Source organism: Anabas testudineus, chromosome 5 (genome assembly GCF_900324465.2).
Source record: "Anabas testudineus chromosome 5, fAnaTes1.2, whole genome shotgun sequence".
Taxonomy (NCBI): Eukaryota; Metazoa; Chordata; class Actinopteri; order Anabantiformes; family Anabantidae; genus Anabas; species Anabas testudineus.
The window spans coordinates 20,812,764-21,101,121 of NC_046614.1; the positions used below are offsets into that span (position 1 = coordinate 20,812,764).

At 40.1% G+C, this 288,358-nt stretch overlaps 18 protein-coding genes across 21 annotated transcripts; 16 read left to right on the plus strand and 2 right to left on the minus strand.

Annotated features, from left to right (window-relative positions):
* The first annotated feature begins 3,308 nt into the window (after nt 1–3,308).
* Nucleotides 3,309–3,997, plus strand: LOC113153219 (transcription factor HES-5-like). Its single transcript, XM_026346740.1, has 2 exons — nt 3,309–3,431; nt 3,545–3,997. The coding sequence occupies exons 1-2, from the start codon at nt 3,309–3,311 to the stop codon at nt 3,965–3,967; spliced, it is 546 nt and encodes a 181-aa protein (XP_026202525.1). The 3' UTR covers nt 3,968–3,997.
* A 3,888-nt stretch (nt 3,998–7,885) lies between these two features.
* LOC113153218 (transcription factor HES-5-like) lies at nt 7,886–8,544 on the plus strand. The gene is made up of 2 exons (XM_026346739.1): nt 7,886–8,008; nt 8,122–8,544. Exons 1-2 carry the CDS (start codon nt 7,886–7,888, stop codon nt 8,542–8,544), a joined length of 546 nt encoding a protein of 181 aa, XP_026202524.1.
* Nucleotides 8,545–13,299: 4,755 nt separating this feature from the next.
* LOC113153223 (transcription factor HES-1-like) lies at nt 13,300–13,868 on the plus strand. The gene is made up of 2 exons (XM_026346744.1): nt 13,300–13,422; nt 13,536–13,868. Exons 1-2 carry the CDS (start codon nt 13,300–13,302, stop codon nt 13,866–13,868), a joined length of 456 nt encoding a protein of 151 aa, XP_026202529.1.
* A 2,175-nt stretch (nt 13,869–16,043) lies between these two features.
* LOC113153221 (transcription factor HES-5-like) lies at nt 16,044–16,601 on the plus strand. Its single transcript, XM_026346742.1, has 2 exons — nt 16,044–16,155; nt 16,269–16,601. Exons 1-2 carry the CDS (start codon nt 16,093–16,095, stop codon nt 16,599–16,601), a joined length of 396 nt encoding a protein of 131 aa, XP_026202527.1. The 5' UTR covers nt 16,044–16,092.
* A 2,204-nt stretch (nt 16,602–18,805) lies between these two features.
* On the plus strand, nt 18,806–19,374 carry LOC113153222 (transcription factor HES-1-like). Its single transcript, XM_026346743.1, has 2 exons — nt 18,806–18,928; nt 19,042–19,374. Exons 1-2 carry the CDS (start codon nt 18,806–18,808, stop codon nt 19,372–19,374), a joined length of 456 nt encoding a protein of 151 aa, XP_026202528.1.
* A 2,884-nt stretch (nt 19,375–22,258) lies between these two features.
* Nucleotides 22,259–22,948, plus strand: LOC113154845 (transcription factor HES-5-like). The gene is made up of 2 exons (XM_026349249.1): nt 22,259–22,381; nt 22,495–22,948. The coding sequence occupies exons 1-2, from the start codon at nt 22,259–22,261 to the stop codon at nt 22,915–22,917; spliced, it is 546 nt and encodes a 181-aa protein (XP_026205034.1). The 3' UTR covers nt 22,918–22,948.
* Nucleotides 22,949–26,107: 3,159 nt separating this feature from the next.
* LOC113154981 (transcription factor HES-5-like) lies at nt 26,108–26,667 on the plus strand. Its single transcript, XM_026349433.1, has 2 exons — nt 26,108–26,219; nt 26,335–26,667. The coding sequence occupies exons 1-2, from the start codon at nt 26,157–26,159 to the stop codon at nt 26,665–26,667; spliced, it is 396 nt and encodes a 131-aa protein (XP_026205218.1). The 5' UTR covers nt 26,108–26,156.
* Nucleotides 26,668–29,601: 2,934 nt separating this feature from the next.
* On the plus strand, nt 29,602–30,170 carry LOC113154966 (transcription factor HES-1-like). The gene is made up of 2 exons (XM_026349414.1): nt 29,602–29,724; nt 29,838–30,170. The coding sequence occupies exons 1-2, from the start codon at nt 29,602–29,604 to the stop codon at nt 30,168–30,170; spliced, it is 456 nt and encodes a 151-aa protein (XP_026205199.1).
* A 5,539-nt stretch (nt 30,171–35,709) lies between these two features.
* LOC113154843 (transcription factor HES-5-like) lies at nt 35,710–36,428 on the minus strand. The gene is made up of 2 exons (XM_026349247.1): nt 36,306–36,428; nt 35,710–36,192 (listed from the first exon to the last, which is right to left on the minus strand). Exons 1-2 carry the CDS (start codon nt 36,426–36,428, stop codon nt 35,770–35,772), a joined length of 546 nt encoding a protein of 181 aa, XP_026205032.1. The 3' UTR covers nt 35,710–35,769.
* Nucleotides 36,429–39,423: 2,995 nt separating this feature from the next.
* On the plus strand, nt 39,424–40,082 carry LOC113154852 (transcription factor HES-5-like). The gene is made up of 2 exons (XM_026349256.1): nt 39,424–39,546; nt 39,660–40,082. Exons 1-2 carry the CDS (start codon nt 39,424–39,426, stop codon nt 40,080–40,082), a joined length of 546 nt encoding a protein of 181 aa, XP_026205041.1.
* A 2,355-nt stretch (nt 40,083–42,437) lies between these two features.
* pank4 (pantothenate kinase 4 (inactive)) lies at nt 42,438–51,999 on the plus strand. 2 transcript variants are annotated; one of them, XM_026348796.1, is made up of 20 exons: nt 42,438–42,563; nt 43,020–43,102; nt 43,320–43,528; nt 44,154–44,337; nt 44,808–44,900; nt 45,012–45,165; nt 46,274–46,455; nt 46,534–46,615; nt 46,815–46,915; nt 47,264–47,269; nt 47,968–48,123; nt 48,546–48,658; nt 49,061–49,148; nt 49,380–49,531; nt 49,796–49,851; nt 50,036–50,085; nt 50,389–50,493; nt 50,574–50,674; nt 50,790–50,858; nt 51,372–51,999. In XM_026348796.1, the coding sequence occupies exons 1-20, from the start codon at nt 42,440–42,442 to the stop codon at nt 51,619–51,621; spliced, it is 2,358 nt and encodes a 785-aa protein (XP_026204581.1). In that variant the 5' UTR covers nt 42,438–42,439; the 3' UTR covers nt 51,622–51,999. The 2 variants fall into 2 exon arrangements, with proteins under 2 accessions (XP_026204581.1, XP_026204582.1); XM_026348797.1 differs by lacking the exon at nt 47,264–47,269.
* A 4,962-nt stretch (nt 52,000–56,961) lies between these two features.
* On the plus strand, nt 56,962–70,011 carry draxin (dorsal inhibitory axon guidance protein). 2 transcript variants are annotated; one of them, XM_026347113.1, is made up of 7 exons: nt 56,962–57,111; nt 64,152–64,678; nt 65,352–65,572; nt 67,818–67,938; nt 68,319–68,411; nt 68,639–68,728; nt 69,012–70,011. In XM_026347113.1, exons 2-7 carry the CDS (start codon nt 64,177–64,179, stop codon nt 69,122–69,124), a joined length of 1,140 nt encoding a protein of 379 aa, XP_026202898.1. In that variant the 5' UTR covers nt 56,962–57,111; nt 64,152–64,176; the 3' UTR covers nt 69,125–70,011. The 2 variants fall into 2 exon arrangements, with proteins under 2 accessions (XP_026202898.1, XP_026202899.1); XM_026347114.1 differs by having other exon boundaries at nt 64,155–64,678.
* A 3,794-nt stretch (nt 70,012–73,805) lies between these two features.
* Nucleotides 73,806–81,268, plus strand: agtrap (angiotensin II receptor-associated protein). The gene is made up of 5 exons (XM_026349308.1): nt 73,806–73,961; nt 74,951–74,985; nt 75,158–75,269; nt 76,627–76,837; nt 80,463–81,268. The coding sequence occupies exons 1-5, from the start codon at nt 73,935–73,937 to the stop codon at nt 80,591–80,593; spliced, it is 516 nt and encodes a 171-aa protein (XP_026205093.1). The 5' UTR covers nt 73,806–73,934; the 3' UTR covers nt 80,594–81,268.
* Nucleotides 81,269–86,573: 5,305 nt separating this feature from the next.
* rnf207a (ring finger protein 207a) lies at nt 86,574–102,892 on the minus strand. The gene is made up of 18 exons (XM_026349452.1): nt 102,712–102,892; nt 102,351–102,541; nt 98,303–98,435; nt 97,742–97,886; nt 97,393–97,474; nt 97,201–97,276; nt 96,652–96,777; nt 95,831–95,877; nt 94,594–94,666; nt 93,358–93,426; nt 92,893–92,961; nt 92,123–92,229; nt 89,601–89,778; nt 88,918–89,103; nt 88,654–88,705; nt 88,456–88,573; nt 87,755–87,847; nt 86,574–87,466 (listed from the first exon to the last, which is right to left on the minus strand). The coding sequence occupies exons 2-18, from the start codon at nt 102,539–102,541 to the stop codon at nt 87,316–87,318; spliced, it is 1,896 nt and encodes a 631-aa protein (XP_026205237.1). The 5' UTR covers nt 102,712–102,892; the 3' UTR covers nt 86,574–87,315.
* zpr1 (ZPR1 zinc finger) lies at nt 99,026–101,141 on the plus strand. Its single transcript, XM_026349448.1, has one exon. The coding sequence runs from the start codon at nt 99,181–99,183 to the stop codon at nt 100,522–100,524; it is 1,344 nt and encodes a 447-aa protein (XP_026205233.1). The 5' UTR covers nt 99,026–99,180; the 3' UTR covers nt 100,525–101,141.
* An 851-nt stretch (nt 102,893–103,743) lies between the features above and the next one.
* On the plus strand, nt 103,744–105,733 carry rpl22 (ribosomal protein L22). The gene is made up of 4 exons (XM_026349449.2): nt 103,744–103,827; nt 104,203–104,313; nt 104,531–104,655; nt 105,544–105,733. Exons 1-4 carry the CDS (start codon nt 103,816–103,818, stop codon nt 105,683–105,685), a joined length of 390 nt encoding a protein of 129 aa, XP_026205234.1. The 5' UTR covers nt 103,744–103,815; the 3' UTR covers nt 105,686–105,733.
* A 1,379-nt stretch (nt 105,734–107,112) lies between these two features.
* On the plus strand, nt 107,113–138,061 carry chd5 (chromodomain helicase DNA binding protein 5). Its single transcript, XM_026349940.1, has 41 exons — nt 107,113–107,158; nt 107,357–107,529; nt 113,137–113,288; nt 117,575–117,793; nt 118,091–118,209; nt 118,770–119,011; nt 119,104–119,216; nt 119,397–119,523; nt 119,852–120,018; nt 120,482–120,700; nt 121,274–121,480; nt 122,038–122,249; nt 122,459–122,590; nt 122,806–122,914; nt 123,119–123,310; nt 123,401–123,601; nt 123,750–123,887; nt 124,032–124,153; nt 124,333–124,506; nt 124,905–125,046; nt 125,256–125,387; nt 125,588–125,705; nt 125,836–125,960; nt 126,106–126,352; nt 126,658–126,830; nt 127,422–127,596; nt 128,774–128,860; nt 128,974–129,062; nt 129,305–129,438; nt 130,045–130,189; nt 130,718–130,877; nt 131,001–131,080; nt 131,281–131,476; nt 131,566–131,655; nt 131,762–131,914; nt 132,245–132,353; nt 132,525–132,657; nt 132,819–133,014; nt 133,900–134,063; nt 134,785–134,911; nt 135,274–138,061. The coding sequence occupies exons 2-41, from the start codon at nt 107,463–107,465 to the stop codon at nt 135,399–135,401; spliced, it is 6,015 nt and encodes a 2,004-aa protein (XP_026205725.1). The 5' UTR covers nt 107,113–107,158; nt 107,357–107,462; the 3' UTR covers nt 135,402–138,061.
* Nucleotides 138,062–139,228: 1,167 nt separating this feature from the next.
* arhgef10la (Rho guanine nucleotide exchange factor (GEF) 10-like a) lies at nt 139,229–235,448 on the plus strand. 2 transcript variants are annotated; one of them, XM_026348866.1, is made up of 27 exons: nt 139,229–139,568; nt 146,824–147,105; nt 149,673–149,700; nt 154,399–154,556; nt 156,524–156,601; nt 156,691–156,818; nt 158,021–158,116; nt 158,845–158,953; nt 160,030–160,130; nt 160,581–160,658; nt 161,886–162,065; nt 163,372–163,488; nt 166,311–166,403; nt 167,235–167,405; nt 169,222–169,367; nt 170,194–170,366; nt 173,282–173,397; nt 174,511–174,638; nt 185,685–185,785; nt 198,468–198,589; nt 212,620–212,706; nt 215,670–215,884; nt 216,773–216,930; nt 218,708–218,850; nt 225,162–225,333; nt 231,202–231,324; nt 231,807–235,448. In XM_026348866.1, the coding sequence occupies exons 2-27, from the start codon at nt 146,829–146,831 to the stop codon at nt 232,352–232,354; spliced, it is 3,846 nt and encodes a 1,281-aa protein (XP_026204651.1). In that variant the 5' UTR covers nt 139,229–139,568; nt 146,824–146,828; the 3' UTR covers nt 232,355–235,448. The 2 variants fall into 2 exon arrangements, with proteins under 2 accessions (XP_026204651.1, XP_026204650.1); XM_026348865.1 differs by lacking the exon at nt 158,021–158,116 and having other exon boundaries at nt 139,232–139,568.
* Nucleotides 235,449–288,358: the final 52,910 nt, after the last annotated feature.

Genomic DNA, 288,358 nt, shown 5'->3' on the forward strand with positions numbered 1-288,358 from the left:
TTATTTAGATCTATGGGTTTTTTTGTTTTTTATCCCTTTTTCTGAAAGGTCGATTAATTAACCTGATACTGTCAAAGACAGGAATGTCAGTGAATGTTCTTATAAAAATGATTTGGCTTTATTGATGAGCCTCGATCACATTGTGATCATGTTAACTTGATCTTATTAAGATATTTTTTGTTTGCCTTTGTTCTAACGGGTAAAAACATTCATTTGAAATAATCAGGTCTTAATTATGTAAGACTGTGTCATCTCGTACTGTTGGTGTCTTTTGTAAAGACGACTGTTCCTCTACTCTGTTTGAGTACACTGTGTCTTGGAGATGTTACCAAGTACTTGTTGTGATGTATCATCACATATATCTGCTTCATGTCAAATATTTTATATTTGATTACTGACTTGTTGAAATAAACAAAAATACAATTTATTCTACTGTATTTTCTGCTCGTTCTTTCTTCAAATGTACAGATACATGAAAGGGATCATTTAAAAAAGATTGTTAGCATCCTGCTTTTAACAAAGTTCTCTTTGTTAAAAGCAGGATGAAGTTGAAATTCGATTCATTAACAATTAGATAAACAGATTTCCATGTGGGTTGATTAACTGAATTGACAGTCATCAAAGCAAGTGCTGACATTATTATGTGATGTCTGCTGTGTCAAAATTTTCGTACAATCGCCAGGTTGATGCATGGATGTGAAAACTTTTAAGTGACATGTTTTCTTCTAGAAAAGTTGTGAAGCAAAAACATGAGAAACAATAAAAAAAAAAAGTTGTATTAATCCCTCAGTAAACGCTGAACAGAGTGTGGAAACCAGGGGAAATAGAGCTCAGAATGAACAATATCAAGATATCTGACACAGACTTAGTGTTAAATACTGTATATACAGCAGATTAAAATTAACAGTAGCATTAATAACGTCTGACTAAAAGTTATGTTGACTGTCCAGAAGAACAGTTAAAGTAAAAATTAAAAATGTTATGTAAAAATCAATGATGTGGTGGCCTTTGTAAGTTCTTATGAGAATCTTCTTCTATCACATCTTGCACCTAACTTTGAATCAGTGGACAAAGTGTGGGAAAGCTTTGAAGGAGAGAGTCACAGTTCAAGTTGATTTGCATCATTAACCACACCAGCAGCCGCCAATTGTCCTGAGGGAGTCGGCACACGTCAGGAAACACCTGCCTCAATCTCCCACCACCATCTAAAGACATCAAATACTGAACGATCTGATAAAAGTGTGTGATTGTTAGTGGATGTTAATATTCTTTAATACTGAAAATTGTAGAAGTAAGTATGCAAGTGATGTATTATTGGTGACACTAGCTGTATTGCTTTATTACATTTAAACTATAGTGTCAACCAATCAGGGTCCTTCCCTCCAGATGGTTGGTGACGTCAGGCTCCGTCTCTGTTACTGCACACGAGCAGCCTCCATCACAAAAGGTCCTTTCAAAGTCCCTTTGTAGTGCACTGACCACACCATTCAAAGACTCCGTGTGGGAAACGGAGAGCAACTTTCTACTCACACCAACCACAGGACAGAGGACACATCTGCCACTTCTGGACAGCAGCAAGACTCTGTGTCAGTTTAAAAATGTACAGAGTCTCCAAAAATGTTTGGAGCAGTGAAAATGTCTGGTTTTATTTTAAATTAAAGTAGAACAACATGCTAAACTGCATACACTACAAACCATGTATAAGAGGCTGTATTTCTCTTAATGCCAATACAGTATTTCAGAAATGGTCAGTTAACAACTTTGTTCTGTCTGCAGCTCAGAAAACCTCTGTTGGAAAGGAAGAAGAGTGTGAATAAACAGCAGCATCATGTCTCTGCTGGGTCCAGAGGTTGTCAAACAGCAGCCAGACTCCAATTAAAAGACCTGCTTTATGAACAGAGTGTGTTTTGCTTTTCCTGTAGATGAGTTTTTAATCGATAACACACCTGCTGAATATAATTTTAAGTTCAGGTTCTGTAACTGTGATTTAACGTAACATTTCCATGTCACTAGTTTGCAGCTTTATTTTGGTGGAACTGGTAGTTTAATGTGGATTTAAATAAATTGCTTCTGCTCAACCACTTTTCCTCTTGAAATCACACATTGTATCCGATGTGATGCATAATAAGACACACTTCTATTGTTCCTGTGGTGAAAGCAGTGAAAGCACAGAGTGTGGGAAACCAGAGGAAACTCACTCACAGAGCCTCGTGGGACAATAGATCAAGACCTTTGACCTGAGGAAAGAGGACGTCAAAGAGAATCTGGCTTTTGAAATGGGAACTTCTTGATCTGCCACCTCTAGTACCATGCCCTAAAGCTGAGAAATGAACACAGGTGTTAAAACCTTTTAGGCGGGAAAATAAAACTAGGTATTCATTTTAAAATTAAAGTCTATAATATGTGAATTGGTAAATTCCCATATTCTTTTGATAATCAGCTATCATTCGCAGGAAAGCGTCCATTTGGACTAAGGCCCATGTTTATACTTCATTTTACAGACAAGAGTGTGAGAAAACTCTGGGTAGAGATTAGTTTCATTACCACCTTCGACCCAGCAGTCAATAATTCTCCAAAGGGATTTGGCACATGTCAGGAAACAGGTGCGTCAACCTCTGACCCTCGTGTACAGAGCTGAAGGGTTGTTGGTCAAAATATGTGATTTCTAATTTGAAATTTTATGAACCATCAGCCAACCAAAATCATCCAAAGGTGTTTTTTACCTGCAGATGGTTGATAAAGTCAGGATCTGATTCTACTACAACACAAGTCCACAAAGTTTTTTGAGGTTCGCTAACCTGAGCATTCAGAGAGTCCGTGAGAGATACTGACAAATACCTTCAACAATCTTCAGCATCACAGTCTGTTTTAATGTCTGAGAGAAAACATCTGAAAAGGATTAAAACTTCACTTTGTAGCTAAATAAAAGTGTAGATGGGAAAACAGCATTTGCAATAATTATGTCATTTATTAAAAATATGTTTTAGAGTTAATAACCTTAAATAAAATCTCTCCTATTCACGTGTGATGGAATGATCGGCGTGTGCTCAGTCAAAGTCATCAGGCAGTAGACCTGTTCTCTCTAGAGGGTCACCATGTTCCCAGATACACACAAAGCTGACAGATTCCCTCAGTTATGTCCCAAATCCACCGATTCCCCTGACATTTATCTATTGTCCCTGAGGAATTCAGCGTGCTGCACCATCCATTGTTTAACTGAGTCCTCTGATTGGTTGAGACTGTGAGAAACTGCAGCCAGACCAGGACCCACACATTGATATGGAGATGTGGGACTATAAATAGGAGGGATGAAGCCAGCAGAGATCACATTCTCTCTACAGAGACCTCTACAGCACACAGATCCAGACATGGCACCTACAATCACTGCAGCAATGACCAGTTCTCAGGAGCATCTGACTCTGACCCACAAGGTAAATTCAACACTCAACAAGACTTGAACGTGGATCATTACAGTTTGTATTTGTTTATACTAATACTATAATCCAGAACTATGTTATTAATGACTTTATTTGTCTTCCTGCAGCTCAGAAAACCTCTGGTGGAGAAGTTGCGCAGAGAGCGAATCAACAGCAGCATTGAGCAGCTCAAGTCTCTCCTGGGTCCAGAGTTCCTCAAACAGCAGCCAGACTCCAAGCTGGAGAAAGCCGACATCCTGGAGATGACGGTTTGCTTCCTGAGACGACTGCAGCAGCAGCATCAAGCTGTGGACTCAGCAGCTGTTGATCAGGGCTACTCCAGGTGTTTCCAGGAGGTGGTGCACTTCCTGTCCAAGGAGGAGGAGAAAACACAGACCCAGAGAAAACTGCTGAACCACTTCAACAACCTGCAGTCGTCCTCTGATAAGATCCTGAAAGAGACTGGCCTCTCTGCTCTGAGCTCCACAGTCCAGACCAACATCACCAAAGAGAAGAGTCCAGTCAACATCGCCCCCTGGAGGCCGTGGTAGACCCCTACTCAGTGGAGTTAGTACCAGACAAACTGAGACGACCATGTTGGTCAAAGATTACTGGAACTGAATTCTATGAAATTTATGAAGTTGCTCATCTGTATGAACAGAAGGATGTTTATGTCAATAATTCCTGTTGGGAAGAAAATAACGTTTCCTATGGAGACAGTGAAACATGTCAACATTATCTTTCATAAGAAAGAACCTTTGTCATTCTTGGTGAATGAATCAAATTATAATAGAAGCAAATGAGCATTTACTTGTAAACTGTGGAAAACTGCTCATTAGTTTGTGCTGAGTCCTGATGAAATGAAGTATATGACTTCTTGTGTGTTAATGATCATTTTGATCAAAACTTAGATTGTCCACTGTGTGGACAGTTTCTCTAAATGTACTTATGGATCATTTATTTAGATCTATGTGTTTTTTAGTTTTTTATCCCTTTTTCTGAAAGGTCGATTAATTAACCTGATACTGTCAAAGACAGGAATGTCAGTGAACGTTCTTATAAAAATTATTTGGCTTTATTGATGAGCCTCGATCACATTGTGATCATGTTAACTTGATCTTATTAAGATATTTTTTGTTTGCCTTTGTTCTAACGGGTAAAAATGTTTAATTTGAAATAATCAGGTCTTAATTATGTAAGACTGTGTCATCTCGTACTGTTGGTGTCTTTTGTAAAGACGACTGTTCCTCTACTCTGTTTGAGTACACTGTGTCTTGGAGATGTTACCAAGTTATTGTTGTGATGTATCATCACATATATCTGCTTCATGTCAAATATTTTATATTTGATTACTGACTTGTTGAAATAAACAAAAATACAATTTATTCTACTGTATTTTGTGCTCTTGATTGTTCTTTAAAGAACACATACAATATACAGCTTTCAAGCCATCAAAGCAAGTGCTGACATTATTATGTGTATTATTCAGCTCTTCAGCTCCTCAACTCAATCATTCAGGTCCACTGCTCTCGGCCAGTGAACGACGTCTGGTGGTACCCGCACCACACAGTCGACACCAAGGAAAACTGTTCAACTCAGTGATCCCACGAGCTGCCAAACTCTGCATGCTCAGCCACCTCACTTTCAATATTTAAAAAACTGCTGAAAACAGAACTCTTCCACATCTTCTTTTGCAAAAAAAATAATACATTTCTGCTCTCTTGTACTTACATTTCATGAAACTTAAACACTTTTTTGATGGCACTTTGCTCTGATGTTTTTGTCCTCGACTTAGATTTTGTTTTTCTTGCCTTGTTCCCCACTTGTAAGTTGCTTTGGATAAAAGCATCTGCCAAATGAGTAAATGTAAATATGTGTCATGTTTGCTGTGTCATTTTGGGTCAGTTGCCTAATTTTGGTGTGTTCACATGTGAAAACATTACAGTGACACATTTTCTCCTAGAAGAGTTGTGAAGCAAATACAGATAATTTGAGATACAATAAAACACAGCTGTACTGATCCTACAGAAAAATCTCAGTGTGGAAACCAGGGGAAAACAGACTCACAGAGCTCAGAATGGACAATAAATCAAGATCTCTGTCACAGATTTAGTGATAAATACAACAAATCACTCTGGTGGCCTGTAATATTTACTGCTTCTGAATTTGCTGTGACTCTCCAAACACAAGCTTGAAAAGTTTGTAACTTATAAAATACAAATTTGCTGTAAAATGAATTCAAGTGATGTCTTTTGTAAGTTCTTAGATTTTTTTGCATAGCATGTGGCTGACTTTGAATCAGTGGACAAAGTGTGGGAAAGCTTTGAAGAAGAGAGTCACAGTTCAAGTTGATTTGCATCATTAACCACACCAGCAGCCGCCAATTGTCCTGAGGGAGTCGGCACACGTCAGGAAACACCTGCCTCAATCTCCCACCACCATCTAAAGACATCAAATACTGAATGATCTGAGAAACGTGTGTGATTGTTAGTGGGTGTTAATATTCTTTAATACTGAAAATTGTAGAAGTAAGTATGCAAGTGATGTATTATTGCTGACAGTAGCTGTATTGCTTTATTACATTTAAACTATAGTATCAACCAATCAGGGTCCTTCCCTCCAGATGGTTGGTGACGTCAGGCTCTTTCTCTGTTACTGCACATGAGCAACCTCCATCACAAAAGGTCCTTTCAAAGTCCCTTTGTAGTGCACTGACCACACCATTCAAAGACTGCGTGTGGGAAACTGAGAGCAACTTTCTACTCACACCAACCACAGGACAGAGGACACATCTGCCACTTCTGGACAGCAGCAAGACTCTGTGTTAGTTTAAAAATGTACAGAAGGACTTCTACTGTGGTTTGAAAGTCTTTGCAGCTCTGAAAATATCTGGTTTGATTTTGAATTAAAGTAGAACAACATGATAAACTGCAAACACTATGACCCCATGTTTAAGTATTATGACATGAGGATGTATTCAGTGGGTGTTTTATTCAGCCATTTAATGTTAAGCAGAATTTCATGACAATACATAAACAGCACATGAACTCAACAGATTTAAAAGTATGTCTGGATGATAAGCGTGGGCTCAGTACGACACTGAACTCAGCATATTATTGGATATAATAATATATTTAGAATTTTACCCCATGTGAGATTCAGCCAGTGATTTTGTTTCCCTCCAAATGTTCGGTGACGCCAGGCTACTTTTCTACTACAACACACGTGCAGGATCAGCTCCATTCAAAGTCCTTTTGTGGTTCACTGACCTCAGCATTCAGGAGGTCAGTGTGAGAAACTGAGAGCAACTTTCTACTCACAAGGCACAATTTAGAACAATGGAGAAAACAAAGATTTCTGTTTCTAAAGACATTTAAATGGGCACCACGGACTGTCTGCAATAACCAGCCGATGTACTCCCAAAACATAAAAATAAGATATTATACCTTAGGAGCAGGAGCAGTTTCTAGGTTTTTCATTTCAGCCCACCTAATATGATAAACTATCAAAATTAGTTTAAAATATAATTTTCCTTTTTTAAAAAAAAAAAAAAAAAAAAAAAAAAACTAAGAAATACAGGGCATGTAGATGAAAAAATGTTTTTTTTTTTTTAAATTCTCTTTTTGTATTGTGCATATTCTGCCCTCTGTCAATGGTGGTGTCCAGTTTAGCAGATAGCTAAACTTTTTCCGAAATGAAGGACTAAAGTTTCTAGTTTATTTACCTCCCAAATGAAAACACTGTAAAACTAAAACATATAAAAGAAAAGATAAATAAATCAACCATATTAAAATTAACGGCACATTTAACAATCTACAAGAGCATGACATGTTTCCCATCCCAGTCAAATGATAATAAGAGTGTGCCATGAGTGCTAAAATCTAGAGTATTAGCCTATTAGCTCAATACTAATACATGATGGAATACTCTATTTACATGCTAACGATGATTAACATCAACAGTAGTGATGTTGTACAGTGAGAGCTAAGCCCCCCCTAAGGATGAAATCCTAGAACGACCCCAAGTCATAACATTTTTTACATTCAAAACTGTGTAAGATTTACACAGTGAAAATCTCAGTTATACTAGAATGAAATTCATGTGCAAGTTTTAAGTTCAAGAGAAAAAAATGCACTAAAAATATATCCAACAATTATACAATTTACTTATGTGAGTTATACACTGATGTTTATCCCACAGCTCTCATTTATGCAAGTCCTTGATCTCAGCATCAGGCATATCTGCTCTATCTACAGGGTCACCTCTTTCCCAGAAACACAAAACTCTGAGTCCCCTCTAATAGCTGCTCCCTTGAGATTTATCTATTGTCCCAGAGGCAATAACAGCATTAAGCGTGCTGCACCATCCATTGTCTAACTGAGTCCTCTGATTGGTTGAGAGTGTGAGAAACTGCAGCCAGACCAAGACCCACACATTGATATGGAGATGTGGGACTATAAATAAGAGGGATGAAGCCAGCAGAGATCACATTCTCTCTACAGAGACCTCTACAGCACACAGATCCAGACATGGCACCTACAATCACTGCAGCAATGACCAGTTCTCAGGAGCATCTGACTCTGACCCACAAGGTAAATTCAACACTCAACAAGACTTGAACGTGGATCATTACAGTTTGTACTTGTTTATACTAATACTATAATCCAGAACTATGTTATTAATGACTTTATTTGTCTTCCTGCAGCTCAGAAAACCTCTGGTGGAGAAGTTGCGCAGAGAGCGAATCAACAGCAGCATTGAGCAGCTCAAGTCTCTCCTGGGTCCAGAGTTCCTCAAACAGCAGCCAGACTCCAAGCTGGAGAAAGCCGACATCCTGGAGATGACGGTTTGCTTCCTGAGACGACTGCAGCAGCAGCATCAAGCTGTGGACTCAGCAGCTGTTGATCAGGGCTACTCCAGGTGTGTCCAGGAGGTGGTGCACTTCCTGTCCAAGGAGGAGGTGAAAACACAGACCCAGAGAAAACTGCTGAACCACTTCAACAACCTGCAGTCGTCCTCTGATAAGATCCTGAAAGAGACTGGCCTCTCTGCTCTGAGCTCCACAGTCCAGACCAACATCACCAAAGAGAAGAGTCCAGTCAACATCGCCCCCTGGAGGCCGTGGTAGACCCCTACTCAGTGGAGTTAGTACCAGACAAACTGAGACGACCATGTTGGTCAAAGATTACTGGAACTGAATTCTATGAAATTTATGAAGTTGTTCATCTGTATGAACAGAAGGATGTTGATGTCAATAATTCCTGTTGGGAAGAAAATAACGTTTCCTATGGAAACAGTGAAACATGTCAACATTATCTTTCATATAAGAAAGAACCTTTGTCATTCTTGGTGAATGAATCAAATTATAATAGAAGCAAATGAGCATTTACTTGTAAACTGTGGGAAACTGCTCATTAGTTTGTGCTGAGTCCTGATGAAATGAAGTATATGACTTCTTGTGTGTTAATGATCATTTTGATCAAAACTTAGATTGTCCACTGTGTGGACAGTTTCTCTAAATGTACTTATGGATCATTTATTTAGATCTATGGGTTTTTTTGTTTTTTATCCCTTTTTCTGAAAGGTCGATTAATTAACCTGATACTGTCAAAGACAGGAATGTCAGTGAATGTTCTTATAAAAATGATTTGGCTTTATTGATGAGCCTCGATCACATTGTGATCATGTTAACTTGATCTTATTAAGATATTTTTTGTTTGCCTTTGTTCTAACGGGTAAAAATGTTTACTTTGAAATAATCAGGTCTTAATTATGTAAGACTGTGTCATCTCGTACTGTTGGTGTCTTTTGTAAAGACGACTGTTCCTCTAATCTGTTTGAGTACACTGTGTCTTGGAGATGTTACCAAGTACTTGTTGTGATGTATCATCACATATATCTGCTTCATGTCAAATATTTTATATTTGATTACTGACTTGTTGAAATAAACAAAAATACAATCTATTCCGTTGCATTTTGTTATTCTTTGGCATTCTGCTGTTGATAAAGTGCTTTATTGTCACTCCATAGCTCAAATCTGGTACATCATTTTTTACACATTTAACCTTGTATTTTAAATTAAAGCCGAGTACATTTTCATGTTGACTGATAAAGACTTGTTGAACTGGAATCACCTTCTTCTTCAAAAAAGAAAAAAATTGCAATTAATCATACCAGGGGTGACTTTACTATGACGAGAACCTGTGAAATTCCAGGTTAATGTCTTGGTATGTGAAAACCTTTGGATGACAGATTTTCTCCTCGAGGAGGCTACACGTTAAGACAGCAATACACAATAAAAACAAATGTCTATTGATTCTTCAGTAAAAGCTGTGAAAGGACAGAGTGCGGGAACCTGGATCTCTAAAAGGACAATAAATGGGAACAGTCGTAGTGGTTGACTGTCTCATAATCTCAAAACCACAATTGAGTTTTCCTAATTCTCAGTCTCACAAAATATAGTTTTTATGCCACTGAGTAGAAAAATATTTGTATTTATTTATTCTATGTATACATACTTTTTTCCTTACAGTGCATGTCTTCATGTTGAAAACTTCCCAAAAATGCAAACGAAGGCTGTTGGTCTGACATACTGTATATACTGTTTCCAAATTTGTTAAAGATTTTCAAAATAAAATCCTAACATAAATATGCTGGAAAATTAAACAATTTGGTGGCTTTTGTAAGTTCTTATGAGAATCATCTTCTGTCACATCTTGCACCTAACTTTGAATGAGTGGACAAAGTGTGGGAAAGCTTTGAGGAGGAGAGTCACAGTTCAAGTTGATTTGCATCATTAACCACACCAGCAGCCGCCTATTGTCCTGAGGGAGTTGGCACACTTCAAAAGACAGCTGCCTCAATCTCCCACCACCATCTAAAGACATTAAATACTGAACAATCTCACAGTAAAAAAAACTTCATATTGACTGGGCTTTTATGTTTTCTACATCTGCAAACTTCACAATTAAATATGCTAATTCAGCATTATTGCCAAAGGTGCATTGCTTTATTACATTTAAACTTCAGCCTCATCCAATCAGGGTCCTTCCCTCCAGATGGTTGGTGACGTCAGGCTCTGTCTCCGTTACTGCACACGAGCAGCCTCCATCACAAAAGGTCCTTTCAAAGTCCCTTTGTAGTGCACTGACCACACCATTCAAAGACTCCGTGTGGGAAACGGAGAGCAACTTTCTACTCACACCAACCACAGGACAGAGGACACATCTGCCACTTCTGCACACCAGGAACAAAACCAGTGTCCTAATGGTATTCAGAGGTGCCTTGCAGTTCTTGTGTTTTGATATTGAAGCTGCCCGTATAATATGTAACTTTAGGGAATGGAGCCAGAAGCAGCATGACACCTGATCCATTCCCTGCTCAGCTTGTCAGGTATTGTTTTTCTGACATCGAACATTTTGGGAAATGCATGTGCGCTGATTAAAGTAAAAGGCTTGATGCCAGCAGAGATTGTTTCTATTTCTAATTAAGAATTGTCTTGTCCCTGTATGTGGAATAAGTCAAATCATTAAACTAAATAAGACAGACAGTCTTGCACCTTTATTTTGGTAAAACTGACAGTTTCTTGTGGTGCAATGGAAGAAGTTTATACTTAATTATTTCCCTCTTTAAAGTGGTCTTGCATTGTAGCTGACATGATGCATTATAAGACACACTTCTATTGTTCCTGCAGTGAAAGGACAGAGTGTGGGAAACCAGGAGACACTCACTCACAGAGCCCCGGGGGACAACAGATCAAGACCTTTGCCCTAACAAAAGAGATTAAAAGGGACTCTGGTTCCTGCAGTGAGAATAATTTCATCCGTTTCCTATGGTAGTATCAATTTTATGAATACTGAAATTACTATTTTCTCACTTACAGATATGCTTAAGCATGAATTGGCAGAGTATAGGGGAAAAAGATGGAGGATAGCACTGAGCATCATTAGCCTTTTTGAACCCTGTCAACAGTCCACCGTTCTCCAAAGGAATTTGGCATCAAGAAAAGCTACCACAACCTCCTGCCTTCATGTATACAGCAGGAATTTTTATGTGATTATTGATTTTTTATAATTTAATGGTCAAAACATTCCTATTTTTGAGTATTATTGAGTCAATAAGTCAATTCAACTCACTATTTTAACCTTACCCAACCTAAACTTCCAGAGTCGTCCAATGGTGTTCATTCCCTCCAGATGGTGAGTGACAATAGGTTCTGTATCTACAACAACATGTGTCCAGGATCAGTTACAAAAGGTCCATTCAAAGTCCTGTTGTGGTCCTGACCTCAGAATCCACAGAGTCAGTCTGAGAGACTAAACCAACTTTCTGTTTAAAGATTTTTATTACATAGAGTTTTTCAGTCTTTTCAATACCAAACATTTCAATTAAATATGTAATCAGGTTATTAACAATAATCGATTCCAGTAATCATATAGTTCAGTCACATGTGAGTTATACCTTTATTAACCTACTGTACCTTAAATCACCTCTCTCTCATACGTTTGAAGGAATTATAATAATAATTCTATACTTCAAATACTTTGTTGATGCCGTTTGTAGTTGAACAGCTGCCACAGGACAGTACATATCAGCACTACTATGGGGTTTTGGTGTCTTGTTCAAGGACACCTCAACAAGTTCCCAGAATCATACAGACCCTCTGTAGATCCTTAGTAAACCTCCGCCCCACCAACACCACCTGTTCCCCTGAGATCTATTGCTCCATAGTCTATAACAGCATTCAGTATTCACACCTGGAGACTGGAGTAACTACCAGGTAAACTGAGATGACCACATTGGTCAGAGATTACTTAAACTAGTATTACCTGGCACATTCAAAACCATTCAAAAAATGTGGAGTCACTTGGAAATTTTCCTGTGTTTTTTATAACAAATTCTCTTTTGGGTTTTCCTCACAGTTGAATTGTGTATGATGGACTAAAGTGTAACCATATTTGTTGTGGAAGAAATAAAATAAAGCAAATTAACATAAAGCAAAGAGTTTTCTCTTTAAAGAGGTGGCACATTGTCTCTATTGTGATGTGTAATGAGACACACTTCTATTGTTCCTACAACAAAAAGACAGGAGTGTGGGAAACCAGAGGAAAGATTCAGATCTTTGACCTGAAAAACCTTAAGTCCATTTATTCTAAATGGACAGAGTAAAGTTTAAAGTTTACCCTCCATGTTGCTGGTATGGTGGTAAGAGTGCACACTGAGAATAAGGAGAACAGAACACACTTCTGCTATGTGTTGGTGAATCTTTAAATTCAGTGGTGCTCTCTCGCTATACCTAATATTTCTCAACCATTCTACTGGTGTAAAGTCACAAGAAACTTTTTTAAAACCAGTTAAATGACAAATGGCTAGTGAAGCCATAATAAAATAAGATTTTAGAACTTAACTTAAAATGTGACATATTGATCAATTATATTTTCTGGTGGCACTGTTTGTGTTGAGACTTTTCATAATTCTATTTGAAGAAGGGCACATGCTTATTTATCTAGTAATGGGTGAAGTTTTGGAAAGCAGAGATTGGTGTGAATGACATCCCCTCCATGAGCAGCCAAAAACCCCCCAGAGGGATTTGGCACGCTTCAGAAAACTTCAACCTACTGATGCCAAGATCATGCAGTAGATCTGCTCTGTACCGGGTCACCACTTTCCCAGACTCACACAGCTTTGAGGGTCTCTCTCCATCACTGCAGCTTTTCCCCTGAGGTCTAACCATTGTCCCCCAGGAAAATGACCCTTCAGCATGTTGCTGCTCCACATGTCTCATTGTCTCATTGAGCTCTCTAATTGGTTGAGACTCTGAGAAACTGCAGCCAGACCAGGACCCACACATTGATATGGAGATGTGGGACTATAAATAGGAGGGATGAAGCCAGGAGAGATCACATTCTCTCTACATAGACCTCTACAGCACACAGATCCAGACATGGCACCTACAATCACTGCAGCAATGACCAGTTCTCAGGAGCATCTGACTCTGACCCACAAGGTAAATTCAACACTCAACAAGACTTGAACGTGAATCATTACAGTTTGTATTTGTTTATACTAATACTATAATCCAGAACAATGTTATTAATGACTTTATTTGTCTTCCTGCAGCTCAGAAAACCTCTGGTGGAGAAGTTGCGCAGAGAGCGAATCAACAGCAGCATTGAACAGCTCAAGTCTCTCCTGGGTCCAGAGTTCCTCAAACAGCAGCCAGACTCCAAGCTGGAGAAAGCCGACATCCTGGAGATGACGGTTTGCTTCCTGAGACGACTGCAGCAGCAGAACCAACAGCAGAAAACACTGATCAACCGCTTCAACAACCTGCAGTCGTCCTCTGATAAGAACCTGACAGAGGAGGACTTCTGTCTTCTGAGCTCCACAGTCATGAGCAGCATCACCAGAGAGCAGAGTCCAGTCAACATCGCCCCCTGGAGGCCGTGGTAGACCCCTACTCAGTGGAGTTAGTACCAGACAAACTGAGACGACCATGTTGGTCAAAGATTACTGGACCTGGTTTCTATGAAAGTCTCTACTAATATGATATTTCCTAAGGAAACAACAGCATCGATATATTTCAAGTTAAGAAAGGAGAACATGTTCTCATGCATGTTGCATGAATGATACACAGTACCTCACCATATTGTGTATTGGTACTGTTCTACTTATTCACTGTGTTGAAATATTTGCCCTTCAATAGACATATTGTCATTATGATGTTGATCTCTATAATTAGTCAGATCTGTTGTAAGATCTAAATGTTTATTCCTTTTTTAAAAGACTTTATCATAGTCACATTATTTCTGTGATACACATCAAGTATTGGTAAAATATGATGTAGTTATTTAATGCAATGTTCATTGGTACCAACCATGATGATCACAAACCTTTATTGTCCTTTATAAGGATACTTAGATGTTCTCATTTTAAGAGTACAGAAAATGTATCTCATTTATGATTAATGCATTTAATTTTCTTGTCCATTTTACTATAAATGGTTTGTTTAATGACAAACTGTCACAGTTTTAAAGTGACAATATAATATCTAGATTTGAAAAATTAGTTCAAGTGTGGTTAAGAATGACATGACCTGTCAGTTTTTATTCTTTAATTCAGTGAACAGTGATACTGTGCCCTTGCATATTGTAAATTGTCTTTTACAAAGACACTTGTTTCTTTACTCTCTTTGAGTAGAGTGTCTTGTAGGAAACTACAAGCTGTATTTTTGATGTATCATCACCTCTTGTTGAAGCTGTCGTTATCATTGTGCCTTGCTGAATAAACAAACAAAAAAATTTCCGTTTTAACATGTATTTTTGTGTCATGGTTATCCTCTTTATATTTTTCTTTATAGTTTACATTTAACTAAAGAAGATCTCTATCACTGTCTGTAGTTTTGATAGAAAACTCAGAAGAAATTTCAGCAAAAACAATGACTGTTAATCCATTAATTACCTGTCACATGACATTTACCAGTGGCTCACATGTGATTTTGGTGCCATTTGGTTTATATGTAGTAAGTCATGATATTAGATAAGATATGATACAAAGACATTTTGCTGCTCTTACTATTATGTTACAACTATCGGTTTTGGTTGTTGTAGTGAAATCCGTACTTAATTTTATTTTTAAAAAGAGGTCAGAGATAAAGTTGAGATGCTGACACATGTGCTGTGTCATTTTTCTGGTGGAATTCAATATGTTGGAATTTAGAAAACTTTTCAAGTGACATCATTTGCAGTAGCAGGGGCCACATGTTAGAGCTAATGTGATGTGTAATGAGACACACTTCTATTGTTCCTGCAGTGAAAGGACAGAGTGTGGGAAACCAGAGGAAACTCACTCACAGAGTCCTGAGGGACAATAGATTCAGACCTTTGCCCTGAAGATACAGAGAATAAAATGATGTCAGAATCTCTTTCTGCTACCACACAAGTCCAGGATCAGTAGTAAAAGCTCCATTCAAAGTACTTTTAGGTTCTGTGACCACATCATTCAGGGAGTGAGTGTGAAAAACTGACTCTACTCACACTGAACGCAGAGAACAAGATGGAAAATGGAAGACATCTACAGTCTACAGCGTCACAACATCTGTCTTAAGAGAAATGTAAATAGATCATGACCATCATAGTCTCATCTAAAAGTACTGTACTATTTAAGGTAAAAAAATTAAAATAAAAAAAAGGAACAACAATGGTTAAAATTAAAACGTAACTGCACACATTATTAAGACAAAATGAAAACTCTGGCTACTTTTGAAACAGCTGCATTTAGACACAAAAATCTAATTCTGATTAGATTTTTAAATTATGTTGTGAGGTCATATAACACATAGTAAATTATTATTTACTGATTATTACTAAATTACTATTACTGATTTCTCTACAGGGTCACCACTTTCCCAGATTCAGACAGAGCGCTCTGAGGGTGTGTCTTCTCTCCAGTCCTCCAGCTGTCTCCCTAAAATCTGACTATTATCCACAGCAATAACAGAAGGCGGCACATGCCTCATTGTCTCATTGAGCTCTCTGATTGGTCGAGACTGTGAGAAACTGCAGCCAGACCAGGACCCACACATTGATATGGAGATGTGGGACTATAAATAGGAGGGATGAAGCCAGCAGAGATCACATTCTCTCTACAGAGACCTCTACAGCACACAGATCCAGACATGGCACCTACAATCACTGCAGCAATGACCAGTTCTCAGGAGCATCTGACTCTGACCCACAAGGTAAATTCAACACTCAACAAGACTTGAACGTGGATCATTACAGTTTGTACATGTTTATACTAATACTATAATCCAGAACAATGTTTTTAATAACTTTATTCCTCTTCCTGCAGCTCAGAAAACCTCTGGTGGAGAAGTTGCGCAGAGAGCGAATCAACAGCAGCATTGAGCAGCTCAAGTCTCTCCTGGGTCCAGAGTTCCTCAAACAGCAGCCAGACTCCAAGCTGGAGAAGGCAGACATCCTGGAGATGACGGTTTGCTTCCTGACACAGCTGCAACAGCAGAACCAACAGCAGAAAACACTGATCAACCACTTCAACAACCTGCAGTCGTCCTCTGATAAGAACCTGACAGAGGACGACTTCTGTCTTCTGAGCTCCACAGTCCAGACCAGCATCACCAAAGAGAAGAGTCCAGTCAACATCGCCCCCTGGAGGCCGTGGTAGACCCCTACTCAGTGGAGTTAGTACCAGACAAACTGAGACGACCATGTTGGTCAAAGATTACTGGACCTGAATTCTATGAAAGTCTCTACTAATATGATATTTCCTAAGGAAACAACAGCATCGATATATTTCAAGTTAAGAAAGGAGAACATGTTCTCATGCATGTTGCATGAATGATACACAGTACCTCACCATATTGTGTATTGGTACTGTTCTACTTTTCACTGTTATTCACTGTGTTGAAATATTTGCCCTTCAATAGACATATTGTCATTATGATGTTGATCTCTATAATTAGTCAGATCTGTTGTAAGATCTAAATGTTTATTCCTTTTTTAAAAGACTTTATCATAGTCACATTATTTCTGTGATACACATCAAGTATTGGTAAAATATGATGTAGTTATTTAATGCAATGTTCATTGGTACCAACCATGATGATCACAAACCTTTATTGTCCTTTATAAGGATACTTAGATGTTCTCATTTTAAGAGTACAGAAAATGTATCTCATTTATGATTAATGCATTTAATTTTCTTGTCCATTTTACTATAAATGGTTTGTTTACTGACAAACTGTCACAGTTTTAAAGTGACAATATAACATCTAGATTTGAAAAATTAGTTCAAGTGTGGTTAAGAATGACATGACCTGTCAGTTTTTATTCTTTAATTCAGTGAACAGTGATACTGTGCCCTTGCATATTGTAAATTGTCTTTTACAAAGACACTTGTTTCTTTACTCTCTTTGAGTAGAGTGTCTTGTAGGAAACTACAAGCTGTATTTTTGATGTATCATCACCTCTTGTTGAAGCTGTCGTTATCATTGTGCCTTGCTGAATAAACAAACAAAAAAATTTTCGTTTTAACATGTATTTTTGTGTCATGGTTATCCTCTTTATATTTTTCTTTATAGTTTACATTTAACTGAAGAAGATCTCTATCACTGTCTGTAGTTTTGATAGAAAACTCAGAAGAAATTTCAGCAAGAACAATGACTGTTAATCCATTAATTACCTGTCACATGACATTTACCAGTGGCTCACATGTGATTTTGGTGCCATTTGGTTTATATGTAGTAAGTCATGATATTAGATAAGATATGATACAAAGACATTTTGCTGCTCTTACTATTATGTTACAACTATCGGTTTTGGTTGTTGTAGTGAAATCCGTACTTAATTTTATTTTTAAAAAGAGGTCAGAGATAAAGTTGAGATGCTGACACATGTGCTGTGTCATTTTTCTGGTGGAATTCAATATGTAGGAATTTAGAAAACTTTTCAAGTGACATCATTTGCAGTAGCAGGGGCCACATGTTAGAGCTAATGTGATGTGTAATGAGACACACTTCTATTGTTCCTGCAGTGAAAGGACAGAGTGTGGGAAACCAGAGGAAACTCACTCACAGAGTCCTGAGGGACAATAGATTCAGACCTTTGCCCTGAAGATACAGAGAATAAAATGATGTCAGAATCTCTTTCTGCTACCACACAAGTCCAGGATCAGTAGTAAAAGCTCCATTCAAAGTACTTTTAGGTTCTGTGACCACATCATTCAGGGAGTGAGTGTGGAAAACTGACTCTACTCACACTGAATGCAGAGAACAAGATGGAAAATGGAAGACATCTACAGTCTACAGCGTCACAACATCTGTCTTAAGAGAAATGTAAATAGATCATGACCATCATAGTCTCATCTAAAAGTACTGTACTATTTAAGGTAAAAAAAATTAAAATAAAAAAAGGAACAACAATGGTTAAAATTAAAACGTAACTGCACACATTATTAAGACAAAATGAAAACTCTGGCTACTTTAGAAACAGCTGCATTTAGACACAAAAATCTAATTCTGATTAGATTTTTAAATTATGTTGTGAGGTCATATAACACATAGTAAATTATTATTTAATTTAACATCATGATCAGCGTGTTCTAATTCAAAGTCATTGAGTTGAGCATCAGGCAGCAGATCTGATTTCTCTACAGGGTCACCACTTTCCCAGATTCAGACAGAGCACTCTGAGGGTGTGTCTTCTCTCCACCTGTCTCCCTAAAATCGGACTATTATCCACAGCAATAACAGAAGGCGACACATGCCTAATTGTCTCATCGAGCTCTCTGATTGGTCGAGACTGTGAGAAACTGCAGCCAGACCAGGACCCACACATTGATATGGAGATGTGGGACTATAAATAGGAGGGATGAAGCCAGCAGAGATCACATTCTCTCTACAGAGACCTCTACAGCACACAGATCCAGACATGGCACCTACAATCACTGCAGCAATGACCAGTTCTCAGGAGCATCTGACTCTGACCCACAAGGTAAATTCAACACTCAACAAGACTTGAACGTGGATCATTACAGTTTATATTTGTTTATACTAATACTATAATCCAGAACTATGTTATTAATGACTTTATTTGTCTTCCTGCAGCTCAGAAAACCTCTGGTGGAGAAGTTGCGCAGAGAGCGAATCAACAGCAGCATTGAGCAGCTCAAGTCTCTCCTGGGTCCAGAGTTCCTCAAACAGCAGCCAGACTCCAAGCTGGAGAAAGCCGACATCCTGGAGATGACGGTTTGCTTCCTGACACAGCTGCAGCAGCAGCACCAACAGCAGAAAACACTGATCAACCACTTCAACAACCTGCAGTCGTCCTCTGATAAGAACCTGACAGAGGACGACTTCTGTCTTCTGAGCTCCACAGTCATGAGCAGCATCACCAAAGAGAACAGTCCAGTCAACATCGCCCCCTGGAGGCCGTGGTAGACCCCTACTCAGTGGAGTTAGTACCAGACAAACTGAGACGACCATGTTGGTCAAAGATTACTGGACCTGGTTTCTATGAAAGTTTCTACTCTTGTTCTTGTGTTTGAACAGGAGCTGTATATTTGAACATTTCTTAAAGAAGTGACAGCATCAACATCTTTCAGGTTAAGAAAGAGAACATCTTCTCATGCATGTTGCATGAATCGAATCTAATTTTAATCTCTGTGATTAGTAAAACTGGATCTGTTGTAAGATCCAGATGTTTAATTGTTTTTTTTTTACCTTTTTATATAAAAGTTTTGCTTTATCACAATTTTCCTGTGATTAGTTTATAATTCACTGCACATAATATGCTTTTGAAATATAATGTAATAGTGATATCTGTTACTTCTTCACTTTTATTGATCACGTTGATCATGAGAATTCATTGAAGTTTGAAAATACTGTGACTGTTTTTGTGGTCAGTATTAATTTGTACTTCGTTCATTAAGTGCAAGATACTAAAGGACAAAGGGTATTGTGTCCATGTGTATTGTTTGTCTTTTATAAAGACACTTCTTCCTTTACTCTCTGTGAGTACAGTGTGTCTTGTAGAAATCTACAAGTTCTTGTTGTGATGTATCATCACTTCTTGTTGAAAGTTTCTTGTTTTCTCTGCATCACTACTAAATAAATAATCACTGCCAGCTGAAAATGTAGTATTCGTACGTCACTGTGAATGTGTCATTACTGGTTTTAAAATGATAAAAGTAGTTTCCTTTAAATGTTTGATATTTTTGCATTGAGGCTTGCACCAGAACTCCTACCTCTGACTGACAAACTGACAACAGATCAAAACAAGTTTCAGTTTCAATTATTAAGAGCAGCAGTGAATGAAGTGATCAATCATTATGACGTCTGTTCCAGTAATATTTAGCAAGGGAACAAACTTCTACATTGCTGCTATAAAAGGTTATACTGAGATGAATGTCCGTCTTGGTAAAAACCTGTCTCGACATTCTATTGACACCCCCTGTCTCTTGGTGTAGGACAAAAGTCTGCTCTTAAAGTTGTATAAATAAGAATAAATACAACTAAGACATATTTCTGCATTAGCCCGAGGATAAGAGGATAGCTGTAGTGCATGAACTTGACTTTGTAGAAAACGTATAATTGAAAATATTAGTTTATATTAAAAAGAAATGTTTATCTTACCTGTGAAAATGTGAAGGTCGAGAACTCCTTTCATCCGTCCAATAGGGGACACTCCACCATCTTGTCTGCAGCCAGCTTCTCCTGTTTGAGGTTCAACCAAATCTGTGTCCTGCCTTTTGTCTAAATGCACATGGGACAGTTTTGAATTACTAACTTAAACGTGTTTTATTTTAAAAGTTAGTCCAAAAACGAACTAAAATTGTGGCAAATGTTTGAATATTTAGCAACAGAAAGAGTGTTCCTGTGATAGTGGAACTGGGCTGACCTCACCTGACCAACATTACCACTATTGTTAGTCGTTAGCCGTTAGTCGTTGAAGTGATGGCTCTGCAGCTGCAGACTTTCTGTTCACCAATTAGTACCTGAATGAACAAAATCACACAATTAGAGGTTCTGCTCTTATGAAGCTTAAATCAACCTGGTACAAAAACACAATCTTTTAGTATGTTATAAAACTAGTAAATTAATTGTGTGTCTAAACTATGAAGAAATTACATTTCATTTTCACATGTTGCTCAAGTACACAATTTTCTATTTAATGGAGTCTCTGTGAGAGCCCCATCATCAAGTGTGTGTTCCCACACACCACTTGTGCGTAAAATATTCAAAGAGTCCATTTGTAGAGAGGCAAATGCCTAAATTATGTTAATAGATGGAGTGTGGGAAAGCTCTGAAGAGCTGGGCTGAGTGTGAATGACATCCACTCCAGCAGCCATGTAATTCTCCAAAGGGATTTGGCACACTTCAGGAAACTGCTGCCCTGCAGGAAAACCCCCAACCTCACGTATAGAGCTGTAATTTCAGTGCAGGTGATGGACAGTAATGAGGCATGCTTATAACAAGTTGTTCAATTTGTATGACAGATTTTCATAAAGTTAAGATGTGATGTAGTGAGTCACCTTGATCATAAGCCTACTTCATGACAGGGTTTTCACCTGAGCCAGCCAATGGGATCCTTTCCCTCCAAATGGATTCTATCACAACAAAAGGCAGCATCTGTCACACAGGGTCCTTTGTGGTTCATTAGTCGCAGTGCATGGAGTCAGGGTGGGAAAGTGGGATCAACTTGTTACTCACACCGGCTACGAGGCACGTGTCAAATGACTGCTGCATCTGGACAGCAGTAGGATAAGTGTGTCATGTTTGTTTTAGATCTCGTGAATGTAGAGCTCACAGTTTATATATCAAACAGTAATGTTTTGCAAAATTTGTTGTGATTGCATTAAAAATCATTTAGATTTCTAAAATAATACTAATAAAAACTATTTATTTTATTTAAAAAAAAACTGGTAAATGTTAGATATCATATTTGAATCAGTACATATGCTAAATTTGTAAATGTGAATGTTACATTACAGCATAAACATTATCCCACGTGTGATGGGATGATCAGCGTGTGCTCATTGATCTGAGAATGAGGCAGTGATCTGATCTCTACAGGGTCACCACTTTCCCAGATTCACCCACAGCTCAATGAGTCTCTCTCCATCACCCAGCAGTCCTCCATCTGTTCCCCTGAGATCTAACTATTATCCCCTGGCAACACAACACCATTAGCTGTGCTGCTGCTCCACATGCCTCATTATCTCATTGTCTCATTGAGCTCTGTGATTGGTTGAGAGTGTGAGAAACTGCAGCCAGACCAGGACCCACACATTGATATGGAGATGTGGGACTATAAATAGGAGGGATGAAGCCAGCAGAGATCACATTCTCTCTACAGACACCTCTACAGCACACAGATCCAGACATGGCACCTACAATCACTGCAGCAATGACCAGTTCTCAGGAGCATCTGACTCTGACCCACAAGGTAAATTCAACACTCAACAAGACTTAAACGTGGATCATTACAGTTTGTATTTGTTTATACTAATACTATAATCCAGAACTATGTTATTAATGACTTTATTTGTCTTCCTGCAGCTCAGAAAACCTCTGGTGGAGAAGTTGCGCAGAGAGCGAATCAACAGCAGCATTGAGCAGCTCAAGTCTCTCCTGGGTCCAGAGTTCCTCAAAAAGCAGCCAGACTCCAAGCTGGAGAAAGCAGACATCCTGGAGATGACGGTTTGCTTCCTGAGACGACTGCAGCAGCAGCATCAAGCTGTGGACTCAGCAGCTGTTGATCAGGGCTACTCCAGGTGTGTCCAGGAGGTGGTGCACTTCCTGTCCAAGGAGGAGGTGAAAACACAGACCCAGAGAAAACTGCTGAACCACTTCAACAACCTGCAGTCTTCCTCTGATAAGATCCTGAAAGAGACTGGCCTCTCTGGCCTGAGCTCCACAGTCCAGACCAGCATCACCAAAGAGAAGCTTCCAGTCAACATCGCCCCCTGGAGGCCGTGGTAGACCCCTACTCAGTGGAGTTAGTACCAGACAAACTGAGACGACCATGTTGGTCAAAGATTACTGGACCTGGTTTCTATGAAAGTTTCTACTCTTGTTCTTGTTTTTGAACAGGAGCTGTATATTTGAACATTTCTTAAAGAAGTGACAGCATCAACATCTTTCAGGTTAAGAAAGAGAACATCTTCTCATGCATGTTGCATGAATCGAATCTAATTTTAATCTCTGTGATTAGTAAAACTGGATCTGTTGTAAGATCCAGATGTTTAACGTTTGCTCAACATCACAATTTGTCCGTGATACTTTTATAAATCACTGTGTATCATGAAATTATAAAACATAATACAACAGTGATATTTGACCTTTTTGCTGCTACTGATCATGTTGATCAAAAATCTTACTTGTTGTTTTTCAAGTTTTATTATTGACCTGGATTCACTTGAATGAAAATCTGTTTTAAGATGAATGTGATTTTTCTCTTTTACAGTAAAAGAGTTGTTTCATGTCACACTGAATGTCTCAGTGTTAAAGTGACAGTAGAACTGTTAGATTTTGAGAATCAACTAAAGTTTGGTTATAATTGATTTATGTAAATCATAAAAATGTCCATGGACAGTGAAGACTGTGTCCTCACATGTTAGAAATCGTTTGTCTTTTACAAAGACACTTGTTCCTTTACTCTCTCTGAGTACAGTGTTTCTTGTAGTAAACTACAAGTTGTAGTTGTGATGTATCATCACCTCTTGTTGATGTTTTTCTGATTTTCTGTGGCTCGTTGTGTCTTGTTGAGTCAATAAACACTCTCAGCTGAACATTTTGTGCTGTGTAATTTCTCTCTACAGTTCGTCTGTAATTGATGATGAACCAGAGTCTTCATATTTGTGTTTTGGTGAAAACCTGTCAATGACAACTAATGTGAATTTAAATGATAAACTTGAAGATTAACTCGATCACATAGACTAATGGTACATGTTTGATCTATTGACATGTGAGCACATTTAAAGCTGACGTAGTTTGATCAACACATTTGAGTTTGGTCACTTTGTTTATCCACAATAAATTAAGTCATTAAATCAATTCATCAAATTTAAATTCCAAAAACAACCAAATGAACAATAAAAATATAATTGTCAGGACTTTTAACCTAAAATATTGTGAGTAAACCATTTTTCTTTAAAGAGGTGACACATTGTCTCTTTTGTGATGTGTAATGAGACACACTTCTATTGTTCCTGCAGTGAAAGGACAGAGTGTGGGAAACCAGAGGAAACTCACTCACAGAGTCCTGAGGGACAAAAGATTCAGACCTTTGTCCTCAGGGAGCAGAGGATCAATGAGACTGTGGCTCTGACACTTGAGTCGTATTTAATTCCACCTGTACTGTAAATGAACAGTGTAAAAATTAAGATGGACTTGGTTTGTTAGTCCAAACCTCAGTGGTTTGGTGGTAGGAGTCCAAACAGAGAACAACAGAACCACACTTTTAGTGACGGAGGAACTGGACTGAAAGTTTACTTTCAATGACCTGTGAACTCAGCTGAATGTCTTCATCTGGTTTACTTTCTTATCTAATATAATCATATCTTCGTACATGCAGCTCTGTCACTGTACTACTGGTGTAAAACTGAAGTTGTGCGTCAGCAGAAGAAGCAGGTTGTTCACTAATCACATAGTCGACAGTTTGATGCTGTTCTGCTCCATATGTTAAAATGTTCTTGGACAAAACACTGAGCATCAAGTTGTTCCTGTTGTGCATGTTCCTAACTTGTAAGATGCTTTGGACCAAAACAAATGACTAAAATTAAATAGCAAAACATTTTAAAAAGCACTTTAATTGTATTTTCATAATGAACTAGTGAAGTCAGTTTTCAACCAGAGGTTGTGTCCAGTATTTAATTACTGTCACAACATAACCAACAGGAGATTTTAATAATAACAACATGACCTAATAATGTATCTGTCTAAGGTGAAAAGATACTAAATCTTAATCTTCACAAATTGCTAATTCCCCAGGTTTTGCTTTAGTGTGTAATATGTATCTGAGGGGTCAACACTGCCCACACACTTCCTGATCAGAGACACTTTAAAAGGTCAATTAGTAGTGGAGCACATGCCTGTTTTGTGCTAATGAATGAAGTAAGTGTGGGAAAACTCTGGAGAGCAGAGCTGATTGACATTCACTCCACCAGCAGCCAAGTCATTCTCCAAAGGGATTTGGCACACTTCAGGAAGCTGCAGACCCCCAGGAAACCTCCCACCCTCCTTTACAGAGCTGCAGTTCCAACCTAACGGACGGTCGGTAATGAGGCACGATTATGATGTTCAACATGTTTGACAATGATCAGAAACTGAAAACAGGAGATAGAGGTTCAGTTTGATGAAAACCTACTTTATGACAGATTTTCCACCTTGATTTCAAATTCTACAAACTGTCTGAAGCAGCCAATGGGAGTCTTTCCCTCCAGATGGTTGGTGATGTCAGACTCAGCAGTCAGCATCTGTCACTGAAGTTCCTTTGTGGTTCATTGTTCACAGCACATGGAGTCAGTGTGGGAAACTGGGATCAGCTTGTTACTCACACCGACTACAAGGCACGTGTCAGACCACTGCTACATCTGGACCCCAGTATGATCGCCGAGTACTTTGTTGATTTGAGATTACATGATCTAGGTATCAGTTTTCTAATTTGATGAAGTATTGATCAGTGACATTATATATTTTTGATCACTTAAAATTTATCCTGTCATCTGAAATAAAACATGACACAAATGTATTGATTATTAATACATTACACCTGCCTATTTTTAGGGATTTCCTTTCTATCAGTGCTACAACGAAGCAACGATAGCTTCCATATTCATACTACATGCAGTTCTCCCATAACAGGATCGATGTTATTCCACACGTCAGTCAAAGTCATTGATCTCAGCATCAGGCAGTAGATCTGATCTCTACAGGGTCACCACTTTCCCAGATTCACCCACAGCTCTATGAGTCTCTCTTCATCACCCAGCAGTCCTCCATCTGTTCCCCTGAGATCTAACTATTGTCCCTTGGGCCATATTTACTCCACATGCCTCATTGTCTCATCGAAGCTCTGTCATTGGTTTAGACTGTGAGAAACTGCAGCCAGACCAGGACCCACACATTGATATGGAGATGTGGGACTATAAATAGGAGGGAGGAAGCCAGCAGAGATCACATTCTCTCTACAGAGACCTCTACAGCACACAGATCCAGACATGGCACCTACAATCACTGCAGCAATGACCAGTTCTCAGGAGCATCTGACTCTGACCCACAAGGTAAATTCAACACTCAACAAGACTTGAACGTGGATCATTACAGTTTGTATTTGTTTATACTAATATACTATAATCCAGAACAATGTTATTAATGACTTTATTTGTCTTCCTGCAGCTCAGAAAACCTCTGGTGGAGAAGTTGCGCAGAGAGCGAATCAACAGCAGCATTGAGCAGCTAAAGTCTCTCCTGGGTCCAGAGTTCCTCAAACAGCAGCCAGACTCCAAGCTGGAGAAAGCCGACATCCTGGAGATGACGGTTTGCTTCCTGACACAGCTGCAGCAGCAGAACCAACAGCAGAAAACACTGATCAACCACTTCAACAACCTGCAGTCGTCCTCTGATAAGAACCTGACAGAGGACGACTTCTGTCTTCTGAGCTCCACAGTCCAGACCAGCATCACCAGAGAGCAGAGTCCAGTCAACATCGCCCCCTGGAGGCCGTGGTAGACCCCTACTCAGTGGAGTTAGTACCAGACAAACTGAGACGACCATGTTGGTCAAAGATTACTGGACCTGGTTTCTATGAAAGTTTCTACTCTTGTTCTTGTGTTTGAACAGCAGCTGTATATTTGAACATTTCTTAAAGAAGTGACAGCATCAACCTCTTTCAGGTTAAGAAAGAGAACATCTTCTCATGCATGTTGCATGAATCGAATCTAATTTTAATCTCTGTGATTAGTAAAACTGGATCTGTTGTAAGATCCAGATGTTTAACGTTTGCTCAACATCACAATTTGTCTGTGATACTTTTATAAATCACTGTGTATCATGAAATTATAAAACATAATACAACAGTGATATTTGACCTTTTTGCTGCTACTGATCATGTTGATCAAAAATCTTACTTGTTGTTTTTCAAGTTTTATTATTGACCTGGATTCACTTGAATGAAAATCTGTTTTAAGATGAATGTGTTTTTTCTCTTTTACAGTAAAAGAGTTGTTTCATGTCACACTGAATGTCTCAGTGTTAAAGTGACAGTAGAACTGTTAGATTTTGAAAATCAACTAAAGTTTGGTTGTAATTGATTTATGTAAATCATAAAAATGTCCATGGACAGTGAAGACTGTGTCCTCACATGTTAGAAATCGTTTGTCTTTTGCAAAGACACTTGTTCCTTTACTCTCTCTGAGTACAGTGTTTCTTGTAGTAAACTACAAGTTGTAGTTGTGATGTATCATCACCTCTTGTTGATGTTTTTATAATTTTTGTATCTTATTGAATAAACTAACAGTGCCAGCTGAATTTTGTGTTATTTCTTATTCTTCTTTCACATTTATTCTTTATATTATGATGAAACAGAGCTTTTCCACTGTTGTTCTAATTAATTCCTTTTTAGCAGCTACAGTGAATTTAATGTATGATGCCAACTAATATTTACCTACTCAACTTTTAAATCTTTTCAGAAGTGATGCTAGGACACTTTGCTTATATTGAGCAACTCCAGTTATAGAACCAAAGCAGAAAATCCTTGTAGGATACCTGTCAGGTGTTTCATGTAAAACACTCACTCACATCAGTTTTCAGGATTACTTTTTTTATGATTTCTTTTATATACTGCACTTTACAGCATGTTGTAATGAATTTAAAGTATGTTTTTTATTAATTTACTTGAATTATTCAAGAAATAAACATAATTATTTCCTATTACAATTAATTAATTAATTCATTATCACTTACAACGTTTTATTATTGTATTTATTTAATGTTCACTTTGTTAACAGTAACTTTAGTTCCCATCTGCCCTCAGCCAGAAGGGGACAGTTTTAAGTGTAACACAGAGAGAGTAACGTGCAACAGTGGAGTAAGAAGACCTTTATTGTGAAGTCTGCGATGTGTAAAGTTGGAATACACCACGTTGCTGTGTTGGGACTGATTTTTAAAAAAAATTATTGCAAGAGAAACTGCAGCCAGCTTAATGTGTCCAGACATAATACTTTAAGAAAACTGTTTTACAAGAGATTTCAGAATTTTAATATTTCAATGACTGTTTATTTGAATAAAATGTAAACTAGAGCATTTTAATCTTCACATATTGCTCTACTGAGCCTCTGCCCACACACAGCTTGTGCAGAAAGTGTTTAAAAAGCCCTTTTGTAGTGGAGCACATGCCTGTTTTGTGCTAATGAAAGAAGTAAGTGTGGGAAAACTCTGGAGAGCAGAGCTGATTGACATTCACTCCACCAGCAGCCAAGTCATTCTCCAAAGGGATTTGGCACACTTCAGGAAGCTGCAGACCCGCAGGAAACCTCCCACCCTCCTTTACAGAGCTGCAGTTCCAACCTAACGGACGGTCGGTAATGAGGCACGATTATGATGTTCAACATGTTTGACAATGATCAGAAACTGAAAACAGGAGATAGAGGTTCAGTTTGATGAAAACCTACTTTATGACAGATTTTCCACCTTGATTTCAAATTCTACAAACTGTCTGAAGCAGCCAATGGGAGTCTTTCCCTCCAGATGGTTGGTGATGTCAGACTCAGCAGTCAGCATCTGTCACCGAAGTTCCTTTGTGGTTCATTGTTCACAGCACATGGAGTCAGTGTGGGAAACTAGGATCAGCTTGTTACTCACACCGACTACAAGGCACGTGTCAGATCACTGCTACATCTGGACCCCAGTATTAGTGTTAGGTTTACTTTGGAGTAGATCATTTGTCTTATAGTACATTATTGAATAAAACTTATTTTGAATTTTTTGAATGAAAATTGTCTACTCAAATAAAATTAAAAACATTTTATAATTATGATTTGTTAAAATACATTACACAAACTAGCTAGTTTTTAATTCATTCTATTATATTACATGCATTATTGCAAAATCATCAAGATATAACTGCACAGAATGCTTAATAGTTGTCTGTTTTGTTCTGTAGATTTAATTGTGCACAACTTAAGGTGTAATTTGTTTTCTGTCTAGTTCTGTCTGATGTGTTTAAACGTTTATTCTTTCCTTCTTGTTATCTTCTGCATGTGTATGTATGTTTCTCTGTGTAATGGCTACTGCAACACCAGAATTTCCCTTCTGTGATTAATAAAGTATCTAATCTAATCTAAACACACCTCATCCATTTATATTATATGTTATTTGTGCATTACAAATTTTTTTTTTTTTACTAAATATGCAAAATAATCGGCTTGTGCTCAGTCTAAGTCATTGATTGCTGACAGATCTGATGGGGTCACCACTTTCCCAGATTCACACAGAGCTTTGTGAGTCTCTGTCTATCATCCCATCAACCCTCCACCGGCTCCAAGAGATCTAATCTACATGTCTCATTGTCTCATTGAGCTCTCTGATTGGTTGAGAGTGTGAGAAACTGCAGCCAGACCAGGACCCACACATTGATATGGAGATGTGGGACTATAAATAGGAGGGATGAAGCCAGCAGAGATCACATTCTCTCTACAGAGACCTCTACAGCACACAGATCCAGACATGGCACCTACAATCACTGCAGCAATGACCAGTTCTCAGGAGCATCTGACTCTGACCCACAAGGTAAATTCAACACTCAACAAGACTTGAACGTGGATCATTACAGTTTGTATTTGTTTATACTAATACTATAATCCAGAACAATGTTATTAATGACTTTATTTGTCTTCCTGCAGCTCAGAAAACCTCTGGTGGAGAAGTTGCGCAGAGAGCGAATCAACAGCAGCATTGAGCAGCTCAAGTCTCTCCTGGGTCCAGAGTTCCTCAAACAGCAGCCAGACTCCAAGCTGGAGAAGGCAGACATCCTGGAGATGACGGTTTGCTTCCTGACACAGCTGCAGCAGCAGAACCAAGAGCAGAAAACACTGATCAACCACTTCAACAACCTGCAGTCGTCCTCTAATAAGAACCTGACAGAGGACGACTTCTGTCTTCTGAGCTCCACAGTCCAGACCAGCATCACCAGAGAGCAGAGTCCAGTCAACATCGCCCCCTGGAGGCCGTGGTAGACCCCTACTCAGTGGAGTTAGTACCAGACAAACTGAGACGACCATGTTGGTCAAAGATTACTGGACCTGGTTTCTATGAAAGTTTCTACTCTTGTTCTTGTGTTTGAACAGGAGCTGTATATTTGAACATTTCTTAAAGAAGTGACAGCATCAACATCTTTCAGGTTAAGAAAGAGAACATCTTCTCATGCATGTTGCATGAATCAAATTTGATTGTGTCAGCAATTATTATTATACCTCACTGTACTTAATGCTTGTGTAGCGTTATAATGATTATTGAGATCAAATATTTAAATGTCATTTTCTATTGACATTTTGTCATAATTGATTTCACCTCATTTTAATCATTGTGATTTACTGATCTGTTTTAAGATCCAAGTTTGTCTTACATCACAGTTTTTGTGGTACCTTTTAAGGTGCATCATGCACTGATATAATATTACACAATAGCAACTATTGTTTGTTACCTATTGATCATTTAGATCAAATATTTAACTTGTTCTATTTAAGAACATTTTGCCATTTCCTTCACTTTATGTGATAAATGAAAAGTGTTTGATGTGACAGTGTCACAATTTTTAAGTTTTTACTGTTTTTTTGTTTTTTGTTAATTGAAGGATGTGGTTATTGAAAACAATGTGATCTTTAGTAAGGTCAGTTTAACTGTAAACCTTTAATCCATTTGTGAATCATTTGTCTTTTACAAAGACAGTTGTTCTTTTACTCTCTCTGAGTACAGTAGGTCTTGTGATGTATCATCACCTTCCATATTTTCTGTGCATCATTGTACCTTGCTGAATAAACAAACAAAGCCACTTGTAAATCTTGTATTCATGTCATACTTTTTTTCTTGTGATGAAGCTATTTATTAAGAAAAGTGACTTTCTAGTTTAGACAGAGGATTCGAGTTAACAGCTCCCTATAAGCTGTTGTACACACTGACAGATGAGAGTCAAACAAACTGAAACAACCATTTTGCTCAAAGATTAATAGTGTGTCAGAAAGTTTGTTTACCTCTGTGTATTTTGAACATTCCTAACTGAGGACTCTTAATAAGGGAAGAAGGGAAATATGGAAACATTATTATTCAAACAAGACTCACACAGATCACCCTCCACTGTCACATTCACATCTGCACAATTTAGAGTCATTAATTAACCTAATTAACCTAGACCTAACTGTACATCTCTGGACTGTGGGAAAAAAACAGACCTCATTCTTTGGACACATAATGTTGTTGAACCTGGACTTGACCAACTGCAGCAGCCCCAGATCATAGCACTGCCCCCACAGGCTTGTACAGTAGACACAAGGCATGATGGGTATACCACTTCACCTGCCTCTCTTCCTACAGGGTAAATCCGGACTTATCAGACCACATGACCTTCTTCCATTGGACAGTTCTTAACCCAGTTTCAATCTCCTTAGATGTTTCTTTGCTTGATTCATGAAAATAATTTGATCCTTCTAAAACAAATTAACATCTTTTCGACGACCATAGGAAGTGTCTTCAGACATAGTTGTTTAAGAAATGAAAAGCTACTCACTGCATCAGTTAGAGTTAAATAACTTGTTGCCAGCTGAAAATAATCATCCATGCAGTAATTATCCAAAGAGATAATTGAGATAATGGATGGGCACTGTATTTTGCAAAATATGTTACTAAACAATTTGCTCCTCAGGTCCCTATAAACAGGAAAACAGGAAACAGAATAATCCCACTTTTCATTATCATTCAGATAACACGTTGAGTGCTTTTCTACATTTACATATTTTCCATATATTTTTTATCGTCATTCTAAATTTATGCATATTGTCATTATACTGCATTTTACTCTAAGCAAAACTCAATCTGTTACTCTTTTTGGGGTTGAGGTTGGTGAAGACGCGTGTTGAGACATGGTGGGGTGTCTGCTTATTTTGAATCTTGAACTTTCTTATATTAAGCAGCTTTCTGAAGCTTTAGGTTTGTTTATCATCAATAAACTCACATCCCTCATTTTTACTTGTAATAACAATTTCTTTCAGAATAAAACACACAAAATACACAACTATGCAATGGCACAGAATGGTAAGGAAGCATATCAAAGTACAGTACTTGAGTAAGCATTAAGTACTTGTTCCGAGCAGAACCATAGTTATCATGTTTACTCCTTTTTACATTTAATCTTATTAAAGTTTTTTTTCTTCTCTGTGATAAATGTCTTGTCTTTTTGGTTCATCAGTCCCTGTGAACTCACCGAGACAACTGGAAACTGACGTGTAACCAGGCCAGGCTCAGGTGGTTTAGACTTTCTGCTTATCTCCTCTCCATCTGTCTGTTGTATGTGGGGGGGAAGTCCCAGTCCCCCCTCCTCGGAGCCCCTGCAGCCTCCCTGCACAAGCCTGAACGTGCCCCGGTCACACGCCCTCCTCTCTAGCTGATGCTGGGAGCCACAGCGACACACGGCTTCCCACACTTCTGTATGCAGCCTGCTCAGCCTCACACACAATAGAAGTGTGTCTGCTCCCACAAAGCCTCAGGACTGTTCTCAGGCCAGGAGAGGACAGAAGGCCACTTCACAGATCCACCATCTGGTTTGGCTCAAACTCACTGTTGAGACACACTGAGAGAAAAAAGCATAACTTTAAAACATGTGGGTATTTTGTGAAGGTTTTCTTTTGTTATTTAACATTTAAGGATTTATTTTTTATTAGAAGATAAAACTGAAAGTTACACATTGAAAGTGAGAGTGGTAATAAAAGACTCTCGAAGCACAGTTCAGGCTGTGAGATCAGTGTTTTAATAGTGTATTTTATAATTCATCATTAGGTTGAATCTTTCCTGATGCAGTTGAGACATCACCACATTTTACTGTTTAATCGTTCATGTATTTTATTCTATTTTAGTTTGTGAATTTGTTTCATTTACATTTGTGTCTATGTCCAGGTCTGAACATCACAGTGGGAAAATCACATTTTCCCGTGTCTTCTTGAGAAGAAACATTTTCCCACTGACCTCAGTGATGTGTGACATTCAGATAAAGCATCCCACCTGTTCTATGTGACAGCCATTTAATTCTGTCTATTGTCCGGGGGTCGGTGGCTTCTGATTGGCTGAACAGCAGAGTGAGTGCTGGATGAGCAGCATAAATGCAGAGCAGAAACGCAGAATTGAACAGAGACATCCTCTGGACCTTTGCAAGCGACGCCTGAACTCACCACCACAAGACACAGACCTTGAAATGGCTCCATACTCAGACCTCGATCTTCAGGACACCATGAAGGAGCAGCTCTTTAGGTAAGCCAAAGCTACAGAACTTCATATGAAAATTTCATTCCTTGTTGTTTTATTTCAATAAAACACTTTTGTCCACTGAATTAGTTCATATGAATAGATGAATGTATCATTAAACATCATGATTTTGTTTCCCTCAGCTGTAAACTCCACACGTTAGAGAGAAAATGCTGCACTGGAGTGGAGAAGCTGAAGGCTCTGATTGAAGAACACCTGCAGAACGGGATCCCTCTTTCAGACATCTTGGAGAAGACAAAGTCCTTCCTCACCTTGAGAAAAGCCCTGCTGTCACACAACGGCTACTCCAAATATTCAAGGGACACTTTACGTCTGTTTCCTGATGCTGAGGATGACCTGGCTCCACTGTGCTGTTAATGAGGACTAGGAATGGACTATTGAAACGTCACTGGATCTGCTTTAAAGCAGTTGCAGGTGCTTGACCTGCAAACTAAGAGCAGATTTTATTGATGCTACTGCATCTCTGTGTGTAGAGAAATGCATTATTTGCATTATGTCAAGAGGATTTAAAAAGACTAATGTGAGTTGTTAGCCTCATTTAGGCAGAAAAAAACGTTTCCACTTCATATAATGTGGAAAAACTGGATTCAAAGTTGAGACTGTTAAAATATGTTGTGCTGCTATTTATGAGATTTATGGTTTCAGTGGTTTTCCACACAGACTGTTACCTATGCAGAAACACTGTTGCTCATGTTTAAATATTTAGGACATAAATGTTTTAATGAATTTTATTCTACCTACAGAATTATTCCTGATTTGAATTTCACATTTTAAGTCAAACGACGTTCATCTCTTCTTCCTGCTGTGAAAAAGCAGCAGCTAACATAGTGTGATCACAGTCTGCCTTCTGCCTTGTTTCAAGGTATAATGTACCATATTGTTAAACAGAAACCTTTCTTCTGAAAAGGGATGTGTTATTGCTTTTTGTATGCCATGTATGCATATTTTGTTTTATTCATCAGTTTTATTTTTATTCATCCAAAGTGGATTTAAATTTGTGTTGATGTTTTTGCAGATTTCAAGAAAATAAAAACATGTAAGATTGAACAATTCTTATCTGACTATTTTAAATCAGGTTTGGGGAATTCAAACGTATCATTTTAGAACAACTACAAAAGACCTGTGAAAATGACCTCGGCCCTTTATCAATTTACCATAGCTTGTTAATTTAGTTATCAGAAGTACAGACTATTGAATGTAGAGAGACATTAATCACAATTGAATTGAAGTGCTTTTAAACATCATGTATTCCCTGCTGTCTGCTCCATGACACACTTCCTGTAACGGCAGATGTGTAAAATCTGAGCAATACTGAATACAGCACAACTGTTTGAGTGAAAACCACAGCGGCTCTGTGAGTGGTTAGTATGCAAAAGATCTGAAAACCTGCAGAGACTACTATCATCTTTAAAGCAGTGTAGATACAGAGCATGATGAAACTGGTCTGGAGGTTCGTGAACATCTTACTGGTATATTTTAAGTTGTTTTTACTTTCATATAACACTACAGTTTGCATGAGGTGTAGATACTAAAGATTCGGCCATTATCTCACAGCTAAAGAGTTGAAACAGCAGCTCTCTGACTGTCTGGTTATTGGTCCTAACACAGCTTTTTTCTGATATCTCTAAAAAAAAAAAAAAACTGCAATAAATGTTTAACAAATCCCAAAACTAAACACTCTATGACCATGGGAGGAGGTGGTGTTCTGTCATCTGTCAGTTACACACACTGTGTCACTTATCCTCTAGTATAAAATAGAAGCGGAACAAGCGGAAAACTGTTTTTTTTTTTTCTGATTGTTTTTATTCGCATCACTTGGCTTGAAGAGATACATTCATTTTCTAAACATGTCCTTCACTGAAGGTATAGGTGCTGTCACTCACAGAGTTATAAAACAGCACATTTGTCTTATACAAACTTCATCTGCTATAAATGCAGACAATTCAATTATTCAATGACCATCACAAAAGATATGTCAATCAATAAAACATGTGAATATCACTTATAAATTTCAAATGTGAATAAATGTTTCTCCTAAAAGGAAAAAAATGTTCATACATCACTGTATAATAATGTAATAATATTTAACTGTAAAATTACACATATATACCACTAGTTGTGAAATACAAATAGTACCCAACTTATTGTCTGCGAATATCACAGGAACCCAGACTCTGGCCTTTACAAAAGGCAGTAAAAAGAACTATTGCATTAACATATGCAATTAGTCCTAAAAACATGACCATCACCCCATATTAGAAAGTTTCACTTCTGAGCTTCATTTTTGTACAAGTCCTTTGGTGTCTACCACGGCCTCCAGAGGACGCTGTTAGCTGGACTCTTCTCTTTGGTGATGCTGGTCTGGACTGTGGAGCTCAGAGATGAGAGGCCAGTCTCTTTCAGGATCTTATCAGAGGACGACTGCAGGTTGTTGAAGTGGTTCAGCAGTTTTCTCTGGTTCTGTGTTTTCACCTCCTCCTTGGACAGGAAGTGCACCACCTCCTGGACACACCTGGAGTAGCCCTGATCAACAGCTGCTGAGTCCACAGCTTGATGCTGCTGCTGCAGTCGTCTCAGGAAGCAAACCGTCATCTCCAGGATGTCTGCTTTCTCCAGCTTGGAGTCTGGCTGCTGTTTGAGGAACTCTGGACCCAGGAGAGACTTGAGCTGCTCAATGCTGTTGTTGATTCGCTCTCTGCGCAACTTCTCCACCAGAGGTTTTCTGAGCTGCAGGAAGACAAATAAAGTCATTAAAAACATTGTTCTGGATTATAGTATTAGTATAAACAAATATAAACTGTAATGATCCACGTTCAAGTCTTGTTGAGTGTTGAATTTACCTTGTGGGTCAGAGTCAGATGCTCCTGAGAACTGGTCATTGCTGCAGTGATTGTAGGTGCCATGTCTGGATCTGTGTGCTGTAGAGGTCTCTGTAGAGAGAATGTGATCTCTGCTGGCTTCATCCCTCCTATTTATAGTCCCACATCTCCATATCAATGTGTGGGTCTTGGTCTGGCTGCAGTTTCTCACAGTCTCAACCAATCACAGAGCCCAGAAAGACAATAAAGGATGGGAGATGCTGAATGCTGTTATTGCCCGAGGGATAATGCTTAGATCTCTGGGGAACAGGTGGAGAATTAGGGGGTAGGGTGGGGGGGTCATAGAGTCATAGAGGCTCTCACAGAGCTCTGCGTGAATCTGGGAAAGTGGTGACCCTGTAGAGAGATCAGATCTGCTGCCTGATGCTGAGATCAATGACTTTGACTGAGCACACGCCGATCATCACATCACACACGTGGGAACATTTATATTACAGGATTTTCTGAAACAGAGCACGTGTACATTTGTTTGATATATTTCAGACTTCAGTCTACCAATATAGCAAAATTGTTTATCTCATTTACTTTTTTTTTTAACTGGATGGTTTTGGTGATGCTGAAATACTGTAGTATTCATTTAAAGAAAGCTGGAGACGGCAGGCTTTCATAGTTTTTTCATGTTTCAATTAAAGTTTAAGAGCAGCTATTAAAAAACAAGCTTGAAGTTTAAATTCACAGTCTTATTGCACTTTAAGCTGCATCTGATCAATTCAGGAATGCACTCCCGTCCCGTCCTACCCGTCAAAATAAACTGCCTGGAATGCACAAGAACAATATGAATCTAAAGCAGGGGGACGAGCTTTTGAGCGCTCATTAATCCTCAGCACGTCTGCATTCCTTATAGACATTTTACAAAAGCCTGGTAATGACGAGTCTTGATGACAGGAATGTCCATTCAGAAGCAGTGAGACCAAACTCGTAAACTGACTCCATAATTAATGTTATGTGCAACCAGACACACTTCTTTTGTTCTTGAAAGCAGTGAATGGACAGAGTGTGGGAAACCAGAGAAATCGCACTCACAGAGCCCCTGTGGGACAATAGAGGCAGAGCAGACAAAGACGTCTGTGAGGGGGGAGGAGGAACCCTTCACTACAGAATTTTAAATGTTTACAATTTTTTACTCACAGCATGCATGTTTAGATCACATAGTTTATTTTTGTACAGTTCAAAATTACACACACAAAAAAAATTAGTGGAGCCATATCTGTCAAACGTTAGTTTAGTTTATAGTAATATAGTATTAAAGTTATTTATAGTTACGATTGTTCTTAAAATTTGAGCCTTGATCTGCTTGAAACTTTACTTTATATGACATCTTTCACATTTATAAGCACCACAAAAATGATTAATAAATAGCAGGTATTTCACTCTGGACACAGAGTGCGTAGATAAACAGATAATAAATGACTATGTAGTAAAACACAGTTAAAATAAATAAAAAATACATCATGTAATGCTGCATCTAATTATAACATTTGCACACAAGTACATTCATTAATTGGTTATTAGTTGTCATTCCCTGCCAAAATATTTGTGTTTATCTCCCCAGTTCTCTTCTCCTAATTGAGGACAGTGTCTAAACACACTTTGCCCTCAGGGGAGAGCCGGGAGCTACTTGTGTGGGGAGGAATTAGCATTTAACAAGGCACATGTCTATTGTTGAGTCGGGGCTCAACAATAGATACGTAGCCTGGGGAGAGCGGGTTGAGTGTGGGAAAGCAGTGAGAGCAGAGTCACAGTTCAGTGTGATTGACGCCCTCCAACGCCACCAGCACCCGACTGCTCTCCAAAGGGAGTTGGCACATTTCAGAGGAAGATTTTCTCCCTCCTTATCCCACATTTCATTCACTTTCACTGTCTGTCTCTCCGCAGAGCCAACCCCAACTTTTGCCAACTTCATTTCCCCTCTGTTTAATTGGTCAGCCTTTCAATCTTTTATTTTTTTCCTTTCATGCATGCCAAACTGTCAAGATAGTGTTTTAACAACAAGGTTAGAAAGACTTGTTCTGACATGCATATAGCAGTAAAATCACCATGTGACTAATGCACAAAGAAATATCTCAACTGAATAGAAACACATGGGACCAACCAGACTGTGCACAGGACAATGTGGAAAGGCTTCCAGGTGTCCAGGTACACCAAACCTTTACTTTGCAGTATCCAATTACACCCTCAAGGCATATACTGTATGAAGAGACCTGAACTCAGCGTTTGTAGCTGAACATTACCAATCTGAATATTAGCAGTGTCTCTAACATGCTGGTGTACAGTGTGAAGACTGGGTGATATTTGGAGTTTTAATAGTATTTAATAGTAGTTATTTGATTCAGCTGAACTGTGAAAGAGCAGAAATAAACTCATGACATTATAATTATCAATGTTGGAAAATGCTGCCTACACTATATACTGTGGTAAAAGTACATCAAAGTTCTCAAAAATAAAAACACAGCTACTGTCCTGCTTTCCCTCCAGATGGTTAGAGCTGTCAGGTTTTGTTCAACAACACAGGACCAATGGTCATCAGTGATGCATTCAAGCACCTATTGTGCCTCATTGATCAGAGATCCCAGGATTCAGTGTGGGAAACTCAGTGAAACAACCTGCTACAAGTTCGAGGGCACATCTGTTTCATCTGGACGTATTTCAGATGAGTGAAATCAACGTTTTATTCAGATAATATCTATATTTTATATTTGTTCGCTTTATCTATAAGGGATTAGGGATGGTTTTAACAGCACACACGCTTTTAGAAATGTTGACGTTTTCCCGTGTGTGATCAGCGTGTGCTGAGTCAAAGTCATTGATCTGCTCTTTCTAAAGGGTCACCACTTTCTCAGATTCACACAGAGCTCTGTGAGCCGCCACCCACCACCCCACTCACCCTCTCTCCAATCCTCCACCTGTTCCCCAGAGATCTAACTATTGTCCCTTGGGCAATATAATACCATTCAGCATGTTGCTTCTCCACATGCCTTATTGTGTTACTGAGCTCTCTGATTGGTTGAGACTGTGAGAAACTGCAGCCAGACCAAGACCCACACATTGATATGGAGATGTGGGACTATAAATAGGAGGGATGAAGCCAGCAGAGATCACATTCTCTCTACAGAGACCTCTACAGCACACAGATCCAGACATGGCACCTACAATCACTGCAGCAATGACCAGTTCTCAGGAGCATCTGACTCTGACCCACAAGGTAAATTCAACACTCAACAAGACTTGAACGTGGATCATTACAGTTTGTACTTGTTTATACTAATACTATAATCCAGAACTATGTTATTAATGACTTTATTTGTCTTCCTGCAGCTCAGAAAACCTCTGGTGGAGAAGTTGCGCAGAGAGCGAATCAACAGCAGCATTGAGCAGCTCAAGTCTCTCCTGGGTCCAGAGTTCCTCAAACAGCAGCCAGACTCCAAGCTGGAGAAAGCAGACATCCTGGAGATGACGGTTTGCTTCCTGAGACGACTGCAGCAGCAGCATCAAGCTGTGGACTCTGCAGCTGTTGATCAGGGCTACTCCAGGTGTGTCCAGGAGGTGGTGCACTTCCTGTCCAAGGAGGAGGTGAAAACACAGACCCAGAGAAAACTGCTGAACCACTTCAACAACCTGCAGTCTTCCTCTGATGAGAACCTGAAAGAGACTGGCCTCTCTGCTCTGAGCTCCACAGTCCAGACCAACATCACCAAAGAGAAGAGTCCAGCTAACAGCGCCCTCTGGAGGCCGTGGTAGACCCCTACTCAGTGGAGTTAGTACCAGACAAATTGAGACGACCATGTTGGTCTCATCTTTTCAGACTTACTATACTGAAAGTTAATAGTAAGAAAGTGTCCTTGCATAGTAGAATATGACAAAGTTCTATTGGAGTGATTTGTTTGTTTTGTTTTGTTTCTTTTGTTTTGCGAAAGCACAATTTCAAAGAAAATCATAATTTCTTTCATTAAGAAGCGCAACATTGCATTCTATGAATGTCATATATTATTATATTTGTTTATGAATATGATATAACCTTTTTGGGTCAGCATTAATATCTGCCTTAAATTCCTGCAGACATTTGTGTTAATTTCTGTCCAGTGACAGGAAGTGGAAAGTTTTAACTACTTTTTGGCGGTGGCTTTCTTTGAGCATCTTTTCGGATGTAGTGTATGTATATTTTACACTGTAAAATGTTTTTGACCCATGTTGGGTTTTTGAGTTATCAAACTGTTTTGCTGTGTCAACAGCATAAATGTGAATCTGAAAGTTTTTTTTTCTCAGTATGAGATAATTTATTCACTTAGTTCATCTTGAACTAAATCATGCTGTCTTTTGTAAAGATGCAAAAGTTGTACATTCTACTCTATTTGAGTACTTTGTCTTGGACTACAAGTTTTATTGTGATGTATCATCACTATTACTAACAATTTATTCGTTTTTGAATAAAAAAAACATCAATTTAATATTAAGCTGTGGCGATTCCTTCTTTACACTACTCTAATCACTGCGTCTCAGACTGTAGTGCACATGAACTATGGCATATTTTCAAGGTAAGACTTTTCTTTCATGGCTGAGCACTACCCTCTAGTGGTTAGTTGGTAAAAAAAACTTGGTTAAACATCTTATTCCACACTGTGTTCCAGTGTCTTATACTCAACTCCCTGTCACTCATTGAAACTACTGGATGAACTATGTTGTAGTCAAACCCAAGGCTTCATGTTTGTAGTACAATACTATCTACTATACTACTATAAAATGCACAGTATGAGTTTGACCTGACCTTGAAATGCAGCTTGTTGGGTATTGAAGTCAAACAAGCATCTTTGAACCATTAAAACTACTCACTTTAACTGCATAAGCTACAATTATATTTTGTATTCATTCTCTGCAGTGGTTGTTTCCCCATATCCAAGTCCTACTACACAAATAACTGACTATGCAAGTGGTTCAGAGAAAATGTAAGGTTTATCCTCTCCTGTGGAAAATCATTATCTGTTGTCATTAATGACTTATAGCTCATCTATAAAACATTAGTCAATGGTATATGAACAATTTATAATTGTTTTAATTTCATCACAAAAGCAGTGACATAGGTAAGAACAATAACAAATGTAAAGCTAAGCTTTTCCATGCAAAAATAGAAAAGCTTAATAAACCAAATCAAGTCCTATATGTTACATAATTATGACAACAGTATAGTAGAATACACCTTACAATGGGGCAACATGGGGATAGACCGAAAATAACAAATAGAACTGAATAAAAAACGACGAAAGAAGTACATACGTTATATGAAAAAGTGTTTTTATAAAAAGTGTTTCAATAAAAAGTATTTTTATAAGTAAGTGTTTTAATAAAAAGTGTTTTTATGAAAAAGTGTTTTTATAAATGAGTGTTTTAATAAAAAGTGTTTTATAAATAAGTGTTTTTATAAAAAGTGTTTTAATAAAAAGTGTTTTTATAAATAAGTGTTTTAATAAAAAGTGTTTTTATAAAAAGTGTTTTAATAAAAAGTGTTTTAATAAAAAGTGTTTTTATAAATAAGTGTTTTAATAAAAAGTGTTTTTATAAATAAGTGTTTTAATAAAAAGTGTTTTTATAAATAAGTGTTTTAATAAAAAGTGTTTTTATAAATAAGTCTTTTAATAAAAAGTGTTTTTATAAAAAGTGTTTTATAAATAAGTCTTTTAATAAAAAGTGTTTTTATAAATAATTGTTTTAATAAAAAGTATTTTAATAAAAAGTGTTTTTATAAATAATTGTTTTAATAAAAAGTATTTTAATAAAAAGTGTTTTTATAAATAAGTCTTTTAATAAATAAGTGTTTTAATAAAAAGTATTTTAATAAAAAGTGTTTTTATAAAAAGTGTTTTTATAAATAAGTGTTTTAATAAAAAGTGTTTTTATAAATAAGTGTTTTTATAAAAAGTCTTTTTATAAATAAGTCTTTTTATAAATAAGTCTTTTTATAAATAAGTGTTTTTGTTTTTATGTTGGTTCTAAAATGTTTAAAAGACGACGCCCACTCCTCTGTGTGTGCGTCGATGCTGATTGGACAGTTGAGGGTACGTACGCACGCACGGCGCTCACGCAGCGTCAAATCATCGCCGACCATGGCGGAATTTAGTCGAGTTGACAGCAGCTCCAGCAGTCATACCATGGATAAAAGCATTACTCTGCCGCCCGACGAAATATTCCGCAATCTGGAAAACGCAAAGCGGTTTGCAATAGACATAGGCACGTGGGAATATACATGTCTTCTTCGTTTGTTCCGCCACTTTTGCTCGGACGTAGCTAATCTCCGTGTTTATGAAGCAGCTCTGCCGCAGCCTGATACTATGACAACGCATGAGTTGAAGAGAAAGTAAAGTCAAAGCTAATGTTAAACGTGTAAATCCGTGTCTGGTTTCAAGTCCCGTCACTGGAAGTCTGTTTACTTCATAGATGGACGTCTGATGAGCTCGCAGGATTGTCTTTAACTAAAGCGGATGTGTGCCAAACAACCCGGCCAACTTTGACAAGTTGACGTTAGTTAGCTGCTAGCTAACGTCTGTGTTTAGGGGTTGTCGTGTCTGTTAAGCTAACGCTACAGCTTTGTAGCCGTCTAAGTCTGGATCTAGAAGTAAATACTGTTACTCACTTGTTTATAGGGTGCTGGCTAACAGATGTTTTATCGCACATTTGCTTTAACAGGTGGATCCCTGACAAAGCTTGCCTACTACTCTACCGTTCAACATAAAGTGGCTAAAGTTCGGTCTTTCGACCACTCTGCAAAGGTAATTATGTTAGTATTGTGGTGTCCGGGTGGAGGCTGGTTTACTGGCTGTGGTAGGGGCTTGTATCCTGCATTTACTGTCAATTTCCAGCCTAAAAGATGAAGTAATATATGCTAAACAGCCATCTTCTGGTTAAGATCCACTTGGCCATGTTCTGCTGGCAAAGACAATGTTAATGCCTGGATATTTTTGACCCTGTGTTTCGGTCTCATCATAGGAAGCTCCCAGTGACAAGCTGTATGAAATATCAGTGCAGGAAGAGGTCACTGCACGCTTACACTTTATCAAGTTTGAAAATGCTTACATTGAAACATGCTTGGACTTTATCAAAGACCATCTGGTCAACACAGAAACCAAAGTTATCAAAGCCACAGGTGGAGGGGCGCACAAGTTCAAGGAACTCATTGAGAGGAAACTGGGACTCAAGTGAGTACAAGAACCAACCAAAAAGTCTTTGTCTATGCTTTGTCTCCGAGTGTTAAATGTAGCTGCTGCATTTAGGAACAAAAACAGTAGGGGAGGCAGATTTCTGGCATATTCTGGGTGAGTAAGTCAGAAAAAACAATGGCCCTCTGCCCTCACTGTTACTGATTCACACACAAAGCAATATCCTGTCTGCCTTCTGTGAAGCGAGTTGAATCAGAGGACCAACTTGATTATTTTGAGGATAGGTCTAGGAGAGCTTATAAAACTAATTCAGTTTGTTTGCTTGACAAATTTTCAAACCAAAAAAAAAAATATTCACACTGTTTGACTTGTTTATATATGGTAGTGACATCAAGCTCCATATGTTTTCCAGTTATTAGTAGTAATTCAACTTGTGTGAAATAAGATGGAGGTATTTGTTTGGTATAAAAATCTGACTCTCAACACAATGATGGACAATGCTGATCTTTCGGTGTAGGCAACATTAAGCCTGTTGTAATATTGTAAAAAGGAAATTGCACATTATAATTAATGGTTTATCAGCCAGTGGGGGAAAAGGCCTTCTCTCTTGTTCTGAAGGAGAATTAAAAATCTAATGAACTCTTTATATGTTGCACTGTGGCAGAGTGGACAAAGAGGACGAGATGACCTGCCTCATCAAGGGCTGTAATTTTGTGCTGAGGAACATTCCCCATGAGGCTTTTGTGTACGCCAAACATGCTGACTCAGAGTTCCGCTTTCAGACAACTCATCCAGACATCTTCCCTTACCTCCTTGTAAATATTGGCTCTGGAGTGTCCATAGTCAAGGTAACAACTGACAAGGTTTAGTCTTTGCTTTATTGAGAGTTTGGTTTCCATGTTAAAGAGTTTAATGGAGACTAATAGAGACTGAGTCAGAGCTTATATATACTTTATCAATAGCTGCACTTTTATAATTGACAGTGAATTCATTTATTATCACACATACAGTATATGCGTGCCAGCATGAAGACTTGCCATTATGGAACATAATATATTGAATGCAGACTCTGAATATAGCATTTAAAACTAACCCAAATAATAAAAGGTGCCATCATAACAAAGTTTGTGCAGCACACTTCTGAGTAAGAACAGAAAACCACATCTCAACATGTTAGGAAAGTGTTAATCATTTGTGGTTATGAGTTTAACTGTTAAGTCACAACTTTCAAGATGACTCACATTTACATAAACCTACTTCTTCCTGTGTCCTACTTTCTGTAATTCACACTTAGGAGTATTCTTTTCCTGTTCAACAGGTTGAATCAGAGGATAAGTTTGAGCGAATAGGAGGAAGCTCAATAGGTGGAGGGACGTTCTGGGGCCTTGGAGCCTTGCTCACCAAAACAAAGGTATCTTAAATAAACTACTCTGTGTCTCTGTCAGTCTGAATAGTTGCTACTTTGGCATCCACTATTAAAGACTGACTTCCTTTCCCTTGAACCTTTGTCCTTTTCTTGTAGAGATTTGATGAGTTACTGCAATTGGCCTCCAAAGGGCAGCACACAAGTGTTGATATGCTTGTCAAAGATATCTATGGAGGATCTTATGGGTCTTTGGGCTTGACTGGAGATCTTATTGCAAGCAGTTTTGGGAAGTCTGCCACTGCTGACAAAGGTAGCGTTTTGTATGTGCTTGTCCAATATAAGGTTGCAGCCGTGCAACTGAAACACCTTCTGAAGCAAAATCTACTTCTCTGCTGTCAACCCATGTCCTCAGAAGATAGCGAAAAGTCATTTGATTAAATTTTATTTATAAAGCGCCAAATCACAACAGAAGTAATCTCAAGGATCTTTACAGTCTTTAAGGTTTAAGACCTTAAAATTTAACTGTACACAGAACAACCCCACTTAAGCAGCAGTAACGGCAGTAGAGAGGAAAAAACTCCCTTTAGAGGAAGAAACCTCCAATTGAACCAGGCTCAGGGTGGGTGGCTGTCTGCTTTGACTGGTTGGGGTGAGTGGAAAGAGAGAAGAGAGAAAAGAACAGCAGACAATAAAAAAAACATCAAGCCATTGGTCAGGTTGGTAGGACGAGTTACTGGACTCTGGAGATATACACCTCCAAGGCGAGGATACCTCCAGAGGAGACTGAGAAGAGGAAGCACAACTACGGGAGAGAGAAAAGACAAAGTTAATGACATTCAATGGTAGCATTTCAATGGATAGAGGAGAGGAGAGGATAGTTTAGTTACTTTGATTTCATTCCTCCAGTAATGGAGCTCATTGTGAATCCAGGCTGCCTCGGCCAGTGCAGGCATAATACTTGGTAAATATAGGAAGGAGTCACTCCGTGTTGGATGCATTTTTCTGTTTTGTGTCTTTGTGGCAAAGCAGATATGATATTTTTCACTTTTAGCTCAAAACCTTTGCAAAAACAGCTGAAATGAGCTGATGACCTTTCACCCAGTTCCTGTGCAGCGTGTGCTGCATTTTCAACTGTCAAGAAGGAAATTCACAGCCTGAAGCCAAGTCTGTTACTGTCCAAGCACTGCTAATACCATTAGTTCTTATTGTTATAATTTGAAAATACACACAAAGACTTTTCATTTTTACCTGTAGACGATGCACACCTGTCCCAGTCCTGTGTTTATACTAGTAAAATTGTACAACTAGTAAAAGTAATACTGAGAAAAGGCTGTCAGACTCCTTATTATACATTGTGAGTCAGTTAACTATTTATTGTGATATTTTTACCGTTGTGTTTATTTAACTCTGAATTGTAGAATTCTCCAAGGAAGACATGGCGAAGAGCTTACTCCATATGATTAGTAACGACATTGGGCAGCTGGCCTGTCTCTATGCCAAACTCCACAACCTTTCCAGGGTGTATTTTGGAGGCTTCTTCATTAGAGGACATCCTGTCACGATGCACACAATCACCTACAGTATCAACTTCTTCACAAAGGCAAGTCCCTTAACTCTAGTACCTTTAACCAGAGTGCAAAATTACACAATGACTGCAATCATCTTGGTGTTGTTGTAGGGTGAAGTTCAGGCCTTGTTCCTGAGACATGAAGGCTATCTCGGCGCCATAGGAGCATTTCTTAAAGGAGCAGAGGAAGACAGTAAGGAAAAACTGCAAATATTCACCTTTTTGTGCACATTGAGCATGATTCTCCTATCAGTCTTTTCTTGACATCAACATATTTAATAAGTGTTGGGGCACAGTATAGAAGACCTGATAGGTAATAGGCTTCAGTAAAAATACCAATAACTAAGTTAAAAATAATATGGTACTGTATATTATAAATGTCGCCCCTCTAGATCCAAACCAGTACAGTTGGGGTGAGAATTATGCTGGAAGCTCCGGCCTGATGAGCGTTTCTCCAGATATGTATCCCATGCAACGTGCTCGTAGTGGAACGGTGAGTCTATAAAGGAAGTGAAGAGTTCTGATCTCAGATCTGAATACCTGACGCCGGGCAGTGTATCACAAGGTGCCACTTCAGATCTCTTGATCTGAAAATAGGTCTCAAGTGTTAATGGTTAACTTTCAATAATCCAAACTTGATAAAACATTTTCATATTTTTGCATTTGAGCCTCATTTCATGTTTATTTGTGACTTCCTCTATGACTATATAATCACCGCTGTCCTCACCAAATCCAAAATCACCAAAGAAAGACATTCACCGCACCGATCTTTGCCATCTGATAATCTTTCTTTTCATTTCCTCTTCACACATTCTTCTGTCTACCTAACCCTCTCCTTCAGTTTTCCGTAAGTACCTCGACCTAATTCACATGTGTGCTCTGCTTTGATGAGACATTTCTCTCTGCTCACGGCGCCTTGCTCTGTAGCTGTAAACACTCGACTGAACTATCTAGTCAAGTTCTTCTCTTGTGCAAAGACAAGTGAGAGCTGAGAACAAGTTTTTAGCTGAGCTTTGAAGATCCTGCTGCTGCTTTGTTAGTTGCTGAATATTTTCTTTGGTTAAATATCTCTGTAAGAATCACCGTCTTGTGTTTTGACGGCTAACAACAATGTGCACTTGGCTTTTTAGTTCCTCAGTGTGACACTTTTAAGCATCAGGAGCTGCTGTCATTAACTGTTGAGTGTCACTTCTGAAGTTTCTGTTTTTCCTCCTGTCTTTCGTGACCTATTTTTAATAACCCAGACTGATTTCAAAAGTTTATCTTTGTTGATTTGCCACTTGAGAAACATTCAACTTGTAATGGACCTTTCATTGTGCCCCTGTTTTATAAATCCTCTGGCTCCCACTGGCTTTTAGCATTAAAACCTGCTGGAACCTTTCCTCATGTTTTTGCCCTTATGCATCTTCTATTTAGCTTCCTTCCAATCGATTAAATAACTACTAACCAGACAGCCATTGTGTTATACCCTGGAAAGACAAAGAGAAGCTGGAAGAGACAAGACAAACAGCACATGTCCACTCTCTGTCTCTTTGTTGTGTCTAGTTTGACATGTTGGAGATGGACCGTCTGGAGAGGCAGCTGGTGAATCTGCCCCTTCTGCAGGACGCCTCCTCTTACATCCCTGACACCGTCGACCTCACGGAGGACGCTCAGGCCCGCGAGTACTGGCTCTACTGTTTCGAAGAGGCCCTAGACGGGGTAGGATGGCAGTTTTTGTTCCAGAATATAAAGGCGTGGTCTGAAATAAAGAGGAGTCATGCAAAAACGTTGCTAGGCTCAATGTTTTAAGGGAATATCTGATGAGTGAATATGGATTTATATTTATGTGTATGTATAATTGTCAAGTACAGTAAAGAGTCTTTGCTATGAATCTAAATTGTGTTTCTGAAAAAAAATGATCAAGGTATAATCTCATGTTGTATAATGTGTGAATCACACAGCAAAACAAAACGAGGCCAGAAATAGATGGTGTTTGGTTTCACAGTCCAGCTTTTTACATGAGAAGAATTGGTTTGATTATGTATTATGTTTTTTTCTTTTTTTTTTTAAACACCACACGTTGCTTGTAGGCTCTGAGGTTGTGAACCACACTTGATTACTGTTCTTGTTTTGCGGAGCAGGTGGTTAAAAGAGCTGTGGCGAGCCAGCCTGACATGCCGGAGGCAGCTGAGCGAGCCGAGAAGTTCCGCCAGAAGTACAGACACAAGCTCCAGACACTCCGCCACCAGCCTTTGTAAGATCTGTCTACACGTCTGCACACAGAGGACTAAAACTTTTCTTCACATCTGCATTAGTGTTATGTTTTTATATCAGCTGTAACTTCCCACATGCTTTATCAGTGAAAAAAGAATGACGTAAATAATGTTTACTTACTACTCAGTTTTTAGGATACTGTAGGTCATATTAATTTTGCTTATGACTTAGCAGAGTAGAGGGTAGTAATAAAATAAAGATTTGGTTAATGTGTAAGTTATTAAAAATGGGAGGTTTTAGTTTTTAAAAGGTCAGTTTGACACGTTTTTATAACACAGTGTTCAAGCCACTACGCTTTACAGTAGCTATATCCTCTGCTCCAGAACTGTTGTGTGTACGTGTTTCTCTCTGGCTCATGTAGAGTGCTTCTCTTCTCACCTAGTGCTTACGGATCTCTCACTGTCAGAAGTCTGTTAGACACCAGGGAACACTGTTTAAACGAGTTCAACTTTCCTGATCCCTACTCTAAGGTCTGAGTAACATCGATCATCCTATTTTGATTTCTTTTTGTGTGCTGGTTTGCTTCTCCACCACACGTGCTTTCATATTCTCACAGTGTTTCCCACCTTTCCAAGTTCAAGCAACAAACAAACACATGTTCTCATGCTGATTTAACATAATAACTTTTCTAAAATATCTGATTGTAACTTGGCACCTTTTTCTTTCCACGTGAGTTTCATGAAATTATTGCTGTGTTGCAGATTAAACAGAGGGAGAATGACATCGCCCTCAAGTATTACCAGAAGGCAGTGAAGTCCATGGAGAAGTTGAGCTGGGAGGAGAGACAGTTTGCTTTGGTCCGGGGCGTCTTGGCTGGTAATGTGTTCGACTGGGGAGCCAAGGCCGTGTCAGAGTAAGTGCAGACCACAGCTTTTTGTTTGTTTTTTCCTGTGAGCAGCCTGGTTGATTGGTTTTCTTCTGGGTGGCTTGGGTCACTATCTGTGTGCACACATGACTAATGATACTTTGATTGCATACAGCACCTCCTCTTATGTTTACAGGCCAGGCTACAGTTGCTAGAACATCGTGAAATGTTAGTCTTGATCTAAACATTTGGAAGACTCAGTATCTTTCTACACTGATCTCACTTTGTATTTTTTGTCTTGATATTATGCAGTGTCCTAGAATCTGATCCTGAGTTTGGGTTCGAGGAGGCTAAACACCAGTTGGAAGGTATTGGAGAACCTCTTTAACACAGCAGACGAACTGTAAGCAGCAGCTTCAGTCTCACATTCAGAGATTAACATACACACACTGCATTTACACATATATTTAGAAGAAAATAGACGTTTGTATCTGCAGAGAAAACTGTAAAATATTTTGGAGCTCAAAATAATTATTGTTTCTTCTCTTGTAGAACGGCCATGGCTTGTTGACTCATACGACCAGTGGCTGGAGAGACTAAAGGTCAGACTCTTTCTGTGTTTTGATTCAAAACAACATTTTGCATTGTAGTGTTATTGGTGGAAGAGGTTTAATCAAAAGCAAGGGAGGTATCATGGGTACACACATGCTGACCTTAGGATAAAACAAACACATAACTCCACCAGGCACAACCATGTTTTAAGTAATCCCAAAGAGGAAACCCAGATATCAGTTTTTTAATACTTATCAGTCATATTTTACATACTTGTGATGGTATTTCTGTGTTGTGTGCTTGATGATTTGTGTTTGAATATTATCCATCCTGTTTTTCTCTTTCTCTTGCAGGGTCCTCCTCATAAGTGTGCCTTGTTTTTCGTAGATAATAGTGGAGTAGACATCATTCTAGGCGTGATGCCTTTTGTCAGAGAGCTTCTCTCTCGAGGGACAGAGGTAAGGAGCCGCAGAAACACAATGGGGAAAAAAAAATTCTGTTTGATAAAATGTTAGCTCTTGTATCCATCTGCATTTAGGTTGTGTTGGCCAGCAACTCTGGTCCAGCTTTGAATGATGTAACAAATGGTGAACTGCAAATATTGACTGAAAGAATTGCTGCTATGGATCCAGTGATTCAGTGAGTATTGATGAAGGTTTTTTTTCTGGGGGAAACTCTGCAGTATTATTTTAGTTTTGTCTCATGAATCATAACTTTAAACATTTGAAACTGTTATCTGTTGTTGTTGCTGCAGGGATGGTCTGAAGGAGGACAGACTGACATTGGTGCAGAGTGGTTCCAGTTCTCCCTGCCTGGATCTGAGGTTGGTTATCTGTTGTTAAATATATGCTGTGGTGTGATGATAAAGTAATCAGGGTTATCCTGTATTACATTTTAATAAACAAAAAAAAGAAAATCTGCAAAATAAACTGGGACATCTGAAATATGTGGGCTTGGTTTGACACAATATGCTGTTGAGTTATGCGAAGAACTGAAAGCTGGTTTATGTCCAGGACTAAATTCCCACCTAGAGCATGGTTGATCTCTTCACTGGTCCAAACATTTTTTTGATGATGACCTGAACTTGTCATAAACATACTTGTCAAAGTCCTCTCAGCTTTTTAGAACTGAAATGGAAATATTTAGTGATGAGTGCTGCTGATTGTAAGTATACAGATCCATATGTAAAAATAACACACCTTTATAATTTGCATTTTCTACATTTGTTCTCCCTCTTTGATAGATGGATATTTTCACTTTTAAAAAACAGTATCTATGCACCTGGTGAAATATTAGATGTTCATACGCCTGACTCTCTGCCTCTGCTCTTCCCCAGCCGTTTGGACAAAGTGCTGGCGATGGTGGTGCGGGAGCGTCAAACTGACCTGGTGATCATCGAGGGAATGGGCCGAGCTATTCACACCAACTACTACGCCATGCTCAGCTGCGAGAGCCTCAAGATGGCCGTCATCAAGAACTCGTGGCTGGCCGACCGTCTAGGAGGGAAGCTGTTTAGTGTGGTTTTCAAGTACGAGGTACCGGCTGATAAAGCTGACGAGGACTCTGCCCTGCTGACGCCCTCATGAATGCGACAGAGCTCACGTTTCAGCAGGACATAACCCTGAAGTCGAGCGACGAGAAGGCATTAGCTGGAGCTCTGAATGTAAGGACAACGATCGTATACTGCCACTGAGTGAACGTGGAATGTAAAGCTGATTGTAAAATTTAAGCAGGTTTTTAAAGGCGATCAGTAACAGTTTTACATTCTCATTTTTGTGCTGGTTTCATAAAGACTCTTACGGTTGCTTTCTTGCAGGTCTCTGTCCAATCTTCTGTACAATCACGTAGTTTACTATCATTACTGCCTAATAATCTCACTTAGTACGTGGAGTATGAAATTAATCACTGGCTCTGTTGAGTAAATGTTCTCAAGGCTGCGGGATCTCCAGCTTTTAGGAAAAAAATAAAAACAACAAAGGTTAATCTTAAAAAAGTGCATCCAATAAAATGCTGCCAACACAGGACGACATGCACCAGTACGGGCAGATGAGATTCTTTCTATGTATATTGCTACTATCATTACTACATGTGTGTTTGTTAGAAAAAGAAAACGCAGCGTGAACACTTTTTACATCCATTGTATCTAATGTGCCTTTAAGCTGATGTGACTAATGCATCTTTCACTCATTTCTTTTAATTCCTGTTAGAAGCTACAATATCACGTGTAGCTTCTGCTTCCCAGCAATCTCACGCCATAGACGACGAAGAATCCATGCCTTCCTGGGTTTTCTCGACTGCCGGTACAAGAAATGAGATTGAGAATAGAGATTGGCATCAGGGAAAATGTTTGCTCAGTGAGAGAAGCAGCACTTTATCAGACGGGTTGAAGAAATGTAGCTGTGATCCTCCACAAGGTGGCAGTATTATACTGTGTTGTTTTGTTTTCTCTTTTTTCTCAACTCTTTCCCAAGGTGCTGGGTGTCAAATTAACACTGCATATTTCAGAATAAATATTCTATCTCCGATTAAAACATCACATCAAACATATTGTCACCGGGCTGCCTTTGCCATCAGTCCATTCTCTGTTATTAACAGGCATGTACACATACACACTCGAATCCATCCCTAAATCACAAATACAGTTGTTTGAAGGGAATAATATTGCAGCACCTAGTTGTGACAAACATCTGTGTTATTGTAAAGCAGGCGACTGTATTGGTGATGTCATCGTATAATATTGGAAATCAAGGCAGGACCAGATTTTAAAAGCCTTTGACTGGGTGTGAAAATGTGTCATCTATCTTACATGCAATATTTTATGTGACATTTGTACATATGTGATGCACAGTGTGTGTGTGTGTGTGTGTGTGTGTGCGTGCGTGCGTGCGTGTGTGTATATATATATATATATATAAAATCAATTTGAATCACTTCATGTAAGTACACCAAGCACAACTTGTGTATCATACTCCTGACAATCAACTTTAATTAAATTGTGATATTCTTTTTACGTGTGAGTGTTCATTTCTCTGTGGATGTGTCAGCTGAGTATAGATATAGGGGGAAGTTCAGAGTTGCCCCATATTTAAAACCGAACCTGCCCCCGGGAGCATAAAAGCTTGACACCCTGCTATGTTGTGGTTGATGCCTGCTGGGGAGCTGCGAGCGGATAATGCATGAGGAAGCCTGGCAGGGGGTCCTCCTGCTTTTCCTCTCGCTCATCACACCGACTGGCAACACACACACACACACACAGTTCAGCATCGTGCCCTTGTGGATTTGGTGACATCTACATGAAAAAGTCTGCTCTGCTGTAAGGTGACTACAAATTTAAGGTTCTATGTTGTTCTTTCCAATGTGAACGGAAGCGTTTCCATCCAGTGAACTCATAATTGACTAGTGATACGGTGACCCAGCACCCTCCAACATACCCAGCAATGAAACGGAACACTTTGCACCTAAATATCGTTATTTGGTTGAGGATGAATGAAATGAGACAATCTAACTCGAGCCCAAAGCTTGTTACTACTGACACTGAACAAAATACTACAGGACAAAATACAAAAAACAAACAAAAATGGAAATATACATTTGTTCTGACATCAGGGATGTTTTACTTCACATTTCTTCAATTCTTTTTTTTGTTTCTGCAGCTGGTGTTAAGTTACAGTAGGTGTATGAGGTGTATGGGTTAAATACTGTATGAACATACAAATAATTAGAGCGTCAGAGAGATCACGAGAGCCGTATGTTGTTTACCCACAAAGTGATGATGAAAATAGCAAATCACAGTATCAGTCAACCATGTTGGTCTAGACCGAATTATCAACTGAGGTTGGACTTGTTGAGCTCCTGAGTATTCCTGATTGAATATTTTAACAATAAACTAATGGAGTGCTATAGCACTTGGTGATTCTTTTTTTTTTTTTTTTTGTTCCGTAATGACCAAATTTCCACACAGCTAACAATATCCCTGTCAACCTCAGACATACTTTGTGTTTCAGCTGCAGCTGATCAATACCAAGCTAAAGTAAACCTTATAGCTGCTGCACTGTCAGCGTTAGGATGTGAGCATTTTGCTCAGATCACTGCCGTGTGATAGTGCAGCCTCACAGAGCTGTTAGCATGGCCACAGACTGTTTGCCGTTACACTGACACTGAAAATCCAAATTCACATATGCATGTAGACACAGTACATTAAAATTAACATTTAACTTCCTGAATCACTTGCTTTATTTCTCCTCAAAGGGCAATTGGATAATTCAAACCACATGCCGCGCTGAGAATTGGACCAGGCTCCAGTAACTGTTTCTGCAGCTGCACTGCGACAGACCACTCATTGCATGCTTTTTCACTGTCTTAACTTTCTAATTATAGGCAGGGCAACACGCTGATTCCAAAGGCTCTGAGAAAACAGTGCAGCATTGACTGTAACTGTCTGCATAACACTAATTACTGTAGTTACAGTAAACAACTATTTCAAAAGACCTTTTTTTTTCTTAGGCTTTGAATTCGACGCATGGAAGCTGAACCTTTTGTGAATTCTGATTAACAATAACATCAATTTGATTGGTCATGTGACCTCAAACATACAATACCATACTTTGTGCATCAACATTTTTTAGATACATGTAAATACAGTCGGTTTGTCTTGTGGATAATTTTTTCCAGTGCTTTGTGTAGTGTGTCTTTGGTCAAATAACGTGCAATTGATTCATGCTGTGGTGTTTGTAGACCACACTCCTCTGGGTCCCACTGTAGTATCAACTGCAGTGGTCACCAGCCTAATATTATTTGACATTAACTTTTAAAAAATGTACTATCACTATGATGCAAGACGCAGTGGAGCCTGTGATTGTTGGTCTCTTTTCATTTTCTAGTAGTTCTCTTTAGGTTTACAGTCATTTGACTTGAATCTGTACATTACATCACGTATCCATTCTGTATTTTAATATATTTGTTTTCTTATAATTTTCTTGGTGTCACGACTCAAACACAGTCACATGGGAAAGTATTCAGACCTCTCCACCTTTTGCACATTTTACTCTGTTGTTGAATTATTTTAAAATGGAAAAATCTTTTTTTTTTGACTGCATTCAATGACCAATAATGAAACAGTAAAACGATTTTTTTAAAATTCATTTTAAATTCATGAAATCTCTCATTCACATGAATATTCAGTCCCTTTGCTTTCACATTGCAAAGTGTGGTCAGGTGCATCCTGTGCTTCTGAGCAGCAGAGGCTGATCAGGACTGATGAATGCAGCTAAATATGCAGAAATCCTCGAAGAAAAGCTTCTCAAGAGTGTTTGCAACCTGAGACACGTCCCATCCAACCTAAGTGAGACTGAGAGGATCAGCCAGGAAGGTCGATTGTAGATTGATTGCATGTAGGTTTTGATAAATAAATCAATCTACAGTGGATTTACTTCACAATACATTTACAACACAGGAAAATGTAGTGAAGAGTTTGTGGGCAGTTCATCAACTAATCTCTCGTATCAAAAGTATCTGCACTTTTTGAGATCCCCTCGATGGCCTCTTTTTTTACTTTTCAGACACACGCTTTAAGCATTAAGCAATATGTGGAAATCCCAACTTGAGAAGGAATAAAAAAAAAGTGTTTTAATTTGTTTTCATTTTGTTTTTCTTACTCAGAGTAAGATCAGCGTACATACCCGCCTCCTTAAACCCAGTAAACAGGAGATAAATACATGGATGAATAAAGAAACATGTTTTTACAAATACACACAAAAAACATACATGAATTCACTAAGAAAGTCAGAACTGCACCCGTCGCACAATACGTTTCAAAGGCATTTTGAGTTTTAATCTGTTATCTTCCTTCAGCAGACTCAGCCCCACTGACTTACAGTCACACTTCAATAAGTGGCTCGTCAGCATTGTTGTATTCAAACCGAATGAATGTAAAGCTTGTTCATGGGTCTCAATAATGCTAACAAGCATTTCTTTTCAGGGAGGAAACAGAAAACAAAATAACAGCCCGAAATTGTAAATGTCAACCAATTCCCTTAAGTGATTTATACACAAACACTCCAAATATACAGCATCACTCAAGTGGCTCGTAGTGATTTAGAAGCAGGAAGAACAGGCTGCGGAAAGGCAGTGACAGGGTTTTACTGCAGAGATGAAGCTACTGCTGAGCACTGCTGAAGGTGTTAGTGCACGTTTCTTGGCTTGTTGTGTTTTTGTGCAGGATGCAGTCTAATTAAAACACATTCTGATTTCTCTTCAGTGAGTTTGAAACTCTAACAGTTGCCTGATCTATTTTGGATTTTTAACCCTTCATAATAACCACAGACAATAATATCTCCTATTAAAAATGACTTTCTACCATATTTTAGAACCAGGCTGCAGAAACAGAAAGTAAAATAGTGAAACTGTGATGTGTGGTGTTTGTCCAAGTCCACAGGAGCCTGTGGTGTTCATTCATTTATTTTGTTTATCAGCAGGTTTTGGCCTCCAAACCCGTGTGGAGAAGGCCTTCACCTTCATATTCTGATGTATGGCTTCTTGTCTACATTTTTAAAGAGCGATGAGAGTGTTATAGGGGGAGGTTTTCTAAAATGCTGACTAAATTGTTGGTTGGGTCTTCACCAACATCATCCTCTGAAAACACACATTAGAGTTTGTAAAGTTTTCCTAGAACCCAAACTCCATGCTGGACCCCTGGTGAATAATCTGTAGTGCTCTCTCCTCTCTCTCCCTCTCCACAAACTTGCCATTAGATGCTGATTTCAGTTCATCAGTACAGCATAAAACTGCTGCAGTACTTCCTCCCTCTCAGTTGCCGGTTTGCGTTGACAAGGTACAACTAGTCCTGCCGCGGACGCGCGCTCAGGGGCGCGCCCCCGCAGCCGGGGACTCTCCTCCTCATAAAAGAGGCTGCAGACGGTCCGGATGCTCGGCAGATCCCGGGGTGCGCGGAGCGCGGACTACAGAGGTGCTGCTGCTGCTGCTGCTGCTGCTGCTGCTGCGCTGTGTTTCGGTTCTGTCAGCCTGCAGCCTTACACACAAACAGAGGAAAACAACTAGAACAAACAAACAAACGTAAGGTAAATAACTATCCCTATGCAGGGAATGTCTTCTAAGTGCCTGTGGCCAGTATCGCTTTGTGGGGTTTAACTGAATTGGGAACCTGAGCCTCCTGGTGTTTGCTGGTGTTGATGCTGGAATTATGTTGTGTTGCTGGTTTATGTTGTTTTACCTCACCTACACAGTAGCTGCTTTAATTCATTATTAATTATGATTTAAGTCATTGATGTGTCCCAGACATTTTATTTATTGTGCGACGACCTGCGCGTAAAACTCATCGATCGCATCTTAATAATGTTAAAAAAGTTCATAACTTAATTCACGCGAATTGTTTTTCACTGGTACAGACGCTGGTGGACTTGTAGAAATGTTTGAATGGTTTGCAAACAGCAAATTCGATTAGATTTGATCGAATAATCAATTTAACTTTTGTGCTTCCTGCTGTCAAGATTGAAAATCAGATCATCGGCACAAAAGGAATCTGTTGGATGAATGGTGAAGAAAATGTGAAATGACTGCGATTATCTTTCCCTGACAGCACATTTTTACTGACTGCCCACCAAACACAGTGTGTGTGTGTGTGTGTGTGTGTGTGTGTGTGAGAGAGAGAGATAGACATAAGGAGGGAGGGGAGAGATTAAAGTTGGAGTGTCAGTGTGACACCATGCAATTAAAAGTGAGACACACTGCAAAGAAGCAGTGTTTGTGGACTCACATTAGGAGTTAATGTTAATTAATAGCAGGTCAATCAGCAGGGAAGCATGAGATCTGAGGAACTGTGGGAGCACCCCACGTTGAGTCGACCTCGGGCCAAAACCAAATGGATTCACTAATAAATGATTTATGTGAAAATGACAAGATAACCGAGCGACACAGCAGCACCGCTTGATGTTGAAGTGGAAATATGTCCTGAAAAAACTGGATCCATTTCCAAATGAAATCATCTGAATCTTTTATCATCCGACTGGGGATCTAATCTAAATGTGTCAAGCTGCAGCTTTCAATCGTCACACAGGCAAATTTAATCATTTCCTTTTTTTTTTAAATTTTGGTTTTCAGCCAATCATTCGTCCCGTCTCCTTCACCGTGGTGTGAAACTTGCCCTGAACGTCAAGCATGGCTGCATCTGACAGTCGGCGCTGCTCGTTTCCACTCAGTCAGGAGCCACAGAAAAACTTTGGGTTCATATGATGCGTTTGATTACTTCACTTGACCGTGTATAAGCAGGAGTAGTGTCCCCTCTTCCCCAGTGACCGGTCACACAGTTCCCATGCTAAATGCCTCCATACAGACCCAGGTGCAGATTTCATGGGTTGGGGAAGAACAAGTTTTGTAGCTGGAGTCAGAAGCCAGAGCTTTGTTGTTATTTGTGTGTCAGCAGGAATTCAGCTGGTGTCTTTATGTGCCATGAAATGAAAGATGCCACCGACACTTTGTTCTAATTAAGACAGGATAAATCCTCCCTCTGTGTTTGTCTCTCTCTCCCGCTTTGATTTCAGTTCCTCTCCTCTCCCTCCTTCGTGCTACATCTCTTTCTCTCCTCTCATTTTCTCCTTTCCTCCCAGTCCCTCCTCCTCCTTTGCTTTTGTCTCTCTCATTCTCTCTCCTCTCTGCGGGACGCCTCTCGCTGCTTCTGGTGCTGCTTGTGTCTCACAGCATTTTTGGAACATGCCTCTGTGTGGGTGTCTGGAGGAGGTTTCCACGCTGTGAGCGTGCATTTGTGTGCATGCACCGATTGTAATGGAGGGAACGTCTCTGCGTGAGTGTGCGGGCGTCAGTGCACTTGTACGGGAGATGTCACAGGATGTCGCTGATGCTGCCGTGCATCAGTGACAATGTTCTGATCTCGCCCCACATCTGTTGTACCTGCGACCAGTTTACCACTCAATCATTTGGTTTCTCTTTGCTCTCCGCTCCGGCTCACTTGCTGACAGATGGACCTTCCTTATGGCTCTTGTTTTTTTATCGCCCTGTGCTGCTTCCAAGGGCCCTCGGCATCCAACACACACCTAAAAGCAGCAGAAAGAACCAATGTGTGAATCCCACTGAAACTGTTTGCTGAAGATTTTGGGAGACAAAGCACTTTTATATTGCTGAAGTCGGTGGTATTGGCCCTTGAGGAAATGAAGTTTTGTGTTGTTAACTGCAGCTTAGGAGAGGTGTTTGTTATGCAGTGGCGTTAACTGAAGCTGTAATCTCGGGGCTAGTTGAGCAGATATTTATGATAATTTAAACTAGACCTATTTCACTAGAAATTAGATATAAAAGTAAGTTCTTGTGCATCTAGTATTCTGCATTGCTACTTTATGACAGGGAGTAGTTTGTTTTTCTGGTGACTGATGTATATTTAATCATATATATTTATTTTTTTATCTTGTTTTCTGTTGTGTGTGTTTATAGCAGATATTTGAGCTGCTGCCGAGTGATTGAGTTTGTTCCCGTGCAGCCACACACTCCCAAAGGGACTTTTGACAGCATGTAATAAATTTGCAAATTTATCATATGCTCAAAAGCCTGATTAATAGGTGCTTGATGACTTTCTGCTCCAGTAGATCTAATCTACTGAGTAGTTCTGACATTAATCGACCGGGGGGTGTCCCTGATTTAAATCTCTCATCTCTGCATGTGGCCCGGAAAAGAAAAGAGTGCTGAAGGTTTCTTCGGGCTGACATGACAGCTCTGCTTCAGCCGCCTGTTTCTGGAGTCTTTGTTTGCTGGATCCTTATGGCCCTGCTGGTTGCTATGAGAGATGAAACAACAGGAGCAGATGGCTCCTGGAGGTTTGGTGTCACAGCAGGTGAAGCTAAAAGATGCACACACACAGCAGTTTAATACCACGGTCACCTCCCGCTCCGCCTCACTGCCTTTCCTGAGGCCACAGATCCGGGTCCACTCTCTGCTAAGTGTGTTTTTATAACGAGCGTGTCACAGAAGTGCCGCCATGCTTAAGGGACAGACCGATTGATCACAGACGGGAGTGAGGTCTCTGATCTCATCAGAGCTTAATCATTCAGCTCTCCTGTTGAGCCCCCTTTGTAATTTCTTGCAGGATCGCCTATCACTTCATACTTATCTCACTCTTCTCTGATGTACGTATGATGGCCCTGCTGGCCATCTGTACATGTGCTTATGAAATGTTTCTGCACATAGGTACAACCTCTACACTCTAATAACATAACTTTAGCTCCTCTGTTCCTACTTTCTAAACATTTGTATGATTTTAAAATGTCATTAATATTTTACATTGCAGCGTACCTTTTTTTTCTGCACACAGTATGTGGCTGAGCTCAGTTAACCATGAGTGAAGATGAGAGCTTCAGGTCGAACTTCCAGGAGTCAAAGTGAGAAATAAAATTGGCCAAGTTGTGTTTCCATTAAAAAAACGAGTAGGCAACTAGTTCTGGGGTGATTTCCAACTGTTTAACTCTCACCTCAAACTAGTTGAACAGTCATTTCTTACAGAGTGCATCACAAAGTGCAGTCATCAGGTCCAACAGTAATAATTCCCTTTCCTATTTTGGATTTTTTTTTTTAAGTTTAATAGGTTCAAATCTTGAGTATTTGTCTGTAACAGTAAATCTTCATGACAAAATCAACAGGAAAAACCATCTTGATGCATCATTTATTTAGACGCTAACACTCTAATGGGCTTCTCCATTACCAGGAGGTTTGACTGATATATGGTAATAACCCTACAGCAGGCTTCAGATGTTTGGTTTGACTAAATTATGATTGAGTGGTGCTCAGTAATATGTGGCATCATCTTTTTTTCTTTAAAGCCCCTTCCTTAACACAACACTAATATGACCACACTTTAAAAACTTTTGCAGGAAATCCATTCATACAGGACTCAGCGGAGAACCAGGCCAACACCGTTAGAGCCTTGAAAACTTAACTCCAAACATAATTAGCTCCAGTTTTCTACTTTGAATTTTTTTCAGTCACTGTTAAAATGTTCAAACGGTGAATTATCTCGTTCGAGGATGAACCGCTTCAGTTGCCTGTTTGGCCTCACATCGCCTCAGTAGCAGATGCTCACCCTGCTGTGCCCTACCTACCACACACGACCATGTGTAATATAGTCCCTGGCAGGAGGTGTAGGGTTGTTCACGGAGGTTGTTTATCACACGCAAGAGACTTGTGCTTACAACCCGGCATGCCACCCATAGTGCTCCATTATCGTCCCCATCCTGTGTCTCCTCAAAGGACCACCTGTTAGCGGCACATGAAAGTCTGAGAGAGGAAAACAGGACACTGCTGCGCTGAGATACTCCACCCCACTCCATCACCGCCTGCGTTCCCTTTCACGTTAAAGGTTTCGTGTGGTTAACATGCGGTGCCTTCTGTTTCTATAGAGGAGTCACCGCTTTTATTTCATGTTGGGAAAATGAACCTGAAGGGTTTTAATGTTGTTGCTGTTGTTAAGTTCCTGCTGTTGGATGGATGGATGTCACTGAAGAAACTGAATCCTGTTCTGTAGGAAAACTTCATAAACAGTCTTTTTAACGTTTATTATTTAGAAGATTTATGCGTATTATTCCTTTAAATCTTGCTGAGATTTATATTCTGTGAAGCTGGAGCTGGTTAGCTTAATTAAATTCTGGAAACAAGATGAAACAGTCCAGTTCTATGATCACATTCGATTTAGCCAAGTGTGAAAATGACACCTTGTGGTTTTATGGGATCATTTCTTGTCTGGATAAAGTTAATGGGTGAGTTACATGAGAAGTAAGCTGGTTACTACAACATGTTGAATGTTGTCAGTGTTGGATATGATCCTAAATCAGTCATATTTTAAAGTCTTGCACAAAAGGGGAACCAAGCACACTGCCTAACTATTCCTTTAATCATCTAGAAGACTCTTAGTTAAGTTTGGATGTCGTCTTTGTTTTTTTTTACTGAATCAGCCTTTTGGTCGCACACAGGCCACTTGACACCTGGAGCAGCTCATGTGTCAAACAGACAAAGCACAATCCTGAAGGTCTCACCTCAGCAGCCAGCCTCACACTCCTGTGTGCAGCACTCCACAGCTGGTCGAACTCCCAGAGTCCATCCAGTGCAGTCTGCCTCTAATTCCCCACGGGGCACTGGCTGCACTCGAACTGCAAATTTCCCCTGACATCAGTAGCATCTTCTCCTCAGAGCCCACACACACACACACACACACATCCTCTGCCCGCCACCTATGTCCTGCTTTCAGTTCCACCTATATTTCACTGTAAACCCAAGAGTGTGTGTCTTCAACTTGTGTGTCAGTGTGATAAAAGAGCAGAAACCTTATCAACCCTCCAACGGCACCTCACCCCCCACCTCACACACACACAACACATGAACACACCATTGCCAGCAGCTCAATACTTCTTGCTCATTGATTTTTTTTGTGTGACCTGTGCTGTCGTTTGTCTTTTAACACAAAGGAGTTGCCGGTCCAGCAACGTAATGATGCTGTGTGTCTGTTAGCGATGGACAAAAAACAAACCATGCGAGATTTCTCCCAACCTGACGTCTCACGATGACCTAACAATGCCCTTAAAACTGGTGTTGCTCCTTGTTTTATGTTGTATTATGATTAAAAATGTCATAATTACAGAACACACACACACACACACACACACACACAGTGTTATTTTGTATAGTAGCCCCCTGCTGAAGTGAATAAATGAAGAATTGTGCATTATATTTTAATTTTGATAACTAAAAGCGATCAAATAGATAGAGATAGATAAATAATAGATAGACAAAGAGTTGAATATAAATGACTTTTAATACAGTATGATTCCCAGCAAATAAAAATTCTGTTTGATGCACATACTGTATTTTTCTTACAGTATATTAAACAGCGACTTGAGGTTTTATATAATGTTGGAGATGTTCTTGAGACAGTGGAAACATCATATTTAAAGTCACACTTTAACTGTTTAACTGTTTGCTCAAATGGGATTGTTGAGTTTTCTATGTAATTTTCTCTACAATTATACTCTGTAAGGTCTTAAACCTTATATTTGACTTCTTTTGTAATTTGGCGCTATACAAATAAAAATAATATGTATGTAAATATAATGTTTAATTTTCTACTCATATAAAATATTTTCTCTCTTTCCTCCTTATGACAAACTACACGCACATGTAAGTGTTGATATGAATGAATAAATTTACTTTTGATGTCATAAAATTCAGTTTCTGCTTGAAAGTCTTGTAGCTTGGTATCTCAAGATGGGTATTAAAAGTTTTATTTACATCTTTCAGACTCAACATTATCATTTTCTTCACATTTGAACACGGTGCTGTGCCGCAGATACACACAACCTCATATTTCAGTTCAGTCACACCTCTCAGACATGTTGACTTTTGTAATGAAAGGGATGGTTGGACGGCCCTGGAGACCACCAAATAGGCAGCGATGAAGGATGTGTGCAGTGTGGCGTCTCATACTGAGTAAGGCATGAAGGTACAGGAATGGAGGCTGGGAAGTCATTTCTAAAAAGAAGCACAAGTGTCTGTCCATCTCTTTTTTGCCTCCTCAAACAAGCCCAGATAAATAGGGCTGCTCAAAAGGCTGGGGGTGTTGTAGGCTGAATTTGGAGGATGGCTGATGGGAAAATTAATGCTGCAGAGTTGACGAAGTGGCTCGGGTTCAAAGCTAGCGGAGGTCTCATTTTGAAGAAGGTTACGCATGACTGGAAGTTTTTCCCGAGCACAGATGTCCTGTAATTTATGTATTTGTTTACACAGGAGAGTGAAAGTTAAGAAAGTTAATTGCTGTTTTAATAGTTTTTAAAATCCTACTGTACATTATTCTTGTCCACCACTATAAATGAAAAAGCACTGTTGTTAAGAAAGGACTTCATGCTTTAAATCTTTAGACTTAAAGGTAAGTAGTAGAGTATATTTTAATGGATTATTTGTCAGACAAAATAGTTTAACTGCAAGTCACTGTTTTCTAAAACCATGGATAATACCCTTCAACCTTTTAACAGAAGGTTCTGCACAAATAGTCACTGCTGCTAAAACTACAAATTAGAAATTGTTCAGAGCTCTGATACATTTCATTTATTTCCAGCAGGTGACATTGTCCTGTACAGACAATGTCTCTCTCCTGGTGTCTGCTCCAGGCGTTCCTGTTTGCCACCCTGGTGCTGGCACACAGCGCTGAGCCCGGAGCGCCTCATGGCAAGAGGAGACAGGCACAGACCTCAGCAGGTGGCAGCAATACCTTACAGTACCCTCTGCAAGGTCTACAGGTCCACAATTATAACAGGGACCGTGGAGGACGCGGGAGCCAGGGGGCCCGTGCTGCCAAGGGTGGAGCTGGGCTGCTCTCCCACAGGTCCCTGCACCCCTTGGCCAGGCCTGAGGATGACGGGACAGGTCTGGAGGGTCTGAGCCCAGTGAGACTGGAGATGGGCCCGGGCCGGGACAGAGACAGAGTTCGAATGAGTATGAAGAGTTCATCCCAGGCCCAGGAAAACCACCTTCTGGGGTCACGCAAGGGACGGGGACATGGACATGGGAATGGGCACGGGCATGGACACCCCCTTGAACACAGGAGACAAGGGAGTCGACGTGACAAGGGCCGACATGGGAAAGGTACAGTGTAAACTTTTTGTTTTTATTGTGAGAGAACAAAATCAACAAAAATCTATTTCAATTAAAGTGTTAGTTAACCTACAAAACACTGACTGTTGATGTCACAGCATTGAATAATTACAGAGAAAAAATACAACTTCAAACTTGAGAGTTTATTTAACTTCAGATAATACACTGTTACTTTTACTTTCAGATATTGAAAAGGACATTACGCTCAGTTTACGTACTAATACTAACATCTACGTTTTTGTGAAGGCTGTGGTGTTTAAATATGCCACATGTGATAAATTTTAAATTCTGGTGGTATAGTAACTTAACTGTATGCCTGAACCCCAAAACAGTGCAAATGAATACATTTTCTGCTGCTCACAGTTTTGCAAAGTCCTGTCTTTTATCTGAACCACGCTCAGTCTAATAGTTCCTGTTCTTAGATGCACAGAAATGCAGAAATTTGAGAGGACCTCACCAAATAAAAACACATCTGATCCATTCACTTCCTTCTTGGACTTGGGTGCAGCAGCTAACAAAACATCACCCCACAAAGTCTGTTCAGCTTTTGGTTGTGTTACACTCCTGTTATTATGAAATGTCCGCATCTTTTTGCTGTATTTTTGTTGGAACGTGGAACTCCTAAATGTGAACATTCACAACTAATTGCTAACATTTTCTCCAGGGTTTCCTGCGGAGCCTGAGCTGAGCTCTGCACTGAAGGACAGAGATGCATTTGAGGATGCTCCCTTCTCCTCCTCTGCAGCCTCCCCCTCGCTCAGCATTACACCGCCCAGTGAACCCACCTCCCCCATCGCTGCTGTGTTTGGCTCTGGCTCCTCCATGGTTACCACGGTGATGAACGAGCATCCCCCAACGCTGCCCCCGGCCTCCACCAAACCCCAGGTAACCCCGGCGAAGCCCATGTGCTTATTAAAGGCTGTGTCTGTTGTGCCTCGGTGTGATTCCAGTGTGCTGGGGAAATAGAGTGAAAATGGGCCCCATTACTGCCATTATGCTGCCTCAACCCTCATAGCTCATCTTAGAAATGACACTCTTTACAGTGTGAACCTGAAAGTGCTGCTGGTGAAAAATATCCTCCAGCAGGCCAAACCCACCTCCTCTCAGTCCAGTGTGTGTGTGATAGATACGACCGTGTTCTCTATAATAAAACTACGCCTCTGGGATCCTAATCACACAGTTCAGAGTCCGGCGGCACATTTTCGGTAGCTACCTTCCTGTTCCTTTATTAGAAACCATGTCAGAACAAAATGTATGTGAGCACAGAGGATTTTTTCATGTGTGTGTGTGACTGTGGGCACATGTAATGACAAATCTGCAGGAGTGTGTGGGGCACCACTCACCACCTGTCACATTCACCCAGCATGAGGCTTTATACACAGTGTGTATAAACAGCATTTATAAAGAGGAGTAAAATCACATATTTCTTTTTGTGCCGCCTTCAGTGTTGTATCCAAATGAGACATTTTAAGGTACGATTGTGCCAACTGTCAATAGATAATGAATCAGCCCACGTCATGAAAGCAAGGCTGTGGGAAAAAAAACAGCTTTTTAGGAACTATTTCAAGTGTACTCGAAGACTAAGGCTGAAATGTTTTATTTATATAATACAGTAATTTAAATGGTTTAATGAAAAAGCTCTATTCAGTGAATGTAATAGTAAAATAATGAAGGTAAAATCTCAGTACACACGCTGTTACTGCAAGAGATGTGGTCAGGAAAATGTAAATGTTAGTCTTTTTAGATGATCAACTAAACAGTGGGTGATGTAACAGACAGGCTCTCTGTTTTTCCAGTCATTAAAAACTAAAATGTACAAGAGTGAAGATCTTCAGCACTACCGGGTGTTAAAATAAGTCTGTAGACTGTTTACCAGGGGACACTGTGTGAGCTGTGAAATATTTCTCAACCATAGGAGTAAAAAAAACACAAGCACGTGGCAAGGCTTCTTAATTAATGTTCGATCCGCTGATGGTTTAATGAGCCGCCGGGCTTATGCAGGTAGCCCTCTGCAATTAATCTAATTGATATTTCCGTACAGGCTTATTTCCTGATGGTGGAAGGAAACAAGTATGGATCTGTTTCCATAAAAAAGCGTGTCTTTTGATAATAGAAGTGTTGCCCAAGAGACGTCTCAAAGTCCTGCTGACTTAATTATACCGTGTGACATTTCTGTTTGGTTTCTTCTGTGAGGAAAATGACAGCGGTAATGTTTTCTGGCTTTATTGCAGTATGTTAGGATGGAGATATTCACGGGGGACTTTCAGTTTGTTGCAGTGTCATCAAGCAATTATTCAAGAAGGGAGCAGAAACTGTTCATTTTTAAAAACAGCATCTTGATAAAAAGAAATCAACGAGATGCTTTTATTCAGTGCATAAAGTCCCACATTAGCAGGAGGACGCAGATGTTTTATATCTGCAGGTTTGTGTACACTACAAACCTTATATGCATCCCTAGTTTTTGTCTTGGGTGAGCAACTGGTCAGTGCACATTAGCGCTGAGTTGCCAGATTGGAGTAAAGGGTTTTCTTGTTTTTATTTGAAAAACAACATCAGGGGAAACATGAAATAGATGAACGCACAAACATTTCAGCTTTGCCTTCCTCAATCTTGATGCTGTCTCCTCCAGTCTGCCTCTCTGAAAATCCCACAAGCCCCCAAAACACAAAACAGCAGAACTAAAACCAAAGGAAAATAACAAAATTACAGATTAGTGCAGATCAAAAATGATCTCTAAATAAATACACAATTAAAATCATCCGTGGCACTTTACAGTGAAGCATCACGTAAACTGTAGCTCAATAGACTGTTAACAGTGTTAAGAAGAGAGTTTTACAGTTTATTACAGGAAAGGAGACAGAACACATTCCTCATAATTCCTTTTGTCATGTGGGAGCACACTTGACAAAACCTTTTATCAAATCATTGCACACTGAGGAATGGTTAACGTCTTCATATTCTGATCGTAAGTGTGCACTGATGTGAAAATAAAGAAGATATTTCAAACATTACTGTGGAGGCACAACTGAGACATCATGCTGATAATAATCGTCCTGTGTGGATTTCTATAACAGATGTGCAAATGCTCCTACTGAAAAACATAAAGTTCAACCTATGTCTTCTTTTCCAGAGGTCTGGCCGTGGAAAAGGTCAAGGAGAGGTGATGCCAACGCTGGACATGACACTCTTTGACTGGACAGACTATGAGGACATGAAGCCTGTGGACACCTGGCCGTCTTCCAGGAAGAAAGGTTTGTTCTTAACTCTTCTTTAATATAATATAGGGACAGTGAGGATATAACAGGGAGGCGCGCGAGATGATGCAAATCTTTTACCACTCTGGCAAAACCTCTGTGGAACACTTGGAGTTATTTGTGGAGAGGAGGACGCAGCACAAACTGCTGACCATCGTGGAAAACAGCTCACACACTCTCTACAAGCAAGCACCTACAGGAACAGTCATGATCCTCTGTGTCCACAGAGAGAGAGAGAGAGAGAGAGAACATCCAAAGAACAATCCTGCACCTCACTGTACTCTATATTTTATAATATACAATGACAACTGTATGACTGAGTGACGACGAGCATTAGGTTGTTGTGTTATTGTGTTTATTACGTTTTCCTGCTGCAGACAAGAGGCGAAGTAAAAACCTCAGCAGTGGAAACGTGACCGTAGACGCTGATGCCATCGAGCCGTGTGACCACCACCTGGACTGTCTCTCAGGTGAGTCTCTTCGCGGGGAAGAGTAAAAGTCTTGTTTTTGTTTTTTGCACAAATGCAAAAACTTGCTTAAACCTAACTGTGTGTTTCTTAGAAACTACTTTACTTTTACTGTAGTTTACTTAAATTCTTTTATATTTTTTTATACTTTCTAGCCTCAGAAATTAGCCAAAGTGTCATGTAAATGATTTCCATGCCAGTGTACAGTATGTGTGTTTGATCTGTTCAAGGTTCTTGTTGTGATCTGAGACTACATGAGTGTAAACCTCACAACCGAGGCCTCAACAACAAATGCTACGATGACTGCATGTGTGAGGAAGGTGAGTGAGAGCAACATAAAACAACTCTTTTAATGTGTAGCTTGTGCATTTGAGTCATTTCCAGGAGTCTCACTGTTTATAATTAAGATTTTAAAGGTCATTTACTAGTGATAGGGTTCCTGCAGTTGGAAGACTGAGAGGCCGACCAACATAGTGGTAATTAGTAAATGTCCCACTGTTATCAAAAGACGCTTTTGTATTAAAATCTATTAGAGTTTAGACATGATGATGTTTCACATAAACCCACATTCACATCTGTCTGATTTTTCTGTGTTTATTCAAGGTTTCCGATGTTATGCTAAGTTCCACCGGAAGCGGCGCGTGACCAGGAGGAGGGGTCGCTGCGTGGTGCCAGAGTCAGTGAGCAGTGACGAAGGCGGCTTTATCACCATCTGAGGATGCGGAGGTGGAGGAAAAGATGGAGGAGTTTAAAGGAGAGAGGAACAGGAAGAATGATCCCATGACCACGCTGACGTAGTAGACGAAACAGCCGAGGCATCACCATCATCACGCAGTGCTCAAAGGCGACAACTCCAAAATGTAAAACACCCAAATTCTGACCTGCCTGTTGAAACACACGCAGATCATTGATGGCGAAGTCCTGTTTGAATGTTGCACTGTGGGGTTTTCTTACACAGCCACCGTCATCTTTAAGCACTGAACTGATTCAGTTAAAATCCATACGTCCGCTTTAGTTTGGGTTTTTTTTCCAGGACCAAATTTAGGAAGATAAAGGATTTGGCTTTAATTGATCTAAAAACATTCACTGGGTTTGGGAAACGTTTGTCAGCCATCATTGTTTTTTTTACCACCTCTCATTCACTTAAGTGTCTCTGTCTTGCTGACTAGAGTCAAACAATGCTTACAAATCATTTTTAGGATCAGGGTAATGTCTTCGGAGCCCCGGGAAGACCTGCACTGCTTCGGGAACATCCAGATCGAGTCGAGGAAGCAGCCACTGTCGTGACAGACATTACAGCGCTCAGTGTCAGTGTCTGCTACGTTTAGCTCGTCTGGTTCTCCAAACAAATCCTAGAAATGATTCGTGAATGCTATTTGAACGTGTCTGCTGCTGTACTGTAAATATGAATGTGTTTGAACAGCTTTTCTTTTTTTAAATTGACACCATCACTCTTCAGATGTACTTAACAGTAGGATGAAAAACGAAGACACTTGCTTGACCTTCCTTTTACATGTCTTAATATGATTTATTTATGCTGTACCTAAGCAGATGTTTATCTATATGTTGTGTTTTTCTGCCTCTTTTGTTTTCATCATTAAACTCGTACTAGGTTAAACATGTTGTGTGGTGCCTATGTAACCCGTGGGTTTTTGCGTTGTGTCGTTGTGAAGGTGATGACGATAGGTTCAGTTTTGGAGTTTACCTCCATTTATTCCTGAAATTCAAAAGTAAAAAAGGAAACACCTCCAGGTAAATCATCCGACTCCTACACAAATGGATATAAACAGAGTTAGTCTGTCTGTTAAGAGCAACGTTACGAGCACTTGTACAACTTAATGATGAGAATAGGGAAATGACACTTGTGAAAGGGGAGAGTCCGTGGACTGACACTGAACCCCAAGGTGCTCCTGGGGGTTTCCATTTTAAATTAAAAAATCCAACAAATTGAATTAAATATTCTGGTATTTGAGGTAATTGTACTTTAAAGCTACAACATGCAGGTTTTTTGGAAGTCAAACTATCAAAGCTGTAGCATGACTCTCAAAATCAGTCCAGCTAAGGCGGCCTCCTCTGACTGGTTCAAAAAGGCCACCTCACTCAAAAACGAAGAAGGTAAATATTCATCAGGTTGTTGTAAAGAGGAAAGTTTGTTTGTTTCTTCGAATAGGTTTTGAGAAACGGGGGGATTTATCTCTGGTAAGCTGTACAAATACAAATACAAATACAAATACAAATACAAATAACAAGACTGGGTTTATATTGTTTACATGACCTTTTCCTGAAAACCTATTTTGTCAGATAAATCTATTCCAAACACATCATCCTTTCTTGGAAATTCTTCGGTCAGTAATAAAGTGCCATCTATCTCCATGTGATAAAATGAACGCCGCAGTCTTCGAAGCTCATTATCTCCTAACCACCCTGAACTGTGTCAGAAGCCGTTAATGGAAAGCTTACGACACATTAGAGCAAGTGCAAGCAATAACATTCAGCGCGTCTCTGATCCGAACACACAAGGCCTCTGAAAATCTATCCCTATTAATATTTGATTAGATGGAGAAAGTAACACTCATTTTTCTTTCCTAACCACCAGCTCAGACGGGCTGTGATTTGGCCAACCTGATTTACAGCCACAGAATAAAAGCAGTAGTGATGTATTTTTAATACTTACCTCTGACAGAGCGCTCCAGTGGAGTGCCCTGTTGAAACCTGGCCAACAGCCAGAGAAGTGATAGATTACACGCAGCCACATCCCGGCAGAGATGCAGCCTCACATCACAAACACCACAAAGGATCCTCCACCCTTCTTAAGGTCTACTTCAAATAATTAATTACCAAGGTTGTGATCTTAGCCCAACTTTTCAAGATCAGGGGCTGTTAAAGAAGAAAACAGGAACAACAGCAGGAATAAATACACAAAGGTGCAGAAATGAAAAAGTCTCTCTGCAGCTTCAGAAGCATTAAAACAGCTCAGGAGTCATTTGATGGGGCGTATTGAAAATAGATAAAATGCATGTAGATGAAATGTGGCGGATGACTGACTAACACAGGCTGCTTAGCGTTACATTTACAGACTCTATCAATCACTTGTCAGATCTGTCTTTTTCTAAAAGGGATAATTTGTTTGCACTCACATTAGTTGCTCCACGAACTGTTTGTCCTCTGATGGTTAAAGTCATTACACTTTAAATTTAATAGCAAATCTGTCCCACTGCAATCTCATTTCAGCGCACATTTACATCTAAACACTTTGAACCTGGCTTTTTATACAGCTGAACTTGTCCCTTAAGTGTCTAAAAGCACACATGCTGCAATAAGGGATAAAAAGTCTTAAGTCACAGGGGTCAGAGGTCAGCAGGAGGTCAAGGTTCACACTGGTAATGGCAAAGCAGGGGCCATCTGCCTTGCTTAAGGCACACAATGGATCATCTCCTTTAAGGAACACGACAGTCAGATGTGTCTCATTACATGGATGAAAACATCTTACATTAGCATTTTAAAGTCGTTGGGGCTCCTCTCGTCCGTTGTGACTTGCCACGAGTTCAAGGGTTAAATGTGCTTAAATCCAGAGTCTGACATCATTTCAGAAAAGTAACAGTAAGGAGACAAATGTCAGTCACTAATATTTTAGGGTGAAGCCGTGAAGATTTTTAATCTATGTTATAAATAAGTCAACCACTGTATGAGCATCTAATGTGATGCATTAGCATTATAAACAGTACTCAAGGTTCAGTGACTCAGCTCCATTGAATCTCAGGGTTTACTCACTGAATAGAGATCAGTTTGTAGGGATGTGACCTAAAGATGGATCTTTAGTCTTACAGCAACAGGTTGGAGTCTAATAAAGAGAAAAGACACAAAATAATTAGCAGAATTGGAGAAGAGTTTCTGAAGGAATATGGGAGATATTGACGTCTGGATGGGGAACAGCAGCAAACTAAAGATCCAATTTCCTCAAACGTCATCACAGCCAGTCCTGAAAATATTATCATCATGGTTTTTAGAATCGTTATTAAGAATGTTATTAGATTGTTGCATGTTCTTACCTGAGTAAAGTGTTATCCTCACCAACATAAAAGGCCTCAGCTATAATTTATGAACTATAATTGGACTAATGATGATTTATTCCTTATCTGAGGAAATCGATACAGCATCTAGAAAAATAACATTTGTTTATTTATGCTGTCGTCAAAATCCATGGACGTCTATATCAGACTTTTCAACTTGTGCCGCCACAAAGTTCACATTTATGTTACTGAGCGAAATGTCTTAACACCTTTTAGATGGACTGATAATTGAGGTTCCAGATACATTACCTGTCCAAACAAAAAGTCACATACTAATAGTTGATTGGACCGTCTTTAGCTTTGATTACAGCACACATTCCCTGTAGCATTGTTTCAATAAACTTCCTTTAATGTCTTTAACATTTATTCTCGTCCAAAGTTGCATTCATTTTTAGGAGACCGCTGCACAAAGTCTTCTCCAGCACATCCCAAAGACTCTCAATGGGGTTCAGGTCCGGACTCTGTGGTGGCCAATCTATGTGTGAAAATGATGTTTCATGCTCCATGAACCACTCTGTCACAATTTGATGAATCCCGACATTCTCATCTTAGAATATGTCTGTGACATCAGAGAAGAAAAAACCCATTGATATAATAACCTGGTCATTCACCATCACTCCGGAACAGGGTAAATCTGGACTCATCAGACCACATGACCTTCTTCCATTGGACAGTTCTTAACCCAGTTTTAGTAGTTTCATCAATCTCCTTAGATGTTTTCTTTGCTTGATGCCAATAATTTGACGCTTCTGAAATATTTGAACATCTGAAAAATTTCACTGAAGGAAATAGGTAATAGGTATGGTATAGGTATATGTTTGGTACATATTGTTGTAGAGATTACTAATTACCTGTCTTGTTTCTGGTGGTTAGTTCTGATGATGCACACAAGTTAGGACCCCTCAACCAGAAACCTCCAGCAGAACTAGGGCAGCCATCTTCCTCGACCGGTTGGGAGGAATGGAGAGAGGAGAGTGAAGAAGAGCAGACAACAAAAAGCATTTTGTTCAGCTGAAGATACAAATCAGCTTTTTCTTTTTGTATAATAACTATAAAATATAAATGGCGTCATCTGTCTCTCAGCACTTGAGGAACTGAGCTGTTTTTTAAACGTTCACAGATCAGTGTCACAGTGTGACGCCGCACTAACTGAACCTGAAAATGACAACATAAAAACTTAATACTCAACATAAAAAAACCTGATACTCATCTGGTTTCCTTTTTTCTGACCACAGGCCAGAGTAGGGGAGGGAGGAGGGAGGACGATCTGAGTCACACGGGAAGCAGTCAGGCTGCTGTCACATGGTTTCTGTTGCACACTGAGCCGAGCAGAGGAGGAGTCTCTGCCAGAAGTTTGTGTAAGAGAAAACCTGCAGTGTTTTTTCATGAAGCCCTTCAACAAGTTGAAACACTGAGTCAGATCAAGGTAGAACTGCTGTGACCAAATCAGCCTGTTATGGAAATCCCTGCCATAAATCTAAAGGTGAGGTGGCTGTTGACTTAATTCCAACCTTGAATGTGTTTACAGTAGCCTGTGTTTGCAAAGCGTTTTACAAAGACTGGTGTTAAATTATATGTTCATGTCAACTTTGTTACTCAATTCTCACTGGTAATTCTCGTGTGTGGCAACTACCTGCTTCTGTTCGACACACACATCACAGTATTTTACTATTGTTGGTGGTTTTACGTTAAGCTGTAGAAGAAAAGTGTAAAGTTTTTTAGAAAACATAGTGTCTAACACAACATGTTAAGTGTAATCTAAGGCCATAAACTTCCCAGAATTGTTTTCAGTAATAAACAACAGGCCTGTTGACACAGTAAATGTCATTATTGGATGTGAGAAATGCAATTGTAGTGATGAATTTGGTTATTGTATCGAGGATATTAACAAGATGCAAGATGTGACACAAAAATCAAACTGCTCACAAGGAGAAATTGTTCCTGTTTGTTTTTCTTCTTTATCACATGAACCAAACATTGTTGTCTGTGTGTGTGTGTGTGTGTGTGTGTGTGTGTGTGTGTACCACTTACGTACAAAATGCTATTAGAGGCAGAGGCAGTGTTTTCCAGCATGTCACAACCTTTAAAAATGAGAACTACTAAATTGAATGATGTCTTTGTTCTAGTTCTAAAGACTGAAATGATTCGAAAGCAAATCAAACGATTCAAAGCTCAGCTCTTCACATGAACACGATGACAGGAGTCACACTTTCAGATTCGTTATTAGGGTTCAAACAATTCAAACCACTGTGAAATCAAGCAACCTGATGCAGCTTGATAACTTATCCTGGTTTCAATCCTCACACTGGAGAAGCAACAACTAGAAAATGTTTGGTATTCATGACTAATCACAGTTTTAGTTTTTGCTGTTTACTTCATTCCAGAATCAGACTGAACTGTACTAAGACGACAGGAGAAGGCTTTCTTAAAAAGTGCCGTTCAGTCCTAAATGTCTTTTGTTTTCCTTCTCAGGCCATAGTACTGGTGCACTGGCTGCTTACAGTATGGTGAGTGTGAGCACAGGTTTTCTTCATAAGCCTGAGGAATTTCTCTCCTCAGTCTCACACACACACACCTAAACACACACACACACACACTTGACTGCCTCGCAATCTTGATACGAGCCTAATCTTGAGCCTCCACCTCTCAAACTTCATAATAATCGTGTCTCTCCTTTAGTGGCCTGTTGTTGCCGTGGCTGCCCACTTCCTACATTTGGGGAAACTTCACTGTTTTAGCAGTTGGGGTCTGGGCCATTGCACAGAGGGACTCGGTCGATGCTGTGCTCATGGTGAGTCTTTACCTCGACTCCTTTGTGCATGTTGTATTGATAGCATCATGTCAAACTTTGGGCTCGTTGCTGCGTTATATGCTAACCTATTTGTGTGCTGTGAATGTAGGACAATGAGCATCCCTCTGAGAAAGACAGCCTTCTCTTAATTCATCATAGAGAACTTTAACTAGAGGTGTCAACATCAGGGTCTGGTTTCACAAAGATGTTTTAGACTCATCTGTAATGTTAGGCCAGTTTTAATTCTGCTTTTAGGTTAGTCTTATGCAAGTTAGACAGTTTCACAACTATTCAAAATGTGATTCTTTTATGCCTGACCCAACTATCACACTAAATCCAAGGTAAGAGCAAATACAATCACTGCAGAAGGAATAATCAGAAGTTTTTCAGAGTGAGTAGTCTGTTGTCTCAAATACCTACGTAGTCCTTTAAAGCTACTGTGTGTAACTAATTGGTTTTAGTACATATATGCTCCCAAACTTATTTTGATGTGGAGAGGTGCTGTTGAAACATCTTGCAGCAGTGCAGATTTCCTTCATGATACAGTTAAAGTTATCTCATGAGACTCACCCTTTTAAATGTTTTGATTGCAGTATTTTTAGTTGTTGTACTTTCATAATGAATTAATACTCTAATAAGTGTGGCAGTGCATGGCAGACAGTCAAAGTGCATTAGTGCATATTGTAGCTCGGCTCTGCTACAGCTCTGTACTGAAATCTTACAGTTAGAAAAAGTTAGTGAGCTGCTGCTGAGTTTTCCCATTAAAAAAGGGAGTTTAGTGGTTGCTTGGTCAGACATTATCTTTAATTAAAAAAAGGTTTTAATGGCATATCATTCATCTAGGATAATCAAGAACTGCACCTTAAGCAGAAGTAGCTGTCCAGTGTCTCTTTTAATGACATGTTTGATGGTGATGGATTGTGACCATCTCTGAACTGAACTGAAAAGTCTTGTCACTGAGACGTAACTACTCTAAATCTTATACGTGTACTTTAAAGTTCAGTGTCACACCCAGACTCTCTCAAGTCTGATTCTCAGTCCCTTGTGGAATGAGTCGATAGAAAGCTTTGAAAATTACTTTTGATCTTTTGTTTGTTTGTTGTTATTTATAATTTAGTGTTTTCTGTTGTTTTCATTTTTGCTGTCCGATTTTCTTTTAGTAAAAATTGCCTACAACTCCTTTTCTAGTGTGAGTGCTGTTAGGTTTTTATCTCATTTACCCTCCAGCATTAGATTAACTTAATTTTCCACACACACAGTTTATTACAGGGAATCTTTCCTTGTAGCATAATTACAGAGATGTGATAAAAGCATGTTCAGTACTGATGTTTACAGTCTCTGTCTCATTTCTCCTTAGTTCCTGATTGGGATGCTCGTGACGATATTGACTGACATCATCGTTCTTGGGATCTATTATCATGCCGGTGAACTACAATATCAGTTGGCTCCGAACCTGTTTCGCTTCAGTGCAGGAATGGTCATCTTCAGCCTGCTGCTCAAACCTGCATCCTGCTTCTTTGTTTACCAGATGTACCGCGAACGTGGAGGAGAATACACCGTCAACTTTGGTAAGAACTGCGAGTTCAATTAAGTAGGATAACTTAAGATGTTTGTGAGCTTTTGACAACTGTTGTCATGTGTCATCGAAGAGGGTTAGGAAGAGCTGGTCAAGTTTTAGTACAGATAAATACTATAAATTAGCCTCCTGCAATAGAACATTATATTTTATAGGTCTGTAGAATTGCTGTAAATAAAGAAGCAGATGACAGCCCTAAACATCCTCAGGCCTGTTTGAGACCAAAGCTGGAGGTACAGGCACTTTGAGATCTTTCCTGTGTTGTTCTATGCTGTTTGTCAGGAAGGAGCTCTGTGCTTAACCACTAGCATATGATTCCTCAGTCAAACTGATTAGTTACAGTCACAAGACCTCATGTATTGAAATATTGGAGCTGCAGTTTGGCACAAATGTTTATTTGTGTCATCCTGGTCACTGATTTATACGACACAGGGGAACATGCAGTCAAGTCTGTCAGTAATTAAATGATTTTTGGCATTTGTCAACGTTGAATTTAAAAATTAAACACTGTGACCAATTCTTACAGCTTTAACTCAAGGGGTCTAACAAAATGTGGCATTAACCATTCGTCATTTTCATACACATAACCCTATGTTCATAAATAATGGAACAAATATCTTACAACCTGTTGCATGGTCAATACCTCAAAAAGACCACAGGAGACAACTAAAGTGAATCACTGCACAACTAAAAAACCTTTCTACAAGAACTTGAGAAGGTGCAGTGGGCCTGTCATTGTCAAAGTTTACAGGCAATAGACAACTCTAAGTGAATAAAGAGGCTTCACAGCAAAGTGGAAAATACTGATAACATTTATCAGACTTTGCCCGCAAGCACATAAAAAGCCTAAAAAACTGTTCTGGAATAAGATTATTTGGACTGATGAAGAAAAACCTGTACCAGAATGATGGTCAGGCATAGAGAGATAAGGATAAGGAGAGAGAAGGAACAGCTCATGATCCACAGCTACCACATCATCTGTCAAACATAGTGGAGGCAGTGTTATGACATGGACACGTATAGCTGCCAAGGGAATCAGGTCACTGGTACTTACTGATGACCTGACTGCTGATAATGGTATCAGGATAAATTCTGGATATATAGGGCTGCACACTCTGCTGAGATTGAGCTGAGGCAAATGCTGTAAAACCGATGCCTTCGCTTCACACTGCAGATGAATAATGACTTTAAACAAGCAGCAAAAACTACCAAAGAGTTTCTCAAGACAAACAAATTGGATATTCAGTGAACCGATCTCTGCCCAGTAGAGCATGATCTTCACCTACTGAGGACAAGACTGAAGAAGGAAAGACCAACAACTAGTCAGCAGCTGGAAGCAGAAATACTACAAATCTAAACAGAAACACACCAATAGAGATTTTCTGATCTTACTGAGTGTGGAGAATACATGTGTACTGCAGATGTCTCGTTGTGGGCAAACAAATGAGTACACTTCTTTGATTGATCAGTCAGGAGATACTCGTGATGTGCTCTTTGATTAACTGTGTGTGGCCATTGATTTGTGGACTTGAACTCAGTCTGCTGAGAGCTTTTCCATCTGAAATCCCACTGAGCTGTGACACCTGCTGGACGTTTAAACTACTGAAAACATTACTTATGCCTTCATCTATATGGATTAACAAAATGTGATGATGGCAGCAGTATTAAAGCAGTACAAATGATCAAAACAACCCAGGACGTGAGGGGATGATGCTGAAAACGATTTATTCATATTGTTGAATGCAATGATCTACAATCGTAATTTATTACTCTCGACACTGACATTGTGACAGTTGTTCTGTTGAGACTGATGAAGTACTTCTGCCAATTTGACTTTTTGGAAGATAATTGAATACTGATGAATCTGTTCTCTCTGCGGTTTTACTTTAACGCCACATACACACAGCAGGTACGTTCATTAGACTGTGATTGGCTGCGGAGTGACTGATGAATGTAGCTAATGTAAGTTTCAGACAATGTCTGTTTTAATTGCTCTCTGATTGCATAGCTGGCATTAACATAGTTCCCCGCTGCACTGAGCACTTTGGGATGCAGGCAATCAGGTGCATGTGAGCGAATTGTTGATTCAGGTTTCCATGGCTCCCCGACTTTTAATTAGTAGCCTTCTCGTTGTGGTTTCTTGTAAAAGTGAAACATATGGTAGTTTGAACATACACACAGTAAAGCGTGAGCCTGTGTGCGACTGTGTGTTGTTGGTATAGAGTATAGTATAGTGTAGTTCTCTGCTGTTGTGTGTGTTTCTCAAATGTACGAATCTCCCTGATCTTTTCCTCATCTTGTAATTTATAACCTCACAGTCTGTTGTTTGTCAAACTGCATCGTGACGATCACTGTCACCCGTGTTAACTCGTTTTTTCACTGTTTTGCTGTAATTTGATCCTCTTCTCTTCTCTTCTCTTCCCTGCTGACCTTTGACCTCTCAGACTTAGAGACCTCTGTGGAAAGTCGGTGCACTACGGATAGTGCTGACAGTGCTTTTATTGGCCGCCGCTATTGATCTCTGGCCTCTTCCTCCTCACCATTTCTCTCCTCCAATCCTCTTCCATCCTCTTCCACACAGGAAGTAAGATTGCAAATCTGGCTGCTGGACGAAAACAGAAACATCTTTTTTAATGTTGACTTTTATGTTGAGTCCATCTTTCTCTTTGTGTTTATGTTCACCTGTCTTTTCACCCTCCTCCAGTCTTCATTACCTGTCGTCATAGCCTATATACAGTAGTTGTTAAGTTTGTATTTACGTCTATTGTATGATGTGTTTATATGTTTGCCTTTGTATTTTGCAGTTTTATTTATGTTTTTCTCTCCGGGTGCCTCATTTGTGATTGTGTATTTTGTTTGCATACATTTGAAACAGAGTTTTAAATAATTAAAGTAAACATCATGTTGGATCATAACAGACAATTGGGGCCAGTTTGCACACACAGACACAGACGATTGAAGGTTTTATGACCAAATTTGTATATTTTTATGCTTTCAAATAAAAAAATCCAATAATAAACAAAGTACATGCAAAATTTTAGTGCAATTTAAATATAGATTTGCCAAATTATCCAAACCGTGTTTAATGGAAGTAAATGAACAGCGGTTTAGTTTATGTTAAGTGTATGTTTTTCTCAGTAATATGACTCTGGGTCGTGGACAAGTGTGGTGTGCAGGTCTTTGAACTTCCACACACACTTAATTGTTATTCTGATAATGTCAGTCTGAACTGTTTTTGTAAAGCACCACAGGGAGTCGTCTAAGATGTACCCAAGGATTTTGGAGTAAAGCTAAGAGAGATTTTTCCCTCTCAGATCATCAGTGGTGACAGAAATGTGTGTCCAAAGTCTTGTCACAATAAAAGTAAACACAGTAAAAGCTAATGAGACTGTAGTAGATGTAAAAATCACAAAGAGATGGTAGACTGTGCAATGATGCTGTGAATAAAGCCTGAAAGAAAACATTAGAAGAAGTCTCAAAGAAGCTTCAGAAGGATCTGTTTTAATATGTACATTAACAATAGACCCCGCTCCAAACAACAGCCTTGATTAGATGTATGAATAATACATTTGCAAGGCAGGGGTTGTATGTTGAAGAGTTTTGGCTTGTCTCTGCAGGTTTCCCCTCTGTATCACGAAACAGAGATTCCTATCAGTCCATTGACCAGCAGAATGAGTCGTCCAACTCAGCGCATCCCTACAACCAGGCTCAGACCCAGGACAGCAAACCAGGAGTCAGCAAATACTGAGAACCTGACTTTTTTCCATAGGTCCCAGGTCTTCTCTGTGTTTTGTACAGTGGGTCTGCTGCAGAGCGCAGCACAGAAGAAGCGGATACGTTTTTTGTGGTTGACTCTGTCTCAGTTTTAAAGCTTTTCTTCGTTAGTTGGCACATCACTACTGAAGTAATGCAGTACCACTCCCATCCTGTCTTTCTGCTGTTACTGCTGTTGTTGTCTACGACCTCTAGAAAAGAGGTGTGTTGAATGGAGCTGTTGTATCTGCTGCAGTTTTGCCAGTGAGTGACTTTTACAAATGTGGCACTTAGACACATTAAGGATCTCGATTGTCTCTTTTTGTGTTACGTTCTCTCTGTATATGAATACGTGACATTATCACTTCCTAATTAGTCTGCGCTGTAAAGCACAGCAATGACTGTTCAATGTCATGCCTTACAAACTGCTGTGTGCCTTTGGACTTTTTAATCTAATAGGAACTGTGAAAATACACAATAACCAAACGTATTAAAGGCCTTTTCTTCTCAGAACAAGAAACAAACAAGCAGACATTCATTTATCTTTGTTGATCTATATTAGGCCCACTGCCGTATGCTGTGAAAGGAGATCAGAAGAAATGAATGTAATGTGTAAAGTAAAGCAAAGTAATGTAATGTGCAGTGGATTAAAGAATTTCATTTTAAAATATTCAAAGTGTGTCATTCTTACAGTTATCGTTGTAAACAGGTAATGAAGGACAGGTCTTTGACCACATAATACGTGTCCTCACACGACTGTGTACTGTTGTGTTCACATTGCTGTTGTTAAGTGAAGAGTTTTCAACCTTGACACGTTCGCACCAGCACACATTCATTAAACATTGAATAAAGTGTAGACTTTCCCTTTTAGTGCAGTTATTAAAGCAGTGATTAGGTAAAGTGGATGCTGCGGCTGCACAATGTTGTTACTCATTGCATCACTTGGATTTTTTTTTTTTACATTGAACTCCCTTTTGAAAGCGTTTGGAGTTCCTGTTTTGAAGACACAATAACGGTACATAACGGAAAAGAAATGTGATAACGATGTACGTTATATTACGGATATGTGAACTGCTCTAGCACCCTGGCTTTTGAGTCATGTGGGTCATTAGATGTCCCTTATTTGCTTACATACCTCATTAATTCAGTTTATGCACTGTGATACACAAGCCTCCACTGTCTTTTGTCATAACTCCGGCTCTTTCCACACCCAGTGAGCCTATAAGAACTCCCTACTAAATCACTTTAATGATATCCACTTTCAGCTCTGCATGTGTCGTTATTTGACAAAACTGCAGCACCAGTGACAGAAGGTCAGAAGTAGTAAACTGCAGTTTGTTGCACTTTTTATGTAGTTGTCTGCTCTGTGTGCTGCTTGCAGACGACCTTCCGTTTGTAATTTCACCTATAATTAAGATTATTTAAAGAACAAATATCAATTTCCAATGCAGTATCATTTGCCTCGAGGATTTTTTTTTTTTAAATGTGGGACTGAACGGTTTTCCTCAGATCACCTATATGAGAGTATTTGCTGTTGTCAGGGAGGCGCTGAAACAGTGCTGCTGTATGTTGTTTCTTAAAAAAATAATGTAGAATATTTGTCACCTAAGATTTATAACACAGGTTTACATGACATTCTCGTCTTTTTGCAGAATAATTCAAAGCTTTTTAAAACTGACAAATCTCTCGTGTCCATGCAGAGTTTCAGATTCTCACTCTCCTCTATCCTCTCAGGTATTTTTTTTTCTCCATCACACACTATTGTTTACTCTCACCCTCTCAAAGATCTCTTCATCACCCTGCTTTTATTTACCCACACAGACAAGACATTTGTCTTCCTGCTTTTTCCTGTACCGTGGCATATTTTGCACCCTACTGTGCATATTCCCAGAGACACAGTCTTAACCCATTTTCAACATGAGACAAAACTTGTAAAACTCCACTCAGGTACTAGATACAGTTCACTGCATAACGTTACTTTTGTAACCGACTTAAAATTGATTAAATAATAATTAAATAAGAATATTTAATGCCTGTAATGTACGTGGATCCACTTGGTTATTATTATATTTCTCATTAAATATAGTGGTGCCGTCTGTTTCTATTAGTAACAACACTGTGACATAATCAAGCACAACAAGGCTGATTGTTCATCACAACCCACATGTATTGTTTTCTTTTAGTTAGTTTACAGTAAGATGGAACAATCCAACATACTGTAAAGAATAAAGTTACCAAAGACGTGTGAACAGCTTTTGTCCTCACATGGTCCCACCCTCAGACCAGCTGGGACAGCGTCTCTTCCTGGGTTCGCTCACCTGTTTGTTTTGCTGCCAGGTTTCTGTCCCGCTGGTTCAACTCCCACAGGTGATCGGCATTAGCTAATCACCTACTCTGTATTTGTGCTCTGTTTGTCTCCTGTTTCTTTGCTGTTGTGTCTTCTCTGTCCGACTCTTTGCCTTTTGTTTGCTTGTACTGTTTCAGAGGTCATTTCGGGTTTCTAGCCTTTTAAAATTCATTTGTTTTTGCTTTTTCAGTGATTTTGTTTTCTCTTTCCTAGTTTACAGCTTATGCTGTTTTGTTTGTTTGTTTGTTTGTTTGTTTGTCTCCTTGTGTTTTCACATTTGAATTCTCCTGTTTGTAAAAACAACAACATGTAACTATCTCATCCATTTTGCATTCTGACTATTGAATATTACTGTAGGTCAGCAGGTAGTTGTCATGTTGAGACCACATGCTGCAAAAACTCCAATGTAAAAGTAGAATCAAGTTGATGTTTTAATAACTTTTCAGTAATTGGAATTAGGATTGTCCTTGTTTGATACTCAGCATTACCTGTCATCATCTTTCCTCACCTTCCTCACTGAATCCTCTGGTGCTGTCTCTCTTTACTCTTGTGGGACTTCCTGGAGGAGCTCTTAATTAATGGGCGACCTGTGTTAATGATTCCTTTGTGCTTACCTCCTGACCAGAATGGGAGTCTGTGGCTGTTTAAAAAAAGGAAAGAGGGCAGCGAGGAGAGATGGGTGGTGGGGGTGAAGGTGGAGAGAAGAAAAAGAAGGTGGTGGAGGAGGGTACAGCCACTAACCCAACAAGCTGTTGATTAATAAGCAGCTGCTGGGCTGCCTCTCCTGAGTCCTGCATGCTTGCGGGTTTGACACATCCTCGGGCTCGCACCTGTGATTCCTCCGAGTCAAGGACATGCTCGCTCGCTGCCTTTGTTGCTCGATGCAATAAAAGGAACTCAATTTGTCAGCTCTGTTATTACATTAGTGCCAATCCCCTGAGATGCTTTGAAGGAACGATTCTGTGGGCTTCAGGACTGTAGACAACACAACACAATAACAAATATTTACATAATTCTGGGGTGACCAATATTTCTGAAATCAAATTGAGTAACTAACAATTTATACTCCTTCATAAATTCACTGTGCATATGACAAGTGACTGATGGATGTAATGATAGTGTTCAACCACTGTATCAAGTCAAATGTTAAATTGATCTGAACCACATTTATTCTTAATTTATTCTTAATATTAATTAAACTCAGTCTATTGTACTCATAGCGAGGGGGTAGTATGTGCACATTTTTCTTTTTAGGCAGAGCTTTCTTATTCCAACTATTCTCTGTTATCTGTTTTGATTTTCAGAAAACAGGAACTCGGTGGTAACTAGCCCAGACTCCCAAAATATCCCTGCATATTTAAATATTTTAAAATAAATAAATACAAAATAAAATGCAAATAGCAGGCTTTCTCCTTGACACACTTCCAGATGTGTGCCGAGAAGGTGAGATAGGAATACAGACATGACCCTGAGAACTGCTGGGGTCAGATGGAAACCCTCAGCTATGAGTCTTGGGTCAATTATACAGTACATTGACATCCTTTGACATGCTTCTGATTGCGTTAACATGCACGGAGGAAGAATTCCCAATCTGTGTGGTAAAATCTTAATAGTAATACGTAAGTCTCACTTTCTATAACTATTACTTAACACCCACCTGCTTCCTGGAGCTGCTCACTGGACAATGGTAAGAAAACAATAAGAAACAGTCATGCTGAAACCCCTAGTTAAATCAGTGTTCACATGTACTATTGATTCAGGAATGACACATTTGTGCCTCCAGCATCTTGAGTCCTCGGGGAGGGCTTTCTCAACCCTTGACCTTTTCACACCGCAGCCTCGTGCAGCTGTCACAAGTGATAACATATAAAAATTGATTCCAATTATCCTCCAGTCCACAGCAGCCAGCAGCGAAGAGGGTCAACAAATCCCTCGCCATTATACAAAGACTCGCTGTGTTGATTGGTTTTATTTGGTGGAAATGAAATGGAAAAGTGTAAAGAAACCCAGCTCGCTCTCCTGAGGGGATTTCTGAACACAGGGTAAGAAAAGCTGGACTTAATTCAACCTTAAAATCCTAATCTATTTGCACAACGTCAGTCTACAGCTGAAACAATCAAAGTATTAGATCTATGCACGGATCATGTCCATGGTTCATGTTTGCATGTTGGTTCTCCTTCCTGTCCCATTTTAAAAATAAAAAATTTAAACGTTATCTATTAAGATCAAGTTAACCTGCCATACATCAGGTATCTGTTGCCATAGTAATAGACTTTCAGTAAAAAAGACTTTTCTGTACTTAAAATGGTTCAGATTTTGGTTCAGCATTCCCAGCTTCTTAATCATTTGTGAAATAACCCAAACACTCTTTCTTTTTTCTTTTTGCACTTTGTGTGCACATATTTATAAAAATATGAGTTCTTACTTCTAAGTGCAATTATGACTGTAGCATAATTAAGACTGTTATCTGTATTTTTATTCGTACACCCATGGGTGTTTTTTATCCTCAATCTGTTCTATTTGCTCTAATTCTATTTTTTTTATGTCATACTCTTTTATTTCTTCAGTGACCCATTTTTTTTCCATCATTAAACTTTCATTTTATCTTATCTTTATCTCTCTGTTGTATCTTTAATGTTGTTTCTCACATGATTATGAAGATTTTTTTTAAGTGAAGCCTCAAAGGCAGCGTTCCTTCTTTAGTATGTGCTGTGTAAGAGACTGTCTGTTAACAGACGTCACCTCCAAATGCAGGAATGCCGCCACCTTATACAGCTTTTTTTTCTTGTTTGTTTGTTTGTTTGTTTCTGGGAGTGAAATAACCTTCGGAGTTTTATTTTCCTCCTCAAGCAAAAGGGAAGGGAGCCCAGCAGAGACTCAGAGAGAGAATAATGAATGGTGAACGTGGACCTGTTAGTTCGATGAGTGTAGATGATGAATGACCATGGGGAGGGAGTACAGGACCAGAGCAGAGGCACAGCCATTTGTTACTCTGCTGTCACAAATGTATTTTTAATGAATCTGCACTTCTGACTTCTCTGCAGAGCAGGATTGTTCCTTAAGGCCAGCATGACCCCAATATTTCCTGCGGAAGCTGTGGCTCTGAACAAACCCACTTTAGCTCCGGCTGCGTAATGTAAATAACCTTCTCCTGCTGTTTGCCAAAGCCATCAGTCTAGCTCCTCATTATTATCCTTACCTGTGCCAAGAATAGGGGCTGTCCCTGTCTCAGCGCTGGTAGCAGGTGGGGAGGTTTCACCTTGAATCGCTCCAGTGTACCAAGCTCAAAGATGTTGTTTTCTTGGCAGAATAAAAAGTCCTTCAGAAAGAACCTTTTTAGGTTATAGTGGAAACACTATCTCCTCCTGAAATGATTTGAAATTCAAATTTAAAATGTTTTTCTGGTGAGATATGAAAGCTCCTCTAGATTACTCTGCCTTTGCAGCAGTAGGGTACACAGCTTTATGTTCCACTGCTTGTCGGTTTTAACATGGGACCTGCTTAAAATACAGACATGATTAATCAAGAACATGTAAGCGGGAGGGTGAAGTAAGGGAGGAGAAACGTCAAGGCAAATCAAGAGCTGTATATTTCCTTTGGCAGCACACGGTGCCTTGACCGGCTGGGATATTGAACATGAGTGTGGAGTCTGACAAACTAGCAGCAGATCGAGGTTAAAGCAAGGCCAGTAATATTCACACACATCTGTAATTTTTGACTTTCAGCATGTATATGTAGAAACTGCAAGGGGAAAAAAACACCTACTGCAGACACCATCCTGGAAAAGACTGACGCATGCAGTGATACACATGACACACATCAACATGTGACCTCCGCTGACACCCAGATTGACACACACATCATTGCATTTGCTGTGCTCCATCTGTGCTGTCACGCTGGTCCAACAGTCTTCAGGGGAATCGGACATGGGCAGTCATCCATCATCAACCTCCAGCCTCCAAAAAAATGTTTTATGCAAACAAAAGATACTGCAAAAACAATTCCACACACAGTAAAAAAAAAAAAGTAGAGATAATTCATGCTTTCAGCACACGTATCATTTTAACAGTCAACGCACAAACAGAGCAACAGAAAGCAAACAAGAGATCAGTCCGTGTTTGTTTTAAATGAAGTGGCTCTCCGTGTGAGGCTGTGACAGCTGTGAGTCTGTAACCTCCACGTACGTACAGTACATCAAGTTAGTGTCTATCCACGACTCATGTGCAGCTGCTGACAACTGCTTGTGGCACAGAAAATGATATGTACAGTATGAGGACAGCTGAAAAAGTCACACTGCCTCTTGGGCTTGTTATTGTCGAATTATGGGACACTGGAGGGAAGAGAGCGACTCAAATCTAATGACATGATGTTTAGGAAGGGATCTCGGTGTGGCTGGACGTCTCTGTGGGGCCCCTCTGCCAGCTTGGACGATTGGTCTTGACAGAGCTGTCCCCCAACTCGAGGATCAGCGGGCGGTTGTTCTTGTCTCTGTCTTGGTCTATGATGCTGGTCTGGTTGTCACTGTCAACAAAAGTGAGTGAGAGCTTCACTCTAAAATCCAACAGCAAGACACGAGGTAATAAATGCAACTAATAATACTATTATTTTAGTTACACACTGTTATTTTAGTTACACACTGTTCCATGTAATATTAATAATTATGAGCATCACAAATACAGATGATTGGTAGTTTGAAACTGGAAACTTCGTCCTTCTTAAACCATTAAGACATTTAGAAGGTAGAGTGAAATGTAAATGTGGAGATAGAAATCTTATTATAAAGTTTTCACACACAGCTCATGTCAATACCTGTCTGGACTCTCTTTTGATATTGTGCTGTCTTCATAGATTTTCAGCATTGTCTCTGTGCGGTCGTCATGATGCTCTTTAGGCTCCTGAAACCTACAAAATATATCTTTAAATATGATGATTTTTTTTAGTAGGCAGTGCAACAATAATTCAATTAGAACAAAAACAGTGTGTCTGTCTACAATCTAGTTTAAATCATAAAAAAACAGGTCATTTATTTTTAAAAAAGGAGTCTGCAACTGGTGCACTGTAGTTTGTAGCAGAACAGTGCATTTATCAAAGAGATTTGTTAGCACACATTTGTACTAGCTGAATTTTTAGGCACTGATTAATAAAAAATGTGTATTAACTACAACAGAACAGTGAATATTGAACTGAACTAAGTCAAACTATCGTGTCAATGTTCATGGTAATGAAGAAGCGTGTCACCAAGTGCAGCCATCGGTCACACTGATTTATGTTTAATCTGTGTTTTAATAGTTTACTGACAGCTATGGAGCTCTGTGGTTAGAATAAATAATTCACAGGATTTTACTTACATATTTATGTCATGTTTGAAAGGAAAATAAGAGATGCTTAAAAATGTGGAAACGCCACATTAACTGATACTTGACATCAAAGCTACATAGGAGGCAAGAAGAGCCTATCAGCATGACAGCAGACAGGCTATGTGCAGAAAATACATCGCCTGAATGCAGCACCTGGGCTCAAGTCTCTCTTTGACTTTGGCGATGGACAGGATGTAGGGGCTGATCTGTCTGGCAATAGTGGTTAGGTAGGAGTTCTCCTGCTTCAGCTGCATCAGATCGTGAAGCTGGGCTAGAAGGAAAATGAGAAACAGATTGGAAATGACTGGCAAACAACCAGTGTCACTTATTTAGATTAATTTGGAGACAAACCTTCATAGATCTCCTGCTCATTAGTGACCCTCTGAAAAGTCTCATCCCAGATCTGTAAAGAAAATGATGTATATCAGCTGATTATAGGAGCAGCAGTCAGTCAACTCAACACCGTCACATTTGCTGTTTTCCTTTCTCCTCTGTTTGCATTCCTAGCAATCTAAAATTACAGAACAAATACAGCATCCTTTTAGTCAGATGTCCTGGTAAAGACAGGTACATACTGGTGTACTGGTCCAATCATCAAGGTACCACCTGACACACCTCTTCAAACATGACTCTCATAGTTTCCACGGTGGAGTACTGGGCAGCTATCTGGCTGTCGATGTGCAGCGATCTGTCCAGGATCTCTCCCATTTTATCTGTATTGATGATGGAGCGGTGCTTGGTCAGATCTCGATGCAGCTCCTGGACCTGGTCCTTCAGATTCTGAATCTCTGTCTGGAGAGTCTATCAACAAATACACATGTACAGTGCGTAGGACATGACACTCCGAAGGGGGTTAAGTGTCTTTAGAACAGCAGCGATTTAACAGATGCCAGAAGCACATGTGAGTGTGAAAGGATTAGTTCCAAGAAGAAATTATGTTGCTGCCTTTTCTAAGAATCAGGGATGGCTCCTTATCTTCTGTTGCGGATGCCAGGATTTGCAGTTGTTGCAGTACCTATAAAGTTTAAAGGCTTTAAAACAACACAAAACCTCCTAAAGGTGCTGTGTGTAACATTTAGTGACATCTAGCAGTAAGGATGCAGATTTCAACTCCTTCCTCTACATCTTACACTCTGCACCTTTAAAGTATACGTTTCCTCTTGATGTTAAGGTCATATAATAACCAGCAGCACCTTTGAATTCCTTGTGAAAGATTTTTTGATTTTTAAATTATCTGAATACAATCACAAGGCAACTACTAGAAATGTAACAGTAAAACTCCTGCACACACTGCTCACCCTGTAGGTGTTCTCATAGTCGCGGCAGTGCTCTGTGAAGGGTGTTTCCCTCCCCTCAGCCAGGAGAACCTTGGTGCAAATGTTGCGGTGAGAAGTTGGCCTTCTCCCCAACAACGAGCCCAGTGGCATCTCACTAAGGGATGGGGAGCGACAGGACATGGAGAGCGGGGACTGCAGCCTGGTGAGGGTGAGGACACAAAACCAAGACGTTACTAATCACTTGCACCGAACGTGTGTCTGTTAAACATTAGCAGGTATGAAGCCTCACAATAAAAAAACAAACCAGATTATTGACTGTGCTGATCGATAAAACTACTGCTGGCATCACTCAGTCTGTATAAATGTTACAAACCTGCTGAACATTTACAGGTTTTCTCTATGCACAATCAAAACACTAAGAACCAAGTACATAATTCACAGACTTCAGGCTCCCTGAACCTTCTATCATCGCTATTAGTAGGCCAAAAAAAACTGATATTTAATTTTTATTATTGAATATCGCTTTCAGCTTTCTACAGAAGATTTGTACTCTTTACGTTGTCTCTATATAAAACCTAAACATATTCTCTGCCACAGTTTTACATAAACTGCACCAACATGCGGGGCATTCTCCGTAACCTTCAATAGCTGCATTACAACACGTTTTCCACCGTGTCGAAGTTATTGGAGTTGAATGAAAAACCATTTCAAATTCTCCAATTTTGTTCCAACACTGTCTGCACAAAACAAACGAAGCCTTCTAGGTAAATAGAGAAGAAAGTGTTCAGTCCTTGAGCCGCAAGTGAATCAACACGTGAGATTAGAGACAGCGCGTGCTGTCAGGCAGAGCACTCACACCTCTTGACCACCACTCCCACCAAGAGTGTGACTGTACCGTCTGCACAGCAAAGTCACCCAGTTAGATAAACATACATTTCTAGAAGAACCACATCCTTGGCCTCATGCCCAACATGCTCTGAAGCCACTGTATAATAGCACAAGTGTGGATGCATCTCCCTCAAGTTGCCATATGAAGGCGTCAATTAAAGAATCGGACAGCATTACAGCAGCAACATTAGCTGCATAAAAAGAAACAAACAAGAAATGATTTCTGTTTGGTTCCAGCTGGCCATCCATCAGTCCTTGCCCTGTTTGCATTCTGCATTAGCAGCTGACAACTTGGAGGAAAAAGCTTTTAGACACAAATTGAGGATGTATCAGACACAACAACACATTCGGTCATGCTGTGTTGCAGACGACACCATGTGGGTGGCGTTCTAAACCACCATTCAGGGAGGAAAGCCCATTTTCTCCCTTCTCTAGAATGAAGTGGACAGAGTCAAACACCCTGTATAACCACTGTCATCTCACAGGATCAAAAGCAACAATAGTAATTCTCCAGAAGGGGGTCTAATCCCACACTGTCAGTTCAATCCGTAAAACAGAGCCACTTGAACCTCCAATACCACACAGTCGCGACCCTGCACTCCACAGAAAAGAGAAAAGCAATAAAATGATAATATCTATATTTACCTGGGATCTGTTAGGCTCTTACCCACGCCTGGTTGTCAAGTGTTGATGCAAAAGAAGACTTGTCTAAAACACTCTGTGAGCCAAACACAAGCCATCCTCTGCACATCCAGCCTCTGTCCTCCCACCAGTGACGCCAATTAAAGACTTTGCCAGCACTAAAGCAGTGACATCAGTGACCTGGAACAAAGCAGCCCGACCGCCCCTGCATGCCAACTTCCAGATGAATCCTGGAGAGTTCTGTGAAATTACGATAAAAATAGTGCCAGCCGGCAAGCCACCAATCCCTGCCCACTTTGCATCTTGCAGTGGCGGGGCGTTAAACAAGTTGGAAAGGAGACTTGTTGGTATGTTGGCATTAGTGTGTGGGCTTAAGGACCTGTGAAAAATTTGGAGACACTAATATTGAAAAAAACTAAGTCAGGGGAGTGTGTATGGGCGAGGGATGTGAGGCACAGAGGCACTTTTAATAAATGTTAAAACACAGGAACAAAAGACTGCACAGCATTGTTAAATTCAATGTTCTGCAAGCAAATTAATATAACATATACAGTAGCTCTGTCGGAGAACTGCGAGCACACTCATCCGACCGCCTCCTGAACGTTATCTGCTGTGTTCCTGTTTAACATGACAGGATCAACTGCCTCCTTCCCAACCCCCCATGCAACAAGGTGACTTACATAAACATATCAGTGCACAGAGCCTGTGGACAGACAGAATAACTGACATAGTGGGACTTCCATGTGGCGCCTCCTTTCCTCTCACTGCAGTCATCGCTGTCAACCATCTGTACGTGCAAACCGTTTGGGGACTTTGAGTTTGGATGCTTCACAAGTGTGAAATTTTCTGCCCAGACTTTTTGGTTTCTTGGAAGAATCCAACAGACGCCATGGTAATAGTCAGGCACCGAAAGCACATTGTAAAACAGAGCCTCAGAGGAAGGGATCATTTAGTCGTTACGTTCAAATGGAATCTGGCAGCAGCTTCGCCCATGATGAGTTAACTGGTCTTACCTTGTTGCAACATTTGTAGATCCAGCGACAGAGAGAGGGCAGCGCAGTCCCAGCAGCAGTAAGGGCTCTAGACATCGGGCGAACTCACTTCTGTAGTCTGTGTTGATCTGATGGAAGATCAGAGATGAAGACATTTAGTCTGATATCCATCCAGAAACTGTTTCTTATTGTTTTTCATCATAAGCTTCGGAGCTTTTCTGTTGACTCACAGAGGTCCGACACCTTCCCGACAGTTTTTGTTGTTTGTTCCTCAGCCATCTGTTTCTTTTTTTTTTTACTGTGAATAACTTATGACATTATAAATATTGATTTATTCTACTTCGTAACTTCTCTGTTCATGAGAGCTATTAAATTTACTAATGTCTCATTTGTGACTTCCAGACTGGACCATTGTAATTCATTATTAATAGTTTGTCCTAATAACTCATTACAAAGCCTCCAGTTAATCCAAAATGCTGCAGCCAGACTTTTGACTGGGATTAGTAAGAGAGATCATATTTCTCCTACGTTAGCTTCTCAACACTGACTCCCTGTAAAATCCAGAATTGAATTTAAAACACTTATAGACACATATAAAGCATTTAATAATCAGGCTCCATCTTATCTTTTTACTTGTTTACTTGTGGTTTCTAGAGTTTCCAGATGTAGAATGGGAGGCAGAGCCTTTTAGCTCTCCTGTGGAACCAGCCCCTTATAATATTTGTTTTGTTTATTTTAATGCACAATGTTAACCTGTCTGGTGGCTTTGCGTGAAGGTAGTCCCCACTCACCTTGCTGCTTTGCACGGGTCTCAGTCGATGAGGGAGCTTTACAATTCTCTTCAGCCTCTCCATGAGTTGCTGTGTAAGCAGGAGCATCGGGGTGTGATTCAGTGACATATTTCACCTCGCTCAGACATGACAGACAGCTTCCATCCAAAGAACAATTCACAGTTAATACTAAAACTTCTCTGTTGCCAAGAAAATGTCCTCAGAGTTCTTGGTAAAACACAGAATTAAACCTAGTGTGATTCATAGTGTATACATCAACACTTTTATCATATTGCTTTATTTTTGATTACAAATTTTACATGTTCAGACTTTTCATTCGTCATTTAACCCCTTTCTTTCCATCTCATTCTTCTTATCTGCATGCGTTGAAATGTTGTTGTAACACCTTAATGACATTTTAAATCATAGTGATGATTAAATAATAATAAACATGTTTTATGGTTATCTCACTGTCGATGTACTCACGTAGCCCATGTCCAAAAACTCAAACTTGTTGGCCGAGCTGAGAAACGCCGAACAGGTGACAAGATGAACCTAAAAACAGCAGAGAATAAAGATTCGATTTTAAACAAGCTGGATGTAATATGAGAAAGTGACTGAACTCATCCCACAACTTCCCCTTCAGTAACTAAATAATAAATATATATAAGTGTGAGCAGATGTGTTTAGTCATTTAAACTTTAAGGTACCTGTGCTTGAGCATCTTCACTCAACAAAGAAAATCTGTTTGTGACCTTTTTAAGTTATGACATGATCTGTTAAGTTAAACCAACACATTACACCGCGTAAGGGGAAAAACCTTTCCACTAGACTTAAATGCATTTTTATTTTCTACATAATTATTAGCAGAATAAACACAGATTTATAAGTTGGCTGCTCATAAATATGAAGTTCCTATAATTATTTTTTTCTGTATTTAGAAGAAACTTTTAAATCACATGTACTTTTACTGCAAATTTGAACATGCTTTCTAAGCTTTTTAACATTTAAATATTAATAGTAATTGATACTTTATTATTCCCCTTAAGGACATTTTTGTGGAGAGGTAGCTGCATTTTAAGGTTCAGGGTTCAGTATATTATCAAGGGACACGTTAGCATGTGAGCAGGATTTGCACAGCAGCTGTGTATTATTGTGTATTGTAATATTTCAAATTAACTGGTAAACATTAGTAATAACATAACATCAAAAGTTCAGGCTTAATGTATTTAAAACCACCGTATCAAATGTGTAACATATACCTTAACATGTGTGCTGCATTCAGCCTCCAGGTCCTCTAAGGCAGTCTCAAGTGTCTGAATTTGTTTCATGTTAATGCATGAGCTGACTTCAAAATCCTGCACTCAGGGTGTAAATATAGATTTTTATCGCGTGAACATGCATTTAGTTAAGTAGTGGTAAAAGCTCACCTGAGTTATGTTTTAACATGTACACCAAGATATTACAGACAAATATTTATCTTTTTGCTCTATTATACTTAATAATTATTAACTACTTTTCATAGTTTAAGTACATTTGCTGAGAATAGCAGGAGTGTTAATGCAAACATTTTTACTTCTTATTAAGCACATATTGTTATATTGTTGAAATGTTACTTCTACTTAAGTTGAATACCTTTTCTACCAAAAATGTCAGTATAGTGTGGTTTTGTTGCTGATTATTGCTATTTATGTGCATCAGGTGATCGTTATTGTACTTTACCTGGAGGGTTGGTAGAAGGGCAGTGAGGTGTGAGAGCTGCTCCTTCAGTGCTTTCTCCTTCTCCTCATGCTGACTGCAAACACACACACACACACACACAGACACACGTAACACTAAACCTTCCCATCCATGCCATTCAATGCTCAGAGGACTCAACTCCTGTGGACCAACCACAAACAACATACTCCATATTTCCAGAAGCTAATCTATCTGTCTTTTCCTGCAACAAATGCACAGGCACAGACACAGAGTCAGACAAAAGAGCCTGACATAAATAGCCTTTAACATCCTTCTGGGAACCCAGCCACTGGACAGCTTCCAGGCAGAGAGAGCGAGAGATGGAGGACACTGGGCACAAAAAATCTCATTAAAGATCCCCACAGAGCGCAACCCGATACACTTGCTCACTCACATGCACAAAATTGTTCTCATTCAATCACGCACACGTACACATGGAGCGCACAGTGAAAAAGGAAAGTGCTCAGAAATGGTTCTTATTAACTTTTGCATCTGAGACTCTTGCTATGTGGAAACAGGCGTTTGCAGATGCACAAAAACGAACGTAAAAACCCAAATCCGACGTCGGATTTGGATGTAGGGCTTTTACAAGAGTCTTAATTATTCTAGTGGCTGGATAGTGGGGGGGTAAAGCTGTTACTGCCCTGTTTTGACAAGGTAATTTCTTATTTTTTGTCACTTCACAGCTATTATGCTATTCTCTGGATAGAACACTACAAGGCCTACACATTGCTCATCTTTCAGCCGGCCCTAAAGTTGGTGTGAAATCTACTACTTTGATGTAAAGCTGGATGAAATCCACAGACTGCATCCAGGCAACAGCAGCTGCTTCTGTTGATTTGAAGGATTTAAGAAAGTCTGTTAATTTACATCCTGTTTAGTTGTGTACCAGTACTCTTCACTTGTCTTCATTTTCAGTGATTGGACCTGGGCACAAGCTGTAATCATTGGCTTGAAAACTGTAATCCTGCTCAAGTGGTTTAATTCTGTGCCATGTTTTGGTGAAAGGAAAATCACCAAAGAAAATGTGTTTGGTGAGAAGAGAGATTATCACACAGCAGACTGGGTGCTGCCAGTCGTCACCCTGAGTACAACGGAAAAACATATCAGGTGACCCAGTGACTGAAGGATAATAATATTCAATTGTAACTCGAAGCTTTGTGACAATAAATTTGCATTTCCATACCAGAACAGTACGTCTTTATACATCTCATTTTACCTCTGAGCGGCTTTCAGGAGGATCTTCTTCCTCTCTGCTAGTTTTTCCTGTCAGAAGAGAACAGAAAAAAAGCAGCTTCTTTTATTCTTAACACCGCTGTGAAAATGGCCTTGAGCTCTCTAAATCGTTTTGTGGGAAGAATTAGATGTAAATTTCACAGCGGGGTGTCTTCTCTCTTGGACTTTGATTGTGCAAAGAAAATAACACTCTTTTCTCACAATTAGGTTAACAGAGACATCAAGTGGCCAAGCAGTGTTAATGGCGTCAGATGGAGCAACTTGCTGCACACATATGACTTTTAAACAGATACAAAGTGTGATCACGCTCGACGTGTTAAAATAAGCACATTTTTTTCTTCCTCAACACATAAGATTCCTGAAGGAGCTACTGACAGATGGAAAAAGACTGTGACCAATGTGACACATGCTGTTTAATTTTCTGTTAGCCTAAAAGCATGTAGTATAGACTTAATGCAACTCTAATCTAAATGAGCAGCAGTCAAAATGTAGGTGGAACTCCTATGTCAGCAGTTGTCTGAAATTGTGAGGTTAATTCTTGTGATGTTAACTGACTCCAAACTGTGAATTTATTTAAATGAAGGCTGTTAAAATAGTGGACGGATGGGTGGATGTTCCAGTCAGATCCTTGTCAAATTCAACTTTAGTGCTTTATGACGTATGTTAGAGGAGACGACATAAATACTCTTACTCTATAAAGGTATTGGTTTAAAAAATACTAAATATGTTGTTTGGAGTCAGTGTGCAGGAGTCACTTAAACAGCATCTGATGCTAAATCTATCACATCAGGATCATTATGTAACCTGTAAACTGTTGAACAGACTGCAGATTGCACTCTCTTCTTCCTCGACGTTCAGACACACTTCTCCAATCATTGCTCTCAGCAGAACAATTGCCTCTCGAGTTGAAGTCTGCAGCTCCTTCACCACCTACAGAGGGAGGCGGAAGCTCTCTGTCAATAAAAAGACACTGTGGGCCACTAAACCGACAGTAAATTGACATTAAAAGCTTTGTCACAGCTCCGTACTCGGAAAAGAGTGAAATATAAGAGCAAAATGACGCTCGTTCAAGTTGAGACCATTGTTTTTTGGGGAAATTCCTCTCTTGCTGAGCTTATTTTTAATTCAGTATTTGGAAATTCAAACTTGCATTCATAGTAAATAAAAGTCATCTTCCACAGGCCCTTTGCAGTAATTCAGCTCAGGATATTGTTAAAGCAAATCAACTAATTTTGAGCATACCTGCATTCCACCGCACAATATTATCACCACTGCAGAATGCTTGAATTATTTATATGGCAATTTTATGTCATGTGTCATGAATATGTAGATTAACAGACAGGAGTCGCTTACCAGCACCGCCTGGTCCAACATCTCACAACCCTGCACATAAGCTGTTTCAATATCAATGCAGTGACTTCGACTCTCCCTGTGGTAATAAACAAACAACATCTAATTTTTAATCTAATTTAATGTGAAGAGAGAGAGAAGAGAAAAGAAGAGAAAAGAAGAGGATAAAGTCTTTTATGCAGTCGATTCACTCACACTTGCATGTCCCTGAAGCACTTGATGCAAAGCATAGACTTATTCTCTGTTGAGAACAGGATGTAGGGCTCCTCGTGGAGAGCTGTGGAGATATAGACGTCTTTTAACTGCAGCACAAAGACGTGCCAGGATTCATCTAAATTTCTGTTTTACCATTCAGCAGCTTTGCGGTAAACAGGCTTCAGAATACAAACACTGGCTGGCAGATATAACTCAGGGACTTCAGCTGCACCAGTCAGATTTAAGAGCTAACACGTCTTGTCGACAACATTCTTCTACACTGGTTTAATAAAAACATCGGCGGCTGTAAGACTTTGGGAGTGAATAGTGAATTACAGGTGGCACTCACAGCACTTTCTGTGTTTGGCTTTGGTGCGTTTTGCCAAGGAAACAATCTCATGGTGGGAAAACATTCTGGCCTTGTGAGTCAGTTCTCTGCAGGCGGCACACAGCGGCTGGTTGCAGGTGTTACAGTAGTACATCATCCCTGTGTCCTGTACCGAAAACAGAATGTGAAATGACATATGATTTAAAAAAGAAAAGAAAAGAAAAAACATCAGAAGATGATGAAAATGAACTTTCTTCATGAACCTTTGGGCCGAGCAAGAGTGAGGATGTTTTCAAAGCCTTCATTTATTTACAGTATCATTTTAATCACATAAAAACATGTGCATAGTGGCTATAATAACAACAGTAAAATAGTGGAATTACAAAGGTGAGTGACTTTTGCTTTCAGCTACATGCACACAAATTACAAAAAATGGAGAGTGAACTGAAAACTGGATTTATCCCTGTGTCATTTTTTTGGTTTCTCTGATAAACGGTATCCTCAGACATAAAGCGGCACAGGACTGATGTGCTCTTGTCTGTCTTTGACAGCTTGTGCACAGAGCAGAGAGTGTTTTAGTACCGTTTTGTTACTTTCCTGGTCACAGTTGGCACATTGAACTATCTCCTCAGAATCTGCATTGTTGTCAACAAGGAACTTCAGCAGACGGTCCTCTGGTGGCAGGGCATTATTCCCTTTTACTATTGATGGATATCTAGAGAAAAGGACACAACATCAGCCACTTTCAGATCATGGCATTTATCATCAAATTAGTAAAACTGGTTTCAACAATAATTAAAATAGTTGGACTGGAAGAAGAAGGAACAACAATGAAGTAATTTTGTTTTACATAGGGGTTTATTTATGGAATGCAAGACAAAACATGCACAGTTAAAACTGAACAGACTACTACAATAACACACTAAACAAACTTTATTTAAATGTATTCCAGTCCATAAGAGCCTCTCAAGTCAAAAAAATACAACAACAAAAGGCATTAGGTGTCATTTTGGGGGCAGTTGTAGCTCAATGAGCTTGGGACCAGAGAAATTGAGCAACTCTGAGGTCATTCCCAAGCAAAGTTTAAGTAAAAAGAAAACAAATTTAAACAAAAATGCAAAAAAACATGTTTACAAATATTTATACTGCATATAATAATTATATAGATTATTACTTTCTAAAATATGTGTAAATAAATGATGTAAATGATGATGCTGAATATGTGTATGTAGTGCTGCGGCAAGCCTGTGGGGGCAGCAACGACGTGCAGGAAACCGACGCCACCGCCGAAGAAGACGACGCGGAAGTGACTGTAAAACACGATGGACTGAAGCGTGTGCGGTGAGAGAAGCCTGACAGTCCGTTTTCTGGAAAGTTCCAGCTAAAGGCAGCACTGGAAGTGGAGCGAGAGCGCATGTAAACAGTTAGTCCACACAGGGGGAACGCATTATAAGTTGAAAATGTCTGTTATTTCCGAGGAAAATGTCCGAGGTGGGAGCGTTTTCAAGGATATCAGTGCCGACGACGAGGACGGGCAGCCCACTGAGATCGAGAGCCTGTGTATGAACTGCTACCAGAACGGTACGACACGTCTGCTTCTCACCAGGATACCTTTCTTCAAAGAAGTCATCGTCAGCTCTTTCAGCTGCGGCATCTGCGGCTGGTCCAACACTGAAATCCAGTCCGCAGGCCGGATTCAGGATCAAGGTGTTTGCTACACACTCAGAGTCAAAACAAAACAGGACTTGAACCGGGAGGTGGTGAAAGCAGACAGTGCGACCACCAGGATCCCTGAGCTGGATTTTGAAATCCCTCCTTTCACCCAGAAAGGCTCACTGTCCACCATAGAGGGTCTTCTAGACCGAGCAGTTGCAGGGTTGGAGCAGGACCAGCCTGTCAGACGAGCAAGTCACCCCGAGGTGGCTGAGCAGATAGATTCCTTCATCCAGAAGCTGAAGAAGTTAAAAGAAGTTGAGGACGAGTTCACGCTGGTGATTGAGGATCCATCGGGGAACAGTTTTGTGGAGAACCCGGTCGCCCCTCAAAGAGATGAGGCGCTCACCGTGTCCCACTTCAAGCGGACGGCTGAGCAGGACAAGCAGCTGGGAATCAGGGCTGACGACGATGATGATGGTGATCTGGATGAGCAGCCAGCTGCCAACGACCTGGACACCATGAGAAATGAGGTTCTGGTCTTCAGCACAAATTGCCCAGAGTGCAACTCTCCAGCCTCGACCAACATGAAGCTCGTCCAGGTCCCTCACTTCAAAGAGGTCATCATCATGGCCACTAACTGCGACAGCTGCGGCCACCGGACCAATGAGGTGAAGTCAGGTGGAGCCACGGAGGAGCTCGGCACCAAGATCACCCTGCACGTCACTGACCCTTCAGATATGACGCGAGACGTGCTGAAGTCGGAGACGTGCTCCGTCATCATCCCAGAGCTGGAGTTTGAGCTGGGTATGGCAGCTCTGGGTGGCAAGTTCACCACTCTGGAGGGGCTGCTGAAAGACATCAAAGACCTGATCGTGTCCAAAAACCCCTTTGTCTGCGGCGACAGCACCACCACAGATCGGTTACAGAAACTGGGCGAGTTTGGAGAGAAGATAGAGAAGATTATCACAGGAGAAATGGATGTCCACGTCATCCTGGACGACCCAGCAGGAAACAGCTACCTGCAGAATGTGTACGCCCCGGACCCAGATCCTGAGATGACTGTGGAGAAGTACACTCGCTCCTTTGAGCAGAATGAGGACCTCGGTCTGAATGACATGAAGACTGAGGGATATCAAGAGGAAAACTGAACGAGCAGCGTCAGCTGAAAGGACTAAACAAGATGCTAATTTACAATGTCATGTCAGTAACCCAGTGTAGTCTTGCCCTATATTTTCAGCAGTTTTCATACATTTTAAGTTTTCATACATTTTTAAGTTATACATTGGGCGCATGGCTGTTTTCATCGGTGTATTGATCAGCGAGAGAGATTCTAAGTTGTTTAAATGTACAGTGAACATAAATTAAACGATATAAGACATAAGTAACTTGATTTGTATGACAAGACAAGATGCTGCTTTTATTTAAGATGGGTCAAGTGTGTTCCTGTGACATCCCAGAAGATGGCGCTCTGTAATCTCTTATTAAAAGGTTGTTTTTCTTTTCCCAAGTGGACCACACACTGTGTGACAAATTAATCTTCTTACACACCTGAAAGCATGACATCATCTGAATAAACTGATGTCTAGTTTAGCTCTGCTCTTTGATTTGGCAGATGTTAAAACACCACAGATAAGGTTGGCTGTTGTATTTTAAATTTAAATACTAATTTCCTGCATTAATCTGGATAATTAGTTTGTGTAACAGCCAGATTTTGTTTTGCTGTTTTTGTGAAAACAGAACAACAAATAAATTCTTCTGAAACAGATGTACGGGATCAACTTGGAATAAGGAAATACTTAATCAGCAACTATTTTCATTTTACTTTATAGTAAAATAATATAATCTAGAAAATGCCCATTAATAATAACACAAACTACTGGATTAATAAAATCATGCACAACTATTTCATCGTTTTAATCTGACTGGTTCAGGCCAGTTAGACCTTAACAGGCTGTTTACTGAGATGATGCAAAATGTTCTTCCTCCTCTCCGGTGTGCATGTTTTATCTAGTTTTCATAGCAACGGGGATCTATTGTGCTCTACTAATAGCAGAGTAGTGAATTCCTAGATTACACAGTTCTTGAGGGAGCAGCTGTTAGCAGGCTGCTGCTGCTGGAAATAGTATCTGCCAGGCTCTGGGTCCCTGTAGCCTGAGCCCAGACAGCAGAGATCACCAGCTCTATGCCCACATAGTTATTTCAATATTAACCCAAGGATTGGGGATTTTGCCTCTCATTTGTCAGTATTTTGTACTATGGTTACTTTTATTTATATTGCTCACTAGCATATATGTGTGTGCTTTGATTGGGGACAGTCAAACTGTGAACCTGAAGTCATTCCTTAATGGGGGATGAAATGGATTGGTATCACCTGACTGCTTTTGATTGTCCTAAGCTGCTGGCACTGGTGCCACATGCCAGTATGCTTTGTTTGCTGTGTGACTGGTCTTAGCGGAACTTGCTGGCCCTGCTCAGCGATGGGGCCACAGGCTAAATTAGAGACTGCGATGACCCAGGATGCAGCTGCTTCGGCCACTCAGTGCTGCCTTACTCACACCAGTGACCTAGTAATGAGTCACTGAAGAGTCCGCTTAAACCAAAACAGAGGGACTTGATGCTCTCTGAAACCAATGTGATTCTCCTCAAATGTCTTTCGTGAACCAAACCAATCTGCTAATCAACTTATGCAGAACAAATCTCTTTGAGCAGCACTGCCCTAAACTGGTACTTGTAGGAAGGATTTTAAATATATTTTACTATGGGAAATTACACAGTTGTGTCGTGTTTTAGGGATTATTTTCCATATTATGACCACAATTAAAAACTTCCAGTGTCAGAATGTGATGTAATCTTAGTGTGGATAAATAGTTGCTCTTTCTTAGGTTGTTTCACATGACCTCCATGTCAAGACTGATGATCTACTTTATGTGTAACATACACTGGTCCTCAGCAGCGTCTCAGTTTTATGTCTTACCCACAGAGGGGGCAGCTGAGACGGCTGTCATTGGTCCGGCCTCGTAGGCAGCGGGCACAGAAGATGTGATAGCAGTCCAACAGACATGGAGACCGGTACTGCTCATGACACAGGTGACACACCAGGGGATGGACGTTTGCACAGTCCACATTACACAGATTATTCACGTTGGTGAAGATTTCACCTGCCATCTGCAAATAGTGTGAGTAAGAAACAGTGAGAGCGCCACTTGACTGACAGTTCCTAAAATGCCACATGATCACAAAAAAAAAGAGTCACAGACCAAATTCAGGCTCAGATAAATGTCAGATGAAAGAATCAGATATTCATTGAAATGAACATGGAGACATTTTTCTCTTACCTTGTCAGATGTGGAATGAGTACCCAGAGATTCAGCACCAACACACACACACTAGCAACGGAGAATACACAGCATCAAAGACATTGTCAACATTACACTGAGCTAACAAAACCTACTGTAAATGCAGTAAGCTAGTCGGCAGAAAGCGCAGAGTGCCACTGTCTTAGCTTTCAGTGGTGCTATCTGCTACCAACAGCCGGAATGACAGCAATGCAGAAACTCTTCAATAGGAGGCCAATGGGGTCCCTCCACAAGGCAGCTGACAGCACGCACCTAATGCCAGCTCCCAAGTGCTGCCAAAGTGCAAAAGGGACATTTAATATTGTTGTCCCATACAGATTAAAAATACATTTGTCCTATTTCTAATGTCATACGATATTAGCTACATCTTAGACACAAAGGCAGGGTGAGTGGAAATTACAGCACTGGAGATCATTCAATCTGCTGCAAAACCTAAAGACGGATACTCTCAATTCATCATATAAAACATAATGAGTGAGCTGGGTATTATAAAAGAGATTCTCTTTGCCAGGAGCAAAACCATTAAGTGTTAAAACTGAATTCAATCAAATAATAGGAAACAAACATTGTTTTTTCAGAATTCTAATAATTTATAACAAACTGTCTTGGACGCTTACTGAAAACACATTTGGTATTAATAATGGGAGAAGTAGGTCTTTGAAAGAACCACTCAGATTAAACATTAAAATATTCTTCTGTAAACCCATTTCACAGCAGGCATTTTGACTGGTTAGAGTAGGAAATGCACACTAACATGAACAAAAGCTCTGCTCCTCCATGTGCCTGAGGAAACAAGTGTGTACAAAAACAAACCCTGGATCACCTTATTAAAGTTTTTATTTATTTTATTATTCTTATAGAGCCAGAGAATAATAAAAGTTGACAGTATTTCTGTATAGTACGTGTTCAGTATGTAAATAGCTGAAAGATATATAGTTATCATATTTACCTCATAACAATTATGAAAAGCACCTTTTGCTTAATCGATTCCAGATTACTCGATGCGGATCCGATCGATTTTTCGCCCGGGTATTAGACTTCCTGCGGAACCTTTCCCCTTCCTTTTTGCTGAATGTGTCAGCCATGGCCCCGATTGTGAGTAGTTAAACGCTCAAATAATATGTATAAACACTCTGTAATTTAGCTTGTCTTTGCCACCCACGCAAGTGTATATTATCTGTGACTGTCTGTAGGTGTTTTGTCGACAGTTTAAACCTTTTATTTTGCTTTGTTTTCTGTGTCGGTGAACACCACGTTGGGCTAACTGTTAGTGCTAACGCTAGCTAGCAGCAGTTAACGTGTAAAGTCTGTAAAGTGTAAATGATACAGCTCCATTTTCATCACACTTGATACTTGACATAACCAACAGAGGATTTAATTTCGTATTGTAGCTGTTGTAACTTTACATATGTCGTGATGAGGGGTTGTGTGATTTCGATTTATGCTAACCTTCTTATTTTTTTGTGTCAGAAGAAGCAGGTGGTCAAGAAGCAGGGAGGGAAGAGGAAGAAGCAGATCCTGAAGTTCACCCTAGACTGCACTCACCCTGTTGAAGATGGCATCATGGATGCTGCCAACTTTGTGAGTTGACCATTTCAGACATGAGTGAATTCAGCTAAATAGTCTGTGTCACACACACAACAGACAGTAAAATGTGATTTTGAATAGAAATAATAGGACGATGTGTCACCTGTCCGTGCTTGGTAGAAACCCCCATCTTGTATATATCCAATCTACATCACCTCATTTGTGATGAATCAGATCTGTGTGTGACCTCTTGTGTGCTTAAAACCTCCAGGAGCAGTTCCTGCAGGAGCGCATCAAGGTGAACGGCAAAGCTGGAAACCTTGGAGGTGGCGTGGTGTCCATTGAGAGGAGCAAGAGTAAAATCGCTGTGAACTCTGAAGTTCCCTTCTCAAAGAGGTACAGAATGTAGTGCACCAAGTCAAGCTTCACCAGTTTGTTTTTGCATATCAGGGTCGTGTGTGCAATGCCACAGATACTCAATAATACAACATTTAAAAAACATATACATATAATAAATAGTCTCTGATTTGGTTCCCAGTTTGATTGTGGTCACAAATTAGTGGAAGTCAAGGGTTTGTGGTTTTCCACTAACTGGAGGAGCTGTGGTGAGATGTTGTCTCAGTCCACCCCTGGAAGACTTGGGGCCAGATGCATAAATGATGTGGACACAGAAACATTAGCCTTTATTTCTCCACACATAAACATTCAGACCACTCATAAAGTTTTCTAGAGGCGGTGTGGATGAAATGATGGTGAGATTTAAAACTTTGCTTTTGGTATTTTGTCAAAACTTTAAAAAGCTGTATTTAAGTGACAGTATTTGTTTTTACTTACAGCCATTTGTTCCCTATCAGTGATTTATTTTTTTCCTAAATTTTAAAGTAACCACTGACAGTTTAATCAAACACTGAGAAATACAAACTTGTGAAAACAGCATTCGTGGCAGAGCGGCTGCATTAGGTTGAACAGTGGGGGTAGACGTTAAAACGTCATTGAGGTCTCAAGCTGTCTGCTTGAGTTAGACAGACCACCACCAGAGGGTGACTTTACCACTTCCATCTTTTTATGGAGCACTTGGTATTACCAGTAGTAGAAATCACTGGGAGATATTAACCTCAGTGTGAGCTATCTCTGGGTTTAACTACACGTCTCATTATTCAAGCACTAAAAGAAACTGTGACGTGCAATTAATGGAAGTGGAAAATTAATTATTTCATTTCATTATTTTGACTTAAATACTCAAAGGTTAATGCTGGTTTCCCCTTTTCCCCTCATCTCTTCCAGATACTTGAAGTATCTTACTAAGAAGTATCTGAAAAAGAACAACCTCAGGGACTGGTTGCGGGTTGTGGCCAACACCAAGGAGAGCTATGAGCTGCGCTACTTCCAGATCAACCAGGACGAGGAAGAGGAGGACGAAGATTAAACCTGACAACACATTTAATAAAAATGTTAAAAGGAGAGAAGAAAGTCAGTCTTGTGGTTTCTTTAAAAAACACAACTGTTTACGCACCCAGCGAACTATGAACATGTACATGTGTCATCTGCATTACTGCATTGCTGCATGTTGGTAGAGCCTCTGCAGCCATGTATTAGGTTCCTTATGAAATCGGTGAGATGTGTAGCTTGAACAACAGTTCATCTACATTTAGATTTAATCTAGCCTTATTATAATCTTTTATATTTTTCACAGTATTATTCTGTGGTATTTTTTGGTTCATTTACTAGAATTGAAGTCGCCTGATGCAGGGGGGTCTGCACTAAATCTGTTACGTACACAAACAGAAAATATAATGGACAAAATGAGGGATAAAAAGATCAATGTGCACTCAGCCTATAGTTTATTAGGTACAAAATGCAGTTAAACAACTCTGCAGTAAACTACAGTTCATTAAGGTGATAATTGTGTTGTTGGAGAGGTGCTTCTTTTGCAAACAGCAGTTTGTGGTGCAGTAGAGCTGAATCTCATTATATACTGACAGGTGTTTCCAGGTGGGACCAGGCTAAATAAGGGAAACACCTCTCCACATAATGCAGTGCAGTCTCCTGCTCATGCTCATACAGTTGAATCAACACGTCGTTAAAGCTGTTTCGACAAAATCGGAACATTAACGCCTTCGTGGAGCAGGAATCACTGCAGGACTTGTGCTTTTGGCTGCATTGGTTTCAGATTAGTAAAACCAATAAACAGCCAAATGAGTGTAATTACAAAATGAGCTGCAAAAAGGTGCAATTTGACAAAAAAAAAAAAAAAACTCCACTGCAGCATGAGCAGTCGGGACACTTCCAGCTCTTGATTTAAGTATTTTGAAACATTAAGTGAAGTTGAAGCTGCTGCTCTCTGTGGGGCATCCTGTGTTACAGCTGTGGTAACCTTGACAACAGTTAGACCACTGGCAGCCAGGACTCCTCTCCCAGCATGCAGTCATCAGGCTGCACTTGTGTGTTTTTGCAGGGAGGAAGTGGAACTTTGCAGAATGAAGGAACAGTCGCTGTTTTGCACCTTTGCTCTTTGGAGCATTCATTAAAAGACAGTAAGGTGTTAATTAGTACACAGCCCCCCCCCTAAATAAATAAATAAATAAATAAATGTGTTTTTATTTTTACCCACACACAGAATTCATATTTAGATTAAATGCAGTAAGTGAACAGTGAAGCAGCTGTGAGAGAAAGCACAAGAAGTTTCTGTCCCAATTCTCCGGACTTCCAAAAGGAGACGGGCAGGCGACAGGAGCGGGACCGGAGCCGCCTGGAAACCGCACATGGTGCCGCCGCTCGGCGCGTTTCTCCCCTCCGCTACTAGTTGAAGTGGTAACTAGGAGAGCATGACTAACTAGTTGTGGGTGAAATTATGGGATGTATCGTCATGGCAACAGACCAGACGTCACAATCTGGGCATGTGTGTTCCATTTTTGTCTTTCTTATTTTTCACACTGGAAGACCTGGATAGAGATCAGTGGAAAAAGTGTTAATGTATTTTTATTATTATTATTATTATTATTACTTTTAACTCCCGGAGAGAAAATACAAGAGCCACTGCAGAAAAATAAATGTTATTTTATTTCATTTCTTTTTTTTTTTTTTTTTTTTTCCACAGAGCGACGTTTCTTTTTGGGTGAAGAAAGAGACTGGGCTGCGGCGCCTGGAGGGTTAACTTTCAGTATTCTCAGTCTAAAAGGGGGTTTGGGGGCTATGAGATAAAGATGCCGGGGTCGCTGAGTAATGAAGACGAGGGACAGGACGACATGGATTTTGAAGACGATATGCCAGGTGAGGGAAAGGGGGGAGGCGGGGTGTCCTTCAAATTATTTTGCGCCGCTACGCCTTGAATGCGGGGAAAAGGGCTTGTCCTGCGTTCCTGAGCCCAGAGAGGAGGAGGGGTGGGGTGCAATAAGCACAGTCATGCTATTTTTTGCTTCTTCTTCTTGCACGACCTAGTGTCTTTAAGGTGGGAACGGGTTTTTTTTATTTGAGGATTTGGCTTCGGCTGTCCTCACATGCAGCTTGATGTTTTTTTGTTTTTTTTTTTTTTTTGGTGGGGGGGGGGGGACGATGATGAAAACCCTGCTTCATGGCTCCTGTGGGCTGGTTTTTCCTGCACGGGCTGCATGCATGTTCGAGTGAATGGCCTTAGTTGAAGTCCAGAAACAATAAGTTTGCCTCGGTGATGTCTCGTTTGCTGCATAGTACGTGTGCTTTTTGTGCCAAAGCCACAACATCCGTGTTCGTCTTGCAGGAGATGCGCCGCTCGCTCGCACTTGAGATCAGGAGGCAGCTCCAACTTTAATTCTTTTTTTTTTTTTTTTCCAGCACTGCATGGTCGCAGAGGTGTGAAAGCCACGTGTAGATGGCTACAGTAAACAGGGCTCGTCCATTGTGGTGCTCGGCACCGTTGATGACCATGATTAGGTCGTTTCTAGCCTGTGCACCAGCTGAAATTACCTGTAACCCACATTTTGTCACGGAGCATGGAGGCTTTCAGCAATCCAAATCAGTTCAGTCCTTCCAGTGGCTGGAAAATGAATCTGTCAACAGCTCTGGCAGTAAATCAGTAATCAGTACGTGCCATATTCTGTCTTCAGTATTGAAGACACATATGATCTTAAGATCCCTTCATTACACAAGAAGCCTCATGCCATCATATTGTTTCTAAGTTTGTCTCTGACAAGTGTTCCTGCACCTATTGATCCTCCTTCCCAAAATTACACAGTCAAACACCTCATGCAGGCAGTTAGTTGGGGAAATCCCGATGACAGTGCCTTAATAGAGTCAAACAAACATTTTCTCAAGTGTTGCATGACGACTTTTGCTCCTCTGGTCGTGAATCAGTGCTGGGACGTGCTTTTCTTTAACTGCCATGCTCATATGATTTGTACTGCGAACTGGGGGGGTGCCTGTCGTGTGTTAGTGACCGAGGTGCCCTACTGTTGCATCCTACTGGGCAGAGAAGGCAGACATCTTTATAACTCTTTTTAGTCCCGCAGCTCGCTCTGAGCATCAGCTGAATTGATGACTTGATGTCAAGGGCGAGACTAAAACGATGCTGCTTTGCCCTCTACTTCCCTTTCACATCACATTGTTTAGAAAAGTTTGTGTAGATGTAGGTCAAATTACATTTTTTCCCTATGAATCTTTGCTCAGTAACAAAGTAGAAACATGTTTTTTGTGAAAATCTGAAAATCAGAAACAGAACTCTCTCACTTACAGAGGTATTCAGTCTCTTAATTCATGACTTTATCGAAGCTCCAGCTGTTATAGCTACGATTCTACTTGGGTACATGCTGCACTTGGGAAGTTTATCCCAATCTTCCTCACACATCCTGTCACGCTCCAGCAGACTGGATGGGAAGCTGCTGTGAACTGCCACCTTCAGGTCTCTCCTGATGTCCTAAGGAGTTTTGAGTCTGAGCTTTGGTCCATCTGCCCTCCTGCTCCTTACATTGCGTTTTTTAATTTAATATAATGACCAGATGGAATAATAGGCTGTAGTGCGACCTTAACTCTATAGCGCTGTCTTGGCTGCATTCTTTGGATCATTGGACCTCATGCGAGAACCACTCGTACGAACAGATTCATCCTGTGTTGCATGTGGAAGCAATTTAAGAAAACGAGTGGCATTCATTCATTTTCTTTAGAATTTTCCTTATGCAAAAACTGGCTCTAAATACATTCGTAAGTCACTTTGTATTTGATTTTTTTAATTGAAGAACAGTGTTAATGTCTGTCACATGTGAGTTAAGCATTGAAAAGTCAGCAGTATTCACGAGGCTGCCCTGCACATAAAACAGATAATTCTTTTTCTATGTATAAACCTGGTTAATATGTGCAAACTACTCTGTGAAGGTGTGCAGCAGAAAGAGAGAGAGCGAAAGAAAAGAGAGGGAGAAACAGAGACGAGTTGAGCAGTTGAGGCATCATGTGACTGCCAGCCATAGCCTGAGGGAGAACACGAGCACTGATGTGTGTCCCCAATAACGCAGTAGTTGGTTAAACATGTTTGAGGAAGGAAAGGTGCAATTGATTATGGCAGATGAGTGAAGATACATGAGTAGTGATCCAGTTTGAAAAATCAAAACCTTTTCACGTGTCATTCCAAACTGCTTTATGGGCGCCTTCATCTAATTTTGTATTTTTGGTGCTGTTTGCTGTCAACATATCAAAGGATTGAATGAACTGAAGTTGTATTAAGCTTTTTGTTGATACATTAATTAACTGATTGTATATTTGTACTAAGCAGAATGCACTGTTATCTTTTCATTAACCATGATACAGTGACGCAAATCCATTGTTATGCTGCTGATACAGGAAGCAGATTTCACACGGTTTGCGACCCCCATCAACAGGCATCAAAGTGACAGACAAGGCCAGGAGTCTGGGTCAGATGTTTCCCAGCATCAAGATGCTTCCATGCAATTAAAACATCCCGTTCTAGTGAGCCTAAACGCTATTCTATCACAGCCTTTATTTGTTGTGGCACATAAAGTGTCCTAATTCCCTTTGTTTCACTCTGGGTGCTTACACTGTCACAGATTGTTCCTTTGTGTTTTCTGTTTTAATTGTTTTGTTCTTCCCTAAAATTGAAAGATTATCATGGGCTTTTGTGTGCCTACAAATGTTATCCCCAGTTGGAAAGGGGTCTATTTTTGGATCCCTCACTGTGGAAGTTGACACCATTTTTTCCTCCTGCGCGTGCACGTAGCCAAACCATGAAAGATGCTTTTTTGAAAATGTGTATGTGCAGATGAGCGCTGCTGCATTCTGCTCTGTTTTTATCTCTGCGTTATGTTGCACACATTATGCTCTTGTGCATACATCATCTATAACAGATATGATTTTAATGATGCTATTTGGGCTTTATCCTTCCATCACTTTGATGAGCACATTTTCTAATAATAGTCCATGGATGTCTTTGTCTAAAGGCGTTTGAGGCCTGAGCTGTAAGCACTCAATCAATGAAGAAAGAAAACTCTTTCTCATTCCTCCTTTGTGGCGAGCAATGCTGGGCAACATTAAGTGGGTATTTCCACACAGGGGCCAACAGAGAAAGGGCTAATGTGCTTTCCAGTAAACTCTGACTTCCTTATTTGGGATTCGCTCATGAATCTCCCTTCTAATGGTTCAGTCTATCGGCCAAGTCCTTACAGGAAGGTCAGAACTGTGTCTGTGCCAACCATCCACCATGCAGAAGTCTTGTATGCCAAGTAGACCTTTGGTCCTCTTTCTAACAGAATCTGGTGCCAGACTTCTCTGTGCCACATGACTGAGTGACCTTCCCCCCCCCCTTCAAACACCTGGCACAGGCTGGTCCACTCACCAAGCAGAAAGATTATTTTTCCCCATATGGCTTCCCCTTCAGGGACGTTATAGGCCATTTACTGTGGACAGGGTGAGGATTATAAGGCAATACAGCTGTTAAACACGGAGGGAAGTAGCTGAAATAGAGTCTTTTACTCATATCTACAAATTCTGCATCAGTCAGACAGTCGGCAGCATCTCCACTGAACTTTCTGCCCATCTACTTGATGTGTGCGGGCATGTTGAGATGTTTCAGTCAGGACCAGCATCGTGATCTCCGCAACCACAAAGCGATTATGGCTAAAAAACAAAAAAACAAAAAGGCTTTTGCTTCATTTCCTCGTGTGCATGTAATTGAACTTTCAAACCCCGCGTCGGTAACATCACATCACATCACCACTGTCAAGTTTGAATGATTTATTGTGCAAGTAGCAGAGCGTGGGAGACACAGTCTGCTATGATTTGGTGGCTCTCATCAGTGATGTGTGGTCAACCCGTCAATCACAGATTCACCACAGAAAGAAAGGGGTAAGAGTGATAGACTGAGCACTTTCTGTAGTCTGGGAGCGTCTCCATGTACATCTGATCCGTGTCGTCATCCGTGTGTCTAATAGAGATGTAAGGCTTGCTGTGCTGCCATCACGGTTTGCCTAGCAGGCTGCTAACATACATTAGAGACATAAAAGAGCTCCCTGTTTGCGATACTGAATACATAAACTCAAGGCTTTTTTTAGAAAGTCGTGAGTCTGTGCTCGAGCTAGAAAGAAGAAAGCAACAAAAGTACCAAACAGGCAGATTAATACTGATGAATGATGTTGTCAGTGAGCAGCTGTACTGTTCACATTTGGCCATGTAAAGCACACGTTAGGACAGAATAACACGTTTAATCTGGTGGTCAGAGGTAAAACAATGAGCCTCTGATTAAAGCTTCGGAGTCACTGATCTGTATATACTGTATTATGTGTGTGTGTGTGTGTGTGTTTGGGGGGGGGGGGTACCTCCTGCTAGCCTCGCTAAATAGAGGATAAGTGGTTGGTGAGGTTTGTGTGTCTACTACACAGGAATCCCTCCTCCCCAATCTCTCACTCCAGCTACCCAGGGGAGTGGTAGACTGCAGGGCGAGTGTCGGCTGATTGACTCTGATACATGTGCTGCATATTTCATGCCCTCCGGTCTGTCTGCGTGAGATGCAGAGAGCGAGGGAGACACGCGGACACATAGACCGAAAGGGACAGAAAGAGCGTCGGAGACCGAGATCACGCCGGCCTCTACAGGGCAGTTGCATCCTGTGTGTGTCCCTGCGCGTGTCTCTTTATAGTGATGTATTGTCTCCATTACTTACTCCTCTGTGACCCACTATGACATCAGTGAAGTCTGCTGCGCTCAGCAGTCAGCATGTTTTTACACAGCAGCTTTGAGACCCTGCAGCTGACAACCAGCAGCAGGTCGCTTTAGTCCCAGCAAGCATTAAAGGCAGGAGATATGCTCAGTATACCTCAGTAGTCCTCCAGGGAGTTCCCATTTAGCGGCAGGGCAGGCGCTCCACCTAGTTGTGCTTTGACAGCTAAAGTTGATCCACACTCAGTGATGTGTGATTATGAGGTTTATTTTGCCAAGTGCTCCTGTTGGTCTGACACCAATTCATCATTTTTATTTTCAAGCTTACGGGATTTTTCATGCGCTGTACTTTCACTGAATGCTAGACCTGCAATTAATGAGTCTTTGGATATTCAGTTCATCTTTTTGATTAATCACTTTGTGTGTTCAGAAAACCGTAACATACTGTAGTCCCAAAGATAGTCAATTTACAAAAGCTTAAAGCTGCAAAAGAACTCCTTCTATTTTACATGCTAGAACCAATTCTTTGTTATTTTAATTTGCTTAACAACTTAAACAAGTTTTCCCTTTAAAAAGAATATTAATTAATAAATTGTTGCTTAATTTATGTCATTTGATGTCAAAACTATTGAAGTCAATTCAGCACCACAGTCAAACTGTACAGGCTCATCATCACTGTATTGGATGGAAACTTTTTAATAAATTTTATCCCCAAGCAGATAATGTTGTTGTGTCTGTGTCCAGATGAGGATGACGAAGGTGAGCGCCACACCGTGCCCCTCACACCCCTCGACAGCTTCTTCTCTGACGACGACTCCCTCAAACAACAGAAGAAGAAGAAGCCCAAAAAGATGAAAGAGGGGAAAATGCCCAAAGTTAAGAAGAGGAAAAAGGAGGTAAGGTGTGATTCTCACTTGAGACCATCTGTCGTGACCTCGGACACAAAAGACTGGCAGGTTTTTTGGCTCAGGCTGTACTCCACGTTCTCTATTTCTCAACCCATTGCTCTTTTGATGTCTCTGCAATTGGATCAAAGGTGTATTTTGGCTGCTGGGCTGCCTCTGTAATCTAAATGAGAGGCAGTGGACTGTCTCAGGCCTAGAGGAGGCTGGCAGCAGCGTCGCTGTCATTGCCAGTGTAAGCTGTGGGCACCAAGTGCCAGTTTAGAGTGTAGATTTGTGCCTGTGGTGCTGGTGCTGATCGCAGGGACTGTAGGTCAGAAGTAGAGCGTTTGTGCCAGCCTAGCCGTGGGTGTCGGATATGTGACGGAGCACAGTCGATGCTAGAGTCTCCGACATTTAGAGAAAAGGCTGCATTAAACGCGCTCAGCATCATCACTAGTGACTCAATCTAACCAGATTTGTTTAATTAGAATCTCTAATTTAATAACTAATCTGTAGAGAACTTAGTTGAACAGCAGCCAATGAGGTGTTGAAGTAATGGTGAGCGCTAAAATGTTATGTACAGTCGCACAGATTTCAGTTGAATGTAAAGTTTGCCCTCTTCAACACTATCTCCTGCCAACTGAGGGAAACATGAGGCGGTTAAATCCTCACCACTTGTTCACTAACAAGTTGCGTCTGTAGGCAGGTGGCATACAGGTACAGCACTGTCTGTTGTTGTTGTTTTTTTTGCAGACAAAGCTTCTGGCTGTGGCACGAAACATGCTGGATCAGAGCAAAGTTTCCATACTGTGTTGAGGACTGTTTCATTTTACCTTTCCCGTACCTGAAGTTAATGTGGTGTAACACTGGAAAAACAAAATGACCTTAAGGGGGTTAAAAGTTCAAACACGCTGCTTATATATAGTACATTATCTGTGGGTGTGAAACTTTGAGGCACATCTTTCATTAATAGATAATATTCATTAGTGCTTTAAAAGGAATCTGATGAAAAACAAAAAGGCCGCCTGTTGTGAAGTCCGCTCTCATGTTGCTAGAAACAAAACCTCATGTGTTTCTGCTTTTTCCTGAAACTTTTGCCAAACCCAGAAGCTATCATCACTTTCTCTCGAGTGATTACAGGAATTCACTGTATTCCCAGTGTGTTTCCCGCCTGTATTGGCGATGGCTTTAACAGTGTCACTGACATAGCCAGGATGTTCCCCTCTGCTGACTGGAGATGCCAGCAGTGCTGTGAGGAGCTTGGCTGGCCAGGCTGCCACCCGGCCCTTTGGCTGCTTGTGGTAAACACAGAGCTCTGGGTCTCGCTGAGCTAATGAGGGGGGGACTCCCTCTAACACTCTCCTCTCTTACACACACAGACTCTGCTCTGTATTCTCCTCTTCCTCCTTCTCCTCTTGTCTCTCACACGTATCACCTCGCTTTGCCCTGTCCATGATGCAACTGCTTTCTTTCTTTCTTTCTTTCTTTCTTTCTTTCTTTCTTTCTTTCTTTCTTTCTTTCTTTCTTTCTTTCTTTTATTGTCTTCCTATTATTTCCCTCCCACTGAGGAGTCATTGCTGCTGTAATTTAGTTCCAATCACTCCCTAAAGGTTGGTGTCAGACAGGGGCCAAATGTCAATTGGGGTCAGACACTGTCAGTGGCACATCCTGTGCTTGGGTCAGAGCTACTGTAGGGAGAAATGGTAGCCAGGGAGACGTGTACTCGCCTTCTTCGTCTCGTCTGCTGTGAAACAAAGGCACCGTATAGACATGAAGGAGTATTCCATCTTCTAGTCTGCGAAATGCATGGAGAGCCGTTCACTTAACTGGGAGAAAAAGAGGCTCGAGTTTGGCCATAATAAAATCTCCAGAAGTGTGCGGGAGCTGCCTGCAGCTTTCGTATTTTGCTCGTTTGAGATGAGTCTCTGTGTTGTCCTTTCGGGGATTGTGAGTCAACATAGAGCTGTTGCTAATTTCTGAAAAAGAGACGAGGTCGTTGTATTGGAGTCTTCTTGAAGCAGTGTTTCGTCTCACAGATTCTGTTGAATATCCACTTCTTTGCTCATTTGATTTTGTGCTGTAGCGTCCTTTGCACTCTCCCTAAGGCAGAGCCATTATGGAGAGACATCTAATTTGATTACGTTATCAGTACTTATCTGATTTGCTTCCCTCTGAAAGTAGAGCCACTCTGACACACTGTTTATTGCTGCCAGTGTCCTGTTTAGACCTCTGATTTGTATATAACATTGAACTGTGGGACATGAGGAGGTTGTTGCTCAGTACTACCTTCTTTTTACAGTTGCTCGCAACAGTGGTTCTGCTTCTTTGCTTTTTCCTCCTCCATCTCCATCTCCACCTCCACTCCCATCCCCCATCCACAATCTTCAATTTACTCTCTCTCTCTCCTTCTTCTTATGCATAAATGAGATTTGTCTAGACTGGTGCTGGAGCACCAGCTCTGCAACCACAGGCCTCTGCATAACAAGCTCGTTATGCAAACGTGTCTGATTGGATGGCGCCGTTCCATTGGCTGCCACTGTGATAGAGTGTGTGTGTGTGTGTGTGTGTGTGTGTGTGTGTGTGTTGGAGTGGGGGGGGGGGGGGGGGGGGGGCAAGGATAGAAAGAAAGAGTGAGAGAGACAGAGAGAGAGAAACAGAAAGGGGGAGCAGTTGAGAGAGAGAGAGAGAGAGTGACAGTGAGAAAATAATGGGGTGGTGGGGGGGCTATTAGATGTGAGGGAGAGAAAGTGAGAGAAAAGGGAGGCGTGCGGGTGTGTGTGTGTGTGTGTGGGGGGGGGGGTGAGCTCTGATAAAGAGAGAGAAAACTAGGAGGAGAGAGACAGAGAAAGAGAGCTAGAGCCAGACAGTGCTCAAATTTGGTCACCATGGCAACACAACCAGGCTGCTAGTAGGGTTGGCGGGCGCTGCGGCAACGTGAGCCTTTCCACTGCGCTACAGAGCAAAACGCCTGCAAGTCTCTCCACGGATCCACACAGGCCTGCTGAGCAACAGGCAGCGAGCAGACCACAAAGCCGCTGTGCACTAATTCACTCCTTAGTGTGTGGACACACGTGTGCGTGCACGGACACATACGTTCTGTACATACACACACACACACACACATCCGAAGGCATACACACCAGCGCACGAGGAAAGAAGCACACACAAAGAGAAGGAGATTAAAAAAATATCACCACACTCACACACACACTCACAAAAATTTGACTTTAGATCAAAGGCAGAGAAAAAAACACACACCCACTCGCAACATATATAGATTCATGCACAAAAAAGATGCACATGCACGCTTGCACATGTACACTAGACACACAATCCATTAAGTGAGGAGTGCATAATGAGCGACTTTGTCCTCTCCCTCTCTCTTACTCACACTATCACGAGCATGCACCACTGAATTTGTTCATATGCAACACTCTTGATCACACAAACAACACCTGTTAACTGTTAAATCCATACAGCCGTCCAGATGTCTCACATTAAACAGGCAGAATGAAGCTCGGGCTACAGATGAGCTCTGCGCTGTGATTGGCTGCACCACCTGAGGCGTTCTGTTTCTTGGTTTAGTCTGTTGTTGAAGCACATGTACAAGGTGAAGGTGCTTCACACGTCTGACCCCTCATCGACTAACTGTTCATATAATTCAATAGTTTATATACTGATAAATACTAATTATAATATTAATGAAGCAGCGACACTTTGGAATGATGTAATTTAATTAATGCAGATGAAATCAAGTCGATGCTTGTATTCAAAGTGCTTTATAGTACACTGACTGCATATGCTGTTAGCGTGGGTGGCCTCTGTGGGAGCTCTAATCCCTAGCGGTGGCAAAATTAATGCCATGCTTGTTTGCCCTGAGTTTCATATTTTAATTAGCCCCGCTTTTTATCACTTGACGTTAAGTCTGGCGCAGACGATAGCTCTTAACTTCTTTTGTCATATCAGTGGTAAAATCCGAACCTAAACTTAGTTGTAACCCAGGAATCTGGCTTTGATGCTCACTTCAGTCATGTCCTGAGCTGAAGTGAGATTCAAAGCTAGATTCTGCTAGTTTACATTTATAAAAATAGATGTTTTGGCAGGAGCAAGTCAAAGATAAACTGCATGGATTTAGTTTTCAGTCAGTAAAAATAGAAATAGATTTAAAAGTATTTCAAATCTGTATCTGTTCCAGTCCGTGAGCATCATGTAGCACGATCCACATGCTCATGTGCTGCTACAGATCAACACATGAACAGTTTACATGATGTTTATGTGTCCTTGTGCAAATGCCTCAGGGAGGAATCCAGGCAAGAGTTGACAGCGACCTGGATGAGACCTCAGAGGTGGAGGAGGAACGGGAGCGTCCAGAAATAGGCTCAGAAAGTGAGAGCAGCATGTACGGCCCCACCAAGAAGAAAAAGAAGAAACCGAAGGAGAAGAAGGAGAAAAAGCCCAGGAAGAAGAAGAGAGACGAAGAAGATGATGATGATGACGACGACGATGGGAACATGAAAGTAGGTCCATGTCCGTGGTGTTGACACAGACCATACCTTCAGGCCCCTAAGGTGTTTATTTCATATACACAACCTAGTGCCATATATATATATATATAAATAAAATGAATGAATTCATTCACGTTACCGTTTACAATCAACTGAAATTTTAGCTCTGTGGAGACTTTTTGCAAATTCCCACTTGAGAGGAGTTTTATAGATAATTTTATAAGTTTTATAGATTTTGTATGTGTATCTCTAAATTTGACTACTTTGGGTTACACATTACATTCATGTTTTATTTACTTAACTCCTCAGGAACCCAAGTCGTCCAGTCAGCTGATGCAGGAGTGGGGTCTTGAGGATGTTCAGTATGGCTTCACTGAGGACGACTATAAGACGATCACCAACTACAAGGCTTTCAGCCAGTTCCTCAGGCAAGCATCTCATTTTGCGTCTGGATAATCTTCCCATGTTAAACTGCTCTGTTCTGTTTCTGTGGATAGTCCCTCACTGAGAGACTTGCAGCAAAATCTCCACAGTGAGTCTAGAGTGTGGTGTGACGAGCAAACACTGCTCTTTTTGTTTGAGCTAGAAAGCTCGGCTGTTGGTATAAAGAGTCTGTCTCACCTGGGGCTGTCTGGCTCGACTAAGCCTCTGCTCCAACAAAGTGGAGCACGAGCTCCTGCAGTGCCCTCTGTGAGTAGTCAGCTGCTTACTGGATGCCTGTGACAGCCAGGAGGCTCTGGGACTCAGTGCTCTGACCCACTATCTTTCATAGGCCAGCGTGCCAAACCTCAAGCTGTTGCCTGACAAATCACAAACATGACATACACACAGCAAAGCTGGGAGAACAAAAATTAAGGGGCAGTGGTTTGTCAGCAAATCAAGACCCAGTTCCCTCCAGTGCTAAGGGAAGCAGGGATTACATCAACAGGAATCAGGGGTGGCATAATAAAGCTGCTGTTGTTGTCTCCTCTCCCCTGGTTTTTCTCAGGCCTCTCATTGCCAAGAAGAACCCGAAGATTCCCATGTCAAAGATGATGACAGTGTTAGGGGCCAAGTGGCGAGAGTTCAGTGCCAACAACCCGTTCAAAGGCGCATCTGCCACTGCTGTGGCCGCTGCTGTGGCTGCCGCTGTGGAAACGGTTACCGTGGCACAGCCAACGTCTGTCAGCAGCAGCCAGCCGAGCTCTCAGTTGGGGCCAGTCAAAAAAGCCAAAACCAAAGAGGGAAAGGGTAAGGCGTATTGAACTGTGACAGAACGCATATTTTTAGAAATAACAGCCGGGACAGCGCTCGGCTAACGCGCCCGCGTCTCTGTGTTGCAGGACCAGGTGTGAGAAAGAGAAACAAGACTGTGAAGGAGGTGAAGAAGAAACCGAAGCCGAAGAAGACTAAATCAAAGTCGGGACAAAGTGGGAAGAAGAAGAAAGCGTCCTCGGTACATTTCGTTTTTCTGCTGCACAGTTTTCTCTCACCTCATTCATCCTCTCAGCCTCTGCGCGAGTGTGTGTTTTCAATGACATCAAAGTGACCAGACTGTTTACCGCACTTACTGTGAAACTTATTTGAATTCTTTGTGTTGCTCGGAGCTCTTTAGTTTGCATGTATGCTTTTCCAGAGTGAGGAGGACTTCCTGGAGGAGTCAGACTTTGATGACATCAGCATCCACAGTGCCTCTGTGCTTTCTGATACCTCAGGGGCCGCCACCAAGAAAAAGGCCCGACGTGGGCGGAAAAAAAGGAAAAGTATGTTTACTGTCTGCACTTGCTGTGCTCTGTGGTGTGTGTTTTCCCTCCAAAATCCCACTGAAATCCCTCAGATCCACACTGTTTGATTATGGGTAATGAGGAAATTAAAACGCGTTTTTTTTTTCTTGCTTTTATTTATTTTGGGAATGTTTTCTAAATGCTGTTCCTCAGCAGTTGTTGCCCTCACCGTCACTGAGAGACTCGTTCCCATTTAGAGGCCGCTCATTATCGCGTGTAAACAGTTTAACTCTTCACACGCTTACTTATTGGGCAGCTGCAGCCTGTCCGTATTTGGGTATTCACCTCTTTATTTTCCCGTCTCCAGAGGAGGATGGTGATGGCTATGAGACAGACCACCAGGACTACTGTGAGGTTTGCCAGCAGGGTGGGGAGATCATCCTGTGTGACACCTGTCCCCGAGCCTACCACCTGGTCTGTCTGGACCCCGAGCTGGAAAAGGCCCCCGAGGGCAAATGGAGCTGTCCACACTGTGTGAGTAGATTAGTTAGATGGTGGAGTCTTTAGATGCACAGCTGCTTTTTAGCCACAGACGCTTGAATCAAGGACTTGACCGTTTATTGTAAACGGTTAAACAGTTGGATTTGGCTCTGTTGTTAGAGGGAGGTCTCAAAGGGTGTATGCAGAACAAGAATCCTGCTAATCCTCCCATTTAAACATGCAGATAATGAACAGAGTCGCAGTCAAGCTGTGTTCACGCTGTACCACTGCATTTCAACGAGACTCAAATGCCCTTTGACCCTTGTGACAGGATATCAAAGTTTTAATGATGTGATTTTCATCATAAAAAGATAAATATCATCTTAATGTAATTAGTTTTGCAATATTTCCTAATTATCCTTAAAGTATTAATGTGACTTGTCTATAATTGACCACAAAAAGGTGCATTAACTTTATGTAGCACTATGTAACCTACCGCGCAAACTGTGGCTCTCAGGAGAAGGAGGGAATCCAGTGGGAGGCCAAAGATGAGGAGGAGGATGAGGAGGAGGCGGCAGGTGAGGAAGAGGATGACCACATGGAGTTTTGTCGAGTGTGCAAAGATGGAGGAGAGCTGCTGTGTTGCGACACCTGCCCATCTTCCTACCACATTCACTGCCTCAACCCGCCTCTGCCCGAGATACCCAACGGAGAGTGGCTGTGTCCTCGCTGCATGGTGAGTCGAGGCTGCATCCAGATGCCAGGCTCAGTTTTCTGAGATGCTCATTGATCTTCTGTACATTTGACAGCATCTGAGCAGGACATTGTATGAAGAGTTCTTCAAAAATGTACGTATCTGTTTAACAAAGACACAGATTTTTTGTTTAACATCATCTTCCGTTACAGTGTTGGATTTCAACAGTGACCTCTGTGGAAACGATGGTGCTGTGGTGTCAGAAGGGAAATCTGCATAGTACACAGTGATTCATAGTAATATAAAGTACATGTGGCAACAGAGGATGGTCGTCATAATATCGGTATGATTATGAGATCATTTGTGATCTGATGAGAGAAACAGCAGTGCTCATTAGGGAGCTTTACTCTGTGTATTAATATGATCTAAAATTACTGATATTATATTGCATTATTTGTTTATGTGAAGGGTATTAGGACTTTCTACATATATCTGCAGCTTTACGTGTGATGAGGGAAGACCAAGGTCCCATTTACCTCCTCTGCCTGCTCTGACTCTTCCCTCATTCCCTCCCATATCCAAACTTATCTCTCTCCATTGTATCTTTTATTTTAGTGCCCTCCACTGAAGGGTAAAGTACAAAAGATTCTGCACTGGACATGGGGGGATCCTCCGTTGCCGGCCGAACTGCCTGCAGGCCCCGATGGCAAGCCTAATGATCCACTGACCAAGCCTCCACTCAAGGGTCACCCTGAGAGGGAGTTCTTCGTGAAGTGGGCTGGCCTTTCGTACTGGCACTGCTCCTGGGTTAGCGAACTGCAGGTGAGGCACCAGAAGTAGGTCCAATCTCAAATTAACACTCCCCTGTCTTTGGCCGCGGGAACTGTGTGTTCTTTTTGCTAAATGTGGGACACGCAGATCAGTTTCTACTCTGGTCCATCTTTTGCAGTTTAATATTAAATGACAATGCATGTTTCTGCAATAATTCAGCTGTCAGTGTTAAAGAAATATACAACCAAGGACACATTGTTTCCCGTGTCAAATCATTCAAAGTACAATTACAATTAGTAAACAATTGAGAGCAGTCAAAGTTAGCTGACATTTAATTTGGTTTTAAAAGAGCAATTGATTGTTTTCAGATTTGGCCGCGGAGAAGGCTCGCCTCCTTTCTTTAGAGACAAGACAGCTTCCTTAATTTATTTTCTAGCTGTCTTCCCGTCATTAAATCCTTTCTGGAACTTTGAGTAGTTAATCAAATTAGTCCCAGTGTCTTCGTGGCTAGATTATACATTGCATTCTTGTACAATTCATCCCCTGCCAGAGGTGGTGCTGAATCAAACGAAGCAGAATTGATTGTTGGGGTTTGTCCGTTTGTGCAGTTGGAGCTGTATCACACGGTCATGTATCGGAATTACCAGCGTAAGAACGACATGGATGAGCCTCCGCCGTATGACTATGGCTCTGGAGAGGAGGAGCTCAACAGCGAGAAGCGGAAGAGCAAAGACCCCCAGTATGCTGTGATGGAGGAGCGCTTCTACCGCTATGGCATTAAACCAGAGTGGATGGTAATCCACCGGATCCTCAACCACAGGTGGCTGCTTACAGTCTTGTGTTCTGTTTCACTTTAAAGAGTTGAAGAACTCGACTCTCAGTTTGATTTGTGCTTTTTCATGCTTTCCTGGACGTTTGTCCTCAGAGGTTACTCATTCCTAACCGGACCATCACAGTTATAAAAGGGGCTTTAACAGTGATTACAACCCTCCTAAACCATGCATCTTGTTGTTTTCTGTGTCCGTTCAGCTTTGATAAGGACGGGGACGTGCATTACCTGATCAAGTGGAGAGACCTGCCTTATGACCAGTGCACATGGGAGGTGGATGATTTTGACATCCCGGAATATGACAGTCATAAAGCTTTTTACTGGGACCACAGGTTGGTTGACAGCAAATACAACTTGTTTGAACTCAGTTTCCTCCCCTAGCATTCCTCCACAGTGTGGAGATGACAGTGATTATGACTGGAGTAAATCCCTGGCACACAAAAATAAACAAAGACATCTGCTGCTGTTTCCCTTCTGCCCTGCTCTCTATCTGTGATGCCCCTCTTTGAGTTGTTTGCTTCATCATGTTTCTACAATTATGTCCCAGGGAGCAAATTCTAGGGGAGGACCAACGCCCCCTGGTGGTGCGGAAAGGAAAGAAACTCAAAGAGGACCATCCAAAGAGGGAGGTCCCTCCTGATGCTCCCATTATTGATGTAAGTTGGGGTTTTTTGATGCAACACAGAGGTGCTGAGTTGCCCTAGTTATCTGTTTCTTTTGGACGACTCCATTGATATCGAATGCTTGTTGCAGTAGCTTTCTCTCACGTGATAAACTTGCACTTAAACTTTAAATAGGATTTTCATTAACTGGGCTTTGTTTGATCTGTGTAAAACACTGCTTTATTCCTATATCTCCAGCCAACCATCAAGTTTGAGCACCAGCCATGGTACATTAATGCCACTGGGGGAACACTGCACCCGTACCAGCTGGAGGGTCTGAATTGGCTGAGGTTCTCCTGGGCTCAGGGAACAGATACCATCCTGGCTGATGAGATGGGTCTCGGAAAGACAGTACAGACAATAGTGTTTCTCTACTCACTGTATAAAGAGGTAAGCGCTGTTATGCTCATAATATAACTCCCATCTTATCAGTGCTGATGTGGGAGTTTCTTAGTTGTGTCTTTCTTCTTCCACCCTCAGGGTCACTCTAAGGGGCCTTTCTTGGTTAGTGCGCCCCTCTCCACTATCATCAACTGGGAAAGGGAATTTGAGATGTGGGCTCCAGATTTCTATGTGGTAACGTACACTGGGGATAAAGACAGCAGGGCCATCATCAGGGAGAACGAGTTCACCTTTGAAGACAGTGCAGTGAAATCAGGGCGCAAGGTGTTTCGCATGAAGGTACGTCGCGCTCGTCCAGGTGTTTTTACTGCTGTTCACGTCGAAATGACTCTGAAATAAGGAAATACCAGTAGTAAACAGTGCAGTAGACAACACTAAATCATCTGCCCTCCATAAATTAGTCAACAACAAACGCTCCCCCCCACAGAAAGACACGCCGATCAAGTTCCACGTGCTGCTGACATCGTACGAGCTGATCACTATAGATCAAGCCATTCTGGGCTCCATCACCTGGGCCTGCCTGGTGGTAGATGAGGCCCACAGACTGAAGAACAACCAGTCAAAGGTAAAACAGCCTCTTATCCACAGATCACCGCAGTAAGAAGACTTTGTTAGAGCTTAAAGGAGTAGTTTGTCTTCCAAGAAATAAAATCTGATCAATAGAACTGATTATAGCATTCCCATATCTTTTACAATGTGTCCTGTCCAGTTTTTCAGAATCCTCAATGGGTATAAAATCTACTATAAGCTGCTGCTGACCGGGACTCCTCTTCAAAACAATCTGGAAGAGTTGTTTCACCTGCTTAACTTCCTCACACCAGATCGCTTTAAGTAAGTCATGCTTGTCTTTGTCCATTTTTCCAGTAGTGCTGAGCCAGGGCTGAGATAGATGGATACTTAGGCAAATAGCACATATATGTGTGTGATAGACAGGAAGAAATGTTCCCTTCTTTGAGCGTAGCTTGATCTCATAATTTAAATCTTCTTTGTGTGACCTGTGACCTGCACAGTAACCTGGAAGGCTTCTTGGAGGAGTTTGCTGATATCTCTAAAGAGGACCAGATCAAGAAGCTACATGACCTGCTCGGCCCTCACATGCTCAGGAGGCTGAAAGCGGACGTCTTCAAGAACATGCCTGCAAAGACGGAACTGATTGTCAGAGTGGAGCTCAGCCCCATGCAGAAGTATGCTCCCAGTAGTTGTTGACGTAGGCATTGGTTATGTGCAGAGCAGTCATGTCACACTTAACACTTAATTTAGACTTTATAAAGGAACTCAAGTGTCAGTGCAAATGAGAACATTGTTGAAAATAAATGCTAAAACGTGCTTTTCACAAGCTCTTAGTATATTTACTATTAATATTTTACAACAACTGCACAGTGTAAAGGATATAAGTCTTTCAACTTAACCATTGTTGTGGTGCATAAGCAATCAAATGTGGTTTATACTTAAATATTCCCAACTCTCCACCATCATGACTTGAAGTTAATTTGCCCGAAGAATAATCTGTTTTTTAAAGGTGGAAGTAAACGAGTGTAACTCACTGCTTCTCTTTTTAACGTCCGACTCCTCTGACCTCTAGGAAATATTACAAGTTTATTTTGACGCGAAACTTTGAGGCTCTGAACTCCAAAGGTGGAGGGAACCAAGTGTCCCTGCTAAACATTATGATGGACCTGAAGAAGTGCTGCAACCATCCCTACCTGTTTCCTGTGGCTGCTGTGGTAAGAGAGCAAATCAGTATGTAGTCGAAAATTATTTTTTACAGCTGAGTACTGAATACGTATAAACAAATGAAATGCTGTTGGCATAGCCGTGTGTTCGCTCCGAGATAAGACTGGTTTACATGTTTCTGTACATGTTGTAACCTATTGATCAGGAGACGTCTTATATTTCTCTAGTTGATGTCTGGAGTTGATTTGTGTCTTGACAGGAAGCTCCTGTATTACCCAACGGTTCTTATGATGGCAACCTACTGGTGAAGTCCTCAGGAAAACTGACTCTGCTTCAGAAAATGCTGAAGAAACTCAAGGATGAGGGCCACAGAGTTCTCATTTTCTCTCAGGTAATAGTTGGACTAATATAGCACCTGCTCTGCAAATTCCAGCTTTTATTGATCAGTGGCCAAGAATCTTTGAGAATCCAGCCAACTATATTTTAGCCTTTTCATTTTGAGAGACGGTGTAGCTATTTCTTAATTTGAAAAGTTTGATTTGTTTGATCCCAGCTGCATAAACCTGTAACACCTGCGTCTTTTTTGTACAGATGACAAAGATGTTGGATCTCCTTGAGGATTTTCTGGAGTTCGAGGGTTATAAATATGAACGCATTGATGGAGGAATTACTGGAGGCCTAAGACAGGAGGCCATCGACCGCTTCAATGGTGACTTTGTCAATTCAGAATCTGTCTGGTTTAGATTGTGTGGATGCACGCTTTCCTCTACTTTGCTTTTGCGCACTCTCACACATTGACACACAACAAAACAGACTCTCTGCTTTGGTTTTTGTCACAGCACCAGGCGCTCAGCAGTTCTGCTTCTTGCTTTCAACGCGAGCTGGAGGGCTTGGCATCAACCTTGCAAGTGCAGACACTGTCATCATCTATGACTCTGACTGGAATCCTCACAATGACATCCAAGTACTGATTTCTCACAGAATATGTGATGGACATGTGCATGCTTTGATTTAACGAGCTCTTAACCACCACAGCTTTAACTATATATTGAATCCTTTAATACAGCTGTTACAGAGTTAACTGTTGCTTTACTTCCATCTTCTCCCAGGCTTTTAGCAGAGCCCACCGCATAGGACAAAACAAGAAGGTGATGATCTATCGCTTTGTGACACGAGGCTCAGTGGAGGAACGAATCACTCAGGTGGCGAAAAGAAAGATGATGCTGACCCACCTGGTGGTGCGGCCTGGCTTGGGATCCAAAACTGGTTCCATGTCCAAACAAGAACTGGACGACATCCTCAAGTTTGGCACCGAAGAGCTTTTCAAAGATGAAATGGAAGCAGCACGGACCATGGGTACGTCCAGATTTCCCTCTAGCTAAGAGGATTCGGCACAGAATGTGGTTTGCTGACACCCCTTGGCATTTTGGGTTTGTTTCATAATTTTACACTCAATTCAAAAAGGCTCCAAGCTGACACTGAACATATCTGAAAAAACTCAAATGCCAGTGAATCTGTATAATTGTGGGCTGTCCAGTCATTCAGTCGTTCATTTTAGCTTTGAATGCCTTTTTTATACGTAGATCATCAAGCTTTAATCATGGGTAAACATACTTTTAATAGCTTCTATTAGTCATTAACTAAGGCTTTCACATCAACAGGCGATAACAAAGACGGTGAGGAGGGCAACGTGATTCACTATGATGACGATGCCATCTCGAAGCTGCTGGACCGCAGCCAGGATGCCACTGAAGACACAGAGATTCAGAACATGAACGAGTACCTGAGCTCCTTCAAGGTGGCTCAGTATGTGGTGAAAGAAGAGGATGGAGAGGTGAGAATGTACCCAGATCCATCAACCTGAGGATGAGGATGGTTGAGTTCACACGGTAGACAACCAACCACCGTTAGTGGGTTGTTACAACTAAGACTTGCAAGGTTTTGATAATTTGGTGAAATGTTTTAGAAGCACATGCATGAGGATGCATATGCACTCGATGAGCAGAGAGGGTGATGCACACTGATGCTGACATCTAGGTTCTGCGTTATTGTAATAGATGACAATGCACCAACAAAAGAACAAACTGTGAGCAGAGGTTTAAACACTTTGCTGAGTGTTTATTGATGTTGGATATACTTTCAGCATGTTAAAGACTTACAGATACACAAATCAAAGGGTACTTTCAATTCATAGCAGGTCCTCCAGGAGCCTGAGCTTTGTTACTTGTCAGCATCAACATAATTATGTCATGAAATATTGACACGTTAGAAGGTGCACCACAATAAAGGAATACAGAGAAAAACAACTAAAATATATTCAAGGCCATGTCTGAATAGATAAAGTCCATAACAGTAACATTTAGTGTATGAGGGGCAACAGCACAGGGGAATCTCTCTCTGTATTAACTTGTGCACTGACGCTCAGGAGGAAGTGGAGCGGGAGATCATCAAGCAGGAGGAGAACGTGGATCCAGACTATTGGGAAAAACTCCTCCGCCATCACTACGAACAGCAGCAGGAGGATTTGGCCCGAAACCTGGGCAAAGGCAAACGCATCCGGAAGCAGGTCAACTACAATGATACAACCCAGGAGGACCAAGGTAGGGCCTGTCGACAGACGCACTGTGGTTGTCTCTCAGGGCTCAGGTGTCTGGTTTGGTTGTTCACCAAGAGGTGTTAATTCTTAAGAGGATCATGCAAAATGATTTGTTGGTAGCATTTGTACTACATGTGGCACCAGAATTCTGCATCTTTGCCCATAAATTGCCCAAACATTTTCTAAATAACTTAGGGACTCCTTCTTGATTCGGTCTCTTGTCTTCTTTAGATGATTTTGCTGCAGTTTAGCAGCTCAAAGGTGTTTTATTGTCTTTTCAAACTGGCAGTGTGGGAGCTGTTGCCCCCAACACTACTATCACACACTAATCAACAGATTTAACTTAAGCTATTTAGGTTGCAAAAGTCTATTTTGAGTACTTTTTCCATGATGTAATTGTGTTCAAGGACTTAAAAGTGAGTCATTAGTAGTGAAGCTTTGAAGATGTCAGTACGATCTGTAGCATCCATCTGGTGCCTTAATGGAAGCACACGTCTCAGTAAAACTATCTAAAATGATTACTAATGGACCACAATGTTGTTCAGTGGTCATCAGAGTGACACTGTGAGAACATACTGACACACTAGATGTTTTTTTATGTATTTGATTATTATAATATTGTACAGGCCAGTGTAACAGGCTCTTTGCTGAATTCAGTGTATGTATAAACATCATTATAGGAGACAATATTACAGAAATCAATAGTCTTATTTAATAAGTTCTGTTTGGCTGTAAGTGTCAGTGACATGAATGACTGTTGGCGTCCATTAAATCTACCAGAGTTTGTTATACTGGCCTAAAACTTGGTTGCGTTTCATGCATTTATAGTCTTCTCAGCTGGTTTTGAAGCACGTCTTGTTAATAGCTCAAGAGCATCTGTGTCTATTGCTATAATACAGTATGAGAGTGGCTTCATGGTCCGGACAGCCACAGCTCCACAGTAGTTGAGTATGAGAGTGTAAAGATTTTAAAGCCCATCACAGCTTGGAGTACACTCTAAGTTTAAAGTGATTGTCTGGCTGAGTATTCAACTCTCACCTCACTTCTGGAGGCCAGAAGTGCTATAGTGTGAACATGCCCAGCTGTAGTGGTCTGTAGTAAGCTGCAGTGCCATGGCGCCCTCAAGTGGCCACCAACAGAAGCGAACGCAATGTACTGTTTCTCTTTGATGTGTGGCTCAGAGTGGCAGGATGATCTTTCAGACAATCAGTCGGAGTACTCTGTGGGGTCGGAGGATGAGGACGAAGATTTCGAGGAGAGACCGGAAGGTAGGCAATGAAAAACCAACAGAAAAAAACTTAACTGATGATAGTTTGGTTTGACAATACAGTTCAACACACTGTGAGGAAAGCGCTCCTAACTGTGGTTTGATGTTTTGTAGGTGGACGCAGACAGTCTCGTCGACAGCTCAAGAGCGAGAAAGACAAACCTCTGCCACCTTTACTGGCACGAGTTGGGGGCAGTATTGAGGTATGAATAAAGGCTTGTAGGTTCTTCATAGGACATCCCTCTGCATCCAAGAATGAAGGTGTACTGCAGCATGTTCTGCAGAAGCTTCGATGAATAGGCTAACATTAGGTGTCATTATAAATGTAGTGAGCCCATCGTGTCATGATCTGCAGTTTCTAAATGATCACATTGTTTTTACAACGTCATACAGACAGAAAGCAGCATAAAATACAGTGTCTGAATCTGTTTCTTCTCATTTAAAGGTTCTGGGTTTCAATGCTCGCCAACGCAAAGCCTTCCTCAACGCTATCATGCGCTGGGGCATGCCTCCTCAGGACGCTTTCAACTCCCATTGGCTGGTTAGAGACTTGAGGGGGAAGAGTGAGCGTGAGTTCAGGTAAAGTTACTTGACTTTGTGAAGACACCGGAGCCGCACTTTACACAAATCCAGTGTGTACATAGGTTTCTAATGCAAAGAGACTGCACTTTATTACTGATTCTACTACAGTACTATCACTGCAGGTACAACAGCTGTGGCTCTGAGGGTCACAGAGTAGTACTTTGAGTGTAGTGCTACTGATACTGAGAGTTGGAGATAGATGCTTACACTCGTCCTACAATGACTACATCATCAGCTGCACATCATTTGTATGTTTTAACTGTGGAATTTGATTCCTCCCACATTCTGCAACCATTTCTTACCATAACCAGTGACTTAAACGATAACCAACAGTGGAGGTGTGGTACATTGTTTTAGCATGCATCATGTTATCATGCCACTACTTCTAGTACTATCATAGCTAGAAACACTATCTGTACAGCCATTACCCTTAGTCCTTAATCCAGTGCTAGTACTCCTGCTACCTGTGCTGCAGCATCTCATACTGCTTCTTCTGTTATCAGTACTTCTGCCTCTCCGATTATTAAGTGCAGTTCAAATATGGTGCTGGAGGAACCTCTCTCGTCGGTGTGTAGCTGTAGTAAAGTGTTTTTTCTTCATCAGAGCCTACGTCTCCCTGTTCATGAGACATCTGTGTGAGCCGGGGGCAGATGGAGCAGAGACCTTTGCTGATGGAGTCCCTCGTGAGGGATTGTCTCGTCAGCATGTTCTCACCAGGATTGGAGTCATGTCCCTTGTCAGGAAAAAGGTACTGGTTATTTAACCAAGGACAGCTTTAACACAGAATACCAAGTCTACTGCTGGAGAGCTGGGAGATTAGAGAAAGTAGGTCAAACTGTTCAGGCAGAGCCAAGAGAAAAGGTGTACTCTTTGGGTACGTTGCTGTTTTAGACTTCATACAAACTACAAATGTAGATGGTTTGTTAGCTTTGTTTCTTATTTATACACCTGGGTAAAGGAAACCATTCAGCTTCTGGACTAGTGGTTTCTGGAGTTCCAGCTCTTGAGCTTTCTACATTTGTATATAAAGTCTTTTCTGAGTTTAGAATGGTTGTTAATGAAGTCAGGATGTACCGATGCAGAATTCAGTATTATCTGAGCGTATTTTGCCAGAAAAATGACAGAAATTAGTAACTGATTGTCGAATTAGTAGCCAGTTATTTGTGATTCAGGTGTATGTGTGCTACTATTTCCTAATCCCTAGTGTTATTAGGTCATCCCCCTGGAAGTGCAGGATTTTCATTTGAATACATTTGAGCCACTCTCTTCATTGTAGGTGCAAGAGTTTGAGCACGTAAACGGCAAGCTGAGTTCTCCAGATCTGATTCCCATCGGGATGGAGCTGAAGAAACTGACTGAGAGTGTATCTTCTGACCCCAACACCCCTGTGCCAGCCAGCCCTGTCACTACGCAGCCCGGCACCCCTGTCCCAGCAGGTCAGAGCCCAGTATCTGCACTGACAATGTTTTATTTCTCTCTCACTGCAAAGCTTTAGTAATGCTTCATTCAAAGTTTGAATGAAGAAAATGTTTGAGCTGTTGTTGTTTTATGGCCTGTAGAGAAAACAGAGTCCTTCTTGGGTACAGCTGAGGACAAGGAAACCACTGAGCAAGAGAGCAAGAAACTGTCAGATCAGGAAGTGAGTCCTATTTTTCTTCCACCGCCCATCACTTTCATTCTGTTCAAGCTTCATTACACTTTAACCATAATCCATCATCTCATCTTAACATCCTCTGAAGACGCTTCTGTCAAACTAAGACACCTCCTAACTTGCGTTTCTGCCCTTTAACAACTTTCCCGGTTCTCCTCCTGTTACCCCGACTGTTTTTCCCCTGGCAGGCTTCCAGCGCAGAACCAGCACCTGCACCAGAAAAGGCAGCTGACAACGAAGAGCGCAAGGCCAGCTCAGAGGAGAGAACAGGAGATGAGAGGGACAGAACCGAGTCGCCCTCCACAAAAACAGAGCCATCTGCCAAGTCAAAAGAGTCCTCTTTGAAACAGACAGAGCTGTCAGGCAGTCAAACATCACCGAAAAGTGAGTGACGCCTGATCCGTGCGCTGCAAACCTTTTCCGCAAGGCTCTATTGTGTTTAATTTAAAATGTTGTGTGAATCCTATTCTCAGTGGAGCCCTGCAAAGACACAGAGAAGTCGTCAGAAAAAGGAGACAGCGACTCTCCACTGACGAAAACTGAAGACAAGGAAAATAAGCCAGGTATACAGGCCATGAATCACTGAATGAAATGAGTAGGAATGGTCCTTTTTCCAGAAGGCATAGTAATCATTAGCTCTTTTAAGGAACCATTGTGTCATTTATATAGCTCTTACAGATGATGTGAAGAGTGAAGATGCATTAGAGGGTCGATTAAATGGAGACAAAGACACTTTGGATGAGATGGATGAGAGCAGGAAGGAGGACAAAAACGGATTCAAAGCCAAGTTCATGTTTAATATCGCTGATGGAGGTTTTACAGGTAAGAATAAATCCACTTTTTTCTTTTTAAATGAACCAGGCACAGAACAAAGACGACCAAACAAGATCCCGTAGAGTTGAAATACGACGACACTGACTCATTTCCATACCGTGTGATATTGTGCAGCTCTGTTTCACTTGGTGAATTTGGCTTTTCTGACTCTCTAATTTCACTGGACAGCGTGCTTAGGAGTTTTCACTTCACAACGTCATACTTACATTTGTGTTAGCTTGTAATTACTTCATAATTAAGTTACTTTGTTCTGTCAATAATCTTGAACGTGACTTTTTTCTTGCTAAAAACGATCTGTCTTCATATCTGTGTCGTCAGAGTTGCACACCCTTTGGCAAACTGAAGAGCGAGCGGCGCTGTCTTCTGGAAAAATGCATGACATTTGGCATCGTCGCCATGACTACTGGCTGCTGGCTGGCATCGTAACGTATCCTTTCCCACGTGTAGGAGAAGAAACTCAGCATCGGACAGAGTAATGGGATTACTACCACTACTGCAGTCGAAGAGCTGAAACAGTATAAAGCTGTCCTGCTGTTCTGAAGTATTATACGAGGTCCTGTGCTCCGATTTGTTTTTCTTGACCAGGAAACAATCTCAGACATGGCTACGCCCGCTGGCAGGACATTCAGAATGACCCACGTTATGCTATTCTGAACGAGCCCTTCAAGACTGAGATGCATAAGGGCAACTACCTAGAGATGAAAAACAAGTTCCTAGCTCGCCGCTTTAAGGCAATCCCGAAGTCTCTACAATTAAAATTAACCACTGAAGGCTGAAATAATTCAAGGATTAAAGGATTTATTATATCTGAATGCAAATTGAAACAAACGTTATCTCTCGTGTCTGTCGTTAACTTGTCTGTCTTCTTATTTCTCTCCCTCTCTCTCTGTAGTTGTTGGAGCAGGCTCTGGTGATTGAGGAGCAGCTGAGGCGGGCAGCTTACCTGAACATGACCCAGGACCCCACTCACCCGGCCATGGCTCTCAACGCTCGTTTTGCTGAGGTGGAATGTCTGGCGGAGTCCCACCAGCACCTGTCCAAAGAGTCTCTGGCTGGGAACAAGCCTGCCAACGCCGTGCTGCACAAAGGTCTGCAGTCCAGTCCTTAAGATAGCAACAGTTAGAATAGTCACCATGTCTGCCTCATCTGACGAAATCTCCGCTCACTGAGACGCTACGGTCTCCATGATTTGACGGTGTGACGTCTAATGTTACGTTGACCTACATGAGTTATCACAACAGACAGTTTAACTGTGACTAGATTATTCATTTACATTTTAGTCCATTCTAGGTGATGCTTCATTCTTTTAATATGCCGCAGATACTCAACAACATCTTTTTGTTAGTGATTTTGTAATTCAGTCGTTAGTGTTGTTTTATTAGAGCGTGTGATAACTTGGCTAATATTTTAATGTTGATTTTGTACCTTACAGACCTCCTTCTTATTTCAGACATTCCTAAAACAGAAGGATTTCAGTAGGGGGCATGTTTATCTGTCCAATCAAACAGTAAACGCTGCACTAAGCGATGTGCATAAAGCTGTTTCCTCACCATTAATAAGAGTGGCGCTTCCAGCAGTGAGCCAGAGCCCAAAGATCCTGTTTGACACACTGATTTCATTTAATGTTCATTTGATTTACTGTCAAAACGTGCTCACACAGAGTGCTAGGATGACAGTTTGGGAAGTGGCCAACACCAACCAACACCTGACTGTATATAAATGAGGTGTGAAAATGTTATCATTTCAAAATGTTGCTGTCTGCCAGTGAAAATGTTTTTACACAGATTATTTCTTGGCAGTTGTTAAGTTCAAGCTGTGGATCCTACAGTTAATTAGCTTTAAAAAAGAATCTAGGTTACTCACACTCATGTTTTAAGTCCTTCTCACTAACTCACACTACATGTGCAGGTACTGAACTGCAGTGTAAAGCACTCTGTGTGTCTTGCTGAGCGTGTGTCCTCGTGCTCTTACAGTGCTGAACCAGCTGGAGGAACTTCTGAGTGACATGAAAGCAGATGTGACACGACTGCCCAACATGTTGTCCAGGATCCCGCCGGTGTCGGCCCGCCTGCAGATGTCTGAGAGGAGCATCCTGAGCCGCCTCACCAGCCGAGGCAGCGAACCCCCACCTCAGCAGGTGAGATAAGGCACAGAGGTCAACAAGGTCAGCTGCATGTAGATAACTGAATAAAAGTAAAGTAACATTTACACCAATCCTCTGTTTGTTTTCCTTAATAATAAGAGTAAAATCATCTGAAATCTGTCTGACTGTGCCGTGGAGGCTGGTGTGTCATAAGGGTGAAGAGACAAAGCTGAGAAAGGCTGTAGCCTACAAACTGGGAGTATTCTGCAGTCACGACTCAGCAACCACATTATTCTTTTATAAACCGGTGGAGACTCACAATCCCCCGTGGAAGACTTTCCCCAGATATAGCGGGAAAAAAAGTTTATTTTCACCACTGAGCTCCACATTTCAATCCCCGAGGATTTAACAAAGTCTGTATTGTCTCATTATTTTTGTTCATCAGAGCCGACTCTGTGTGTGTGTGTGTGTGTGTCTTTTACTCTCTGTTATACAAGCGATCATTTCAGCCCAGCACTGTGATTGCTCATGAGCTCTGACTGTGCTTTTTCGGTTGCTATGCCAACTCTTGTTGTTCTTGTAACTAGGGAAACAGTCGGCAATTCGAGCTGTTGTCTTTTATTTGCTGGTTGTTTGCTTTCCGTCTGTAGGAATAAAATGTCCCTGACTGAGTCCTTCAGAGCTGCAGAACGTGGCACAGGCGCCTACTGCACCACATTATTATCCCGTAAAGGAATCAAGTGAAGTCAACTGATGTGTGTTGTGTGTTCTTCAGCCTTTCAGCCAGGGCGGGTTTGGCTGTTCTCAGATGTACGGCAGCAGCTTTGGTGGGGGATTCAGAGGACCCGGGGGGCAGCCCATGGTCAACTACAGTCAGATGCCTCTGGGACCCTACGTCAGCGGTAAAGATCTGCTGTAATCAATCAGTAGACTGATATGAATCAAAGTTACAAGGAATTAAATGTTTGTTTTTGTTCCTGTCACATTTTTATTTAAAGTACAGGAAAAGTTCCACAATATATTTAATAGATTTGACTTGTTTTAATTTTAACAGTGAAATAATTATTCAAACTGTCCACTGTAGACATCCATCACAGTTTACAACCTGATGCTCTGATTTAGTTTAGTTGCACAAATTTTTATGTGTGTGCACATTTTTGCCTCGGATGATAATCGATGCTGACGTTACTGTGCTAAGTAAAGGTTTCACAGAGACAACTGCACAACACTGCACTGCTAAACATTCACTCTCTGTCCTCTGTAGTGTCTTCTAATGGGCCCCCGCCCCCCACAAGCCATCTGGACAAGAAGTCACTTGACTCCTTGAGAGACGTGGCCACGCCCGACCTCAAGTCCGGCAAACCTACTGATGTCATCTGCATTGAAGACTAGGCCCGCTCTGTAACACTGACCTGCGGTCAGAACTTCCCAGGGATGGAAACTGTATGGATCACAGCAGCCCACCTCCTCCACCACATCCTCCTCTTTCTCCTGCTCCTTCCTGACTCACACTCGAAATCAAGCTCTCTGCTGTCTACAGATAAGGCGATTAAACTTTTTGATTAAGGCAGATATACCTATCGTTACAATTGCACTTTTATCCTTCGATGATCCTGTACAAGTATTTAAGTAGATATTTCATTTTGCTACCCTGTGCCGGAGAGCCGAGGTTTAGGAGGGAAGAAGGAGCAGCGTTTCTGAGAGAGAGGGTGTTTGTTCCAGGCCTGCACTACAAGGCAGAACTCAAGCAAGTTGGCAGTACTGATTGGCACTCATTCGAATCTTGGAACGTGTTTTGTTTGTGCCAACCTCGACTTTTTCATTCCACTTGCGCCCTGTTGCTTTTATCCATCTGCCTACTCACTGTTCACTGTGACTGTGCCCCACTGGAGCTTTTTTTTCCTGTGAAGAGGATCGAATGGAGTCGAGGACGTCTTCAGTCATAGTTTGACTGATTGTTTTTTTTTCTGATGGCTAATATTGTTACTTTAAATGAATATGTCGTTGTCATTTATGTAATAACCAGTTTGAAAGCATCAAAAACTTTTATCATGTATGCAGTACCTGGACAGTCCTTACTGAATCCTCTAAAGACTGCCACCCACTGGTCATGTGGAGAAAGTCATTTCTTCCAAACCTGCAGACACATTTGACTGCAGCACCTGTGGGGGTTGGCCTCTTGTACTGTATATACACAGAGACTGCTGATTATTTTACCTCACATAGGTCTAATCATAGTGAAATATGTATTCATACATGGACGAAATCAGAAGCCATGGCTTGGTATCATATATGAAGATCGGGCAGAGCAGAAGAAAACGTGGAAGAGGCAAAAATGATTTTTAATGCTTTTCAGAGAAGACTGTGTATTTCTGTGTAAGGTACAATATTTGTGATTCTTTCTATATTTGAATGTTAGTAGTGGCTGTAGAGCTTAACCCTGGGGCCACGACCGGTGGGACTGCACTATAAACAGGAACGCATCTGGTCTACATCCACACGCAGGGCTTTAACGTTCAGGCCTGACTGAGAACTGAGTGGAGGGTGGCATTTTGTTCCTTTTACATGCCAGGAACTTCCCCAGTTCCCTTTTCATCGTTAGAACTAAATAAGAACATATGTGCGTATGACACAATGTTACCTTAAGTCTAGCTTTTGTTTTCTGCTCTTTATGTTAAGCTAAAGCGAAACGTACTTGGTCATTTAGTGTCTTTAAAGAAATTCATCCTGCAGGATTTGTTCTGTGATGCAGTGAATTTCCTCCACACAGGTAAAGATTGTAATCGATGATGTCACAGTCTGACGCCACATTTGAAGGAATATTCTCTGTAAATCAGCTTTTAAGGACCGATGTTGCACAACATTACTCTTCAGATAACGTCTTCACCTCCAGCTTCTTCACTTATGAAGGCACGGTAGTGTCAGTCCATTACAGCACATCTACTATAATTATGCGCTAAAGTGGCTGTCCACTAAGTAAAACAATCTTTTATAAACTCAAGCTTATTACATTTCCTTTTCTATGAAGGCATTGCTTGAATGTTTGGACAAATTGTTGTTGTCATAATTGTTTGTTTTTTTTCTTTCTCCAAAGATGAGTGGCATTACCTGTTTGTATTATTATTGCTACTGCAACAGCACTTATTTGACATTGTTGGGATTCTGATTGTAATTGGACTGATATAAATTGAAGAGGTAGTGTTGTACAGAGGTGGTGAGTGGATTTTGTTACTCAATTCTAAATGATTGTCCTGAGGTGCTCTCTCATGACCCCTTTGTCACTGCAAACTCATCGCCCCTCATCTCTCCAAGATGCTTTAACCTAGAATTAAAATTGAGTTACAAAACGTCATCAGACTCATTTTGAAAGCCTTGAAGTGCATCATATCTGTTTTTGTGATATTATTTGTCAGTGTTAATCAGTGCTGTTTCGTTCACGGTGTTCCTGTTTATGCCATCAGTTACTTGACCATGACATGTATTAGGTTGCTTGACAGATAGAACCTCAGAAAAATGTAAATACTTGAAAGATTTTTCAGAGAAAGTCCTTCTCATATAGATTTATGTATCAAACTGAAAAAGATGAATGTCTGCTGGATGGTGTTGCCATTGAACTGCAGTGTGCACCGTATGTGCTCATCAATCAAAATCATGTCTTTTTCCTCTGGAGTGATGATGTTAAACACACAATACTCCAATGAAATGCAATCAAACTGAAGTCGGTATGAATGTAATGTCTGTTAGGAAAAAAAAGGCTTCAGTCTAATATTATAAATATGTTAACAATGTATGTACATGCTTATTAATGTGGCTTCAAAAGCTACCAAAAGACCCTGATTAAAGGCATCATTGTTGCAGTGAATGCACAGCATGTGAAGCGTATGATGTGGCGGTTCACTTTGGGGAGGTGTTCGTGTATCAAGCATTTACAGACAATGAGCTCCAAGCAGTGTTATGGTTCTAATATTTGTGCTGTATAGCAATTGAATGAAAAAGTGAATTGTCATCTTTTTATTTGTATTCTGTGTATTTGTTCAACGTGTTTTAATAAATCTTCTGGACAACTGTAACACTGTGGAATTTATGGAAATGTAAGTACTTCACTATTCATTTCTGTATAATAATTTTAATCTAATTTAATTCATTGTGCAGTCTTGTAGCATGTTAATGAGCCAGTAATCATAAAAAGAATATAACATATGAAAACATATACAGTATAGCACTGACAGAGGTCATTTAGATTTTGGTATTGTAGGCGTATTTTTCTGAATGCATGTGTTGTGCTAGGTAAAAAGGATTTGTTTGCATGTGTTCAAGAATCTGAAACTCACCACACTGACACCCTACAAGATTAGATACATGCTATGAGCCTACTGTACAGGTCACAGGTAGCTGCAGTGTATCCACATACGTCAATGAGTAATGCAGTGTTAGAAATCAAAAGATGAAATAACTAAAGTAGTACTTTGACCAATGTGTAACTCAAAGTAATAAACTGAGCTCACACTGAGAGGATAATTAAATAGACAAACAGATTATGTTCAAACGGCTGCATCTTTTAGAAAGATACACACAACAGCCAGTGTTTATACTCTGATACAAAAACTGAACATACAATGTGACAGACACTGTGTTATTTTGCTGGTGACAATCAGTTCACTTGTATTTCAGGTATTGTTCCAGTTTATATGGCTCCTAACTAAACATGATTAAATGTTGAAGTGGCTGTAGAGCTTAACCCTGAGGGCATGACTGGGTGGGACTGCACTATAAACAGGAACGCATCTGGTCTACATCCACATGCAGGGATTTAATGTTCAGGCTTAACTGAGAACTGAGTGGAGGGTGGCATTTTGTTCCTTTTACATGCCAGGAACTTCCCCAGTTCCCTTTCATATCTAGAACTAAATAAGAACATATTTAGTTTCCCTATCAGCTATTAATGACAAACTCAGTAGTGTGAGGATGCACCTTCAGTGTTAAACGGAAGTGATGTTAGACAGCGTTGTAATTCCTTTTGTCCAGCCCATTTGCTCTGAACGTCTCTCACTATTGGTACAAATGCCGCCCCCTAGGCTTGTTATTGGCTGCATGCTTGACTTTGTCACTCTGCCATTGGCCGGCTGTGGTTAAGAGCCCTCACTCTGCTTTGTGCTGCTGTCTGAGCAGCAGCAGGGGTCTGAGCAGTGGGAGGAGGGAGAGACGCAAAGAAAAGACAGAATGAGGCTGGAGGGGCTGAGTGGGGGGAAAGGACCCATCTAAAAAAGAGAGCCATAGAGAGGGGGGGAGATAGAGGGAGGAACAGAACCACAGAGAGAGGAGGGAGGAGAGAGGGTTACCTCATCTTGAGCTGCTAGTGCACACGGTGCACGGGAGAAGTTGTGGGAAAGTAAACAGCACAGAATTCCAGTCTGTGTTGAGCCACTTGCAGCCCTCGCAGGGGACTAGAGAGATGAGTGGGCTGCACCCAGCAGTGTGGCAAAAACTCACAGTGTAGGGAGGTTACATGGATTGTAGTGCCTGAAGCTTCTCGGAGGACACACTGCTGAGGACAAGGAGGTGAGAGGCGTATCTATTTGTTGTCCTCCAAACACTGTCCCTCTCTCTGTCTCTGCTCTTTCTCTTTCCTCACTCTCAGCTCAGTGGTTAGCATGTGGCAAATACAGCAGCTTTGTCCAAGGGGGCCATTGATGGAGTGGAGTTGGGGGGTGGGTGTGCTCGTTTCGTGCTTCTCTGTCTCTCAGTGTGAAAGCTGTAGGGGCAGCTGAGAGGACAAGGACGGTGCAGGCGCAGGAGAGGAGAGGATGGGAACGGCAGACAAGCGTGTGGCAGAGTGCATACCATCACGGACGATTAAACGTGAGCCTGCTTCACAGAGCCGGTGGGGCTGCAGAGCAAGGCCTTGTTATGATAGCAGCAGTTCCTGAGACAGATACCAGGAAGGATGGGTGAAAGGCCGGCCACTCATCCCACACACACACACCTCTGGCCGGCTGTTTGTCAGCAGCACCGCACAGCTCTCCCACAACCCCGGGCTATAAAAAGAGAATCCCCGGCCCCGGCCTGGCCCTAACGATTTCAGTTTGACGGTTGCTTCTCAGAGTACAATACCCCCTCCCAGGATGGATTTCATGCTGCTTCTATACCCAGCAGAATAGAGGGGGGAGACAGAGGGGTGAGGGGTGAGGGGGTGGCTAGGGGACCTCTGACCAAGTCATTTGCATTTTGAGCTAGGGCTCTGTTTCTGTCTCACTTCTGCCGGATGTCCAAGAGCCTTTTTTTACAGAAACTCCACAGACTCACTGATCAGATTGTTTTCTGTTTAGTCACAGACCGGCACTTTCAACAGACTTTCACAATCCATGCATGCATGGCCTGAAACTACCACAAAGACTACACTATCAATGGGACCCTTCTCCCTTTTGCCACACATTGACCCACAAATACTCATGCAATCATATGTATACATGCAAGGCCTTGGTGTACAATTAGTCATTTGATAGAGGCGACACGCCTGCCAACTGTTTACTAGTGTATGGTATTACACATCCCTGTGGGAATACCAGATAATTAACCAGTGGGAAGAATTCACTGATGTTTGTAAGTTGAAGCTTATCTATGGTATTTGTTGTTTTGCTTGAATCATGTCACCCAAGCACATTTCCTGTAGAGTCCAAGGCCAAAACAAGTCAACCACACCCATCTATGAATGAACTAGTCTCTTCACTCTGAGCTTATGGAGGGAAAGTTTCATTTGGCCAGCATTAAAAGCATTGTATGACACATCCTGGGGAGAAACTTTTATTCAGGACTCTATTTTTATACTGTGGCTTGAAAAAGTATGTGAACCTTTTGGAATTTCGTGGTTTCTGCATTAAAATGTGATATCTGATTTGACTGGCACATCCACCGAGCAGCCCCTGCTGTTTTGCACTGATAGTTGAATCCTCCCTAGCTGAAGCTGCACAATAACTAACATCAGACAAACACAAAGGCAACAAGTGACTGTGGAAATCAAAGACGTGGTCACTGCACCTGCTAGAGATATCTGACATTTTAGATCTCCTGTATGTGTGCAGCTCTTGTAGTTATACTGTTGTCCTACCTAGAGCAAGATCAGGCTGAACAAGGCGGAGATGACTGACATCTAGTGAGCACTCACAGGAAGCTTCATCCTGGAGATTCAACTCAAATCAATGAAATGACAAATCAGTAAAACATCATTAGAGGTGGTAGGTAACTACTCACAACTACTACTTCACTTTAGTACAAGTTTAAGTTCCGTACTTGTACTTTACACGAGTATTTGCTGTTACTTTTACTTCACTTGAAAAGGGAGAAGTTTCAGGTACTTTGAAGTGCAGATACAAAATAAATGGATGTTCTCAGATATAAAGTTTCTGAAGTTGTTCTCTCCTTGAATCTCAACAGAACAGTTTATATTTCTGCAGAAACCTTATTTACAGTATGAACTAGTGCTAGACCTGCACAATGATGTTTAAACTACTTACTTACTACAAAAATTAAACAACCTCTAATCATCATCAAAAACACATTTAGTTAGATTTGAAATGAGGGAACACTGGACTTCTGTGAAAGTGAGACAACATTTCTTAGATTGTGTTTATTTTCTTTATAGTGAACAAATATGAAACTGAGTTAATAAAATGCTGTTAAGTAAAGGAGGAGTCTGCTGATTTTTCACTCACAGATGACGTGATGTTAAAGGGATTACTAAACCTATTACTAAAGTCTGTGGCCCTGTGTCAAGTATAAGGAAACAACCACACCTAACTTGGACTTGGAAGCGGGGCTGTCCCAGACAGGGACAGCCCGTCTCTGTGTTAGCTGCATTAGGGCAGAGGTTTTTAAGTGGGACGCCGTTTGTGATGGGCATTGTGAACGATATCCTGTAGTTTAAGTTTCACAGAGTCTAAAAACATGTGTATCGGCGCTGTGTGTTCAGATTTGACTGACTCATGACACAAAGCTGGGTCAAGATATTTCAGTTCATTGCTGCAATCAAAGGTGTTAAAGAGTTTAAAGTTCCTTAATTGTCTCCACAGGGTGTGTTTCACAGCCACTGCTGCAGTGCTAACTGCTGACAGTGTTAATAAGCAGGTTAAATCAGCAGCCAAAAACACAATAAGCTGGAATAAAGTGCTTGAAATACCATGTGCACAGTATAAAAATGTATAATTAAAATACCTGATAGGGATGAGTTAAGTCAGACATTTGAATAGCAAGGTGACTAAGAACCCCTGCAAATTCCACACAGATCTCAACATGCCATAACTTTAAATAATTTCTAACAACCATCTTCAGTAGCTTTTTGTATAGTGGGGAACTTGCTTGGGATCTTTTTCTGTATAGTGTAGGGACCCCCTGACACGTTTGTTGGCAGAGGAAAGGTGGGTAGGATGGATTGTAGACATGGATGAGGATGTTCAGGTAGGTCCTGTTGAGCTGACCACTCTGTGAGTGTCTGAACTTTGAACCTGATGTAGAAAGTAACTGGAAGGCAGTGCAATGATATAGAAAGTGCTGTGACCTGTGTGCTTTTTTGCTGATCAAGGTTTGAAGGCCATGCTGGTAGTCTTGTTAGTAGGACATTGTAGTAGTTGAGATGCGAGACATGACAAGGAGTAGAATAGCATATTTAGAAAAGTTGGTTTCAGATGTTCAGATACTGTGGAGAATAAATGTGCATAAGGTGGAGATGTGGTCAGTAAACCTATGTTGACTGAAGATTGATCTCTGACCCAAGCAGAGATGTAAGAGAGACAGGAAGAAATGCCACATGATGACACAGTAGAGTCATCTAGTGGATAGGATAGGATCATCATGGTAAAGATGTAGAGTATGAACTTCCCTTAATAAATTGTTAAATACAAGTAAAAATGTTTTGATGATGTAGCTGAAAATACAAGTAGGTGGGAAAAGGGAAGAGTGCAATTCAGAAATACCAACACTAGTGTGCAGTAAGCAACAGTCCTGTCAAGTCTCTGCATAAACAGTACATTACATTTAGGATTTACCATCTGTGGCATGTGATGCACTAACTTCTTATCTGGGCACATATGTATTTTATATCATAGATTTTTAAAGTATTCCTCCTGATAAATAAAAAGCATTGTGTGGCCAACACATTCAGAACATTCCTATCTCTGTTTAATATTTGTACAGCATAGAACACACACACACACACACACACACACACACACACACACACACACACACGAGTCCAGTACACCATGGCGCTGTGTGTACAAATGGCAGATAGGAGGTGGAGGTGACTCCTACTGTGTCCTTGACTAACACGACACCACCAGCACATCACTGCAGTTCAGGAGCAACAGTAGTGGAGCTGCTCTCTACTGCAGAGGGCATGTGAAGGCCAGACTGGCTCCCGAATTAACAATATGTCCCTGAACGTCTTGACAGTGGCAACGTGATGACAAACTGCAAGGAGAGTGCTGGAGGAATAAACTATCTCAAATAAGCGCAGATAACATTCTTATCATGTGGTGTTTGCAGTGTGATATGGTTTTCTCCATGGCCTTTGGCACACAGTGTTCAGAAATTCATTTCACAAGTGAAATTTTAAATATTCATAACATTCAGTATATATAATGCAGTAGGCTTAGCTTCCCCTGTGTTCAGAAATCTTTGGTAGAGTTATGTTTAAGCGAATCCATGAAATCCACAAATGTCTGTGAACAGCCTCCCACTCAGATTGTTATGCCTTTTGACAGCCAAAGAAAGACATATTCCGTCTGTTCTCAAGGAGCTGTTTGTCGTTCCTAAATTGGCAGAGTCTCATTTGTACTGTATCTCTTGATAGGAAGTCCTCTGGGAAGCTGATGAAGGAATGGGTGTGAGAGGCAGATCATCCGTGCCTGGCACTATTTGTTGTTGTCAGGGGTTCGCTGGTCTCTCGTCGCTGTGAGTGTTAGTGTGCCATTTTCCGTTAAGGAAAACCCTAAAGTTGCAGTGCTCTTGGTTACGTTTTGTTAGATTTTCCTAGGCTGTTTATTCAGGCATCAGCGGCGGCTGTGCTCTGCATTCGTCTGTTGATATACCTGATTGGTTTGTCTGCAGCTGGTCAAACATAGCTCTCTGTAAATCAGTGGGAGAAATTAAATATGTATCGTAGCATTTTAGAAATATCCCAACTGAAAGCTTTAATTTGGGTTAAATATTGTTGGAAAAGTCTTTTTTTTATCTTTCTATTTTATTTTTTAAAGCATGTTGCATCTATTTTACTACTTTGTGGAATAAGGGAAAGTAAAATAAGGAGCTGCGGTGGAATGAGCCAACATAAATCTGATGCCAAGTGCCCACAAGATCCAACTCAGTAATCTGGAGATTGTACAAACTAAGTGGAAAGAAAGTGGAGAAAATCCAAATACAAAAAACACAAAAACCTGCGAATCCAAGAAGTGCTACTTATAAAGCAATAACAATATTGCAGCATTTAAAGTTTTCATCTACAAGCTAGACTGCAAATGTGTGACCTAGTGTGCCATAGATCCCATGAAAGTGTACACATACCTCACTTTCCCCTGTATCCCTCCACTCATTACCGCATTTGGTACACAGTGGGAGAGTTTTCAGAGCTCTATGTAGGTCAGGGACAGGGTGTGTAGGAGTTGGTTTCATCTCTATTCTGTGATGTATCTTATTTTCCCCACAAGAATAGCTTTCACACAGCAGCACTCCCGAGGCTCTTTATTTTTCTAAGCTGGAGTCTGTTTGATGGCTTGTCCAAATGCCTTCCCTCAAAGAAATGTGTTCAATACCTGTCATTTTGAGTCTGAGGAGGGGTTTTAAGTAAAAAACAAAACGAAACAAAAAACAAACATTTGGGCTCCGGTTTTGTATTAATAACGTTTAATCAAGACATCAGCTGTCTTGTTTGTTTGTAATTATCCACAAATATGAATTATATCTTCAAACAGGAAGCTGCTTTCTCCTGATAAAATTACCATCTGAACCATACCTTACATTGCACAGCTACAGTATATGGCCCAAATGACCCGTGAGCTAATCAGTGGTGCAGTGATGAATGTAGAAACAATCCTTTCTGAGGCCGAGCAGAAGTTTCCAGTCCACAAAGGAGTCATTGTTGATTTGACCAACAAGTGGGCCGACTGGAGAAACTGTGTTTGTGGTACAGAGGAGGTGACTGGTTCCAAAGGCTGCACTGGTGTACGGTAATGCAAACAGGCCGAGAACTGATTTCTGAAGAAGGCAAAGCTGTTTTTCCTGTGGTTCACTCACCTCACCTCAAAAGAACCCAGGAAAAACGGTTCCGCTCAGTGGTTCCACGATGGTGGAACGACCTATACCCACTTCAGCTGCCTCACTCTCAATTTTCAAAAACTTGCTGAAAACAGAACTCTTTTGAATCGTTATCTGCACTTAAATCAAAAGAGTTTTATTTAAAACAAAACAAGAAAAACTAACAATTAATACCCCATGAAACTGAAAGTTCTTCTTAGAGCACTTTACTTTGAACTTCTTCTACTTGGCTTGGATATTTTGCTCACTTTGTACCTCACTTGTAAGTCGCTTTGGATAAAACCGTCTGTCATAACTAATTGTAAATGTTTTCTCTATAAAACACTGCACTTTCACTATCATTAGACTGCAGGTGGTAGTTCAGGATTCAATTGTGTCGCTGTTACTGAACAACTGTACCTACAAATCAAAATCATGTCCAAACAGAGTTGTCAGCAAGCGGTAGTAAAACATAATGAGAGCCATAACTGACATCATGACAGCAGTTGCATCCAGGTTAAACAAGAAGTGCTGACAATGAGTTTTACAATCCACAGGCAGCATGTTTCAGGGTTTTTCTGTTTTCATGCAAATGGCTTGTGTTCAGCTGCCTCTACTCTACATAGTCATCCTCCCAAAGGGGCCAGACAAACTGCCCTGTGAGGTCCAGCAACGTCGCCACACTGGAAGCTGTTCAGTTTAAAATGCAAAGCAGATGCTAGGTTCAGAATAGGTGGATTAACATGTAGGGAAACAGAACCTGCACGTCATACAAAATCCCCACCTTAAAAAAAAGTATTCAGCAATTTAATACCTTAGGGACATGTGAGTCATAAGGTATTTACATTTTATTTTGAAAATATGCTAACAACAATCTAATTACCATGATTACTGCTGACACTTTACATTCACAGTGATTTGTTGAGGAAGTAACACAAGCCTAAAATCACAGTGAAACACATGTTGGCTGTTAATGTCTGTCTGAACTGTTGCAGCTATTTTTAATATTTCTTCAGAAAACATCTCGGCTGCTCTTATTATTGTTTAAAATGGAAAAAAGGTCACTACAGAAAAGATGCACTGTGTTGCGAATGTATCCTAAAATGAATAATGTTTTTTTCCATCAATCTACACACAATAACTTATAATAACAATGCGAAAACTTTTTAAAATAAATTAATAATAAAACACTTCATCAAAGTTAAAACCAAAGTTTTATATTGTTAATGCTCTGGAAATAGTACAATAGGCTACAAGCAATAACTTAATAAAAAATATTAAGTGCAGTTTATTATCAGATGAATGGAAGAGGAAATAAAGTGGTTTTATCATATTTTTGCTTAAATCCTAGAGGAAAGAAAAACATTATCTTTATTTTATTATTATAGAAGATTAGTTCTATAATTCAAAGCCTAATGTAGCCCTATCTTTTTCAATATTTTCAAATTAAAGTTTAATATAAATCATTTTTTATCAAAGGTGTCGCTTTTAATTCAGTAAGACAATTAAAAATGTTTTTTCTCCTCTTCAGAAATCATGTCTACTGTGACGTCTCAGCCACCACTGAAGGACGAAGAGGAGGATGATGAGGAGCAAGGGGAAGAGTTTGTATTTGAGGACAGTTCAGATGAGGACAAACCTCAGGACGGTGAAGGCAGTGACTCTACCAGATGTGTCCAAGAGTCAAAAAACGTGGACAGTGAGACAACACACAGTGAATCAGTCACAGCTGGAGCACAACTTTTAAAAACTTCACCTCCTGCTGGACAGGATCTTATTCCCACCAAGGATGTAGCTTCAACATCCAAAGCAGGTAACACATCATTTTATAATATTGAAGTTGGGATTTAATTGGCAACCAATTACTGATTAGCCTAAATTAAATTAAAAAGTAATTGCTTGTTTTTATGTGTACCTTGGGGGATGTTTTATGGAGGTTATTTCTCTTTTAGTGGCTACTTGTGGATATTTCTGTTTATTTGTCACAGTTCAAACAAGTATCAATAAAGTTGGATTAAGAAAAAGAATGGGCTCTATTAAAGGTGCTGTACACAGAGAACAAACAGCTGCTGCTAATATCTAATTTAATGAGTATAGAAGGAGAAAACTAGACAATCAATCGCTTAACATCACGGAAAATATGAGAAGTTGAGCTCTTTTAAAACATCAGTGTTAGAACATGTGGCCAGTCTACAGTTTGGAGGTAAGATACTGACAACTGCAATTAGCTAATAGCTTGTAGCTAACGTTAGCTTTGTCCAGGATTTTACTCCACAGCTCCAAAACTGTGTCACACATCAGTTCTGTCTTATTTATTTATTTATTTATATGTACATGAACAGAAAGTGAGACCATTGTGGCTTAACTGGTCACCATGTTTGTAACTTTAAGGTTCTTACAGTTAGCTAACTAAGAGTTAGCTTTAGCTTTAGCTTAGCTTCGGTGACTTCAGCTAACACATTAATGTAGTGAACACATGAATGTAGGCTGTGGGTTTGTAATGGTGGTTTAAAATGTATGCAAAATAAAAATACATACTTACAGTCCTTAAAATACTGGGAAACTTTATATGTAGTCCACATCAGTAGAGTAGTTTAAAGCAAACCATCAGACACATGAAGACATTTAGTCGTGGGGAGCCTTTACACATTTAAACATACATTAGGGTTCTGGCTTCATGATAAACAGGTTTAAATACAACACAGTTCTTTCTATAAGACTCTTTAAAGCATTTTACATGACACCAGGTTCCTCTGGTTCAGATTATTTAGTTAGAATCCTATATGTTACATTATAGACTGCATTGTATTAATATTGGATAAAGACTCATGCATTGACCATAAGGAATATCTCATGTTGTATTTCAACTGAATTACATTCAGCTAATATCGTGATTATATACTACTAATAATAATTACTATACTAAAGTCATTGTACACTATAGTGGCCAAAACAGTGAAGTGAACACAAGTGCCACTGAATTTCAGTGAGATAAAGTATAATCTAGCATTAAATGGAGGTCTAATCAGCACAATAAGTGAAAACACTAATCAAGGTTAGACTGTTAAGAAAAACAAGTAGAGTAAAGAAATACATCTGAAATGTAACGGTGAAGTAGAAGTAAAGAAGCATTAATGGGTACAAATAAATAGAAAGGTACACAAAGGTGGAGATTTTACATTGGCACATTTGACAAATTGGATATGCAGATCAGGGGAATTGAATTAATGTAAATCACTTGTCTACTTGTTTCTATCAAGGCTGGTTTGGAGCTGGTCCCTGATTTAGCTCTTCAGGTTTTGTAGGCTTGCAAAGGCAGAAGTCTCACTCAGCATAGTTTTTGTATTCTCCTTGTTTATGCTGTGCTTGTTGCTAGCATTGCATATAAATCATAAGAATAGATAGATACAGTGATGTAATGATGTGGCTCTATGGTGGTTCTCTAGCCAGTGGAAGAGGATACCGGCACTAACACCAACCCAGACTGTGCAGCTACCTGTAGGTCACACTGTGGGAAAAGGAGTATTTAATAAAATTTAAATTGCTTCTTCTTTAGTTGTTGTAAACCAATCAGTTACTGATAGCTGTGCTTGTGTTAGTATCTTCAGCCAATTGAATGTGGTTTTAATCTCCATTTACCTCTATTAGAGAGCAGAGTTAATTTTCCTCTTAATTGGTTTAAGTTATGTTGATACAAGTGTTACATATTTACCACCTGATGCTTTCAAACAGGCCCTGGTAATTACATGTTAAGATAAAGAGGGAGATGTAGGTCTCGAAGAAGTTCTATTGGGCACGCAGAAGTGATTAGTGCGTAATTCTCTCCATAATTTTTCTAGCTTTTGTAATGTATGTGTGCTAATCCGTGGGCTGTGTGGATTCGTAGGGGAACTGGGCAGAGAGGCTTTGATAATGGTGCATAGTGGAGGTCTGGTATGTAATTGAGGGCTAAGAGCAGCTGAGGTTTGGATTCCTCCCTTACTACATGACACAAGTTTACATAGTAGGATCTAAAGGAAATCCATCATGACATTTGTTTAACAGCACCTTTCTTGTACACAGCTTGGCTTTGAAATACAGCACAACCACGCAAATCAGTTTTCAGTTTTCACTACCTTAATTATCACAGACTGTCAACTGTATCATCTTAACACGGACCTGTTTTGTGAAGGAAAATGTGAATTATGGGTTGATGGTAGCTCTTAAAAGGTTTTACTCTATATGAGAAGTAAGTGAGGAAAAGTAATTACAACACACATCCACACTGTTTCAAACTTTCTTTTTAAAATTGTGATTAAAATTCCATTTGTCATTTTTAAAAAATGTGCTTTCTTAACTTTGGAATAGTTTGTCTCATAGTTGTTTTCTTCATTTTGACAGATGTTCCAGTTAGTGACTCACCCAGCTGGTAAGTTGCCTCAGAATCTTGTCACAATATGGGGAAAATTACTAAAGGGTGGAGGAAGTGAACTCCACAGCACATCACATCAGTGATATGTCATTATGTCAGAGATAATGTCATGCTTACACTCCATCCAAACACGCCACAGTGGATATGAGATACTGTGGAGTTACGCTTGATCTATTTGTACAACATTTAGGTGCCAGATGGTACGTCACACCTACAATGACAAGTGGTAATGTCAAGTGTAACATGATCTTGCTGTAGCAATTCTAGAGGGAGATAGCAGGATTTCCTAATTTATGATGATGCATACAGTATGTTATGGAGGAGCCTTGTGTATACTCCTGTCAGCAGTTGTAAGATGATTTTAATTTGAAAAATTACAAAATATATGTTTTATGTAATCCCATCAGTGCATAGCCATGCAAATACAATTGCTTAAGTTTCTAAAGTGTCAGTCTCTTAGATTTATTCTGGCACCCCAATACTGTGGAAGGAAAATAAATTTCTTAACATGTTTTTCAAGGCATTTCATTGCTGGAAAAAGACAGATGACATTATGTTTTAGACAATAACATTAATTGCTTTGTTCAGTTAATGGGCCCTATAAGCAATTTCAGTGAGCCTGCATTTACCATACAATACCAGGGATTTTGAAGTGGCACAGCTAAATAAAATGCAGTCATAATTAATGTTGTCTTTTAATTACACCTGCACTTGTCCTGCAGCGATATGGGAAAATATTGGCCATGAAAGAATGGCCTTTAGAACTGTTTTCTATAGGCAGAATTGTTCAAATGTAATTAGTTGTTGTAATGAGGTGTGCTTGAATTATCAACTGAGACAATATTTCTGTTTCATTGTCCAAAAACTAAAATTCATTTTTATTGTATTTTGGTTGGGGGCACATATCAAACGCTTTGCATACACATAGAAGACCCTCTTTACTTTGGCAGATTACACCTCTATTCAGGACTGTGTGGGTGTTTATCACAGACAGACTGTCCTGTTTGATTTGGCACACAGGTTAGGGTGGGACAAATTATATATATACAATTACAATTCTTGTCAGCACATGGAGTGGGGTGACCTCACATTATTCCCACCTACCTCTAGTCTGAGCAGAGGCTTAATCAGCTAGAATAACTGAAAACATCAGGTGCAAACCTCAAAAAAAGTGCATATTTTTATACAGGAGGAGCTGACTTAAGTGAACTTTGGTATCAAAATACATTTTTGACAGAAGAGGTGTGTAATGAAATGACTCCATTGTTTCTGATACAGTCAGCATCTTTCACACAATCAAGAGCACAGTTGGATTTAAGGTCTCAGCAAAGCCACTGATAATATATTAAATGATTTATTGATTCCTCTAAGGCAGCTGTTGCCCTCCATAAAAAGGTCAGCGGTCTAGGTCACCTACAGAACTGCAGCCCTGGAGCTGTGGAGTTTTCAACTCTCTTATTTATTGGCTTAAACTGTCAGAACCTCATTACTTAAATTATAAACTACACTGAAATATAGTTTCTAACTGTAAATCTAGCTGTAAATTTTATATTATTTGGAATAGGAGCTGAACATATAATTAGATTTGAACCACCACATAGTGGTAAACAAACTAAACATACAAGAATATAAAACTATCACACATGATTATAACATATGCTGACATACGCTCCATGTGGAGTTGTTGAGATTGCTATGTCATCTGATCTAAAACAGACCAGAAAAAGAAGAGGCCCTGAGTTTAGGGAGGCCCCCCACCTGTGCTTTGTAGGAAGTGTGCTCAGAAACCTCTAGTGATCGTTGACTTCAGGGGTTGGATTCCTGTAGGCTTTCCTGTGCTGAAAAGAGGGGGCCTGTATTTGTACACAGGTGTGAGCGTGTGTGTGCGTTTCTGCTTTGTCCATGGTGTGTTAGTGCGTGCATGTGTGCATGTTTGTGGATGTGCAGTGGAGTCACAATGAGGTCTTGGCAGTTTCTCATGCAGGGATGATTTCTGCTGATGAGGGCACATTTCCACTTTGGTTTAGTCAATAGTCTGCCTTTTAAAGAAGAGCTATCAATAGCACTTTCCACCATCATGGTGTTAGGACTGTCAGCACATCTACCAAATCTGTCAGCAACTTTAGAATAATATTACCAAAATTACTTTGCGCTTGTTATTGCAGAAATATGGGTTTTTCTTAACACTGCAATGACAGCACATCAGCTCGTTGCAGCTATTAGGCTCAAGGCAGCATTTCTCTCCTGTGAGTTTTATGTGTGTTTTAGTGGTTGATGCCAGCATTTACTCTTGACTGTCTCTTGACAGATTTCATTAAACACCCCTGCAATGATAACATTAAAACAAAAGATACCATGACATGGTATTTACCTGGTTTATATACACACTCAGAGCCTTAGAAAGTATAACATAACTTCAAACTACTTTTGTCTGCCTTCATCCTTTTGCCCTTTTGCAGCTTTGCAGAACTTTACACTTTTGCCCTTGTTGTTTATTTTTTCATTTATTAATTTTTTTGAAGACACCTCACCTTGCTTTACTTGTCAGTTGGGTGTGCTGTGAAGGCAAAAAAGAAGGCGACACTGAAATAATATTAAAAACAAACATGTAAATAAAACAAGGAGTTATGCACTACATCCTTTAGTCCTCTCTACTGTTTACATTTAGTCATTCTGCAAAGCAACTTACAAGTGAGATACAAGGTAAAAGGCAAAAGCAGGGTAAGCGTAAGGAGGTCTTGGCTACTGGAGATAGGCAGTGGGCAGTTGTTTACGGAGGAGATTAATGACCTGACGACAAACTGAGCTTCATCTGTATGGTCAGCACAATGCATCATTGTATTTATAAAGAATACCTTTGCCCAGGATAAACTGGGGAAAAACAGGTAGAGCTATATCATTCAGCAGAGCCCTTGCACAGTAGCTAAAAGGAACGGAAACAGAAGGAAGTGTAGGATTTGCATTCAGGCAGCTTATACATTTGGTTGTGTTCTGCCCCAGGCTGTGTCATTTGCATTGAAAAATGATTCCTTCTTCCTCTCCTTGAGCTATATGACTCAAAAGGGTTACAGGCGCAGATAAGTTGTGAAGGGGTATGCAAAGATACGCCAGGATCAATAGCTACACAGCTCAAATCACTCGCACTTGACACGAATGAATGCAGTCAGACAGACGAGCTGTATATTGCTATTGTTCTCACGCCACTCTTTTTTTTTTTTTCATGGAAGCATTTTCAATGACAAGAGATCAGTTTGTCGTGAGACGTGTTGACAAATAGCTCTTTATTTTTTCATGTGGGAGGAGATGATTTTTGTGTTTTAGATTGAGATAAATGATCCAGCACCACAGAGAATGCAGCAGACTAATACTGTGCAGTCTTTTTCAGCTTGACACCACAACAAAAGCAAATGGATGCTATCAGTGGCTCTAATATGACATGTTAGCAATGTTATAGATACTTGTAGATGTGCTGAGCTTTGATAGCACAATGGGGAGAATGACACAAACTATTTTAATATTGCATAATGTTTAGATGGCCATTAAATTGAATGACATTAAATTGTAATGTAACATGTAATTTGTAATTCTTAATTTGGGCCCAGATTGGATTATTTGATTGTTAAGCTTTTCTGGAATAAATTTATCTTAACAACGAAGAAGAAGACAAAGTGAAACCTGCCTATCAGTAATCTGTGTATTAAAACCAATGATACAAACTACCTACTGTTATTTTTTGTATCTATGTCTGCTTCTGGCAAATTATTATTTTTAATAATGTCATAGATGTCTGCAAGTTGCCCATCACTGTGAGTGGCTGCTGCTGCTGCTACTGCTGGCATTGTGAGTGTTGTTGAGGTATTTAGTTGAGGGACAGATTTAATTAGTGTAGAAGAGACTCTCCTACATGCCGGATCCTGTCATATTATCACTCATGTGGGGGAGACCAGTCTCTTACTGGTAACATAAATACAGGCCATGTGATAGCTGTGTCAACAAGATGTTCCCCTGTGATGTCAGATTCTGTTTTAATAGTTGGTTTAGCGCATGTTTTCATTTAAAAAGCCAGCAGTGATTATAGTAAGCCGCAGGCATGACAGATAATGATTTGACAGTGCTCAGGGGCAAGTTATGTAACTCCAGTAACAAGCAGAAGGTGTGTATATTTTTTACAACCTTGCAAAAGTTATTCAGCACAATGTATCCCACACACGGCTGACATTGTCACTATTAACACCACTTAGTGACAAAATAACATAAACAAATCTAGTTTATTTTATATGTTAATGTTTTCAGTTACACTAAATGTCCTGTGTCTCAGATGAATTGTACTTAGACTGCCTGGACATCTTGACCTTACCTCACCTTCTACCAAACCTCACTGAAATATGTTTGGTTGGGTGGTTTGTTGGTTTGTGAAATATCTCTGCTTACTAAAATAAACATGGAAACGAAAGACCGTGAAACATAACTGCCATTATGGAAAAATTATCTTCCTAAAAAGGTATCTGAAAAATATTGTAATAACATCAGCAAGACCTTAGGGAGTGTGCATTTGCATGCTTTGATAACACTGAACTATTTCAGTGCCCATCTCCAGTCACTTTGCCTCCCCTTCCTCTCCCTGAAATTAACTCATAATGTGGCACATAGCACTCAGTGTTTGTTTAATCGCACTAATGTTTGGGTACCTTCCAGGGCCGCAGCAGCAGAGCCCAACATCTCAGCCCTACATGTGGGAGAGCAGCTTCAGGGACTTTCTGTGGTGCCGTCAGCTGAGGAGACACCAGACGATTCAGGAGACCACAGCAAAGAAGCTGTCAAGGAAAGCTCGGGCTTAAGAGACATCTCTAAAGGTAAGGAACTAACTTATTTTGACAAGAAAGTGATGCACCTAAATTGTACATTAGGAGTTCTATTTTAGACCAAATAGATTAAACCTAAACTTGCCTTGAAATTCAGTCTCATTCCACCTATGTATTATAGTGTTCACATAGCAAACAGATCTAATAGAAGAGCAACTGGGGCTCCAGAGTTGCGTAAACAGTACTATAGACCACACCATAATGACACTGGCAATATAAATTGAGCACCAGTACTTTGTTAGTGCTGCACATGTCGTCTCTTGACCTTCATCAAAAGTGGCAAGAACACCCTATTACAGTTCCACGGTCATCTAACGGTGCATTGATTTCTATGGGGAAAGAGGCTAGTCACAAAATGTATAGACATGCATGTGCACAAACACGCGCGCACATTCTTTCCCGTGATCCAATTAATTCAGGATGAAGATCAATAGAGAACCATTTCCATGAGGGAAAATTGCTTTTGGGTTTTGACTCAGTCAGCAGTGCTGTCGTTATTTGAAGGTGGCTCAGAAATGAGAGATGTAAAGAAGCCCTGCAATGCTGCATGACATTTTTTATGTCCCACTTCTCTGATGTATTTTCACACACAGTCCTCCTCTCATATCGAATGCATATGGTATATTTAAAGTGAATAATAAAACTATATTAAAACCCTTTTCTAGATCTCTAAAATTATGATTCCGAAATTGAATAAAAGCAAGCTGAGTTAAAAAAAACACGAAACAGCAACTTTGTGATGATATTGATAAGAAATGTTACATTTGTGTTTTTACACTTGAGACATTATAAAAAAATACAAGACAAAGACTATTTTTCTTTAATGTAGACAGAATATGATTAAATTTAACCAGTCTAGTTTAATGTTTATGTGAATTTCCTGTTCACCTCTGCAGAAATGCAAATGTTTTTTTTTTTACTTTTGCAACAGCTAGGACTTACTTATAATGCATTTTATGTTATGTTTTTTTGGATTGTCTACAGTGTCAGTGTGATCTATGAATGGGTTTATTGTGGTGTCATTGTGTTGCTGTAGAGAAAATATATAAAAGTGGAGGGAAAAAACACAATGATGAACTTCTGGTTCACTACTTTTTAAACAAGAAGCCGTGTTCCCAGGAGGCCCAGTCACTTTGCAGATATACTGATAGTCAGAATGAAATCTTCAATCTAGTTGTTTTCTATTCTGGCTCCTTTCTGAATGCACAAGCATAGGAAAGCGAATGAGGTATAAAAAGAATGTCAGTGTAGCTAATCCTCTTTTTTTTTAGAAAAACAGTGGATCTTTGTTCATCTCCTGGATTTTGTCCAAGGTTATTTAACTTTTTAGACTAAACTCAGCAGAATAATCCATGGCAGAATACACATCTCCAATCAGATTAATTGAAAACAGTGATTGTTGCAGTTCGGGGCTTAACAGAAAGTTGCAGACAAATCGCTGTTTAAAACTAAATCAATAAAGCTCACTGAGCTAAATTAGCCTGAAACACTCTCAAAGCAGTTAATGACAAATCCTGCCGAGCATGGAGACAGAATGGGTCAATATCTCAAACAAGCTGGATATAATCATGTTGCGTCATATGGACAAAACCATTATGGCAACATGCACAAGCGATGTGTCAGATCTCCCTGAGGAAGAAGACCTTTAAATTCAAATGATACAATAAATATGTAAATATTCAAAGGCTGTGTACATTCCCCAACTGGAGGCGAGAAGATCTGGCATCTTTGATGTATTCTGCTTTCCCAAGGATTCAGGCAATGTAGTTTGGAGATGTGTCCTTCTAGTCTTTGTGTGTATTGTTTTTAGAGGGGAAATGTAAAAGGGGGATCAGGAGGTGCAACTATCAAACAGAGAAGGGGATAAAAACTAGAGACAGACTTTAGCATTTTTCCATTTAAAAACAGTGTGTGTTTACTTTGATGTTGGTGCTTTTCTTTGCCTGCCTTATCTGCAGCTGAGTCACAGACTGCAGAGGCTTTGGAGGTAATCTATGATGATGTTCCATGTGAGGACCCCATCTCTCCTGATGAAGGTTAGCAACTGCAACAGAATTATGTTCAGAATATTTGTTCACTCATGAATCTTACTGTGGAATTTCTGATATATTGTGTATTTTGTCAGATATGATTTATGAAGATGTTCAGAGAGACAGTGCTCCTCTGGACGCAGACCATGGCTGGAGCTCCAGTGAGTTTGAGAGCTATGATGAGCAGTCTGATAATGAGGCCAAAGTACCAACAAGGAGCAAGGTACAGTGTTTGTGTGTGCATGCAGGTATGATATGCAAGTAGACTGTTTTGGCTAGCTCAGGTTCTAGCACTTGCCAAATAATCAAGGAGAATATTTCATTTCCTTTTCTCCAGCAGAGCTGTCTTTATTAATGTATAGAACTGGAAGGAAACTATAAAGAACATGAAAAATGTATAACAGGCGGGCTAGGCTTTATACTTTTGTTGTAGAATGAAAGTAAACAAGAGGCAGTTCTGTTTGAAAAGCCTCAGATCTTCTTGCCTCTTCTCTGCCAAGGATGCTGTTCATCATTGTTCTGCAGGACGACTACAGATTTTGGTCTTCCACATGATGGCACTGTGTGCACATTCACATTGTGGTGTTTTTTCTTTATGCTTCACTAGCTTGTTATAAGGATGCACTGTTGCAGGCATATAGACATTTGAGTCCTAATGATAAAGAAGTATTTTACTGAGTTGAATCATTAGTAATTTATCGAATTGCACCTACTCTTACATATTTTACATACTGAGGGATGTGGATATAATTCTGCTGTAATCCTAGAAAATCCAGAGTTAATGCTTTGAGAAAGGAGGGAGGCCAAAGGGGAAAACAGCTAGGAGTGGGAGAGACACTGAGTTTTCAGGTAATTACATGAGACTGTGACGTAAAATCCCCCCACAGTTCTCTTGGCATTCTCGTCCCAGGCCACTGCACAAAAGGAAGGATCCAGCAGCTCTGGTTGAACATTAATGAAGAAACCTTGACTATTGGTGCCTGGCAACACTTTTCAACGAGCGCAGCCTTCATCAAAAACACATTGTTTTTAATTAGTCTCGCCCAATTAATTTTTCACCAAGTGTACCTGAAGTTCTCCTCTTGTTCCATTCACTGCTTAATTTGAGCAGCCTATGAGAGCTGTGAAAGAGTTTTCTTCCTCAATATTAGTCCCTAAACTGCCTATACACCTTCCCCATCCTTCTATAAATCACTGTCAGTTTGTCTCATAACAGCATAACCCTTCTGACCAAAGCAGTGCTCCAAGCTTTCACTCTGTGCTTGTGATTAATTCCTGATAATGCGTGGCTTGTTTTGCCTTTATCACTTTGCCTCCATTTCCCATTTCTATTTCATCTCCCCTGCTTTTACCTCTTCCCTTCACCTCTTGTCGCTAAATGTGACCTGCCCACATACCCCATCTGTGCCCATCCAACATCTGTAGCTTTCTCCTGAAGTGTGCCGGCTGAGGGAGCGATGTGCCAGGACCAAACGTGAACTGGCCATGAGGCTGTCTGGCAAGCACAACTATGACATTAAGGTATCTCTCCAGCAGCAAGTTAACACAGCTATGTATGTTGTTTGCAGAGCTCAAATCACTCTGCTAGATGTTTGCCAATAGGATTGATGATCACCCAGAGCTGAAATATGCTGTGTTGTATGCTCCACTCATTTAAAGGCTTTACTGACTCTCTGCATCAGTGTTTGCAGCTTTTCTTTGTACTGTGACTTTCCTTTAAGACTCTCTGTTGGTCTCTCGCTCTCTCTTTCCCTGCCAGGTTTAATATCTAGGCACATTAACGGGACACATGAATTATTAAATCATATTCTGCATATTTACTTCCATAAACACCAGTGGACCATTGCCCCCAATTAATGACCTAGTTTCCTGAAGTAGCATAATTTAAAAATACTACCACCCTGGGTGTATTCTGGGTTTGTGGAGTGTGGTTGTAAGTCCTCTGTTATGCTCAGGGTGGAGTTTGTGGTCAGCTGAAGTCTCCCACACTGAGCAGCTCTGTTACTCTCATGTGGAGCTCAGTCTGTTACCATAATCTCTCCATGATATGCTCATAGACTCTCTGATTAGAGGCTCTAGAGCGACCTACAGGGAGTCGCAGATGGTGAGATTCATGATGAGTCCACTGAGCACCACTTCTCTCCATCTGTCTCCAGAGGAGCACAGTAGGTTATCAAGTCTCCACAGCTCGGCACTTTCCTCGGGTTCTAACGCTCCTTTGTTTGTTTCTGTCTGCTCCTTTAAACCAGGTTCAGCAGCTCATGAAGGCGGCGAGAAGTGGAACGAAGGATGGGCTTGAAAAGACTAAAATTGCTGTCATGCGAAAAGTTTCCTTCCTGCAGAGAAAAGATCAATTGGGTAATGCAGGGAAGTTTGAAGACTTTGTAATTGTTGGTCAGCTCACTATTTTGGATGAAAGTTATACTATTTTTAGTATTGGCAATTGGTTATGAAGTTTGGATTTTATAACTCTGTGCAGCTGACTCTTAGAATTATAGACAGCTACTTGTGAGTAAGCCAAAGTAGAGTCTGAGGCAGATAGAGTAGAACACTTCTTTATACAAACCCTTTCTGGGAGGAATGGAAAGCTTTGTGAAAAAGCCCTATCTCACAGATTGTAACTATAATAAATAAAACAGACAAGCTTTCTCAATTTTGAGGGAGACAATGTGGTTGAGTTGTTAAGGTTTTGATGTGTAGTAAAGAGAATGAAGCAACTCGGGCTGTACAATATAGGTTGTGTTTTAGAGACCCCTGCCTAACAATGACGAGAGACTACCATCCATTAATAGAGTACTGTGCAGCTCCACGAAGCATAGACACCAGATCCATACCTCAAACAAACCTCTGAGCCATCACAAATAGGTAAAGAGAGCAGTGCTGCTAAATTTGGGTGTTGATCGCAGGGAATCTACATGGCATTTCATTTATTTTCCACTAATCCTGTGTTATCATTCCAGAGACTTTAATTGGTCTGTATGGTTATAGGTAAAGTGGGATTTTTTTGTCCCTAGACTGTCTAGTGTCTTTGTGCCAATGCAGAGACGATAATGTGTTGGATCGTGTTTTTGCAGACAGATTTTGTGTGCCTCTTTTACTCCTACAGAGATACAGTATTGTTTTGAAAGTTTATCTTTTCCCCCTCTGCCTTTCTCCCGCTCCTTTCTTCATTGCTCTCTCTGGCTCTCTTTCAAAGAGTACAGAAGTCTCTTCATATTTTAGAGGTAATAAACTTAGTGTGTCGCAGTGTGTCTCCAGCTGCAGTGAGATCTGAAGGCTGCCTTTCTGTTGTTCCCTCTCTGTCTCATTTTCTGTCTCTCTCTCTCCACACACACACACACACACACACACACACACACACACACACACACACACACACTCTTTTTCTTTTTAATCTCTCTGCATCTCTCTCCTCCTTTCCTGAATGTCTGCAGAAGAGGAGGATGATGCAGGATACCTGGATGTATCTGTGTCAGAAGTGAAGCATCCTCCCCCACAGCTGAGCCCCATGCCAGAGGGGCTGACCAGCCATCAGGTGCAACTTACGCTTTTTGCAAATATTTCTTTTTCTTTTTTTCTGTTAACTATAGCCTGCTCATGTGAAAACATGTGCTTTACTGAACATCTAGCTTTTGTGTGAACATTTTATACCCAGTAGCCCAGGGAAAAAGCTCTAGGCTGTCATGTTAAAAGTATTAAGTTGCTATGTTTTAAATATCTAAATGCTGTTTGGAAAAGAAGCATACTTTATAAGAGCTTGAACAGCTGCTTTCATGTCATAGGAATTCCAGTTATTTAATACTCCAGTGGAGGCCTTGTTCAAAAAGACCTATTCCTCTTAGAGTCTTTTTCGTTCTGTGACAAACACATGATTATAGTGCAATCCATCAACCTGCACCATGCTTAGCTGAAGGCATACCTAACACTGCAGCACCATCATGTCCTCTTAGTGCTAGAGTTCCTGACTGGTCTGTTTTCTACACAGGTTGTCAGACGCCATATCCTTGGCTCCATTATTCAGAGTGAGCGTAGCTACCTGGAGTCTCTCAGGAGAATCTTGCAGGTGAGTTGTTTAATCCCCGTTGTCCTCCTCTGCCACATGTAATATCTTCACCATTTAGCCATTATGAATTACACTGAAATGAGAAGTGGTGATATCCATCAAATTACAAAGGTGTCACAGCGTAAATAATCCTGATAAAACAGCTGTCCTCATTTCTGTGGCGTCATGCTGATGCTAAGAAAGAGAGACTGTCAGGTATGCGCAGGATGGGTTGCAGCCTCTCCTCTTTAATCTCTCTTTTTGGTTTGAAAAAGGAGACTTGTTATCTCCACATCACAGAAAATAAGGAGCACCTACTGAATTGGAATCAACAGCAGTCAATGACTGTCTTATGCACTGTAAAATCTTTTGCTGTCAAGCTACAGTGCGCTACCATTGTTTTTAAGTGACATGATTGTATGAGATACTGTTCAGGTTTTAGTAGTTTTAAAATCTGTTGTTATTAAAGGAGTCTAGCCAATTGAGTAAATTCAGTGTCTTCAAACAGATTAACATAAAAGGATGAAACACTCATTTTACTATAAAACAGATTGCACTGGTTTGTGTCGTGTTGTCTGCCCATCTTCCCTCTGTAAATCAATTTTCCATTATGGATTTCTGGAGATAAGACGTTATTGAAAATTGAACCACCTTTATTGTTAAGATATAATATTTTTAGTATTTTTAGTGATAATTACTTTTTTGTCTTTCATGTTTGGCTTGTACATAATATCTGTATCTGAGCATTTTTAGATTCAAACAAGTCATGTTTACTGGTTTGCTATCCACAAAGAGCCTGTCAACTCACTTCTCCAAGCTATGCTAATATCCCCATGAGTACTGACTGAAGAATCAATCAATGCCCCTTTCACCATGGTGCTTTTGTATCTGTAACTCTGCTGGGAGCTGCTATTTTCCATTATTATTCTGGCTTTTATGATTACAAGTCACCTTGAGTTGTGGACATGTTTGCTTGTGGCTTGTGGTTTATAGGTGAATCCTTTGGATTGATATGCTTCCAGGCACCGTGACTACATTATCTCGTTTTCCTCGATTCATAGCACATTTGTCAGTTACCTCTCAGTTGTGTATTTCTGGTGCAAAAAAAACATGTTTAAGCAAGTGATCCCCCCCCCACACACAAACACACACATGTATGTGTATGCTGTATTTGTAGGAACATGTGTCCACTGTATATGTTCATACCACCAACAGTAACAACTAAATGTTCTCCCACAATATTGCCAGGAATACCACAGACCCTTGATGGAGGCCGATCCACGCATCCTGAGTCCACGCAAGATCCGTCCTATATTTTATCGAATCAGGGAGATCACACAGTGCCACTCCATGTTCCAGATTGCCCTGGCATCACGCGTGGCTGAGTGGGACAGCAGTGAGAAAATTGGAGACTTATTTGTTGCCTCGGTTAGTGTGTGTGCAATTATTATTTATTTATTTTTTGCATGAATCATATGTGTGAAATAGAAATTCACACTGGGGGCTTATGATATATATGCATTTGTGTGTTTGCATGTGCATCTTAAAATGCAATCAAATGCTTGCATTCTGGGAAGAAGCCTTCATACTTGTGTTTGTGTGTGTAACTTTATAACTCAATGCCTGCAACCTGTTTTAATGAGCTACAGGTTTTAGATTGAGCAAACATGGATAGTTTATCTCAAACAGGAAATCAGTTGTGATTTTTATGAATTTCTCCACTTGCATCCAGTGCTGTCTAAAATATTTTCTGAAAATTTGCCAACACAATGTGAGTTTTCTGCTGTGACTCTTAGCACTGTGCTCATTCATAAGGTCTGTTCATTATATGCCTATTAGTGGGACCAATTTGACCATCTCCTCCTCTGCAGGCCATTAAAGTGTTGTTCTACTGATATACTAAGACCTCTGGGAAAAGGTAATTCTGGGGGCTGTGTACTCATTGAGCCAACTCTGTACAAGTGTATCTGCTTGACTTTTAAAATTAGTAATAACTGAGAGGCAGAATGTTGAAGGAGGGTTTGAGCAAAGTGGGTTAATTCCTTCATGCAGTCGACTAGTTCCACACCCCTCTGGAAACTGCCACCATCAGCTTCCTGGTGTGGGTTTAACTGAAGATAAATGGTCTGCACTTGTAAAGCGCTTTTCTACCTAGCTGCTACTCAAAGCACTTTTACTCTGAATCTCATTCACTTAATTCGCACACACACAGATGGCAGAGCTGCCATGCAGCTGACTTAACTCACCGGGTGAACTTGGGGTTCAGTATCTTGCCCAAGGACACTTTGACATGTGACAGGAGGGAATCAAACCAACAATCCCACGATTGGTAGGCGACTGCTCTACCTCCTGAACAACAGCCGCCCCGAGAAAGAATAAATATCTACTCCTCGACAGACACACCCCTCCCACACTTTGCCACCTCATTCCCCTTTGCCCAACTGCTTAAATGGCTCGTGAAGGGTGTTGCGGTAACCAGAATGGTAAACAAAGAAATTTTAAAAAGTACTATACTTAAATGGCCATTTTTGTAGCCTGACTTTACATTGAAATTACCTACAAGTCGCCTTGCAAACAGGATGGTTAGCCAGACATTTAGGATGTCAGAGGAAATTACTGTGTATGTGGGTGCTGGTGTTAAGATAAAATAATCAAACATGACACAGCAGCAGACCCTTTTATTCTAGGGGTTGTTGTTACAAATTCAGATAATTATTCTTTTTTCTGTTTTCAGTTTTCCAAATCCATGGTGCTGGATGTATACAGTGATTATGTGAACAACTTCACCAATGCCATGGCGCTGATTAAAAAGGCATGCATGTCCAAACCAGCTTTTCTGGAATTCTTAAAGGTGAGCTAATTAGCTGATGTATTAAATGTATTAAATTAACGCAATTGTATAATACAATCAAATATACAATTCTCAGTCTCTACCACTGCCTGCTGCAGTGCTCATAGCATAAACGACTGGGTGAAAAAACACTGAATCAATGACAGAGTTCACCATGTTTTTCCTACAATGTTGTGGAGGCACTAACTACATGAGCATGAGTGACAGGCACATTTATGGGGACATGGACTAATAAATGATTTTTCAGTATATTTGGCAGACATTCTGATGAGATATGAAGGCAACATTTACAAAGAAGCATCTGAGATCTGTTGTGAGTTCAGTATTAATCAGCTGTTCGTATTATATAAAACTTTTAGAAGTGGACAAATTGATTCTCATCCTCTAGATAATCTCTACAGTTCTCCAGGCAAAATATCTTCATTATTGTACACTGTGAAAACATTGAAACCGTAAACCTCTGTAACACATTGAGGTCAGTAATGTGTAGAAGTCTTATATAATGTACATACATTGTAGTGTAGTGTTTGGATTGTATTCTATTTATCCATTGCAGTGCAGCTCACTTTAATTTGCAGCTACTTGTTCAGCCAATCAGGTCTAATCTATTTCAATTGAACTAGTATCCAATTTCATTCAAAATCATAACATGGAGACAACATATCAGTGGTCAAGGAGAACCAACTATCTATTTTGTTCTTTCTGGTCTTGCTCCAACACATTTTGTTGAGCACACCACTTCAGGTTGATTACTTCAGAACATAGAGATTTAGATGAGTGATGATTAGTAGTGCAGAGCATTAAACCCTTCTTCAGATTATCTACCTCCCAAGTAAACACAAGCTTTTTGGTGTTTTCTGTTACTTCAGGTAACCGGCTTTTCCTTGCTTATTTCATGGAGAAATATTGACAGTTGTAGTTTCCAAATACATGAGGTCAAAGCTCCTGACTCTCCCTGCTGACCATTCTAGTTGGTGGGGAAGCAAAAGTTCTACAGCCACCACTTTAAAATTTATAGAGATCAGCCAAAAATGATACTGCTGTTGGTCTCAGCTCTAATGGATGGTAGAAACATGACTCAGTTTGGTGTTTCTTATTGGTGCTTCATAGTTGGAACTTGAGGGTGTCTGATTACGTGGAAACAATTTAAAAATAGATTAGGTGAGGATAAAATTAAATTGTGAGACCGATTGGGGATGATGTGAATAAAGTTTGAAAAAAACGTCAATGTTAAAGTGCTGAGTTCACACAGTTGTTGTTTCTGTTAGATTTATTCGAAACACATTGTAAAAACATCACTGCTGCCACACTATGTAGAGTCCTGTGGTTGGATAAATCAAGAAGCACATAGTGGAGTCAGGCCTGAATCGTCAGCTGTGGAAGAGTTTAAATTAGCGGTGATCCAACTCCGTGAGGTAGCTAAACTTGGTCACAGAAACAGTCACTGTACCAGTGTTTGCTTGGTTGCTAATGTTACATAACAAGTTAGCAGATGACGTCCATTTACCTTACAGTGAACTGATCCGCTTCTCCAACCTAGTCACACCAGTTAATTTAGCAAGCGTTGGCTAATTAATATCAGTAACATTAATAACGTTAAATATGTCCCAAGACAATTTGAGTTCAGATAGTCAGTGAGTGAGTTAGGAAGCCGACAGGCGATTGCTTTGTGTGTCAGTATCCGTTTGATAGTAACAGAAGCAGTCTGTGTCTGTCTCTCTGAAACTTTCTCCTCATTCTCTGCCCTGGTGATTATTATAGGCAAGACCTCTCTATGAGCTGAAATAATTTAAATGTTCTGAGTGATCAGCCAGGTGAGCTATTGCTACATTAATATAATCTCAGGCAGTGTTATGGTTTCAGATGCCATCTGTGTTACACAGGTTTGACTGGACTTGACTGACCTCCAAAACAGAGAGAGACAGGGTTTCCATATCCCTCTGTCAGCTGTCCCTCTACTTTACACCACTCAAGCAATTTTAGTACAGAAGCAGGAAGGAGCCTTCAATGACACCTTGACCTGGTCAAGAGTGGTGAAAACAAATGTACTCTGTTCTCCTCAAACTTTTCATGGCATCCACTTGAAGTTATGTCTCTGTCCAGTTGCTAAACGTTGGATCAGATGAAAGAGATATAGGGTAAAGCCTTTGTTTATCAATAGAAGATGGCTTTGTTGGAAATGTAGGACCAAGCTATTAAGGAATACAATGGCACACACACAGGTGGGACCCTGTATTATAGGTATCCTGTTACTCAACGAAACGAAAGTTTCATAAATATGTTGATTAAAACCTTAAGTTATTTTGAATGTAGGCTGAGGAAAACAAATGTCCTTAGGTCTACAGTAAAAATAAAACAGATTATATTACTTGTCCTGAGGGCTACATTTGTCTTTCAGGTGTCTTAAATTACAGTTTCAGATATATACTGTTCTTTTTTTATGTATCACTGGTATCTTATCCAACTTTTACTATCATACCATCTATTAAATGTGCCCCATGGTGTGGCTTTTTATACTCATGGTGTCACTGTGGCACAGACTTGACACTGTGCTGGAACAATATTTTCTCTTGACCTACGCCCACACTAATACATTAGATATGACTCAAAAAAAAAAAAAAATCTCCTCTTTCTTACTTTCATATGACTAACAGACTCTGATTTTCATACCTTATTCACCCACTTGTACGCCTACATGTGTTCCATAGAGGATTCTGACAAGCTCCTCTCAAAGTAGGAATAGCAACCTTAATAGCCTTACTGTGTACGGATATTTTTCAATTGCATGTTCTGTTTTTATTTCTTTGTCTTCTTATTTCTAGAAGAAGCAGGCGTCCAGTGTTGACCGGATCACTCTGTATGGCCTGATGGTTAAACCCATTCAACGATTCCCTCAGTTCATATTACTTCTGCAGGTATAAACTGTTGTTTAAATGGAACTAGTTATTTAAATTTGTTTTAATTAGGTGAACCCCTTAGTCTTAGTAGCTACAGTAAAATACTTCCATTCAGTGCAACTTACATTAAAGATTTAGCAGCGCACACACCACTAAAGATGCAAACCTGCAAGGCCACAGAATGGTTTAGGGATTTTAACTCATCCGAACCACAGGAAGTTGTTCTTTAAATTCTTAGGGGTTAGACAGAGCTTGAAAAGTTGCTAGTCGCATCACTTTTTCATACTGGTGAGTTTACATTACAACTCTTCCACTTTCTATTCTGAGCAAAGATTTGGATTTGAGCTTGACTTGCTGGATCTGCAGCAGCTCATTTCATCCCTCAGTAGGCATTGATTATCCATGAATTCCAAAGATAAGTTATGAATGTGAATCAGACTTTTTTTTTTTTTTTTTGTCTAAACTCAGTACTCTAAAAGGAAGTGTGTATTAAATCATACATTACAGTCAACTACAGTTCAAAGCACTGAAGTACATCTGTAATGTGTATAAATACAACACCAAGTGTTCAGTGGATCGTAGATGTAAAACAAACATACGGAAGAGATGTAATCTCTACAGCCTGTGGGGGGATAGATATTGTTCATTTGGAGTTTTGGACTAGTGAACCCAGTGTTTTTGACCCGCATATAAACTCTCTAGGCAACAAAGGCACTAGGCACTCCCCAAAAGAAAATTCTTTATATTGTAGGATTCAGAAAAGGGCATTAAATTACACACAGAATGGTTTGCATTTGTTTTGCAGTTTACAGTGTCTTTACTTAAAACTTTCCTTGTGACCTTTTCTAGGACATGCTTAAGAACACACCGAAGGGCCACGTGGATCGTCTGCCCCTGCAGCTTGCTCTGACAGAGCTGGAGATGCTGGCTGAGAAGCTTAATGAACAGAAACGGGTAGCTGACCAGATTGCAGAAACTCAACAACTAGCCCGCAGTGTCAGTGATCGCCTGCTCAGTAAGGTGACTGGATACACATGCAGTCCCTTTTGCAGATGTATGCACACTTGCACGTATGTCCCAGTCAAATAAACTGAGCCATCCTCTGAGCCCTTTAACTCTGCTGTGTTGTTATCAGTGTAAGCCAAACACCTGAATAAATTAAACTAGTATATAGCGATTGCTTATGTCACTTTGCCACACATTAATCTAGGGAGGCATTTTTATTCAGAGAAATTATCTCCCAGAAATGATGCCTATTATCATCCCCAAACAGTACTAAATGCAATGGCGAAGGCGTTGCCTCTCCATTACCACGCTGAAATTACAGTCCGGCCGCTGCAAATCTGAACAAATGCTGCTCTGAATAAGAAGAATTAGGGGGTAAATGAGTCATTTAATTGGAAACTGTAAGAGAGCTATCTCTTTCACCCTGCTGTGGTCTCTCTCTTCCCCCCCCTTACTTTACCTCACCTCTATTCCCCTCTTGCACTCTCTTGCTTACTGTCTTGCTTACCGGCTCATTCCACTTATACACTCTACTCTCGTTATTCTCTTTCTCTAGTGTGACTGGATCCTCCTCTCTCTTCCTTTCCTTCTCACTCTCCCCTTTTTTTATTTCTCTCTCAGCTCTTACTTTCCACGACTACGAGATGAGCTGATTCGGCCAATCTCCACTCCACACAGAATTCCATTTTCTGCCGTGACATTGCAGAATTCCAATAGGAAACAGTCTCCTCTATTGCCCCCATAACTATCCAATGAAATATTCATTCTTTATCTCAAAGTATCTAAGTCTTCAGAATAGGACAGATAACAATGTGAGTGAGAATGGGTTTCACATCTGCATGGTGCAGTGCCCTCTGTGCCTATTGATGCTTGAAGTCTTTAAGTGTGTATTCTTGTACAGACCACCTCTTGAGGGAGCTGTATGGATTTGCAGCCATTAAACGGCAATGCCAGTCAGACTAATGACTAATTTTGTGTGCTATCTGCGCCGTAGCCATGAGAAGCTAAAGATTGCCTGCAGATAGGACATGCTCTTCTGAATGCATTACTGCACTGCAGGTTGTAGAATGGACGCAGCAGAGAGACTCGTTATTCGCTAATATTTGTGTCTCTGAACAAACACAAACATCAGAGTATCAGGATGGGAACTCCTTCTTATATAGCCACTATACTGCATCTTGCAGTATAGTGGCTTCACTTAAACTGTGATGAGGCTCGGCACAGTTCTTTAACAGTCTCTCTTTCTGTGTATGTGGGCCCATGTGTGTGTGTGAGGGTGTGTATACAGCAAGATGTTAGAGCATTTGTATCCACTGTGTAGCCGCACTGTTGTGGTGGAAAGGAAAGGAACGGATTTTGTGTGTCATTGCTTAAACACTAAACCAGTTTGGACTTGTAGTGATACAGTAGATAGCACGGTACACGCTTAAACACAAAGAACGATCAGAAGCATGTGTTGGAAATATTTATTTTTAAAGGATAAAATTTTCTGGCAGCTCCCGGGCAGCTATTGAATTGCAGGATGTCGGTGGGTTTCTCTCTCATCACTGTAAACATGTGCAAGGTAAAGATAGTGAAAGAACACATGCATTCTCTCTTTCACTGAGTTTGCTGAATGAACAAGCTTGTGTGTGCGCGCGTGTGTTTTCTGTCTGTATATGTATAAACACATTAAATGACCTTCAGCAGCATGAATGTGTTACTAATCCCTGATGAGACATCTCTTCCTCCAAGCTTGACTTATGTGTCCTCCAGGCACTGAACTCTAGAGGATTGGCCCTTTGTAATGCTGCCTCCCTTGCCTTTGATCTGATTGCAATGTCCCTTTCAGCAACTGAACTCGGAGCAGGGGTCACTGATCCTTTGTGAAACGCTTATTGAGACTGTGTATGGCGAGCGAGGACAAGTCCTGAAGTCGAAGGAGAGAAAGGTCTTCCTCTTTGATGATGTACTCATCTGTGGCAACATAAATGTCAAGTAAGTCCCTCTTGTTGAGCAAGTCGAATTAAATGCCCTTGCATTCGAGAACACTTTGCTAATGCGTTTATACGGTGCAGTTTTAGTATGAAGTTGCATGCGTGTTTTAAAAGGAGTCTGCTAAACTGTACGTTTAGGTGACACAGAACTCCAATGTGATGCCCTAGGTTTTGCAAGGGTATTTTAGCAAACTGCTTTGTAAAGAGAAATAGCTGCTAGGGGGCTGGGCACTATCTGTCGTTGCAGGAGCTTTATCAGCTTTAAACAAATGGTAGAATGCTCAACTACAGCTACAGGAGTCCTAGATTACTGACATAAAACATTTTTTGGTTTCTTTCCAATTTATCTTCCATGACAGCACCATTGATCACATCTTTCTTTCTCTCTCTCTCTCTCTCTTTAGAGAAGTAAACAGGAAGAGAATTTTGTTTATTTTGCAAAGCTCCTGTCAAAAATGTTGCTTAAAGCCCTCTTGTTCAGTTTTCAAAGTGATTATCACTTTACGTCTCATTCAACTTGAGTGTCCCGAAGTTGACTTTGTCTGCCTCCAGGATCTTGACAAACCGATCACAATGTTGATTGTCTGTGTGATTACAGGAATACATGAATAGCAATGAACTCCTCGTCACAGCCAGGGGTACAATTTTAGTGGGGAACATGGGTGATCATACAGACTCATCCTCGTGATATTTCATAGGGCGTATCCTCCGTTGGAGTTGTGGGTGTAGTCCCGATAGCAACATACGAATAGTGACAAAATTTCTCTTAGGTTGTTTTCCTTTAAACTCATAAACTCACGCATTTTTTTTCTTTTCACCTCCACCAGGGGTCCTCCAGATATCAGCAGCCTGGTCCCTGTCGGTCCCAAGTACACTATGAAGTGGAGTGCCCCTTTACAGCAGGTGCATGTAGTAGAGGTGGGGCAAGAGGGTGCACAAAGCAAAGACACCTTCTTTCAACAGAGCGGAGCCAAGAGGCCAAGTGGTGCCTGCACTTCAGGTAAAAACAAAGAACTGATGGGATTTAGTTTTCTCTCATCCTGGTCCCACATGCACTATCTTCTAGTTAATTTCATCGCTTGGACTGACTTGACTAGTCCCATCCTCTTTCTCTGACTCAGCAAGCCTAATCTATTTCTGTTCTCAAGTGTCCCGCAGAGGGCTGGAGATGCATTTGTGCTGCTTGTCACTCTGATTGAGGATTTGTTTGTGAGGAGGATAGTGATGACAGTCACTTGTTCCCATCTGCCTGGGGTGTTTTATCTTGGAGAGATATGTGGGGGTAGAGAGCCCCCTGCCGCATCATCCCCACAGTCTCATTTCACTCTCTGATAGACCACAAACACATCTAGAGTGGAGTCATCAATCTGCAGAGATTATTCCCTCCCTTTCCAGGCCCAATTAGAGAGCCAGTAGCAGTAGATAGGAATCTGTGGTTGAAACACTAGTTCTCCTACAACCCTTCACAAAACTCTTGTGTATACAGAGCTTGACGAGATCCCTGATAAATGTGCCATGGGAAAAGGAAGATACAAAGCCTTATCAGGATGTAATGGTACGGGCTTTGTAAAGTTGCAGCTCCATGACTTAAATATTAATGGTGCCTTCTTCAGAGCTATCTGTGTCATACTCAGCAAGCAGCTGCTGTTTTGAGAGCTGGTTTAGATTCTCACTGGATTACGTTTTCCCTGTTTATCAGGTAGTGTGCACTCGTATGCTCACAACTTTGCTGCGAGGTTTCAGGATCATTTAAGGTTAGCTCTCACTGCAGTTCGCTCTCTTTATCTGCATCCAACTCTGCAAAAGTTATGCCCAACAGAGGGTGCTGGATTCTGATTCTGTCATTCTCTCTCTCCCTTTATTTATTTATTTTTTGCTGTGCAGTCACCTTAATCATGTCTATCCAGAAACCTCCCTGAACATCTGTAGGACTATTCCCCAAAATTTCATTTATATAGACTGCCCCATCTATTTATAGTTCCATCCCCTGTGATGTCATTCAATCCAAACCCTGTGTTCCCGTAGCATAACACAGAATGGAGCAATTTTTCTTTTTCTGCTGTTGGCTCTCTTCTGTGTTGAAGAAAGCTGGCCTTTAGGGGAATGCTTCCCCGTCTTTCTTACTCGTCTCTTTTTGTCTGTGTCCCTTTCTGTTTCTGCAACAAACAGAAAGCCCACCAATGTATGTACACTTTTTGTGAAAGCAGGCTGTGGCCATTTTGTATTGTTACACTCTTACCTTCATTTTACCTTCTTTTTTGACCCATTATCAGGAGTGGGTTTTCTTGTCCTAAGTGTACCAGTGGACTTTGGCTGTGGATCAGACAAGGGCTTTGATGCAGGTGTGGAAGCTGCATTGTCTTTAAATCCACTGGCTAGCGTTATCAGCACAGCAGCTGAGTTGTAGATTGGTGACTTATTCCAGAGCAAGCAGGGATGGACCCCTCTGCGCTCTGGTCTTCCACATCACTGAGCTACGTGTCTAGCTGGCGGTGTGGATAGCCATGTCCTAGTGTGAAAACCATATCCTGCCTCACCAACGGGATTACGCTGGATTACAACTCAGCACATTCACCTCTCAGGCCGTAGCCAACAGCAGGCCCCAGAGGACTCAGCAAACCTGTACAGGGATCCAGGCAATCCCTTTAGAGAGGATAGGAAGACATTGTTTTTGTAGCTTGCAGCACACCCCTTTATATTCAGATGTCTCACCTATTGATTTCCTTGTACACATGACAGATGTCACTGGCTGCCTGTGTCAAAGATCCCATTAAACCCCAGAAGCTACAGTGAAGCTCTTTAAATGGACAATCCCAGCCTTTCTCTGTCTTCTTCTCACTCGTTCATATTACAGCTTTACCGTCACTCCATTTATGCACGTGGATAGACAAAAGACGGCAGGTCCCCTCAGAGACACCTGCCTCTCTAAGCCCGCCTACTGGCGTGACTTTTCTGCTACTTTATTATGTGGCAGCAGTGACAGTGCAGGACAGCGCTGGAGCAAAATCTACCTGCAGAATTTAATTAGGTAGTTCTTATGGAGCCTGCTGCTGGGTAGATGTGGGCCAAGGGGAGCTAGGATGTAAGATGGCAGACAGAAGGAGACACAGTTATCGATTTGCGGCAGTAGGAGAGATAGACTTTGAAGGTAGAGGGCTTCGAATCGATGCTGAATTTTGCGTCTAATGAGACACCTGCATTCCTTTTGGCCAGCGAAAGGGCATCATACCTCCAAATAACAGTTTCTCCATTTGATTTTTTTTTTACTCATAAATTCACTCTTCGTAGTTCAACAAATAATGAAGATCGACCCATCTACACATTGAACCCCTTTTATTAGTGCCACCGGAGTTTTGCCAAAGCAACTTTTTTGTCTGCAGTTCTATAAGTTCTTAGAGGCAATGTCATTGTTTGCTCTTAGTGTATCAAACACTTTGACCTTGTATATTATTGTACTGCATTTCCACAGCACCTGGTCCGTTTAACATATTTTTTGTTTATGAAGTATTGAGATTGTATCCTTTACATGATTAATCAATTGTTAATGTTTTTATCAAGTAATTTCTCAAAGAAAATTGACTGGTTCTACATTCTGAAAGATAATTCTTACCACTCTTTTACTGAATGCTTTACCCTTTGGTTTTGGACTCTTTTATCAAAGACATGGCCTTGAGCTTTGTGAAACTGTGATAGTTAAAATTATTTTTCATTTTTTATAAATCTTTTAATTTATTAGTTATTAAAATAACTATTAATTAATTAAAAAATATTAATGAAGCAATCATGAGTTAGTATTGCCCTGATAACTGATTAATGCAGTGAAAGTGTTTTGATGTTATAGAAATGTACTTTTTCTTTTTAAAATATAGTGTAATATCATGAAACTCTTTGTATCACGCCTATTTATTTATTTAGGTAAAGTGATTCTGGGCCCTCCACGCCTCTACCAAGAGCTCCAGGAACTACAGCATGATCTGTCTGTCGTGGAAGAGGTCACTCTCCTTGTGGGCACGCTGCAGGGCACATACCAGGTTCATTTTACACAGGCACATTACTCTTTTAAAAATGTGTTACATACAAAATATATAACAGTAACAAAATTATCTTTTCTTTAAAAGCCTTAGCCAAATTGGCCACTTAAAAATGTGCCCACAATCTAACCTTCAAGCCTGCTATTCTTTCTTCTACAATTTACTTTTAGTGTTAGTAATTATCACAGAGGTGGCAGAGACAACACTGAAGTATACACAGTTAATGTAAATTGCTGCATGCAAACTAAAAGATCAAGTTTGAATGGTACTGAGGGAAATGTCTTTTAGCTTTTCCTCTTGCAAAGGGATTCTAGATGTTTAAAATGTGATTAAAGGGCAGCCTTTTATGATTTTTAAATCATCTGTCTGTAAAAGCATGACATATCATATCTATTTCCTCAACAACAGTGCCACAGAGATGTTCCCTATGATACACTAGAAGAAGTGACAGATTTGCTATGTTGCAAAAGAAACCAGCAGCATCCCTCCTGTAGTGTTCAAATCAGGACACTTCCCTGTAGTCTGCCACTAACACATTAACAGTACCATACACTACATAACGCAGCCAGGGAGGTATACTCCAGCAATCACAAAGGAGCCTCTCTGGCTAATGGTGGCACCTTTGCCTCTGTGCACTTAATGAGCACAATGTCCTCAGGGAAAGTGATATTGGCCTGGCACTATATAAATTGCTGATTTTCACTTTCCACCCTGTTGTAATATTGTCCACCGAACAAATAGACAAAATACTTCTGCAGAGCTCATTGACTTCACAAAATTGATTTAATTCTGTTTGACTTGAGGGACTAGGTTTTACTGTGAAATGGTGTTGAAGTGAATTCAATGCTACATTTGAAGGGATAAAAATGTCACAACCATGTAGCATCAAATAATGTACTCCAGTTTTATGTGAGGGGATGTGTGGTTGTTCCTCAGTTTGGGTGTAAGAACAAAATATGTAATATCAAATTTTCTTATATATTATCATATATGTACTTCTATCGCATGTCCCTGTGCTCAGTATGCATGTAATGTTCACATATCTCTGATAGATAACCTAATGTATGCTGCAGCTAGATACAAGTTTTGACTGTGTGTATTTTTCCACCAAAGAACCTGAACACCACAGTGGCCCAGGACTGGTGTCTGGCTCTACAGAGGCTTATTCGCATCAAAGAAGAACAGATCCAAAGTGCTAACAAATGTCGCTTACGCCTGCAGGTACCTGGCAGGCCAGACAAGTGAGTACATTCTTACATACAGATGTGGCTGTAAGTGAAATGTACTGTGTATGTTAAAATATGAGAATCTGGACGACCAATACAGAAAGAGGGGGAAAAAAAGGTTTTATGCTTGTAACTGATTAAAAGAGTTTCAAAGATGGAAGTTTGTTTTATAATACAACAGAAGCAGTTTTAATGATGCAAAACCCTGAAAAACACAGAACCACATGTACATGCAAACTTGTGTTTGCTATTCACATGTGGTACAACTACCTATGGTGGTGGCTTTTCATCTAGACGTTGCTCTTCATTTATTGAATTATTATGCACTTTAATGTTCAGATTCTGAATCTTATTTAAGATCAACATGTGGTTTTACAAGAGAAGTGGTCTGACCCTGTCCAGAATCTGTGAAGCTACCGAGGCACACGATGTTCAGAAAGTCATACCTCTTACCTCATACACAGTCTTTTTATACAGAAATTGGTGTTCTGTTGAAATCCAACAACTGCATGTTTCATTTGGTCTGACATTAATTGAAATGGTTTAATTCACATTAGTTAGCTCTAAACAATCAGCAAAAAATAAAGCTGCTTCGTGGATATTTTCTACATACAGCCCAGATAATCTGTCACATTCACAAACAATAAATTAGACACAGACTGGAGCTCAAGTTTGTAAATGTTTTTAAAGAGATGAGCCTGTTTTCACTCTGCCATGATGTGTTATTGAATGTAGATTGATGGGCAAATATCCAATTAATTCATCATCCTTCTCAAATTAAATATACAAGCAATATATTGAGACAGGGTGAATGTTGCTACTAAAATGTGGAAATGCATGCCTTTGATTGTTAACATAGAACAGATTTAATGTTATTAAAGCTTGTCAGTACTCTTGTGGCAACAGAACAAAGAGGAAAAACTTGATAGTATTTTCCGTTTATGACCACCTTTATAATACACACGCATTGGGACAAATACAAAGTCCAAAGAACTGTCTACAGACTTATAGGATTAAATTATGGTGAAATGTATAGATCAGAAGACGGCTATTAAATAATTTTTAAAGTTTTGAAGTGTTTCTAGAAGCACAGTGCCTTCAGTAATTGTGAATGGAATACCACCAGCTGTCTGACCAGCAGAGAAAACAGACAAGTAGAAGCTTGTTTGAGGAGGTGATCACAAACCCAGCAGTCACTTGAACAGAGCTGCAGAATTCTTCTGCAGAGATATGAGAACCTGCCAGATGGCCAAAAACCTCAGCAGTACTCCATCAGTCATGACTTGTAAGGACTCTGAGAGCACAACGACGAGGATTCCTTCATCTGATTAGACAAAAATTTAACTTTTTTTGGGCAAAACTCCAAGCACTTAAACTCCATCCATTATTTTAACCACTTTTCCAGTTAAGGGTCTTGGGGGTTGCTGGAGGAAATCGGAGCTGTCACTGGATGAGAGGCAGTGTGAACCCTCGACAAGTCTCCAGTCTATCACAGGGCTGACATATAGAGACAGATCATTCACACCTATGGGCAATTTAGAGTCACCAATTAACTTAACTGCAGCTGGAATACCTAGGGGAAAACACACAGACAACCCAGAACCGAGGTCCTTCTTGCTGTGAGGAGACAGTGGTAACCACTACACCACTGTGCAACCAAAGGATTTGAATGCATTTGAAAGAAAAATTCTAAAAAGCCTGTTTTCACTCTGTCATGATGGGTTATTGAATGTAGATTGGTGGGCAAAAGCCAATTAATTCATCTTTCATCTAAAATTAAATATCCAAAACAATATAGCATTCTAAAAGTGAGGAGGTCTAAATACAAAAGCAAAAAGGGACTTTATATGTGCTTAGATCACTAGGCCAACAGGACACCCTGATCTTTAGCAAATTAGAGGTAGGAACAGTTGATTCTGTCGTGAGTGGGTAATTACCTGACTCAGATGATTCATTTCCTTCAGCACTCGGATGGAATAATGAATAGCCTCCACAAAATGTTCCTCTTACTGGATTTAAATGAGACACTTTTTGCTTCAGCTTCTACCTAACATTGGACCTTAGTTCCTAACTGTATGAATTGTTCAACTGATGTTTTCATATTTCATATTTCTGTATAGTGTCTGTGCTCAAAAGCCAAATATTCTTCATTTGGAAAATATTCTTCAACACTGATATAATTAATCCCCTGGCTTTAGTGTACCCCAATGCAAAGGGAATAAACTTTATATTAAATTTTATAAGTTAATAGAGTAAACTATGATAAACACACAACCTATATATCCTTGGTCGGTTACTTTGTCATACTTGTTAAAGTTGTTTTCTTATTAAGCCGAAGGGGATCCTGGTGGGTCGGGTGAGTTTTGAATGATTGAAGGGCTATTTAAAGAAGAACAAAGATTGCAAGGACAGAATATATGAGTTGCCTAGAGTACTGAACAGGAACTGGGAATAGCAAATAACGGCAGATTATAATGGATCCCATTTTGTGGTTTCTGGTGGGGATAGGATAAAAAAAAAGGCAGGGGAGGGCAAAAAGAGAAAGATTATGATAGGGAAGTCAGAGCCCTGCTGAGAAAGACCAAGCAGGAGACGGAGAGGAAGAAAGAGAGTGAGAGCGATGATCGACCTCCCCCATGAAAGACTTGGCCCTGTGCCGGGAGGGCAACGGCAGTCAGAAAAGTGGGCCTAATGCTTCAGAGCCAAAGAGAATCTGACTGTGCCAAGCCAAGCTAAAGTGACAGCTTGAGTAGCGGAGCTGTGCAGATCAGTTCTCCCACATCTCCCAGCTTCCTCGTCGGCTGTCACACCAGGCCTGCAGGGCCAATCTGCTTACTCAGATGTTTGGTGGAGCCAGATGTCATGCTTACAAGAGAGTCCCCAAATTCCCCTTCAAGGGGTACCCTATTTGCAGAGTTCCTGTGATAATGTCATTAGCAACTGCTTTGACAAGTGGATTTCCCACCCCTGCATATGTCCAAGCTGTAGCTTCATTTTTAAAACTTAAAAAATGTAGAGGAAGAACTCCGCTAAAATCCGCCTTGGTGATGGTCACTGAGTTTTGTGGAGAGGTAAAAGATAACAATGTCAGCTGAAAGCGAGAAATCTCCTGTAGGGAAAAAGATCCAATCCTGGTTGTGTGATAGCAATCTAATTGAGGCTGGGCCTCGGTGTCGGGTGGCTGGACCAGCAGTGAGCCTCGGGGCTGGAGGTGACAGGTGGCACAGCGGGTGCCCAAATCATTCTGACACTACCCAGGGTGCAGCAATGGCAGATTGCAGGGGGGAGCATTGGTAAGACCAGCTCCGTCTCTATCGCGAACACAAACATATACAAACATAAAGTAGATTGGTTTCCTCTTGCTATCCGTCTTGTTGCTAATCTGAGTAAAAATCTACAGGGCACAACAGTGCTTCCAGTCTCTGTGTGCGAACGTTAGATGTACTCACAGCTTCCCGCATGTAAGAGCAAGCATGACAAAGAGGCACACAGACAATTCCACAGAAACACACACACACACGCACCGCAGCCTTTGCTCTGTTGGTGAGAGAGTGGGACCGCAGCAGGGACCCCCTGTACTGAGTTGGTCCCCTCCTGTCTGGCCGCAAGCGACTCTCTGCAGTCAGGCACCACATCAGAGCCTCTACACTGCAAACAGACTGAGTACGTGGAGAGAATCCTGACTGCTGCCTCAAAGGCATCAGCCTACGTGTGACAGCAGTTCATTAACATCCTCTTTTACTGCATCTACTGGAGCAATCACAGGCTCATGGATACATGGGGTATATTGGCAAGCGAGACATACAGAGTTTACATTTCCGAGTTTAACCAAATGTGCTGCTTCATCTCCTTTCTCTAGCAAGGCACACATGACTGGACAGTGTTGTAAGCTTATTTTCTTCATGGGCTTTTTGATTTGTCGTTGTTGCAGGCAACTACAAGGTGATTGGCAGGATTTGTGATTACAGTCATTTGACTGATTCAGGCTTCATTTGTAGTTCATTCTGGCAGAGAGTCCTTACAACTGTCTCAGTGTCTGTGTCTTTTCTTAAATTTCCATTTTCAGGACAAATTTTTAAATATCCACCTCAGATTTTTGCTTTCATCCATATGCAAATAGGATTAAAGGCATTTAATCAGAAAAATTTGCAGGATTGACACAGGAAATGATGAAAACAGAGATTTAGAAATCAATAAAAACATTTTGTTGGACACCATATTCTGAGCATGTAGCTCAGTTGGTAGACCAATTGTCTATGACACCAGGGTCAGTGGTTCGTCTACTGGTTCCTCCTGACCACATGTCAATGTGTCCTTGTATAAAACGGTGAAACCCCATAGTGGCATCGTCATCCACTGCAGCTGTCCAACAACAGTTTCCCCAAGGGGATCAGTAAAGTATATCATTATCATTAAAAGAGCACTTCCTCGCTGCCTGACTCCTCTTACAGAAATGGACTTTTCTATGTCCTCTCATCTAAATCTCAGCAAGAGGCAAGTGAATAGCACCCCACCTGTGACCCATCACTACTCACGTTTGCTGCACCCTTCTCAATCTTATTTATATAGTTAGTCGGTTGTTATTTTTGCTTCTTTTTTGCACTTTCACACCTGGTAGTAACCAAGAATAACTACAGTCTGTAACTTTTAGTCCATTATTGGGTGCAGTGAGGCTGAAGCTGAATGCGAGTACGACACATTTCCTTTGGTCAACTTCAGTGGAAATGTTTGTTTTTCTGCTTGAGTAGTACAAACAAATGGATGAAATGTGCTTCTTAGCTCATTTACTGATGAGCTAATCTTCACATGCTGTTTGCCCTAAATTCATTTTAATATAGACTTTTGATAATGTGAGTGTTTGAAGAAATCCTACAGTAGCACCAAGTCACTGCACTATGGTAGACATCTTCTGTACATTTTACATTTACATTTAGTCATTTAGCAGACGCTTTTATCCAAAGCGACTTACAAGTGAGGAACAAGGCAAGCAAACAAAATCTAAGTCAAGAAGAAACAACATCAAAGCAAAGTGCTATTGAAAAAGTGTTTCTGTTTCTGTTTCTGTTTCTGTTTTTCTGTAGAAACACTTGAGTTGCCACTGAATTTAAACTTAATAATAACAACATAGATTATACAAGGTCTGGTATAATTCTGCGTTTTAGATGAGAAATGTCTGTTACAGAAGGTGCAGACAACTGAGTATTTATTTATGATCAGTAGAATGAAAGGTCAGGCCAGGTTGAAGACATCCTCATTGTCTTGCATCATAAGCAGAGATAGTGTGTTGAAGTGTTATTAGCAATTCACTCAATGGCAGCACTAATACCTTGACACTAGTTGTCATGGTATTAGGTTAGGTTGTGGGAGTGGCTGTATAACAACTATCTATTGCTAGAATTTGCTTAACAATCGTGATGAATCGAAGACATGTAGCTATTGAAGGTTCAGATTGAGTAACAGAAGTTCTAACAATTGTTAACCCACATGTCAAAGCTAATGTACTTGACTGTAGAAATATTAGCTGTGTGTGTGTGTGTGTGTGTGTGTGTGTGTTTAACTTAGCTTGAATCTTACCAGGCACTCCAGATCTTTATTTTCAGGATTGTTTTGTGCTGCCTTCAGATAATGCTGTGTCCACTAGAGATGAAAAAACATCTTATATCATAATATTAGCAACAGAGATTGTCATGGTTATGAGTATATTGTTTAATATACATATATTGTTAAAAGGCGCTGAAATATTCAAAGTGTGTGATTTTTGATTATTATTATTATTATTATTATTATTACATTTGCATTTATATATACACAAGTTTCAGGAAGATGTTTGCAATAAGCTCAACAACTGACATAATGGTAAATGTAGAGGGGTGACAGGAACGTTGGTTCTGTTTCCTCTTCACAGTATATACTGGTGTATTGCACAACAACTTTATTTTGAGGTCTTATATGAAGTTGTTCTACAATCTGCGAATGTTGCTGGAGATTTGATCCTTTTAGTTTGTTTCCTCTCATCCATGCACCTCAGCAGTAGGTGAAGTTTTTGACAGAAATGTCTGCTTTGTTCACTATGTAGTGGTGCCAACCTGTAAAATGCATCAGTTTGTAGAGGTTTTTTTTACACGTTTCAAGCAACAAGCGTGGCGGATACACCAATAGGATATGTGTAATATGTGTACATTAACGTATAAACATTAATATCTTCCTTTATAATTAAGCTGTGACCTAAAGAATCTGATCATTTATGAAATAATTAAATAAAAAAGCTTTTATGTATGTTGTACTGATAGTAGCAGTTATAACAAATAAGCTGTGTGTGTATTTAGCAACAGTCTCTCTCTCACACACACACACACACACACACACACACTATAGGTTCAAAAACCTGAGCTACAGCCTGTACACCAAAATATGTTGTCAGTGTAGTCGGTGCTTATTAGCCTGGTAGCTTGTTGGCCTGTAAGCTTGTGGATATTACATCTGTATGATTCTTGCCGCCTGTGGGCTTTGGAGAGACTCACTGCTGCAGCAATATACAACCTTGTTTGATGGTGAACTTGCTAAAGCAGTAATTGACCGCCATGCAAAATTAATGCTTTAAATGGTCACACCAACCATTGTGAATTTTACCATGAAACTGGTAATAATTTTATCTCCAGCATCCACTCTACCTTTTTATTTTCAAAAGTGTCACCTCATAAATCACGTTTGAATCTGCCTAAAGTCAGTCTCTTCTAATACTTTTCTCTAACTGATGTTCAGTTTCATTGAGGACTAGCTCAACAGTCCTGTAGGCACATGGAAGTGTCCCCTTATCTCATCTCAGTCTTTGCAGAGCGGACTTTCACTCTGTTTGTCTGGAGGATGGAGGTGAACTGAAGGATTGGTGCATGACAGGCTGCCACTCAGCTCTTACTCTTACATTTGTAATGTCCTTGTGCATTAGTGTCACACGTGTGCTTCGACACTGACCTGCTCCCATAAATCAGCTATGCTGGCTCCTTGCTTCGCTCCCTACCTCACCCCGCTCTACCCTCTCTCCTCTCCTTTGACTCCTCTTACCTCTCAGCTCTCCTCATCTCTCCATTCTGCCAGCATGCCTGTGCCTAGTTTTCCATTCTAGCGGTGCACCACACCTGCACTGCGGCTGTCAATCAGCGGGCAGGAGGGAGGAATCGGAGACGGCGCTCGGTTTAGCATGTTTGAGGCCATGTGGGCATGAAGTGTTGCCTAAGGAATCCAACCAAGTGAGTAGTTGTATTCTTGTCACACCCTGTCTCCCCTTCTGTCTTCAGCAAATTGCATCTGCTATATTTAAGCAGCAAATGGTTTGAATTACACCTCTTTGTGAAAGCCCCACTTTCTCAACATGTCAAGGAAGTTTGAAATCTTTCTTTATTCTTTTCCTGTCTGCAATCTCTCTCCCACCATATTGTGTGTGTGTGTGTGTGTGTGTGTGTGTCTCTCTCTCTACCATTTTCTTCCTTCCTCTATGAAATGAAAATGAATTTGCAGCGGGCAGTGGCAGATATGACAGAAGCAGAATTTCAGGCTACGCACAGTTCTCCACTCAATTACCTTCTAATGACATCTGAATGTGAAATTGTCTTCCCTATGCGTGCCTGAGACCCCCCACTACCCACTTCTTTTCACACACTCTTATGCACTTTCCTTTTCTTTCTTTCATTGCCTCAGAATAACTGTGGAATAGTACAGGTGAATGAGACGGGGCCATTATTTTGGAAGTCTGCTTAGTGCTTTAAAAAGACATCTCATCCTTGTCCAGACAGCTTACTTGTAGTTCCAATAAAGTCTGATCAATCCCGACAACAGAGTGCCCCTGTCAATGGGTAGACATCAGCTGAGTCATTGCTAACTTGGGTCCAATGCTGCCAGTCTTTCTTCAGGACTGCTCATCCATTAAAATTATCTTTTGTTTTACTTGATGATGAGAGAGGAAGTCAAATATCTAAAGTGGTGGTCTAAGAAGCTGAGAACATTTTGAGTAAATTAAGGCTGAAGATACTGAACCATGCTGTGTCTATAAAAAGCCATTTGTTCACATTTGCTTAAACCACTAACATAAGATACACCCATAGTTTTGCCATTTCCATTTTCAGAAGGTATTTAGAGAGATGTTTTCAGAGCTGTTTTGTCATATTTATATATATTATTATTTATATATTATATTTATATTCATTGAAGTATACCAATTATTTTTTACAACATGCTCTTTCAGAAGCATCATTTTTTTTATTTTCAAAAAACTGAGAAACTGCTACCACAAGTAGTAGCTCACAGCATGCTACGTCACACCACTCTACTACCAGCTTGATGCTAGCCAAGCCCTATTTCAAGTTGGCATGGATGCTTAGGATAAAAGAGATTAAATAAAGCTATGAAGGATCAGGCTGCAAAAACACAATTTGACTGATATTTTTTGTTATCACATTGCCTTATGTTTTGTAGCTAGTGCAGATTAAGCAGACACAACACAAAGTGGCTTGTGGTAAAGTGAGAATGTCAACCTGAAAGGAATCTGTAGTCCTCCAATAGACGGCCAATGAAACTGATGTCTCTTTTCTATGTGTCTTAATAATGACAAATTAATGTAAGACAAGTTTAATTTATATAGCACTTTTTATACACAACAGCAATTCTAAGTGCTTCATATCCACACGCAAGCAAAGTCAAATAAAATCATAAAGTCAAATGTGAACCTTGCCTAGAAGGGCTTTTGCAAACTGCTCACCACCCCTGTCCTTGGACCCTTGACTAATAAGCCAGTATGTATTTTTTTTAAGACATTTTGCACATTTCTGCTTTGACATGTTTTGGATTTTATTTATTTTGTTGATTTTCTTTCAGATATATTCTGTGCCTTGTCTAATTCTACATGGGAACCACAAAGAAATATGCACACATACAGTGTAAACATTAACAGCCTATAGATACAGAGACAAAATGCATATTCCAGCACAAAGATTTGTGATCTGGTATGGCACAAGCCCAAACTATATTCATATTTGTACTATGTATGATTTATACTGAAAAGGAAGACAGGACATTTTTCAACTGTGTTAAGTTCTAAATAATGGCCCTAAAAATACATGTGCAGATTGATCAGTATAGTGCCTGAGACACATCAGTCTCTCAGGGACTTTTAGTGAAATGGGCATTTTTATTATTTTTTTTATTTTTAAGCCGTAATCACTGTTTTGAACAGCGATCCACATTCAAGGGTAAAAAGGTCCCCAGCAATATTTCATACCACTCCTGCAGTATTTTGGACCTCTCTGTCCATTTGTATGTTGGTATTTGGGGTCATTTTGAGTAACAATGCATGCTTTTTGTATTATTTTATTTCTGCATTTAAGTGTTCATATGTTCCCCTAAAATATGCAAGAGTATGGTTTGTTTAAATACATAGCTTCCATTTATTGGGACACTTCTATTTCATAAGCAATCATCATTACAAACAACAGAACAAACAAGCTTACAAGGTTGTATATCTAATCAAAATTAAGGTGGAAATATTTAAAATATTTAAAAAGTATTTTAACATGATGATTCAATAACGTGCAGCAGCTGATTGACCCTACAAAGTTGAATAAGACATTAAAATGCAACCTCAATTTTGCTATTTACAGTAAAAAATTCTAGTTAAAACACCATCATCAGATTGTTTAAAAGTATTTCTGCCATTGTATAAACTAAATCAATGACAGAAACTCACATCACCCCTTTTTCCCCCCTCACTTTCTTTCTTTTTGTGGTGATTTTTTCTCTTGGACACACACAGATCTGGTCTCCTACAGTGTCTGACTTTCAATTGGCTCCAAAAAGCCTTCACTGAACAGAGCCTGTACTGGTCGTGCCTAATCCCAGCAGAGCCCACATGTTAGTGCCATTTTGAGCACTGAAGCCCACCTAGAAGCGATTTACTGTGATCAGGCTGTGTGATCATCACAACCTGCCCTGAATGTTGACGTGCAGGGTGAAATCATAAAGCCTCAGCTTACAGGATTGAACCGCTGTAAAACTACAAGCAGGCAAGCAGCTGTTCTGACAGGAAAAAAAAAATCTTGCTGTATTAAACTTAAAGTCCCATGAAATGAAAAAAAAATCTTTTCATTGTAGGTTCCTAGTTTCTCTGACTGTATTGTTGTGCACATTTAGGGTACAGTATATGTCAGAAGTTCACTTTTGCCCATTTTTATTTCACAATACTCCTTCTTTTGAGATGTCATACCTCCTGCTAAATTATCCTGAGGTTCAGGATAAAGGAAGAGTTGATAAGAGTTATGTGGTGCTCTCTGTCTAGAGCATTTTTCTACAACCTTTCTACAACCAACTTTGATGTCTCACACCAACATTTGGTAGATTTCCTCTTTAATAGCAATCCTTTTGCCCAGAGTTTGACCAGATTACATTACTTATGTTTTTCCCATATTTGGTATCTAGACAGTGCTTTATTTGCTTGTAGAACCTCCAACAGTATTGAACTTGGTTGAATATGGTTTTGTTTAAGCAATAGCGCTCAATTAGAGTTTTTAAATGTTGTGGAGTGTGTAAAATCAAGAAAAAGATCAGGGAATTCAATGATCACTTTAGTTTCGCCCAATGACAGCATGGAAATACTTCAGCAAAAGTGCCTAGGATAATGGATGAGTGGACTTTAGTTGTATATACCAACATGATTGTCTTTCTCCTACCGTTAGTAAAAAGTGTTTGTGTTACCTAAAACTAAAATGGAATTAAGGATGCATGTGCTGGTGCTTTGTAGGTCTGTTTACCTTGCATCAACCATCTAAACATCCACTTCTAGGAGTTGCAAAAAGACAATTGTCACATACTATAGGATTTCCTGTGGATATCTAATTGTAGTCCAGTGTCTGATGTGATTAAATGATGAAATTAAAAATAAACGGCAATAATGTTTGTATTCTATGCCGTTCAATGAAGAGTTTGTAACAAACATGTTTCAAATTCGGTATTTGTCTATTTGATGTGTGCATGAGCAAACTGAGCCTGAGTAGGTGCATGTCTGTTTTCTTGCAGGTCAGGTCGTCCTGTCAGTTTCATGGTGGTCTTCAACACTCCCAACCCGCTTAGTAAGATCTCCTGGGTCAACCGTCTGCACTTGGCCAAGATCGCACAACGTAAGCACAAATACACACATAGAGGCATACACACACAGAAAGAGAGGATTAACATGTAATTTCTATTTAAACAGGATGATGTAAGTAAATGAAATGCAATAACTGTTTTAAGTCAGAGGCTCAGACACATCGCTTCACTCACTTGGCTATGTGCACAAGTGATGTTGCAACTTATATAATCGGAGTAAAACTGAGAATCGCTTTTGGGTCATCTGGAGTTTGTACTGAGGGAAGAGAACTGTGTTAACAATTTAACTTTTATATATATGTTGTGGAATAAAAAAAACGAACATTACTAATCATTTAGGAAAAATGTCATTTGTAAGTCTACGTTTTTTTTATTTTGTGAATGCCTCATTGACTGTGGCACAGTAGTGGTCATCATTCAAGAAGAAGGGGGGAAAAAAAGATGGCCAGACCCTGCCCAGCAGGGAGCAGCACAGTTCTTTTTTTTAAATCTTTCTAACCTTTTTGCTCCAGTCCTTGCCATGCTCTGCCCCAGCCTAGGCCTGCTATGCAGTCTGGCCACGCTGTAGTTCAGGATTTCTTCCTTATTGGGGTTCATGAATGCATGCTGTCATCCAGTGGCAAAAACATAGATGGGACCACAGAGGACAATAATCTGCTTATTTGGCCATGATGGCACGCATATTCAACCCACTCACTAGCCGAGTCCCCTTTTCCCATTCCTTTCCTACTTCCTGCGTTGCCTTGAGCGATCTTCCTTGTCACACACACTTTATTCTGGGTTAGTTGTGCATACAGTATATCTCTGCACACTGTGCTTGTGTGTAGCTCCAGCTTTGTTTTGGTGGCTTCTTACATCCCACAGGCCATCGCTGTGAGCATCAGCACACATTGAAGGTTTCAGAGGAAGTTATTGGAGATAGATCTAAGGACACCTAATTAAATGCCTAGTTAAATTAGATGAGTGGCTGGAGATGTAGTTGGCTGTGTTTACCTAATGACATTTGAGTTTGGAGGAAGTCTGATGTGTGTTATGCTTTACACAAGTTTTGCTGAGACTTTGCCACCGTGTATCTTGAGCTTCGCCATCCTTGCTCATTACAATAATAAAAGAGCACTGAATTCTGCAACACTGGATTCTTCTCCTATACTGTACTGCTGGACTGCTTTTCACAGCAGGGGCTGTAGAGGTGCATGAAGCACACAGTGCATCTGTAGACTCTCCAGCAGAGCTTGCTGTATGTGGTTAATGTCAGAGTGGCATCAAAATCATCAGGCTGAGCATAGTGGAAGCTGTGGCTACAGTGAAGCACAGCATCTCGTTGTTGCTCACACCTTTATCAGCAACACAGCGTGTGCTGATGAGGATAGTGTCACAGCTATAGCATGCGACTCTCCTCCCCTGTGACAGGTGTGTGGACATGGATATTCAAAACAAGATTATGCAAGTTATCCATAGCCGTCAAACACGCGATGATCCCCATGCTGCAGTGACGTGTATAAATAGCATGAATATCAAGAAAGACATCAGGCGGAGAAAATTAATAGGTTTGAAAGTATTTAATTGTAACACTTTTTGATTAAATTAGTTAAGAGAATCTGTTTGACTTTCACTTGGAAAAAATACACCAAATGCTTGTATAATTGTTTATTTATTTTTGCTTTCTTAGGGTGTTACACCTGGAACACTTGAACACCCTGAAGACAAGGGATAAAATGTTATCAAAATGTAAATTTTGATAGCAGCAACTGTCGGCACCAATCTGTCTTTGTCATGCTTCCATAATACCTTGTAGCCTCAAGCGCATGTCATAGGTGTTATACTCCTGTGTGTTAAGCTAATCACAACATCTTTGACTTAGAAATGTTTGAGATTAATTAACTGATCAAGGGAAAATGACACATGTTGGTTTTAGGCCTGTAGCAAACACTGCTATTGAGAGCAAGTTACCAGGAGAACCACAGTAAAATAAGCTTCGATTTCTCCATCAACAACATGTCAAAGAGCCAAGTGTGAGGAGAAAAATGCTCCAAGGTGTAACAAAAAGAAATAAAATACAAAGGGAAATGAAAGAAGAGGCGTTTTAGGGCAAGTACGAAAAAGTGGGGAGGGGATTTATTACAGAGAAACCCCCAACACATCCAAGACATCAAGCAGTATATAAAGTGCTGTGGAAAAAGCATTTTCCCCATTCTGACATTTTTTCTTTTTTTTGCATATTTGTCACAGATATGCAAAAATGTTGATAGATCGATATACTGTAGTTGGTTATGTTGTTTTATACTATGCCCTCTCTTTCGAGAATCCTTTACTTCCTACTTTTAGGGGCAGCTGTGGATTAGTAGGTAGAACAACTGATCTATCTCCATTTCATGTAGTATATGAATTTCTAATATAGTTTTAAAATCCATATTCATAGTTGACATCCTACAAATCTTTAATTCTCAACACAGTGTTAAAGGAAGTGTTCAGAATGATAAACAGCTTGTTCCTTGCAATGAGTGGCATAACATTCTCAAAATGAAATGACCAGCATGTTCAAAATGTATCTGTGTTCATTTTTTATGAACTCATAGATACATAAAGCAAGTGTCATGACGGGCAGATGGTTGTCCCAGCATGCCTTGTAGTATGTTATCCCACGTGAAGATATAATAGTAAATGTTTATGCAAGAAAAAAAAAAAAAAAACTAAATCAAATGAAATAATTTACTTTTTAGTTAATAGTTAAAACGATAGAGCCGATGGCAGTTTGTTATATTTTATGTCCATTTTTCTGGACACAAAAAATAGAAAGTACAATAATTTACAACTAAAATGTGTTAATGTCAAACTGCAGTTTTATTATTGACACTAAATGTGGTCATTTTTGCTCTTTTGTACAGTAATTTTATTACTATTATTATTATTATTATTATTATTATTATTATTATTATTATTTTGTTATTATTATTATTGTTGTTGTTATTGAATAATATAATACAGTGGCATTAACATGCTTTATCAGAATATGTGAATAACTAATTTTGATTTCAGTCACAAAGCGCCATGTAATTCCTAGGTAATTAGTGTGTCATCTAGATGACATGTACGGTAATACATTACTCATAAACACACATACACAGTGCACTCTGACACACTGGTACTCATCAAATCACTGATTCAAAAATAAATGGCAGTGATGAGGACAGGGTGGTGGATTTCATTGAATCCCTGGGGGAAATAGATCAGCACCAACCTGGTCAGGATGACAATTACATGTTAATTGTATTACACTCACACTTTGCTTTCCCATTTAACCAAATGTAATTACAATAAGGGAGTTGTTGATTTAATTTCACGGATGGTGTACTGTCACCGAGGCTTCCTCGTCATTGCAGGCGGAGTCAGGCTTGCCCTGTGCTCAAGGGAGACCTACAGTTGAATCAGCATTTCAGATGCACTGAACCATAGTCTTGTTTAGCTTGAAATGAGTGCCAGGCTCTGAAATGTCCCCGAATGGTGGACAACTCAAATAGCTAATGTTCTCATGCATGATTTGGTGAGTGATTAGACATCACAAAACTAATTTTCCCACAGTCATCTTCACACCAGTGTTTATCCTGTTACCTCCATTAAGGGGAAACAGCTATCCCTCTGCTGTATCTTGTAGCCTTCTAAACAAAATACTAATATTCTATCGCGAACATCAGTGGCTTTTATTGACAATCCTACATGTGATATTAAAATCATATCAGTGTACTGACCATAAATAATGCCTTGTTAATGCTGTAAGGCTTCCTCTGAGCCCTGCACCATATGCATTTTAATAAAATTCAGCAGACTGTGCTTAGTGGGGTTTGCAAAAGACGCTTAACTTGTAGTTGGTGGAAATGTATCAGTCAAGCTTCAGATGATATAAGGTGACCAAGCCTGATAAGTTTCCAGTGGATAGCATTTGCCACTTGATGAGTGCATGTGGTGTAGCTATGAGGCCTGGAACAGAAAGTGAGAATTACCCCACATTGGTACTTCACCAGGAGCTTCAGGGTCCATTAATAACCTGGTGTGCCACTGCATCTTTTATGCCTCTCCAAGTGGCCCTAGTGTTTCTGAAATAGCCAGAAGCATTGCCTAATTAATGGGCTTTCTCACTGCAGAATTAATTGCTTCCTGCCATGCAGTCCCAGCCCTTTCAGACAGGGTTAAGGCTGCAGACTTTGATGGCCCTCACAAGAAGAACAAGAGGCCGTCAAGTCATGAGAGATTGCTGCCGAGATGTTGGAGACAGAAGCAAAGGAATGAATGAGGGCAAAGAGAATGAGATGTAGAGGGTTTATGTGTGTGTGCGTGTGTGGATGGAAGGAAGGGGTGGCTGAGGGGGGTGAAAGGATGATTGAGACAAGCAATCAGTCCCACTGCAGGGAACAGAGGGCAGGCAGGGGGCTGTTGCCTGCAGTTACACTGCTAAGTGTGCCGGTCTCTTGCTTTTTCCCCTCGCACGCGGATCAATAGATGAGTGGAGTGTGGATTGGAGGTTCTGGCACACACACTGACACGCCTTTTTAATCCACTGTGTGATAACCTGTGCCATACCTATGTATACCACACGGTAGGCAAGCAAGAGAGGGAATGCAAAATTCTCTCTGTTACATGGGCTTTGGGACTATGAAGTACTCGCTGTCATTAGTCCAGGCATTTAGACTGCTTGGTAGCTGTGTGGACGGATTTATTTGTGGTTCAAATACCATTAACTATACATTATGTGTAATAATTATTGTTTCAGTTTTTTTGCTTTTAGATTTACACTGATAATGGTTTTAATGTTAGCATTTAACATAAATCTCCCCCTATACAACAAAGGCATTCACTTTGTATGTGTTGGAAGGATTTTCCCGTAGCCCTAAAATTAATCTGTCAGACAGCAAAGATTATCTCCCTATCTCGCTGTGCTCAAACATGGGAAATGTTTATGATGAGTAAACATTATCACGGATTTAATTAACAGATCCCACACTCGCATTGATCCATGGGAAATATCAATTGCACTGGTGTATTTAATTAGTCTATATCTTTGCCCTTTGTGTCACTTGGGTTGATAGAGCTGGATGCTCTGCAAATTAATCTTCATCAGCAAAAGACTTGAAACAAAAGCATGATTGGAATAAAGAAACTTAGAAACTAAATCTCCCTATTTAGTATTCACACCCTACACCTTTACAAGTGATGGTATACATAGTTATTGTACAGTGGGCAGGTTGGGTACATAGTACTGTAGATAGACTTGACCTTAACCTAATGTTTATGGAATGTCATTATTCCTATAGATTGTCTTTAATTAACACTGCAAAGAAATAAACTGCAGCACAGTGGGACGTACTACAGTGCACTTTATTTAAAACCTGCTTTTTTGGGACAGATATTTTTAGGTTTTACCCCCAGTGACTAACTAAGCCTATAATTAGAAAACCATGCCCATAATAACAAAACAATTACATCCACACAGGTTTAATTTAATATGTCCTACATCATGCATGTCTTTTGAGTCAAGGTCCTTATTTTACTGTCACACCACCTGTGGGGCAAATCATGGTCAAGCTAAGCTGGTTGTGTGTGTGTGTGTGTGTGTGTGTGTCTTTAAACAGTGAAATGATGGATTGCTTTATTACAAATTGTTTGATTATGGTATAGGCTAGCTCTGCAACTAATAGTTATTCTAATTATCCGTTACTCTATTGCTTTTCTTTGATTAACTGATTAATCTGAAAAATCAAATACCACCAAAGCCACCACAGGGTTCACAGTGATGTTCAAACGTCCCACACCTATTACTGATAGAGAACACAGAAAAGCAGCAACATTTTGCAGTAAAGAAGCTGAAGCCAGCTTTTGTTTGAAAAAATAAGCAAAATGATTATGAAAACAGTAGAAAAAATGATAACAGCAGATTATTATTATTGTTTTTTTGTTGTTGTTTTTGGTTCACTAGTAGTTGTTTGTGCAGTTTTAGCAGTTTTTTACAGTAGTTCTTCAGGACCCAGTGGCTTGTTTGTTTGTTTTTTATCTATGAAATCTAAATATTTAGGTGTTCTCTGGTCACAAGTCTGTGTGAAGGTTTGAAAATCATTTAATCTGATTTGTCTTTCTGTTTTTTGCGAGCCCTGTTATTCCTTTATTTCTTTTCCATGTTTCATTATGAGTTTTGGTGTTATTTTACTTACCACCAGAAAATCATGTTGGTAAGTTTATTTCAGTAATGAAGAGTAAATTCTCAAAGCTTTCTGTGTGTGTGTTTTGGAAATCATTGCTGTTGTATAATGAGATGTGCTAGTCAACTGGGACCTTGATCACTGTTTGCGTATCGCCATTGCTATGCTTTTCCCACTCTTTTGTACACCACACACTTTGTGTGCAGGATGGAGAGGAGAGAATTTAAATAAAATAATAAAATAAAATCACGTGAAGATTAAGAAAGGGATGGTTTGATAGATAGGTTTGTCTTGGCAATGTTCACTGCATGTGTGCTCAGCTTAATGAAAAAGCAGTGGCGATGATGATGATGATATCTGGTGTCTTATTATTTATAGCTGATTTGCTGTGAATAAATAATGCAGAAGAAAACTGATGCCAAAAAATGGACAAAATCATAGTTGCTTTAAAAAATGTGATTTAATTATTTTCACATCATTCAGCCTTAGCAACAAATGTTAGTATATATTGGAGGCCACAGTACATTCAATGTCGTTCTTGTAAGTACCATGTTGAAGCTAGTCTGTAAACTTTAAATTAAAAATGATGTAAATCTAGTATGAATCACCTGTCACAGGGCACTGTACGTAGGAATACAGACTAAACAAATGGAACAAACATGGAACATGTTACAAAGGGCAGTTTTCTCAGTGAGATCATCCTACATCTAAGATCAAAAATAAAGAATGATGTAGTCAGGTGGTATTTTACGTATAGTGACTTTGATTAAAAGCATAACCTAACTTCTTGACAAACATTGTTTGATGGGTTACTGTGAAAATGGTGCATTCACAGATCACGTAATTCTGACATGCAGTATAGTGGGAATGTGGTGTTGCAGCAACTTTTGATACTACACAGTTTGTTTCTGTGTTTAGAGGCCGATTGGATGCAAATAAATTTGTAAAGAAAGAACGGTAACTGTGTTGATGTGAAGGGCCTGTGTGTCTCTATTTGATGCTGTTTTCAATTTACATGTGTTTGCTGTTATTCATCATCATTACTACATGGCAAAGACTGAAGGTTAAGGCTAATTTGTGTCCTCTCACAACCATTTTCTCTCTCTGTCCCTTTTATGTGAATCCTAGTCTCTTTCAGCCCACACATCTTTGTGTCTGTCTCTCTGTTTCTTACATTGGTAACCAGATTTTTTTTTCTTCTAAGTAAAAGAGCCATACCCAAGTGAAACATCATTTATGCTAATCTCAAAATTAGCTAAAGAAAGTTGATGATTACTCTGGGGTAAAAGAAGCTAGTGGACCTGCTGCTCCACCTGCAGTATTCTGCCCTCAATTAAAATCTCTAATAAGTGACCTCACACCTCTCTGTACCCAAGCAGAGGCTCACTGAGGAATAGTCAGCACAAAGGCCAACCACTCTCCACAACTCAGGATGACTGTAAATATAAATGATTTAAACATTGTGATCTACACCATTTCTCGTCGAGGGACTGTTTTTGTTAATCTGTTGTACAACAAAGGAAATAGTTCAATTGTATTCTGTTTAAATTGTAGCTTGAGTAAATGCACACCAAAAACTGAAGGAGTGATGGCCACTCACTAAAGTTACACACATTTTTTATGTGATCAACATTTCAACTACAACTGGGCGTCTTCATGGACAATCAAATACTAATTTAACATCATCTTTTACATATTCATAACTCACACCTGACATCAATTCTTAATCTGTGACATCAGCAATCCATACAAGTGCATCCAGATAAATCACAGCTCAAGAAAACAACAATTCACTCTTCAATCACAAAACATCATAATCACGTTGAAAGGATTGCAACTTATAAAATATGGCATGGTAATCTTCAAACAAAAGACAAAAAGGGTTAACGGTAGATCCATAAGATCTATCGCATAACAGATTATCCAAATTTCCTCCGCTTCTTGGAAGAGAAACCTTCTGTGTACCTGTATGACAGAGAAAAGATGAGATGGTTCTCTTTTATAAGAAATGAGCAGGTAAAGCAGAATTCATATTCCTACATCTAATAATGCCTTTAGTTAATTTTAAATATCTTTATAATGCCTCTCAAGTAGTATAACATGTGTATATGTGTAGTCTCTGCTAGAAATGTTTGAGGATTTTCATAACATGCTTTGTAAGGTGTAATTTGCTTTTGATGTTTTGTTGATGGACTGCAGGTTGTTTTCCATGGGCTCCATGGGCTCAGATTAGCCTAGATACACCTGTGTGGCTTGCTGATGATGTCACTGAGCACTATTTTTATATTTAAGTTGTGCAAAATGATTGATGTAACACATGAGATCAAAATAGCTACTCCAAACATTCTATATGAGGATGTAAACTGACATTATTATGACTTTAAAACAGAATTTTACACGTGTAATTTGTCCTCTATTTTCAGTGCAGGGATTGGACAGAGTCAAGTTCAGTCTGTACATTACAACATGTACAATATACTATTTATTTCAAATCTGTGTAGCCATGCAGATACTGTAGCTTTTTAGCAATGGTTTCTTGTTTTTTTTTTTTTTTTTTTATTGAAGGTGAATTTTATTTGTAGTGCTTGAAGGATTGAACAAGGAAATATCAAAAAACTTGACACAACACACAGGACTAAGGTAAGATGAGAGTCATTGGAAATTTGAAAAAGCACATCACACACCCACTGCTGTTCATTCCTGTACTTAATCATTCTTGTAGCTTCTTGTGTTGTATAAGACATACATGGTTTGTCATCTATTTGGACATTCAAAAACTTTGAATGTGACAAGGATTTTGTTCCACTGTGATCCTTTATTTGAAAGCTAACAACTTGTGAGACAGAGAGAGTTACATTTTTGTTTGTTCAGTAATTTCAGTAGCAGTTGTTAAGAGTAAGGTAAGCACATATACAGTATATTGGGTATAGTACGTGTGAAGATTAAATAATGTCTTCATTTTTCTGTTTATCTCATACTAAGTCATTTTGGATTATTTCTTCAGGTAGACAACTGACTGCTTGGGTCGTTTGGTGCATGTCACACCCCTCTCTCTGCCCTCAAGTATCTTGTCTTGTCTGCACTGCCACTATCAAATAAAATATGCCAAAAAATGCAAAAAACCAAAAAGTCTTACCAAGCATCACCCTATGCCGTGATTTGAGGAAATTCCAAAAGAGATGAGGAAGAAGATGATTGAAATACTTCAGTCTGAGTAGGGATAAAAAGCCATTTTAAGGCTCACATACTCTAGAGAATCTCTATGAGGGTGGTTATCTCAAAATGGAGTAAATCTGATAGTCTGGTGAACCTTTACAAGAGTGGCCAGCGTTCCAAAATTCCCCCAAGAGCACAGCAACAGCTCATCTAGGAAGGCACACAAATGCCAAGATATTAAGGGACCTGGGAGCCTCTATTGTGGTCAATTTTTATGACTCTGTTTAGAAAGATACTGGTCACAAATGGTAGCAATGGGAGAGTGGTGAGATGAAAACCACCGCTAACCACGAAGAACATGATGTTTTCATAGTGTTGCCAGAACACACCTTGATGACCTTTTATAGAAATTTGAACAATTTCCTATGGACAGAAAAGGGAAACTGTTCCCATCAAATCTTGAGGAACCCAAACACAGAAGTTCACAGTAGGAACATCACACATAGAGGTGTTAATGTGATGGAGTGGGGGTTGCTTTGTTGCTTCAGTGCCTGAGAAACTTGTCATAATGAAGAAAAAAAGGGCAATTTGTTTTACAGGGGTGTGGTTGCATTCTGCTCTCTAACTGAAATTCTAAGCGATAATGTGAGTGATCAGTTTGTGATTTGAAGCTCAACTACTGCAGCATTCAGTTCATTGATCCAAAACATAGGAACAAGTCCATCTCTGATTGGTCATAAGAAATAAACTAAACTGGAGTGGGCAAGTTTCCGCACCATATCAACGTAAAAGCCTGATCTGCAGGTCTGTTTAGTTGCAGTTCTTGCTGCTAAAGACGACAACATTAGCTTATTAAGGTTAGGTGTACAGCTGCTTTTTTAAACAACGTCACTAAATAATGTTACTATTCAAAAACTTTATGTTGTATTTACTTTTTGCTTTTTATCTGAAGATGTCGGTATTTAAGTACTTTCTGTACATATGACGTTATAAATACAAATAGCCTTATTACTACTCTAGTTAATCTAATATTAGGCAAAAAAAACAAAAACCAAAAAACACTGAGCTAGAAGAAACCAGAGTTTGCATTACTTTAAGACATGAAAGTTATTTTATTTGGCAAATTTCATAAACCTGAAAGTTTCTTGAAGTGATGTTACAAAAAAACATCAAACTGCCTCAAGAAAGGAAGAAGAGTTATCTCTGCTGCTGTGTTCGTTCATTACAGTTACCAGGCTCAGAAATCGCTAATTAACGGCACCAGAATGGGGAAGCTACTTTAAAAAATAGCTTTGCAAGCCACCAATTACTTCACAGTGGAGGACGTTGATCTTTAAAGCAAAGAGACCCTTGGGAGAAATCTAGTTTGGTCTACTAATGCGACTTAGAAAAAGTGGTTTAAACTTCTTTGTTTAAAACAAATAATATGGAATTGAATGTATCTGTGACACAAAATCATCACAACATATAGTATAAATATAGTACAGTAGTAGAACAACACGTGGTGTAGGAATGTCTAACTTGGTTTTGTGTACAATGTCCTTCAGTTAGACACCCATCACCTGATTACTCAGGGAGCCAAATAACTTTGCGACAGCATCATTTTTTTTTTGTTAAAAAATAGCAATGATCACTACTGGTGTGGTGACACACTTAACATATGAGATGAGATAATATATGATACTGAGTTTATCAGAACAATATAAGAGATGTTTAACAAAAGTGATCAAATATATGTCTGAATAGTCTTTGAAAGTCACAAATGCAAAAACATTTAGATGCATTTTAGAATGTTTTAACTGATCTTACAATATATGGCTCTTATTATCTTATTTCTGATGATATATATATATATATATATATATATATATATATATATATATATATATATATATATATATATATATATATATATATATATATGTCATCAGAAATAAGATAAGAACCATATGCAAGAACTGAAAAGGATTTTTCCACAGGCTCGTCTGAATGGCTTCTCTCCTGTATGTCTTCACAAGTCTCTTCAGACCTTACAACTGTGCGTGAACTATGCATGAGCCTCAAACGTGTAATTTAAGTTGTTTATGACTTTCTAACTGAACTCCTTTGCGTTCAGTGTGAACATAAAAGTTTTTTTTGTTTATTTTTTTTTAGCTGCAGTGAAAATGCTGAGGACTGTTGTTATAGCCATGGCTGTAGCACTTGACAGTGGAAGTTGAGATGCAAAGCCATTTGTTACTATTTTATTCACAGGCACAGTAGATTTTTGTAGAGACCTGTCATGTCTTTGCATAGCTCTCGTGTTAGGCGTGCTCTATGGCATCATTTTCTTATAGCGCTTAAATACTGTTTATGTCTGCTGCCTTGTTGCCCTTTTTTGTTTCCACTGAGTACCCAAATTCTGCCACACAAAGAATTTGAAAGAGGTTGTGGGGGCATCGTGGTAATTTCACCCTCACACTTCATCATGCGTCAGCATATTTTTCCCAGCTTATTGAAATACCCGTGATACAAAACAAAAACGCTATCTATGTAGTTTCAGCATTTAACTACACAAAAAATAAAAATGAGAATGAAATGAAAAATCACTACTTTAGTTACTAGATGTGAATGCCGCTCAACTACCAGCACTCGACTGCATTATGAAGTTAAACTACCAGTTAGTTACATTATTAGTACTTTATCACTCGCCCACACTGAACAGCCCGTCAGAGACGAGCCCTCATCTATGTTTTGCTGTGTGCATGAAACTCCATGAATGCTGTAGGTACATCCCCTGCCACAGAAAGAGTGGGCGAACAATAATCCTTCAGGTAGAGTGTAGCTTATTCTAAGGTAACTTACCAAACAGAATGCAAATGTTAGCAAGCTGTTACAGTTCATGCACAGTTTAGTTTTTGTGAATTGAAATTGATCATTACAAAATTACATAATGGGACTACTTTGGCAACTTTACCCAGCGCCTTGTCATGGGTGTCACCTGTTGTAAAGCTCAGAGCTTCAGGATAAATGTTGAAATGTTGGTGCTTGGACTAAGGAGATCCATTATTCAAATCCATGTGTTGCATTTTTCCTGCTGGGACTCACGCTCAGTGTTGATTAAGTGTTGGTTTAATCACTGTGGAGACCCTGTCTTGGCAGAACCCGCTCCCAGAAATACGTGGAATAAGCCTCTGGCTGATTATATCATTCAAATTAATAACTTTGTTCATACTACAGAATGTCTGATTATTGTAAATGCAAGTTTACAGCTTGTCTCAACTGTGATTGTAAGGTGCAACTGTCAATAATTACAAACAAAATCAGTTAGGAACTTTAGTTTACTACTAAGCTTGTGAGAAATAAAAAAACAAACTTTTTTCTGTTTTAGGGGACGAGAATTCACCAGGCTGGTTATCTGGAGAGGACGAAGGGAAGACGGTGGCTCCGTTTTGTTGCCCATTGCTTGCTTGTCACATGCCAGTATTTGCTGTGAAGTCACCGGAGAGAAAGGTAAATTAGCCACTAAAGGTTTACCATATGTTCATTGAATTCAAAAGAGCTGAATCACGTTAGTCTGTTATTGGATGCAGCATTTATTCTACCATGTATTTTATCACAGATAGGGTCATGCAGTACGACTGCTAAATGTGTTACCTCGCACTAATAATAACCAATAACCAATTAGGCATTAAAAATAATAGATCTTAATTTTCAGCTTCATCATGTAATTGTTGTTGCCACTTTAAGTTTTATTGCTTGCCATTTATAGTTTAGCTACAAAGTTTTTGATGCCTTCATTTTTTTTTAAACTGCCAGTGTTTATACTTAAGAAGCAAAGTGCTTGCCTTACAATCTATATGTCAAAGCAATTTGATTTTCACTGACGGTAACTTTTCCTCTTAGACAGCTATTAGACCACAGCAAAGATTTTTTCGACAGAGATCATAGTACCATTTAACAGTCATTTCCCACTGCATGCAATTAAAGTACAATTGCCTTGCCATAACGGCTGAAAATGTGTTGTTTCTGTGATGATCTAATGTAGAAATACATAGACTATTGGAATTTCAAGGTGGCACGAAAAAGCATCTCCTCCAGATGCTGACGGAAGAATTTCGATCAATACATGCTGTTAAGACCTAGAAACCTCCAATAGATCAAATGGTCAGAGCAGGTGAGAGATAGACTAAAGGGGTTTTAGAAGGCAGCGGAAATTGTATGAAATCAATTTGCTGGGGCTGAAAGACGATATTTCCAACCACATTTTCTATAACCATAATGTGGTTAAGGGTCTTACTGAGCAAGGTGGGTGGTGGGGGGAGCCAAATTACCATGGCCACCAGGGCAGGGTGTTATAAAGTGATCATGCAATTACCTTAATGGCTGTGGGACACCCAAGCATAAATCAATGTTCCAACATTAGATTAAGACCTCTACGCCAAACTCATAGTCTGTTAGCTATGCAGACAAGTGAGGAAGGTGAGGTGAAACAGCAGCTGGAAGAGCGAAAGTGTAGCTTAGACATGGCGGGGGTATTCTGCAAAAGTGGTTACACCTGGCTGGAAGCGGAGCCAAGTCAATTAATATATTTTGAGCCAGTGGGACCTTCCAGTCTCTGAGGATGTGCTCATATTCTCCACTTCTCACGCAAACAAATGAAGCACCTGAGCACACCAGTGAAGGGCATGGCGGCTGTGTCAGTCACAAAAGTGGTTTACCGTGAAACAGTTATTGGAGAACTGTACAATTCTGCGCTCATGTTTGTCTGTCTGTCTGTTTCAGTGTGTTTGATAGTGATTTGATAGGGCTTGAGTTGGTTGTTTGACTGTAAACTTTAGCTGTGCTCTTTAGTGCATCACAAGAGTGGGTATGGAATAGGAATGGAGGGATAGGTATCAGAAAACTGAGGAGGTAAGCAGTAGTATTCCTTCCCCTTCTTTGACTAAAGAGAAGGTAGCATTAAATGGAGTGACTTTAAGTCCTTCATGCAGAGCAGACTGTGATTAGGGGCTTAACTCAGCAGCAGCCCCCTCTCCCTCTCTGTGTCTCCATCTTTTCCTCAGCCACTGCCTTTGGGACACACACGCCTCTCTGTGCCAAAGCTCCGCAGCATCTCTTTCTCCAGCTTTTGCAGTCTCTCTTGGCAGTCTGAGTTACACTGAGTAGAAAGGATGAAGAAAAGGAGGCAAAAAAAGAAATCCCAGATTAAAAGAGATGTGGCCGAAGGGGCCGAAGCCATTTCCTGCAGAAAATAAAGTTCTAAAGCAGCGTAGCATGAACAACATGCACAGGTCACCTAAGGGAGCTCAACCCACTGCTGGCTGTGTGCAGTTCTGTGTGCCCCGTCCAGTCAGTAGGAGCTGTAGAAGGCTACTGGGCGAACTCGTTAGGCACCGGAGATAAACCTTATCACAAGTCTGCTGAGTGAGAACAGCGGGGGCAGACTGACTCTCCTCAATTTATCTCTTTCTTTCTCCCCCCTCTCTGTCCCCCTCTCCCTGTCACACACAAACACACAAGCACTCACACAGCGCTTCAACAGCATCGGGGACTATCTTGGATTATAGGCAAACTACATTCTGATGGTCACTGTGTAAAGAATCAGTGCACGCTCTGTTTCGGTACACTCTGCAACTTTGAAAGATGAAACTGAGCAGGTTTAACAGTTAGCTCAAAGGTGGTTGGTTTAAGAGATTAATAGAAGATTGTGCATGATAGAAAGGCTAACAGCTGAACCCGATGTCTATACAGGAGAATTGGAAAAGGCACCAGTGCAGATATATAAAGTCAGGTTTATCAATTAGGCAACTCATAAAAAATACTGGAGTCATCTGTCAATTTGTTGATCAATCAAAGTGGCCATTTCATGCCTTGTATTGTATTTTTTTTATATTGGCAGTTCTGCTTTGTGGTGCTCAGTTGTAATTAGCTGATTGAGATCTCTGTAAATAGTTAATTTTCTTGAACCTTTACCTGACAAAAATACAAAGAATGTTTTCAATGACCAACCTAATTATATTGTATTTATAAATAGTACATTTAGAGTTTGACGTCTGGACAGAAGGACTGTTACATCACCTTCCCTTTTAATTACACATTTTATTGTATTATTGTATTCAACTGGGGATAGTAATTATTGCTGTTTTGTAAGTGGAATATTTGCCCATTCTTACTCAATATAAGACTTGAGCTGCTCACAAGCCTGTTTGTTTTCTCCTCTTTGTGATGTGCCATACATTTTCAATAGGTGACAGACAGACAGGCCCGTCAAACATACACACTTTGTGTCTATGAAGCCACGCTGTTGTAGCATGTGCAGAAAGGGGCCTGCTGTGGTTGGCTGCTGAAATATCCACTCACTTCCCAGAAAAAGACATTGCTTTGATGGCAGCATATGTCTCTCTAATATGCTAATATACCCCTTTGTGTTGATGGTAGATTAAGGTTTTACTGCATTATAATTTTAACAAATGAGCCTGTAGTCTGACTTGTGCAGTGAGCAAAAATATTCAACACAACATGGTTCAACATGGCTGAGTAACTTTCTTTTGATTTGTGATGTTTTTAACAGTTGACAAAACAAACATTAGCCTACATTTTCAACAACAAAAGTTTGGTTTTGAACGTTACTGGTGTCTCAAGAGCTGAGATCTGGAAACGATCTCATATATTTTACGAGCCTATAATAGGATCAGAGACAAAAAGACTGAAATCTCATACTGCTATTAAAATGAGCTCAACTAAACGTAAGAGAGACAGTCTAGACAGGGACAAGGTCTTCTTTAGAATTTTTCTTCTGCTATGGATTGTTTGCAGTTTTTCATGTATCTGGAACATAATAAAACATTGTTTCCCTTACATCTACCAACGTGACTCTTTGAGGCTAACAGCGTTTGATCAACACTTGCTGTTAGTTCCGTCCTACAGGCTATGCTAGACTTAAAACTGGAAACCAATGATGGAGGTGTTTATGAAATCAATTATCTGACAGTTTAGCAAGTTGTATTCAATTGGCAATATGCAGTTGGCATTCAGTGGCATAGCAAAGTGCATTGGGAACAGAATGGCTTCAATTACATACTTGTCTCTATCTAGGACAGGCTATGTTCTTCTGCACTTTCTGTATAACTTCTCATTCAGCAAAGCTCTGAAGATGATTGATGCCTTCTGTCCTGATCTAACCATTCTTAAAAAGGCACATTTGGGTACTGTACTGAATGTGCAGTATTTTATGGTAGGGGGACAGGAATCCCTGGGCCACATAGAGATTCAAAAATACCTCATATCTCCTCCAGTAGGAAAGCACCTCTTCCTGTGCAACTCTAAAAGGCTCTTAAAGATCCAAGGCTACAAAGACTTTCGAAATAGTAAAGGGACATGTTTCCAGACTGCGTTTATGAGGCATTAGGCTAGGACAGGGTTGAGGATAGCTGCTATGCCAGAGCTCTTATAATACCTTGGGGGATTTCATCATGTATGCTTTGAAGTGCGGAATGACAAACTGGAAAATGGTTTGGGCTGCATCAGGGTTAGCTTCCTTTCTCGTTTTTTGAGAGGATTAGCTTCTGTGTCTCAGCTCAGGAAACGGCAAAGCCTACTCATCATCTCACCCCTAATACACTCCACAAGTTTACATAGATCACACACAATCTCCATTATTATTTATTTATTTACTTGTGTATGTGTTTCTTTTTTGGATGAGGGCATACATGCGTCTTGAAATACAATAAACCTGTCATAGCCCATTTCTGTAATCTAGTGAAATCAGTGTACCCGATCACCAACACCTGTGCTTGTTTACTGGACTGGTGCTTCTGGGGCATGTTGTGCATGCTCCTCTTGCTCACTGTGTCATCCATCTTCACTACTGATAGAGTGATAAGAAAGCAGCACTGTGCATGCAACAAGCTACATGAAAGTGACTGCATCTGCAGAAAATGAGCTTGTTTAGCATCATCCCTGGGAGAAGCAAATGCTGTGTTCATGGCTATGTTTGGAACGTTGCTTGGTACATGATGTACAAACATAGGGATTCTAAGTCACTGTACAGCCAAGATGAATGGAAAAAAGATCCATGTGAAGGCTGATGTGTGTGGAGCAAACCCTACATGAGATGCTGTGTTATAAAATATGGATTCAAAAGGAGGACAGTGCAAATATGTGTCCTTTCTTTGATGATTTATTTCTTCTGTCCCCTCTAGACTGTTTTTTTTTTTTTTTAACATTGTTTTTTTTTTTTAAAGGTAACAACGTCAAGTTGACACCTTACGTAATTCCTCTCCCTCTGTTATTCTTGAAGGTCGTTTGCTACCTTTCAGAGTAACAGATATCAGCCACCTCTCTGATTTGTCGAGAATAGATGCCACAGCATGGATTAAAAGCTCGTTCTAACCACAGATCCACTGGGGCGTAGCACTTCCTTTTCAGATTCTGCAGTAATATACTTCTGGCAAACAGAAAAAACACAAACAGCAGGATGTGCAAGTGCCTGAGACTGTTGGGGAAAGCACGCCATTCTCTCTTAGACACATTTTTCAAGGTTATTTTTTGCATTTTCTGTTTATTAGAAGGTAAGGACTGTCTACATCACGCAGGTTTTTTTTAACCATAAGTCAGATAAATAATAATTTGCTTTGTTATAAATTCCAAAATTATTTTCAAATGCCCTTCCCACCGGCTTCCTATTTAATTTAAACCCACAAAGTAATGAGTTCAGTAGATGTTCACAACATATCAAGCTTGTCCTGATGTTGAACATGAACCAGAACAGAATGTTGTGGCGTCTGCTATCAAAATCAACACCACTGTTTCCACACATTTTCTTTTTCCATTTTATAATTCTCTAACAATGTAAATATGTATTTACTATGTAATTCAGTTTAACAAACAGATATCTTATTTAATGTTTTTGCTGTGTTTACTGAAATAAACTTTCAAAATAAAAATGATTAAATTCAAATCTAGTTCTAAATTTTGGAGCCGCTATCAGACTAGAAGCTTTGTAAACATGTACCACAGTTCTCTCCACAAAAACAGACCACTGCTGCTCACCCTCTGAGTTCAAAGGGGGCAGACAAGCTTTTGGCATGCAGAATATGAGAATGCAGGAGGAAGTGTCAATCTAATTTCTCTGTGTGAAGTGGATCACAGCAGACCTGTCGCTGGGGCTGATACTGCTTGGCCCTTTTGGCCAGCGTGGTTCAGCTCAGCAAAACCCAACTCCAGACACGCCATGCTCGTCACTGTCACAAATACAGCGGCCAGTGACAGCACACAAGCTCTGACTGCTTAACACTCTCGATCAAAGAGGACCTCTCACTGAGGTCAGGGCAGAAGTCAAACTTTGGCATTCGCAGAGAACAGCTCTGAGAGAGCTGTGACAGTTTCCAACATCTTGGCTAATGTTGCAGGAGTGTACAAAGGTCACACTTTCTTCTTTGTAGATGTGGATCTCTATTTGGTGAGAACTAAGCATCAGTAGCCAAGTTTAACTCAAGTAATGCTTAGAGGGTACTTTCACGCCAAAAGCAGCAAATGCCAGCTGTGCTGACTCATCCCAGCAGCAAACGTATGACTCAGTATTTGTCGACCACAAAAGCATAAACCTAAATGCGGGGGGTGAGCAATCTGTTTATATCATGACTGACACGCAAAGTTACAAAAGATTTTTGTGGAGGTGTGCCTTTTACAATATTCAGAAGCACCTGTTAGATACACATATGTGTTCAGAGCCTGTTAGACATGATATGTAGTTTGTATAGTTCCAAATGTTCAGAGCCAGCCTCCCTGGCCAAGCATGTTTGTGCATGCAAGGAATTTGACTGCAGTGTCTAGTGGCTCTCAGTGTCCTTAAACTCTGCAACAATAACCAGAAAGATACACATTCACAGACACAAGCTTTAAGAAAGCTAGGAAACAATAACACAACATTTTGGAATAGACACGTTACTGCACAAGGTACTGTAGCTACTATAGGCATAGATATAAATAGAAGGCAGAGACAATGACAGGCCTGTAACACTAATACAACCAGTATTAGTGTTGCAGGCCTGTCATTGGCCAGAACAGCAATACTGGCTTTGCTGCTGTTCACTAAAATGAATAGAGGTGTATTGAAATAAATAGTGCAGATTGTGCAGAAGGCTGTTAGAATCATCTTGCTAATATAGTAATGTCATCATTACTTCCTGCACACCTAGGCTTTTAATTCATTTACTAACAGCTGGGAGGGGGGTGATGAATAGGATTGTGGCCTTTATTTCGTATACTGACAGGGCCAAGAGGGTTGTAACTGCTAAGTCCAATTTTCACTGGGTTTACTAAAGAGTTTCTTTCACTCAGTGCAAGTTTTGTTTTCCTAATATAATTTACATGCTAATGCCTTATTTTATGCACATTGTGAGCTGCTCACATTGTTCTGTGCAACAGCATGCATAAGCCTGGCTTTTCACTTTATTACTCTCCCTGCCAATAGAGGTCAGTGCATTGCCTATATACGTATGAACAGGGGAGACACATCCACCATTTAACAGCAAGGCCATTTGTGAAGGGCCTGATCTGTGACAGTTAACATACTAATTACTGGGAATCACAGTTGCTGTAGAAATGCCTTAGAGTAGAGTCCTCCTTCTCTGGCCCTGGGTCTCTGCTCACTCTGTACTTGTCAAGATAGCATGCAGGAACAAATTATGTACCCAGAAGGGAAATCCTGCAGATCTGCTAAATGTGCTATTTCGGTCACCTTCTTGTTCTGTGATTATACATCAGTGTGGAAAGGACGAAAGGAAAAAAATGAATGCATGAATTTAAAAGAAAGGGAAAGAAAGCCCTCTCTCTTCTTTGATTTCCAATTGTGCCATACCGATCCTCTCTGTTGCAGTGATATGTTCTCTCCTTATTCTCTGCTCTTACTAATTAGTCTTCCTGCCTCTTGCTTTCAACTAACTACTTCTCTGAATGCTACTTAATTTATTGTTGTTAAGAGATTTAAGGACAGGTGTTATTGACGCTCTGCTCTGTGTTAAATTAGGTGCAAATGTGAGCTTTCCATTTGAGTTTTTATCTGATTTAAAAACAGTTTCCACTTAAATTGCTTTATCTTGAAAGTAGTGATTTAACTTGATCTTTGCTTTTCGGTTCTGTCATGAAAACAAACTTTTGGGTTGATGTTTCGAAGATGTTTGAGACATGGATAGAAAGTAAAACATTGTTTGGAAATATCAGCCTTGAGACAATGGTCCTCTATTGTGGTGGTTGAACAAACAGATTAGTATTTGTGAACAGTTGTGATTTGTGTTTGTCTCATGTTGTGCCAAACAGGCCACCATAGAATAAGGATCCAAGAATTGTAAGGGGCGGATTCAAATTCAGGAGGTGTTCCTTGATGTGCAGAGCTTCCTTGGCAAAAGTAGCTGCAACCACCACATGGACAGGAATGAGCTGGCACCATAGCTCCCTTTGTTCTGCATTTCATGCCATCTGATATTGAGGATTATAGAAAGCCTTGTCCACTCTTGTGCCCAGGGTTTCATTTAGGGTCCCATGCTGACAAACAATTGTCAGTATCTGTCTTTGAGGTGTGTAAAGATTGCTCATCCAAAGCTTGTCTGGTCTCCCTGCCTGTGTTTCCTGTTTCTGTTAAAAGGGAAGATGGAGGAAGTGAATGATTGCACAGAGAAGTTTTGACCTGTAGTCCTCTTTTGAACTCATTAATGCATGGGCAGTACCCTGCTTTCATGCAGAGTTGGCCGCAAGTGTCAGCAGTGCGGGTTTGTGTGTGTGTGTGTGTGTGTGTGTGTGTGTGTGTGTGTGTGTGTGTGTGTGTGTGTGTGTGTGAACAGGGGGCATAGCGACACAGCGAATTTGCATCACATTTGTTGGGCGTTTTTCAGTCGTTCAGCTAGGAGCAGTGAAGGACATGAGGAAGAAAATCTCAGTCGAGTCATGAATATGAGTTTGTGATGTTTTACCAATGTCAGGCTGTGGCTCTGAGCAGCGATATGCAAAACTCTCTCCAGCTTCATTCCACTTATTGCTGATATGATCTGTGGCATAGCCAGGGGAGACAGGGAATCGTTACTGTACAGACAGTGGTTATTAAATTGAGGGAAATGTCCTGAGCCAGAGTTAATAAGATAGCCATGTGGTTTTACTGCAAGTCCTAACCGCCTTTGGAGGACCTGATGCAGGCCAATCAAGAGTTAAAAATCTGGCATTCTCTCAGCCCTCTCGCGCGGATGGGTTCATGTTATTGTCTTCAAATGGCTTTGAATATTCTGAGCGTAATGCAGGCCTGCAAGCACAGCAGGTGGTTGGCCCTTTGATCTGCACTCATAGATGCTTGAGGAATTTAAATCACAGGGTGACATCTAGCTCATGAAATCATAACATGAAGTGCAAGTTTCAACTTTGATCTTGGTGTCCTTTGGCATTAGGGTATTAGAGTATCGTGTATTGGAAAACACCTAATGAGCAAACAACATTTTGCTGTCCCTGTATGGTTGTGTCATGAGAGTGTGCATCACCACAATGTGTGTACAAGGGCTTGTGTAGCATACTACTCTACACTGAATACTGAATCTATTTTTCCTTTTTGGAAAGAACACAATTACTACAGTTAAAAAAATGTCATACCTCTGCAAAATAGTTACCTCCAAAATTTAAAAAATATGAAATATCTTTTCTCCTATGGTGGAATGCACAGTATGTGTCAGTGGCACAGTTAAACCCTGATGAAAAAGGCACAATCAATTTTAATATTTCTGTGAAGTCCCAGGCCACCAAAGAGCACAGCTGTGTTTTTCTTAGTCTAGAATTGGATGCTTTCACAGGAGCATCATGTAAGAGACGAAGCATGAAAACAAATACGTAGGTGGGTCATTGAAGCATCATTTAGTTTTTGATTCATTTTAGTGTAGAGTACGCATATTCTTTGTTTATTTTCAGAGTCTGGTTATTGACCGTGTAATTCCAGTAATGTGTGAATGTAGTTGTTGGATAGCTTGGAACAATACAGATGAAATCTTGTGTCTCTGGTGGTCCTTTGCTCCTCTTATACTGATCAGTCTGCCACACTGAACAGTTGCTTAGTTGAACTTTTCAGATATCACCATCTGCTTCAGAGCTGTTTATGAGTTATTCCAATCATCCTTTGTATTTTCTTCCAGTTTTCAATGTTTCACCTTTTCTTTAATTCTTTGTTTAGTAACAGTAGAACTGTGTTACTTTATTTATTTAGTTTGCTTCCCTCTTCTGTTAGAAATTCTAGCTTTCCTAAACTTGCAAGAAATCAAAAATGAAAAGTAGGATGTTCCCTTTCATGTCTAGAAATATGGTATGGTTTTAGTATATTAGGAATTTTGAGGATTTTTGCTATTAGATGAGAAATCAGTTGCTCTTATTGAGGCACCTGCAGAACAAGTTTAAGTAAATGCTAGATGTTGAGGATGCAGCATAGAAGACGTTCTGTACATACATTCCCTATGGCAGATATACATAGAGTTACATACGTGTTAACACGAGTTCAATTCAGGACTAAACAAAGTTAACAAACTCTGCAATCTTTTAGATTTTGGCAATGAAGGAATGCCACTCTCCATCAGAGCTCGCCTTCTTGATAACCCGAGCAGAAACTTTGCAAAATCTCTCATGTTAGTAGCTTGTTTAGTGTGCATTACCTGTAGCAGTGCTCTGGATGTAAGTAATTTCAGGTCGACTGTCGATTCACTCTGCGGCTGTCCTGCCTGAAGCCTTAGGCAGTGTTGCAGCGGAGAGGGAGTGCCAGCACCAGTCAATTACCAGTTAATAAACAGTGGAAGTTTTCTATTAGTGCTTGTTAGTGCGTGTAAAAGATTGTTGGTATGTGGAATTGGGGGACGCCGCTATGACTATGGAGTTAGGAAAAAAAAATACAGGCATATTTTCTTTCCCTGGATTTAATAAACGGCACACAATTCTCTGTATGCTTGCTGTTCGTGGAGATAATATTTGTTATTTGATTTTCAGTGGGCTATACAGTGCAGTATAAATTATTTGCAAACTATTTTCTTTCTTTTGAACAGTCCAGAAATGTGTGCTCAGGAGTTTCACTTAATGCAGAATTTCATAAATGACTATAGAGACCTCTTTCCAATAAAAGAGAATCCATTACATAAGCATGTTGGAGGCCAAACAATGCAATGCTGGCTGCAGTGTGTCTTGTCATTGATAACATTATGGGCCTGTGGTGAATATGATGCATGGACCCTTTGTTTGATAGCGGTTGTCACAGATCTGTTATGTGGTAAATCTCTCACATTACCAAGAGCCGAATTAGAAGTGCTTACAAAGAAATATTGCTGTATGAAGAAAAGAAAAAACTAAGTAGCCCTGGGAAGTAAAACTACATTAATTGGAAATGGGAAGTCATCCTTACCAAAGGGACACCACTGACAGTCTGACAGCGAAGAGCATAAATTCAGTCAGGCACAAATTTAAGACCCTTCTCTGTCATATTCAACCACTACCTATAAGCATACCAATAAGAGCGTCTAATTAGGCAAAGTAATTCATAATAGATAAAGAACAGTCCCGATAAATACTTCTCTCCTATTTTATTCTGCAATAATGGGTGTAATTACACACATTTTGCATTTATCTTCCAATAAGCAATAGATGCTAACTATTGCCACCTGGAACCAGCATATGGGCTAGCGGCCTCTTGGAGTAATGGGTGGGGAGGATTTTCTGCTGACCATTGGGTCACCAGTAACCAGCAGCTGGAAGGCTGCCCTTTCGTCACATCAACAAATCTTGCTTTAATTAGCTCACCTGCCAGTTTCCTCCCTTTTGCTCCCTGCACTCCCCAAGGTCCTCCATCAAACCTCCCTCTGCCGGCTTACAGGCTCACCTTCCTCTCTCATCCTGCCTCCACACTTGGGAATAGCTTCAGCTTCTCAACTTCACACCTACAGATCTGCAGACACACACGTGTGTGTGCACACATACATACACACACACACACACACGCTGAGACTGTGCTATAAACAACACTGACAATTGACTTTGAGAAAGCTTGCATCTAATTGATTTTTAAATTGTGCCTCAGTGAAACCTTGTTATCATTATGATATGGTCATATCGTCAAAGACCCACATTTCTGTTGTGCCGGTCAGTCAAATTCACAGTTGGAAATGAACTTGCATACCTTGTTGTTATTTTCATCTGGGCTCTTTCCATTGGCTTTTTAAAGAGGAGTTCAGTAAGTAGACCAGTGGTTTACTGTATTGATTATAGTCACTGTCTGCACTCTAATGAGAACACAATCTATCCTTGCCTTGGTGCCATAGTATACTTGAAGAACTGTGAGATATGCATAGGATTTATTCCAAACTGATAATATAGAATATATTTGTCATGCTAAATATTGCATGATTGTGTGGCTTTAAATAATTGTCCTGTTCTGTAAGTGCTATTTAAAATTTTAAGCATAATAGGATGTCATCAGCAAATAGCTAATTATTATACCATATTCCTAAATGAGATTTCCTCTTTATACCCGCAATCATTTTACAAGAGTAGGCGTCACATTTTTTAAATGGTGGATATCTCATTAAGAAACAAGCCTCTTCATTTACACATGAGCTCTTTATCTGAATGATGTGCACATTCCTGCCTTTGAATTCATTGTGATGTTGGGATGGGAGTGCTCTGAAGGAGTGAATAGATCCTACCAGTATTGCCGTACTGACTCTAGAGAGTGCTAACGTACAAATCAATCTAGGCCTGGGAAGATTGGCCTACGATGCTTGCCACTCTCAAGTGACTGATAAAATCCAACCACCATCGAACTATCAGCACCGTCTGCTATAGTGCTTCAGTCCCTGTGGTCCACAGCCACTCTCTCTCTTAACCACAGGGCTTCCATATGGACACCTATTATGGCTGCTGCTTAATTACCTATCAAAAACATTTCACTGCACATGACGGAGGGCTAGCAGAAGGAGAGAGGGAGAAAAAAAGACACGGAGGGGGGAAAAAAACAGGCATAAAAAAAGAGTGAAGGATGGGAAAGAGAAATGGGACAGTGGGACTGAGAGATTGATAGAGAGGGCGAGCCATGCATCTGTGTAGTGAATATGAATAGATGGAGACAGACATGAGGGAGTGGAGGAATACCCTTGCAGTGCAGATGGGGACAGCAGTGGTCTGGCCAGCATCCTTTTTTTGTTTAGTGTTTACAAACACAGGCAACAAGAGAGAAGATGGGATGGTCCTGACCAAGGGAGGCTATAAATTACCTGTGATTGATGCTTGCTGCCGTGGAGGACGACAGTTAAAGACATGCGGTGCTCATCGCTGACCCTCTCCTCACTCCCTCCTCCTTTTCTCAAACCCACTAACTTACCATCTCACCTGTTTCCACTCCCCACTATCCAGACAACACACAATTATCTGTTCCGTCACATTGCCCAGCTTTAGCGGTCATACACCAAAATAATAATCATTCTCTATCAGACGGACTGCTGGTTAATAGAGCAGCTTTGACCACAGGGGTTTGATGTTGATGTTTCCGCCACAAGCTCTGTGCTGTAAATGTCAACTTTCATCGGTCGGTTTCATATGAACAAAGCTGCTATATGTCCAAGAATATTGATTTCTTCTCCCTTCTACTAAGATGTCGGCCCTTTTAAATAATAAATAATTGGACTACTGCCTCATTTGAGGACTTTTGTTTTCTGGACCCTTGTGTATTGCTTGGTTTGACCAGTTTCAGTTCTAGAAGTAAATGTCACACACCAGTTATATGACTCCCATGCGTCTTTTTAGTAAATGTTCTGTGCATTTGAAAATGATTAAAATGTGGAAAATGTCTGCAGCAACCACATAATCATTACTCAACCTCTATGTATTTGGAAATAACATGTTTTTTTTACAAACAACACTTTGCATTTCCTTTGCTTAAAATGTTACTTGGTGATAATAGGTGAGTCAAAAAGTCCAGGCTCACTTGTTGTTTGACTCCCTGTTGCCATCAGTCAGAAATAACTGAAACATCAGTTATTCTTTTTAGTGTTGCTCTTTTGATCTTGGGATTGGCAGTAGAAATAAATCTAAAATGGCGCACTTTTTATCTCAGGTTAATGAGAACACCACAGACTAAGTCTGTAGTTTATGTCCATCATTGTTTTTTTAGAATTCAACATAAAAGTTCTGTTTAGATACAGACTGTTTACACATCTGTCAAAAAAGCAATCCATTGTGGGCTTAAAGCAAATCCATGTTTATTGTGGATATTCTATAATATGTAGAAATGTAAGAATAACCCATGCTTGATTTCAGCATTTATACAGTTATCTTTAAAGCTTATCACACAGGTGGAACAACATTAACCTCATGTAAAACAATAGTTGCTGTTGGTAGCGTTATGTCACCTTGTTGTTTGTATCCACAAGAAATGTGACAAGTCAGTCACTTAGGAGGTATTTTTAGGACTGTCAAAATAATAAAAAAGATTTCTTATAGCCATAATACATGAAATTGATATTCATTTTGTCTTGCAGCTTGAAGCTGCCCTTCACAATCCTGTTCACTGTGCAATGTTGGGCTTCTCTGCAGCGAGCACCTCCTTACCTCAAGGCTACTTCTGGGTAAGTAATGCGTTACTCATACTCACACACACCCACATGCTCAATTAAATGTCAAATCACTACAAACCAGTGACAAGGCAAGTTAATGAATATTTTATAGTTGCTGATAATTTTAGCTTTTACCACAATTCCAATGACTGTTTAAATGTATTTTCCATATTCTGCTTTTGTTCATTAAAAGATGAATAAAACCTGTATCTCAAAGCTTAGCGTTGGGACATACACTATTGTTCTCTGCTAAATGTCTCCAGGAAAAATTAATCCAGTATAAAGTCTAGTGGTAGGTAACTGCTGCAGAGTGTTTTATAATACATGGGACAAATTGTGCTGCTGACTACATCACAACTCTATCACTATTAACACACCCTGGAGTTGTGGGGGATGTCTGCTATTAAGCTTAAAATTTCAGAGGAAGTATTGTTTGAAATGGCAAATTTTGATGAAATGAAAATTACATTTTTCATATTTATAGACATATTTGATGTGTTCATACTGTGGTGCACTTTCACAGAGACTGAGGGATTGTAACTGTATAATTAATCTGTAAGGAAATCTTGAAAACATCTAAGGTCATCTAGGAGATTTTTACCTTAACAGTCTAAATGTTCAGCACACAGTTTTGTTATAACTCCATTAAAAACTCAAGAGTGAATTTACTGAGTAATGCAATGCTTCTTTCTCCAAGGATCTTGAAACTGGCCTTGGAAACAAGTAGCTCATCCAGTGAGAGTAACAGATTACCATAGTCCTGGTACGAAGCTTTGTGAGGATACAGAATCATAAAACTGGAATTATGCATTACTCTGCGACACAGTACAACGTGTAACCGAAGTGTAAACAAACTGGTATCCTCTGAAAAAAATAATAGAGAAGGCCTGGAGATCTAGCAAGAATAATTAGTGGCTGAGTGTTCCCACCCCCAGTTGGTTCTACCTCCCTGGCAGGCTTGTCAAATAAGGGATGACACTAATCATGTTAAAGTGAGATGGGCTATGGGGATTTCTGTGTGCTTTGATCAGAGTAATGACATTGTGTCTAATCAGCCTGATACCCCTGTATTTCCCTGTTTGCCATCACCTTCCTCATCTCATTTTAAGATAAAGTCTCTATGAACGCTGTCCTTATGTTTCTCGTCCTGATCACTTGTTCAGCATATTAGCATTTATACCAAGTGTCAGTAAGGGGGAACTTGAAACGTATCTTTTTCAGAGTACATCAACAATCTGGTGACCCATGCTTTGGCAGTGCTATCATGACCATTCTCCCACGCTTCATCACTGCGTCCAGAACGATCTAATTTATGTTGGCAGAGCATTTACGGTTTGGGAAGTTTTTGCCTCTCCCAGGCTGAGAGGAGGAAATCTGTCCAGGGCACGACTCCAGATATCTATTTCTCTAAATAAGTAGCGATGACTTTTTCAGGACACAGTATTTGCACTGGACATCAAGGGAGGATTGAATCAGAGTAGGAGGGGAAAGTGTTTTGCTGATAGTGATCGTGGTGATGGTGGTGTGTAGAAAGGTCTGAGAGGTACAGATGGACATGTGAATGTATAAATTGTGGAGGAGTCTGGGTAAGAGGGGTCTTGCTTCTGACTTTACGCAGAGTCAACTTGAAGCTGCATTTTTTTCGGGCTCATTGCTGCAAGATAAATCCTCCCTATCTTCTTTTCACCCTGTGAAACAGACCATTATTTGTTCTGGCTCATTCTCAAGAACCCACAGGATCACTCCTGTCCAGATTCTGCACGCTGATACAAATCAAACAAATGATTGCATGCAAATAAGGGTGAGCGTGGAGGAGAAGAGCTAAAGACTATATTTAGCTCATGTCACATTCACACGATGTGATTCACACAGAGAATAAATCTTGGCTGTCTAGCAGCAAGCAACTGTGCTTCTTTTCCAGGAAGGACAATGTATTTTGTCTGGACATCCACCTAGGCCTCATGCTGCAGTAATGGATTAAATCATATTGAAAACCCACAGCGACACTTTAATTGTTTGGGAATAGGAGCAATGCCACGTTAATTGGAATTGCATCAGTGATAGGTTGGAGGGCTCCTGCTGTTTTTTTTTACACAGGTTTACACAAAGGCCAATATAAATGTGGTACATTGGAAATCAAGGCTCTATTGATGCAGACCGTCTGTGGTCTGTGGGGTGTGACTCCCCTTGTAATGCTTGTTATGATTGGTGGAACATTTTTGATACCATCTAAAGTTGCCTTCTTGTCATTTAACCAAGTTCTTTTACGTATTGTGCAGCTTTAGAAAGAAAAAGACATCTTTAAGTCTGGTAAAAACTTAATCCAAATTGATGTGGTGAAGGCTCCAAACTAACAATCCAACAATTCTTCATTGGTACTGATAACAGCAGTTATCAGTTTGACCTTGGAAATCTGATGACAGTTCAATAGAACATTATTTTGTTTTCATTTTGCCATTAACTGACACCAGCAATAGATGAGTGACTTGATCTTGTAAATTCATAAAAAACAAGAAGCTGCCTCATTGTTAAGCAGCTCAGAGCCGTTCAGAAACTTTGGAGAAACTCTCTGTTCTTTGCTGATGAAAAGATGCCAGAGTTTTTCGGATTGCTTCATGTTCTAGAGATGACATTGTGAATCCATTACATAATGTGTTTAAAATTCTAAGTGATAGTCAAAAAAAGTGAGAGAAGACTACAAAAGACAAGGTCTGAAAGGATAATTGATTTGAACTTTTTTTTTTTTTTCTAAATTGCTGACAGGTAGAGAATGATAAAAGACACATTGTCCTCTGGCTTCCACAATTTGATTAAGACAGTGAACACATTGCAAGCATGATCTAAGGGTTCTGCTTTGTGCTTTTTTCTGTTTCTGTAGAAGCATTTATTACCTGTGGCATCATAATTCAGTTCATTGGTAGAGCTACAATGTTAGATCTCAACCTTCTCCAACCATTTTTCTTCTCTCCCTACAGGTGGCTAGTGGAGGAGAAGGTTCTGAGGGACAGATAGAGATATTTTCCCTCAACAGGCCCACTCCAAGGACAGTAAAGAGCCTGCAGATGGGCTCTCCTGTGCGATGTCTGGAATATGTGCCAGAACCTTCTCTGACTGAGGAGGTGGAGGCTGGAGTTCACAAGGCCCCCTCAGGGATCAGCGCCAACATTTGTGTTGGATTAGACGATGGCCGGTGAGAGGATTTGTGTTAGTGTATTAGATGAAGTCAAATTAAGAAATTAGATCAATTGAAAACAACACATTTTGTCTAAAAAGAAACAAACATGCAGTATAAAGATAAAAATGCAAATCCAATGCAAAAGTGTTCTCTACATTTCCGGTTGTAAAATAATATCCTGCATTATCTGTTGTTTGGGTCCCCTGTGAATTCTAGCAGCATTCAGTAGATTAGCTTGTCAATATTTCATCAAAGCAAGAAATCAGAGTTGATACCACAACAGAGTATTAGTAGTGCTGCTAAGATCAGAATCCAATAAGCCCTCTGATCTCCACTGTGTGTAATAGAGGATTGGTTTAAATCTCAGTTGCTTGTCATATTTACAATACATTTTTAGACACAATATTCATTTTTAGATTTTTCTTATTACAGTATATTAACCCTTTTCTGTATTTTTTATGTACAGAACGGTTTAATTGTGTGACAACCAAAATCTTATGTCAACGGCTTGTTTGTGCCGACTCATTTCCTATAAGTGTAGGTGTCTGTCCAAGGAAAAAAAAGAAAAGACAATACAGTAAAATAAAAAAAACAATTTTAGCATCTCAGCAAAAGGCGTATGAATCCATGCAACATTCAAAAGACTGTCAACTCCAATGATTCTTAACATTTTCTTCTCAGAGAGAAACAAACAGCTATGTACATTTGTCATGCTGAAGAAGACAATAAGATGCAGCAAAGTTCAGATGGCATTTCACACGTGAGAAAGACAGAGTGGATGCACATACACAATGCTTTGCTCCAAAGTGCACTGTTAAATCAAACTGCATGAAAACGAGCCCCTCTGTCATTTTAAATGACACTCATTTATCATGTTGGCTTGTGCTGCTTTTCTTCTTCCAGTATACGGGTGTACGGCAGTGTGGACACCGCAGCACAATGCCTGTTGACCCTCCATAACCCAGAGGGCTGCCCTGTGCTGTGCTTGAAGCACTCTGCTCGCTTCCTGTTTGCAGGCCTGCGGAATGGGACCATGATGGTTTATGGAAGAAATAACAGTGGTAAGATGCCTCAGAAGCTGTTTAGTTCTCAGACTGATGGCTATAGTGTAGTGTCTGCCACAGGTGGCTGTTGCTACTCTATTTGTGTGGTCGGTTGTGGTAGAGAACGCTTGATTTTCTGTTCTGTTACGTTAAAAATGAAACCAAAAAACAATTCAAAATACAAAATGCAGTCAGAAAGACAGCAAAATTCAAATCTAATACTTCTGATGTTCATTTCATTGTTGTTTGGACCGTGATTATTACCATTATTGCTCATGTGCAAGATTGCAAAATACATTTTTTAGAAAGGCCACTAAGCCATTTCTCATTTAGAATAGTATTTATAAAATTATATCAATATGGGTTTATCACGTTTACCTCTATTCTATACTGCTATACCCATTCCTAGAGATTTTCACACCCTGTGTAAGTATGAAAATAGCACTTCACCATGTGGTAGATGGCATGCCATGTTTAGTCAGGCGTTGCACAAGACCAGGGGGCTTAACACCATCTCAGTGGTGGTTTACAGTTTTCACAGCCAGCGGGAGCACAATAGCTCTATCACAGGGTTCTTCTTACCTGGACAGAGTATGTCAATGTGCCAGCCTTCCTCCTGTGCTTCTCTCTCCTCCCATGCAGAAAGGATGATTAATTACAGCAAGCTGCTGCGTGCTGATTAAATATTACTATTCATGCTTTGTGTATTAAAAAAAAGGACAGGAGAGAAGCGCTGGAGGGTGCCGGGCAATGTTTTTGGATTCGGGACATCTGTTAAAGATGTACACTCCTGACTAGTGTGCTACTGTTTAAAAACAAGTCTGTAGCAGCAAGAAAGTACTACAGCCTCAGTTGAGAAAGAAAAGGGGTATGAATACATGCAACACATTGGTGCATGGTAAATAGTGCGCTCCAGTTCCAGATACACATTAGGCTCTAGGTCAGAGTACAATCACAGTATTTCCCAAAGAATTGCAAAGAAGTTTGGTTTAGTGCAACAAGCCTGGTCCCCAAGGGAGTGAAGCATTGGTATAGGCTTGCCTAATGCAAGTGGCCGGAGGGACATTTACAAGAGTGAATTTTGAAAAGGTGGGAAAATGACCTTTATAACATGCCAAGCAATTAACCTGTGGAAGTCAGAAGGCATTGTAAAGCTATTCTGCTATGAAAGGCAGAAATAAACAACTTAAAATGTTAATTAAATGCCTGGGTGCACCCCCTTCTCTAATTTTGCTTCATTAACGCATAGCAAAGGAAATGCTTGTGTAATTTACTTTATAATATGCGTCTGTGGTAGCTGCAACGTGTGACCTGTGATTAAAACTCAAAGAAAAAGGGTCTGCTTCATTTTCACGGTTAGGCAGCAAGAGAGAAGAGAACTGGTGATACAGAAGTTGGAAAGTGGATTAAAGTGTACACCAGACCTAATAGTGGGGGGCCTGGATGTAGGAACTGTTCTACACAATGTGTGGTCATTGTAATGTATTTCAATCTGTGTTTATATCCTCTCACATGGTTGTTTTTTTGACAGACAACAAGCCTCTGCTGTGAGCTCTCACCAGTGATGCTTTATCAGTTGCCCAACAAAGTAAAATAGCTGTATATTTTTTAGCAAAAGAATTGAAGTGTATTGCCTCACTGTGATGTGTGATAATATTGAAATAGAGGTATGCCATCTACTCATATTTTATTAATATAACTAGGCTAGCTGTGATAATATCGAGCAGTTTGAAGGGTGTCTTCACATCCTTGGTTGTGGTTTTGAGCAGTGTTGTTCACTGTTTATTTTTCCCAGATGATCTTTGGGACCCTGACTCCTGCAGATGTGTAAGCCTGGGCTCAGAACCGGTGCAGACACTGTTGGTGTTAGATGACTCAGTGTGGGCAAGCTGCGGAAACTCTGTCACAGTCGTGGACATCTCCAGCCTAACCACTCAGGTAAATCGCTAAATCACTGCTGGAAATTTGATGTTGCAGTTTATTTTGCAGCTAACACATAAACAGCAGATTTTTCATCACACATAAACCGCTGTGATCTGAGAAAAATCTCTGCATTTTCTCTATTTCATCCTTAATGGGGAAAATCATAGAAGCAGTCAACAAAACATTAACTGTTGAATGGTATACATAGCTACAAATATTGTATTATTTAAAATCAACAACATCATTATTATTTAAATATTTATCATACAGCAAAACTAATGCTTGTATTTTTTTGCTCTCATTTGTTGTTCTTGTACAGTCTTTGAGCAATTTTAGCAAAACAGCAATTAAAATTAGGGTAAGAATATTTAGCAATTGAAAAACTTATTTTTGAAAAAAAATTGTCTAATCAGTTCTTCAGAACTTCAACAAAATGTGTTTTGTCTTCCATCTATGCTTAGAAGGTCAACTCCACCCACCTCCATGTATGATAAATATCCGCAGACTTCACTACAACAGGGTTGGAAAACCTAAATGGATGGGTTCATAAGTGAAACTGCTAGACAAGGTGTTTTTTTATTTATTTGCTTTGTTGTCTTTTTTCGGCTTTGAGGAAATTTTCCTCTCCTTTCATTTTCTGAAAAGATTTATGCACACAGCTGTAGAGACCCAGCATTCTAATCTGTGATGTCATCAAGATTTACAGCCTGGAGCTGCTGCACGGACAACGAATCAAACGTTTTGTACATTCATACAGTGTTTATTGGATCACACACAAATAAGCTTCATTTTTTTTGTTGCACCGTGAGATCTGAGTTATGCTCTGGGAATGTACACCATGTTATCTCCACAAAATCATCCTGAGTGTCATGCTTTCCATTTTTGTCATTCTCCAAGGTGTTGGAGAGGTGATCTGTACTGTGTGTCATTAGAGGTGTGCAGGGGGGTGACTTCTCAGGCTGTGCTAGACAATAATGAAAGACAGAAAACAAACTCTTCTAGGTAAAATTAATATGCTATTCAGATGCTGAACTGCAAACCATTACCATTTAATTATAGCTGCCAGATGTAACTGTGCGTAGCTGTGTAAAAGGGTAGAAGGGTTTTTGTTGAAGCATGTGTGCTATGCAAACCCCAGATAAGTAATCTGGGCATTTATAAAATTGATGCTAAATTTGAACCAAAACACTAACGATTAACAAATTCGATGTGTGTGTCTAATCGGCCCAATCATATAAATTTGTTTTCCATTTTTTATGTAAATGAGCTTTACAGACAAAAACTGAATCAGGAAAGTAAAATACCAGATGTTTTGGTAGACCTCATCCTAAATATAAAAGGTGCAGAAAAACTGTGCTTAAATTAATAACACAAAAACATTTGGATTTTTTTAATAAGAACAACCATAAAAAACCTAATAGTGCTAGTAGAAAAAGTTTGTGAATAGGAGTAGCTAATCGGAGTCAGGTGCATACCTGGAAGAAAATTATTTTGATGGTGTGGACTGCGACTTCTTCTCTGCCAAAAACACTAAAACCTCTTGAGTTTTCTCTGCACAAGAAGAACGCATTTATGTAAGCCATGCCTCGCCAAAAGAAGGTTTCTGAAGATCTACAATCAAGGACCTGTTGAAACAATTTACAAATTGAGACACTTTGGGACTGTGGATACTCTAACAAGAAGTGGGCAGCCAGTCAAAATGGCCCCTAAGAGCACAATAAACACTCATCAGTAAGGTAAAGAAACCCTTAGTGACAGCCAAAGAATTGAAGGCATCACTGGAACTGGCTGACATCTGTGTTCATGAGTCTACAGTAGGTACAACATGGAACTAGCGGGGTGTCTTTGGCAGGACACCACGAAGAAGGCCACTGCTTAATAAAAAGAACATTGCTGAACGGCTGAAGTTTGCGAAAGAGCTGCACAGCAGTATTGGCAAAATGTTTTGTGGACTGATGAAACTATATTGAAGATATGGAAAGAACCCACGACACTAGATCTGGCATAAAAAGGTCACTGCATATTATCATGAAATCATCATCCTAATTGAAAAGTATGGAGGAGGAAACATCATGATTTGGGCCTGCTTTGCTACATCAGGGCCTGGCCAGCATGCAGTGATTGGGGGGAGATAAATTCACAATTGTATAGAAAATTCTTCAGGATAATGTGAGAATGTCTGTATGTCAGCTGAAACTCTGTAGAAGTTGGGTGATGCTACAGGAGATTGACCCAAAACACTGGAAGAAGTCCAGAACAGAATGGCTTCAGAAAAACAAAGTGGCCAAGTCAGAGCCCAGACCTCAACCCAATAGAGATGCTACGGAACAGAATATTTTGGTATTATTACTTTAGGCACATTATTTTTGTTAATACTCTTGACTTACAGTAGATGAAGATCAGATCATATTTTATGACAAATTAATGCAGAAAACAGTAAAATTCTTAGGGGTTCGCATACTTTTTCTTGCCACTGTCTAACATGCTGAAATATTCAAGATGCTAGCTTAGCAACTTTGCATTTAGCTACGGTGTGTAAAGATAGGTTTTAGATTAGTAAATTTCAGCAAACTGGCCATGCAATCAGGAGTGAGCTGGGTTAGATATTTCTCCTTTTATTGCTTCACCTCTTTTCCATAGCCCAATCCTCCAGAGACACATACTTAATCAGCTGAATGGCCACGCAGTAAAGGCACGGTTCTGGTTCACTGTATCTCCCACAGAGCTTAACAGGTCAGCTCTGGTTACTTCTTGCTAACCTTGTCTTCCTCACTAATGTGTACTCAAGAGGGCAGACTTCACAGGGGCTGTGGTGCATATCTAGAATCTGGAGAAGAAAGAGTTGGCACCTGTAACAAGGGATGTGACTTGGAGCAAGGTTAGATGGTCATTGCCTCATATTCACTTACATTTATCGCGTTCCCCTACGGATATTTCTCAGTTTGTCAGCATTGATGCACGTTTAAATCATTTATTCACAGCTTTGCTGGACACTGTAGCTTGCCTTGTTTGACACCATTATTTGACACAGATCTTTTTGTTATCTTAATTTTTGGTGCCTTGACAATACAATGTAATGTAAATATAACCTTTTCAGTCAGGTAAACATGACCGTATACTTCCTATAGTCTTGAAATTGCCTGCATGCTGTACACTCCACCCTAGTGGGCATAAATGAAAATTATAGTACTAACAAAACCTCAATAATACATTGCCTGTGAGGTAAGATGGAGACAAACATAGCTGAAGGAATGTGTGGATTTAGGAGCTATTTTGTCTGTGTTGAGATTCTGTTGTGTTGTAACAACCCCTCAAAGCCTCGAAATTAAATCTTTTGACAGTTTTGACTGTTCAATATTACAATAAAGGTTCAAACAAAGGAAATTATTTGCAGAAAAGACAAAGAGTTTATAGTCATGCTAGCATTTCTATGAGGTTCTATGAGTGCTGTTTTTAACTAAATCCTAACAGTATTGCATGGTAAAATGCAAACAGTGACCATACTGATATAACAAAATTTTGCAGGTGTAATATTGCCATTCCAGGATTTGATAATTAGCACTAAATACAAAGTACTGTAGAAACTGATGGGGGTGTCATCACTTTTGCCACTAGTCATAGTGGAACACTGTTGGGCTATTGTAGACATATAATTTGAGCAGTATGGGAAGTCACCAAGCTATGTCAAAAAAGTAAAATTAACCCTCACAATTCTATGCCTCCACCCACCAGTCAAGCTGCTGTTTATTTACAACGTTTCCAAACTGATATTTTAATCAATTCATGCATGAGTCCAAGTGGATGTTTGTGCAAGATGTAATGAAATTCCATGTGATAGACATGTTAGTGACCATGACCATAGACCCCTGAGCACCAAAACATCTCCCATCAACCAAAAAGTACGATGTCTAGGTCTCGTTTGTTTGCGCTCTCTCTCTCTCCTTTTTCATGTTCCCAGCTCTTTTTACCATCAGACTCTCAGAAGACCGAGTATATACAGTGAAAATGCAGTCTGCTGTGCTTTTGTGCCAGAGATATTGAAAACCAGTTCAAAATAATTAACTTCTACAGAAGATCTGTTTACATCAGTAAAATTTTTAAATAATGGAAATAGGGGGAGAAAAATTATTTACATTCCAATCAGGCAAAATAAAGGGGCTCTGTAGCAGTGGGACTCGTGGCACTCAATGGGAATTTGAAACAACTTAATTGGGGAGAAAATTAGGAAAAACTCAACCAATCAAATTATATTTTATTATGTAGATAGTCGCACAGTAGGAGCTGATCTGAATCTGACAACAACATAGCACTTTGTTTGTTTATACACAAATTTCTTTTTTGTTAAAACCTGCCAAAATGTGGTTTGCGTTTTCAGACACTTCTCAGCATTGTTTGTGAGATCTCTGCATGATTTTACGAGCTCCACAAATCTCACTTTTCTGTAGGGCGCTCCAATGTAACCAAACCCTAACAAAGTAGGACATGCATGGACATACAGGCTTTGATCAATACTGACTGGCAGGCCTTGTTCCTTCCTCTTCCATTACTGTTTCTTTTTCTACCTGCTTTCTCCTATCACTCACATGTCCACTTGACTCTTTACTACAGAATGGATACGTGGACTTAGTGCTCAGCAAAGGAGAAAGATTCCTTCTCGCTTGCTGTAATGAAGGACTAATGAGCTGTTCAGACCAGCTGCAGTATTTGTGGCTTAAGCTCTGCTGTTATTTCCTACTGCGGCTACTATAGGACGGATGTTGCTGTTAGTATGACATTGCCGATTCAGTGGAAGGTGCAAGTTACTACTGTCAAGCTTCACTGACCGTCTCATCTCTGTGTGCAATGCTGGATCCAGCAGACTAATACCAGGTTGACAGTTGGGGGCAACAGTTTTGGCTTATACGACTTCTGCATTTAACACAGCACAGCATGCTGCATTCATATTTGGTCTCTATTTGTGATAAATTATTGGAAATAAACAAATTAATAGATATTTTAATTGCTTTGAATGCCAATTAACAAATATTAGAGTCATGTGTTATGCCAGTTGAATAAAACTGTTGTGTAGTAGTTACCTAGAACACCTTACAGGATTCAAACATATGGTGGGCATGATGCCATTCAGCAATTATAGTATGTCAGCCACTGTTTAGCTGCTAGCCACCACGCTTGATAATGATTAATGTGATAATTATGCAGCACATACAGTACAATCTTTTTCTTTACAAATTGGAATTGCAATGGGTTATTGAAGGTGAAATTTGCCTTTTCATTATACGTATCTCATTTTTGATGGCTACACTTCGAAAAACGAAAAGATGTATTGCATGTCCTTTCCCAGGCAAAGCAGACACCCTCTGCTGAGGAGTCAATTAAAAGAGAAAACACATCAAAGGCTGCTTTCCTTTTGCCTAATTTCAAATAAAAGAAGACCCACTGGCAAGGGCACACAAACAGGTGGTAATCCCTGTCCGCCGGTGCACTTGGTTTGGAGTGGGGGCTGTATCCTCATCTTTACTCACTCACTCTGACTGACTAATTGCCCAACCTCATGCAACTCATGCACTGACAGTGATATGAGTTCCGAGATGATGCCCAAACCAGCCCTTGTCACGCCTTGAACCGCAGGGGCTGCATGTGTTGCCATGATAAGAGTTATTGCATTTATTTCAAGCAACTCATTAAGAGTGTGTGCCTCAAACTCTCATTTTCCATTGTACTCTTAAAAAGATAGAAACTAGGGGAGTGATGCAAAAACATGTCACGTGTGTCAGAGACTGGGTAAATGACAAAATTAGGAGGAAGAGTTAGACTTAATTTACAGAAAAACATGTAGATCACATTCCCTAGGTTCCTGCATTTCATGATACAATCATGAAGTTTTTTCTTAGACTAATAAATAAAACACACTACAGTAGATCCACTTTGAAATGGCACACCAATTAAAATGCTGTGAATTGTGCAGCTTACAGTGAAACACAAAACAGGCTATAGAATCATGTTTTCACAAAATTGATATAAAGTAAAACTCAGCTTTCTCCTTGCCCACTTTTCTACCTTCTCTTTATTTTCTGTTTTTTTATTCTTTTTTTTTTTTAAATTGTAAATTACAGTTGGGCAAAGACAGTCGAAGAAAAGTGTTGCATATTATACAACTTTATACAAGTCCTCAAATTATACAGAAAAAAACTAAACAAAATGACAGTTTTGTTTAACAGAACAGAATAATTCTCCAGAGATACCCTTCCAGTTTAAGAAATGATTTGTTTTCCATTATAGCAATAATGGCATTTGTTATTTTAACTGTGTTATTATTTTCATTACAGAAGTTTGAAGTCCATCCAGATCCAACAATCAGTGTCACACACATGACCTGTGCTGGCGGAGGGGTGTGGATGGCATTTTCTGAGGGTTCTTCCATTCGTCTCTTTCATACTGAAACACTGGAACTTCTACAAGAAATCAACATCTCATCACGGTCAACGCTGCTGAATACTGGTAAGGACTCGATACTTGTTGTTCACCTCTCTTACATGTGACAAATGGAATCTTACAAACAGGGACCAAAATCCCAGACGTCTTAAAATCACCTTACCAAACTCAACCCACCATCACTTTTTCAATACCTACACACTTAAGATGGGAAACAGAGTTATTATTCTATCTGAAATGAACTCATATCACTGAAATGGCAAGCCACAAGTAACATCTGTGCATCTAATTATCAAGAAGGTGTTTTCCTACATAGACTAATCATAATAATAATTTCAAAAGAGGATGGAACACACTTGGTGACCTTCTCAAAACCTTTTTTGTATGAGATTTGCGTTCATTTCACTGGTCACATTTTTATTTCGAGTACATAAGAGCAATGAGTGGGCACCAGTTTAACACTGATGATGCTCTCCTCTATAGAATAGTATTCATGTCTTGTCCAAGTTGCTCCTTGGGTCTTGCTCTCATGGGCCTGACCGGAATAAGTATCTATCTCAGGTCTTCACAAAGCCATAATAGAGTCATGGGGTGAGAGATAGAGATTAATAAAAGAGAAATAAAGTCAATGAGGAGCAGTAAAATGACAGCCTTAAAAAAATTCATACGAAGGGTTCCCATGGAAACACTCTTGTCTTTCTTTAAACGCCCATGCTTCTGTGTTATCAGGCCCATTTTACCGCTTTTTTCTGCATGTACCCCCTGATTCCCTTCCCTTTTGAGTTAATATTTTGCTTTCTTTTTGTCCCACTTTCTCCCTCTTACTTCCCATTTCATCTCATCCGCCCTGCTTTAAAGTCCTCACACCCCCCATTGCACTTCTCAATTCAGTCCGTTTAGGATGCCGCAGATAGCCCATTACTTCCTGTGTGCCTTCCTTCATGATGGATGAAATATTTATCAGCCAGTGTGGGCTTTTTTTTTTTTTTTTGAAGGAAGGACTATGGAGAAAAAAAACATTAAATAGTTTTAGGTATGCTTCTTTGCTATCTAATGGTGATAACTGCAGCATGTGTGAGTCAATGTAAGCTTGCCACAAACAAAATATTCAGACTGTGGCACGTTGGCCATTAGCTCATTCAGCACATTTGGAGATTTGACTTTAGTTTCAGTGAGTGGTATAAATGCAACTAGATTTAAAATATACTATCCTTTTCATTGAGTCACGCCAGACTGTGAGTGATGTATTTAGAGCAATATTCAAAGCTGTGGTACTGTAGCACTCCATATGATCAGGAAAAAAAAAACTTGACTTTCTCTTGTGAGTTGTGTAAGGCACAAAGAATAAAACAGGCATGTGTATCAGACCAAACTTCTCTCTCTTAGATCAAAGTTCGTTTTCTTGTTCGAGAGGAGACTTTAAGGAGAACCGACTCCTATGGCCATGGTATCTGGAGGAAATGGGTGACCTGGAGGTCATTTTCACCCTTATTCAGTGCTTCCCCTTGAAATATGCAGCAGATTTGAGGGAGGGTGGCAGCCTCAAGGCCTGGCCCTGGGGGAGGTTATAGGGTGAAAAGAAAAAAGAATTCCTCGGCTCATGTCTTCAGGGTCCACAAAAGGAAGAGGATCTTTGACTTATGTTGTGATTTGTTGAGCTCACAAGAGAAAAGAGAATCCCCCAGCACTCCACAACCAAAGATACCGCACATGAAATACTGATAGTTTCTTTCTGTCAATGGGTCTCTGTTCCTTCTACTTGACTTATGCTAGGACATGCAGTAATGATATACTCCCTAATCCTCTCCTCTAATGTGATTTATACTCAACAGGGAATTCTAGTTGCAGTAAACAACAGAGAAGTTTCTTAGGCAGAGGAAACTGCTGATCTCTTCTCTAGTAATGCCTTTAATAGTTCTGTCCTTAGGGTGAAAAAATAATATTCCAAAATAAAGTCCTCAGTGACATATCACAGGGAAACATTTATCTTTGGAGACATCATCTTTTTAAGGCAAATACTGGCTCCCATGATAAACCCACTACTCGGTGCAGAGTATGTGTGCTGCTGCAAAAATTGGAGGTGCAAGATTGCTCGAGGTTAAGCTATACCTCCTTAATCTCAAGTGCCTTTGTCATTATCCCTCTTTATCACAGTTCTTAAAGACAATGCCTGGTGCCCACATCTTCCGACTTAACTTCAGATTTCATGGTAACATAAGAGTGGGTGTTCATGAGCATCTCTCTCTCACTTAAGCTCTCTAACCAAAGTACAAATAGACTCAGAGGCGCTGTGAGCAGGTGGCAGACAGTTTCGAGATAAAGGCCACTTTTTTTACAAACGCCTAACTCACTGCTGTGACCCTCCAAGGTCTGCACCTAAAGGCTTCTGCTCTGTGTTTGCTGAATGTGCCGCTCTGCTCAGCCTCCACTTCCTTTTCCTCGCAGGATCAGCTTGCATGTGGAAATAAATTAATTGATGACACTGTTGCTCGTGCAAATCAACGTAATCTGAACATGACACAGAACAAACATGTAAATACACATGTAAATGAGCAGTTTCTTAGTTGTGATCACTTTAGTGTTGTTGTAATTCCATTAGGGTTGCCAAGGATATTATGGTAAATGGTTGTATAAATAACTAGGTCACAATGGGAGCTTGAGCGGAGGGACCACACAAGGAATGTACAAATATATCCACAACAATGTTTTACACTGCTTTGTTAACTGGAAACAAAGGATGTGCATGTATAATAAGACATGCACATAAGACTGTGCAATTATCCTTTCCCTCTCGCTAATACAGTGCTACAAAAACAGTTCAGCAATGGAAAATACAAGCAAATAAAAATGTTTGACTCGTGCTTTGTATTCTTGTCACAGAATGTAAAAAGGTAGCTTTATCCAGGAAAATCACTGCTCAGTCTCACCCCAAAGATTACCAACACACAAAGGAAAAGAAAATCTCCCTGAATGACTTAATGTGTCACACTAACAGAGAATCTCAATCAACACTAATACCAGCTTGCTTTATTTTGTGACTTGAATAGCTACAGACAAGAATATACATATTAATGCAAACATACTGTGTTTGTATGGTAATTCATATCAGCAGTGAACTTTTCACAGTAACTGTGAATAAAACATGTATTATTGTTTATTATTATAAGATTATGTGCGTATGTCAGTTCAAATGTACAGCTGTCTACTTTTTTAATCAAATAAAAAGTCAGTTTCAAAGTTCATGACAGCTATCTTTGATAGATGAAGCCTACACTCACAGTGTGCATGTTGGAATTAGAGGCACTCTGAAATGAAATGAAGTTTAATTCAATACAGTTTCTTTGTCCAAGTATCTAATGAATAAGGACTTTAATCATTTCTTTTATAACAAGGTTTGAATAATATTCATAACTTACATTGAAAATCATTGTTCTCTGCTTTGTCTTAGGATAAGCCCTTTTACTTGAAAGTAGAAAAGTTATCGTTTTTAGGCTTTGTCTGTGCTATTTAAAGAGCAACATGGGCACACATACATCACACTTGGTCTTGATCGACATATACGGTGGTAGGGAAGCCGTCATATATATATTTTAAACAGATTTTCACAGATAAAAGCATTACACTTTGTAAAACAATATTCAATACTAAAAGTTTGTTGCTAGCAAAAGGACGTAAACTTCAGACAGTCGTGCTAAATCACCTGACAATCAGGTGTGATTCTGAGAGGCCATGCCTTATTGAAAGAGGAGTATTCTTGTTCTTCACTCTCAAAGTCAGACACAGGTTTGACATGGCTCAAACAAAAATAGACTAGAAGAAGAGTTGTTGATGCTCAGCAGTTTGGAAAGAGTAACAAATTAGTTTGGACTCCACCATTCAACTGTCAGGCAGAATGCACATAAATGGAGAGCACTCAACACCATTGCTGCCATCCCCAGGAGATCTCGGAAGGAAGAATTTTAAAGTTGTATGTTCTTAAAAGTCAGAGACACCTGTTTGCAGCCTTATATAACTTTAACAATTATGTTGTCTGTATTTATATTAACTTTAAGTGTCATTTTACCAATAAGAGAGTTGGGCTACAGTGGGGGATATAAACCTTGAAACTCAGGATTTCAGAACCACTCAGATCTCAAACATATAACAAGAAATGTTTAATACCAAGTTGACAGATTATTTTTCCTTCTTCTTCTAGGAGAGTTTTTCTTTGAACTGGGTCAGTTAAAAGTAGACCAATTCAGTTTTTCCTGAAATCTTATATAAAACTCAGAGAGCCCTAGGTGTCTACTGTATTAAGCTTGTCAAATACAGATTGATCACAGAGCTTAAACCTTACCCTGAGCTAATACTGTTGACTGACAACAAAAACACATTTGCTTGTTTTTTATGCTTTATTGTTAGACTTGACATGCTAGTATTTTGGTAGAACATCTAGCAGTCATACACTAATCAGCCACATCATTGACACGTGGAGTTTTCACGCTGTGGTGGGAAATGGTTAGGATGGCAGTAGTTTAATGCTGGCCATGATTGACTGGAGTCAAAACGCATAGTGTATTACAGTTTGCTGCATATGGGTAGACATCAGGTATGACCAACCACAGCCTACGTCATCACTGCATATGCAGCACAGGAGTCTGTGTTCACGTTGAGCTCAAAGACAGCAGTTCTCTACTTGTACTTTTTTTCAGCAGGTACAGTACTTGTCACTCAGAGGTCAAGTTCAGCTGTATGATTTTCTGCTGCCTAGCAGCTGCATTTCTTTCACCTTGAGGCAGTGACTTGTATCTGTGTACAGGAGACAGAGTTGGAGACAAGATGAAATCATGCGTGTGCAAATAAAATGTATGAAATAATGAGTTTATCATTGCAAATACAGTCCCCCTGGTATCACAGGCCAGTCCTACTGATACAGACGACTCATACTCAGAATCTGATTCACCCCCCACACAAAGAAAATTAAAGTAGACAATATGTAAAACCTCCACTACTAAGTTAGGGGTGGAAATCCCACCTGGACAAAACAAAAAGCTGACATGGTCTTTTGTTTTATAGTTGTGTGAACATGCAGTGTTTCCAAGCACGGCTGCACAAGTCATGCTAGATGAGTGTTGCCGTCCCTGTTATTGCTAACCTTGGACCACTATGCACGGAGTCTGTTCAAACTAGAGTGAGGTTGACAGGACAAGTGATACTTGTGGTTCCTAGAGTTTCCAAATGTAGAATGGGAGGCAGAGCCTTCATCAGTCTGCTGGGGAACCTCCGTTGAAGCACTGAGCTCCTCTCTCCTCTACATGAGTGTATTCTTCTTGTGCAGAGCAAACTTAACCAGTTAAGTGTTTTTTAGTCAAAGTAGCTCTAGTCCACACCTACATTTGGTGCTATATAAATAAAATTGAATTAAATTGAATTGAACACAGTCCAAGCAGTTCAGACTTACATATAATAAACTACACCTATGATTATGTTATGTTACACTTTTCTTGCACAATTCTTGTTTAGTTTTCAGTAAAGTATAAAGAGCTACTATAGAGTAGCACACTGTCTGAGGCTAATCGATAGCCCCAATGACTGTTCTAAATGTGTATTCTCAGTTTCTCCCCTAATCTCTGAAACACAGGTAGTGATAGCATTAGCTAAAAAGTCACTATACCGTCCATCATGGGAGGAAAAGCATGGTTCATGCAAAACAGAGCAGTCATGCTGCAACTGATCAGTGTAAAATCAATGGAAGTTCATAAGTCACTCCAACACTGTGAATGTTGTTCATCATCATTTTTCAACAGGGAGTTATTTACTATTCTTTCAAAAGGCACCATAATCTCTTGTAGTAGTCTTGTCTTGCCAATAGACCGTGTGTCATTCTGTAAAAGGTGATGAAGAAAATTCAATTTTCTGTCAATGTTTTTTTTTTTTTTTTTCCTTAAATTGCAGGTCAGAAGAGCATGCGAGTGACAAGTCTCCTAATTTGCCAGGGGCTGCTATGGGTTGGCACTGCCCAGGGCTTAATTATCACTCTTCCAGTTCCTAAACTGGAGGGCATCCCCAAAATAACAGGTATGAATCAGGAGGGCAGCTGACTGACTCAACAGTCTCTTCAGAGGTCAAAAGAAAGCAAAGAGGTTTTTTTTCATAGCAGAATATTACTCTGCTCTGTTGATTATTGAGGTTGCCCTTCACATTTTTCTTGTGGCTCTGGGAATCAGTACAAATATTACTAGGCAGACAACTCACAAATCATACTGTATATATATTCTTGCAGGGTAATTTAAAAACTGCCTGGCATCATTTTGTTTATTATGCCAAGTGAATGAGGTCATTACTTTCCCACAAATCTTACTTCATGACCATCTTATTCCAAACCAGTAACTATAGCCACAGTAATTACTGCTGCATAACACAGTTCTAATAAATAATTGCAGATAACTGTTGATGAACTTTAATGAAGCCATTACACCTTAACTGATGTGACAGTGACTTAAAGTCAGCTCAGTGTAGCTGTAGTATATTTAAATATTTTGTCTGCCTGTCTCCTGCAGGAAAAGGAATGATCTCTCTAAATGCCCACTGTGGTCCTGTGGACTTCTTAGTAGCCACAACTAGCACCCTGTCCCCTGAACTTCTGAAAAGGGATTCTGTTGGGGATGGTCCAGATTCTGCTTGTGGGGGCGAGGACCGCAGTGATTCCTCCTCTCAGGAATCTCTACAACAGCATTGCTCCTACCAGGGTGAGGGTGCAGGCAAAGGTCGTAGTGTTCTGTTACAGTACAAGTTGCGCTCCACGTCAGGATTACCTGGACGGCCGCTGACGGCACTGGGCGACGAGGCATCAGACTCCTCCTTGGAATCATTGGAGCACAGCGTTGAAGATGGATCTATCTATGAGCTCAGTGATGATCCGGAAACGTGGGTTAGAGGTCGTCCCTGTAAAAGGGACCCTGGACGCAGGGACAGGGTGATCTCTGCAGCGATTATCTCTGGAGGCAAGGGGTTCCGCAGACTAAAGGAAGGAGCAGCAGGTACTAGGACAAGTGGGGAGGGTTTAGAGAATATGCTTATGGTATGGCAGCTCCCACTGACTGTGTGATATGGAAAGTATATTGCAAGGTGTATTTATAGATGTCTTCCCAGCTTCCCCTTAAATCACCTGTTCCATAAATTCAGGGGATTTGCCCACATGATGAGAAGGTGTTACCACTGTTGCAGAGCTTGACATCTTATGATTTAGCCTGTGGGAGAAGGAAACTAAGACATGCTGTTTACTAGAGGTACTGTCAACCTATAGGACACTTTGAATGTTCAGGATTATGCGTCATCATCATCCCGGCAGAGGCAGCCACAGATTTGCTCCATGTGATTATTTTTGATCAGGTCCCTCTTTCTGACTTAGTGTAGATTGATATGCCTCAATTTAATATCATCATTGCTGCGTGTGGTCTGGCACATTTATTTAATGCAAAGCTCTTCTGTGCGAGCACCCGTGGACAACAAGCCTTTGAGAGGCGGCCTTTGTTGATTCTGCCATGCACTGCAGAGTTGGAGATGGACGTCTTTTATCTGATCCCGTGGGACAGATCCCATCTTTTTAGAGCTGAAAGCTGGGGAATACCACTGCATCATGAAGCACATTAGCATCACTTTACTAGCTTTGTCAGTCTTTCTCTCATCCCATACAATGTGAGTGTATGATACCTTCTATTGTGTCTCAAAATTGGTTCTACACTTAACAAAACAAACCCTCAACCAAAAAAGGATTTTTGCTTACAAAAAATCAGATGCTTCTTTGAGCTTACTGTGTCTTCACTAAGGAAGGTTGTGTTAATAGAGGAGTTTTTAAAAGCAAACATAATTGGGAAACAGAAATTCAGAGAGTCACAGCCATTATGCTGTGATTATCCTAGATTCATTTTAGAAAATGAAACTTGGTGAGAGTATTATCTTGCCCAAGTACTGTAAATGCCAGATACGTGTTTCATTATTCACTGTCATCCATCAGTTAGATCAAACAAATGTGCTCACAGGTCTTTTAATACACAACTAACATTAACTCAAAACCCCCACACGTCAAAAGTAAAGCTCAGACATAATATATAAAAGTGTTGCCGCCATTTAAATAGCATTCAGCTATGTGTTAAAAGCAGGAACCTACTGTACCCATGAAGAGAGACACCAAAAACCTACAAGCTGGTTCTGATTAAAGGTGGTGTTTTATAAAACACAGAGTAAGTCTGTGTCATTATTAACCTGCACTGATGTATATTACCTGTGACACTAACTAGGACTCTGAGTCCCATAAACAGTTGTTTTGCTCCTGTTTTCGTGCTAATATTTGGTAAATGTTTGGAATTTAATGCAATAACATTGATGTTTTATGATCAGAGCGCGAGGATGCACCTGAACAAGGAAACCTCAGTTCTCCATTTTTATTCTGTCTTCAGCTCATTTGAAAAATAATGTGACCTGTCTTTAAAATATTGAATGACATACATGCGATGTACAAGCTGTTCTCGTTCTTTCACAGTGAACTGATTAGATTTTGAAAGAACAGGTTTTATCAGCAGCAGCAGTGTGTTGTAGTCGAGCTGCTGTGAGAAGGACTCCGTAGTACTGTGTGTAACATTGTGAAGTTTTTCTTCATAACTTTAATTCAGAATTACAGCAGCATACACATGGACTATTGACATTTGGCATTTATCTTGCTGACGGAGCAAAGAAGAACACATTTTACTGTGCACATTTTCACCAGCGTGTTGGCGCAGTAGGTGGGGGGGGGGACACACAACTACCCAACTGTGACCATAGCTTTGTGGATTTTCAATAGACTGAGCAATGGCAAAGGTTATGGTATATCATTTTCCCCCACCTATATCTCTACTTAGCCCCTCCACCACACGTGGATTCCCGCCTTATCCTTTCATCACAGATGAAGCAGAAAGTTCATGTTTCATATTTCCCCGATGCACATTGAGGTTTATTTTCCCTTTTCTTCTTCTCTTCGCAACTGAAATTCAGAAGCATTTAAACGTCCTGCTGTCAGCCAGAATCATTCAGAAAATATGATGATGAAAACCGTCCTCGAATGCTGTCGTCTAAATGTAAATCCCAATGTCAAGTGAGAAATGTTCAATACTTAAATTTGTGTGCGATTCAATAGTGCTGGAGCCACAACACCCTCATGGTCACTATAGAAGTTGCTCATTCAACCTTAAACCAAGGATGAGCGAGTACCCTTATGAAATATACATGATTCCCTTCCAAAAGCCGTGGATTAGGTACCGTCTATCCGCCGACAGCTAAGATTTAATTTCAGAAGTATGTTGACCTTGGATATTGACTTATTCAATTTGCTTACACTACATATGTACAGTTATCATTCATACAGTCAATGTTAGCACTCACAAATGAACATACTGTACTAATTAGAACTGTTACTCTACTAATTAAACGTATATTCCCTTTTGTAAAGGCAGCAACAGTGTTGGTGTTTTAGATGAGACTGTGTAAGACACAGTGTATTTGGTTTGTTTTCCCGTGGTGTTAAAAGGTTATTCCTCTTATTGCTGCTAAAAAAAACTATACAAGCGAAATGCTGAGAACTGGGAACATGGTGACAAACTCTGACGAGATTAGAAATACAAACAGTTAAATGATGGTACAAACTTTAAACAAACACTTTGGTTAGCCCGACTGATGGGGAACAAAACAATGGCAACATCCAATCTATTACCCACATTGTCTGTTATAAACATCCGTCACAGTTCACAGACCATCTTGCAAGCTCAGCTTTGACGTACCACACTTGCTGTAGTTGAGTTGCGTGCAGCCAGTTTTCCTGTGCAATGAGGCATTACTGCTAACATAATGGGTGCATTCACCTTTTTGTTTTACCACCTACAACTGTTGGCTTGTTTACAACCTGCGTGAATCATCAGACTGCTTGTGTTTCTCGACTCGTCAGACTTTTGCCATGTTCCCAGATCTCAGTGATTAGTGTGGTAAGTGAAATATTACCATAACTGAAATGAAGTGATGACAAAAATAATAAACCAGAAACTGAAGTATTACACTTGCTGTCACAGGTATCCAGCAGCACAGTGCTTGTTTCTTTTTGATACAGTACATTAATGTTCTATGACTAAACATTGTCTAACAAGCTCATGCTAAATTAAAAACATCTTTAAAAGTGGGTTTGAGTTTGATCTTTTCTTTTGTCTGGATAAGAATGCAGATGAAGGTGGCTGCCATCAAAGATGCAGCAGCTTAGGTTTTAGAGATGTATTGTACATTGGCGTCATTATTATGCTAATGATGTGACACTTTTGCTACTTCTCTATGACTCAGCAACAGAAAAGCAGATTTTGATCATATCGTTGGGATTATTTTCCCATGTTTGTGGTGTTTTTTTTTTTTTTGGATATTCAAATTTCAGTGAGCTTATCTCTGCATCTTTTTTTTTTTTTTGTTAAATAAAAGTACAGAATGTATGGGAGCGGAAAATCGGCTGTAGTGCCCCTTAATTTTGTGCTCAGCAGTGTTCCATCTTCAACATAAGACTATACCACTGTTTAGACAGAGGGAGTAACAGCACAAAGGCATTAAAAGATATGCTGCCACTTTCTCAAATTGACTGCAGAACTCTTTCTCATTTACAGGTAAAATGCAGTGTTTGAGTAAAAACTTCGTAGTTAAATGATGAACCTTTGAGACTTTGTCACATCCTCTGTTTCTTCACCTTCATCCCAGGCACAGAGCTAGCGGCTTATGTCACACTGCACTTCAGGGAGACGGGCAGGATTGTTATGAGCCAGCTCAAACTGCAAGTAAAAACACACTGGGGAACTCCTACCGCTTCCCATCCTTGTCTTCCACCCCTCCTCCTCCTCCGGCTCTCACTACCTGTCTTTATGTCTGTCTCTCTCTCCTTTACTGTGTTTCTTGATTGTTCTCTCTTTCAACACATGTCAAAGAAGTCCGGACAGAATACAAATCCACAAATCCCCATTATAGTAGGAAATAAAGCGGTGTGCCTTTTCCTTGTGACCAGTCATCAGGTCAACGTGTGCTGTCGCCTTTTGACATCAAAGTTATATTAATAACTGTGTATTCCTACTTACTGTACTCCACATGGAGCAGTCAGGCCGCATAAGGGCTCCCATCACTGCTGACAATGTCAGACAAAGGGGCACAGGGTGGAGGGACTGAGGCTGTACATTCATGAGGTGAGCCTCGGTGCTCGCCTGCAGGGAATTAGCATGAAAGGTCAATCATAAAATAAACCATAAATGATGGGCTAAATGAGGAGATTCGGAGGTTCAGGTGTGTGTAGCAACATTGAGATAATTATAGTGCATCTGATCACAGCCAGCTGAGGCTTTCAAACAGGCTGTTGCTTCATGTAAATCAACTCTGGGTTGTATTTGAAATGCTGTTTTTTTTTTTGTTATTAAATGTAGTGATCATCCCCAACCAGGCAATGATACAGACTGATATGCATAACAGTAAAATCGGTGTCAGAAAAAATGCATTCTCTGCCATTAATATGCCTCCTGATCCTCTGTGGATGTGTATAATCTAGGCTTTGTTTACTTGTACTCTTTTCAGTTTTGCCGCAAGCTCTCATTTGCCCGAGGTTTTGGCTCAAAGATGTTATCCAGGGAGCACCCAGTATGCAAACCTGCATCCGGCAACACAGTAACGATCACATCACTACAGGAAGCTTCTGAAAGGGCCCATAAAACTCCAGCGAGAATCGAGAATGTAACACTGATCTGATAAAGCAGTGCTGAATTGTGCCTCGTACCTGGGTCAGCAGCAGAACACTTCCTTGCCTAGAAGCAAAATGTCAAAATGAGAGGCTGAAATTCTTGCTGTGCAAGCATTTCACTGTCAGCACTCAAACAGTATAGGCCATAAATATGTGCTTTTTCTGGTGGGACTTCACAAACCCCTTTTTCTAAACCTTTCTATAGATATTTTCTGCCAATTAACCCTGCTCCAGGAGAGATTTGCCTATCTCAAGCCCCAGCTTTGCGCCTGTGCAGCTTGCGGCGTCACTCTCCCTGCGTCTCAGGTATAATTTGCATGCCTCGGTCAAGGCTAAACTGAAGCGGATGAAGCGTTGCAGTTTGAAGGTCTCCCTGCTTTATCTGCCGACTCCTAAAAGCCAGGCATATTTGCATTGCTTTTCATTTCCGCAGGCTTGGCAGTACGAATGATAAAGGGAGAGGAGCACACTGTACAAACCTTGCTGAACAAAGGAGGCAGCAGCTAATGATTTGCATTCGGAGAATGAGGCCCACACAGGGCTGCCTCGGGTGTTACTATCGCCCTCCATCAACACTTGGAGCTGATGCCTGTCAACTTTCGGTGCACAGCCCCACAGAGAGGGTCTGGGCCACATCTTAGTGTCACATGTAGATGTCTCCCCTGGCAATGTCAATCTCAGGTGAACAAAAAAAATCAGTGTTTCAAAAGAGAATATTGTTTTTCAGCTTAAAAACTTATAGATGTGAAAACTAAACTCCCCCGGTTCCTGTTCAGCGCTCAGACCCATCAATCTTACATTGCATTACACAGACTCGTCTTTTACAATGCTCCCAGTGCTGCTCGCATGTATGTTTTATTTACTAGCTTTTAATCATGCAAAAGATTAATGAAACTTTAATCACTGTACATTATTCAACTTGTCCCCCAGGAGAGGGGTCTGCTTAAAGTCATGACACTGTGTCTGCATCGAATAGTTATCAATTCCCACAATATTTATCTCTTGGTCCATGGATTTGTAATGTAGTGCTGTGTTTCTGTTCCATCTCTCATGCTGTCTTATTGCCGTGCCTTTGTTTAGCTGTGACATTACTATTCCTTTTTCTCTCTTTTTGCAGTCTGTAAAATCATAACAGGTGAAGTGCAGCGGAGACATTTTATAGGTCATTTCCTCAAAGTAAACACTCTACCTCCACTTCCTATTTACTGTTATATCTGCTATCTGCACAAACATGCCAGTTTTACATGCGCTGCACTTCTCTCTGTCCTGCAGTGTTTTATTTTCTAAGACTGTTTGGGCGTTTGAAGGGTGACCTTCAATTCATATATCTATTGCTATAACTCTGCGCTACTGTCTCAGTGGGACGTCTGTGGAGAAGATAAAATTTCATTTTATCTCTCACAGTGAATCAAGTCACTTTTATGCCAACGTTTCTCTGACTATTCAAACAAAATGTGAATGTTACCATTCAATTGTGATCTTTCTCCTTTTGCGTCTGTGCCGAACGTGGAATCCAGCCAGAAAACGTTTCAGAGGTAAATAATGTGTTGAATGTGGCTCCAACCTGGCTGCATTTCACCAAAGAAGCAAAATACAACTTGAATGATTTTTGGCATCAAAACAACAACACTTCATCTCTGCTTTCGCTGTCTGTCTGCATGACACGCTGATGCAATACTTGCATCGCCTGCATCTGGGGTTCACATGAATGCTGAACAACATTTCAGGCCTGTTGTTTTTAATGATAGCCGTGTCTTCAGCCAAGCTTCCAGTTTGGTCCAGCTTTGTCGTCCTCTTGCTCTCGTTCTCACTCTTTCCCTTATTCCTCCTTCAGCAGCTCCCTGTCTGCAGTTTGTTCCTCTCTTTGCTCACTAGCATGACAGATGCAGCTTATTAAACATATTTTTGTGGTATTTTGATTAATAATGCAGCCATGTTTTGTGTATGACGGATTCTCCAGACGGCACTACGATGGGTTTACTGTGTACGTTCTGTGGACCTTTCTGCATATGTGATTTAGATGAAGAGGATTTTCGCTGAGCTGCAGTGCCTTGATTGTTTTGATTGTACAAGTCGATGTGAAGCGTAAAAAAAAGCTCTGACACCGGCTCATCAAGTCTGATTTCCTCTACAAAAAGGAAGTGTGACTGAGTAATGGACTTTTCCCACAAGGCATCAGGGCTGACAACCACATGCACAAAGCAGTTAAGATTCTTAGTTTTCCAGAGGTATAGAAAATCAATATCACTGGTGGCAGGTATGATATTTATTCAAAATGCTCTCTCTCTCTCTCTCTTGATAAAAAGAGGAGGTTTGGCTTTGTAGGGAGCTTGGCAGCTTAGACGCTGTCTGTTTTATAGGGTGGACACTCACAGTAACCAACGATGACAGTTTCTATTTTTATACCCCTCATTCCTCTGAGAGTGATCCTGAAATCCAACACTGTCACAGCAGTTGGCTGGAACAGGGAGATTTCTTATACAATAGAAAGACAACAGTGTGTAGCTGAACTGTACGTTCAACTATAAACAAAGGTGTTTTGTTTAATGTGATTTAAAGAACACGTCTCATGCTATAGTAAGAGTCAACAGTTAATACCAGGAGCCCTGAAATGTAAATGATGACTGGTTCTTTTGTTCCCGCTGAGCATCAGCAGCATTATGCAGCTTTTAGTTATGTCAGAGCTTATAATGGTTTTTGTTTTGGTGTGGTCACTTCAGTCTGTTGACGTTTGCATTTCATAGCTCACGACTGTAGAAAGTTCAACGTTTGGTTTCTGGAAAAGAAGAAATAAACAACATATATGAAGAATCTTTAAGCATCTTGGCTGCACTGTTCTCTCGCTGGTCACTTATTGATTTATGAGCGTCAGTGTACAGTACTGCGGCCTGTGTCTATGCTAATCTGTCCCAGTGCTCGTCATGATGGGTGCCTGCTGTCCTCATGGTCGCCCACCTGACCAGTCTGCCCCTCCGTCACTGGTTCCTCAGGTTCCTCCTACACTGAAGCTATGTAACACATGTTTTTCAACATATGTGATCTGCTTGTTATGGTAGTAAATTTAAAAAGCTGATATAAAACTGATAAGAAAGCTAATTGATTGTTTGCCCTGCACATGAAGGTATAATTCATGTTGACTGAATGACTAACCAGTCACAGTCACTGGTAACCAGTCACTACCTCCACCCAGAGGGGACCAGCTTGTCTATCCTGACATTCATGTGTTTGCATTGGTTGTTATTTATCTGTCAGACTCCCACTGGTTTTGGATCCTGTAAGATAATTATTCACTTTTCTATCTTGCAGAGTGGCTCCTATCACATGTTGCTGTTTAGACAGTGCAGGTGTGATACTAATTCACACCCACTCTTCTTCCAGTCTCAAGGATGCACATTGTATGAGCGCTGGGGAGGGTAGGTCAGGCTCAGAATATACAAACATACAATTCACACAGTTCTGAATTCAGGAACAGTCGACGCCGGCTGTAGTTTGTTGCTAGAACTGTGCCAGAAATGCCACTTTTCAGACACGCCCTTCATTTGGACTCTTAGCATAATAGGATGTGTATGAAAACAGTATTACTGTCAGACCCTCTGTCAACAAAATACAAATAGCCTGCTGCTTTCATTTGGTTTCGTTAACACACGACGACATTAACACAATAGATGCAAAATAATAAACATATCTGAGGCTCATTCTTTGATACCCTTGTTATGAAACAGATGGGCCAGGCTGGTTCTTTGTCATCGCTTGAGGTAGTTGTCACAGTCTACATCAGAATGGGCCATGCAGACAAATAAACCAGTGGCTACTGAAGCAATTATGTTGCTGTCACAGTCTGAAGTGTTTCTGTATTTGCCAGACTATGTGGGATTTTTCGTCTCATTACTTATATAGGATTAGCCCGTTGGCATGTGTAGCATGTTTAACTAAACAGTTTACTCTGTTAGTGCCTGAGCATTACTCTGTAGCCACCGGGGTCCCTGCTCACATTTAAGAAATTAGGTGGTAAAATAGAATAAACGCCATCCCCTGAAGGGGGTTTATTGTAACATCAACAAACCAGGTGGCACAAAGTGATCTTACACAGTATAAACGCCGGAGACAGAATGTGTATACACTTTAAATTGGTTTGTGTGTCTGAGGTTTAATGCTCATACAAGATGAAAAGCTCAGCGAGAGGGTGTCAGGGACAGTTAAATCGTTTCAAAAATATCATTTAAGCCTCTCCATGGACAGGAAGCCGATACTGTAGATGGGAATTCAACATGCTGAACGAGTTGGAGTGAGAACAATATCTGCACCGTATCACTGTTAACGTTTCAAAGGTTTCCTGTGAGTTCACCACGGATAGCGTACGTTTTACAAACCAACCACCACAACAATGCTAAGATGCACATTTATCAAAGCACTGAATTACCTTTTAAACTTTTAAGGGTTAAAATTCAAATGCCATTCGTACCCGTGCTAGCGGTGTGACTCCGGGCGTGGCAGCGTAGGTCAGATTGTTGGTCCAGATTGAAATATCTTGGTCGTTATGGATGGAGTGCAATGATATTTGTGCTGACATTCACAGTCCCCAGAGTGTGAATCCCATTCCCTTTTTAAAGCATGACTTTTCAACCATTTAACCAGATCTAACCCAACTCTTATCACCAGGTCAGCACGATTCAGCTGTGTCCTCAGAACAGGACCCATATTATTAACTCATGGATAATCTTACCTTCTCTCCAAGAAGGGAAATAGGCTTTACCCCGCATGTGTTCAGGCTCCAGAATCTGTGACTTACTAAAAGCAATATTTTATGTTAGATGTCTGATCACAGACTCATCTTTGTACAGCTGCAGGCTACAGACCTTTAACATCAGCAGCCCTTGAAGTGTGAATTTACCATTATAATAAGGCCTTTCCTTTTTGCACTTTTGTTCTGTAATTAAATTAAAGGGAACATTAGAACCATTGCTGTTTTATGCTTTATAATAGTATTCATTTTGTCTCATACATCAGAGCCTTTTCCACTGAAAACATTTGCAGTAACCTAATAATAGTGTTTGTCTACATTAGATATTGAGTCACATCTACAGAAGAAATAGCAACAAGACATTACCCTGCAGCAAGCTGACACTGATCTTACATCTTACATCTTATCATGTCACAGAAAACAAATGCACCTGCAATAACACATAACAGTGCCCTAAAATATATGAGTCCAATTCAATAAATCCATAATTATATTATATCTATTTCTGCAATTTGCCATACTTTAAAAGACTCCATTGGTCTAATAAAACCACCTCATTTTCTTAGAAATTCATTCCTGTTTCCTACACAGACCCCTTCTCATTTCCCTATGGAGGTGTGTGTGGACCTACTCCACCCGTTTAACCATGCATTACTTTTAAAACAATATTGCAGCACTGCACTTATCTTACAGTGTCTGTAATCACATTCAGCCTCAGGAACTATGCCCATGTTCTACAATCGTCCTAATTGGTTCTTTATTTTACCTTCATGATAAACTGTCTGCCTGACTACACACTGACCATCATTTGCTCTGCTCATGATGATTGTTTTGCTAACTGCATGTGTCTTGTATTGAAGAACAAATGTTGTCCATGTAAAGAATGTCAGTTTATTTACAACGCATCTCCCCTGCATCTGTGATACCGAGGGGATGTCATGCACATTTTTGTACAGGGCAAATCATTAAATTCAGTTGGAAGTCGTCCCACATCTAAACAGGGTGATAGGGTCGACGGTAAAAGCTGTCACAGTTTTATTGACTCACGGAATCCTTGAAAAGCAAATGTACAGAATAATGAAATAGATCGGGATTGTTGCAGTAGGCAGGATAACCTTGCTATTTTGCAATATTAAACTGATAGAAAATACAACTCTTTGTTCTCTTTTTTCTAAAGCTTCTGAGGTGGAATCTGTTGTAATATTTATCTGTTATCTTAATTTCCCCTTCATCTCAAAGTTCAGGCTCGGTACACACTAATAATTCTTCACTGACCTTAACTTGCACTTTGCACTATGTTTTCTAATGTTAGAATTTTTATTTCAAATTAAAATGTACACGTTTCTACATGTTTGATGTGAAGTAATCCCATGAAAGAGATCTGCATACATGGATGTGGAGAATTGAGCTCTATTCCTCATCACATGATCACAATAAATCCAAACATCAATTCACGTTCTTGTGATCAAATGTTTAAAGGTCACTGATGCCTAAAACCTGTATATACTAAATATAGATGCTCCAGCTAATAAACTATTATTACTCTGTACTACAGTGTGTATTCAGGATTCAGTTTGAAGAGTTGGTTTCATCAGGTGGATGCAGACATACAGATGTTGAGACCTGGTTTTCGTTCGAGTTCAGCAGTGATACAAACAGCAGAGGTTTTTTTTTTTTAATAACCACCTCTGCTGCAGGTCTCTGTGGTAGTTAGCCTCCTTATCTCTTGGGCTACAACAAAACACAACTGTAACTAGAATCATTAAAACTGTGAATGTCCCCGGACAGATATACTGTATGCCTTTTGTTGTTTATGTAGCATATTAATTTGCACTTACTGTAGGTTTCAGACTTCGCTTTAAATGGTAAGCAGCTGACACTTTGTATCCAAATGACACATTAGAAAGTAAATAGATTTCCAATTTCTTTGCAGATCATGAGCTTTTTTGTCTGCACCTGTTCTGAAACTGTGAGCAATCAATGCACATTCAAACATCCTTTTGATACATGAGATGGCTTCGAGGACTTTGGAGCTAGATCCCACGGGAAAATTGAGGCACCTTTGAGGCCTAATGATGTAAACTAGTGGAAAAGACTACAGCCTGAAGTAGCATAGAGACTTAATTGCTCTTACAACGACACTGCATGTGAAGCCGTACTGTTCCAGGACTTACTGAGAGCTACCAATGTGCTGTAGTCAGCTCACCTCTTCACCTGTTACAGTGACAATAATTAGAAATCATTTGGGCTCATACTGGATCAGAGTGAGCTGAAATCAAACCAACAGATCAGTGTCCGTGCAGAGCGACGGAGCATGAACAGAAGAAAGCCTATGAGCCAGCACGCAGAGGTACACAGACCGTATGCACATGTGCACTCCTGACATTTTCTCTGGTGAATCCAGATGCTGCACCACTGGTTCTTTAAAGTTGGAGATGAACCCACCATGCTAACTGCTGAACTTCAATTTCACTGAGCTTCATAAGTATCAAACCCACGTCCTCAGAATGACCAAGCAGTCCTGTCAGAGACACTTGAAGTCCTTTTCATACATTCTTCCAATCTTTCATCTGGGTGCTGGACTTCCAAATTCACCAGGGATGGAACCTACCTCCACAAAACCGAAGAAGTCTCACCCTGGGCTGCTTGGTCAGACTCTGCTGAGCTCTATTTCTTAGAGCATTTTAAACTTTGACTCTGACTTTTGTGTGTTGCTGTGTGGATTCTGTTAGCCTAATAAGAATTGAACTTACATCCTCAAATCTTCCAAGCAACCCTCTAATTCCCTGAGCTAGTTGTAAAAATACATTTTACCAATATCCACCAGAGCCTTTGAGCGTTTACTTTAGGCGTTGGACTTAAAATTCAGTTCAGTGCATGACGATAGAACCCAGCACTTTAAGGCGTGAGAGTAAAAATGTTCTGACACCCGGAGCTATTTGACCCAGACAAACTAGAACTCCACTCCTCTGAGTTTTTTGGACACGCTTACAACATAAAGTTGGCAACATGGCTAAAAATTGGCCTTAATTATCAAGAATTTGCCATTATTTTTAGACCTCCACCAATATTGAAATAGAAGGACCAAAAAGTTGTTTTGAAAGTTGTGTTAATTAAAAAAAACAACCACGTTTTAATGGCAAGTATCTGGTCAGTAGTATCTCAGCTCTCGGTGTGCAGTGTGAGAGCTTTATCTCCACTGTCAGTTAATCTGTGTTTAAGTTATAAAAAGAGTAGAAATTTGTTAACACAGCAGTTTCTTTTCAGCCTTTAAACAATCTCAACAAACCCACCTGTAAATGTTAGGTAAATGTCAGGTAGATAAAGTCTTACAAAGCAGCACTGTCTGTGTTTGCTGTTGATACACGGTAGATCACGGTGAATTACTGTATGTCTTTGGTGGTATATGAAGGGGGAATTGTTTCTATCACAGTATTAATAGAGTCAAAAATTTGTATATACAATACAGAAAATAAAAGCAACTGTCTAATAAGATCTGTATTAGAAAATGAAATCATTTAAGGTTTAATAGAGATTTAATGGAGATAAGCTTTGAACAGTTTTAAACTTAACTGAGTGACAGAGATGACTTTCATTTTTACTGACTTGCACCCATCAACACCTGAGTGACTGCCGGTAGCTTACACTAGGTTAGACACCAGCATCTGAGATAATTGGGCATTACTGTAACTGGTGCCTGGCAGTCCATGATCCCAAGTCACTGGTGCAATTTTGCTGTCTTGTCATCAGATTATCAGTGAAAGAAATTTCATTATGTTTTGATCTGATCAGTCAGAGAAGGACCAAATTAGAAACAAAGCATCCTCCATCATTTATCCTTCAGAACGTCAGGCCTTTTCAGTATAGCTGTTAACTCTGAAGTGTTTTCCTGTCTCAGCTCTGCAGATTGGTGCGAACCCTCTCCATCAGATGATGTACTGTCAAAATACAGTCACTGATGTGCTTTGTGAATTTACTCTCCAGAATTTATCACCTGACTAGCGAGCTTTGCATTATTCATTGAGCAAGGAGAAAGAGATCGCAATCTGAATGCAGACAGTGTTGTGTTCACACTCGGAGCCATATGACAGTGTTGTCTTCACTACGCCCTTGTTAAAACTCCACTTTAGGTAACAGGAGACAAAGACAACCAGTAGCCTCATTACAGGCGGTGAAGAAAAATGTGAACTGTCAGTTTAATGTCCTTTGCCAGAGTTTCTCGTTCATTTCCAACGACTGTAGTCAACCACGAGAAAGTTCATCTTAACACCCCGTGGGTCAGTGACAACAAGTTCTCCTGCGTGTTCAAGTGTCTAAACATGCTAACCCTAACTCTGAAAATGAAAAGACAGAAAACGTGTTGCCATCGAGAAAGTGACATGAGGATGAGGCTTAGTTCATTAGTTCAGTTCAGAGTCATAGGAACTGAAAACACCTGTGAGTGTGCACAGAACTCCGACTGGAAACATCCTCTCCACAGGTGTGAGAACTTGCAGTGAATGCTGCTTCTCCTCACTGGAAGTTAATTGCTGCTTGAATGTCTCTGGGTGTTTGTTTTTGCTTGCAACTAGTAGGTGGGCTGTTCACCAAAGGTGACTAGAAGCACCTGGTCCCAATACTCCCAGACAATAATAAAGCTGCCACCGCAGGTCCTTTAGGCAGACTCTGTTGTGCATTGTGTTTCCACCCAACATGTCTTCACATCTCTCTTTTGCAATTGTGTTTTTTAAACTAGTGAAGTCTAGTGTTTCTCCCGTTGTCATGGCTGCTCGTGATAATGCCTTTATGTGAATTCATAATTTGATGAAATGCTCGATGTACAGAAGGTTTAAAATCTGCAGCAGTAGTATTTTGAGGTAATTCATCCTTCTTAGTGTTTTTGTGTGTGAGCTCTTTACATATTTATTTATTAGTTTCCTTGTGATGTGCAGTCATTCTGATTCTATATATTTTATAATAATTATATTTGTTTTATGTTACGTTATGGTATCTGCACTCTTCTGACAAGTGAATGGGTTTTTTCATTTGTTGCGTTCCGTTTATTTACAGCACGCTTTTGTAAATGCACGTCATGTATTGTCAAAGTGGTGAAGCTCAAAAAAACTCACCGCTCTGAGCTCTCTCACTCACTTTATATCTTGACTCTATGATGAACAAAAAAAGCACTGACTGATGCGCAAGGTTAAAGTAATGCTAAGCTACAGTTTAATGCATTCAGAAATATATTATGCAAATGTTTAGTATGTATAGTACACAGGATCACATGCCCTGAGCTGCATCGATGCACTGAGAAACAGATCATAACCATTAATGATGATGCAAATTAGAACTATGAGAGAAGACAAGTCATCAGGTTTTATCAGCAGTGACAGTCTGTGTAATGAGTGGCTGGCAGAACTTATCTTGTCTGAATGACTGGCTCGTTATACCTTTCCAATCTTCCCCAGGGATTCAAGGCTTTAGGCCTGTATACATCAATGAAGCATCAGCTAGTCTAGAGCAGTCTTGTTAAAATATAATTGGCTATTCTTGTAAGGTCTATTCATACACTCGCTCCAACCACCACAGAAGCAACTGCCCTCCCAGAATGCCTGACACACTAACCTTTTCATAGTTGTCTCCAAATGGCAAAAGATCAAAAAAATAGAAGGCGCCGCTGAGCGTCTACCCTCGGGTCTGATGTGTGTATTTATACGTTATATGTTCAAATACATTCTTGTACCAAACAGAGGCCTTCAGTGCACCCGCTTAGGATGTATCCAGATTAGTCAGGACCTGGGGTGCATCTGAAAGTGCTTTATTTAATTACAAATAAAGTACCATAAACCCATTTAACTGAAAATAGAGGCGACAGAGCCAGTGGAACAGCGTTGTTTGTTATGAATAACTGTCAGGGTTTCTTTAGGGAAATATGGGTGTTAATGGTTTTAGCTGTGCAAGTCTTCAATTGATTGTAGCCAGTTGTTTTTGACATTTTGTTCCTTTTGGTTGACAGCTCTTTGTAAATGTTGGAAAACATGTTATTATAGGACTGTCAAAACTATATTTGTGTGTAAAGTAAGTAAATTTCTAACGAGGCTGAGTTGGTGTTTCTGCTCTGCAAACCCTCAAGGTATGAATTACTATTAGAATAGCTGAAAATAACCTCGGACATCCAACGAATGGCTGTTTAGGACTAAACTAATCAGTGGATTTGCAGTTGTAAACTTTTAAATTGTCCGTTGTGTAATACTATTCATCAACATCATTATCATAATGAAAGGGAGTTAAGAGAGGATAAATGGAGGAGTGATACTTAAGACATGGATAAAGGCCACGCTCCGCATCTGGCCTACAGTAAAGTACTTTAAAAAGACAGTTTCAAGAGCAGCCAGAGTTTCAGCGAGTTGAAGAGGAGATCAGCAGATTGTTCTTTTCTATTGTTGGATCATTATGACAGCTGTGGTCCCAGGCTGTTCGTTGCGAGGCTGACTGACAGGCTGAGAGCCGCGCAGCTGACAGGCTTAGCACGTCCATTGGCAGATACAGATGTCATGTGCACCACAGGTCCGTCTTGCAGCTGGGAATGGAGAACAGGACGGTCATAACCACAGGGCCAGAGGGGACTCGGGGCAGGCTCGCTAAAATGATACTCAGTGGCTTGAAAAGCTGAACACTCATCCTTTCTGAGTCACCAGACAGGTCATGAATCAGAACATGCAAAGTTTTAACGGTGCTACTGGCATGCTGCTGCAAAGCATGTCTCATATGTCGTATGCCATTCAAGCTGACCTCTGTTTGGTTTCATGCACATGTTGGAACATGCTGTCATAGCAGCCACGTGTCAATGAATAATTCCAAGAATGGGCCAACAATTATCTAGCATGTAATGGAGAAGTTGTAAAAGCTGTCTCAGTGCAGCTGACTCCTGCAACCTAATTAGATGTGACAAAGTTCAGCATCTCTTGGGGATAGGATTAAGAACACATTGTGGAATGCGGACCGTTTGGACAAAATCGATTATGACACTAATCCTTGATGAATAATGAATATAGTCATTTACCAAGAACCCTGCAGGGGGAAGTTCATTGTGAGATGATAAAACGATGCTTGAAGAGGTAAGCTGGAATGGACCATTTACTAATACATAATCACTGAGACCTTCTCTGTGATGATAATGTGCAGTGCCCTGAGGCGTCCGCTTAAGACCTTTTCAACCCATGGGTGAAAAGGCCAATCCAGAAAACCCATTAAACTAATACACTTGAACCTGTGTAAAATACCTGATGTGAAATAGTCAGTGACACAGGTAAGTTGCCCATTCCTCTGAGAGGATATAAACTCACTTCCCTCAAGCTGCGGCGCTTAAATAATTTAACACATAAAAGACGACGTGAGGGATGTGTTGACTGAAAATCAATTGGATGTCCACAGCCTCATATGTCTCTTTCGCAGCACTGGCATCACGACTTCTTTAAAAGGTGCAATAGGTTTTTCCTGCAGGGGCTCTAGTCAGAAGGTACTTCAGGAATCTAGTGCATAACAACAGTCGGGTTCCCTACGAAATGTAAAAAGACTTCAGACCACAGCATCACTGAAACTAGATATGTCTCTCTGTTACACCATCATTAAAATTTTATCATTGACTGTGGAAAAACAGAAGTAACTAAACCACAACTGCATGTCTAACCGTGATCCAGATGAAGTGATTTAATAAAGTGAGTCGGAAACTTTTGTTTTGTATATTATTGCATAATCTTGGAGAACTGTATATGGAAAATGAATCTGTTTGAGAACACTGCTATTTTAGAACTTAACCCTTTAGACTCATACAGACTCATTATAATCCCGAAGGTCAGGCAAGTGGCCATGTATTTACAACCGTGTTCTGATGAAATTTGTCTCTTCTAACATGCAGGTGAAACTATTCTTAGCACTGAGCAGGTGAATAACCTATCAAATAATGTTACACTAAACTAAATAGTAAAGTCGTTAGTTAGTTTAAAGAACAACAAGCCTGTTTTAATATGATACAACAAAAGCTCATAAAATATAGATTACAAAACACTTTAATGCTTTACATCTGCCTGTTTGTTTTTGTGCATTAGAAAAGGATGGACACCTCCTGTCTTAGTTTCAGGGTTAAAATTCAGTCTAGTGCTGGTCTAGACAAAACCCTTTAGAGACCTGCAGGTAGGAGAACGTAGGACTCTTTCTGTATTAACCAGCCCGACACAAACAGGAAACTGTAGGTTTTCCTGTTTGTGTTTCCTTCTCTCCTCCCCTAGATTCAACTCTGAAGATTCATGAGTACAGCAGCTTTTGCTAAATCACTCAATTTGTAGTAGCGCCAGAGCTGAACTTCTGATTTATGAACAGTCAAGGGTCTACAAGAGCCCATTAAGTATAGGGAACATGGAGGAGTGAGATGTATATAAATTCAATTAAAATCCAAGATGGTAGCTCTGTAATTTCTAGGCTGGATGTCGAAGGTCTTGCTGGTATGAGAAATATTGAAGACTTCAGAAAACCTAAATTGCATGGTATATTGAGTATAAATATTATGTTTTGTATTTAATGCAGCTATATTGTGGCAGACGTGCATTATTTTGTTTTAATTGCTTTTATTCAAGTTTTAATTGTAGTTCTAATGTTTTTCTTTAACGCTGTAAAACTCTTTGAATTGCTTCTGTGGTTCATTGGTACTATATCATGTAAATAAAGCTGCCATGAATTAGGACAGACAGTATATAAATGTACTGTATGTACAGTATGGATGTATTCTCAGCAAACCTTTGCTTGGGTGTTTGTGTTACAGTCTGCGAGTGTTTGTGAAATAGGCCCAACTTCAATTTGTAGATTTTGATTCAATCCCATGAGTTTGGACAGAGACATTTCACAGAGCATAATTCTGTTTTGCAAAGACACCAAAACTCAGCGAAGCGTACTTTCAGGGCCTTGGAAGTTCCACAACGTCAAAGCGCTGATCCAAGCATTTCCATCTCGACAATGGTTGTAGTAATTTAAATGATTTGACAGGTACATCCTCTCTCCTGACAGAGGCAGGCTATTACAAAGAGTCTGTGATTCACATACGGGCTGAGTTGAGACAGCTTTAGCAGGTACAGAAGCATGCAATCCTTTTCATTCAGGTTTATTCCCCTGAATCTGCAACTGAAGCCACAGTGTACATTTGGTGCATGTAAGGGGGCACACAGACGGCACAACAGATGCTCGAACAAATACACCGCTTCCTGGTTCAACCAGCTGCTTAATGAAAATACCATGTTGGTTTACGGATCCACATACCATATTGCAGTTGTCAGATGAAAATCTGGATCTCAGATCCTCTCAGATATAGAAAAGGGTGGAAAAATATTTTGGCAGCAGTGACTAAGTTGGTGGAGCAGCTGTCCATGAACATCAGGGTCAGTGGTTCGACTTTCAGTACCTCCTGCCTGCATGTTGAGAGACAGGGAAACTCTGTAGTGGTGCCATTAAATATGTATTAAACTATGTATGTCGTTATTATTATTCAACAGTATTAGCATATTGTAGTTCCTACTTCAGCCACCAGAATGCAGTGTCTCTTTTGTTGTTACCCAAGACTACAAAATTGGGAATACAGGAGGTGGACTGGGAAACGAGGAGCCATTTTATTTCCTGAGCACTAAGAGCCCCATTGATTTTTTATGGAACTTTTGCATAGTACGAGTATGTACCACAAACAAAGTTAAGGATGTTTGAGAATGAGTGTGGGAGCCAGCCATGATGCCACATAACCCTAAGACTTATTCTTAATCACACAAACAGCATGGTTCAAGACGTGGCTCATTTAAATTACTGCAGGTATCCTCGGCCCCGGAGCTGTGTATCCCCAGAGTCCAGTAACTGGTCTTACCAATGCTCAGTGTTTTTGCTGCTTCTTGTAGGTTTTTGCCGCCTGCTGTTCTTCTCTATCTCCTTTTTCACTCACCCCAACCGGTCGAGGCAGATGGTCGCCCACCATTTTTAGGTCTTAAACCTTAAACACTGTAAAGAGCCTTGAGGTGACTTTTTTGTGATTTGGTGCTATACAAATTGTGGGGCAACTGATAAATGTGCAAAAACCAATCAGAGGTCCATACTATCATGCAGGCAGGATAGGACACAATCTGTGACTTCTTCTTCTTCTACAATATAATGAAGGTGTGAAGACATTTTATGTACCGGTTCTGCAGGTGCAGTGTATAATAGCTGGCATGAAGCTCATGTGTGATCAGCTTTGTAACAATATATCCCAGAGTCTGGGTAAACTCTCAGGAGACCAAGCTTTGAGTCTGCTAGAGACTGTTATCAACACACCACTACTTGGTGACTTGTTTTTCCATGCTGCTGCAATCCATCCGGCGTGCATTCCCATGGGGTGAAAGCAGGGGATGTCTTACAGCGGAACCTAACTTTCTGTGCTTACCCAAGTTGAGTATGTTGAAGAGACTACTTCAAGCACATATCTAGCAATTATAAACAAGTGTCCAAGAGTGAGCTGCAATCATAGAGCACTTTGGTATTAGTTGCTCTGAAGGCAAACACACTGTACTCTTAGCTCATTATCCAGCTGAAATGGTTTTTAAGAATGAAGAATTAAATCTAAACACGAGCTGTGATTGACAATGGCTCAATCACTCAGCCTTATTCATCGGCCACACATTATAAACAGTTTAGCACACTGTCTAAAGAATATAAATGTCATCAATAGGTACAAGTGGCAGACGACAGCTCGGGGCTACATGAAGAAATGTTGTATGCACAAGTTGTCTTGAACAGATATGGGAATATGGGGTTGAAGGGCAATGCAGAGAAATGTGATCATTGTCAGGCGCTGTCAAAGACTTGGGATCATTCTCAGGATTTTCTAGATATGATCAGCAGATTTCACCAGATGGCATGTTTCATAAATCATGTGGTCAAAGCGTGCACCAACAGCTGCTAATTTCAAAGACCTATTTCATAACATGACAGATGCCATTGACGTCTGATTGCCTAGAACCCTTTGACAAACTGAGAAAGAAAGTGGTTTAAATGGAGATGCTGGACAGGGGGAACAGGCATATCATACAGTGTGGCAGTAGCCTGAGAAATAAAGAGACAGAGGACAGGATTAGTAGGTTCAAAGTGGAGCTCCTTCCTCTCAACACCAAAATTCAGGGGTTACCTGACTTGGCATAATAATTTGGTTGCCCAGCTAGATGTATTTGATTTAACGCTGAGATTGTCTCTAAGCTGCTGTTGTCAGGAGGGGCCCAGCTGGATGGGAATCACCAGGGGTTTTATCTGCTTAAATCTATCTCTATTGCATCAGGGAGGGAATATCCATACTTCTAAATTTAGTGTGTAGGTATTAACTGATCTCAGTGATTCACAACGATTCACAGATGAACTCAAACCCAAACTCAAGAAGTTTGAACAAATGAGTATTTCTCTACTCAGAGAGTGGCCCAGGGGGATTGATGGATTCTTATACTGTGCCTTTAATTATGTGCATGCAGATCATCCTTCATCCGCTTTATGGTGTTTTACCATGTAAATTATGGTACAGGGTACAGATCTTGCAAGATACCCTTGCTCAACACTCGAAATTTGTATATGTACAGTCTTTTATTGTTGAATTTGTCTCCTTTTCCCCTCAAAGTGATTTTTACTTATTAAAATAACTGAGACGGTGTCCAAATCTCTTCTTGTGAAGTTACACTGACCACCCAGAAAACATTGTACTGTTAACTGAACTGGCTGTAGACCAGAGAGAAGGAGTACTACTGCAGATACCACAGACGAACATGATCTGTCATATAATTTGGGTTTAAATGTGAAGTCCTGATGTTCTAGGATTACAGCAAAACTGCAGATTTCTCAGCCTCTTGTTGTTGCAGATGAAATGACCACAAAATGATAAAGGAACAGCAAAAGCTTTCATCATTTGTGATGTACTGTCTCAGATCCTGACTATTAAGGATGTTGTGTTCTTCAGAAGGCTGAGAATGAAGTAAAAGTAGCAGCTAAGTCACTTTAAATAAAAGCTGATGTCACCGTAATTTCTGTTTCCGGTGATTGTTGTGAGATCAACAAAAACCTTAATCATAAACCTACCTCTAAATATGCACGCAAGAGTCTATTCGGGATAATACACATATTTCATAGGGTAATTATCATTTTATTCTCAAGTTGTCTTACATTTGCATCACCAGCAACAAAGGTACTATTATGCTCTTGATGACGCTGCAAAGGAGTGGGCTGTGTGATGAGAGGTATTGTCCCTTTTTAACCAGGCAGTGTTTTGTTAAACTGGTTGTTATTTCTTGTAAATATCCCACAAAGAATGTACTTCACATAATTATGAGACACAAGAATCTCTCAAGGTATTCATTAATAAGCAGCAGACGATATTGTACATGTAAACGTAGAATGAGGGGGGATGGCAAAAATAAAATGGGCTGTTAGTGTGTCAGCAGTGATTATTGATTGTGCTGTGTACGTTGAGATTATAAAGACATCATCATCATCTTAACCGCAAATTAATATTTGCAGTTTTACTCAAGTGAGAAGTCGTGCACAACTCACTTAAGATATTGTCTCATGTCAGTTGCCAATCCGCTAACTTAATTTTGTGTGTGTGTGTGTGTGTGTGTGTATGTGTGTGTGCACAGCAGCCTGATCAGATAATCAGTGGGCTTTTATAAGTTAGCCCCTGCCAGCACAGCAACCTTTTTTGATATTGCTAAATGATTACATAGGTTGAATTGCATCGACCTTGTGGAGATGCACTTGCAGAACTTTCAGTATCCATAAATACATCAGCTTAAGCAACTTATGAATATTTCAAATGCTGAATGCAGAGTCACTAGAATGAGGCTTATGGTTAAATTATGCATTCTTGAATGGTGAGCTCATTAACCCCAGGAGGTCCCGCTAAATAGACCACAGGCCTAATCTAGGCCTTCATTTAGGGACTTCAGAAAGCAAATAGCTGTGGAAACCATGCTAATGGTTCACAAACCGGAGAAAGCAACCTGATAATAGTCGCATAATGAAATCAAATTAGATGCCTCCAATCTCACACTGTACTGTCCGTTTCTAACTGCGGGCTATGCATTCATCTGTAAGCGATTTCTAACAGCTCTTTATGAGTCATCCCTCACAAAGATTGTGTGTAATAAAGTCTACTGAGCAGAATAAGTGTTTGATCACGCATCAGTCCAGTGGCATGACAGTCTAATCCAATAAGAGCTGCTTAAGGAGGTCACGCTGAAAACTTCAGGCTAGTCACAGACAACACTGAAAAAAAAGATGGAAGGTTATTTCCCTTATTCATCATTACAGTTATGACTGTTCCAGTGGTGTTATAGTGATGCACATGTGTCATTCCATAACTGGGACGTAATTTCATTTCCAGACACACAGCATGACCTGCATTTAAGGGTCTGCTGACTCAAACAATCTGTATGATGTAATAAGCAGCAAGAATCCTCAAGTCTACACCAGTAAATACTCATTCCCGTCGGAGGCTAGTGCTTAACACCGGTCCCACTGCTTCTGTAGCCACTGCCAGGAAAGACTATGCCTTCCTCCCTAACTGAAGGAGACTAGCACTCAGTAGAGGTGCAGAGCCCCTCCGGGAGCCCCATTACTCGTAACAATCCCTGCATCTCACTACTCAGAGAGTGGACGCCTGGTGTGATATACACCTTCACATTAGCCCCTGACAAGAAAGGGTTGTTTTTGATGAAGTGCAGCGCTTTGGTGACAGCCTCCTCTCTCATGAAGAATATTTACACAGCCACAAGTGGAGGGCTATAAATAAATTGCCTTGTGGTGAACCACAGTCACCAGACCTTTTCCTACAGAGAAGGCAGAGATCAGACATGATGACAACCTCACTCCCCTCAATCTCACAGTAATTGCGTGCTTCAGCTTGTCTCCTGTCGTCTAATTCTGTTAATGAGAATAAAACAGTACGGTTTTGTGCTGCCACATCCTCTGCAAGTTACTGTGTAAGACTGGGGTGTTTTAAGGATGTGTAGAATATTTGAAATGAACATTTCCTTTGTTTTATCAGCCCTAACCACAAACTTTCCCTAATCTTAACCATGAGCTTAACCAAGACTTTAAAATCCTGATGGCATATGACACAGATAAATCATCAGCATTGAATATTATCTGAGGTTTTGCAGATTTATCCAGTGTTCTTGTGTGCTGATAGTGTTTAATATACTTTATGTTTTAGTATAAAATAGTCACATTGCAGCTTCTTCTTGTAGAAATGTATTTATGTTTGTTTGCATGCAATGTAGTACGCTAAACAGTAGAAGTTAAGCAAAAGAGAGATTATCATAGCGGCAAATAGAAAAGGCTGCACTCCTGCCCAGTCTACTCTGGATCCTGAAAACAGGCAGAGATATGTGGACAAACTCATGCAATTAGGGCCAGATGATCCATATCGTTTCCCCTGTGACGTGATTTGTGTGATTTCACTGTGTTCAACCCATCTCACCTCAGTGCTCACAAGTCTTTCAAAGCGGAATGGGTGACAGGTCCTTTTCCAGCAATAGTATGTAACAAGAAGTGGTCAGAAGAAGTCGGCTATAATGGATTTGATCAGCCACAAGCAGCGAGCGAGCACTCAAACGTGTGTTCACACGTGTCAAAAGCAGGATGTCAGGACAAAGTAAAATGGAAAATATTTATTTATTTTTTACCTTAAATCTCATGTGTATATAAAAATGAACTCAAAATATTCGATTTATTTTGACCAACTCGTAACATAATTAATTTCAGTTACAACCTATCACTTTCATAGTCTTAGGATTTCTCTATTTTGCTGGAACACGGCGTTATAATGTTGTATGACAGCAGTTTGAATCCACCCACTGCCATGGCATTCCACTAAAATAAGCTTCATATTGCCAAAAGTGTGAGGATTAAAAAACAGGCGCTGGAGGCATTCGGAGTCTGCTACAGTTCATCTGATCGCCACATGGAAAATGCCTGTGCCAGTTACACAGTTGAAAACTCCTGACTCAGTGAGATAAAATATGCATTATGTGCATGATACATGATCCTGAATAGCATTCAGGTACTTTGTGTTGGAGTTTATTAAACCATATGAGGCGAGTTGTTTTATTTATTATGGAATTGAAAACACAATAAAATAGTTTTACTGTTCAAAAAAGGTCATTGACGTGTTTTTACAGTAAGTTTGCAGTTTGGAAGATTTGCAGACAAAAATAAGAACGCTCTCAAACAAAAGACATTTTATTGCCATGTATGTGGACCAATGTGAATGTGTGTGTGTGTGTGTGTGTGTGTAGCAGCGGATTTATTATGATCATCTCTTGCTAACTCTTAATTAATCAGACAGAGTATTTTCCTACAAGGCTTTTTGTTTATTTGCTAGTTTGCTGTAGGCGCTCTGTATCAGTACAATAATTTTAATAGACTACACTATCTCGTGCATAAATCTTTTAAATAAAATCCAACCTGAATAGTGTTGAAAATGAGGAGATGATAAATGCAAACTGTTATAAACAACCTCCCCTACTCGCTCTTCTCTTCCCCAAAAGATTCTGTGGTTATGAAAATGCCCGAACACAACGCTCCACACAACTAAAAGAACCTTTATTTTTGAAAGTTCAGATAAGAACGGCGAGATAAGAGGAAATTGACTGTGGGCTGGTGGAGTTGGAGATGTGACGAGGAACACACTGTGTCTGTTTTGGAGTTTGTGCTCACCACAAAACACAAGTCCACGTTTGTTATAACGAGACAGAAGTATTTTGGAAGTTTCACCCTCAAGTTCAAAGCGCATTTTCGTGGCAGGTGGTATTTGGCGATATCAAGAGGAAAATATATATATTTCTTAGAGTAGCAGCAAGAGTATTGAGTTTTAGTGTTTACAGCTTATAAATTGAGGGGAATAATTACAGGCACCTGGCATTAACGGTGATTCACTTTGCTTTTTCACCAGCAGCTATTTTTCCTCTTTCACTGGTGCAATGAATTGTTTCCCCTGCCTGTCAGGGCTGTGGTTGACAGTTGCACTTAGAGTGGTCACCCTGAAAGTACATTCTTAAATGAAACACCCTCCTCTGTCTGAAATGTGTCCACCGCTTTGTTGCGGCCTTCTTAGCAGACAGTGATGCTGTCTCGCGCCGCGTGGATCCTGCTGAAGTTCCACAGTACTTAAACAAAAAGTTACTTCTGGTGGGAAAGTAATCTGCTGACAATCACACAGCGTTTACTTCAGTCAGACGCTTCACTCCTCACTGCGGAGTAGATCAGGACATCTGTTCTTGTCTTTTTTATAGAAAAATAAAACGTGTTGCAGGAACCTGCTATGAAATATTCACATGCCATAGAATACTGATTGATTTAATGACTTTTTGGAAGTGTAATTGACGTCGGCATTCATTCTCTCCCCAACAGAAAAGAAAAAACAAAACAAAACAAGACAAAAAAAACAAGACAAACTTTTTTACGTTTTCGGCACCGTACAGGAACGTGATTATACTTTTAAGTTAAGTTTTTGTCCTTTTATCTACATTTTACATTGACACAATCAAAACAAGAGACACTTTAAACACACAATTTAAACACAAGTGAATCAAACATCACCGGAGCGTGCACGTGTGCACGTGCTAATTGTACAGCTTCACATAAGCCACGTCTAATTGGGGAGTAACACCATGTTTATTCTATATGTGCATTCAAAAGCCAAACAGATGAACACGTGAGAGTAATGTGCTGCTTTCTGTGTACAGCGTGGGCTGTTTATGATGGGACCACATGGTGAGCTTGTCTTCATCTGGCCCAGCAGGGGTGCCACTGGCCGTTCTTCCCATTCTCTGAAGCCCTTGTCAGAGCACCACTTATCTTTTCACCCAGAATAGTGGTTGGCTTCTGTCTAGGTTCATCCTCCTCGTCCCCTCACGCTATTCCTTTGTGAAGATGAGGGCAGGCTAATACCTGTCCTATATTGCAATGCTCAGGAGCATCTTATCGCATGCAGGCAAAATCCCTGGCCTAGGAAGCGAGCAACTAGGCCAGTCTTGTTGGGAAGGGGCTGAGTCTATGTTAACCAGTGGAAGGGAGGCAGCCTTATCTCAATGTGCGCAGCCATTGCACCCCTCCCTATCCGTCTAAACTCCACACAAGCCTCTTAGATTAACAACAACCGTTTCCTCCCCGCGCCCCTCTGCACGTGCCCCTTACCCACCTCCCCAGCTCCCCAGCGCCCTTGAACAGACATCATTACTGTGATTATTACTGTTTATCAGGCTGATGAATAAAGAACAAAGCACCGGCCTGTTTTGTTCAGGAGTAGCTTTGTTTTGTTTTTTGTGTGTTTGTCAGTTCATGGTTTTGTCATGGAGGCATCAAGGAGGCCTATAAAGTGCGTTTTAACAGGCCTTCTGGGGAGAGGCTTTGTTGGACACTGAGCAGGACGTGGGATCATTATCCAACACCCTTTCTTTGGTACCTCTATCCCTGCTGTGTGACTCACTGCTATCCTGATGCCTCCTGCTCAGCGGTTTATCTTGTACCCCTCTGTAGACTACCCCGGCATTACACGTGTACGCACATCCACTTCCAAATATTCTGATGTTTCTCTCTCCAGCTTATGTGCTTTGTTGGTCTGTAAAGACTTTTGCAATGACCCTGTTTGTTAAAAGCACTTGATGAATAAATTTGGGCAGCCCTGAATTGACTTGATAAGTGCTTACAGATCCCACAGCACTGCACACACAGTGGAAAAAATCCATTTTTCATTTGTGAAAAATCTGATTTGGGTTTTCATTACTCAATTATTCTCCACTGAAACTTAACCTAAGGGCAGTCTGTCATCAAAATGCTTACTGCTCTCCAGGCAGCAAGATCCAGAAACATTGGATTTCCCTTGTCCCACGTACTAAAATATGCAATTATGTGTTTATTGCTGAGGAAGAAAATGTAAATCTAAAGGTTAAGGATTTATATTTTATGCACTGTGCCTACACGCCTTCTTAGCAACAAAGTTTGTAATCCACAAAAGCCAGGCTCTTTTTGTTTGCTCCTTCTGGCTGGCAAAACACATTCGAACTAAGGCCGGGGCATCTGTTGATTTGGGAAGACAAACGGGCATCTTAATTAAATTCAAAGTAGTTTATGCAAAGGCATTATTCAAATCATACCGTCTGAAAAATATAGTTGGAATGCATTTGAAACGTGAAGGCAAATATACTGGAAGGGAAAGAAAATCGTTTAATTAAATCCCTATAGTCGTCATTAGCATGCACGCTTCTGGAGCCCTGGTCACAGATTACATGTGATGTGCTAAAAAGCTGATGAGCACTTTTATTCAAAAGTTATTAACTTTTTAAGCACCCAATTACGCCTGCTGGATTGCAAGCACGCAACTTATAATCTTCTAAGGCAACTTTGGCTTAGGATCATTGTCCCTGTGAAGTATGGCCAATTAAGCCCCGTTGAGGCTGACAGAGGAAACACAGACCATGTAATGTCAATAGGAGGCTGTGTTTTTCCCCTCTGAAATCCAACACATAAATGTTGACACAGGAAAATATACCTTCTCCTTGGTTTGCAGACAATTAACACACACGCCAATGCGGAAGAACATCATGGTGCCATTAAGCAATTAGCAAAACTGATTATCCAGCTTTCTTGTCTGCATCTTGTGTGAAGGCATAATGTGTGAAAGCATATCATATCTGAAACTGTGGAGGTGATTTCCACGGGCTATTAAAACCCAAATGAAAGACAAAAACCCATTCACCCTAAAAAGGAAACAGTTTGTTGTTGTTTTACCCCGGCAGGACTCACAAGTCTCACACCAGCTGATCTTTTCCCAGCGTTTATATTTGTCCTCTTTGAAAGAACCTGAATATCAACAGGAATACTGTGAAACATGGCAACAGAGAGGTGTTTGTATCTGTTCATACCTTCGCTCAGCACTGATGTTGTACACAGAGATATCAACGTAAAACAAAAGGAAATCATTCTCAACCCCGTCTCCTGGAAATGACTTCAACTACACAGCAAATTGGCTTTTTAAGAAACATAATCACTGGCTGGATTATGTTCAGAAGCTACTGTTATTTAATGTGAAAGCTCTGTATTTATAAAAGGCAGTGGAGTCCCCGCTCACTGCAGACGTGGGTAGAAATGCTCTGTGGTTGAACTAAGTGACAAATGGTCACTAATTTCTGGTTTTACTGTAAAACAAATCTCTCTTCTGTATTAAATCTTCACCAAGTTCTGTGAGTGTTGAAACAGAATACATATAATTATGCTGCTGTCACCGCAAGTGGATCTTGACCTGCAAGACTGGGCATTTGGTGAAAAACTGATGAAATCACTATCAACATATTTGCAAATAAAGGAAGCAACATATTCACATTTGCATTTGTCACTATTAACAAAGAGCGTGTTGAATCCCCAGGGCAGCATGTAGAAACCCCTTTGCACACATCAATGTAAAAGCACTGATGTGTACAAACATGCAGAAACGCTGTGCATGACATGCTGACATGCCACAGCATTTTCCAGAGGTCAGTCTTGGCATTTGTCAACTCATTGGAATTCTGTGAGCCAGGTAGGAAGGGAAGCTCATGGTGTGAAATTGTCATTGCACTGACTGCAGGGGACATGAGGGACGTGGGTCAGTTGTCAGCCAAATGACAGGGTAGTCCAATCCTTGACTGCCTCCCAGGGCGCATGCCTCGGTGGCACACACTTTCCTGCCACAAAACACTGTAGCACAGTCATCCTAAGCTGTTGTGGCTTACGTTGAGATCCATCCAGCAGCCTGTTGTGACATCTTTCTCAACTTTTTAACCCGGGCGCCATTTCTTTCCCCCTGAAAGTCCAGAGCCCTTGACACGGAAAACACTGTAAGTCTGATAAAGACAGCACTATACGTAGCTGAATGCATCATGGACAGAGCAAAGCAACACAGCCTGTGCCTGAATGCATCACACACACACACTTCACAATGTATTTTTGGATGAGCATGTTATGTGGTAGTCAGTTATATCTGATTTCACTGTAGCTCCACTATAGTGGTCACAACTTTGTGCAATGCTACTTTCTTCATGCCACAACTCACACTTTTCATGATTTTAAAATTACACAGCAATGTGGCCCCAAAAAAAGACACTTAAATCCTCCAATAAGCTACAGCAGCAACGAGGCCTGACAGCAAATCTTCAACTTAAAGCTGACCTGAAAGTGAATAGCTCTCACCCGAGCTCTCGGTTCGACTAACTATATTTGCTTTTAATCTTCTTATTGAGTCCAATGCTGGCCTTTTAAGGAGCAATGGAAAAAATGTAAATCACACACAAATGAGGAGTAATTCTGATTTCTTCAGTCCGCTTGTCCCTCAGTGACCATATCCAATTTTCAGAGTTATATTATCAGGCTTGGTGAAGTGGTCAGCACGCTAAAGAAGCTAATATCTGCCAGACCCGCTGCTCTACCAGGGCACAGAGACAGCTTGATTCATACTTTGCTCTGTTAGCCCATACAAATGGACAGACTGGAGCTAATTTTATCTAAAGTCTTTTTACACACATGCTCGTGAAATGAAGAGAAACATAAGTTGGGGCTACAATCTAGTAGAAATTATTCTGTGGCATAATGCGTCTTCGATAACGGAGTGAAACAGGCTGCGACGCACTAATCTTTCTTTTAACTTTTCTTTGGACCAAATGAAGTCAGAGTTCACGGGTTTTATCCCCCTTTCAATGTTTATCTTATGTGACTGTGGTTATATACAGTATTATATATATAGTATATACAGTAGTACAGATAATATCCTCCACCATGAAGCACAAAGGATTGAGCACCCTCCTACCAAGTGCCCCTGAATTAAATATTGAACCACTGAAATGGGAATAATTCAAATGTATATGATTTATATAACATAATCTGCTCACTGAATGAGAGTGGAACACGGATGACTGATTAGGAGTCTATGTGCACCAGTTCCTGCTGATTATACTCAATGCTGTAGTATAAAACGACAGAGGATTGACTGAGACTGAGGGGGAGTAGTAACACTAGATGGAGCGTACAGGATGAAAGTGCCAGTATCTATGGCAACAATACAGGAAAGTGGTGACATTTTCATTACATTTTGATTGAGAGATTACAAAATTCCTTTTCATTTAAGTCGTCGTCCACCCAGCACGGGGTCCGCGGTTCAGTTCCCGGCTCCTTGTGTCACATCTCAAAGTGTTGCCCCCTGGTGGGTCAGGTCATCTGCTACGCAGTGTGTGTGAATGGGTGGTGGATAAGCAGTGTAAGAGCACCAATAAGCCAGAATAGCGCCATACTGTATAGGAGCATTCACCATTTAAATGTCCCGACCTTCCATCCAGCAGTTGTTTCTTTGAGGCATGTCAGACCTTAAGCTCACTGAAGCAGGATGTGGGGGTGGTATTGTTATCCCTTTCCCGCACACGGCAAACTCCTTGCATTTCAAAGGCTTTTTTTAATGTTACAAGTAAGTGCAGAAAAGCTGTGCTGTCAAAAGTATTGACCACTGAAAACCATAAGATGTACGACCTGCCATATGATCTTTCCTCAGAAAGTGCTGTAATGTACTTACAGTAATAGTGTTATGTCGGGTGGTTATTACCCAGCAGATCAGTTTCCAGAGTGCTGCAAGTCGGATCTGTGGAACATGACTTTATATGCTCGTTTTGCACCATCCAAAACCTCTGTTGTCATTAACTTTTAAAAATACAACACTTTTAAACTGAAGTACGAAAAGGAGAGGTGAGTTTTTTCTTTCAGACAGTGAAACCACACATTAAATCATCATTACATTCACCGCCACACCTTCTATGAATGAATGGTCTTAATATATCCAGCTTTATAGTAACATAAACGCCTTCCCATCACTGCAGTGTAGCTTTCAGTCATTAAGCGCCACCAGTCATGCCACGCAGAGTATTTGAAGCTCACATAATGGTCGTCTTTGATTGTGTGTGATTTTGGAGCACGAGTGGTTGTTCCTCCCTTTTGAGGTTTCGAAAAGCTTCCCACTGTGACGACAGCCAAGCTGGAGCTGTATTGACGCAAAAATTAAAGTGTGACCTCTGTCAAAGGGAAAGGTCAGAATCCCAAATGCTCTTTCCCAAAAGGCACCCTGTCAGCTGCTATCACAAACAGTATTAACCCAGCTTGGTGGCACTCCTGCAGAAATCCCACCAGTAATTTTCACCATCTAAATGAACTGTCATTCTCTTGTCATAGTTAACTCTAACTGATTCTCAGCCACTAATCTCCTTAGTAGATGTCCCAAAAGGGCCTAGATTTAAAAAAAGAAGAGGAGGAAGAAGAAGAAATCTCGAGGAATGATTTTATAACAAAATCATATTTAGGTCATTTGACAGTAATTGTAACTCATCTCTGAAGGGTTAAGGCTCATGACAGTAATAATATTCATCATTCTGCACAGTGTCTAATGGACACGTTGACATAATCTGCATTAACCGAGGATTTGAAATGCACGGCACAGTGAAGTGGTGGACAGGGACGGCCATATCCCATCGGTATTCAACTGTCATTCAACTTTAATACGCTGGCCTACTCTACTGTTTAGCCTGTTACTAACTTGCTTAACAGTTTAAAGTGTCCAATTACACAGTTGGATGACCATTATGACTATGTAAGCAAGTGACATGACTGAACCATTGAAATTGGTTTTGGTTGTTTGAAATAATCTTAAATCCAAATAATATTATGCAAATGACGATAAATATTAAGACAAAGACGCGGCTGCAGATTTGCTTGTAGCTCTGTCTACTGTACTGTACATCATGTCATGTAACTGTAAAGAAAGTGAAATAAAACTCAACCGAGGATGTAGGGCGGCGAGAAAGAAACTTTTTTTTCCTACCATTTCGGCTGTCACAATCATTCAAGCTCTTTGTCATGCTTATTTTTGTCGCCACATCTTGTCAGGAGTCTATTCATCACAGTCCACATCTGTGCCATGTGTGATTGATGCATGTTTTTGATGGCAGCCAACTGTGAGGGTGCTCTTCACAGATCGCCTTTACTTTTCGTCCTGTCGATGTTTTGCTTGCACAAGCAGTCTCTCCCTTTCTCGTATACCTGCATCAGTCATCTCGGAGCAGCCTCTCTCTGGTGATGTTTCTGTAAATAATATCCTTTCACGCAGGTAAACAACTCTCTGTACCCAGCACCAACTATATTATTTCTTCTGTAAACTGATTTTCATTTTGCATTGCTACCGATGAGTGTCTCCAGCCGGCCTCATCATCCACGGGGGAAACTTGAGAACACAAGAAGCAGAGAACACATGTGTACACAGAACACAAGCTACATCAACATTTAAATGAGCATTTCCAACCGTAGTTTGCTGATGCAAAATAGTTGCTTAGAAACATAGTTCTCAGGCAATAAGGTTTCTATCTCCTGTTTTGTATTTCAGTTTTTGATTCCGTTAAGTTATCTGAAGCTCAAAATGTTTCATTTTCTGGCAGGACATGGTGTCTCCTCGCTGCTAACACCTGTAAAGCAGAAAGATATATCAAAAGCCTAAATCTAGTCCATCCTACTGTGAGATCTGGTGATGGTAAGAAGATGTAACAGGTGTGATAAGTAAGGTTTTTACTGCTCCATGGAAGAAAATGATCTTAAAACATCTCTGGTGGTTTGATTGGGGTGTGGATCAATACCAATGACACAATGATCGCTCTGCTGGATGCTGAGGTCTCTGGATGTCAAAACTCACTTTTCCAACTTATGCTTTGTTCAGAACCACTTTCTTGTTTTAGAACAGTCAGTTCCAGCCCAACCTGCAGACAGAGCTATTAGTAAGATTCTTCTGTTTGATCCCCACCCTAATTAGTTCACTTACCTTGTCTTGATTGTGGAAATGAATGCCTGTTGTTTGAGTCAAATACTTTGAGGTACAGATAAGCTCCAGAGACTCAACATTGTTGTTGCAATTCTTTGTCATTGACAGAGGTTCATGATTACCCTTCTAATTACAATACATCATATTATTCGATTTATTATGCCTTACACGTAGCTGCTGTCCAAGGACAGAGAGAGCATAGTTTATTTCTGCTTGATTCGTGTCTCACTGCAGCTTGTTTTGACTCCTCTCACCTATCCTTGTATCAAATGACAGTGGAGCACAGACACTGTTGTCCATGTCCTATTAGTGAGTGATACAAGTATTCCTCAATTAAGGATCTCATTAAATACATTTGATAAGTCCCTCTGTCCCTGGGGGATATCAAGAAACTCATTAAATCCCAAGCTAGGATAAAACCCCCAGTATTCACTACGTGTGACAGATCTAAAAGCTGTTTGTATGTGTTGGGAGTGGCAAAGTGAGGCAGCAAAGACATGACGTGCAGTGTACTGTGGTAGTGATTAGTCTTTACAGTGCAGGATTTAATAGTGCGGATACAGACTTTGCAGGGAGCATGGTCTGCTCACCCTCCTTGACCTTCTCTGAGGTGCTTGACTAAAACAAATGATGAGCATCTGCTTTGGAGTCAGTGTAGGTGCCAGCGAGACACAAACGCATCAGGCATCCTGGATCAGTGGCATATTTTACCCCTGAGTACAATATTCAGCACCTGTCCTGATCCACTAGATAGTAAAAACAAATTCACCATGAAAATTTTGACCTTAGTCGGTTGATTCCCTGGTTACTGTTGAATTGTCTCAGGGCACACAAAGTAGGACAAGATCTAAACCTCAGTCATATCATCTATTTATGTTTGTAAGATCTCCTGTTTTTAACAAATGAAAACCCAAGCAATCAATTAGTACGTGAATACAGTAGCTTGACCTCCAGAACGATTATTTTTATTATTTCTAAGAATCCCAAGTGTGCCAGTAATTTCTATATTTACTCATGCATTAGGCCATATTTCACTATGAATTTCCACAGCAAGCAGCTGAAACATTATTCTGCCATAATAAGACTGAAGGCCAGAATATTGCACATTTGGGGATCTGTGAATTCATCCTGAAACACGAGGCACTGAAGAAAGGGAAGCTCTCTCTTAATTTATTTACTAGGGCAAACAGCTGATTATTCATCTAGTGAATCTTATGCACGATAAGAAGGGTTTGAAATAGGACTGATATTTCAGCAGCGTTGGTCAGCAGACATGTTGTCTTTCAACAGAAATGGATGGCTGCCAGTTTCATCACCAAACATCTGCCTTTTCTCTGAATCCATTCCAGATTATATTTAATTTATGAAAATTGTGCATCTAAAAAGAAAAAAAAAACACACACACTAACCACTGCAGTCTGTGTTTCGTCTTATGCATAAAGTGAAGTGAAGTGCACCTCCTTTTCCAAAGTTTATTGTTGAAATAAATGTATCTGTCCTTTTAAGAACTAACTGGGAGAGCCCTCTAACACATAGTACCCACATTCAAAAGTAACTGGACCCTTGGCCACTAAATGTGTATTGTTTCATTGTTAGTTCATGCACAAAACGTACTCACACATGGCTCAAAGTAGATTAAGAGTTGAGAGCTGCCAATTAGATTGAGGTGGAATTGTCTGACAGCACGAGTAATAAAGACGTGACCATGCAAGTGAAGAAGACAATAATGAGCAAAAATCTATTTGTCCTTTATGACTGCAGAGCAAAGCAAGAAGGCTGTGCAGGATGGAGTTACGCGGTTCTTTGTCAGTGGGGCAACAACTTCATAAACTGTAAGTGAACAGAGCAGTCCACAAACTATTAAATTAAATATTGTTTGAATTCATATGTTCAGCAGTTCTACGGTCTGGACTGTTGCCATCACCTAAAGCTAAAGTTTTACCACATCATTTTTCACATAGTTCCAGCACTAGTTATTAGTCATTCAAAGAACTAAAACCCTAAATGTCAACTTTTGTATAGGAGAAATATGCTAACTTTTAATACTAGATATACACAAAGTGGATTCTGATTTCTACCTCCCATTAATGCAAGGCAACGAACTGTGGAATGAAAAAAATGGAATAGTTACACATTTAAAAAGGAAATTTGTTTTTAAAAAGACATGTCTCATTCTATCTCTGCTGATGTTTGAACTAGTATATTTCAGGCACAGAGTTGCCTCTGATAGAAACTTATTTCCACTACAGACTTGAAGAATTGTATTTATTTATATTAAAAACTAATAGTTGTTATTCTTACAGTCTAGTTGTTGCTGGGGGGCACTCATTGTAACCCAATTTAACCGGCCATGTTATTCAGAGACGTTGGGAGAGCTTCCTCATCTGCACACATTAAAGTGCTGCATCCAGACCTAATGAACTATCGCAAATCTTGTGTGCAAATGGAAATATTGGTGTGAAAGTCAATTAGATTACCATAATCAACTGGGTTCATCCTCTGTAGGGATCAAGAATATCCGCAACAAATGGTTTGGAAGTCCAGTCATTAGATGTTGGCTAACAATTTGATCAAACAGATTTTTAATGAGGTTATGGAAACAGTGACAGTAAAGACAACAGTTCCTCGAAGATTCTCTATGTGTTGTGAGCTCCCACTACGTCTGCCACATTGTATTTGCTTTTTGCAGTTTGAGGAACTTAAAATGCAAATATGAATGTAATATGCATCAACACAAAGCTCTTGCTTCATAATTCACCTTTGGTAATGCATTTTGTGGCTTAGTTCAAGCCTATATTCAAAAGAACTCTTGGACAGAGACTTTACGCAGTAGATAATGAGGATTAGACATATGTAATTATAATTGCAATGCCACAGTGAGCATATTCATGAATATCTAAATGCCTCAACAAAGCAGTCATTCTGTCGGGGCGCTGGTACAGAGTAGCTATTCTGTGATTCCTATGATCTCTTTTTAAACTGCTAAAAAGACATTCGCTAGACTAACGCAAACAAAGCTCAGTTCTAGCAGGTGTCGCATACGATATGAAAAGACAATGAGATCCGACTACAGCAGCGAGACATTAAAAACAAAAACAGGATGTTCTACTAGTTCCTTAGTTTCTCATGATGGATGTTATATACACCGTGACATATGTTTGACTGATTAAGGGAAGTTATTCACAACCTCAAGGTGAAGCAATTGGTTACGGCTGTTTGGACAAGTAGGTCAAACAAGTGAAAACTGTGCAGAGAACTGCTTAGTGCAAAAAGTCAGCTAGACTTTATTGGTTTAATTAGTCGTTCTAATGCTATTGACTTGCTCTTTAATGTAGCTCTGTAGCTATTTAACATCAAACAATGTGATAAAAAAGCAACAGGATTTTAGAGACACAGCCAAGTCAATGAATTGGACTGAGGCTGAATAAGTGGGAGTGTAATTAGCACTTTGTTGGTAATTTTGCCAACAGTGCAGACATCAATGTATTATTTAAATCTAATTACAGTTGAAGCTACGGGTCATCTTTCTTCCTTTCAGGTGTTCTTAACTTGCAATAACAAATGCTTATTGAGAGTTTCCTCTGTAGCATAGTGACCCGACCGGACGGAACGGTTGTTTCATTTGAAATTCGCTAACTGGTGGCAAAAGGAGGAGCAATCGTCACAGAAAATGAAGTTATCCGACGTGAAGTTATCCATAAGTCAAACCAGTATTCAGATTCTCAGCTCACCCAAGATCCTCTCATTTCTGCATACCTCAAGTTAACTCTATAGCGTTTCCATCTACTGCAGCCCATGCATTTAAATAGGATATTTAACTGAACTGCACCAGCGTTTTGGTATATATGGTGGTCACTTGTACAATTCTGGAAAGTTAACCTCACATTTTTAGTGCCAATGTATCACATTTTAATTTATTTATGGCTGATTCCAAATCCATAACATGTGTCAGTGAAATACTATATCTTTTATGGGGCTGAAAACCATATTGAAGCTAAAGTTGCACTTAGAGAGAAAACCAGCTGCATTAGTAGGTCTTGATTGATTCCACACACAGTTTAAAGGGAGTAAATCAGCACTGTGCTTAAAAAAATGTGCATATTTGTTATGCGCTGCTATTATTGGTACAGTGGACCAGTAATAAAGTCCCTACTTATGTTTTAAGCTATATTATCAATGCAGAACAGAATACTGGATATTCCTCAAAACACTTCAGGGTTTGAGGTCATTCTCTTAAGTCAGTTAGAAAAGTCTAGATACAGCTTGACAGCTGTAGGCAAAAACTATACACCTTAGCAGCACCGTGGAGCCATGACTGAGCAGAGGAAATTACTTTTTACTAATGCTCAGCTTGAACCAAGGCAGAGAGAGCACAGTTTGATTTGAGAACACATCTGGGATCCGTGGTTGGGTAGATTTGGCATTGTGAACGTATATGATTGACATTTACCAAAAGCCACATTTAAGTCATGTAATCATTTTCATAACTTGCTGTACCAATAATTATTATCATAAAAGTTCAGTTTTTTAGTTACAATATAATAACTAAAGAGGAAATGCACATTTTTATGACCAGTCCAGAAAGTCAACCCGGTTCTGGATAATAGGGGAAGACTAATACTAATACCATAGTAAAGGTCAAATATCTACTGAATATTCAATGAGCTTTGCAACTGGAGGCTTTACCAGTAAATAAAGGATGTATATGTGTTTGTTGCAGATGATGGCTATAAGCAAACTTTAAACACAGCACTAACTACATTATATAAGCAATGTGTTGTTGATACATGTTTACATGACTAGCAGCTATAAGAGAAAATTTTGAGAGCATCAGTTATGTTTTCATGTTGCGAAAAACAACAAAAATCCTGTAAATGTTCTATAAACATGGCCTCAACTAATTACTTTAATTAATATTTTAATAGTAGTTTGCATTTACCACCAGACTGCTAAGAGACATAAGAGCTACTCACCAGGAAAAAGGTGCAAAGCACCGTTTGTTATACACAAATGAAAGTCAATATATGGTAGACAAAAAAAAAGGGCAGGGGGTGTGTTTGCCATCACACTGACCTGCTTAATGCTTAATCAGCCACCCAGTGTGACAACCTCAGCTAAAACAGACGCTGTCACAGTGGGCTGGAGAGACTGGGTCTGAGTGTCTCAGGTCTGCTGGACACACGGAGTTTGTCCCTTTCTTCTTCTTTGATGTAAATGAATGGCCTCTCTCGCTAATGGATGATTTATGAGGGGAACAATACATGTGGGAAGAAAGATAGTGTACAGTTAGCTATAACGTGACGACCTGAGGTTAGGCAGTTTGACAGAAGCTTAGGTGGTAGAAGTACACAAAGTCAGTGCCGCTATGTAATTTCTTCTATCTATAAGTTTACCTTTTAATTAGGTTTTAAAAAGGCAAATGTTATGAGCTCCACATCAGTGAAATTAAACTTTCGGAAGAGGATAAATTATTTATTGTGAACTCATTTCACGTTTTGTAAACTGCAAACAAACTTTAAAAGGTGAAAAATATGGCAAAGAATTTTCTCTGGTGTAAGGGCCAAAGAGCTGATACATGGTGAATAACAAAAAAAGCAGCTGTCAAAGTGACGGGAAGGGAAAACATTTTATTTGCCGTCCACGAGTTTCTGGTATCACTGATCAGTAACAGAGCAAATGTTCCTACCACAGAGTAGAAATACTACAAACTGGAAACTTTACTTGAAGTTAAAAAAACTATTAACATCAAAATATACTTACAGCAGCTACTCATTATACACCAGGAGTTTCACACTGATAATGTGACTCGATTAAACTAAACATCAACAATATTGCAGCTGGTAAAAGTGTGACTAACTCTAACCACTTTATTTGCTCGCAGGTGGTTAATCCATGATAATATAAATTAATTTAAAGGTAATATTATCTATTTCTCTCCTTTGTAGTGAAAAAGTAACATAAAATGAAAACAGTCAAATAACAAAAATCTCAAAATTGCATTTATATAATTTATTGCACCATTGGATAAATGGAACTGTATATCTGTATGGCTCTTACAGCTAAACCTGAACCTGACCTGACCTGGCTTGCACTGGTAACCACACTGCTAGGACAAAAGAAATTCATTCCAAAGAGTAAGAAAAGCCAGGCCAAGGATCACCGGCAACAGTCAGCACCATTTTCCAATACTTCCTCACTTTCAGAAACTGGGCCCAGACCTTTATCCTCCTCTTACCCCAGGCTCTGCAGGACCTTGGTGGAGCCGCGCCACTGTTGGGATTAGCTGAAGCCATCACACACTGGGTAAACAAAGATTAAAGAACACCATCTCAAGGATTTGGACCAATGCCATCCATCACACAAGAGTATGGTGATCACACGCCAGAACAGCAAGGAAATCCCGGATAAACAGAGCTAACAAAGTATCACGGACAATGTGGTGGATGAAACACGATGGTCGGCCAGCTGTAAAGCCAAACACAACCACCACAAGGTCATGCTATGTGGTTTGCATGATCTCAAACTATTTTTTGGTAAAAAACTTAACCATGGGCCAGAAAATAAGTAATTTGTTGTAGCGAGGATGCAGAAACTTTGTGTAGACGTCTGACAGGACATTTAGTACTGTTAAAAAAGACATGTTTCATTTTCTCTTATTAAAATCCAAGTATTTTTGGATTTGTGCAGCCTTGGTAGTGGTATGGCTCATTATGCAGCTTGGGGTTCTAGATTTGTTCCCAACCTCATGTGAGGACACATGTCAGTGCACATTGTTTTACCCATGTGTTAAAGGTCTTTTTGTTCAGGCTCCAACATTTGGCTCAAAGGAGCAGTCAGTGCTCCCACTCATTTAATTACGTCCATGTGATGTACTGGCTGAGAGCTACACCTTGCCTGGCTTCCCTAATCTGATGGCAAATAAGGGTGACATCTATCTCACCATGTCAGAAATAGTAATGGCCACACTCTCTCTTCTCTCTTTGGTCCACATTGATGCAAGACAGCCATTCAGTCTCCACTCCCCTCTAATACTTCCTTTAGTCTTACCATTCATCACAGGAAGTCCCAGCAGATGAGATCGTTTAACAGTGGGCGTGAATGGCGATGTGCACTCTCTCCTTCTGTTAAAGAAGAGCCTCTGTGATTTGGAGTTCAGAGTCTGGCTTCAAGCGAATTTGTCACTTGGATGGACATTTTAATTGGACCATTAACTTTTGGAAAGACTCTTCTAGATATCTTGATGAGTCGGTTTTTCTCTCCTATCCAAAACTAAAACTCAGTCCTTTACACACACCTCTGACAACATCTTCATACACACTATTTCCACCTATTACTGCCTGAGACTTTTTCTCCCAAGTGCACCACACACTGCCCTTGTGGCTCAATAAAAGAGATAGGTGAGGATTGGTGAAGATTATTGTGGAAAGTGAACAATGCTGTGGGACTAACCTTCCTACGATTTCCTTTCTGAGCCCTCTGTGTGGTCATACAGCGTTTACATGACACATACACACCAGCCTGTCAGATACTGGGTCATTTTATTCAAGTTTTTCCTTTAAGGAGTTTTTCTTGATCCATTTTGATGGATTGTGGTTCTGACCAGTACAACTATGCACACACAGTCAGTCTAAACAAAATATTCAAACTATGATTTGTACAACTCAAACTTATTGTAAAGCAAAAAATACTAAATTGACACAGCAGCTGAAGAAATTTATAATAAATTAGTACTTTTGTAACCCTTATCTTAATCCAATGAAAACCATGACGTACTATTATTCCTGTATAAATTGTTGCAAATAAATATTTAAAACATACCACAGTTTAAATTTCACACCATATTATCCAGTCCTATTGCCAGCAACAGTTTGCACAGATGAAGTTTTAATTTAGTAACTGGCAAAAAAAATTGTTAAACTCCTTAGATGTTGTGTGATCAACATAATTCTGAGCACACTGAAGCACTTGGATGTCTCTCTCGTGTTTGCTGTGATATTAGTCACGGTTTACCCGTTAATTGCATACTAGTCCAAGCAAATACGAGATAAAACACAAGTTAAGCTCTTGGACTTTAAAACACTGCCACACCAGCAAGCAGGAGAAATAAGGGAAGGGAGTAGCAGAGAGAGTGCCAATTCTCAAAACCTATTGAGAATAACTCTCAGCAGATGGATGAGGTGAGAATGAAAATAGCAGCATACAATAGAGGGAAGGCTTTCTTTTCTTTCTTTTGCCTGTGATCAGTAATCACTGAAGCAGACAGAGAGAGTAATCTCAGAGAGGGTTCAACAATTCTGCCCATCCTGAGATTACATTATTTTCCCAAATTGCAAGTGAAGCCTCTCAATCCACCAGCCAATGAATCAACAGCGAAGGCAGGGAGGAGAGCGCAGCGTGCTGTGTCATCTAAGACAAGGCATGTGCAGGGCATCCCATTAAGGAAAGAAAACAACTGGGAATGCTCTGTGTGGAGCATAATGGCAAAGTTGTGCAATGGTGGCGGCAAATAATTTTTAGAGAACCCTATTGAAAAGTTTCTGAGGAGGTATTCTTATCTCGTGGAAATAAATGAATACCTGATGTGAATGTCCTCAAAAGCATACGTCTATTGTATGTATTGTGGAAAAATAAATGCTAATTTAGATTGAAAATAACGAGTTCAAGTGGCACTACTAATTTGCAAGTCATAGTCAATCTGGTTTACATAATTTAACCATGATGCTAGCAAACAGTGGTTATAGTCCCATGTTAATCAGTTTTAGGCTTTTCATGTACAGGAAGGGAAACTCACATGATGCTGCACATTTTATTTTAAAAATAAAGCACGTTCAAACACCAGCTATTCAATCAAATATATAACCAATCACATTAAAAAAGAAATCCATTTATTCTAAATGAAGTATTGTCTGTTGTGATGAGCCCTTTCTGTTCCTGCTCTCAGTGGCAGAGTGGTCGTCAGGGAGAGGAGCTTCACCTGTAAAATGCTGGACGGCTCAGTTTCCGTCTCTGTCTCATCACCTGCACGGTGGCTTTTGTTTGTTTGTTTGATTTTGGTTGGACTTTCGCCCGCAGCAGTCATCTATTACTGACCACATTACTGACCACTCGTTGCTTCATATAGTTTTGGTTTAGTTATGTAAAACATTAAGTGTAAAGCATTTTTACTTTTGATTCAAACCATATGTGTTTCCTCTTTGTTTGAATCTTCAGATGGTTTTTGATACTGATTACACTGGGGGCTAGGTGGAAAACAAGCAGGGCAGTGGCTCTTGAGGACCAGGGTTGCTGCCCCGGGTGTAGACAAAGCCTGACGGCCTGTATTCTTCGTCCTTGTTGTCCACCACCTTTGTGCCAGCTGACATGTTCCTTGAACCTGGGCAGTGTAAAATATAAAGGTATAAATACTTGTGAGAAAACCAAAACTGCAGCAGAAACAATTTTAAACAAAAGCACAATTTACTTTGGGTTTGTTAAGATTAGAGAAATGTTGTTGTCATGGTTACCATATCAATCTGCATCTGTAGTTGTTTACATATTGAGAATGATGACTGATCTGGTTTGTGTTTTTGAGACAGTAGCTAATTGTATGTTACAGCAGCTCTTGAGCACATACAGTAAACAGTATGATGCAGTACCAGTATCGGTGTACTTCAGTATCTATTGCTTGATAGAGAAAAAGATAACTTTGTGAGATCCGTTTGAGTTTCGTTGCTCTGGGCGTGACACACTTAAACCAACATGTTTGGTTGGCAAATCAATGACTCTGCTGCACCAAGAAAAATAATCTACAGGACTATTGATTCTGAAATTCTGTGGCACCTTTCACAATCTCTAGAGAAACCCTTCAGCACATCACATCTTACTGTGAGACCTATTAGTCACCCTAACGTAGAGACAGCACAGCTGAACCATTTATAGTGGGAATGGGAATTCTTTGATATTCAAATGCTCGTGATAATTCACTGAAATCTGCAAAGAGATTGGACTAAGATAAATTATACTGTAAAGCCTTAGCAGACAAAATAATGCATAATTAACTTAGTTTGTGTTTTTGCTGTTTTGTTTTATAATGAAGCAGCCCACATTTCAAATACACGCTGTAGTGGGGGGTTCCATGTGCAGAGGTACTGTACAGCCCCTCTATCTTACAATTCCACAGAAAGTAAAATACTAAACAAACACTGGGTGCAGTGCATGTAGAACCTTAGGCTATTTTTATAAATAAATGCAATTTTAATATGTTTGCCATTCTCTCTGTTCATTATCAGTGTATCTTAGGAATATGAAAATGACTAGCCTAATTCAGTAGAACACGACCTGAGGCGAAATAGGGGAAAAATAAGCAAACATATTACCTAGACTTGATAATGCCAATTAACATTTTTCAAATATTACAGTCTCCGGGTGAAAGAACATTTGAGATTCTCGTGGCATACAGTAAGAATGAGTGTGTTAAGACATTGAAGTGCGTCACTGAAATGTTGAAATGTTGTGTTTCCATCATGATTCAGTTTTTGGAGGATCTGTTCATTGACAGAAATTTCTTTACTGTGTACAATTTCTTTACAATAGCAGCAAGAAATTCATGAAAAATGTGAATGTTTACTAACAAAGTTTATACGAACATGAAACTACATACAGCTACATACAGTATAGTTGGTATTGCCGAGTCCAAACAGTGGTACCGTAGAGAAAGAGGTTATCAGCTACTTGCAGAAACCAATCTTACCGTGAAGAATTGAGGAACAGAATTACAATCAGGACTGATTGTAATCTTACAGTCTTACAGCGATCTGCCCCCCTGAACCTTGTTTAAATCTAGAATCAGCGCTTTGCAGTTTTAAGCCAAGTCAAGTTACATTTTGCCTGCATGTCTGTACAGACTTATATTCTAATGAGTTCATGTGGACGTTTTATCCCAAATGTAACTGAAATGCATGACGTTGACTTTTAACCACCAAAATCTAATCTGCTCATCCTCGAGTTGTGTTGACACCAAAGTTAAAGTAGTTACTTTCAAGTGGTCCTGAGCCATTGGATAGAGATAAGGTCACAGTGACCTTAACAAAATCTAATCAGTTCATTCCAAGTCCTCATTTTCTGTCCCGCATTCCTTTGAAACAAGTCAATATCAGAGTGAAGTCCAATAACCACAACATACTGGTTCATTAGCATCTACATTGTCTATGATATAATGCTTTACATACAGTAGTGAACTATTCATTAATGATTAGCTGCTAGACGCTGACTTCTGTCTCATTAATATAATGAAAAGTGCTAACAGTTACTTTCTGATGTGTTAAATTGCTATGTAATTATTGTAACAATAAAATAAAAATGCATCAGATAAATTCAACACTTGGTGGGAATAAATGTAAATATACAAAATAATAAGCCTAAAGAAAACACAAAGACTTGTGAAAACACATGTTATTTGGCTTGAACTACTGTGGTTGGCCATGTCTACAGCAGGTATAGACATCTGAACAAATGGCCACTTTGTTGACCTTCACTATAATTGGAGTTCAGCATCAAGTAAATGATCTGAAAAGTTGGTGGTGATCGTGTCTTAATGCACAACTGACCACAATAAGTCACACTGATTGCATTTTAATGCTGTGTGGAAAAAACAACAACGTTAATGGTCCAGTGTTGGCACAGTGCGCAGAATGTTGACAGAGACTTATCTCACCCACTGCGGAGACAAGTCAATCAGTGTAAGGGCCACTGCCAAGTGCTTGTTGTTGCTTTGTGTCTCTGCTTGAAGGGTCACGCTCATCATGCTTTTCACTAATACATCCTGTCCCTCACGTCCCCTAACACCTTGCACCTTGATCATGTCCACGATTCTGCACCTGTGACTTATCTACTGCATATGTTGCACAAACAGCGGCTGGCCTGTAAGAGTCTAATGGCTGCACTGGAACTTTATAGTCATATGTAGGTGAGAATAATGAGATTTGATCTTTGCTGCCCCATTGCACATTACCATAATACATCTACTGATACCAATAAGTCACTGATTACTTTGGCAGAATGCTGGATTTCAAAACTCATTTTCCAGCTCATATTCTTTAAAGGAAAAAAAAAAAGCCAATCAAAATATGAAGACACTCCTATCAGAGACTAGTGTAAGGTGAGATGAATTCTGTGATGCAGCATTTCCTTATGGTTGCTACTGATAAAAATATTACTGTAGGTGCAAGTATTACTAAATACTGTGCTCTACCTTGCTTTATACAAGCTGACTGCTTGTAAAAAAAACTTAAATGGTTTTTAGTATTGAACTATGTCCCCTACTGTTGTCAAACAAGTTTGGAATTTGTTCTTTCCAACTTTTCCAACCCGTGAGGTCAAAGTCCAGTATGTGCTTCTCAGCTTGCAGAGGTGAATTTAGCAGAGGTGACAAAAAGTCACAGAAAACCCAGGGTTCTAATGGCGGTCAGACGGTAGCTTTCTCCCTGAGCAGAAAATGACAAAGCTTTCTTTACTGCAGCTCTGCATGGGCAGGGCTGCACAAGTCATCAGTCACACAGGTGCAAAGGGGTAGGGTGGGCACATTCAGACCAGCATTGAGAGCTGACTGATGGGTCATTGCAGTAAAGCTCTGCCACCGAGGCTAGTCATCTATTAACGTCAGTCCTACCAAGTGAGCCCTGGGTCTGGGGTCCAGACAGCGTTGCTATGGAGCATTTGATTTCCCAGCAAATCCAATGCTTGAGATCTACCGTATGAACTGCATTGCAGCTCCCGTTCGATTTGCAATTTAGAAGTGCGCAAAATTATAGTGAGCATATTGTAATTAAGCTGAGAAAAAGGGAGTAATAGAGGCACGCCTTTCTTACTAGAGCTAAAAGTGGCACTGCCCTCAGCAATTTGAAATGTCAATAACGGCCGTCTATCCGTTTCATGCTAGAATCATGCTGATTGCACCAGATGAAAATTGATGTTATTTTCTATTCAAGATTCATTATGTCTGATGGCAGCTTGAGCTGAAAAGTGAATCTGAAGTTGAATCGGTTTTACTCAATAGATGTCGCCCTAGATTTTCTTTGAATCCTGTTTCTGTGTAGATCACTGGCACCGATACTTCGGATGTGCACATGTGCAACAATCAGGACATTAAACATTATTTAGTGTCTTTTGGTGAAGTAATTTACAGTAAAATATTTTGGTCCTGCCATCCTGTGTAGTGACTGAAACATTGTAAAAATGCTTTGGGAAGTAAATTGGGCCTCGAAACATGGCACACCCAATAGCATGTAAGTTAGACTTTAGACAGTTTATTATATATTGATATTAATAACTGTATTTCATAGCTGTGCTTTTGGTTAATGTCACAAATCGTACAGTACAGTAAGATACAGTAACTCGTGTATTTATTGATTTATTTTTTTGCTTGTTCCTTTTGAAGTTTCACTAAAAGCAAAGTGAATAAAAAAAGAGAATCATAAAAAGAAGAATAATAAAAACCAAACTTGTTTCTGACGGGCTAACTAGTCGACCCAGATGCAGAAACACAAGGAGCTCAGGGTGCAATTCAACAAGTTTATTAACAACAGGATCAACAGAAAACTAAGCAAGACATTCAAAGTTGAAGTGTGTTAGTACGAACAAAATAAAATCACTTTAAGAGGAGAATAAACTGAGGAACACTGCAAAGCAGGCAGACTAACAATGACTAACTAGGATAAGAAAAGAAAAATCACTGTGCAAAGACATGACTTTAGGGGGAAAACTGGAAAAGAAAATCACAGCACACGGCTGCAGCTAAAAATCGACGAGTAACGAACCAAACCAACAAACCCTCCAATTTAAAAAAGACCATTACACAAAGAGCTGCAAAGCAGAAAATAATAAGTTGCTGCAGAGATGACTGGACTAGACAAACTAACTACTGACCAACTATACTAGATACTGCTGAAACAGGACTAACTTAAATACAAAGACAGTAACTTACTGCTCAGACCAGCAGAAACATGAACCCAGAAGCAAGAAACACAAAACCAGGAAATTTCAAGAAAAAGCAAGGAATTTCCAGGGACACTGCCTCAGCTGGTCAGAAATGGGAAATAGTCATCCAAGTTTTTTTCTTAAATAATCTTTGTCAGATTCATGACATGTTCTTAAACCAGGTCTTTGCTCAAATCTTCATTCTCGTATTGATGAATCCCATCGTCCTCCTAGTTGGGAGGATATGACCCATATGAGTGTTTGATGTAAAAATGCCCCCACAGCAGGCGTGTGTTGAAGATCGTTTTGGCACCAAAACAGCACTGGGATAAAACATATTTTCACTACAACTGTGCAAACAGAGAGCCTTGGTTGGGTTTAGGCACAAAAAAAGCATGGTTACGGTTAGTGAAAATGTTGAACTACTTCCTTAATGTCACATGATGTGTGCCGCGTCACTGTTGTAATAAAAGCAACAGACTGAACAGACTAGACTCTTTTGTTCACTTCTCCACCCAAGTCAAGTTCCTCCTGGCAAACATTTTGGATATAAACACCGCGTAGCCGTCTAATGTGCCAATACTTACCCGTACTTCCCAGAAGCAGCCTACAGAGTGCAGTTGTATTTTACAGGTGGACAGTGGCAGAGAGAAGAACAGCAAGTAGAGAAAAAACAGATACTGGGGAAAAAATTAGACATACTGAATGACATTTTTTCCTTCATTTTCTTTACAAACCCAGGCATGAACAGGAAAAGTATTGAGGGTGTTTTTTTTTTTTTTTTTTTATTGAAGCATTTTTCCCCAGGGACTTGCTGGAGACTGAGGGAAAATGAAAAATGCTAACTTTAAGTTTATGAGATTTTTTCATTCAGTGGAAACATATAAATATAAGACACAGTGTCCTCATGAATTGAGGGAATAAGAATGACAGACGTCAGCGGCACAGTCTTGATGTCTGTTGGTTCATCGTAAGAAAATGACCTCGAACTCAACAGTATTTATTTATTAGCTATATATAAATGCCTACTTTGAAATCATCAACTGACCTCAGTCTTCTTGTTTAAAAGGATGACTTAATGTAACTCACCTCTCTGCACGCCACTCCTCCCTTGCTCTTGTGTTTCTCCTCTGGAGTAAAGATACCAACCTCGTCTTTATAGTTTTTCTGTATCACTGTGATTTGCGTATCCACCTCTAGCAGTCGCTGGCATGTATTAATCTTTTCCTCACTCCATCTTGCTGTGTCCTTTCTTGTTCTGTCAAACACTCTGCACTTAATTGTTTAGATTAAAACACTTTATAATTAAATGTACAGCTTCTCTATCTGAGAGAGGTATTGTGATTATATAGCAATGCTCTGTATAATTCAAAGTCTTCAAAAGTAAATGGACTTTCGGATGGTCTCCTCCAGTTTGTTCATTCAATATATGTCAAGAGATAAAAGAAAAGGATAAAACACTAATTCAGAAGAATAAAGGACAGCCGTGACCTTCTGTGCTCTGACTACTTTTCCTCAAACAGTTGTGCTGTAGAATAAAGTTAGACCTACTGCATGTCCCAGCTCACTGTGAGACGTCTCCATCCCCGAAATGAACATTCAAGTTAGGCTGAAAAATAACATGTTTTCCTTGGATGTTTGTGGCTCATTACACTTAAGCCTGGGGACAGTAATCTATGAGATTACAAATAAGTGGGCCCTACTGCTGGAAGGCAGGATCTGTGCATTTTTGCGTGGGCAGAGGGAATTTGGCAGGCTGCTGTCAAGCCACTGGATCAAAGTCCTTTTCCCACTGCAGTGGCTCATCACAACAACAGAGAATGCAAGAGAGAGAGAGAGAGAGAGAGAGAGAGAGAGAGAGAGAGGGTGGTAGAGAGAGATAAAGGAAGACAGAGATCTTGGAGGAAGACAGCTTACGCCACTCATGGTTGGCTTACTGTGCACACTTGCTTCACAATTTAGATCCAAAGCCCATACTGAGCGTAGCTCAATAAAGCACTCAAGTCAGCAGGGGAGACTAGATGTGCTGTCAATGTCAGTACCTCTCAATGGATTGTGACAGTGACACATAAATGCATACAGAACCAATGTCGCAAGGCAAAATATGAAAAGGATGTCAGAATTTGGAAGTGTTCTGGTTAAGAAGCTGTACCAAATTGTAAAGAGTCACCTCTGCAGAGACGATTACAGCACACACGACTGCATGAAGTGTTTCAGTGCAGAATATCAAACATATTATTTTCAAGAATTATAAAATGAATTACCATGTAAATTACCACAACTACTTCTTTGTGTTTCTCATGTTAGTCGCAACCCCTCTCAAGGGGAGTACATGTAATCCATGTACCCTCCGTTGCAACCTCTGTGCTCCTTCTGAATCTTTTTTCCCCCATTGCACCCAGGAGTGCATGTAAGCATAAAATTTAGTCTCTGGCTACAGGCGTTTTCCATGTGACTTGATATCAGTGGACAAAGGAATAATGTCACATCCAGGGAAGGAAAACGGATTTGTGCGCACAAAAACAGAACTTCAATTAAACTAGACTTTAGGATTATTGCCACTATCGAGGTGCCCTTGAGCAAACTACCATATCCCCGGTTGCACTGATGGAGCTACACAGCGGTCACCCACAATCCATTTCAAACAACAGTGTGATGGCCGCTCTAGCGTGAGTCCTCTATGAAAAGACAGGCACACTGGGTGACGACATCCATCACAGATATGTTGATGATGATGATGATGATCTTGTTATGTATCACAACAGATTAGAAATGTTGAAGCACTCCTCACACTCTCTTCAGCTTGGACATTCAATCCAGAGGTGAAGAAATATCTGCAGCGCCTGTCACAGGAACAGTTAGGGAGATCTCTCCCTCTTTCTTTCTCTCTCTCCCTGTCTCTCTCTTGGCATTCATTATTAATCAGAGAATGTTCTTTTTGGTTTCATGATCGCTTTGATAATCAAGGTTGCTGATGGGAGAGCACACAGTCAAAATTGATAGTTTGAGCATGGACTACTCAAGGGACAAAAGTGTTAATTAATTAAGCAGTAAGGTGAACAGAAAATGCTCCGGCTGTGCTCAGAATTCTGTAGCCTCCTGAGATTTGAACACAGACCCCCCCACCTCCTCCCGGTTGGATCAATCATAATGCATTATCAGCATGCACCACTGAAAACTATTCATCTGTTTTATATAATTGAATTTTCATCTACATGTGTATGATTCTTCAAACTATGTCTTTGGTGACTTAAATCTTCAACAATACCAAAGTATTATTACTGCTACAATTTATTTGGACACTTACACAATTATTGCTAAAATCACACAAACAGCAGTAACATTTGTGTTTCGTGGTAAACAGAAGCATAAAGACTTAACCGTCCTTCACTGACATAAACATACTTGGTATTTTACAGCCGTAGAACATCTAAGGTGTAGGTGCAGGTGTAGAGTTGATCTTCCAGTCGGAATAAGCTTCCAAAATGTTAAACCTCCACAGTCATAATAATCATCTAACAATTACTAATGAGCATAATGTTTAACATTACAAATGATCTCAGCATGAGGAACATTTAACATTTAAATTGTCCCTAACCCTAATCTGATAATGGCACAAGATGAATATTCAGGGATCATCACAGTTATTAGAATACATTCTGTGGAGACCACACATGCCACAGCAATCCAGTTAATGTCAACCTCACAGTGACACCAGAGGTAAAATCAGCCCGGTGTTTTCAGCCACGTCACTTGAAAACCTAAAGTTTGGACTAATAATGATGTGATGTAATTCTGTTAATGTTCTACACCATGTTCTTTACTCCTCTTGCAGTGTACCTAGTGTTCAAGGTATAAATTATGTTATGTCAGGACATGAATGAAAAATTTTGTTGTGGGGGTTTTTGCCTAACAGGCAACAGCTGGAGTCACAAATGACAATGATGATGTAGCAAGGACAGCGGGGGTAAACTGTTAAAAATCAGCAAGAGGTCACAACACATAGAGCCTACACCGCCGCTGAAAGCTGAGGCATTTCATCAGCAGTGGGGGAGATGCCTGTGAGCACAAACAGATAAAGAAAGCTGGGAGAATGCACCAAACGTGATCGTAAGAGAAGCCAATTTCATGGGTGCCATGAATCCCGAGCAAAGTGTGCTGCATGCAGCCGTTTCACGAATAAAAGAAGAGCTAAGCTGTGAACATGGTGGAGGACCAGGACAACATTTTACAAGGTAAGTAAATGGAGTAAATGCGTGAGCTTAGGATAGTAGGACAATGAAATAAATATTACATTTTAGTTATAGAGGGGCGGGGGGGCCATTCTGTCAGTACATCAGAGATAGACCTATATATCTCTAAAATTACATTTCCTGCTTAAAGCAACAAGATGCTGGACATCCTAGGTCAAGCTGAATGCTAACCAATACACAAATTCAAGGTACTAAATGTTGGCATGACTAGAGGGAGAATTGCTAGTCCAGGAAGGAGTATGAGAGTACAACCCATAGATACTGTAAAACCACTGTACCACTGAAAATGCACAGTGCCTTGGCAACGCTGAATGTAGCTGCACAGTATGTACAAGATGTCAAATCTGGTCACTGAGCGCTGGTTTCTGCTGCTCATTTGCTGTACTGCCTGGACGGTCTTGTCTGGAAATACTGTATGTTCACAGCTTGATCACCTGTATTTATATGTGAAATTTTGGAGGGGGGTATTTGTGCTCAGTAGGAGAGAGATGATGAACACTAATCATACACTGAATGAAGACGAAGCCACAAGACATGGTGATGGTTCTAGGAGAAAGCAATTGTAGGGTATGTGTCGAGCAGAGCTCCTGTACAGAAAAATACAAACCTAGTCAAGGACAGTGTGGAACAGTTGTGTAATTTGCGGGATACTGCCTGCATCACCTGGGTTTAAAGGTCTAGGAACTCTGGTACTTTGTTTTTGTTTACAGGTTACCGACACTAGCATCTTTTTGAGAGCCGAAACACTGTAGTTATGAGCAAAATCAAACGGAGACGAGAGAACTGCAGTCGCATTCGGAGGAAGAAAAGAGATCTGTTTGTAGTAAAGGATAAAAAGATCAGCTTCTTTTTCTTAAACGGTTCAGCGTACAGGAAAAAAAAAACATGTCAGTGTTTCTGCTCCTCGCTACAAAGTGCTGTTTGTAGTGGATGATAAAAGATAAATAGAACACCTTGAATGGGTTTTAATAATAAAAGCTAACAGGTGTCTTTGCTTTTCTGCATCTTATCTCAGCACGTGAGGCTGCAGAAAGTTTTCCCTTTGTCCTCTCTGAGAGAATAAAAGTGAACTCTAAACAATATGAAACCTCACAAGAGAAAGGAAAACCAGGCAAACCGCACGGGGCCAGAGGGGATGAAGCCCCAGTCTTCAGAGAGAAGTCAAGGACAAGTGGGCAACAACTAAATGAAACTCTGTAGGTGCTGTGTTTTCTTCAGATCTGTATAGTTTGACTTCAAGTATGATCGCTGACATTTAACAAGTGGACATCGGACTCCAACACCTCCCAGCTTAGTCAGCCGCCACAGATAGTCAGTGAATTGATGTACAGTACTGTATATACCCATGATGTACTGTGACCATAAGGTGCCCCCGCCTGCCACATGATCATGAACTCAGACATCAGGGGTGCTTTCTTGTTTTTGCAAAGTTTTGCAAAAGAAATACTTCTTTACTTCACACAGCGAGGAGGAAATGGTCTTTGAGTCATGCAGCACTGTTTTGTTTACATAAACATTTAAACTGTTTGCACTGCAGAATTGCTACAGTGAGTCTGCGGATGGCAGGAACGTGCTGCCGGATATTCTAGAGGAAAACAGAAATTAGGATCATCAGGATCAGTGCATCCCACGGAGTTAATGTAAGACTGAAGAACAAGGATGTGGTGTTATATGTATGGAAATGAATGTATATACTGTGCCGTGAGGGCCTATAGAAGCTGCTTTACTCATATCTTCATTATTATTATTATAGCTGCTAGGAAATAAGAGAAAAGAGAGCGGGAGAGATGGGGAATGATGTGGCAAAGGTGAAGGAAGGTACCTTTCTTTATTAAAGGAAGAGAGTCCTGCTGACAGTGTATCTGTAAAGAGGAGCCACGTCAGTAAGGATGAGTAGGGTAATGGACATCTAATGCACAAGTCTAGCATCACTCCAAAGTGCCATGTATGTTCTTTTACCCAAGTTTCTTGAGTAGAATCTGTGAAAGCTATCATCCCAAATGAAAAGTGGGACAGGACAGGAGAGACAGCCTGAGAGTGGACGAGCCACAAAAAACTAGAATAAAATGAAAAAGAAAAATGAAAAGAAAATCAAAATGGTGCATTACATGTATGTCAAAGTGTTATTCTGCATCATGCTTCATTATCAGTAGTGGTTTCCTAAAACATATATGTACGGGTTAGGGTTACATCTCTATTACGTCTTTGTACTAAATACTGATTCTTGAACTGCGTGTGATTTTGTCGTATCTTGCTGTTTGTTTTATCACAGCGGTTGCTTTTCTGTGGCCAACAGGGGACAATGTGGTAATGAGCAGATGGTTGGATGTGCCCAGGTGATGGCATGACAATAAGATATGTGTATGTCAACACGTTGCTTGAATAAAAGTGGCCTCCAACTGTTGTTGTTATGATGTCTTGGGTCTTGTGATTAACTGATGTACAACTAACAAAGCCTTCAGCTTGAGGTCCCATGAAACAGCTACTCACAGCTGATGGTGCTCCACTGTGTTTATGGGAATATGTCTGCTGATCTACGACTAAGACTGTAACAGGAACACGCCAGTTGTAGTAACCATGGGACAGCTCGAGAGAGGGGAAGAGCACAGGTAGCACACACTATTACAACTTTAAGATTTCACAGCACCCAGCAACACACGCAGGTAAACGGTAAAATCCACAGCTGAGCTGCTGAAACGTTACAATTTCTGAGCCAGAAATCCCAGAGGAAATTTGGTTTATTTAGACAACAGTTAGATGCCAGTGTTTATCTCATCTCCGAAATGCACAGAATCTCAGTACAGCTATTTTTACAGGCAGCTTTTGTTATGGTAATGCGTTTCTTATGATACAACAAATCTGTATATATGGATTTCAGGCTGACACGGTGCTTACACCGCACTGTGCTGATCCTCTGACAAGCTGTGGGTCTTAAGGTTGGACTGCAGCTATCGATTTTTTTCTCCATGCGGTGGTTCTCAGGCCCTTCCTTGGTAAAGTTGTTCTGAAAGGTTATAGCCCCTTCACGATATATAGAATCCAGACATCTCACCTCCCCCCTCCAAAAAAACCATTGCACATTAAACAAGGCTGGGAAGTTTTTGAGACTTCCCTCCCGAGTCTCTTCAGTCTAGAGATCCAGGGATGTTTTTTTATTGTTGTTTCAGTGCCTGTTTGCTTTCATTATGTATCTGCACTCATGTTTGTGACAGTATTGACAGTCCCTCTAGCAACCCTGTCACTCAACAGCTTCTTTGGCAGTTTATGTACAGTAAGATGCCTGCACTGAGTCATCACAGCGTCCCAGACTTCTACTTTATTTTTACACGGGTCATAAGAAATTACATTAAAGAGAAGTGGGCCCAGCGTTTCGGTGTCATCGGCAGCTCTGAATGACACAGTCTGGAAGTGGGTGAAGAAGGTTGGAAGGAGGATTGATTTGATGCATGAGACTCCAAAGAGAAAATCAATATGCTCACCACAACCCACGATTGACTTAACAGCACATGCCAACCACCTCTGAGTGGAGCTAGGAGCGAATGTTGCCACAGTTTGTTACAGACGCTGTGTGCTGATATGATCTCGGAGGCCCGGCTTTTTAGTTTAGCACATCACCTGCCCGTAGGACACTCACTCAACTCCTCCCCAGTTGGGTCGGAATAATATCATTGAGGTGGGTGGGTTACATATCACACCCCCTACTACTTTTATTACTTTCAAGCTCCAGCATGTATCAAACTAAGCTCTGTCTGTGGGCGTTTGGTGAGCACCGATTCGCCTTCACTGCATGCTTGAAGAATGATTAAACAGAGGATTGACTCTACTTAGCTTAGCTGTACATTTATTCCTCTTTGAATTTTATGTGATTTTATTGCTTCTCTTTTGTGTATTTGCATGCATATTGCATGTCTCGCAGAATCACAGCTCATGCAATAAATGCCATGATCTGCATGATTTCTTCATGTGTCTCTCCTACATGATTTAACATAAAGACATTTCACACCACGATAATAAACTATGGAACTATGGGCTCCAAATTGCACACCATAAACTAAAGCATTGGTAATAGTAATGGCATAATTAGTGTTATATTTATTCAACTTAAACATGATGAATATATGATAGAAGATATTAAAACCAGAACAAGTCAGGCTCAGACATGCTGAGTTGCGTTTATACACACTGTAAATTTTATAATGCAAATTAATTCATAGAAAATTTTAATTTTATTTAATCTTTTCATTTTTTTTCCTGGGAAAAAAACGACATAATTATACATTTTGTCACACAGCAATTATCTGATTCTGTATAATGAAATGATACCTACGTAGCTAATTTGATAAAGTTAAATATCACTTAGATGTTGTTTTACAGTAATAATACTTTGTTTCCCTCAGTCAATCTTATTAAATTTTAAATTTTTAGCTACGTTACTGATCCCCGTGGGGAAACTGCTGTTTGGTGTTTTGTCCAAG

Coding starts and splice junctions, on each gene's coding strand:
- LOC113153221 (XM_026346742.1), top strand. CDS start 16,093: ATGGCACCTACAATCACTGCAGCAATGACCAGTTCTCAGGAGCATCTG. Junction 16,156..16,268: donor ATCTGACTCTGACCCACAAG/GTAAATTCAACA, acceptor CTCTTCCTGCAG/CTCAGAAAACCTCTGGTGGA.
- LOC113153218 (XM_026346739.1), top strand. CDS start 7,886: ATGAAGCCAGCAGAGATCACATTCTCTCTACAGAGACCTCTACAGCAC. Junction 8,009..8,121: donor ATCTGACTCTGACCCACAAG/GTAAATTCAACA, acceptor GTCTTCCTGCAG/CTCAGAAAACCTCTGGTGGA.
- chd5 (XM_026349940.1), top strand. CDS start 107,463: ATGCCGGGGTCGCTGAGTAATGAAGACGAGGGACAGGACGACATGGAT. Junction 117,794..118,090: donor ACGACGATGGGAACATGAAA/GTAGGTCCATGT, acceptor TTAACTCCTCAG/GAACCCAAGTCGTCCAGTCA. Junction 122,915..123,118: donor CTGATGCTCCCATTATTGAT/GTAAGTTGGGGT, acceptor CTATATCTCCAG/CCAACCATCAAGTTTGAGCA.
- pank4 (XM_026348796.1), top strand. CDS start 42,440: ATGGCGGAATTTAGTCGAGTTGACAGCAGCTCCAGCAGTCATACCATG. Junction 45,166..46,273: donor GTCTGCCACTGCTGACAAAG/GTAGCGTTTTGT, acceptor TCTGAATTGTAG/AATTCTCCAAGGAAGACATG. Junction 50,859..51,371: donor TCTCCCTGCCTGGATCTGAG/GTTGGTTATCTG, acceptor GCTCTTCCCCAG/CCGTTTGGACAAAGTGCTGG.
- rpl22 (XM_026349449.2), top strand. Junction 104,314..104,530: donor TCATGGATGCTGCCAACTTT/GTGAGTTGACCA, acceptor TAAAACCTCCAG/GAGCAGTTCCTGCAGGAGCG. Junction 104,656..105,543: donor GAAGTTCCCTTCTCAAAGAG/GTACAGAATGTA, acceptor CATCTCTTCCAG/ATACTTGAAGTATCTTACTA.
- LOC113153222 (XM_026346743.1), top strand. CDS start 18,806: ATGAAGCCAGCAGAGATCACATTCTCTCTACAGAGACCTCTACAGCAC. Junction 18,929..19,041: donor ATCTGACTCTGACCCACAAG/GTAAATTCAACA, acceptor GTCTTCCTGCAG/CTCAGAAAACCTCTGGTGGA.
- arhgef10la (XM_026348866.1), top strand. CDS start 146,829: ATGTCTACTGTGACGTCTCAGCCACCACTGAAGGACGAAGAGGAGGAT. Junction 166,404..167,234: donor AGTTCATATTACTTCTGCAG/GTATAAACTGTT, acceptor GACCTTTTCTAG/GACATGCTTAAGAACACACC. Junction 218,851..225,161: donor TCTCCAGCCTAACCACTCAG/GTAAATCGCTAA, acceptor TTTTCATTACAG/AAGTTTGAAGTCCATCCAGA.
- zpr1 (XM_026349448.1), top strand. CDS start 99,181: ATGTCTGTTATTTCCGAGGAAAATGTCCGAGGTGGGAGCGTTTTCAAG.
- draxin (XM_026347113.1), top strand. CDS start 64,177: ATGTCTCTCTCCTGGTGTCTGCTCCAGGCGTTCCTGTTTGCCACCCTG. Junction 67,939..68,318: donor GCCGTCTTCCAGGAAGAAAG/GTTTGTTCTTAA, acceptor TTCCTGCTGCAG/ACAAGAGGCGAAGTAAAAAC. Junction 68,729..69,011: donor TGACTGCATGTGTGAGGAAG/GTGAGTGAGAGC, acceptor TGTTTATTCAAG/GTTTCCGATGTTATGCTAAG.
- LOC113154981 (XM_026349433.1), top strand. CDS start 26,157: ATGGCACCTACAATCACTGCAGCAATGACCAGTTCTCAGGAGCATCTG. Junction 26,220..26,334: donor ATCTGACTCTGACCCACAAG/GTAAATTCAACA, acceptor GTCTTCCTGCAG/CTCAGAAAACCTCTGGTGGA.
- LOC113154852 (XM_026349256.1), top strand. CDS start 39,424: ATGAAGCCAGCAGAGATCACATTCTCTCTACAGAGACCTCTACAGCAC. Junction 39,547..39,659: donor ATCTGACTCTGACCCACAAG/GTAAATTCAACA, acceptor GTCTTCCTGCAG/CTCAGAAAACCTCTGGTGGA.
- rnf207a (XM_026349452.1), bottom strand. CDS start 102,541: ATGGCAGGTGAAATCTTCACCAACGTGAATAATCTGTGTAATGTGGAC. Junction 97,475..97,741: donor AGCCAAACACAGAAAGTGCT/GTGAGTGCCACC, acceptor ATATCTCCACAG/CTCTCCACGAGGAGCCCTAC. Junction 88,706..88,917: donor TGAGAGTCATGTTTGAAGAG/GTGTGTCAGGTG, acceptor TTTTCTTTACAG/ATCTGGGATGAGACTTTTCA.
- LOC113154845 (XM_026349249.1), top strand. CDS start 22,259: ATGAAGCCAGCAGAGATCACATTCTCTCTACAGACACCTCTACAGCAC. Junction 22,382..22,494: donor ATCTGACTCTGACCCACAAG/GTAAATTCAACA, acceptor GTCTTCCTGCAG/CTCAGAAAACCTCTGGTGGA.
- LOC113154843 (XM_026349247.1), bottom strand. CDS start 36,428: ATGAAGCCAGCAGAGATCACATTCTCTCTACAGAGACCTCTACAGCAC. Junction 36,193..36,305: donor ATCTGACTCTGACCCACAAG/GTAAATTCAACA, acceptor GTCTTCCTGCAG/CTCAGAAAACCTCTGGTGGA.
- LOC113154966 (XM_026349414.1), top strand. CDS start 29,602: ATGAAGCCAGCAGAGATCACATTCTCTCTACAGAGACCTCTACAGCAC. Junction 29,725..29,837: donor ATCTGACTCTGACCCACAAG/GTAAATTCAACA, acceptor GTCTTCCTGCAG/CTCAGAAAACCTCTGGTGGA.
- agtrap (XM_026349308.1), top strand. CDS start 73,935: ATGGAAATCCCTGCCATAAATCTAAAG. Junction 74,986..75,157: donor CACTGGCTGCTTACAGTATG/GTGAGTGTGAGC, acceptor TCTCTCCTTTAG/TGGCCTGTTGTTGCCGTGGC. Junction 76,838..80,462: donor AGAATACACCGTCAACTTTG/GTAAGAACTGCG, acceptor TTGTCTCTGCAG/GTTTCCCCTCTGTATCACGA.
- LOC113153223 (XM_026346744.1), top strand. CDS start 13,300: ATGAAGCCAGGAGAGATCACATTCTCTCTACATAGACCTCTACAGCAC. Junction 13,423..13,535: donor ATCTGACTCTGACCCACAAG/GTAAATTCAACA, acceptor GTCTTCCTGCAG/CTCAGAAAACCTCTGGTGGA.
- LOC113153219 (XM_026346740.1), top strand. CDS start 3,309: ATGAAGCCAGCAGAGATCACATTCTCTCTACAGAGACCTCTACAGCAC. Junction 3,432..3,544: donor ATCTGACTCTGACCCACAAG/GTAAATTCAACA, acceptor GTCTTCCTGCAG/CTCAGAAAACCTCTGGTGGA.